General features: G+C 34.3%; 28 protein-coding genes and 2 long non-coding RNA genes across 48 annotated transcripts; 9 read left to right on the top strand and 21 right to left on the bottom strand.

Annotated features, from left to right (window-relative positions):
- Positions 1 to 10,789: 10,789 nt before the first annotated feature.
- On the bottom strand, positions 10,790 to 19,215 carry LOC133288359 (actin-depolymerizing factor 5-like). 2 transcript variants are annotated; one of them, XM_061486091.1, is made up of 3 exons: positions 19,207 to 19,215; positions 11,713 to 11,972; positions 10,790 to 11,315 (listed from the first exon to the last, which is right to left on the bottom strand). In XM_061486091.1, the coding sequence occupies exons 2-3, from the start codon at positions 11,958 to 11,960 to the stop codon at positions 11,165 to 11,167; spliced, it is 399 nt and encodes a 132-aa protein (XP_061342075.1). In that variant the 5' UTR covers positions 11,961 to 11,972; positions 19,207 to 19,215; the 3' UTR covers positions 10,790 to 11,164. The 2 variants fall into 2 exon arrangements, with proteins under 2 accessions (XP_061342075.1, XP_061342074.1); XM_061486090.1 differs by lacking the exon at positions 19,207 to 19,215 and adding an exon at positions 12,170 to 12,246 and having other exon boundaries at positions 10,791 to 11,315.
- Positions 19,216 to 19,461: 246 nt separating this feature from the next.
- On the bottom strand, positions 19,462 to 22,502 carry LOC133288398 (uncharacterized). Its single transcript, XM_061486149.1, has 3 exons — positions 21,376 to 22,502; positions 20,507 to 20,852; positions 19,462 to 19,972 (listed from the first exon to the last, which is right to left on the bottom strand). Exons 1-3 carry the CDS (start codon positions 22,404 to 22,406, stop codon positions 19,712 to 19,714), a joined length of 1,638 nt encoding a protein of 545 aa, XP_061342133.1. The 5' UTR covers positions 22,407 to 22,502; the 3' UTR covers positions 19,462 to 19,711.
- Positions 22,503 to 26,372: 3,870 nt separating this feature from the next.
- Positions 26,373 to 29,792, bottom strand: LOC133288430 (peptidyl-prolyl cis-trans isomerase CYP21-1-like). Of its 2 annotated transcripts, none has more exons than XM_061486184.1 (7): positions 29,479 to 29,792; positions 28,218 to 28,296; positions 27,970 to 28,017; positions 27,652 to 27,675; positions 27,377 to 27,559; positions 27,169 to 27,244; positions 26,373 to 26,943 (listed from the first exon to the last, which is right to left on the bottom strand). In XM_061486184.1, exons 1-7 carry the CDS (start codon positions 29,614 to 29,616, stop codon positions 26,781 to 26,783), a joined length of 711 nt encoding a protein of 236 aa, XP_061342168.1. In that variant the 5' UTR covers positions 29,617 to 29,792; the 3' UTR covers positions 26,373 to 26,780. The 2 variants fall into 2 exon arrangements, with proteins under 2 accessions (XP_061342168.1, XP_061342169.1); XM_061486185.1 differs by having other exon boundaries at positions 29,518 to 29,792.
- Positions 29,793 to 41,803: 12,011 nt separating this feature from the next.
- On the bottom strand, positions 41,804 to 42,346 carry LOC133288422 (uncharacterized). Its single transcript, XM_061486174.1, has one exon. It carries the CDS (start codon positions 42,344 to 42,346, stop codon positions 41,804 to 41,806), a length of 543 nt encoding a protein of 180 aa, XP_061342158.1.
- A 22,900-nt stretch (positions 42,347 to 65,246) lies between these two features.
- LOC133288402 (protein NUCLEAR FUSION DEFECTIVE 4-like) lies at positions 65,247 to 69,474 on the top strand. Its single transcript, XM_061486155.1, has 3 exons — positions 65,247 to 65,576; positions 65,668 to 66,521; positions 68,606 to 69,474. The coding sequence occupies exons 1-3, from the start codon at positions 65,247 to 65,249 to the stop codon at positions 69,081 to 69,083; spliced, it is 1,662 nt and encodes a 553-aa protein (XP_061342139.1). The 3' UTR covers positions 69,084 to 69,474.
- A 6,004-nt stretch (positions 69,475 to 75,478) lies between these two features.
- Positions 75,479 to 78,143, bottom strand: LOC133288431 (thaumatin-like protein 1). The gene is made up of 3 exons (XM_061486186.1): positions 78,083 to 78,143; positions 77,320 to 77,989; positions 75,479 to 75,930 (listed from the first exon to the last, which is right to left on the bottom strand). The coding sequence occupies exons 1-3, from the start codon at positions 78,141 to 78,143 to the stop codon at positions 75,609 to 75,611; spliced, it is 1,053 nt and encodes a 350-aa protein (XP_061342170.1). The 3' UTR covers positions 75,479 to 75,608.
- A 5,013-nt stretch (positions 78,144 to 83,156) lies between these two features.
- Positions 83,157 to 85,869, bottom strand: LOC133288358 (thaumatin-like protein 1b). 5 transcript variants are annotated; one of them, XM_061486088.1, is made up of 5 exons: positions 85,628 to 85,869; positions 84,816 to 85,509; positions 83,708 to 83,811; positions 83,555 to 83,597; positions 83,157 to 83,468 (listed from the first exon to the last, which is right to left on the bottom strand). In XM_061486088.1, the coding sequence occupies exons 1-4, from the start codon at positions 85,686 to 85,688 to the stop codon at positions 83,590 to 83,592; spliced, it is 867 nt and encodes a 288-aa protein (XP_061342072.1). In that variant the 5' UTR covers positions 85,689 to 85,869; the 3' UTR covers positions 83,157 to 83,468; positions 83,555 to 83,589. The 5 variants fall into 5 exon arrangements, 4 of the variants coding, with proteins under 4 accessions (XP_061342072.1, XP_061342070.1, XP_061342073.1 ...); XR_009748354.1 differs by having other exon boundaries at positions 83,555 to 83,811; XM_061486086.1 differs by lacking the exon at positions 83,555 to 83,597 and having other exon boundaries at positions 83,598 to 83,811.
- Positions 85,870 to 86,355: 486 nt separating this feature from the next.
- LOC133288376 (uncharacterized) lies at positions 86,356 to 87,460 on the bottom strand. Its single transcript, XM_061486109.1, has 3 exons — positions 87,128 to 87,460; positions 86,919 to 86,991; positions 86,356 to 86,846 (listed from the first exon to the last, which is right to left on the bottom strand). Exons 1-3 carry the CDS (start codon positions 87,458 to 87,460, stop codon positions 86,356 to 86,358), a joined length of 897 nt encoding a protein of 298 aa, XP_061342093.1.
- Positions 87,461 to 95,234: 7,774 nt separating this feature from the next.
- LOC133288365 (auxin transporter-like protein 5) lies at positions 95,235 to 99,898 on the top strand. The gene is made up of 8 exons (XM_061486095.1): positions 95,235 to 95,390; positions 95,537 to 95,722; positions 95,847 to 95,959; positions 96,194 to 96,377; positions 96,517 to 96,614; positions 97,883 to 98,090; positions 98,475 to 98,732; positions 99,632 to 99,898. The coding sequence occupies exons 1-8, from the start codon at positions 95,235 to 95,237 to the stop codon at positions 99,896 to 99,898; spliced, it is 1,470 nt and encodes a 489-aa protein (XP_061342079.1).
- A 5,539-nt stretch (positions 99,899 to 105,437) lies between these two features.
- LOC133288385 (uncharacterized) lies at positions 105,438 to 111,911 on the top strand. 8 transcript variants are annotated; one of them, XM_061486125.1, is made up of 6 exons: positions 105,438 to 105,555; positions 106,577 to 106,656; positions 107,191 to 108,010; positions 108,128 to 109,870; positions 109,971 to 110,504; positions 110,584 to 111,911. In XM_061486125.1, exon 4 carries the CDS (start codon positions 108,136 to 108,138, stop codon positions 109,159 to 109,161), a length of 1,026 nt encoding a protein of 341 aa, XP_061342109.1. In that variant the 5' UTR covers positions 105,438 to 105,555; positions 106,577 to 106,656; positions 107,191 to 108,010; positions 108,128 to 108,135; the 3' UTR covers positions 109,162 to 109,870; positions 109,971 to 110,504; positions 110,584 to 111,911. The 8 variants fall into 8 exon arrangements, with proteins under 8 accessions (XP_061342109.1, XP_061342112.1, XP_061342108.1 ...); XM_061486128.1 differs by having other exon boundaries at positions 109,971 to 110,763; positions 111,436 to 111,911; XM_061486124.1 differs by having other exon boundaries at positions 109,971 to 111,323; positions 111,436 to 111,911.
- A 954-nt stretch (positions 111,912 to 112,865) lies between these two features.
- Positions 112,866 to 113,962, bottom strand: LOC133288407 (glycine-rich protein 2-like). Its single transcript, XM_061486159.1, has one exon. The coding sequence runs from the start codon at positions 113,906 to 113,908 to the stop codon at positions 113,300 to 113,302; it is 609 nt and encodes a 202-aa protein (XP_061342143.1). The 5' UTR covers positions 113,909 to 113,962; the 3' UTR covers positions 112,866 to 113,299.
- A 3,890-nt stretch (positions 113,963 to 117,852) lies between these two features.
- On the top strand, positions 117,853 to 118,373 carry LOC133288361 (uncharacterized). The gene is made up of 3 exons (XR_009748355.1): positions 117,853 to 117,933; positions 118,033 to 118,078; positions 118,228 to 118,373. It is a non-coding gene; the product is annotated as an uncharacterized LOC133288361 (long non-coding RNA).
- A 466-nt stretch (positions 118,374 to 118,839) lies between these two features.
- LOC133288437 (uncharacterized) lies at positions 118,840 to 122,197 on the bottom strand. Its single transcript, XM_061486194.1, has 2 exons — positions 122,119 to 122,197; positions 118,840 to 119,434 (listed from the first exon to the last, which is right to left on the bottom strand). Exon 2 carries the CDS (start codon positions 119,387 to 119,389, stop codon positions 118,850 to 118,852), a length of 540 nt encoding a protein of 179 aa, XP_061342178.1. The 5' UTR covers positions 119,390 to 119,434; positions 122,119 to 122,197; the 3' UTR covers positions 118,840 to 118,849.
- Positions 122,198 to 124,002: 1,805 nt separating this feature from the next.
- LOC133288363 (alanine--tRNA ligase-like) lies at positions 124,003 to 136,003 on the bottom strand. The gene is made up of 20 exons (XM_061486093.1): positions 135,665 to 136,003; positions 135,121 to 135,359; positions 134,308 to 134,448; positions 133,521 to 133,667; positions 133,212 to 133,364; positions 132,178 to 132,307; positions 131,734 to 131,830; positions 131,364 to 131,484; positions 131,101 to 131,164; positions 129,982 to 130,028; positions 129,801 to 129,896; positions 129,555 to 129,656; positions 128,088 to 128,135; positions 127,399 to 127,546; positions 126,136 to 126,302; positions 125,980 to 126,057; positions 125,364 to 125,523; positions 125,150 to 125,283; positions 124,409 to 124,483; positions 124,003 to 124,311 (listed from the first exon to the last, which is right to left on the bottom strand). Exons 1-20 carry the CDS (start codon positions 135,975 to 135,977, stop codon positions 124,273 to 124,275), a joined length of 2,499 nt encoding a protein of 832 aa, XP_061342077.1. The 5' UTR covers positions 135,978 to 136,003; the 3' UTR covers positions 124,003 to 124,272.
- Positions 136,004 to 136,927: 924 nt separating this feature from the next.
- LOC133288399 (uncharacterized) lies at positions 136,928 to 144,015 on the top strand. Of its 2 annotated transcripts, XM_061486151.1 has the most exons (10): positions 136,928 to 137,202; positions 137,332 to 137,748; positions 138,245 to 138,325; positions 138,414 to 138,808; positions 139,033 to 140,359; positions 140,818 to 140,912; positions 141,596 to 141,737; positions 142,366 to 143,015; positions 143,096 to 143,179; positions 143,756 to 144,015. In XM_061486151.1, the coding sequence occupies exons 1-9, from the start codon at positions 137,031 to 137,033 to the stop codon at positions 143,099 to 143,101; spliced, it is 3,285 nt and encodes a 1,094-aa protein (XP_061342135.1). In that variant the 5' UTR covers positions 136,928 to 137,030; the 3' UTR covers positions 143,102 to 143,179; positions 143,756 to 144,015. The 2 variants fall into 2 exon arrangements, with proteins under 2 accessions (XP_061342135.1, XP_061342134.1); XM_061486150.1 differs by having other exon boundaries at positions 142,366 to 143,179.
- Positions 144,016 to 145,074: 1,059 nt separating this feature from the next.
- On the top strand, positions 145,075 to 149,122 carry LOC133288409 (large ribosomal RNA subunit accumulation protein YCED homolog 2, chloroplastic). The gene is made up of 7 exons (XM_061486160.1): positions 145,075 to 145,368; positions 145,906 to 146,094; positions 146,334 to 146,423; positions 147,949 to 148,023; positions 148,458 to 148,538; positions 148,640 to 148,685; positions 148,836 to 149,122. The coding sequence occupies exons 1-7, from the start codon at positions 145,180 to 145,182 to the stop codon at positions 148,910 to 148,912; spliced, it is 747 nt and encodes a 248-aa protein (XP_061342144.1). The 5' UTR covers positions 145,075 to 145,179; the 3' UTR covers positions 148,913 to 149,122.
- A 199-nt stretch (positions 149,123 to 149,321) lies between these two features.
- LOC133288427 (uncharacterized) lies at positions 149,322 to 153,043 on the bottom strand. Of its 2 annotated transcripts, XM_061486181.1 has the most exons (3): positions 152,921 to 153,028; positions 151,360 to 151,402; positions 149,322 to 150,029 (listed from the first exon to the last, which is right to left on the bottom strand). In XM_061486181.1, the coding sequence occupies exon 3, from the start codon at positions 150,000 to 150,002 to the stop codon at positions 149,463 to 149,465; it is 540 nt and encodes a 179-aa protein (XP_061342165.1). In that variant the 5' UTR covers positions 150,003 to 150,029; positions 151,360 to 151,402; positions 152,921 to 153,028; the 3' UTR covers positions 149,322 to 149,462. The 2 variants fall into 2 exon arrangements, with proteins under 2 accessions (XP_061342165.1, XP_061342163.1); XM_061486179.1 differs by lacking the exon at positions 151,360 to 151,402 and having other exon boundaries at positions 152,921 to 153,043.
- Positions 153,044 to 156,151: 3,108 nt separating this feature from the next.
- On the bottom strand, positions 156,152 to 160,752 carry LOC133288421 (anamorsin homolog). The gene is given in 10 exon segments (XM_061486173.1): positions 156,152 to 156,334; positions 156,432 to 156,451; positions 156,454 to 156,505; positions 158,050 to 158,183; positions 158,264 to 158,368; positions 158,371 to 158,422; positions 158,859 to 158,936; positions 159,015 to 159,181; positions 160,285 to 160,432; positions 160,738 to 160,752. Coding segments are annotated over 10 exon segments (810 nt in total). The 3' UTR covers positions 156,152 to 156,295.
- Positions 160,753 to 161,518: 766 nt separating this feature from the next.
- LOC133288420 (pentatricopeptide repeat-containing protein At5g15300-like) lies at positions 161,519 to 163,138 on the top strand. The gene has a single exon (XM_061486172.1). It carries the CDS (start codon positions 161,519 to 161,521, stop codon positions 163,136 to 163,138), a length of 1,620 nt encoding a protein of 539 aa, XP_061342156.1.
- A 5,555-nt stretch (positions 163,139 to 168,693) lies between these two features.
- Positions 168,694 to 169,224, bottom strand: LOC133288362 (uncharacterized). The gene is made up of 2 exons (XR_009748356.1): positions 169,025 to 169,224; positions 168,694 to 168,929 (listed from the first exon to the last, which is right to left on the bottom strand). It is a non-coding gene; the product is annotated as an uncharacterized LOC133288362 (long non-coding RNA).
- A 151-nt stretch (positions 169,225 to 169,375) lies between these two features.
- Positions 169,376 to 173,700, bottom strand: LOC133288379 (uncharacterized). Of its 2 annotated transcripts, XM_061486115.1 has the most exons (4): positions 173,210 to 173,700; positions 172,240 to 173,128; positions 171,471 to 171,910; positions 169,376 to 171,307 (listed from the first exon to the last, which is right to left on the bottom strand). In XM_061486115.1, exons 1-4 carry the CDS (start codon positions 173,680 to 173,682, stop codon positions 169,855 to 169,857), a joined length of 3,255 nt encoding a protein of 1,084 aa, XP_061342099.1. In that variant the 5' UTR covers positions 173,683 to 173,700; the 3' UTR covers positions 169,376 to 169,854. The 2 variants fall into 2 exon arrangements, with proteins under 2 accessions (XP_061342099.1, XP_061342098.1); XM_061486114.1 differs by having other exon boundaries at positions 172,240 to 173,700.
- Positions 173,701 to 174,943: 1,243 nt separating this feature from the next.
- Positions 174,944 to 176,700, top strand: LOC133288426 (U11/U12 small nuclear ribonucleoprotein 25 kDa protein). Its single transcript, XM_061486178.1, has 4 exons — positions 174,944 to 175,155; positions 175,257 to 175,362; positions 175,490 to 175,589; positions 176,280 to 176,700. The coding sequence occupies exons 1-4, from the start codon at positions 174,966 to 174,968 to the stop codon at positions 176,373 to 176,375; spliced, it is 492 nt and encodes a 163-aa protein (XP_061342162.1). The 5' UTR covers positions 174,944 to 174,965; the 3' UTR covers positions 176,376 to 176,700.
- Positions 176,701 to 176,947: 247 nt separating this feature from the next.
- Positions 176,948 to 190,841, bottom strand: LOC133288394 (pre-mRNA-processing protein 40C). The gene is made up of 17 exons (XM_061486145.1): positions 190,753 to 190,841; positions 190,489 to 190,601; positions 190,300 to 190,385; positions 190,034 to 190,180; positions 188,633 to 189,263; positions 188,365 to 188,528; positions 187,980 to 188,017; positions 187,163 to 187,241; positions 185,149 to 185,619; positions 182,788 to 182,871; positions 181,905 to 182,045; positions 181,689 to 181,795; positions 179,557 to 179,680; positions 178,589 to 178,732; positions 178,057 to 178,203; positions 177,657 to 177,779; positions 176,948 to 177,445 (listed from the first exon to the last, which is right to left on the bottom strand). The coding sequence occupies exons 2-17, from the start codon at positions 190,589 to 190,591 to the stop codon at positions 177,146 to 177,148; spliced, it is 2,889 nt and encodes a 962-aa protein (XP_061342129.1). The 5' UTR covers positions 190,592 to 190,601; positions 190,753 to 190,841; the 3' UTR covers positions 176,948 to 177,145.
- Positions 190,842 to 191,732: 891 nt separating this feature from the next.
- LOC133288400 (pentatricopeptide repeat-containing protein At1g09820) lies at positions 191,733 to 194,944 on the top strand. Its single transcript, XM_061486153.1, has 4 exons — positions 191,733 to 191,839; positions 192,047 to 192,135; positions 192,442 to 192,503; positions 193,100 to 194,944. Exons 3-4 carry the CDS (start codon positions 192,470 to 192,472, stop codon positions 194,815 to 194,817), a joined length of 1,752 nt encoding a protein of 583 aa, XP_061342137.1. The 5' UTR covers positions 191,733 to 191,839; positions 192,047 to 192,135; positions 192,442 to 192,469; the 3' UTR covers positions 194,818 to 194,944.
- Positions 194,945 to 195,866: 922 nt separating this feature from the next.
- Positions 195,867 to 204,486, bottom strand: LOC133288391 (tricalbin-3). Of its 2 annotated transcripts, none has more exons than XM_061486140.1 (9): positions 203,559 to 204,486; positions 202,097 to 202,338; positions 200,998 to 201,016; positions 200,344 to 200,549; positions 199,140 to 199,249; positions 198,958 to 199,056; positions 197,239 to 197,689; positions 196,981 to 197,113; positions 195,867 to 196,309 (listed from the first exon to the last, which is right to left on the bottom strand). In XM_061486140.1, exons 1-8 carry the CDS (start codon positions 204,386 to 204,388, stop codon positions 197,025 to 197,027), a joined length of 2,046 nt encoding a protein of 681 aa, XP_061342124.1. In that variant the 5' UTR covers positions 204,389 to 204,486; the 3' UTR covers positions 195,867 to 196,309; positions 196,981 to 197,024. The 2 variants fall into 2 exon arrangements, with proteins under 2 accessions (XP_061342124.1, XP_061342125.1); XM_061486141.1 differs by having other exon boundaries at positions 197,248 to 197,689.
- A 5,493-nt stretch (positions 204,487 to 209,979) lies between these two features.
- On the bottom strand, positions 209,980 to 213,284 carry LOC133288378 (delta(24)-sterol reductase). Its single transcript, XM_061486112.1, has 3 exons — positions 213,217 to 213,284; positions 211,053 to 212,318; positions 209,980 to 210,642 (listed from the first exon to the last, which is right to left on the bottom strand). The coding sequence occupies exons 2-3, from the start codon at positions 212,298 to 212,300 to the stop codon at positions 210,187 to 210,189; spliced, it is 1,704 nt and encodes a 567-aa protein (XP_061342096.1). The 5' UTR covers positions 212,301 to 212,318; positions 213,217 to 213,284; the 3' UTR covers positions 209,980 to 210,186.
- Positions 213,285 to 215,452: 2,168 nt separating this feature from the next.
- LOC133288432 (uracil-DNA glycosylase, mitochondrial) lies at positions 215,453 to 220,034 on the bottom strand. 2 transcript variants are annotated; one of them, XM_061486188.1, is made up of 7 exons: positions 219,824 to 220,034; positions 219,518 to 219,735; positions 219,271 to 219,429; positions 217,940 to 217,970; positions 216,983 to 217,118; positions 216,592 to 216,675; positions 215,453 to 215,757 (listed from the first exon to the last, which is right to left on the bottom strand). In XM_061486188.1, the coding sequence occupies exons 1-7, from the start codon at positions 220,032 to 220,034 to the stop codon at positions 215,691 to 215,693; spliced, it is 906 nt and encodes a 301-aa protein (XP_061342172.1). In that variant the 3' UTR covers positions 215,453 to 215,690. The 2 variants fall into 2 exon arrangements, with proteins under 2 accessions (XP_061342172.1, XP_061342171.1); XM_061486187.1 differs by having other exon boundaries at positions 219,518 to 219,732.
- Positions 220,035 to 234,418: 14,384 nt separating this feature from the next.
- Positions 234,419 to 237,060, bottom strand: LOC133288373 (large ribosomal subunit protein eL8y). Its single transcript, XM_061486107.1, has 7 exons — positions 237,024 to 237,060; positions 236,829 to 236,879; positions 236,519 to 236,720; positions 235,240 to 235,409; positions 235,014 to 235,142; positions 234,826 to 234,918; positions 234,419 to 234,733 (listed from the first exon to the last, which is right to left on the bottom strand). Exons 1-7 carry the CDS (start codon positions 237,024 to 237,026, stop codon positions 234,602 to 234,604), a joined length of 780 nt encoding a protein of 259 aa, XP_061342091.1. The 5' UTR covers positions 237,027 to 237,060; the 3' UTR covers positions 234,419 to 234,601.
- Positions 237,061 to 246,188: 9,128 nt separating this feature from the next.
- LOC133288404 (uncharacterized) lies at positions 246,189 to 252,941 on the bottom strand. Its single transcript, XM_061486157.1, has 6 exons — positions 252,650 to 252,941; positions 251,766 to 252,051; positions 251,601 to 251,655; positions 248,939 to 249,054; positions 247,806 to 248,029; positions 246,189 to 246,539 (listed from the first exon to the last, which is right to left on the bottom strand). Exons 2-5 carry the CDS (start codon positions 252,009 to 252,011, stop codon positions 247,808 to 247,810), a joined length of 639 nt encoding a protein of 212 aa, XP_061342141.1. The 5' UTR covers positions 252,012 to 252,051; positions 252,650 to 252,941; the 3' UTR covers positions 246,189 to 246,539; positions 247,806 to 247,807.
- A 3,219-nt stretch (positions 252,942 to 256,160) lies between these two features.
- On the bottom strand, positions 256,161 to 261,481 carry LOC133288403 (transcription initiation factor TFIID subunit 15). Its single transcript, XM_061486156.1, has 8 exons — positions 261,348 to 261,481; positions 260,889 to 261,056; positions 260,132 to 260,487; positions 259,835 to 260,020; positions 258,693 to 258,776; positions 257,326 to 257,404; positions 257,120 to 257,246; positions 256,161 to 256,567 (listed from the first exon to the last, which is right to left on the bottom strand). Exons 2-8 carry the CDS (start codon positions 261,006 to 261,008, stop codon positions 256,362 to 256,364), a joined length of 1,158 nt encoding a protein of 385 aa, XP_061342140.1. The 5' UTR covers positions 261,009 to 261,056; positions 261,348 to 261,481; the 3' UTR covers positions 256,161 to 256,361.
- Positions 261,482 to 270,945: the final 9,464 nt, after the last annotated feature.

The following is a 270,945-nucleotide window of genomic DNA, read 5'->3' as shown; positions in this document are numbered from 1 at the left end:
TTTTTGTGAGGGACTAATATGTATCTATTTTTTGTTAGGGACTAAAAATGATATTTACTCAAAAATAAAATAAGGAAGGAAAAATATATATTAAAATATTAATTATTGTTTAATAATTTATTAAGTTGATTAATCTTGTTTCGGGCAATCGTCGAATACTCAAATGTGTGTCTCTGTGGATACTGCAGGGGATGTCGCCTCTACTAAAGTCTAATTTGTCGGCTTAATATCCGTTACATCTCGTAACTTTAAAAGAAAAATTAAACTATCATATTTATAGAAAGTGAAAGTTTTTAAAATCACTTATATAAGTTTTTAAATATCTTATACATTTATAAATAATCTTAAAACTAACTCGGCTTACTCAATATTAATAAGAAGTTAAAAAATATTTTTAATAAGGATTATTTAATTATTCAATTGATTTTTCTTAAAGAAATAATACATTATATTCTCTAATTTTATTACTAAATTGGTTATAAATATGTTTATAATTTTAATTTTATTTTCCAAATTTTATCTTAATTAATTGTTTTTAAAATATTCATAAAAGACGCATATACCTACTAATAATAATGTAAACTATGTGCTGTAACAGCAAAAGCGTACAAGACGTGTCCATTCCCCAATTCCCATTCGGATTAGATTATCATCGTAATGTGTTGAATTTTGATCTTTGAATGATAAAAACAGGGTGGAAAGTAATTGGATACAGAATTAAAAGCGACGAATTTCCAAAAAAAAAGAATTAAAAGCGACGAATGGTCCTTGAAATATCACAACGAAAAGTTCCCCCGAGTCTAATGGTTTATGGCAATGTTCTATCTGAAAACCGATGATCCAACAAGACAATTTCAGTGGCGAGGATTTAATCAATTTAATGAATAAAGTTTATAATCGTAATTGAACAACAATAAATTGCATAATAGTCGAATGAAGAACATAATTAGATCATTATCCAATCAATTTTATTGATTATATCCCTTTTTTTATCATTGGTTTACTGTTCCGATGCTTAGCTAGTGCCATGCGAATCATGTAAATGGATAAACGAACCTTTATTTTATCTTATACATCGCATAGCATCCAGATGGTGTTGCATGATCCTCTTTATTTTCTCTATATTTCAATAATAATACAAATAAAAACATTGGAAAGAGATTATGTTTACTCCCATTAAATAAGATAAAAAGGAGACTCTATTGATATGTGCAATGGAATGAACCGTGGAAAACCATAAGTAAGCGCGTCAATCATATATTGATACTAGACTTTTAAATGACTTAATTTTTATCTTTTATAAGTTCTAGTAAAATTTTACTTATTTAATATATTTAAAAAATAAATATAAATTTTTTACATATTCTAACCGTGTAAAAAAATTTGATGAGAAAATATATTTGTAAAATGATACCCGTGACATCCGGTCACCTTAACGTGTCTTTATTTCTTCATGTTAAGATTCTTTTCTGATAATGACAACAAAAATAAAGTTTACGCATCTTTTATAACTATTACTAACAACCACAGATGCTCATCGAAAAACTAATTGTATTAATTAATAAAGTTGTCGTAAGCAGTTTTTTAAAATTCGGATCGAATTAGAGCCCGTTTGGATAAGTTTTTTTTCTTCAGAAGTTGCTTTTTTATATAAAAAAAAAACACTTTTCGAAAAAAGTCTGTTTGGATGTCTGCTTTTAAAAAAAGCATAAGTTATAAAAAAAACTAAAAATTTTAACTTTTAAAAAAAGCAGAAGTCAAAAGTCAAATATTTTTTTCAAAAAATAAATATTTTTTTCAAAATCTAAATAGCTGTAACTTTTATAAAAAGTACTTTTAAAATAAAGATGTGATAAAAAAGACTTTCTTCATAAGTCAATACAAACGACCTCTTAATTGGGCTGACTTGGGTTTTAGTGATTCAGTGAGAGCGTTGATTCGAGTTAGTTATTGAATCAATTACGTAATTGAATTTGTTTCGGCCGGTTGACGGCCAAATTTTGGTGACTTGCAGATTAAACGGAACTCGACGAGTCAAGCTATTTTCTCTCTTAAACTAATTTTTCCCTTAGGGGGTGTTTGGTTGAGGAGAAATTTTTTGAATAATAGGAAAATGTAATTGATAGGGAAATGGTTGGAAACTGAGTTTGGTAGGAAAATGTAAAAAAAATTGTTTGGTTGAGTAAAATTTTACCAGAAAAATAAGTGAATTTCGTGAAGAGTATGTTTAGTTGAATATAAAATATTGATGGGAAACTATTCTGAATTTACGAAACTATCCTTTTATTAAACATTGCCCTTTATACCAATACTTGTCCAAACGGTAATAGTGAATTTTCAACAAATCATGTAACAGTGAATTTTGCAACTTATCCGGTTTTTACAAATAATACCACCCTTCAAAAAGCATTCCGTAACAGTAAATTTCCAACAAATCACGTCTAATTCAAGTTAGATAGGCAACGATGAAAGCTAGATAAAAAACATAAAATCAGAGAACCAAACGTGGATTAATCAAAATGCAGGCAACACTTCCCCATGATTATTTAGCAAAATCCTGAAACAAACACCCCCTTAAACTAATTTTTCCCTTAAACCAGGTTTTTAAAAATTCGATGCCACTTTTGATGTGGCCAGAAATCAAACTCAAGTGGGAGTAAGTAGTATTATCACATAATCTCAATTATTGGTCAAAATGTATTTTATAATATGTTTATTATATTATTTAACATACATTTAGTTAAATTAGTTGAATCAACGATCCACCAGTTGAACAATGACTCAAGTAACCTAACACTTTGACCGAGTCGATGATCGGACCATATTTTAATACACTAATCCTAAATTATTTCGAGTCAAATTTAACACATCATTATATCTTTTTACTAATTTTATAATATGAAATGAGCAAAAAAATTTCTAAAACAGAAGAAAACACCTCAAATATTTATTTTTAAATGTTAATTACACAAAAAAATTAAACAAAAAAATCTGATAAAAAGACAAGTGTTTGTCAGCATCCAATATAAGGTCATACTTCCCAAAATTTTCCTTCCTCTCTTATGTTTTTTCATGGAGCATGTGTAGGGGTTTGGTATTGATTTCATCTACTTTACTTTTTCATGTTCCTCTTCATGATTTTCATTCAAGTGCAATGAAGAGGCATGCTAGGAAATTTACACATCATAGAACTGCCATGGGTTATCTTCTCATGCCATTGAAGATAGTTCATGCACTTTATTCCATGCATGTCAATTGGGAGCCTCACCTACTACTGTTTAATCAATTCATGAAATTAAGGTTCGTCATGGAAGTTTTAACGCTTGTCAGCTTCGAACTCTGAATTATAGTTCTAATTCTGACGTGTTTCAAGTAACTCAACCAGTCAGAATATTAAAATTCAATCTAACTGTTGATTAAAATACCAACTCTAGATACGATACGATGGTATCCACATTAAGGAACTTTGTCCGTATTTTTTAGTACAGCTTCGATGAAAATGAAAAACAATTAAAACGTAGCCACGTGGAGGAGAAAAATAAGTAGATTCTGCGAGCAAAACAATTTCCTAATCTAAGGGACCGGGGTAAATGGATATTGCACGCAAAGTAGGAAAAATTTTTATACATTAAATGTAACTTGCTTACCATATAAACTCGCATGGTCTTTACGAAAGAAATAAAAAATAAAAGCGGAGTCCACAGTGATTACACAACCGACAGTCATATGATTTCCTTATTTAATTTTGTTTTTCCTTCAACCGACAGAAATTGTGAAAGCTGTTTTTTTTTATATTATTTTTCGTCAACCGACAGAAATTTGTGAAAGCTGAAATATTCTTTCATATAATTTATCTTTTCATGAATTTATACTACAAAATAAAGGGGGGGGGGGGGGGGGGGGAAAGACATCGAATTAAAGCAAACAATTATAATGAAAAGCAAGTGACAAGAAAGTTTTAACTAGAAGATCGTCATAGTTAATGCCAATTGCCAATTAAGGCCAGGCTCAATTTCAATATTTCGATGAATCATTACAGACTTGCTTACTCTCTTCTTCTTTTTTTATAAATAATCAATGAAGATTATAATTATTTTTATAAGAAATTTGAAATTTTCTTATTTTTCAAGCCAAGTGTGGAACAAAATATGGTAACAACTAACAAGTGAGAGCATCAAGGATCTGTCTGTCCCTACAGAAACAGGATGAAAAGAAAGTGTCCCCATTGTCCTGAATCGAACGGCTCATATTTAAAATTTGGAAACGTGTAGCATCATTGGCTGGGCCATCATAACCGAGATGAACGGTGGAGATTGTGTTGCACAAACATTTTGGCGTGGAGGACATGTTATGATTTCAGAGTCATTCACGGTCCAAAGAATGGCTTAGTCCCACATATGACATATCCTTCCTCTTTTATTTTATTTTCTTTTTCTTTGAGCTGTAAAGTTATCATGTCAGAGGTTGGAAATGTGCCCTTTGACGACGAGTTTAGATGTTGAGTCAACTCGGAATAGGAGAAAAAATCTAAACCATCAATGCGTTTGACAATCAATAAATGACTTGACATCTATCCATAGGCGCCATCATAGCAGAGATAAACGAAGCCCCCACAAAAGAACACTCTCAGCTTAAAGAACAAAAGGGGAAATTAATGAAGAAGGGATAATTCATTTCATTTATTTATTTATTTATTTTGTCTATTATTTTTTAATATTATTAAAGGTAGATAAATATAGGGAACAAAAAGGTAAGTACAATAATTGATGGGTTTGATTTTTCTCATTTGCATTAGACAATTTGTCTGATGCAACATACAAAGAAGTAAATGAGATCCACTAAAAAAAAATAAGTGGGTCTCATTCACTTTTATACGTACTGTATGAGACAAATTATATCATGTAACATGCGAAATACATTTTTCATAATTTGTGCCAATTATGTTTTATTTAATTTTATTTTTTATTACTGTTATAATATTGTAAACTGAAATTACAATTCAATAAAACATAAATGTTAAATTAAAAATATATATTATAGTTTGTAATTTTGTTCCGTTTGTTTTAATTTTATTTTATTTAAAATATTTTTATATTAATCTCATAATGCTATAATAACAACATACGTACGACTAGATAAGTTGAAAATAATTAAACATAGATGTCAAGCATAAAAATAAAAATATCTTTTAACTTTCAAATATTTATTTAATAAATGCGATTCAAGTTCAACACCAAAAAATGCAAAAAAAATATTAATTTAGTCGTGTAAATAAGTGTAGCCTAATCCATTTACACCCATAGATGTAGCCTCGACCATTAATGATTTTCAGCCACGGGCTTCCTGGGATCCACTGACACAAACTAAGGAGGAAAGAAGTGAGACGGTGTAGAAGGAGATAGGAAAATAAAGAGAAAATGAATATGAAATGTTTCTTGTTTTTTATTATTAAGCTCCTCTGGCTATTCGTACTATTACATCTTTAATTATAATTTCTAGGTATTTAAAATGTCTGAAATACTAATTAGGAGTAACTGGTCCCACTATGTTTTTTAAAAACGTACATTAATTATCTTTTGAAGTCAATAAACTTTTTATATTCCTACGAGTTTCAATTTTTTTAATCAATTATGAAATTAATTCGAGGTATGAGATGTGTTAAGGATAAAAATTTTAGGCCCCTCTCAAAGATAATATATGAGAATTGAACTAAACTCTTTCATTTTCACTGTTCAGCTCTTTTACACCAACTGCACTATGCTATTTGGTGGTCCCACTATGTATTTAGCCCATTACAAAGTCCTTAAAATGGACAGGTCTTTTTCCTATCCTCTTGCTAATGGGCCCATTCTCAGCTGGGCTTGGGTCTCCAGACCGTTTCGTTTCAGCCAACGATGTTGAAGCTTGAAGGAAGCTACCGTGCCAGCACTGCAGGATGATCCTATTAAGAGATTGTGTGTTTCTGCGTTTGAAGGGCCCCAGTTAGTCGTTAGGACGAAGGAGATATGTTTGATAATTGTGTCCTGGACCGTACCGTAAATAAACAGAACAAGCTCTTGAGGCCCAGCAGGCTCCACTGACGGACCTTTGTTTATTTAATCCTGATTTAGGGATGAAGATTGGAGAGAGAAAGAAAATAAAAGTCTAAAAAGTTATGGATCTTATAAGAGTTATGTTGTAGAAAAAATAATTGTGTAATGTTATAGAGATTCGTTTTACGTGCCGTAATTTTTTTTTTTTCAAAAAATGTGGGCTCTACAAAATATTGTATGTGTAGGAAAGTTTGTTGTGTCATGTTAAATGACAAATGCAAACCCCAAAAATTATATATAATATATGGGTTTTTGTTTTGTCCTTTAACATGACACAAAAAAGTTTTCTTCACACACCACATTTTGTGGGACCTGCACTTTTTAAACCAAAAAAAAAAAATTAAGACACGCACAACAAATTTATATAACATTACACAATCATTTTTCCTGCAACATAACACTTATAAAACACATAATATATTACAAAACACTTTATGTCTTTCCAATAGTGTCGCTCTTTAAATTCTTGTGATTTTTTTTTTTTTAAAAAAAAAAAAAACCTTGCTTACCTCTTTATTATAGGAAGATTTTTTAACTAAAACACAGTTCATGTTATTTGATTATTAAACGGTACTAAAGATAAAAGAATTTTATTTCTTTTATTCCTTTATTTATTTAGCTTGTACTTTTAACAATATTACTAGTTTTCATCGAGAAACAGCAACAGTGTAGCCTATTGTGGTTTAATTTGAAAATGAAGAACGAAATAGATAATTAAGATAAAGCATGTACCAGGTTGATTACTGTTGATAATGATTTTTCTTAAACTCATGTTGCAAAAAATGAAATTAAAAAATTAAGAAAGTGAAAAACCTATTTTAAACTAAGCACTAGCTTGACATAAATTTATAATTAAAGATCATACAATCATTTAGAAAGATTTTAAGTTTAACTCGACACTTTGATTTTGCTGGTTTTTTTTTCGGGATTTTTTGGAAAGTTTGATTTTAAGGCCACAATTAAAATGATGGGGAACCAGGCTGAAGTCAGCCTGATCAAAACGAATAATTAAGATCCAAATTAATTACCAGCCAATCCCAAATATGGAACAAATCTTTGGTATTCCGTAATACCATATATCTTTGTAAAATGGATAAAAAGTTGGAATTTAGATGAAAAAAAAAAATAAAGATATTGATTTAAATAGAGATAAAAACTTACTTTTTAACAAAATGGGAGTACCGAATACAGTACTTCGTGACACCAAAGAAAAATTCTCAAACATGATACACTGGGCCAACTTAATATGGCCAACAATCTAGCCCACTTACATTTTGAAAGGAAAGTGCCTCTCAATTTGAGGCTTTAGGTTGGGATCCATGTAAATAGTGAATATCCAATCAAGATAACTAAGTTTACTCAAGTGACAAAGTGGGTAACCTGACCCGCCTTGCCTCCAAAGTGGGATTCATGGAAATAGTGAATATCCAATCAAGATGACTAAGTTTACTCAAGTGACAAAGTGGGTAACCTGACCACCTTGCTTCCAATTTGCCTTAAAATGACCCAATCCGTCACACTTGAAAGTGGTTTGAAAATTTTAACCTGCCTCCAACTCGCGTTGCTCCGTCAAACCGCCAACATATTAGAAAAGTAAAAAAAGAATTCAAAAATTATATTTATCTTAAATGTAAAAAGTATCAAATGAAGATAATAGAGGTATAAAAAGGTCATTAATGATTGTTTTTCAAAAATAAAAAATCAACTCAATGGGTCAACTCATTTTGTGGTAGGTTGAATCCGTTTGACCCAAACCGTCATTTGTGGCCGGTTAAACGGATCAATCCAACAAATTGAAGTCTCATTTTATCATCTCTTTAGTGTCAGGACTTCACTCTTCAACAATGCTACATACACATGAAAGTATTTAACAAAATCCATACAGAATGTAGATGAGTAAATTTCTCTTTGAAAGCTATATATTCTTTACGGGATCAACTAGAAGCAATGAAACCAAATGATGGTAGCTCAGTTGGTGCCGGGAGGAATTTAAAGTCTTAATTCCGGGACCCACCCAAATCGAACTAGTTGTGAAACAATGAACCAATTGAAATATCTAAAAAAAAAAAACTATAAGCAATGAAAAAACAAACATTACCAACAACTATTTGTTTAAGAGATAAAGAGCTTGTTCCCTTAAGGAAAGCTCTAGAGCTCAAGCCCTGCTTATTATGATGGTCTAAAATTGAATCGAATGTGAGATAATGGTTGCTTTAATATTATTTTCCCTATTCATGAATTGCAAGAGGAAATGAATAACGTGGCCATTGTTTGGGTTAGTTGAAATTTGAAAGTTTTAGGTATTGCCAATTGCCATAAATTAGAGTTTGAGAACAAATAGTTTTCGGAAAACTACCCTGATATGAGAGCTTTAATTTTGTGCTCCAGATGCACATCCCAATCAATGGACCGAAAGTGAGAAGAGAAGAGAGATAAGATAGAAAAATATTTTTTTTTCCTCAAAGTGTCGTCTTTTTAGTGGAAGGACCATCATGGGCCAAGATCACTTTAAATTTTTTCCTAATATGGATCTCAGTAATGCTCGAAAAAATTAAGTCGGGTAATCGATGAATTATTAAAGAATAAAAAAAAAATCATGTTGTTTAACTTTATTTCTTATTATTTATCCTTAAGAAAGAAGATATAGCAAGTTAGCAACACAGATTTTAGGATGGTATATATATTGACTAGAGATCATTCATTGTTAGTAAATGGAATAGTATAAAGTTGAATCGAGTGTGATATAAACATTGCTTTAATATTGTTGTTTTCCCCATTCGTGAATTGGAAGAGGAAATGAATGTGCGGGGTCATTGTTTGGGTTAATTGAAATTTTGAAAGTTTTAGCTGTTGCCATATATTAGAAATTGAGTACAAATCATTCATTTGTCACCGGCTTAGCTTGCGGCATTATTATTGCAAGAATGGTCTATCTGAATCTGCAGTGTTAAAAAAATTATAAAATTATTCATAAATTTTAACCCAGGTTTAGATTTCGATTCTTGCATTCCCATTTTTTCAAAAAAAAAAAAGAAAATTAAGTACAAGGTAATCACAAAAAAAAAAAGAAGCTTGTATATTATTCATGTCTCAAACCCTATTCGCATAAGAGAGTGTTAAGAGATATAATAAAACTATTAATATAGTTTCATTCAAGTACTTAAACTTTTGGAAGAAAAGATTACTTGTTTAGTGACAAAAACACTCCCCCTTATATGCAGCTTTTGTACATAGAGGGTAGAATCATTTAATTTAATTGCTCAACAAATGACTAAAAAGGCATGTGATAATACAATTATTGAGCAATAATCATTAGCAAATAAAAAAGAGAGAGTAGTTGAGGTGGGGTTGTATATTAAAAGTGGAATTGGTGATTAGCTTCCACCGTTCCACGGCCATATTGATGCTTCCACAGCAGCACGAAAACGACACGGCGATAACAAGCTCAGTCACACCCTGCCAAAGGACGAACTATAAGCCCAGCCCAGAACGATCTATCAACCAGAAATGCCCAATTTCAGACAAGTCAAACCATGTACGTAATTTAGCTCTTTAAGTCCTAACCGACGAAAACAACGTAGCTGCGTAACCATTGTTTCCATATTGTTTGATTTTGGAAATTATGGACAGAGCCGTATACATGTGTCCGAATCGAAGTTATGCTCAAATCTTCGTTCTTTGCGTGTTGAAAGTGAGATCTAATATAGTTATAACGTTCTTTGGCTTATGTTTAACTTCAGGGTATTTCAGCCTTTTACTTATTAAATAGATGAGTTGGTTTTTCTGCTATTGATGTATATAAGTTATTTATATTGAGTCCAAAATGACGTTGTTTTGAGACAGAATTTAAAATATTTTTGTAATTATAATTTATTTCAGAATTATTATAGTCTTTCTCGTTACAATTTTTTAATCTTTCAACAGAAAACGATATCATTTTAGAAATGAATATAGATAACTTATCTACTATAGAAATATTAAATTCTAAATTGAAATAGTTTAAGTTTGGTTAATTTTACCTAAATAGATTTAAATTTATTTTGTAAAAAGTTGGCCTAAACCACACCTACTACTTATCATGGACTTCTTTATTTTTATTTTAGCTTGACTTTTTCGGTAAAAGTAAAACGGTTAAACTTTTGCCTGACCTAAAAGTTTATTCAAAACATACATTATATGATATTTTAAGAAATTTATACTTTTTCATTTTTAAATTGATATAATTATATCTAATAAACTTATTATTTTCTAAATAAAATGAAAATATTGTATTAATTTATAATAAATGAATTACATCAGTATTATAAATAAATATGTTGACCTGATAATCTAAATCAGTTTTTTTTTTAATTAAGTCTTAGTTTACTTGATTAAATAAATACTTTTAAATGTTTCACTTATGTGATAAATATGTTATGTTTATCTAATATTAAGAATATTAGATTAAAAAGGTGTAAAGTATTAGTAGCAAAATATAAATACTGTCGACTTATTTAAAGGTCCTCCAATGCTTAACTAGCATTGGATTCTGATTAAATAATCATTGTTTCTGATTTTCTATTTGTGGTTTTGTACAGATTCATGGATCAACCATTGTTTATTAGCAGTGCCTGCGCTGTGGCACTGGACTAAACAGTACAAGTTAGCAAACTACTATCGTTAAGGATAAGGACGTAGAATACAAAAGCATTAATTAAATATAAGGTGACGCATCAACTTTCCATCTGAAAAGTTGTGCTGATCTTTTCCTTTCAACAATTTTCATCATCAAGAGGGATTACAACCAAAGGTTTGTTGTCCTTAACTTATCATAGACCCGACAGTCATATATTACATACAATTTATTATAATGACTAAAGATAGAAGATTAGATGCCCCACTTACATCACAATGGTGCCCAAAACCAACATAATTAAGCTACCATAAAAAGCCAGAAAGAAGAGCACATGTCATAGAGTCATTGGATTGGAATCACATGATTAATTATAAAAAGATAGAGTAAAATTGGAGGATTAATTGATTAGTTCAGCGCATAATTACGGAGTCCAATTCCGACTTGAAAAAAGGGGCATCTATTTGGCTCTGTCTTTAATTATATCAAATCCCATCTCAGTTGGATCAGTAGCCTGCACTTCATAGCAGATTCCATCCAGAGCCCTTCTCAACCCATCCTTTGAAGTTGCGTATAGCATCTTTGCTCTTATCCTTGATGCTGTTGGAGACCTGAAAATTTTAGTGAAAAAAACCCCTTCAAACATCAATCATCGTATTTAGATGGGATAGACTATTATACTTATCATTTTTTGTCTATCACTCTAAAACAACATTAGATCAGAATCTTAATTAACATTTATCTTTCTTTTTCTTCTCGAGATTCTGATCTAACGATACTGTAAAGAGTGATAGACAAAAGTAAACAGAAAGAATGATAAGTAGAATCCCCTATCCCTATTCATATTCATAATCCATTTTCCCTTACCATCTTTTCCTACAAGATTATTAGTACTAGAGTCATAATTTATACAAGTACCACCACATAGATGATACTAAGTAACCATGGCATGACATGAATAAATTAATCTAATCTAAAGTTTTATTGGTAAGTAAATTAATTATATACCATGCAATGAAGAAGATCTTGCTCTTGCGGCAGTTATCAACTGTGACAAAATCGAAGTCGAAAACAGCGTATCTACAATCATCATTGGGCAAGGAAGCGGCGAGATCAGCATAACCCTCGCCGGGACCACCCACCTTATCAACGGTGACAAGCTTTGACCTTTCATCAATCTTGAACACTATGTATCTGTGAACCTTCTTCCACTTCATCTCCATGAATGAGTTCTTGCACTCATCCGTTACCCACATCCCAGTAGTTGCCTGTTAATTAGTGTTAATTCACAATCAATTAGTAATTACACTAAGCACAACACAATTCACAATCCTAAAATCATCATTAAGCTTAAGCATATATTAATGAAAACAAACAACACTCACACTTCCAGTGCAGATGATGATCAAAATCTAATAAATAGAATGAAAAAAAAAAAAAAGTTACAGATGCAGATGAAGAGTACCATTTTGAAAGCCATCGCCATTGTTATCAGCTGAGGAGGAAAAACAAGCTAGTATCACTCTTTTTTTTTATTTTATTTTTCTTTAAAGTGGTGGGTGGGACTGGGTCTATATATAAAGAGGGTCTCATTGAGATTGCCATTGGTATTTCCTCTTATTTACAGTTTTGTCCTAGATTATGTCTCATATTTTTTATTTATTAATTAAAAAAGTTTATTGAAAAGAAGAAGAAGAAGTATTTCATTCAATGCCCATTGGAATGGCAGATCTCCTATTCAAAAATATACTATAAAAATGAATATACTTTATTACAAAATTGAATCTTTTCTTTAAATATTTTAGTTGATATTGGGTTATTATATACATGCACTGAGTTTTGTAATTGGAAGGAATTTATTGACTAAAATTACAAGTCATTATTACTTTTACAATTTGTCCATGGCAAACATAAATCAGTAACCTTATGGTTGTATTTTTGAGTCAGTAAAAATGTTTGATATAGTTGTATTTTTATTTATTTTTTTATAACAATATAGTTGTATTTTTGAGTCAGTAAATTAGTAAATACCCCATCGTAACAGGGACCCAAGTTTTTCACGTTAAACAAATGTTTGATATGGTTGTATTTTTGAGTCAGTAAATAAATATATACTTATCATTAATATAATTTAAGATATATTTTGATTTTAACTCGTTAAATGATTTAAGAATAAATATACTTTATTTGTTTGTGAATTTAATTTAAAGGAGGCTTTTTCGTACTTTTTCTATTTATTTAATATAAAATTAAATAAAAAATAAGTATTTAATACTTAGGAATCCAAATCATTTAATATTTTCCTTTAAGTCATTAGAAGGATTATTAAGCTAATTCATTAAGAGGAAATGAAATTATTGTTATTTAGATAAATTTTATATCTTTTAAATAGATTTTCTAACAATTTTTAAATTACTTAAAACACAAAGCATTAAATAAAAATTAAAACATTTAATATCTTAAAATAAAATACTAAAAATCATTTATCACCTTTTTTTTATACATTACTGAGAATTGAACACACAATCTAATACAACTTATCCAAACTTCTCTCACACTATATCAATCATAGTGGCTTTAACACCTTTTTTTGACATTTAAGATGATATATAATTATTTTTCTTTTAATTACTTACCATTGTCACTCATAGAGTAATAAGGAAGAAACATATATTTGCCATAAATAGAAGAGCTCCCAAAACAGGCCAGCCTCCCAAAATTATAATGTTAAATTTTTTAATATTTTTATTATAATCAAAAATATTTTAATAAATAAATATTTAATACTTTCATATAAAGTTCTATTTAAAATATAATTATTTTATAACTTAATTTTAATGAAATAATATTTACACACGAATACACAAGTAAAAATGTAAGCAAAATTTTAATATAAGTAAAAAATTAATTTTATTATCTCTGCTAAGTTTCGTTGCAAAAATGTTATCATAAAATTTTTCTCACCAGAAGTCTAGTGGAAAACCAAAATGAACTATGAAAAAATGATCTTAGTATCAATGTTGAGCAATTATTTTTAGTATGCTACATATTTAAAAATTAAACTATTAACTTTTTTTAATTACCACCCTTATAAAAACTTTTTTATATATTATTATTCATAAAACTACAGTATGTTTCATTACAAATTTGGATACTTACTTTAAACTTTTTTTTTGTTTGCATACTTACTTTCAGAGGTGACAAAGTGGGCGACTCGTCCCGTCCCGCCCCGCCCCGTCAAAAAATGAGCTAGCCTGCTTTTGGAAATAGACTGAAAAATCTAGTCCGGTCCGCCCCGTTTGGCGGGTTGGACGGGTTGGCCCGACAACTCGAGCATATTTTACACTGACCTGCCTCGGCCCGCCATCAACCCGCCAAAAAATGAGCCCGCCCCGCTTTTGAGATGAGTTAAAAAACTCAACTCACCTCGTCCCGTTTGGTGGGTTGGACAGCTTGGCCTGCCGAGCCGAGCCCGTTTTGCCGGGTCTACTTACTTTAAACTTAATTATGGAGAAATAAATTATTTTTTTGTCATTTACTTAAAAGTCTTCAAACTTGATTAAAATATATTTATTATATATTCTACAAAATTATATATATATATATATATGAGGAAGGTTATACTTACAACTTTTTTTTTACAACCTCTTGCAACCATATATCATAACCGTTGATTTCCGCCAATCAACGGTTGTCATTTATTATGAATTAATAATTAATGAATTTAATTTGCGAAAATTATAATCGTTGATTGGCGGAAATCAACGGTTATGATATATGGTTGTAAGAAGTTGTAAAAAAAAAGGTTATAACTATAACCTCTCCCTATATATATATAAAAGTATCTTTTTTTTGTAAGCTATAAAGGTATATTTTTAGGGATAGGATATTGTGACACCCAAGTTATGTTACACCCATGTGACACCCAGTCAATCTCACCGTTAGATCGCTTATGTTGATCCAACGGTTATATTTATTTCCATCTTTGTATGGTCATGATTTCCCAAATTTAAAGTGAAAGCATTAAATATGGGAAATCATAACCATACAAAGGTAGAAATAAATATACAATATTAAATTTGGGAAATCATGACCATACAAAGATGGAAATAAATATAACCGTTGGATCAACATAAGCGATCTAACGGTGAGATTGACTGGGTGTCACATGAGTGTAACATAACTTGGGTGTCACAATATCCTATCCCATATTTTTATTATAATGTTATGTTTGTAATTTATTTTATATTTATAAATATTTTTTTGTATTTTTGTATTTTTGTAAATAATACAAATGAAGAAAAAAAATTGGCTCGCGAATAAATCTCAACTTAACCTGCTAAATCATAGGATTTTGGGGTTAGGGTTAGAAAAGGTCTTACACAAAAAAAATTTATTGGATAAGGGTTAAATATAAGATTTTACAGGCTAACCAGCGGTCTTCCATCCGTTTTGACAACTCTATAAATAGTGTTTATAATTTCATTAAATATTAAATGTTAATAAATTATCATTTGGGAATATTGTGGAAACCGGTTATAGTTCGTAGCGCACATAGGATCCTGGCATTTATTTCTTGGTATCCCATTTGAAGTCTCGAGACAACGACGAGCACAAAAGGTGTGATACAAAGTGACCACAAAAGCGAAATTGAAGAAATTACAGATGGACTTAACCCAATTTGGTGATGGTATTTAATTGTTTCCTCTTAAATAGGGGAGATGTGTTATGTCTATAATCTGAATTGCACGAGAGTGGCTAGCTAAATTCTACATGGAAATAATTATAACGAATGAAAAGGACAAGTGTAAGAAAATATCGATTCAAAACTAGAACTAAAATAAACTACAAGCATAGGACCAGCGTAACATTACACAATCTTGGTAATCGCATGAGCAACTTGTGTTGAGCTCTACGTAGTTTAACACATTACTTTCTTAGAAGTTTGCAGCATATACTATAACTATGGTCCCATTTCGGACCACACCCACACATCCCATCACCCTTTTGTGTTTCTGAAAATAGTCTTTGCGTGAAAGCAAAGCAGAGAAGGTGGTACCAAAAACTAAAAAAAAAAAAAAAAAAAAAAAAAAAAAGTAAATAAATATCTTTTTTGGTCCTCAGCAAATTTCACGATGCTCGTTTTAGTCACTAGCAAATAAAAAAACTATTCGTGGTCCTAAGAAATTCAAAACGGACCTATTTAGTTAAAATCATGGTCCCTCGTAAATTCAAAAAAAACCCATATTTGAAGACTAAAATGGGTCCACTTTAAATTTCTTAGGTCCACGAATAGCCTTTTATTTGTTAGGGACTAAAGCGCTGAGCACCGAAAACTATATTTACTCAAGAAAAAACTACTACTCTTTACAAACCAGTGAATCTACTCACTTTTGCGAATCACCGTTCAGTTGTCTTGCCAACTTGGTCATTATCTGTTTGTTTTTATATATCCGTTCGGGTTCTTCTTTCAACTTTGAGATTTCATGTCCCAAGGGCTAAAGTTCTCCCATGCATTTGTCTAAGAAAACGAAGCCAATAGAGTTAACACCGCAACCAATGTCCTACAATTTAGTTGATATTGAGACAATGATAGTGTGACATATGCAATGACTCAGATTTTATTTTAAAATTAATTCAATACATATCACAGTTACACGTACATTCAGTTCTTTGTGTCACACTAGTTATCTTTTCCCGAATGCTTTGCTCTAGCTCATGTTGAGTAAGGAGAAATAGTGATTACAAACACTAAAATCCAGTTAAATAGCCAACAAGATAACTTATGTAGGTGAATAGGGAGGCATGTCCATCGAACGGATGGCCCGCTCCTTGACTTCATAAACTCATGATTAGGCCCATAAGTTGAGGTGGCATGATTCATTATGCAACCCAAGATTTTCTACTCATAAAAAATAAAACAAAAAATTGTGTACGTACTCTGAGGTGCATTAGATCAATCAAATACTTTATAAGAGCGAGCTTCTTCTGCATGGAAGTACTCACTTTTGCGGTGTATATTAATCCTCTGGATTTGACAAAATGGCATATAATATACGCTAACTTTATCTTCTTGGTCCTTATTTTGATTAAATGTATATCTGTCATGGCCATTGATCAGGTTCTGACCCTATACTCCACTTATTATCATTTGGCAAATTGAAGGGAGAGACAACATGCATATCCCATATGCTACATGCTGCTTGTACATTCTGATTCAGAATGATCTCCATTCTTTAGATCTAATCCACCAGGTCAGACAGAGAAAATCATATAGCATAACATATTTGAATAAAATTGAGCCTAGAATTTGAATCATTTAGAGTTGCTGTCTTTTTAGCACAGGCTAGAATTACATCAATTTTGGATCCAAATTGGCTCGCTCCTTGCAGCAAATTATCCTGTGCTAGAAGAAGTGGTGCACCGAGTCAGGCCAAGTTAAGGGCATGGACTACCCACTAAAACAATGACATGCCATGCCATAAGCCATAAGGTTGAAGCCATTGTCACAGATAACATAATGGCTCAATGCATTACAGCTAGTCGACCACCAGACATAACTTCATGCTATTCATTCAGATTGTACTACACATGGCCTTAGCATATAAGTTCAGATATCAGTCACCAGCATCTTGAGGCACTAGTTAAAACAACTAGGCTCAGTTCCTTCGAGTTAACTAATTACCACTGAAAATTGTGAAAAGTCAACAACTCAACATATTTTGTCATGGTCTACTTACAGATTATTGTACCCTCCAAAGGAAATGCTATTGGAAGGGAACAGGCAGGCTTTCTTAATTAACTACCCCTCATTGCACATGTACAAATTATGATTGTATGGTCAGTTGATCACAAATTCACAATCCTATCCGAACCTTCCAATAGAAGCTTTTGTTGAATAACAAGGTAGGTTTAGTAAGAGACACCTCAACAACTGCCAATACCAGCTTTCACGGGATGGCATCGAAGAAACAGAGAACTTTTTTGGGATTGTAAATAAATTTAGGGGTGTAAAATAAAATAAAAAATTCTCTTTTATATATATATATATATAGAGGACAGGATATTGTAACAAACAATTAGAGTTAATACTAATATTACTACCAATCAATTTCACCGTTAGATCGATTATGTTAATCCAACGGTTATATTTATTTTCATCTTTGTGTGGTTATGATTCTCAAATTTAATGTGAAAGCATTATATATGGAAAATAATAACCATACAAAGATGGAAATAAATATCACCGTTGGATCAACATAATCGATCTAACGATGTAATTGATTGGTAATAACATTAATAGTAACCTTAATTTGTTGTTACAATATCATTCCCCTTACATATATATATTCTAACCGATTTAAGAATTAAATTATTTTTTCTAATCTATTTAATGATCAAACTAATTTTTCTAAACTGATTCGCTTTCTGAATTGAACATTTCACCGATTTGATTTGGTTCGGCATAAAAAACCAAATCGAATTATATCCACCTCAAAATGAAATTCAATTACTAGCTAGGCTCAAAATGTTTTTCAATTTTTTCATTGTGTTTGATTTCATATTTCAAGACGAGAGAAAGATACCATCGACCATATGTACAAGCATATCTTTAGTTTTAGGTTTATAAAAATATGAAAAAATGAGTTTTAGGTGAGAATAACCTTAAAAAAGTGGGTAAAATAAAAAAAGTCAATTATATTATTATTTTTCAAATTTAATAAAGAATGCAGTGAGCTCCACAAAGAGAGTGCTGAATATATTTTCTATATGTACGAAGGCGACAACAAGTCAACAATTAACAGATACTATGCCGCGGAACGCTTTGAACAAGAGTATTGGACCAATCAGCATTCATGGTGAATCACCTCCCTCCTTAAGAAGAGATTCTTATATATTTCTGAAGTATGCATTACTCCAATAAAAATATAACACGTGATATTACATTATAATATAGACTGCGGAATTAAAAATAAAATATTATTAAATCAGTTCTAAACAGTAACCAAACTGCTAAGGTTATATCAAAATTTCTCCACCATAAGAGACAACAACCAGATGCAGAGCGCATAATGCAGGTGACAAGGCTCGTGCTCTTGAATATTGATGGAGAATGAATAACATACAGAGTAAATACACTTTTTGGTCCTCAACTCACGATACCCGCTTTAGTCCCTAGCAAATAAAGAGGCTATTCGTGGTCCTTAAAAAATTCAAAATGAACTCATTTAGTTGAAACTGTGGTCCCTCACAATTTTAAAAAAGACCTATATTAGTCCTCAAAAAGACTAAAATGGGTCCACTTTAAATTTCTTAAGAACCACAAATAGCATTGTAAAATTTGGTAAGTACCGCGAATATTTACTCTAAAATACATGTTTTTCAACAATCAAATTGGATTTTAAAAATTAAGCTAGCCCGTTTCATTATCCCAATCCAACTTCCTTTTGTCAGTCAGGCCCGTCAAAAGTAAATGGGCCACAATTTTGGCCCGAAAAATACACTAGGTCTAGCCAAGTCATTTCCAATGCATAAGGACTGATCGGCTGATTTTGACATGTCTAAATCAAAAAGTTTTTGTTCACAACGTAGAAGAAGAAACATATACTTGGAATTGTTGCTTTTACAGTTTTACATGGCTTCGTGACTATGAGAACAGTATACTACAGCCTAAAGGGAATGAAAAGCAAATCTTGGCTCCAAAATAATGGGAATGAAAGCACTATAGAAGTAATACGGATTTTGCTTAGTCCTCCAACAATTTTTTTTATTAGCAGTGTCTCTTCCCAGTTCCCGCCAAACATAATATACATGATATAGGTTACACTGAAAACATAAGTCAACTTTCAGACTAACTAAAATTTTTCCCTTTGTAAAACTTATAAACAAAAACTTCATAGAAGAAACATTCAGAGTATGCACAATAGGCTCACAGATAATTCTTACCCCATACTGTTCATAAAATATCAATCTAAGGTTTCAAAAACATTTGAATCCTAAGAATTATTTAAACACCAAGAGTTCTTGTAGGAATAGATTGTCTGAGACTTCTGCTTATGGGTAGGTGAACGTAAACGTCATGGACGTCTTTTTTACAAACCTCTCCTCTGTCCCGGTCTATTGCATAGCAGACATATATTGTGTCAATTACAAAGTCTAGCACATGCACAAAGTAACCCAGCACTAGTATCAGTAGCACCCAAGCCATTGCAGCCACAAAATATGAATCAGCCCCAAGATTGGTCGCAGCTTTCAAGATAGCACAGACCTGCTTATACATAAACAATTCGACAAACGTAAATAGAAGAAACAGAAAACAACAAAAATAGAAAAAACAAGCTAGCAACAATTTATTAAATAGACAGAACCAACGAACTGGCATCCTTTTTTTTCTCCCCAAAAGCCTAACAAGAGAGGCCTCGGACTTCAAAAAGGTTCATATCATTTTTAAGACATCATATGCCTGGAGTTTTATAAGAAAATGAAGTTTCAGGTAACTTAAATCTTCCTGCAAAGTGCAACCTCTTCTCAGCTCAACAAATATCAAGAAGAAAAGATAAATAAATTGTCCATAATTTATGGATTCCAATTGAAAATGTAGAAAACTTAATGAAAGGATATGTTGCAGGTTGTCGGTCAATAGTCAACATCCATTGGTTACATCCATAAGAAAGCTATACAAATTATCTCAGACTTCAAGAGGGTTAGTTGAAATTTATGCCTACACCAAGAACTTAGACATAGTAGCAAATCTCTAACGCAAAGGACAAGGATTAAAAAGAGAAATATTAATCACACATACCACAATTGTGTATATTGCTGAGAGGACAAAGACAATTCCAGCCAGGATGCGGGATGAGATGGCCTCCACAAATACAGCAGAGAGAAGATTACGTCTTAGAAGTTCATATGTCATCCTTGCAGATGAGCAGTAAGCTTCACCGGTTATTGCAGCAAAGTTTATGGTAAACTTATTAAGAAAATCAACTGCTGTCAGTAAGGCGTTTACACAGCACTGCAGTACAAGTTTCACTATCCCAGGAGCATCCTCTTGTCTAGCACTATCAACCGCAGAGCGCACCACTCGAACAACAAAGATAAGCAATCCTGACAAACACACTGTGCCAGAAGAAGGACCAAAAGCATTTCTGCCAGCCAAATTCTCATGGTTAATGCCTTTCTAAATGTAAAACAATCATTCAATTCGGTTGAATACTACTTTTCATCAGTTTTCCTATCTGCCAACCAATCAAGGAGAATGCTACCGGGAATGACTAAATTACGAAGCAACAAGACACATCACAGGCACTGGTTGTCTTGAACTATGCAAATTTCATAAGCAACCAATTTGAGCCAGTGACATAAATAATAACTGAAAATGAAATTAGAAGAAAAAATTCTCAAACTAAGCATTTTAACATTGATCTAACCAATCTCACACTAGACTTGGTAGATATAATATATGTATTGCACAGATGAAAGATGACAGCGATTACATGCTTTTACCATTGACAGCATTTTCTGTCTATCTAGGAAGAAGTGAACCTAAAAAGGGTGTGAATTGTCACACAATTATTTTACCACATCATAGCAATTGTGATCATATGTCAAATAAATGATAAATGGTCAGAATGAAACATCATATAAGCAACAATGACAAAGATAATTCACCTTAGAGAAGTTCTAATACCCTTCTTAGGAGTTTCATTCTCCTTGGAGAAATACCAATGAGCAATAGTCCCGCTGATGATATAAACTTGGGCTTCAAGCATAGCAGCCGCAGACCACAGCATTGTGATGATTGTCAATGCAAAATAAGCAGGCACCCACGAGTCCTGCCTCCAAACACAATCATATTCACCGTCCAAATCCTTGGGAACAATCTTGCCGTTGAACCTCGCAAACACCAAGAAAACCACGATTGGCACGTAATACACCACAAGCCCAATCGTCAAACAAGGTAGAACCCCCAACAAGCCCAGGTTCCATGAAAGCGCATCGGAGGCCACCCCGATTATGCTCACGGTGAGCTGAACCCGATGCCAATTCACCACCAAGATCCACACGATGACTCCAATCACCAAGAAGATGAACACCATCACCAGAATTCTATACGCCAGAGGGAAAGCGTCGCTGCAAGAAGAGCTGACGGTGCAGGCAACGAACCAAAACACGTTCAAGAAGATGGGGATGACGATGAAGAAAGGGAGGCAAGCGTAGACAACCTGTTTGGTATAATGCTTGAGTGAAAGAAGCAGAGCCCAACACAAGGGCACGCTCAAAATGAAGGTGATAACTAGGGTCCATGTCAAATCCTTCACGATGTTGGAAGAATTGAGCGAGACCCAGATGGGAGATGATGATGATGATGTGGAAATGGAACGCTTGACGCAGGAAGTGGTGTTGGAGTCGTAGGTGTAAGATGAGAGAGTGGTGTAGTTGGTGTTCCTGTGGAAGATGGCGAAGATGCCAAAGGCGAAGGTGGAGAGGATAAAGAGAAGGAAGAGGATGAGGAAAGGTAGGTCCTTGAAGGAACGAGGACCGTGATTGTAAGAGATGTGAAGGTACTGTTGGTTTGAGTCGGATTCATGGGAATCTTGTTCTTCGATTGGGAATGGGGGCTTCGATAGTAAGGGATTTGATGCCGAAGATTCGTATAGAGAATCGGGTTTTTTGTTGGGATCCTCGCTACTACCCATCATACGGTACCCCAAACCAAAGAAACAGAACAACAATGAGTTCGAGTTCGAGTTCGAAGGTCTCACTCTCAGGTTTGAATGGTTGCTGAGGTTATGTTGTGTTGTGTTGTTTGTTGGACTCAAATTTCTCAGCTGAGAGTTGCTCTATTGGGTGAAGGACAAGGACATTTCCCCAATCTAAATTTTTGTATTTTCTGTGTTAAACTCTCAAGATCAATAACAGGAATGTAAAATTTTTGTTTTCTTTTTCTTTTTCTTGTGAAAAGCTAATGATTTTTTTTATGTGGGCAAAGAAATATAATGCACTAGAGAAGCCGCTAAATTCTATGGTTTGAGCAAATCTAACCAAGCCATGAATCAGGATTAATTATTTAGTTATACGTACGAAGGGGAAGGATATTGTAACAATTAAGTTGTGTTACTACTAAGTACTACCAATCAATTTCACCATTAGATCAATTATGTTGATCCAACGGTTATATTTATTTTCATCTTTGTATGGTCATGATTTCCCAAATTTAATACTTTATATTTATTTCCATCTTTGTATGGTTATGATTTTTCATATTTAATACTTTCACTTTAAATATAGAAAATCATAATCATACAAAGATAGAAATAAAATAAAATCGGAGTGTTGCTATTCCAAATGAAATAAAATCGGAGTGGTGCTAGTTGAGGTTTCAGGCTTTTTGCTTTTGTGGGGTGTTGTTGTTGAGTTGAGTGTTTCGTTTCTAAGGATTGGTCACTGTTTCACTGTGCAGCGAAATCGAGCATGTTGATTTTGTGAGGAGATTTAATCGATTAAATTTTTAAGTCAATTATTTTTGTTAATTTTGACCATTTAATCGATTAAATCTTCGAATTAATCGATTAAAGAGAAATATATGGGTAGATAATTTTAAATGAGAGACAAAATAATTATTAATTAATTAATGAAAGATAAAAAGATAAAAAAAAACCGGATGCAATAAAATGTTCCTCGGCCTCGTAACATTTCTCAAATCAACAAAGAATGATTTTATTACTTATTACATTTTTTTTTGTTTCATTTATGAGATATTAGGTCCGACATTATAAAGAGTTTTTTTATTTTTTTGTTGGTTCTACAGCTCAGTGGAATTGAAAGACCAGGATACACACTGGCTATTAAACAAAAGACAGAGCAAGGCAAAGACAACACTAACATGCTCGCCTATTTAGTTATTCACAAAGACATAAGTTACCCTAAAATCTCTCTGGCGTCAGCGTGGCAGAATCTGTTAAAAAAACCTTGAGCTGCAACCCACATGGTTTAAAACCCCATACCGATCTGGCTTTGTACTTGATGCCTTGGCCTTATCTGGTAAACGATATCTAGAAAACTTTTTTTCAACCCATATATATATATATATATATATAGAGGCAGGATCTTTTGACACCAGTGTCAAATTTGAAGTTTGACACCTCATCTGAGAGCTGTTAGATCAAAAAAGATCAACGACTCAGATTTGTAAGCATGTGACATCATTGATCTTTTTTGATCTAACAGCTCTCAGATGAGGTGTCAAACTTCAAATTTGACACTGGTGTCAAAGAATCCTGCCTCATATATATATATATATATATATATATATATATATATATAGGATTAATATTATAGGAAATAATTGTGTCTCCTATACACTAATACACACATAAAAGTATGTGAGTCTCGTATGAAAAAATATGAAGAGAGGAGAGAGATAAAAAAAATTATGAATTCCACATAATAAAAAATAAAATTATCTTTTATAAAAAATAACGATACCTATATATAAGGGGAATAGACTTCCCTTGCAATCGGAGAAGTCTTTTCACTTAGGGAATTGATTTTCTTATTTTACATGAGAAATTTTCTCATGTTACACACACAACACAATACATGAGTGGAGTCCACATCCGTGCCAACCACTTTTTTATTTTTAATATTTTTCTTCAAGCTAGGCCTCACCCAAAAGCTTCAACTTGGAAACCATATATATATATGAGCAGATTTATTATTATGTTAGTGTAAAAATAAAATAATTTTTTTTATATTTATTCAATTAATGTCAAATAAAATTTGAATCAAAAATAAAGATTGATAATATAATTTATATTAATGTAAAATAATGTAAACCATATGTATATAATATACAATAGGTGTGTTCAAAAAATTGTATTTAAACGTGTATTTTTTATTTTTTTATATAAAGTAGGTTAAAAATATAATACAGATAATGCAAAAAAACATTTGTTGACTTGTTTTATTTCTGTCTATTTATTGCCAAACCGCCGATTATTAAGAAAATAAGATCCAGCACAAAGTCAGAAACAAGCAGTTCTTTACAATATGGCATCTTTATTAAATATATTATCCCTTCCAATAATCCAAAACCATTGGTTGGTTTGCCTTGTTTTGATTAATTTTTTTTTTTTGAAAATATTTCCAAGGACATCTCCCGGCCGAAAGTCAATGACTAATCCCCTCAAAATGTAGAGATCACGCGATGGTGTATATACCCTCTTGATCTCTTCCAACAAAGTATTTTTTATACACCGTCAAGAATCAAACTCGTGTCAGCATTTTTTATTTCTTTAACTTCTAACAACAAAGCAACTGCTGTTCAACAGCTTAATCATCCATAAATTTGAACAGAGGTTTCAAGATGCGGCTTAATTCTCTCCAAACAGGTGTAGCATGTTGTTTACTGTTGATGGTTTTCTTCATCCTGCGTTTTATATAAGGGAAAAACTATTTGTATGTTACATAAAACAAATTTTCTCTCCTACACACCCTTCGACACTCTTCGATATGCCACCTTTTTCTTTTCTTTTCTTTTATTTTTTCAGGGGTGGAACTCACTAATTAGTCTCTATGACATGAGATAACTATCTCCTTTAACATGAGATTAAAACCCTTTATATAAATCAACAACAATCAGAACAGGCCCATGAGTAAAAAAATATGTTCGGTACTTACTTCCTTGCTTCTAAAGACTGGGAACATCTTTCTCGAAAAAAAATATTAAAAAAATCAACACATCTAATTTTAAATATTTCACCCACCTTTTTATGTTTAATGATGGGAAAAAAAATTCCCATGTTGTAGCAGAATTCTTTCTCCTACTACTGAAACATCAAATTATGTATTTTATATTTCAAAATATGATAAAGCCAACCACATCTTGTGTCTATAGTAAAAAAAAAAATCTCATGTTGCATGAAAACAAAGGGCCCTTTAATGATATCTGAATTTTTTTTTAACCATAAATTTAATAAAGAAATACATACTCCAGTCCACATAAAATATATTGGAGCAGTGTAACTCACTAACTACTTGTCTACCATCAAGTTCCGCCGTTAAAGGTTTGATATATATAATGGAAAATTACATTTAAAACCGTTGTAGTTTTATTTTCTTTTCAAGTATTACCTCAACTTTAGTTTAAAAAGACAACACCAAGGTTTATTTTATACTTTTCTTTTTAATTAACACTTGTCAACCTATCCTCTAACATCCATTTTGCTGAATAAAAAGTCGAAACCACATCATTTCGTGCCTTAAACAAAATTTAACGCAAATATAATTCTTTAATTATGAGAAATAATATTAAAATCACTTTTCTGTACATAAACATTGAAATTTAGTGATTAGATTAATGCTATTTTTTATTATTAAAACCAAATTAAAGAAATTTCTATAATTAAGAGAATAAGTTAATATTAGTTTATATTATTAAAAGGCTAAATTAATTTTATTTTTTTAGAACTGATATCTCTCTATCTTTCAGAAGACATTAACGTCAGGAATCAAATTAATATCAACCAAAATATTAATTTACTTCGAAAAGAATAAAGAACAAAACCGCCTCAGACAGCAAATAAATTAGCACATAGAAGATTCAACGGAAACAAGATAACCTCTTTTAATTTCTTTCCCTTTCTCTACAGCAAACGGTCGTGTGTTAATATAAAGTATAAAATACCAATACACAAAATAATTTCAAATACATACACAAAAAAAGAATGAAAACAGACTGTAATTCATCAAAAATGTTGCTGAGACTGTCATATATAAAAGGAACCGAGCTTTTGTGTTCGCTAAGCAACAATCTACCAATTTTTTTAGTCAAGTTTTTAGCATGTTTTGATTATATTTTGTAAACCATGGTTTGGCCTAAAGGAAAATCAACTCTTTTTCAGTTCCACTAAAATCAAGGTTTGAGACCTAAAATCATGTTCAAACACAACCCAACCAAACCATTGTTTTGTGCCAAACAAGTAATTTGTGGGTGAAACACACCTCAATATGGGATTTTGGATGAGTAAACTATAACCCAACCATGCTAGTTGTTGTAAATGAAACGAGGACATTCAACTTTCTTCATCCCACCTGCTCTTAGGTATCTCTCCAGAGTCTGCAATCACTACTTTCTTTCTGGGTTTTCCACTGTAGGTTCCAGCTCCCCCTTCAATTGCAAACACAATATCCATGCCTTGAACAACCTTGCCAAAGACAACATGGTCTCCATCCAACCTAGAAAGTTTGCATGTAAATTGATATACTAGAGATGATGGCACGATGAACATATATTTTGCTTTTTTAAAGAACAAATTCAAGAGTAGTATCTTCCTACATGAAAGATTATCACATAATATTCGGCCAAATAAAAAATAAAGAGTTTTTGCTGCCTTAAAAAGACTGTTCACAACCTCTACAAATTGGCCAAACCATATGCACTGGCAGGACAAAATAACTTACCAGCTGGCTTTCACCGTAGTAATGAAAAACTGAGAGCCATTGGAATCAGGTCCTGAATTTGCCATAGAGACAACGCCTACAACCGTGAAGTTTTCAAAGAAACAACTCAAACACATACCTTAGAAATGAAGATAAACATCAAGTTTAAAAAGTTATAAAAAAATTAATAAAATGAAAAATTTGCATCCAAGCAAGTATTGTTACACACCAGCGTGAGAATGTTTAATCTTGAAATTCTCGTCAGGAAAGGTGCCACCATAAATAGATTCAGATCCTTTGCCATCATGATGAACAATGTCTCCACCCTGAATCACGAAACCAGATATTATCCGATGAAATGGTGTTCCTTTGTAATGAAGTTTTAAGCTACTTGCACTCTCGCCTTTCTCCCCTACACAATATGGAACACTCCTAGTCAGTGCATGGACCAAACCAAATGGGGGGTTAAATTAATAAACAACAGGAAGAAGAGACTACAACTACCTGTGCACAAAGCTCTAAAATTTTCTGCAGACAGAAAATATTCAATCATTAAAAATTGCAATTTTATAAGAATAGTATAAGCATTACTGTATGTAAATGGCATACATATCCAATGAGGCAGCTTCATCAGGCATTTGAATTTACTGAAACAACGGAAGTCTAGACACCCTCTACAAAGGGTGAAGAAAAGGAATATTTACACACTTTAATTTTTCTACTAAAGAAGCTGACCCTCGATTCATGCAAAATGGAAATTTAGACACTTAAAGCAATTAAGTTGCAGAGTAAAGAGCTTGAAATAGAAGATCAATGACATACCCACAGTTTTCGGTACAATTTGGCCATACAATCCAATCACAATCCTACCTGCAGAAGTTATCGCAGAGTGCAGGTTGTTAATAGCTAACAAGAAAGGAAAAATAGCATACAGCATTTTTGTAATGCTAATTGAGCATAAATTGTTGCGCTTCTACTTGCAACGTCCTCTTTCTAACAAAATTACTTAGTAAGTCAAATTAGTTAAAATGATAGCAACTGGTAAAATTTATAAAAAATCGCTTGACAACCTAAACGCTGTTTATCAATATCAACATCCAAGTATACTCTGTGCGTAATTTCATGTTCCTCTTCTGTTTGCTCCTCAGCCTACATCAGTCATCAGTAAAGGCGAAAGTTTATTATTGACAAAAACCAATAAGCAACAAAGATGGAAGTCATAAGTGGAAACGTTTTTACAAATGACCATCAATTTTCTATATGATGATACACAAGAGTGGCGTAATGTATAAATTTTTAGTGTAGTATTCTCAATATAAGCTTACACACAGATAAGATAGTGGGGAAAAGAACTTCACTTATACTCAGAATGTGACATATACAACTTTGACCAATGAGCCAGCACTAGATAGAAAAATATCATCCTGTTTCTATTTATGTTACGTCCTGCTCACCATACACTCTCATAACCTAGTACCCTTATCTACCACATTTCTATTTAACTCATAGCCTGATATAAGCATTAAATGCATCCCTTACCCTGGACCCTATATAGATACCCCCTCGCTAATACTGAAAAGGAATTATGGGAACTAACATATTCCGTGTCTCCTCCCTCCTTTTGAAGCTCTCATTATCCTATTCTACATTCTTACGCCGAGTTACAAGGAATAGGTACATAGAATTAACCTATAGAGATGGTTCTCTCTTCAAACTGTCAAACCTATGTTTTGTCCCTCTGCTGAGGCACTTTCAGGGCATAGCCTGCCATATCACCCATTTTCTTCTTGAGCTGCTCAACCTTTTCTGCTAGTTTATTGTTGGGAGTTTGAGTCCATTGACTAATTTCATAATTCTAGTACTGCATACATGAGCCCGACCTAAAAAGAACTCAAGCAACTTACTTGAATATAGAAAGGAATGGATTACCATGCAAAGTCATTCTACAACATATCCACAGAATCGAGCCACAAGAGACTCATCCATGATGAAATTAGAATGCATACACCCACCAAGCAGCCATATAATAATAACGATAATAAATACAAGGGCAAGATTTAAAATTAGTCACAGAGCAATACCATTCAATTACATCAAACAATTTAGTTTCCTATGACGTACTTAGGGCACCATTACAGACAATGAAAGCAAAATTAAAGCACCAAAACTCACATTTTGATTTCATCCTATCAGAAACAAACAGTGAAAGTGAAGCTTCAGATTAGTGAAAACATATGGCAAACCAAACCCCATCAAAATAACAATAATATAAACAATATAAGACCAAACATTTTGCACGAATTTCGGTCCAATTACCCAAATCAGATCCACAATGACAACAGTATACGAATAAAGGGTTAAAGGGCATACCCGTCTAGATCCAGAGATTGCGAAAATGAGGAAAATTGAGAGAACAAGGAGGAGAAGGAGACATCGCGGCTGAACGAGAAACGCGATCTCTCTCCGCATTGCTTCACTACCCTCTTTACTCAGTTATACCCAATCAAAGAAAAATCGAAACTTTGTGATCCTCCATCACTGATAGTTTACTGGGTTTGTCTCTGACCTAAAAGGGTAAACGAAAACATGGGTCACTTTCTCAGTGCGCTGTTGCTGAAGCCGAAGGTGGTTCAATCTTGCAGCAGAGGGTGGTGTGAAACACGAAGAAATAAAAATTAATTACTTAATTTAATTTAATTTAAATCAGAACATAAATTGCAATTGACGAACTAAAAATTGATTTTAGTGCATGTTGGTCAACAATATTAAAATAAACTCTGAAATACATCAATTCAAACACCCATTTTTCATCAAATTCTAAAGTGCAGTGTATGGTGGGAAAACTCCACATGGAATGAAATTAGCCCAAAAATAGTGCAAGTAAGAATTTTCCGATTTCATGAAAAAATTAATTTACAGTCAGGTTACACTTGCAAATTTCTTATAATAATTTTATTATTATTAGATTAAAATTAAATCAATAATTATTAATTAATATCATTATATTACTGTTGATTTGATTTTTGTTTTAATAATAAAAAAATTATAAGAAATTATAAAAAAATAATTATAACTTCCCTTATAATTTGTATAATTATTTATATCGGACAATGTATGAAATATTTTTTATATTATTATTTAGACAAAAGACATATAATTTTGTCATTTTAAAAAAAAGAAAGACATAATTTATATTTCGTATAGCACGAGCCTAGGTGAACTCAAATAAAGCAATGCCCGATAAGTATTAGTACTTGTACCCGAAACCCGTTATAGGAGTTCGGAATATGGCCTTGACCTGCGTTTTAGTGGCACACGGGGACCCTACCACGTTCTTAGTAATGACATTACTGATAACTACCACGATGATTATAACTCTTAGTAATAACATATATAAGGATCTTAAACAAGTTAATAAGGACAGATTACGTACAAGAGATTAAACCTTTAATGATCATATCGAATAACTTAGTATTTTTTTATTTAAAGTTTAAATTTAAAAAAAAAAATCACTAACTTGTTCTCCAGTAATTTTTATTACTTATGTTTTTCTCTTATTTAAAATAATATAATTTCATACTTGTTATGGACCTGACAAAGGCCCGTATTCTAGAAGGACCAATAAAGGACAGCACAAAAGGAAGGGAATCTCCTATTAATGACAATCCTATCCAGACAGCTAAGCAGTTGGACTTGGGCCCCCAATATTCCTAAGAGGCCCAAAATTACACTCCTTCAGGTAACCCATTTATAAATACGGGGTTAAACCAATAAGGTACACACACTCTCTAAACCCTCCCCCTTAGCTTGTCACTGTGCACACACCTCACGCCTTGATCATATCGATTATTATTGTGCACAGTGATCAGCCTACCCTCAAGGGTATCTCATTCATAGATACTTGAGGGAGGGCACCTAGATCCTACATAAAATATACCAGCCACCGGTTGGACATCTCTGTCTTTCAGACAGAACAATATTCTTTTAAAAAAGGACACACTCATTTTATTCAGTTTAATGTCTGATTAGTACACTCCTTATCCGGGGTTCGGGATATACCACTGTTGTAAAACCCGGCCTGACCTGGCTGGGTTGACTCGGAACCCGGCGAATCGGTCTAATGATCGATTCGGGTCAAGCATTGGACCGGTCATGCATCGACCCGGTCAAATCCGATCAAAACCCAGACAAAATCGGCCAAACTCGGTCAAAATCGGTGACCCGTGACCCGGTCGGGTCATGCATTTAAAAAAAAATCAAAAAATAAAAACTGTTCATCTTATCAAAAAAATGTAGAACTCATTTTATTTTATTTTTTGTAATTTTATTTGCTAGTATATTCTTCTACAATGATATCAAATTTCAGTTTTCAATACTGATGTAATTTGCGGAATAATAAATTAAGAGAATGTGACATATGTCATTTTAATGTAGTTGAATTTGAAAGATATGATTTCAATGCCATTGAGAGATATGTTTATGAGAATTCTGAGTTGCAATTTAAATTAACATAGTAATAGCGTGCATTTTCCTTTATTTATACTTTATGTTTTTGAGCTTAGAAAACCTTATTTAATTCATTTTATATATAAAGAATATAATTGAATTTATATATTTATATATATTTTTTTTATATCTATATATATCTAGATCAACCGATCCGACCAATGACTCAGTATCTCGATCGTATCGATGTTCGAGTCTAGTTTAACAACGTTGGGATACACACATGCTTACTTCCCCGCTATTTTCCTACTCAATCTATTATGTTTCCGCTTTGTTTCTCATAAATGTAGTGGCATCTGACAATTCACACAATTGAATGCCTAGCCATTTAACAAATGAATCTAACGTGATTCCACCTAAAACAAGTAAAACTCAAAAAAGAGATGGTGGGCATTCACTAATCAGATATGAAAAGAGTAAAAAAGAGAGCCTTGGGAAGCTAAAAGCTCAAGAAACAATAACAACTGTCGCCGCCATATACGGCGAAGGTTGCGAAATGTATGACAACGACAGTTAACATTGTTGCGATTCAGTTTTCATAGAACCACCAACGTAATCTAAAACTTAGTATTTGGGTCGGCCCAACTTTGTAATGTCCCAAACGTTTTGTGCAAACAGATTTGGGTTCACATAATCCAATTAATAGCCCTTCTTTTTAGTGAAATAGGTTTTTGAGTTGACTCAAAATTCGTTGAGAACTTGAGACAGCTAAGTCTGAGTTACAAGGGACTGTAATATAAAGACTCAACACCAAAGAAAAATATCAACAACAAACAAATTATGGTAATTCTCTTGATACATGAAAGCTGAGGAGGTGAAGTAAAAGTACATGTTCGATCTAGTATCATTTTGAGAAGGGGTTAAAGTCTTAATTTTGAATTAGTTCCGAACAAGATTCCTTTCCGTAAAAAGTACATGTTCGATCTAGTACCATTTTGAGAAGGGGTTAAAGCCTTAATTTTGAACTAGTCCCGAACAAGATTTCTTTTCGTAAAAAGTACATGTAATTATAAATAAATAAACAAATTTAGAAACCAAATTATGCTATAATTATTGTTCAAATATTATTTTATAAATACATTTAACTTTTTTTAAAGCAAATATATTTATTCATAATATATATCACATGATTACGTCATAATACAAAAAAGTTTACACAATTTAAAAAGTGAACTTATTTTTCTAGAAAGAAATAGTGACCAGTAATTTGTTTAAATTACTGCTAAAACATACACCTCAATTATGACAAAGTATGTTTTGTTTAAAAAGAAAAGCCTATTCAATAACAAAAGAATTAAAATTTCAAAACAATGTTTTTTAATGTGTTATAAGATTGGTTTAATTTTTTGTAATAATCATTATCCTTAACTATCATTCTCAACATTCTTGATATATTTTATCAATCACAAAACAATAATCTGTATTTCGTGCGGAACATAAAAATCTTCATGCAGTACTCCTCTGTGATGTTGGTTGGTAGTTCTTTGCACCGTTAACTCATTCCATATTATTATTTGGCGACTGCACCTACTTTATAAAGGAACTTTGTAGCGAAAATTGGCATGTTCGTATGTTAATACATGATGAAACATTAGAGCGAGGAAATTCCTTAAATTTATAAGGGACATGGTGTTACTTAAGGTTGTTTATGGGTTAGGTCGGGTCAAATTTTTGTGTCGTTTCGTCCAACTTAATTTTTATAGGTCAGGTATTTTAACTCGATCCGGTTTAATTTCATCCAAGTCAGCTCTGACTTGATTTGAATTTTTTTGAATTAGTATAGAACTGAATTAGATCTGACCTGACTAGGTTTCTAAAGTGGGTCTACCTTGATTTCTGAAATGGGTCAAATCCGACCTGACCCGTTTTTGATTTGGTTTCAAAACATGTTTTTAATTTGATTTTTTTTTTAGTTATTGAATTATTTTTTAAACTCGTGTAATTTAATTATTTAATTGTTTTAAAAATATATAATTTTTATAATAAATTTGATATTTGTTGAATAAATAACGGAATGTAATTTTTAACCTCCAAAAAAACGGAATGCAATTTTAAGCCCCCATGCACATGTGAAGTAAAATTAGTGAAAATTAATGAAAAGTAAAGGATGAGAGAACGCTCTTCTCATCTTAAGATAACAAATCACTAATTTTAATAATGATATATTATAAAATTATATAATGTCTACTGATAGGAAATTCATAAATTCAAACCCAAATTATACAATTATTATTATGAAAAGATCAATTAGTTTAAGGCAACTCTTGGCTAATATGATTGTACATATATAATTTTAGTTATCAACTACAAAGAAAATAGAAAATGTAAAGGAATTAGATTGATAAATAGCGACATATTATATAGGTAGAATGGTTGTATAGAAATTTTTTCATTAAAGTAATAATTATAACTCCACACATAATGACTCAAACAAAAATTGGACAAAGAAGTAGTTGCTAATTTGCTGAGCTCAATCGGCAGCGAGCCTTCAAGATTATTATGCGAGACATTTATGAAGATTCTCAGTTACCATGCACCTAAATTTTACCAGAAAAGCTATGATGTAATAGCCATTAAAATAAAATAAAAAATGAAGGAATAGAGAGAAAGGAAATCTACTGCTTGTTATGAAATGAAGGAGGCGATGTTGGAAGGATCAGAGAGTTAAATTCATAGTCAATAACAAAAACCATTATAGCAAAACATGGCATCAATCAGGTATTAATGCATATCATATCATATGGGTTTAAATTAATCAAGAAGCTCGGGATTGAGCACAAGAAAAGTTGAGAAGCATATGGGAGATCCTCTTTGGTGGAGTGCAAGAATGTGACAGAGAGAAGAGAGAACCATAATTATGATTTTTTTCACATAATGTGTATGGGTCAAATTTTGGGTCAATGGGTCATTATTCAAACAAGTCAGGTCTAAAACTGACCTAAATAAAAGTGGGTTAGTACTTAAACCCAATTAAAAAAAGTATTTATGAGTTAGATCAAGAACAGTGCAAGTGAACCAGTTTTTTTGCACACCCTGTTACTCAATGTTATTAAAAGCCACCTGATTAATATTCATATAAATAGTTGTTATTACTAAAAATCAAAACATTATTTTAAAAATAGTATTCAAACAGGCTCTTAATTGCTTTTTTTATTTACTTTAAATCAATTTATATTTTTTATTTTGAGTCTTCATTCATAAAGAGTATTTTCAGATTAAAAGCTTTGAATTGAATTGAAATCTTTGTTACCAAAAAAAGTATTTATAAAGAGGGTGTCGAATATGCAAATTTTATGAAATAGAAAGCCCAAGATATTAAAACGTAAAGAAAGATAATAAAAGCATGTTTATTTTATGTTCTTAAAAATAGTATTTTTAAGAACTAAAATACAAAATAGTCTTTATAATTTATTTCTAGAATAAAGAAATAAGAATTCATTTTCTTAAAGATAAATATTAACATTTTAATTTCTTATGTTCTCTTATTCTTGTTTTAATGAATTTTCTTTTCTTAGTTTACGAAACTGCCGGAATCGCCATTATCATTACAAGGTTGTCGGCATCACGATTATTGTGTTGCACTGTTGGGTACTGACAATTTCACTGTAACTATAAGAGTTGCCATGGCCCATCGACGTCTCATTGGAGTGGTAAACAAACCAGGGGTCTTACAGGGGGTGTTTGGTTCGGCTGGTGAAGGTCTGAATCTACATGTCTGAAATTGTTATTGGAACCAGACTTGGACTTGTATAAAAGCTCGTTTAATAAAAAGGCCTGAAGCTCCAATTCAAAAGCTCGGCTTTGGAGCCTCTCATGCCGACCTAATATATTAATTTTTATTTTTATTTTATATTTTTTATACTACTTGTAATAATTCTCTCTCTCTCCTCAATCCATTTCACTCCTTTTTTTGGTTAAATAGATTTTTTGAATAATTTTGTTCTATATTATGCTGTTTAGATATACATTAAATTTATGAATATTTGTGGAATTACTAGTGCTGTTGATTGTATATTCTGTTTGGATAAATTTTTGTTGTCTTATTTTTTTTTTAAACAGGCTAACAGGTCAAATCAGGCTTTTATTTTCTGTAAATAAGGCAGGCCAAGGCCGATAATTATATTCGTAACAGGTAACAGGCTAGGTCAGGCTGACACATTTAAGCGCAGGCTTAGCCTTTTAAGACCAAAGCTCAGCTCGGCTCGGCCCGTTAACACCCCTAGTCCTCACTGCCACTGGATTAATACGAAGTTTTCGATATAAATTATCAAAACAAAATTCATAAAAAAAAAAATTTATAAAATAATAAGGATATAATTTTTTATGTTACATGAGATAATTTAATTGTCTTATGCAACATAAAATATATCTATATATATATGGATGACAAGGAGAAAAATGAGAAAGAAAATAAGTGGGTTTCATATATATATTTTATATTATATGAGATAATTTATCTAATGCAATATAAAAAATTACATTATGAAGAATAATTATAAGAAACAATTATATGAAATAATTTAAAAAAATAAAATAAAAAACAGAATCAAAGAATTGGTTTACCGATAAAGTCCTTTATAATTACTTACAAGAAATTAAGGTCAAATATTGTTTTCACCTGTTCGATTCTGGAAAAACCGTATTGTTATACCGAATAGTATGCGCTCAGAGATACTGTATAATCAGATATATATTTGGCTTATAGCCGATGTCTCAATCACTGCGCACAAGCAATAGGCTTATAGCCAAGACGTGGGTGTGTGCACAGTGTTGGCAGTAGTAGTAAATGAGTTCAAAAGTGTGTACCTGGGATCCTTAGGCTCTTATTTATAAGTATTACCTTTCTAGGCCTGGGCCTTTTGAGATCTCCCAGATTGCATTAAGATTCAACTCTCTTTTCTGTTGGGATGAGATCCCTATCTTGAGTGCTTTGACTGCTTAATGTTGTTGAGATACTAATGTATCTATCTCTTAGTAGATTCTTAAGTGAGTGGTTGGGATATGATATTCGTATCCATAACAGTTACCCCCCAGCTCGGATCCGATCCGTCCGAGTTCATCGGTTTAGGGGTTGAGTTCTTAAAAGTTCGTCGTCAATGGCATTATTCGGAGCCAGTTTTACCGAGGTCATTCGCGTAATCTTCCTTGATCCTGTCCGGAGTTGTGCGTTGAGGTCGGTAGCTAACAAGTCGAATCCATCATGAGCCCGACCTGAGCCCTTAGGCATTGTTAGGTCGAGGCTTAATTTGGTTGTATTTGGCCGAGGTGTTGTCCTTAGTCATGTTGTGGAGCTAGGGTCGTGTTTTGACCTCTATGTCGTCAGAACAACCTTTCATCTCTCGCGTGTTTCGACGGTTACAACGATCCACGTGTTCTGCGTCTGTTGGCAGTTCGTGCATTGTGCAGGGAGCGTCGTCCTGACTGTGTGCAGGTCATGATTGAGTGCATTTAATGTGTGCATGGTGAAGTTATCGTTTTGCCCTTGGTTGCTCAACCGTTTGCAAACCTTACACCTTCGCACCTAGCATAGCCCCTAAATCAGGTAGGGTGAAAGCCTTTAAATTCTTCTTCTCGCGTTCGTTTGCAACTCTTACTACATTTTGCATTTCTTCTCTCAGCATTTCCCTTCCACCTTCAGGCGTGCCTTTTGGGGTTTTCGAGTCTTCCATTGTTGTCGAGGAGTTCTGAGTTTGTTCGCTCATTTCTCCACCTCTTTCTAACCAGGTACTTCTGCTTCCTTTGAACTTTTCTTTTCAAACGTTTGTTTATTTCTTGCTGGGGAGGGGTATTGATGCTCTCCGACAAGTATACCGATCGCACAAGTAATATAGAAAGTAAGTAGAGTATCGTCTCCACAGGGATTGTAAACCAAGTACTACAATAATCAGTCCTCTTAAGTTGGAAAACTCGGTTGGTTAAAATTGTGAATTGATTTTGAGTAATAATAAGAAATAAAAGTAAAGACTTGTTTTTGAATTTTTATTTAAGAGAAATAAAACAATAACAATGAGAATTGATTTTAAAAATATGAGAAAAACATTGTAGCTAGAGCGCACTCATCTTATGATCCTCACTTCTTACTTTGGATTGATTCACAATACTTATTCATATAATTACTCGGATAAATTATTATCTAAGAATATTTATTAGTTAACCCTCAATTCCTTGCAAGGTTAACCCTTTAATCCCCAATTAGAACCCCAATTCCTTCCAATGTTCCTCATGGTATTAAGCAATGAACGCAATAATTTAAGCATCCGCAATTAAATACACATCTATTCATAGCATGCATACCAATTACTATCCTACCCCCTTTCAAGATCAAAACCTCAATATTCCTATCTAGGGTTCTAACCCTCAAACTATTCTCAACTATCAGATTGATCAGTTCTAATAAAGAAAATAGAAAATACGCACAAGGTAGAGACAAAGATAATTATATAAATGAGTAAAACTAAATCAATCCATCGTAACAAGGGTTCACATAGGGCTCGTGACCCTAACTACAATAAAAGAATACTAGCCAAGCATAATCATGGCTAAAAATAATCCAATATTCAAAAGCATAAAATTAAGGAAAAAAGAGAAGAAGAACTTGATCCCAGGAATCCCCTCAGAGCTCTGTTGTCGTCTCTATTCAGAAGAATAGGTCTGAATACCTAGTTCTGTCATAAGGATCCTATTTATATGACTCTTTTTCTTTTCTCAAAAATACCCCTAGAGAATAAGACGGAGTAGTTTTCTCGCAAACCGGCGCCAGTTGGCGCCGGTGTGGCGCCACTTAGCGCCATCTTCCTGCCCAATATATGCTGCATTCCGGCGCTGGTTCTCCTTAGTTGGGCGCTACATGGCGCCATTCCTTCTTCATTTTGGGCGCTACGTGGCGCCATATTTGCTTGCTTTTGGGCGCCATTTGGCGCCACCTATTTGTGTTTTGGGCGCTGGTTTGCTTTGTAGCGCTAGTTGGCGCCATTCTGGCGCCAACTAGCGCCAATTCTTTGGACTTTGTACTCTGCATCATTTCCAATCCGGCGCTGGTCTACGTCAACAGGCTTTTATAGTTTTCACTTCTTTTTCCTGTAAAAACACAACCAATAGGTGAGAAATATAATTGAAAAGAAAGAATCAATTTTATTAGCAAATATGTAATTAAGTTGCTATTTTATGATTCAATTATTATCAATTTTAACACAGAAAACTACACTTGTCAAAGGCACATCAGGTATCTCTTTAATTCTCCTTTATGGAGTGTACGATGAGCATTCCTGGTTCTTCTGGTGCGGCTGTTGGCCGAAATGATGGAAGGGAGACCGACGAGGAGATGATAAAGAAATTTCCTCGAGCCGTTCAGTACTGGTTTTATGGCAAGGAGTATATTGAGGAGGAGAAGCTTCAACAGCTTCTCCGTGGTCCTCAAGGGGGTCGCCGGAGTTCCCGAGTGGGACGTGGCAGGAGAGGGAGAGGTCAGATAGGAGGAAGTCGTCAGACTCGGCTCAACTTTGGCGCGGACGATCCTCCTTTGGTCTCGAATCCTTCATTTCCTGGGTTGAATTCCTCTCCTGATCCGGTTCCTTTATCCTATATTTTGCCGTCATCTCAGGTGGTTCAGGGTTCGAGGTCCGTTTTAGATCGGATTCCTCCTCTTGGATTGGACCATAGTTCTTCCAGCCTTTCTTCATCCAAGTTAGGTTTTCCGGAATCGGCTACCCCTTCTTATTTTGGTGATTCGACTTCAAGTCGGATGCCGTTTTTCGACCTCGTTAGTAGTTCTGACAGCTCTATTCCCCTTTCTTGGAGTCCATGTTCGTTGCCCTCTGATCTCGGAAGTCCGAGGTCATATTTGGCTGATTTTTGTACTAATTCCCATCCTTCATATTCCAGGGCCACAATTATGGAAGGATCTGACGTTCAAGATTGGGTTCTTATCGAGATATTGCAGATGCGATCTACGATGTCTCCCGCCGATGTAGCCCAACTTCCAGTTGGAGACCCCAGTGGGGTTGATATTCTTCCAGCAGGCGATTACCCAGTGTGCTCGGGTCCTAACTTGGACGAGCCTCATTTCTTCTGTTTTTACCGGTATCTGATTACGAAGTTGGGAATTCGGTTCCCTTTTACCGAATTTCAAATGGCTGTGGTTCGCCGACTTAGGATTGCGCCCTCGCAGCTTCATCCTAATTCATGGGCTTTTATTCGAGGTTTCGAGCAAGTGTGTGCCTACCTATGTCTGCCTTGCACAGTTCCTCTTTTCTTCTTCTTATTTGATGTATATACAGCCCAGACTGGTATCGAGGCTAAAGAAAGAAAAGGGTGGGTAACCCTTCGAGGTACTCTAGGTAGGGGTATTTTTATTTCCTACTCCCAGTCCTTTAAGGGCTTCAAGGATGCCTATTCTAAGGTGGCATCTCGTTCTCACTCCCTTCCCTGGTTAGTTGAAGAATGACTGGACAATGGGGATCTTTCGTGTCAATTTGAGTTGTACTGGACGCAAAATCATTATCGGAGGCGTCCTAAGGACTATGCTACCCCATTAGCAGTTCTTTCCAGTTCAGAAAGGTTGGCGGTTTCCGTTCTGATCGAATATTCTGACGAGTACGGCATTATTGATCTAAGTCGGATTGTAGATAAGTTTGGGGAAGACCTCCTTTGCGAGCTCAGTATGTGATTAATCTTTATTGTTTATTTTTGGCATATCTTATGACTTGCATTCTGATCTTTGATCCTCTTTTGCAGTCAGCATGACGAGTTTCGAGTACAAAAAGTATATGCCCAAGCCCAAGAGAACTTCTGAAGGGAAAGCTAAGGAGGTTTCCTTCAGCGAGCCGGACGTCTCGAAGAAAAGGCGGCTTGAATCCATACTTGTTGGAAGTTCGATGGATGCGGAGACGGTCTCAGTCGATCTTTCTACTCCTCCCTCATCATCTCCACTCCCTCCATCTTCGGTGGTTGCACAAGGGGATGTGATTGTTTTGGAACCCGGGGAATTGTGGAAGGTGGGGGATTCGGACCGACTTAGGGCCGTCTTGAAGCCCCCTCAACAGCTCATGGGCAACTCAACCTTGACTTTCGACCTGAGGGCCCTAGTAGCTCAGTTGGAGGAGGACTCTTTGAAATCATCCTCTCTGCTCCAGTCCTTCCAGGATCTTCATCAAAGGCTTGATCTATCTGTTGCATCTAACTCATCTCTAACTATTAAGGTGGAGGAGCTTTTGAGGAAGCATGACGAGCTCGAGAAGGCTAAGTTCGAGCTTGAAGTGAAAGTTAAGGATCTATCCTTGGGGCTTTCCGAGGCTAAGAATGCTTCGGAGTCGACTAACATCAGGGCGGAAGGTTTAATGGTCGAGAAGGAGGCTCTCTCCAAGTCTTTGGGCGACAAGGATGCTCAGATCCATCAACTGCAAGCCGACTTTGAAGAGGCAAAGGCCGTGGTCATGAATGCTGCCACCGGAGCCTTTGCTAATGCTATTGCTCAAACCCAGGTTCTGAACCCTGGCCTCATCACTGATGGGATGGACGTTTCTTATGACGTGAAGGACAGCGCTTTCGTTCTGATCCCTTTTTTGATTTTGTATGAACATATTTGCCGCTTTAGGTCGGCTTTATTTCTTGCAATTGGATGGTCTTTCGACTTGTTGAGATCGATTCTTTGATTTACTTCTCTTTTAATTTGCATATTCGAGGTTTAATTTCGATCTCACTTTGTTATACTTCGGCTTATGATTTGCCGAGGTCGTTTTGGTTGATCTTGGGCAAATTTTGTTCGTCAACAAAATTTTACTCCTTATTAGATTGTTTAGCTCGAGGGCTCTTTTGCTTGAATAGAAATCGATATGCACTAACAAGATTGAGGTCAATACTCATTTATTTGCATTTCAAATAAAATCTATTTACACTGCTGAGTTTAAAAACTCGTTTTATTTGCTTCGAAATAAATCTACCTACTGACTGAGCTTAAGAGCCCGTCTTATTTGCGTAGAAATATATCTATCTACTGCCTGAGCTTAAGAGCTCATCTTATTTGTAAGAATTTAAAACTTATTCACAAATTCTCGGAAGTCAGACTTCAGGCCTAGCTGTAGTAGGCTTTTAGTTTGTCTGCGTTCCAAGTCCTCTTCACCGGATTCTTGGAGATAGTTTCGAAGGTGTAGGCTCATCTTCCCAAGTTTTCCTTAACTTTGTAAGAGCCTTCCCAGTTTGCTGCGAGCTTTCCATCTCTGGCGTTCTTATTGCCAATGTCTGCTCTTCTTAGCACTAGGTCACCGCTTTGGAATGACCGAGGTTTGACCTTCTTGTTGAACCTTGTCGTTACCAGACGTTTTGCCATCCTATTCTTATATCTAGCGTTCTCCCTGCTTTCATCTAGTAGGTCGAGCTCTACATCAAGAGCTTCACTGTTCTGTTCCTCAATTCCCTGTAATCTTTGTACCCTTCTCCAGGACGGTTCTCCGATCTCTACTGGAATCATAGCTTCACACCCGTATGTCAGTTTGAAAGGAGTTTCCTCTGTGGCAGATTGGTCACTTGTTCTGTAACCCCACAAGACGAGGTGTAGTTGTTGCACCCAAATTCCTTTGGCATCGAACAACCTTTTCTTTAGCCCGTTGATGATCACCTTGTTAGCTGATTCAGCTTGTCCATTTGTCTGAGGGTGCTCCACTGATGCAAACCGGTGTGTAATCTTAAAGTCGGTCATTAATTCTTGGAACTTCTTATCAGCGAATTGTGTTCCATTGTTTGTAATGATCTTGGCAGGGATTCCAAATCGGCTGATCAGGTTTCTTTCAAAGAATCTCTTAATTCTGGCTGAGGTTATGGTGGTGAGGGGTTCAACCTCAATCCATTTGGTGAAGTAGTCTACCGCTACTATCAACCATTTGAGCTGTCCTTCAGCCGCGGTGAAAGGTCCCAGCAGGTCTATCCCCTACTTGTAGAACGACCAGGGTGCCGTGATGGTTTGTAGCTCTTCGGGAGGTGCGTGAAGGATGAATGCGTGCTTCTGACATTGTTCGCATCTTTTGACGTGCTTTTTCGCGTCCGCCTCCATAGTTGGCCAGCAGTACCCTGCCCTAAGTGCCTTCCTGGCTAGGGTTTTTCCTACCATGTGATGCCCATTTATGCCTTCATGGATCTCAGCCAGGGCGTATTCAGCTTCATTCTTATTTAGGCATTTCATCATGGGTGTATAGAAGACTTTTTTGTAGAGCTGTCCTTCCACTATGGTGAAGCAGGCCAAGTTTCTCACGAGCTTTTTGGCCTCTTGGGCCTCGTCAGGCAGAACTCTTTTGTCCAAGTAGGCCACTATTGGCCTTCTTCAATCTTCATTCTCAGTTATTACCATGACGCAAGTCATCTCTGGGATGCTTTGCTGTATCACCGTATGATGATTTCCTGATCCCTTCGAGTTGGCGAGCTTTGACAAGATGTCTGCCATACTATTTTCATTCCGAGGTATGTACTGGACCACCACCTCGTCCAACTCGGCTAATATCTCATTGACTTGTTGGAGATACTTCATCATAAGGAGCCCCTTAGCTTGGTATTTTCCTTCAACTTGTGAAGTTACCAGTTGCGATTCGCTGAGGATCTTTATCCTTCTTGCTCCGTGCTTATTCGCCTGTGTTACTCCTGCAATGAAGGCCTCATATTCAGCTTGGTTATTTGAAGTCGGGAATGCCAGGTGAAGTGAGTGTTCGATGGGCACTCCCTCCGGGCTCTCAATGATCACTCCGGCTCCACTCCCCTTAGAGTTTGAGGATCTATCGACGTATATTGTCCAGAGATCTTCTTTTTCATTTCCCTTCTCTTTGGGCGGGGTTAACTCCAGAATAAAGTCAGCCAATGCCTGAGATGTGATTGCGTGCTGGGGTTCGTATGATATGTCGAACTCTGAGAGCTCGACGACCCAGTTGATCATCCTCCCAGCTAGATCCGGTTTATGCAACACTTGTCTGATGGGCTGGTTGGTTCTCACTACTATTCGGTGCCCTTGGAAGTAAGGTCGGAGCCTCCTTGCCATGGTAAGCAAAGCGAACACCACTTTTTTGAGCTTCTGGTATCAGAGTTTAGGTCCTTGTAGTGTAGACCTTATTGAGGTCAGTGTAGTCCACGCAAATTCTCCACTTCCCACTCGGTTTTTTCACCATCACAACGTTGGACAACCAAAAGGTGTACTGTATTTCTCTTATGAAGTCGGCTTCCAGCAGCTCATCCACATGTTCGTTCAAAGCCTAACGTCGGTCAGATCCTATCTTCCTCTCCTTTTGGGATACTGGCTTCGATCCGGGGTACATAGAGAGCTTATGACAGCATAAGGTTGGGTCTATTCCTGGGATCTCCGAAGCCTTCCATGCAAACACGTCAGAGTTTTCATTCAGGAAAGTGACCAGCTCCTTTTTGAACTTGGCCTCCAGGCCCTTTCCTACCTTGGTGTGTCCTTTATCATCCTTCCTAATATTGACGTTTTCCAGTTCTTCTTGGGGTTCTGGACGAGGTGCTTGGAGCTCCTCCTTCATATCCAATTCCATCAAGTTTACCTCGTTTCCGTATGGGAATACCGATTGGCCTCTGGCGGAGGCTTTACCTCCACTTGTGATCCGAGGGGGAGATGATGGACCTCCGTGATTGACTTTTAGAGTTTCGTAGTAGCCCTCCCTGGATTCTTTCTGATCTCCCCTTATGTGATGACCTCGTTCTTTGCCCCCGGTATCTTCAGTGCTTGATGCTTGGTGGAGATTAACATGTCCCAGTCATGAATTGTAGGACGGTCAATGATCATGTTGTACGAAGAAGGAGTGTCTACTACGACGAACTGAACCCTTCCAGCTCGGAAAGCGTCCTTCATTCCTAACGTCAGCTTTAGGTCTATATAACCCTTTGGAGGGGATGGCTCTCTGTTGAATCCAATTAGCTCGGTGGTTCATGATTTCAAGTCTTTTTCATCCAAGTTCTTCCTTTGAAAAGCGTTCCAGAAATGTATGTCCCCGCAGCTTCCGTGATCGATGAAGATTCTTTTGACTCGGCAGTTAACTAGCACTCCGGTGATCACCAGACTGTCGGTGTGTGCGGGTACGACCATTTCTAGATCCTCTTGGGTAAAGAACAGTCTTGGGGGAACAGGGCTGCTGACTTTCCCTTTAAAGGTCGGCATGTCTCTTATCGACATGACCTTCTTCAGGTACTTCCTCCATGCAATGGCCATGTCACCTCCACCCAGAGCTCCGCTTATCACGTTGCATTCAAATTCGGCTTCCTGGAATTTATGGTCTTTATCTTTGACCCTTTTGCCCTTCGAAGGGTGGTCTTGTTCCTGGTTTTTCGTATCCTCTCTCTTCGGGCTGCGACTTCTGCTCCGGCTCCTTTGCCTTCGTTTATTATTCTTTTTGCCCTGAGTTCAGATGATGTATTACTTCAATTTGCCATCTCTGATGTGCTTCTCAATGGCATCTCAGAGGTCCCAGCAGTCTTCCATGATGTGACCGTTCTGGTCATAGAAAGTGCAGTACTTGTTTCTGTCCAATCCACTCTTGCTCTTGAGGGGTCGAGGTCTCTCGACGTTACGCATTTCTGTTTGAGCCACCTCTTTCCATATCCGAGATCTGTACATGTTCAAAGGCATGTAATTGTCATACTTGCTTCTTGGAGATCGGTCATCTGATCCCTTGTCACGAGTATCGTTTCCCTTCTTCGACCCCCGCTGATCCCGATCTTTGTTTTTCTTGCTCGGACTCCTGCGATTCGGGCTTCGTCCTTTGGTCTCCCCATAAGTCTTCTGCATATCTTCCACATCAATGTACTTGTCCGACCTTCGCCTGAATTCCTCCAGGTCATTGACCGGGTTCTTATAAATTGACTTCGCGAGTGGAGAGTCGCCATCTAATCCCGAGATAATCAGTTAAATTCCGAACCTTGAGGGCGACATCTTTAAATCTTTTGAGGTATTTCCTCAATGATTCGTTCTCCTTTTGCCGGATTCTTCCCAAGGCATAGGCCGGTATCAGATGCGCCTTACTTGTTGCAAAATTCAGTCGGAAAGTCCGAGCCAGGTCCTCGATCGAGTTCCTGGGAAGCCTGGTTATCTATGCCATTGCTTGACCGGTCAATGTCGTCGCGAAGATTTTGACCTTAATAGGTCCATTTATCCCGTTGAACAACATCTCGGTCTTGAAAGCCTCTAAGTGGGCATCCGGATCTTGACTTCCGTCATACGGAGGTATCTTGGCACTCTTGAATCTCGGCGGGATTTCCAAGTTCATGAGCCTTTCAGTGAATGGGTTGTCATTAGCCTCCTCGTCATGGAGATAATTATCTCCTTGGTTGTTGACTGTATCTCCGTCTTCTTGGTGTTTTCCATGACGAAGATTTTGCACAGTCTCGGTTGTCGTGGCCGTGTTCTATTGCTGCGGCCTGCCAGTTTCGACCTGGCCTTCTCCTCCAGCTCGGCCTTCGGCGTTCTGGTTTCGTATCTCAGCCTCCAATGCCTCCATCCTCTGGGCATCTAACCTTTGTTGGGCCAGGAATCTATTTTCCATCTTTTGCATCCTTTGAAGAATTGCATTCATGGCCCTAGTGGTCACATCTTTTGGCTGATCATTCTGCGGGTGCACTGCCTCCGCCGTCGCGTTGGTCTGGGTTCTTAAGGGCGACATCTGCGTGCTGACCTGACCGACCTGGACATCAACCAACACAGGAGAAGCTGTTGACTGGAGATGCTCCAGCGCAGATAGGTCGGCATTTGGGCAGTGCTGGATATCAAACGAGTGTTCGTCATCATGGAATGGGGATCAAAATTTATCGTTTCCCACGGACAGCGCTAATGTTCGGTCCTGGAAAGACCGTATTGCTATACCGTATGGTATGCGCTCAGAGATACTGTATAATCAGATATATACTTGGCTTATAGCCGATGTCTCAATAACTGTGCACAAGCAATAGGCTTATAGCCAAAAGACGTGGGTGTGTGCACAATGTTGGCAGTAGTAATAAATGAGTTCAAAAGTGTGTACGTGGGGTCCTTAGGCTCTTATTTATAAGAATTACCTTTCTAGGCCTGAGCTTTTTGAGATCTCCCAGATTGCATTAGGACTCAACTCCATTTTTATTGGGATGAGATCCTTATCTTGAGTGCTTTGACTGCTTAATGTTGTTGAGATACTCATGTATCTATCTCTTAGTAGATTCTTAAGTGAGTGGTTGAGATATGATATTCATATCCATAACACACCCATATCCTCTTATTTAAATTTTGAAATTAAAGAGCTTTACACATAAATTATCCATAATTAAGTAAAAATATAAAACTAAAAAATAATATTATTAAATTAGCTAGTGAGATGACAACTGAAAATCATATAAGCTATTAGAGTGGAAGGAATTTTATATTTATTACAAATATATATTATTCATAGCTACTTTTGATAATTACGTATCTTATATATGCATCAAATTAATTTTTTAAAATGTGTTTGATACCTTACGGTACACGATACACTAACAAATCATTGCAGTTTTCCTTGACAACCTACGTCTGGTGTCTTATATATTTCTGTCTATTATTCCATTTAGAGTCAAAACTTTCTACAACACTAATTCGCGCTGTAAGAGTGGTTTACTAAAATAAAATCAAAATTAAAATCCTGACACGTTGAACAAGAGTTAAGTAAATTAATAAGCAACATCAATTTGTAATTGATTCAAAATTCAGTTAGATTATATATATAAGGTTAAGGTTTTCCCTCTAGCTCGCGCGTGTCAAGGACATGGGATGTGTGGGTAAGCGTAAAATGTGTCAATTCATGCTTGCGCGACCCATTTGGCTGATTCAAAATTATGACCCGATTTTCAGTTTAAGTATAATTAGGGCGACAAGATTATTAGTTTAGTGTCATTGTGGGTTATGAGTTATTAACGCTGGTTTGAATCTGTATTTCTTTTACTTATTAGATTTTGATGACTTTTTGACCTATGCAAAGTAAAATTAGAAATATTTTATTAATTTAATCTTTTTGACAAATAATTTATCAATTTAGTGTGAAAAGATACATGGGCATCATCACTTTTATATGCATTCAAATCACGTATTCCCTTATCCAGACGAGTGTCACAGGATATATCGGCTTTTATACAAATTGCGCATAAAACTATATGTGACTTAAACGCCGACTATTAAACTATATGTCTTTATACTTTGGAAAGATAAATCATTTGTGGAAAGAATTAAACTGATATATAATTACACAATTCAATTTAAATGGTCATAAAGAGATTTTGATAATTTGATGTACACCTTAAAATATGCACTTTATCAATGGCTTGCCTTTGACGTACATCGATCAAGGACTAGCAGGAAGTAAATGTAACTGTTTTGCACGTGCACGATCCAGAGGCATATTATCCGAAGAAACCATCCTTCTGTTTTTCTACCCTTAATTAGAAGGGAAAAGCAAGTATCATGTTATACAATAATTTTCTTGTTTTGTTATAGACACAATAAATATGGGGTCTATCATGTTTAAAATACGAAGAAAAGAAAAAAAAATACAAAACAAATATCGATGTATATGTAAAAAAATTTGCATTTGTCATGCAACATGACAAATGCAAAACCCTTAGGGAGCGTTTGGTAGAAGAAAAAAAATTTACTAGAAAAATATAATTACTAAGAATATAATGGAAATATGAGTTTGGTAAGAAAGTTTAAAAAAATTTGTTTGGTAGGCCGAAATATTACCAGAAAAATTGATTTTAGTTTGCTAAGTCTATGTTTGGTTGAAGGTAAAATATAGGTGGGAAAATATGGTTAAATTACCACAACAACCTTTGACTAAAATAAAATGGAAAAATATGGTTTTAGTTTGTTGTAGTTTTTTCAAACATCAGTATTATTTTGGTCTTCTTGCTTGCAATCTTTTTTGAATTTCTCCATAATTACTAAGAATATAATGGAAATATGAGTTTGGTAAGAAAGTTTAAAAAAATTTGTTTGGTAGGCCGAAATATTACCAGAAAAATTGATTTTAGTTTGCTAAGTCTATGTTTGGTTGAAGGTAAAATATAGGTGGGAAAATATGGTTAAATTACCACAACAACCTTTGACTAAAATAAAATGGAAAAATATGGTTTTAGTTTGTTGTAGTTTTTTCAAACATCAGTATTATTTTGGTCTTCTTGCTTGCAATCTTTTTTGAATTTCTCCATCTATCAGCAAATACCACCTTTTAGATAGTACTAGTGTATTACCCGTGCGATGCATGGAGGAAAAAGATCAAAATATTTTTCGTCTATTGTGGTTGGTTAATCGCACTGTAAACCTTATACTTACAAAAACCTGTGTTGCTATCTTGTTGTATATTTAAGGTGGAAAAAACTACAACATTGACACAAACTTTACAAATATCAACCATAAACAAAAATCTGCTATATAGAGTGATCAATATTATGCAAATCAAATATAGTTATCTACTCGATGAGTTATGTAAAAAATAAATACGCTATAATAAACTATGTTAAAATGAGGATGATTAAAAAAAGAAAAATGCATACAACTTATTGCTAACTATAACAGCCACCAATAAAATCGAGGTAACAAATAGACCAAACAAATATTTTATAAAAGATCAGCTTGTACCTATAACAAGAAAACACTATTAATTCAGTGTCATTCTGTAGCAATCATTGGAGGCATGAGTTCAACACATACCAGACATGTGATTTCCTATGTTTATGCATTACCAGGGACATCCTCTTATACCATCATATTTATGCCTACGATACAAAATGCAAATGCTCATTAAATAAATTACGCTAATATGTTAACACCCAGAAGTAATAGTCTCAACAAAAAAATGGGTTATTTTTTTTTAGAACCCAAAAAACGTCTGAAAGTGATTTGAAAGCAAATTAACCAAATAGTCATGTATGAGTCATATTTTTTGCATACATTGGAATATATGTGTTTAAACAATATCAAATCAATACACATGCTAAAAACTTGTAACAATATAAAGAACCCACAATGATAATTATATGATATCTTGGCTCATTATATGACTCCAAAATATTTTTTTTACGTTGACCTTAAATTATATGGATTTTCCCATTAAGAACATTAAGTTCTCTTGGACAATGTTCCAAATAAGCACCCTACATAAAAAAACTCCTTCAAAATTAAGTATAACTCGTGCGATGAACTGGAAAAAAAGAAATCTGTTTGTCTGTCTCGTAAAAGTTAATGAAAATCATAAAAATATATCTCTGCATTTTATTTAAATCAATATTGTTAGCTAACTAACTCCAACTTTTTGTACATATAGAGTTGACAAATTTTTGAGTTATTAAGTTTAATATAAAAGAAGAAGAGCAAAATTTTAATTTAATTACAAAAAAATATTGGATGAAATTAAGTTTTAATTTAATTATAAAAGAAGGATGACATTTTAATTTAATTATAAAAAAGTGTAGGTGGGCCGGCCCTCCGGGCCGAGCCCAGTTTGCCACCTCTAACTATTAGCATGTAATAAGTTTTTGTATTTATTTACAAAAGAAAGCTCTTATAATTGCGTCTAGGATTTTATATTTTATCTCAGAGATGAACTTTCATTTATTACAATTAGATATACAAAATAATAATAAATAATTCTTTTTTGTAAGGATTTATGTCGTTAGTATTTAAAATTTTATAAATTTGTATTTACAAAAATTGAAATTTGAATTATGAATTTAATTATAAAAGAAGAATAGTGAAATTTTAATTTAATTAGGAATTCTCATTTTGTATTACTTTTTAAAGTTAAATTTTTAATTTATTTAAGGTATAAATATGTCATTTCTAATTTTTTTCATTTAAATTTCAAATTTAAATTAGTTTTTATCAACTATACATATTTTTATATAAATTTTAAATAATTTTTTGTTTAATCTATAATTTAACATATTAAATTTAATTTTATTATATATTTTTTTCCACTACAGAAACATTAATGTGGAATTCTTTTTTCATCTATCAAGTTAAAAATCCAAATTTAAAAAGTTTGAATTTTGAAATATTAGATATTTTTCCACCCAATAGACATAACAACAAATATTATTAATAGAGTTAACAAATTTCCATACTAAAAGTAGTGGAAAACATGCATAGAAGGTTGTGTATATTCTTCATGAAATGATGGGTTTTCCATTTTCAAGTAACATTGATAATGCACCTTTCACCTTCCAACAGAATAATTAAAGACCTTACAATTCCAATATAGAAATGATAGTCGGACATTAATTTGATGTCAGCCACTAACACTTTAATTTCAAAATTTAATTTACTTAAAACTTAAGTTTTATTTATTTATTTATTTTCAAAATTGGCAAGCAAGTGAGAACACACAGGAGGTATAAGATTAAGCGTCTGAATGGTTTGAAGGTTATAAGAAAATATCAAACGATGAGTTTTTTATTTTCAAGTAACATTAGTAAATAACCTTCCATCTTCCAATACAACAATTAAAAACCTTACAGTTCCAATGTAAAAATGATAGTGGGTCATTAATTAGATGTCTCTCACTAGTTTTTTAATTACGATTTTTGATTTAATTAAAAACTTATTATGTAATTTTTTTTCAAATTGACATGCAAGTGTGAACACAAAGCTGAAACTGCATGAGAGCTTTACACATTAGTTTTTTTGGTTCTCCTTTTAAGTATATAATAGATGAAAATTTAATACAGTTGTCTCATGCTAAAAGATGTTAAACCCTTTTCGCACCTATATCAACTTCAAATTTTAAATTTTAAAAAAGAAGTAGGATATTAATACACTTGTTTCCCACTAATTAATGCTAAACTCTTTTCGCTCTAACTATTTAGTTTAAATATTTTCAATTTCAAATTAAAATAAAATATTTTTCATTCATATGTGATTTTAAATTCTATATCTCGTATAAAAGCGTAATTAATGTTGAACTCTTTTCTTTGGATTTTTTGATTTTTCGATAAATATGGAAAAAAAAACATTAAATGTTTTTTAAAATGAGGGTTAACAATTTCCATGTAAAAAAATAGAGGAAATTTAATACAGTTGTTTCCCACTAAAAGATGTTAAATTCTTTTCCCACCTATATCAACTCCAAATTTCAAAAATTCAAAAAAAAAGTGGGATATTAATGAACTTGTCTGCCACTAATTAATGTTGAACTCTTTTCTTTGGGTCTTTTAGTTTTTCGATAAATATGGAAAAAAGTATTCAATAATTTTTAAAATGAGGGTTAACAATTCTCATGTAGAAAATAGTGAAAATTTAATACAGTTGTCTCCGACTAAAAGATGTTAAATTCTTTTCCCACCTATATCAACATCAAATTTCGAAATTTTAAAAAGAAGCTGGATATTAATGCACTTGTCTGCCACTAATTAATGTTGAACTCTTTTCTTTGGGTCTTTTAGTTTTTCGATAAATATGGGAAAATACATTCAATGTTTTTCAAAATGAGGGTCAACAACTTATAAGTAGAAAATAGTGGGAATTTAATACAATTGTCTCCCACTAAAAGATGTTAAATTCTTTTCTCACCTATACTAACTTCAAATTTTAAAAAAGATGTGGGATATTAATGCACATGTCTGCCACTATTTAATACTGAACTCTTTTCGCATTAACTATTTAGTTTAAATATTTTAAATTTCGAATTAAATAAATTATTTTTCATTCGTCTGTTTTAAAATTCTATATCTCGTATGATTGTTTTTCATTCTTTTATTTTAAAATTATATATCTCGTATAATTATTTTTTATTTTTCATCTTATCATTATGAGCATTGGCAACTCCCATTTTTTATGAGGATTCCATTCATATTAGCAATTTTCTATTTTTATTCATTGAATAAACAACTCATTATTAACATATGCAATTACAACAATTAAACATAGTAAATGACTTATTCCTAATAGGTATATTAATTACTGCTATTTTCATTAATTGTTAAAAAACTTCTCGTAATATAATTACTTTGTGTTTTGAAAACGTCTATAGTTATCTTTGAAATTTTCCACGCATTCAGAATTAGAATAAGAATAAGAATTCCTTGAAATTTTCAACTTAATAAAGTTTACAATAGAAATTCTAAATGATATCTCATATGATGCATTACTTGGATCGTATTTTTGGGTTGCATGTGTTTTATTTAATATGTATTAGGTTATTTGCACAATTTAAAAAGTTATTTTCCTTTATTATGAGATATTTTTGAAATTTCAATAGTTTATTCACATTTAAAGCATATTAATTTTTTGAAAGTTTTACCGAAATAAGTTTAGGATATTATTTAATTTCGCTGGAGAAAAAAAAGGATATATAAAGGATACATCATAAAAGTCATACATAAAGGAAAATCATTTTTTTTGGATATAAAAAGGATATTAGTAATTATGTCGGTGGAGAAAAAAGATAAAAATAAAAAATAAGAAAAGGAAAGAATATATAATAATATATCCTTTTCGCTAGTATAAAGCCACAATTGTATGGTGCATATTCAAATAAAAAAAAAACAAAAACAAAAAAGGGAAGCTGCAAAATTGAAAAATCAAAAGAGGGTAACACATATCTTCTTCAGTCTTCACAGCTATGCAATGCTCGTCTCTTTGTTGAGTTGCTCAGTTCTGCGTTGTTCCTTGTCTTCTTTTTATTGTGTGGTTGTGTTGTCCTCTACAATGTGCATCTCTTTCTTTGATGAAGAGAAAAGTCATATATTCAATTTCCTCGACTCACTTCCAAGAGAAAAGGACGAAAGTTAATCTGTTTCTCGAGAAAAAATGGATCAAACATTCCTATTTTGTGGATGGAACAATAAGAACAAAGAGATAAGAAGGAATACCTGATGAAAGAATTACCATTGAGGGACTTTTCTTTGAAAGGTTGAGTGTCATTGAAAGAGGTGACTCTGGAAGCATAAAGACCCTCACTGTCGCCGTGGAAGAAGAATGAATTAGCACTGTGAATAAAGATCTCGTTTTGATAGTCGTGGATCGAAACAATTGAAATGATGCAAGCATAAATAAATTGAACCCTTCACAGTAAAGCAACACAATCTTCCAATGCAATTTTTAAAAACCTTTCATCTCCTAATACTACAATTAATGATGGTGGGTCATTGATGATCCATTACAATTTTCATTTTTTCATAAAATGTCATTATGACGAATTTTTCTTTTATTTTTATTTTAAATGTTAAAGCAAGTGTGAACACACAATGTGAACACATAGTTGAACATGAATTAGAGCTTGACACGTCAGCTTTTTGGAGGGTTTCTAGCGTGAACACAAATGGGGTTTGCTTTGGTTTTCCTTTATATATATAATAGATTATTCAACAATGTTTTTTATACGCAAAAAGCAAATACTAGGCAAATGATTTCCTTAGCAAAACCTTTTAAAACATGATACCAAACATGGATATCCAAAAATATCATTTTCATTTGCCTAACTATCCTTAACAAAAACTTGTACCAAACACATCCTTAATTAGAAATATCATAAGCACGTGACATTGTTAACGAAATGTATGCGCTAACTTAATTAGATGAAGTTCAGGAGAAACCTGATTGTCTGGTGTTGATTTTAATAAAAACGGATGAAGATAAAAATATTTTTGTCTTAAAACATGATCATCATAAGCACAGGACATTTCTCCTCTACCAAACGCCTCCTGAGAGTCGCAAATCCAAAAGACAAGCTAGTTGTCTTGAAAGAAAGCAGTTTTGTCTCAACTTGCAGCACTCCTGAACAAAGATGCTGAATGCGTCAAGCTACATGCAATGATGGTGATCAAGAAAAAAATAAAAACGAAGCTGCTTCTAATAAGGTGTAGTAGGACAAGTGATGATATAGCGGGAAAAAAAGTTATACTCACTCTTCAGACTTCAGGTGTGAAATAAATTATCGATGATTGAATAATGAAATTAATGTTTCTCGTATTATAGTATACACATATAAAAATATATGAGATTTATATCTTTTTGTTTACATGAGTCCATATTATGAGATAAATTAATTTCTTAAAAAATTATATGATAACTTATTGTTTTATTTTTTATCTTTAAAACTATTAAATAACAATATTTTCTTATATATATCTTTTTGTTTACATGAGTCCATAAGGGGCGTTTGGTTGAGGAGAAATTTTTATGAATGATAGGAAAATGAGATAAGTAGGGAAATGGTTGGGAAGTGAGTTTGGTAGGAAAATGTAAAAAAAGTAGTTTGGTAGGAACAAATTTTACTGGAGAAATTATGTAACTTTTGTGAAGTCTATGTTTGGCTTTTGGTAAAATTTAGATGGGAAAAAGATGTACTTTTACGAAAATAACCTTGATTTTAAAAAACGTTGAATCAGTCAAGTTGCGTTTAAAAAACGTTGTCATGCTCTGTGGAAAGTGACAAGTCTGCAAATTGATTTAGTGGGAGATTGTCCTTCGCGCGCAAACAGTGGGGAGGCTGGTCTTTTCGTTAGAATGCGGTCTGAGCAAATATGGAGCTTTTCAGGAATACCACCTATAAGAAGGGCAACTTTGGCCTGCTATGTGGGTTGAAAATGCTATGCAAATACGTTTGCTGGTTTTCAGATTTAGGTAGGTAACTAAGAAAGTCCCTTGAACCAAACATAGGTATCTTATATTCCCACTTCTCATTTATCTATTATTCTCAACAAAATTCCTCAACCAAACAGCCCCTGATATGTTTAAGGCAATATGATTTCTGCGCAGATAAATTTATCTATGCTACATAGACAAAAAGATAAAGAGAGAAAACATAGAGGAAGAGAGAGAGAAAAATAACGGGGCACTTTTTTATATTTATGTGGTTGACAAATTTGTCTACTTCAAAAGCTGAAATCATATTCTTTATGTTTAAATTGTCATTTACAAATCATGATTTAATATTTAAAAAAATTCACTCTTATTTAAATCGTATTTAAAAATTCAAATTGATGTTCATAATAACTCAAGTTAAATTTTGTTAATTGTTTTTACAAAAAATAAATAAATTATTAATTGTGAATGATTAGATCGATGCAAACAAAAATAACAAATTAATTTTAAATTTAAAAAGCTCAAATTTTAAGGTGCACAAAGTACAAACTATACATGATGCCGACCCGGCATCAAAATACGGTAGATGAGCTGTAACAATCAATCCATAGCATAGGCTCTTCAAGCTCCCAATAAAAAATCAATGGAAGTGGGGGCGTAGTAAATGGCCCTTCTTTTCGTTTTATATCAACCATCAATTCATCATTTTCTTCAAAACGATCTCGACCAATCGTCGTTCAACTTTGCGTCGTTTTAATTGATTCGTTCAAGATTAAATAGACCCAACAAGATTTGCTTTTAGCCTTTCAGAATAATTTATTAAAATTAAATATAAAAATACAAATCTAATGCGTTACAAGAAAACATAGTTCGAAGAAAAGAAAAGAAAAGAATGACCATACATGAATTATATCACTTCTTATTATTAAAAAGACAACGTTTATACAAAAGATATAAACAATCTAATTATTATAAAATTATGTTGTCACTTGGTGACAACTAAGACTCGTACATCCCAGTATTATTGATTTATAGGCGCGGGATCTTATCAACAACAATAGGCCATCAACGAATCACCCAAGTGCTTATCGCTACGTGGGTCCACACTGTACCGACACCTCGTGCCAGTTGCAGACAACACATGGGCGGGCTGTCTTCGTATCCGTACACAACACAGTTGTTTTTTTTTTTTGGTAATTATTTATCGGGTTTTTGTTTTATCCTTTAACATAACATAACAAATTTTCCTACACTCACAATATTTTGTGAGGCCCACACTTTTTAAAATAAAAAATTAAGGCACGCAAAACGAATCTCTATACATTACACAATCATTTTTCCTACAACATAACTCTTATAAAACCTTTATTTATAATATATTAATAACATGAGTATATATAATTTAATGTTTTTCTATAAGATGAAAATAAATTTATTCCTTGTAGACCTAGGATTGTCGGTGGGATGTTTTAAGAATTTTGCTTAATGCTTTGTACTTTTTTTAAAAAAATAAAATAAAATAAAATTATACAAAATATTTTATGAAAAATAAACACTAAACCCTTATAATTAATATATAAGCACGTGCGCATATATACTTTTGTTAATAATGGAAACCATCCAACTCAATAAATATCTTTCTTTCTTCTATGAAATTAAACTTGCAAGTAGCAAGTTGGGTGCAATAATGAAACTTGAAAAGCAAAATTCAAACTTTTAATTTGAGTGCGTCTAGAAAGATATTTTGACAAGGCGAAAGCACTTTGTCTAAAAGCACAAGTTGCATTAGATGAATAGATGATGATAAAAATTAGTAAGTGTAATTTAAACTAATATTTCGTGCCGAGACAAATGCATAGTTAGGAAAACAACTAGCTCGCCGTGCATCTCTAACAAAGCTTTGCGATTTGGTGTTTGGTTAATGTCATTGTCATAAGTTTAACACCCCTCAAATCAACACCCCAAACAAAAATGTCATTGTCATGAGACTCGTAATAAGCTTTCGCTAACAATATCCACAGAAATAGCAAGTATATATAATCTCTTTTTTTAATGAAAAAATTTACATTTATTTTTTGTTGTTGATAAATTTACATTTCTTTTAATAACACGTATTTATTCTCACTTTTGAATAAAAAATTGACTCAATTGAGGTAAATAGAGAAGAAATTCGGTGTCAATGAATTTTTCTCACCGGAATGAATTTAACAAATATACTACATGTTGGTGGGGGTAGATTGGTTGAACATTGTGAGGGAATCTCGCTCCCCTGAACAAAATCAAGATGCACTCACTACCAGTGACAATGAAGCGACTTAGACTTTGTCTGAGAGTTGATTTTGGGAGGGTTTCAATAAGCACTTCTCTTATTTGTGAGGTTAAAAAAATGATAGAAAGAAATTGGAGATTTTTACTAAATTTTCCTTCATCTTAAAATTAAAGTTTCTCCAATTTGGAAGATTTGAGGGGGAAAATATTAAAAATTATTTATCTACCCTTAGCATTAAAATGTAAAAACTACATAATTGTGAATCTTTTTTAAATATGACATTATTAGAAAAGTCTCAAATACCAAAAAATTTATCAACGAAAAATATTTCGTCAAAAAAAGTGAAGCAATTTTTAATGAAAATTATATACGTCAAAAAATTTCCGTCAAAACAAAATACTAAATTAGAGACGGAATCAGATTTTGCCATAATCACTAACATAAATTTCTTACAAAAAAAAAAATTCAGTCCAAATTATTGATAGAATCTAAATTCCGTTGAAACTTTCAACGAAATATTTCCGTTCAAAATTTTGAGAAAACGCATTTCCATCAAAAAGTTTCGACGTAAAACAATTACGTCAAATTTTTTTACGAAAAACATTTCCATCAAAATTTTTGACAAAAGTTATTTTCATCAAAATTTATGAATAAAAATATTTCTGTAAAAAAATTTGATGAAACTTTTTTTTGGTCAAAATTCTTTACGTAATCTAAATTTCGTCAAAATATTTCACAAAAAATATATTTAAAGAAATTTTTTACGAAAAATAATTCCATCAAAACTTTAAACAAAACACATTTTCTTTGAAAATTTTTGACGGAAAAAAATTTCATCAAAATTTTTACAGAATTTAAATTTTGTCGAAAAATATTTTCGTTAAACTTTTTGGCAAAAAAATATCGGTCAACATTTTTAACGAAACACATTTCAATCGAAAATTTTCGACGAAAAATATTTCCGTCAAGTTTTTTGATTAAAATTATTTCCATCAAAATTTTCAACGGAACACATTTCTGTCCAAAATTTTCGACAGAAAATATTTTCGTAAAATTTTTTGACGGAAAATATTTCGATAAAAAAATTTGATGAAAAAAATATTCTGCCAAATTTTTTTACAGAATCTAAATTTCGTCGAAAATTTCGATAAAAGATTTCCCTAAAAAATTTTGACAAAATAATTTCCATCGAAAATTTGAACATAAAACGTTCCGTTAAAATTTTTTATGGAATTCTTTTTTCGTTTAAAATATTTGATGGATAAAATCATTTTCGTCAAAACTTTTGACGAAAACTAAATTTCGATAGAAAATTTATTTTTGTAAAAAATTTCATCGGAGAAAAAATTTCGTCGCTTTTCGACGAAAAAATAATTTTGTCTCGAAAATATGATCTTTTTTAGTACTGTAAAAAAGACATAAATAATTTTGTTGGAAATTTTAGATTTAATTTAATTTGTAAAAAATAATAATTATATTAATTTTAAAAATGAGGTAAAATGATAAAATATCTTATTAACCCTTTATTTTTTCCCTTACCATTTTTTTAATCCAAACAAGGAGAAGGAATATCCTTTAATTTTCTTTCTTTCCTTTCCCTCCAAACTTCCAAACAAAGCCGTAGTTTCTAAATGGCTTATAATACTTAAAGATTTATTTCTAAGTTTCTGTTTTCCCTCCCTATCTATCCACTTATGTTGGGTGATCTGATATTTAGCCACTTTTTTTTTTTCATTAAAAATGTATGCTTGTTTATTTTAAATAGTAAATAGTTACTTTTTTTTAAAAAAGGAAAAAAATCAATTTTAATAGGTAGGATTTTTTACACGAGAGAGACCGAGATGTACAAACAAAACAATGATTGATAATTATATATATTGGATCAATACCCTCGGATGAGTTTATGGAAGAGACATTGTACGATCATTGTATATAATAATAATGTCGTATAACTGAAGGTGTGAGGTATGTGTACAATAATAGCTAAGAAAATATGAAATTCAGAGTGTGTACCGAGTTAGCTTAACCCCTTATTTATAGATGAGTTATTTAATAGGGATAGAATTATGGGTCTCTTGAAAATATTGAAGCCTAATACTTAATCCATTAATAATATGATAAGATTAATATTATATTAGTAAAGATTATTTAATTATCTCTCTTAGTTGATAGCCATTATGTACTATTAAGACATAACCCATAAGTTAGGTCGATAATAAGGTTTGAAAATAAAATTCCACCAGTCAACTTGATACAGACCGAGCTGGATTTATATTTGGTTAGTCAAGTTGACATATTTTAAAACGTAAAATTTAATTAAATATATTAAAAATATTCTCCGATAAGGGTAAGATTGAAAATCACATGAATTGATTCTCAGATTGAACTGGCATATTCGTGCACATTGTTTAGTTGGATTGAGATCTCAAAACCCCAAATTTTGATCGGGCAAAATAAAAATTTCTCTTAAACCAAAGATAACCAAATTCACACATTTTGTTTAGGATCAAAATGTAAACCGAGGAAGAGAGGCAACGTATGGACACTAGCTTTTTTTTGTCGAGCACAAGTCCAATAAATAAACAATGTACAAAAAATAATAATGAAAAAGGCACGCATGAGAAGCTTGACTCTCTCCCCACCTCAAAATAATAATAATAATAATAATAATCTTTCTCTTATTTAATATATGTGAACAATTGGTATTGACGATTCCTAACTTGTCTTTTCCCCAACTCCTTTTTACCGAACAACAATCATTATTTATATTTTCTATGAAAAAGAAATAGTTGCTTGCTCTTAAAAAATTAGAGAATTACTACCAAAAAAAAAATTAGAGAATTATGTTGAATCATTTAATTGTTAAATTTTCTATGTTAAAAGTTAATAAGTCTTAAATTTTTTTTGACACCCTTTGAGCTAACTTTTGAGGTGGTGTATCCTAAGGTTCTTTACATGGTATCAGAGCTTGAGTGACTATAAGGTCACAAGTTCGATCCTCACCACCCCTACCTTAAAGTGGAATTAAAATAAAAAGCACAAAAAGGTAAACCAAAAATTGGGCCTGTGCATAATCCACGCTTCAAGCCCAGTGGGCTCTCGTGTGAGGGGACGTGTTGAGATATATAGTTCTACATTGGTTGTATGGGCAACTAATGTGGCCTTTATAAGGCCTTGGACACTCCCACCCTTTGAGCTAGCTTTTGGCGTGGTGTATCCCAATGTTCTTTACATGTTGAGATATATAGTCCCACATTGGTTGTATGAGCAACTAATGTGGAGTTTATAAGGCCTTGGACACTCTCACCCTTTGAGCTAGCTTTTGGGGTGGTGTATCCCAAGATTCTTTACATGGTATCAGAGCACAAGTTCAATATAAATCATTAAAAAGGCCCTTACTCAACACCTTAAGGTTTTGGGTTGAAGTGATTATTTACATGGTATCATAGCACAAGTTCAATCCTCACCGTCCCCCACTTTAAAGGGGAATAAAAAAAAAAGCACAAAAAGGTAAACCAAAAATTGGGCCTGTGCAATTTCACGCTTCTAGCCCAAAGGGCTATTGCGTGAGGGGGCGTGTTGAGATATATAGTTCCACATTGGTTGTATGAGCAACTAATGTGGAGTTTATAAGGCCTTGGACACTCCCACCCCTTTGAGCTAACTTTTGAGGTAGTGTATCTCAAGGTTCTTTACATTTTGAGGATTGAGAGAATTAACTAAGAATGTTTTGATAAAATTCATATAATAAATAAATAAATAAAATTCTTAAAACATCTTTCATTAATTCATTCAATCCTCTAATAATGTAGTTTTACGATTATCGGAAATAACTTTATCTCGTGTGCCGGGAGAAATGTTTTTTCCCATTTTAAATTAATAAATATGCTTTTTTATTTCTAAAATATTACTCTCATTTAGGGAATAAAAATCGACAAAGCAATTGGCTTGGCATAGTATACAAACAAGGACCACTTGCCTTCTCTATTCAAGAAATGTGGCTACCGGATTAGATGGCTTCATAAATATAAAGCTATACATTAGTTATAATTAAGATGACTAGGTGAGATTCTTTGACCAAATGAAATTCGTAAACTTTTATCACTTCGAAATTAAATTTCCATATGAAAAAATAAAAATAAAAATGTAAACACAATTTTATTTCGAATTGGTGCAAAGCTTGTTATGCATTCATTTGGTAGAATTTTGTTTGGGAAATATTTTTCTTATTTTGTAGGAGAGTAATTATTTCATGTTATAAAAATAAAATTATAAGTGAGACTCATAGATAAGAGGAGAGAAAAGAAAAAGAGTGATGGGACCCACCCTTTTTATGTGGGTAAGAAAATTGTTTATCTCATGTAAAATGAGATAAACATAACCTATTTTATTTTGATTTTTCAAGGAAGAACTTGTTTGTCACATATTCAACAAAATTGGAACTGCATTTGTCAGAAACCTGAATAGAAAATACGGGGACACGCAACAAAACGTGGCGTTTCTGACTATCATAACCTCTTCCTCCTTCCTTTATCTTTTCCGTAAAATGAAAAACTCCATTGTCTTCACTTTTAAGCAACTGCTTACGTTAAATTGTTGTCTTGAACTGTTTTCCCTCAGAAGAACAACATCGGTTTCCTATTTCCAAGTTCTGAAGTTTTAGCATTTTTCCGAAAGGAGAAAAAGAACAAAGCATAATTGTTATGCATTTCTCTAGTCTCATTACCACACGACGCCATCAATTGGAACTTGGAAGCAAATTGAGCCAAAATTCGTGTCTGTTTATTAACTATACATAATACATGGGTTCACGTTGGCGGCACTAACAATGGAGTTACACAGTAATTAATAACATCGTTTACGTTGATTTTTCATTCTCAAAATCAAGTTTTGAGAAACTAAACTTTTTTGAAAAAAAATATTTTTAACTTTTTTAAATAATAATATTAATTTTAGGTACCAGACTCAAAAAATCTAAAAATATATTTACATTTATTGGCTTTAATGTTTCTACAATGAACGTAGATAAGTTATATATATTCGCTTTCAAAACGACGTCGTTTTGAATTGAAAGATTAAAAAATTATAATAATAAAGATTATTATAACCCTGAATTTATAAATACAAAAGTATATTAATTTTCATCCTAAAACGACGTCGTTTTGGGTTCAATGTAAATAAGTAGATTGCAGATAAAAGGAACCCTATATATATATAGAGAGAAAAGTATTTCTCCAATCACTGGAGATAAAATTATAAAATTATCTCCAGTGAGCTCAAAACGAAATCGTTTTGAGTTATAAGATTAAAAAATTATAACGATAAAGACTAAAATAATCCTATAATATATTATAATTACAAAAACAATTTGATTTTCTCTCTAAAACGACGTCGTTTTGAGCTCATTGAAGATTACTTATCTCTATTGACTGTAGAAATTCTTTACCCATATATGTATATATATATATATATATGTTGCACCGACACAGACACGGCACACGGGATACGACACGACACCCCGGCATGTTAATTTTAAAAAATGTTAAATTTTGACACGTTAGGACACGTTTTGATATTATATAATATTTTTAATTTATGTAGTGTATATTATATTTAATATTCAATAATTTAACAAAAAAATAAAGCTAAACTTATAATACCCATCAATTTTGCAAAGAAACATAAGATATCTGAAATGTTTATATTAAATTCAATAAAATAATAATTGTAATCCAACGAATCTAATAGTTAGAAATCAAAATGCAATGCAACGCAACGTGAACCTTTTTTGAGTATTTGCAACGAGTATTGGAGTGTCGGGAAGTGTCAGACACGACACGTTAGAGATTTTGAAGTGTCGGTTCTTCATATAATATATGAGATATGATCCTTTGACACCGGTGTCAAATTTTAAATTTGACACCTCATTCGAGAGCCGTTAGATAAAAAAAAATCAATGGTGTCACATGCTTACAAATCAGAGACGTTTATTTTTTTTATCTAACGGCTCGCAGATGAAGTGTTAAATTTTAAATTTGACACTAGTGTAAAAGGATCCTGCCTCTCTCTATATATAACAACAATTTTAAAGTGATTTTTTTTATAAAATATTGATTATAAAAAAAATATTTTAAAAATTTCTTTAACGTCACTACAAATTTAAATAGTTTTAAAATTTATAAAAAATTTATCTCATAATAATCTTTTAAAATTTTAATCCAATACATCCCACAAAATTAAAAGTAATGGTTTCATTGTTATCCAAATAATATTTAAAGCATTTGGAGAGAATAACCTATGTTGGAGAAATTATTTTAACAATATTCACAATTTTATAAAATGCACATAAAAAATTGAAACATGCAAATACACACCATTAAGGCGTACCTTACGAAAATATATGAATGTGATAAGGAAAAATCTGAGCCAGTATTTGACACTATGGGTGTGTTTGAAAGTTTTTTTGCTTTTTAGTTTTCAAAAAGTGTTTTGAATATGAATTTTAAAAACTGATTTTGAGAGTGAAAAAACAAAAAAACTTGTTTGAGTGTAGTTAAATTAAAGTTATAAAAAAGTTGTAGTTATTTACAAAAACGCCATTAATGAAATTTCAGAATTACAAAATTGCCACCGTAAAGTTATTGTTTTGAGTCTTCAAATTTACGCATTTGCCATTAATGAATGCTGATAATTACGATCATGCCACCGTGAAAACTAAAAAAAATCAGAAAATTGCATAGGAGAACGTCCGTGGGTTGTTATCGTTTTTTAGTTTTTAAAACTAAAAAGCAATCATTGTTTTTAAAATTATTTTGCAAAACAATCAATACCAATCAGTTTTTTTAGTTTTAAAAATTTAAAAACTGTTTTTGAGAATAGGAATCAATTAGGCCCTATGTCTTTTAGACAACATTGGCCTCTCTATGGTACTCAAGGTTGGTGGACAATTGCCTCACAGGATAAAATAGATTACCTCTATTCTCGTGGCTACACTACCCCATAAAATAGCCCTACCAAACTTAATCTATGTCTGAATAGTCGAACTAAAGTAATGAAATGCAAAAGCAAAGAAAAACTCTTCCTAAAATTCTGATTATTTATCTATTCATAAAAAGACATAAGGTCACGACTTACTATTGAAAAGACACACGTTCAAAAATAAAATAATACATCCATTATGATGAAGCAACATATCCGTTCGACAATGATATAACATATCTTTTCAAATCAATCTTCATATTCATAAAAATAATTAATTTAAAAATTAATTCCAACACACATTTTGTTATACATGTTATCAATTTATCTTGTATTTTTTATTATGTATTGAATACACTTCTTTATTTGATTTTTTAAGTAATTAAAAAGATTGTTTGATTTATATAAAAAAAAAAAAAGGAAAAGCGGAGGAGATAGGGTTTGGTCCCACCAACCGTACCGACTCCGTCAGAAATATCAACTTCAGAAATCCGAACAGGCACACGGCACACCCTCCCATCCACTTGATGAGGGCCCCATTAAAAAATGGCATTGGCAACACAATTTTTCTTCGCACGTTTCTTTCTTTATTCTATAGAAAAATAAAAAATAAAAACGAAAATCTCTACCGTTAATCTCAAATTGCAGAGTACAGTGAGTACACTCGTACAGAGAAAACGTGTCTAAGGAATTGCTATAATTATAAATATCACAACTTGGGGTACCCGAAATCTATATCCTAAATATAATTATTTAGAGTGCAAAGTTGAATCAATTCAAATGGGGACCTCATTTTCTCCGGTTTCCACCGCCAGCAAATGGCTGGGGTTGGTGGCCGCCGTTTGGATTCAATCTATCTCCGGCAACAACTACACTTTCTCCAATTACTCCGACGCTCTCAAATCCCTCATGCATCTCACTCAGGTCGAGCTCAATAGTCTCTCCGTCGCAAAAGATGTCGGCAAGGCCTTTGGTCTTCTCGCCGGACTTGCCTCCGATCGGTTCCCTACATGGGCTATTCTTCTCATTGGCTCCGTCGAAGGCCTCATCGGCTATGGTGTTCAGTGGCTCGTCGTTAGCCAGAGAATTCAACCCCTTCCATACTGGCAGGCAAGTACAAATACAATCAACGTTTTCTTTTTTTTTCTGATTTGGTTATTGAAAAATGAATTGAATGTTGAATCAATGAATGCGATTACAGATGTGCGTGTTTCTGTGCTTTGGAGGCAATAGCACAACGTGGATGAACACTGCGGTTTTGGTTACTTGCATACGAAACTTTCGGAGTAACAGAGGTCCCGTTTCGGGCATTCTCAAAGGGTTTGTAGGTTTAAGCACTGCTATATTCACCAATCTTTGTTCTGCTCTCTTCGCCGATGACCCTGCCTCTTTTCTTCTCATGCTCTCTATCATCCCCTTCGTCGTTTGTCTCGCCGGTATCTTTTTCCTCCGCGAGGTTCCTCTTTCTAAGTCTACCTCCGACGCCGAAGAGAAAGAAGAGTCGAAGTACTTCGGCGTCTTCAACGCCGTCGCCGTTGTCGTCGCCGTTTATCTTTTGGCTTTCGGCTTCATGCCAAACCCTAACAACTTGGTGTCTCAAGTGTTCGCTGTCGTTTTGCTCGTTCTATTGGCCTTACCGTTGGGGATTCCGGTCCACGCTTACTTTAAGGGTTTGAACTTGGACCGGTTCAAACCGGGCAGTGACATTGAGGGTCAGCGCGTGAACGAACCGTTAATTGAAAGCCAGGACAAGGAAAATGAAGCGGCGTTGGTGGAGGCGGAAGCGGAAGCGGAAGGGGAAGCGGTGATAGTAAAGAGGGCACCGGTGATTGGGGAGGAGCATACGATACTGGAGGTGCTGAGGAGCGTGGATTTTTGGATCTTGTTTGTGTCGTTTCTTTGCGGCGTTGGAACGGGTTTGGCGGTCATGAACAATATGGGTCAAATCGGGTTGGCTCTCGGGTACACCGATGTCTCACTATTTGTCTCATTAACCAGTATTTGGGGCTTTTTTGGACGGATCGTCTCGGGTTCGGTTTCGGAGCTCTTTATCAAGTAAGTCGTATATCTATATCTATATCTGTATGCAGTGTTATTCATATTCTATTCCAAGTTCCAACAACCCCTTTTGGTGAAAGCAATTAATGATCCTACTTAGTACGGATTTTCAAAGTACTGGAATGATAAAATGAATCTTATAATTTTATATTAAACTAATTATATAGGTAGTTGTGTGTCTATTTTATTTTATTGTTTGGAAAAAGAATTTTTTTAAAATAAAAAACATTTTAATATTTTTTAACTTCAAATATAATTCTGATTTTTTAAAAAAATTGTATAGCATAACAATATTTTATTTTTAAAAACTTAAACAAATAGATTCTAAATTGATTTGGATTATTTGATTAATTGGCTCCTTTTATATTAAATCCAATCTAAATCAGTTATTATTAGTTCGGTTTTTAGATTCTCATTTATTTAATTTGAAACTTAAACTCTTAATTCAATGACCGGGTTAAGGAACAACGACCAATCTGCCACTTTTCAAAATAAAAATTATTAATATGTCATGCGAACAGTAAATTTTTTTCAAAGTGTCACGTGTACAAGTTCGCTACAGTAAGTAGCAAACTTTGTTTGGTGATGCGATGTGTTTTTGGACCTAGTTCACTACTGATAATAGTGAACTATGTGAAATATCGATCTTAGAACACCTAATTCGCTATGCACCCTAGCGAATTATGTACAAATTCACTATTAAGAGTTTTTTTGTAAGAGTTACTTTGTAGTAAAAGTGATTGTGTAATGTTATAGAGATTCGTTTTGCGTGCCGTAATTTTATTTTTATTTTTCTTCAAAAAGTGTGGGCTCCACAAAATGTTGTGTGTGTAGGAAAATTTGTTGTGTCATGTTAAATGACAAATGCAAACTTTCACTATTAATTACACTTTCTCTCTCTTTCTTTTTCAAAGCTTTTTTTCCTTCGACTTTTTGTTTCATCCAAAGTTGAATGACATTGTGTCCCAACATGAGCACACGTTTAATGACTGTTTTTTTCATTCAACTTTTCTCAACTAGTTCGTTACCCAGTCTAGCAAACTTATACGAGATTGACATGTATCCCAATAATATTCAGAGCAGATTGGCATTTATGTAGTTCGCTATTTCGCTATTATGAGTAACGAATTAGGTCTAAAAATATGTCATATCAGTAAATAAAGTTTGCTACTTGATGTAGTAAACTTGTACGCGTGAGACTTTGAAAATTTTTACTGTTTGCGTGACATTTTGACAATTTATTTTTTTAAAAGGTGACAAATTGGTCACTGTTCCCCAGTTAAGTTTTTTTTTTTTTTTTTTTTTTTTTATAAAAAAAATTTTCTTTCAAATTTGTGTGTTTTAAACTTTAGTCATAAGATTTATCTTCTAATTTTTCACCCTTATCCATATTTTATCTTGAAAGCTAAAAAATGAAGAGAATTTTTAAAAAAAATTAAAAATCAATTTGATTGTATTTGATTAGTTATGCTTATTGGTTTGGAGCATGTCTTGTTGATTTCTTGAGTGGCTTATTGGTATCTCTAAACCTCCTGGGTTCGAAACCACTGGCATATAATATGAAATATCTGTAACTTGCTACCAGATAAATAAAAATGTTATATTTATTTTATTTAACATGAGATAATCCATCTTGCTACACACATAATAAAAATGAGTCTCACCTTTATTTGTTTTCTCTCCAATCATTTGTGGGTTCCTTTTATTATTTTGTTTCACTAACGTAACATCAACATATGAAAAAGATTTCCCATACAAAATATCTGCAATCTTTTAGAGTTTTAGGCCCATCTGGAATACATACAAAATGCCTAAGAAATTTTTAAGTCCCTCTGTGCTACACCTAAATTATGCAAGAAGTCTTCTTGGCTGTGCCTAAGGCATTTTTGTGGCCCTATGAAATACGCCCAACGTATGCAAGAAGTCTTTTTTCTTGCTTTCTTTGGGAGTACCACATAGGGTTAGCTTAGCCATTTTTCTTGCATGCCTTCTGTGTATTACAGAGGGGGTCTATGTTTGTTCATCAAATATGGAGTGTCTATGTTGTTCTTTTTACAATTTTTCTTGTTCACACTTCACAGGAAAGCTGCAACGCCTAGACCTCTTTGGAATGCAGCATCTCAGATTCTGATGGCTGTGGGTTACATACTCATGGCCATGGCTATGCCCGGTTCCCTTTACATTGGGTCTATTGTAGTTGGCATATGTTATGGAGTGCGGCTTGCCATTACAGTCCCAACGGCCTCTGAATTATTTGGACTCAAATATTATGGTCTCATCTACAATATTCTCATCCTCAACCTTCCCCTGGGCTCTTTCCTCTTTTCTGGGCTGCTCGCTGGCCTATTATATGATATGGAGGCCACTGCAACAGAGGGAGGAGGCAACACCTGTGTTGGAGGTCACTGTTACAGGCTAGTCTTTATAATCATGTCTGGAGCATGTGTTGTTGGGTTCTTCTTAGACATTCTATTGTCAATCAGAACCAAGAATGTTTACAACAAGATTTACATGAGCAAGAAATCCAAGAAATCCTTAGGGACATCAAGTAGCCAATGAGCCGTAATGGGGCATATAAATGGTATCACAATCCTGGGATTGATGAGCTTTTTGTTCGGTGATATCCCAATATGCTAGGTAGACATCCTATTAGATAATTAATTCATTTTTATTTATTTTTTAAATAAGGTTGAGTTATTTGTTTTAATGCCATTCTGAATCATGAGCATCCTACTGGCCTCTGTACTACTAGTTTTTATGATATGTTATCAAGGATAGTGTTGGCAAGAAAAAGATCTTCATTGCCAAAATACTGCAAATCTGCAATCAAGCATAATTTCAAGAATGAAGATTTGAATGAGGGGGATTGTATCAATTAAAATTAGTATTAATTTCATTGATATGATACTCAAATTGTTGTAAGAATGCAAGGGTAATATTGTGTTTGTGTTAACGATGATCAATAAGACTGAATTCTTTTCGTTCATTTTGGAGAGAAGAGAACATTCAATATTATTAGTTGTTTTCTCGTGTTCTTAAGTCAGAGTTATTTGGTAATAAACAATAGTCACTAGTCTCAAGGTCCAAGGTTGTAATCTTGATTGACGTTTCTTCTAGGCATTGTAAAGTATGCTGTGTTGCACTGGCAGTACGTTTGATGAAACAGGTAAAATTGATGTGAGAAGGTAATAAATGTATTATAAAACTTTGAGAGGTGAAAAAAGTGATGGAAGAAATGTAGGGTGACTAGGAGGGCCAAACAGCAAGAATTTGATGATATCAAACAAGGCATCACGAGAGCATAGTTCACTTAAAATCTTAAATCAAAGATGTTGTGGTTTCATGAAGTTTTATTTATGTGGTTTTCTGTGATTAATTTCTTTTTCCCCAGTTCTGTATTTGTTCGAATTTGTACACACTAATCATATGGCAATTATTCGGATGGGTCACACTACAATCAGAGGCAGAATTAGGGGCTAGGTGGGCCATCTCCCCCCAAAAATTTTATTTTATTTATATGCTTTATAAATTTTATCTAATTTTCCTCTATCCTACCCCTAGCTGCAACACTGTAACCATGTAGGTACTGGAACAAGAAAGTGATAAAAAAAATATGTTATTTCTTAGCAATACTTAAATATAACACGCACCACAATAATTACCAAAAAAACAATAAAAGTAGGCACAAAAGAAGGAATGCTGAAAAAGGATACTATTGCTGCTGCGACACTTGTGTGGACCCCGCATATCTCTTGTGTGTACATAAGAAGAAATTTCTCTAATTTAACATGAGAAAAGTTTAACCTTTATAAATTAGTTAAAATATATGTAAGTTTATTTTATTGATTATTGTATATGAAAGTAGGGATAGGTTATTCTTATTATCATTTTTCTGTCTATCTTTATCTACCACTCTCCAACTCCATTAGATCAGAATCTCAAGAAGAGAGAGAAAGATAAATATTAGTTAAAATTTTGATCTAATAGTGTTTTAAAGTGGTACGACAGATAAAGGTAGGCAGAAAAATTAGTAGATAGAATAACTTACCCTATGAAAATAAATGAATAATATTTTATTCTGATTTGAATTGAAAAAGATGGTATGACTTTCCATAGTCAAATAAATGATAATAATCTTTATTATTAGTCTTAAGAGAAAGAGTAAATATTTTTTGGTTTCTCAACAAAAAATACGAAACTCATTTTAATCCTTTAGAAAAAAAAGTCGACTTGTGGTTCATCTGAAATTTCATTTCTTTAAAGTTGTGGTTCTTCAAAAATTAAAAGAAGACCCATATTAGTTGCTCAAAATGACTAATATAGGTACTTTTTTTTTTCTAAAGATTAAAATGAGTTCCGTATTTTTTTGTTGAGAACCCAAAATAGTATTTACTTTAAGAGAAATTTTTTTTTAGATAAATGAATAGATGGATTAAAAAAGTGCATAATATATTATTGTTTTAATAATAGGAAAAATATTTTTCATTTTAAATGATATAAAATTATGTCATTTTAAGAGAGATAGACACAAAATAATATATTTTTAAAAAATTTCAATTAAAAAAAAATCACCCACTTTCCCCCCATGATTTCTATTCCTTGTTTCTATTTTTCTTTTAAAATGTTATAACTTATATCTTTTAGAAGGACAAATATCAATCCCATAATAGTAATATAGTAATGAAAAATAGAAAAATAGAAATTCTTCATATTTTTAATTAAAAACACATGAAGATCAAACACAAATCATCAGATTGAGCATTAGTTAATAGAATATTATAAGTTAATTTTCTAATTTCACGTGGTAAGAATTCAATAGAAAAATATCTCTGTTATAAAGGACACAATAATACTTTCATAGTTTATGTATTTTTATTTATGCTTTTATGGTTGAATAAGATAATAGAATTGGAGAAAAAGATATTTTATTATTTTTAATCAATTAATAATAATATTTGTTATCGAATAATTAAATTAAGATAATATAGTTTCTATTGTTGTATGAAACAATTTTGTCTCATGTACACAAAAAACGAGTGAAATCCATTAAGGAGAATAGAAATAGAAAAATAAGTGGGTCTCATTCAATTTTTATTTGTCTCATGTAATATGATAAACTTTAACTAAATCAGCAAAGAAGTGACAAGGCAGAGTAAAATGAAAAAAATGGAAATATATATCAACGAAAAATATTATATTATGAGATTATCTTTCTTTTAAAATAATTATTCGAATTTGTTATATTAAAATAATTATTTTCTTATAATCTTTTTGAAAACGACAAAATATACGAATCAATCATGCAACATTAAGAAAGTGGATAAAAGTTAAGATTTAATGTTTTTGTTTTTACTATAGAAACTTTTTTCAGTCATATTCATATAAAAGTGAGTGAGTTCTGTTGATTTTTTTTTTTCCATTCTTTCTTCAACAAAATCTATTTATTTTTATGTAAGTGTGGCAGAGAATTTTTTTTAAAAAACAGAGACATTTTCCCCTAAAAGCTAACCCAGTAACCATACTAATAATAAGCATTAGATGGAGTTGGACCAGCGTTACTTGTATTCAAAAATTGGGCTCCGAATGGGATGAATCAATGATGGGTAGTAGTTTGCCCTCATGTCCAAAACCAAGGGCGTTATTAAAAGCCCCAATATATCCTTGTTATTTGGACCCCAAGTCCAAAGCCCATCTCGTATCTCAATAGCCTCGCACAGCAAGATCATAATCAAACCGATTTTCATCCTCTAAGATATGGGATATACTTTTAAAAGTAAAACGTAGAATTATAATTGTTGATTAACAAATAAAAAGTTGTTATGAAATAAAGGATGAGAAATAGAAAAAATCGTGTCACAAGATAAACAAGAGAAAAGACAAGAAATCATAAGAAAATAAGGTGAAATTTTAATTCTCATCATCCAATCAGTTTTTCGTATGTCCATATATACAAGATTACAATAATAAATGCAAGAGTTAATACTTTATTAGTGTAATAGTTATGAAATCATAAATGAGAGATAATTATATCATTAGTGCTAACGATTATAAAATTTATATCTTGAGAACCAGTATTTAAACTCATAATAGAAATCATGGAAATTTTTGGGACGATCCCTTTCTTTCTTTGCTTCCAATAAATTATAAAGCTTCTTATGTATTATTTTTATGAGATAAGTTATTATACCTATTATTTTTTCTGCCTATCTTTCTGATTATTTTTGTCTATCACTCTCTAACACCGTTAGATCTGAGATTCTGATCTAACGGTGTTAGAGAGTGATAGACAAAAATAGTCAGAAAGATAGGCAGAAAAAATGATAGGTAGAATAATTTTATTTTATTTTTTATTTATCTACGTTATTTCAATAGCTATCAATAGCTACCGCACAAAGGTTAATCACGATAGAATAATCACAAATTTATGATTTTCTTTTAAGCTATATAAAAATTCTAAATAAATAAAACAATTTTCGGGTGAAATTCTCCAAAAATTTTATGATATATTGAGATTGATTTAATGTAAAGCCCGCATTATGTCATTACTCTTTGATACCTGAAACATTATGTTTTGAAACATTATTTACTCTTTGATTTTATTTATGTCTTTGATACCTGAAACAAGATTAATGTAAAGCCCGCATTAATCTTGAATTTTGAACTTAAATATTTCTTTGTTGTTGGGAAAGAGATATATATTTAGCAGAAATAACCGCACACTATAATGGACAAAATAAATCATTTCCCGTTACCCTATGAGAAGCAAGTATACAGAGAGCGAAATAATGTTACAATCGTAAAGAATATTAAGAATGTACTAAAATAAACAGCTAAAAAGATAACGCATGATTTTTAACATCAATGAGACCATGACCCACAAATAATATATATAAAGAGCCAGACAAAAAATGGATGTTTTGAATGAATTACAATGGATGTTTTGAATGTCCATTGTTTACATAATTTAATAAAATCTTAGATTAATCTGTTTGCTCGTTGAATGATAATTTCTTAGAGTTAGGTGCCCTTTTTCATAGTTAGCAACTCTAAGAAGAGTGTTTGACTCCATTTGGTGGTTGTTGAATTTGTTAACATTATTTATATTTTTCGAGAACTAGGTTCATTTTATTTTGGAATGATGCAGAACGCTGGTTATAAAGATATCAATCTAAACTTAGCTAGCCCATCACTCTAGCCAATTTACCAAGATGCAAGGGTGAGTCAATCTGCATTATATAATAAAAACTCCGAGTAGAATAAACTTTTCTTCTTCTTCATGGTCGTAGATTTTCAGCAACATAATGCAATATGGGTGATGGTGTTGCAACCAAATGTGCAACCACATACAATGATTTAAGAAACTTCATACCAGGTGGCGTGGTGGACAAACTGGTCGTGTAGAGGGAGTGACAGATGAACATGGTTCCCGTAGCTTCCATGGGTTCTTAGAAGAATATAAAATTGTATTAACTGTCAAGTATGACAAGAGAATTGTAGATTCAACCTTTTATCTCAGTGGAGGTGCAGAAACTACTACTAGACTGCGACTCAGTTTGATGTATGCAGCAGTTTAATCTCACTAAAATTTTTGGTTTGGTACTAAAACTTCTAGAGTGCTAGAATCATGAAAAATTTTCTTCAGAATTCTGCTGATCTATCTACACCACAGTGATATTTTCTTATTTATGTGTGTTGGGACAGAACACAAACACATACAAACAATAGCAAAGTAAAGCTTTCGTTGGAAATATAGATGTTAAAGAAATATTAAACCATTAATGTAACTTCCTCCAATAATTTAAGTTTTTAGGTTGAAATATCACTATATGACATCTGGGTTTGATGTATCATTCACTCTTCAAATCTAATGAATTCTCTCATAAAAATATAAAATTATTAATCTAGCTTTATTTAACCACTTTAGTTTTTGAATTGAATTGACGCTTTATAACAGTAAATCTTGATGGACTTTCATAACAATTATATTCCATGATCACATCAACAATAACAAACGAAGGATCCACATACTTTGCATATCTACCTTTCCATTACACATCTATAATTGCAATGAGAATGCAAAAGGTGCCAAGAACTAGCATAAAGTAAAGAGTATTATCCAATTTTGTGGGTTTTAATTTCTTTGTCCCAAAACTATTTGTAAGCACAGAAAAAAATAAAATTATTTCTCTTCATAAACAAGGTAAAAAACAGAATGATTATTATGCAACCATACGATTGAAGTTATTGTTCTGCAATATTCTACTCTCAATCTTCAGGCTTCATTTAACTTTTTTTTAAGCCACAAGTTTACTCACCAAATGCATCTCAGAATTCCTCCTGCAGCAGGCAAAAGACAAAAAGCCAAGAAATCTACTTGTTTTTGCTGCAAAGCGAACACTAATTTTAGACGCAAGATTAACTGATTGTTCACATTATGCTTAGAAACTAACTTCAAAGCCATGGCCCACAGCACATATATATTTATATGGCGACGCGTAAGGTGGACTCCCCTAAATATGGTCCACCATCTTAGATTTAATAATGTTTAAATCAACGGTTCTGATTGATGACCGGTAAATGATAAATCAGGTCAGGCGAGTTATTTTCAAAAATTGCAAACTGGTCCATCTCAGTCTTTGAATCATGCCATGTTTTTTTCTTTTAAAATTTATTCCTTTACTTTTCTACATTATTGATATCTTGAAACACTAAACTGCAAATATCAAAACCTTAAACCGTTTATAACAGGTATAAATCACGTAGCATGTGGTCTATGCTAAAACTAAAAGCCACCATGTTTATATTATTATCATACATGTGAAAACAACTACCATAGAACCTCAAAAAGCTTCGACATGGGAGATAAATACAAACAAAGGTTAATATAAAAACAACACTTTAACGAATGAAACATGGAATATTTTTTTTGGGGAGAATATTGAGGTGGGTGGGTGGTTTACAATCAGGAAGAATCTGCCAGCTTTTCTGGCAAAGCCAAAATTCATGAACCTATTAAATCAAAACACGCAAATCTAAGACCCATTTACATTTTAAAAACCAAAAGTCACGAGAATGGTGCTGCAGCTAAAGCAAGGAGAAAATAATCAAAAAGCTAACAGAGTAGACAAACGTATTGCAAACTGTCCTATGGCTATGAGAGTCTCCCTCTCCCATGGCCAAACCAGCTAAATATGACCCATCTGCCAGCATGGCCTCTCCTCCGGATCCTGAACCCGACCCGGAAGCCGGTACTGAATACCCAATGCTAGGGTCCGTACCCGTGTACACCACTGCCCCTTCGGATCCTGTTCCTGTTCCTGTTCCAATCCCAGGGGTCAGTGTCCCAGTTCCTACCCCTGTCCCCGACCCTTGTGTCATGGGGGTTTTATCTCGTGAAGATTTCTGACTGCAAAACCAAACCAGATATTGAGACAATAATCAAATTCTCAAACAAAAAAACTAAGGTTATTACTTTAGATATGTTACAAGTGGGGGTTTTCTGAGCGAGTCGTTCAATAATATTTAAAGAGTGAATACACTCATTTTAATGGTCAGAGACGCAAATATAATGTACTTTATGAGCATTAGCTATTGGCAATGGCACCAAGCACCAAACATCATTAAGACTGACCCGCTCAACAATCAATGTATTAATAAGATAGCATTAAAGAGTTCACCTTTGGCTGTATGGGGAGCACCCACCTACTACTTACACTGGAAATTCTCAGTTCTCACACTCAAAAATAAAATCGAGCATAATTGGAAAAACTATTTCTGCAGTGGCAGGAATAATTTGTAGGCACAAAAATGAGAGAAACTGTAAAGAACTGAGAAAGAAAAATTTGATGGAGTACAATCCCTTTTTTTTTTCATGTTTGTGTGAGACAAACTACTATTTCAGCTACAACTGTGGAAATAGTTTCCCCTAAAAAATACACACACAATATATTAAAAAAATTAATATTAATAATGATATTTATGTAAAATTAAACAAAAATATAAAATGCCACTTAAATAAATGAACGGATTAATGTTTCTTATATTGTAAAAAATAATTTTATATTCTATATAGATATAAAAATATAAGTGCCCATATTTTTTTTGGAAAAAATTAACTAACGCCCTTGTGATTTTTTTTTTTTTTTTTTTTTGATAACATGCCCTTGTGATTTTATTTCAGAATCAACTATGCTCCTTTGTTTTTTTTTTATCATATACGTTCATGTAATTTGTAAAAAATAAAAATCACAAAGATATATGTGATAAAATACATACCCTTTTGCAAATCACAGGAACATATGTGATAAAATAAAAATTACAAGAACATAGATGATTCTAGAGTAAACCATATAAATATTGATGAACTTTTACCTATTGTTTTTTTTACTCTTTCTTCTCTGCATGTAGCCCTTACACTTTTACTTGGTACTACTACTGTTGTACCAAAGATTCAGTACATCTCACCGATGAAAATATTACATGTTAGCTAAAATTCTATTTTTTCTGTCAGATTTTTTCTCTCTCCTCTGATGTGTAATGCTCTCATTGATGAGATGCACTGAATCTAGGTACAACAGTAGTACCAAAGATTTATTCGTAAATGACACAACTTTATCATTTTACTCTCACAAAGAGATGTGATCCACACTTTTATATATATTTTTTCATTCTCTCTTCTCTTCTATTCTCTCTCCTCCTTTATCTATGACACAATTTTACATCTGATACACAATTTTTTCCATAAATAAATCAACCACTGTGTAAAAAACAATGAATAACAACAGATTATTTTTACCTAGGAGTGGATGGACAGAAGGTAACCGTATAATCAGCACCTGTACATGTAAATGTACTCGTAGCGTCATCGTATGCGTAGCTATACGAACTGGGACAAGCAGCCTTGAACATCTCCGAGTAAATAGAGGGTCTACAAGTGGCCGGAGACCCATACGCGCCGCTGCAGCAGTACTCAGGGCTACCAAAAGCTTCACACGCGCTCTTGCACGCGCTTCCGTCGGAGGATTTCAACTCCGCCGGGCATTGCTGGTTGAGATCGGAGGTGCACCCGACGGAAGCACATAGACCCGACCCGCCGGTTCCTTGAACCATCATGGGAAGATTGAAGCCATCGACGAGGCTGACATCGTAGAAGTCTTGCCCTCCGGTGCCGAGCGTGAACTCCGCTAGGGTAGCAGGCGGGGAAGCTCCGGCGCCGTTGCATTCGAGTTGGCCGGAGCCACAGTCGGCGGTGAGACAAGAACCTGAACCGGATCCGTCGAAACTGCAACCGGTTCGGCCCCAGAATCGACCGGACCAGCCGGTTGGAGCTTGAAAGGTGCGAGAAGTGTCTTTGGGGAGCTCGAAACCGGTTGTTTCAAGAGTTGGGGTACCAGCATTTGCAAGAATACCTGGCCACACTGTGTAATCGCATCTGTTTACAAATGTAAAGGTAGCACCCAGAACACCTGAACCAGAAGAAGCATAAGAAAAAGTGATGAGAAGTAGTAATTGTTGTGAAGTTGAAGGAAAAACAGGTAAAAAAAAAAAGTTGAATTTACCTCTTGGAGTGAAGAGTAGGAGAGCAATGAGAGTGAAATAAGAAGAGGCTAAGTGACCCATAGGTTCAAGCTTGGCCTTTTTTGGTTGGGGTAGTGGCAGTGTCACTGAGGAGTAGCTGGGGTTATCAAGAGGAAGGTAAGTGTTTGGAATGGATAATGAATTGAGTATGCACAAAACGACGAAGATTGGTCTGAGGGTAAATGTAAAAGCACAAGTAAGAGACAATACTAAAGACAAGGAGGGAGTGGTGCCCATGCTCTTAATTTAACAAATTCTCAAATCATTGAGTTACAATTACAAAGATATTTTTTGTGTGTAATATAGTATTTGAGTACTAATGCAAAGTTATTTTGTGTGATATTCATGCAAAGTTTGTTTACAATTCGTGGCTTCAAGGGGTATTGATGTTTATATATAGGATTATATATTTGGCGTTCTATGTTGGGGATTTAAGTGTAAGGAATAAAGTGTCATGTTTATTAAGAATAAATTGAAGTAATAGACTCATTAAGTTTTTTTATGTAAGATGGGGTATCCATTTCACTTATGTTATATTTTTGCTTAGCTCATTAATAGTCATATTTTCTGTATCAAAGTCAATGATTTAACTGGCGTGAGTATTTGAATAAAATACTATGTTTGGATAGGAATAAATTAAATGAGAATAATATAAATGAAAGAACCTAAATTTATGATTTGGGTTAAATTGTAGTGTTGAATTCACTCTTTTTTTTATTAAAAGAATAGTGTCCAATTCACTTACCAATTTAACAATTTACTTACACGCTGACACACTTTGTTGCCGGTTTCAACACAATTGGGTTTAACAGAAGAAAGGGCCTAGCCCAATGACACTTAATTGATTTAGTTTTAGTTTGTTAATTCAGTTAAGGATTGGTTAGAGTTAGTTAGCATTATTCTTGTATTCTTTTCCTCTTCTCCTTCACGGGTTGTATATAACCATTCTTTGGTTAACTGGTTCATTAACTTAATATACAGAAACACTTTAATTTCGTGTTGACTTCTTCTTCTCTCATCTTGCATATCAAGATTTTTCATCTTTCGTTCTTGCATGTTGAAGATCTATACATCATAAGATGGTATCAGAGCATCCACCTTTCTCATAATCCGGTTTTTCATGAGAGATCCAAACATATCGAACTTGATTGCCATATTGTTCGCAAGAAGATCCAATCTGGTTTAATTCATTTGTTGCCGGTTTCAACTACTGCCCAGATTGCTGATGTTTTTACGAAACCGTTATTGTCATCTCCTTTTCATAATTTCATTGGCAAGCTTGGTCTTTTGGACATTCATAACCCAGCCCAAGCTTTGGGGGGGGGGGGGGGTTGCCGGTTTCAACACAATTGGGCTTAACAGAAGAAAGGGCCCAACCCAATGACACTTAATTGATTTAGTTTTAGTTTGTTAATTCAGTTAAGGATTGGTTAGAGTTAGTTAACATTATTCTTGTATTCTTTTCCTCTTCTCTTTCACGGGTTGTATATAACCATTCTTTGGTTAACTAGTTCATTAACTTAATATACAGAAACACTTTAATTTCGTGTCGGCTTCTTCTTCTCTCATCTTGCATATCAAGATTTTTCTTCTTTAGTTCTTGCATGTTGAAGATCTATACATCATAAGACACTTCCTCCAATTTTTAGGAGCTGGGTCTAGATAATAATGAATAAGCTTAGTTTATGAGAAATAATATTACGCATGCAAAAATTTACATGTTTTCTACAAACTTTTAAATTCAGTTAGATATATAAAATGTTGGATTTTCTCATAATTTATTTCTTACATATGTATAAAAGTGTGTAAATTCATATAAAGAAAAGAGATAAAAGAAAAAATATGATCTCTGTACACTTATGTGTTTAGGAGAAACATTAAATCCTAAAATGTTATATCACCATTTTTTATGTAAATTTAAAAGCAATCTATACTCTTGTACCAAAAAAGAAGAAGCAATCTCCATCTATTTTGCAGACATTTAAGGACCTGTTTGATTGTGTTTTGGTTTTTTTGTTCTTAAAATTGTTTTATAAAATAGTTATGAAAACGAGGTAGGATCCTTTTACACTGGTGTCAAATTTTAATTTTGACACCTCGTCTCAGAGCCGTTAGATAAAAAAAAAATCATTGGTGTCACATACTTACAAATCAGAACCATTGATTTTTTTTGATCTAACAGTTCTGAGATGATGTGTCAAAATTGAAATTTGACATTGGTGTCAAAGGATCCTACCTCTATGAAAACAGTTGTTTTCTATATTTATTTATTTTTGAAAGTTAAAAATCAAAACAGAAAACAAAAACAACTCAGACATGTCTAAATTTGATTCTAAAAACAAAAAAAATAGTTATAATTTTCAAAATAATTTTTACAAAACTGGCCTTATCAAACAAATTTTTTAATTTTTTGTTCTGAAAACTAAAAAACTGTTTTTAAAAACAACAATCAAACATAGCCGATTTTTCTTGTTTAACTCAGTCATGTTATTTGTATACAGGAGCGTGACCTGAAATTTCCACAAATTTAATTTTTAACCAATTTAATTTAATTATTTAACTACACAGCATTTTTTACTTGTTGAGATTAAGGTAGTTGATTGGTCATTTATTAAAAAACTGAAAAACAGGAAGGGCCAAGTTGTGGTTCAGATTTGTGCATTGTTTCCCTGCAGCAACGGAAACTTCCACAGTCTGCATCATTATAAAGATTAGAACACAGATTTTTAAAGGCCACTTAAGCGTCCTTTATCAGACAAAGCATAATGACATTTGACCGAAAAGAAAAATAACCAGAATAATGATAAAAAAGTTAGGTGATGGTTATTAGTTTTTCACGCTCAAGATTTTAAAAAGAGCTCTCACTTTGTTCTCAATTTTAATTATGCAAAGTTAACTTTTTTCAAGGAATATTAGTGTCGAAAGGACGATGCAAAATAAGCATCCTTACACGCAAATAATGCATTCAGGCACCTAATCAAGGAAAGTATTTTCTATGCTTTTGTTGTATCAAGTATTCAATACATTTTTTACTAAATATAATAAAAAGTAATATTTTTACATTATCTTTATCTTTATCTTTATTTTTATTTATACCTCATATTTTTTTCAATAAGGGAGTATGTACGCCTGCTGTACCAATGTCAATAGCAAGGTGGAAGCTTATGGGAAGATTTGGGTTTGGGTTGGAAATAAAATTTAAGTTGAGTGGGAAATCTCTAATTGCTTAACAATGTATCAAGCGACGATTATATAAAATGGAAAAGACTTTAAGCCAAGCTCTCAACATTTATCAAAAAAAAAGAAAAGAAAAAGAATCACAGAGCTTAAGGAGATGTGGCATCAAATCCACTTACCCACTTATCGTGATCAGCCTCTTGAACCATACATATGAGGTAGGTTTTTGGCTAACAGTTTGGCTCAAAAGTTAATCCGGTTAGGTGTATTAAATTAAGAAGACATAATATCTTACAAGTTGTAGTGTTTTAAAAATTAAAAATAAATAATAAAACTTCTTAATTTTCAGACAATTGAGTTGAAAAGCCTCACTCTCTTACACTTTGTTGGAAGGCAAACTTCTGCCCTGATTTTTTAGCTGGAGTTAGAGCTTATGGAGAGATGGCTTTTGCAGTTTGAAGGTGGGTCCCCCTGCCCTTGAGTTATCTCTTCTAGCTGACTTTCTGAGCACCTTTTGGAGTTTTTTTTTTAAAAAAAAATATTTGAATCGATTTACCCCTTCGCAATTATTGCGATTTGGAATGAGTTATGGGAATTAAGATTTTTAAACCTCTCTCAAAGACTGTGATCGAAACATATTTTTACCCTCAGGTTTTTTGTTTATGGGATTAAAACTTTATTATTGATTTTTTGTATGGCTTTAATGTTTCTAAAGTCAATGTAGATAAGTTATCTACATTTGCTCCGAAAACGACGTTGTTTTGGGTTGAAAAATTAAAAAATTATAATGAAAAAGACTATTATAACCCTGAAATAAATTATAATTACAAAAATATCTTGATTTCCGTCTCAAAACGACGTCGTTTTGAACTTACTGTAAATAAGTTATCTACATTGATCGTAGAAAAAAGAAACCCTTTTTTTATTCTTCAAAGATGTAAAAACAAAAAACAAAAATAAAAAAACATGAGAAGCCCAGTGTGGGAAGCCCATTCGTCTAATGGATGTGTCCACGTCCCATAATTTGTTGAGGGTATTTGAATTCCACACCCAAAATCAATAGTAGAATTTAGAATTATCCAGCAGCTCAGGACCAAAAGGTCGCAAATCGATTTTAGTATACAATAATACAACCCCCACTCCCCAAAGCGAAGATCGAATTTTCAAAATTGTTGTACAGCAAAACATTCTTATATTATATTCAATATATGGAAAACAAAATTACTAGAAGGCCAAAACATCAGAGATCTTCTTTTATAGGTTAATTGGAAAATCACATTGCAAATTTGACACCATATCTTAACCAAATATCTATAGAAGTTCCTGAGTCATTCCATTAAATAGTTCTTACTTTTTTTCATTAACACTTGAATCCTAACAGAATTCACAGATGAGATTTTTTTTTTATTTTTTTTTGTAATGAAGTGGCTAAATTCACAGATGAGGTTTGTATGTTTGTAATTGAGTATCATCTCTTTACTCAACATTGCATTAGAAGAAATAAAGCTTTTTGTTCGGATAGATTCTACATACACTACCAAATGCTTTTATTTGGCTAATATGGTTTTATATTTTTTATTTTAAGCATACTTGTCCAAAGCAGGTTTATGTTTCCTTGCCTAGTTTTCAACATATTATACGATCGGACTCAATGCTAAAAGGCGTTGGATATGATATCATTATCAGTTCAATCGTTAGAAGCCACAGTTGAGTAAGATTGCAAGAATAGAAGTTAGACGCCTTTGATGAAAACTTAGAAGTCCTCGAGCATGTTGGTTCTGGGTAATAGTGTAATACCAAGATTTAGTATATGGGGGTGCCAAAAGAAAAAGCAATGCTACTTATATGACTAACATATTGGCTTAAAGCATTCTTCTATAAATTTAATATGTATCCATTTGTGCATATTGAATCCAATAATTGTGCACGAAACATCACTCCATAAAACTATCTCATGTACACACTGTAGCCTCATGTAACGAATCCTATTATAGAGCCTCTCATAATTTGCAAAATCTTGACTCCAGAATATTTTGCAAATTGGTACTTCCTCTCTGTTGTTAAAACCAGAATTGTTGGATCGCCAGAGATCAACTATTGAAGTGTTGACGTGTTTTAAAGGGGGAAAAAAAAGAGACAACAACAACCATTTTTTTTTTACAGTATTTCCTATATGATATCCTTCATGTCCTGCATGATGAGTAGAATCAGCAGAGCAGCCATTTGATAGTTTAAAGTTAAAAATAGTCAGAAGGGAGAAAACATAAAGAGCTTACACGGCTACATTAAAAACCAGCTAGGTTTCTTGTTGCTATCTACCTGAAGTATCCATGCAAAGGTAAGCCATAAAGGATGTCAAAGAGAGCAGAACAGGAAAAATATCACTGCCACAGTGGCAAAATTAGTTACACTCTGCATTTGGATCAGACCTTTTGATGAAGAACCGCCAGATTGTAGCCTTGATAAGTACATCATAGTTTTATTTACCAGAGGAAGCAGTGCGCCATCTTTCTTTGCTCCCAGCAATTTTTGACTGCTCAAGGCCACACAAGATACATACATGCATATGTTATTAACTACTCAAAAGGAGTAGACAGTCTTCCCCTAATAAAAGTATGCTGTTGATGTAATCTCAGTTACACACTACCTAGAAGTTGATAAGTCTAAAAGATGTCAATGTACCAACAACAAAAAAAAGTGCAAAAGACAACAAATCTTCATCGTGCATATACAATTATTTCCTATTATGTGATTTGGGGGTGGGTTGTCGGCCATAAAAGCAAAAACAAGAAGGAAAATCCAAACACCACAAGGTAAAACTAGTTAAGAAGCTTAGTCGGAAGAAGCTAACATAAGAAAATTTTTATGAAGGCATGCCCATTATTAAGCATATGAATATGAGCGCTCATTAAAACATGGAAAGAAAACTCAAGTTTATTCATAATCTTTATAGTTGAGAGATTAGATTACAAACTTTTATTTGAGAAAGAGTCTACTAACGCTTATGCAACTCCTTTGAAAAGCTGATTAAAATTTGTAGCATCTAAACTCAGCAATCCCCATATGTAGGTCAATTATTCATTTGAGAAAAAACAAAATAAGTCCAATTATTTGCACATGGATCAATTTATTGCATTGGACAGATGCTATGCTACACATAAAAGGCTCCCCTACCCAAATCAATCAATGGCCCCTTAACTCGAGTCCACACAACATGCACGATTATCTGGATGGACAGCTAAACATAAAAAGAATAGAAAAGATTCATGCACCTAAAGCGTGCAGTTTCTACAAGTTTTTTTATTTTTACTTTGATCAAGAAAGAGATAGAAGAAAGAAAAAAAAATTCAATAATGTGCAATGTATGCGCATTACTTCACACCACTTTTTAAAAGAAAATCCATATACCTAGATCAAGCTTCCATGTCAATCATGCACTTAAACCAAAAGTCAGAATTACCCTTACTTCACAGAAATAATCATGCACATAACTGAAGCTAAAACAATTCATAGCTTATGGTTGATGCGTAATTGTACCTCGTGTAGGGTAAGGGACAAAATATGATCAAGTAGTTAGCCGAGGCACACGTGTATGTGCTGGTCTTGTCATCATACGCGTAGCTATACGCGCGTGGGCAAGCATGTTTGAAGAACTGGGAATAAACAGAAGGGCTACACGTGTCGGGCGTGGAGTACGCCTCGCTGCAGCAATACCGGGGATCACCAAAAGCTTCGCACGCGCTCCTGCACGCGACGCTACCACGGCTACCATTCGCACGCGCCACCCTGAGATCCGCAGGACATCCGCCGTTAAGGTCAACCAGACAGCCGGTGGCGCTGCATCCGCCCCTGGTGCCACCCTTGGCCACGATCAGCATCGGAAGGTTGTAACCGTCGACCAAACTCACGTCGTAGAAGTCCAACCCGTCGGCGCCGTTCAGGGTGAACTCCGCCAATGTGGCGGGCGGTTTGGCGCCGCCGGCGCACTCTACTTTGCCGGAGCCACAGTCGGCGGTGACGCAAGAGAACTTTCCGTCAGGGTCTTGGCCGCAGAGGGTCCGTGCCCATATCCGACCCGACCAAGATTTCGGGATGTTAATGGTCTTTGAATTGCCGCTATTGAGGGCGAATCCGGTGGTGGGTAGCGGCGGAGAGGTGGCGCCGGAGAGTAATCCTGGCCATATCGTGTAGCGGCACTTGTTCACAATCTTGAACGACGCTGATTGTACCTCTGCCAAGAACAAGGACCAAAATTGAAAGAACACAGAGAAGAGTAAGTGCAAGTTTTTTTTTTTTTTAAAAAAGAAAAAATTAATTTTGTGATTTTTTTTGTAATTGGTGAAGTTTACCTGAGAAGAAAGAAAATACAAGGAAGCTAAAGATAATGAGAAAGAGAAGAAGACGACCCATGTGGAGGAAGAAGGTTAAACAAAGAACAAAACTTTGAAGAAAGATTGATTCAAAAAACACCAAATTACTTCACTTTTCTAGTGAAGCTCTGAGTGAGTGGCGTTTACTTTTTCTTTTCTTTTTCTTCAGTGACTTTACCTTCCTTCCTTATTAGTTTCTGTTTTTGTTAGCTGACTCACTTCTTCACTATTGCTACTTGCTCCAATAATACTCCTTTTCTTTTCTTTTTTTATATATATATTTTTTTTCTAACTCTTGGATTAAGTAACCAGAGGTTTTGTACTAATTGCAGTGATTCCACTTGGCCCTATTGCCAACCTTTCCATCTTTTGCTTTGTAGGCTGATACTGCTTTTTTTTTTTTTTAACTTGCAATATGTGGTTATAGAATAAGATATTACAGAATGTGCTTTAAGGAAAAGCGGAATCTTAGGCCATATATACCATAAAGGCATAGCATTAGGATACAAACTGAACAACAAAACAAACAAATTGTGTAGGCAAATATAATCTCGACAAAATATGGTTTGAAGAAGCATATATGCTAGGCTTTTCATGCTAAAATCAAGAGAAGGGTTAGATTGGTCGGATAAACCAACATCTCATTAGGTTTCTCTAAAATCCGCCAGCATATATGTATATGAATGTTGAGACATAATGCACATATGTTACTCTGAGTGCCATAGAGACCTTAACCAGGTTAAACGTCTAGGCCCTTTTATTGTCATAAAAGCAATAGCATTTTTGTCGTCCTTAAGTGCATTAACAGCCTTTGCAAAGTCTTTGTCATCCAACTCCTCCAATTTCTGCAATTCCTCCAAGCTGTTCTTATACATTGTTGTTGAATTGGATGCATTTCTTTGCTTGGCTTTGAACTTGGCTGCTGTGAAAACCTCATACAATACATTCTCTATCGTTTCTCCAATTTTGAGGTGTGCTCTTTTTTTATGAATTGACTCTGCTGGATTGACAAATTTGTGCTTCTTGGCTTGCATGTCATTGATGCGGATTATTGAATCAGAGTCAAGGGTACCATCAATTACTTGTGTTGGTAAGTTACATGGCTCTGAAGATCGCACTGTTTCTGTGTTGCTATTTCCTTCTTCTGCTGTCGACATTGCTCCATTGGGAAATTGGCCTTTTTGAATTCCTCTTTCGCCTGCATTCAACAAGCCATAAATTGGTATGATACTCCAGAAACACTATATAGAAATTCTGTCAGGGCCATCACCTTCAAATATGATGGACATTTGTTTATATAGTGGGAAGCTCTTGCGTCTAAAAGGTCTTGCTTCACATCTTACCTAAATGTATTTACACAAATTTTTCCAATGAGCAAAGCATAACCTTACCCTTTTGTACTTTTGTATATAAGAAATAAAGTTGAAACAAATTTTGATACATATATAGAACATATGGCTTTAGTAGATAGTAACTTACCATAATATAACTGTCCCACACTTTTTCATCAGCCACAACCATATGCCGAGTTTCATCCCAGACGAATTCATTGTGACTGAGCAGTGTTTTGACAACAACATAATCTTTCTTCATAACGTTATAGCGATTCTTTATCTGATTCTCTTCCAAGTACAAGCCAAATTTTTTGTTGAAATCCCATGTGACAGACTTAATCACTTCATTTTTGAATTCATTGTAAGCTGTTCTTCCACTTTTGTGTTGCTTGATAAGAAGCTCAACCAAGCATGCATCACGAGTGGGTGTCCATTCTGCCTTTGATCTGCTTAGAAATCCATCTTGTGCAGCTGACATTTTGTCTGGTGAGAGTCAGAAAGTGGGGTTTGGAATGGGGATAGATGGTTTTCATATAATATTATATAGATATAATAGGTTGGCCAAGCATGGTCTAATTAACAAATTAGGTTTTCTAAAAAGCTTCACACTTAGTTTTTTACTGAATAGGCTCACCCTGGTTAGGTCTTAAATAGGCCAGACTGTGGGCTTTCGGTCGGCTGTCTAACTTATTATTACTCCTACTTTGAAGTAAATAAAATCTCCTTTTTGGCATACTTCAAGAAACATGATAGTTCACAAAAAATATGCATCAAAATCAAGTGGCCCTTAATCTACTTAACCTTACTTGATATTAAAGAAAGAGATAGATTATTTTACCTACTTTTTTCATATATATTTTATCTATTATTCTTCAATACTGTTAGATCAGAATATCTCAACTAACCTTTATTATTTCTTTCTCTTTTTGAAATTCTTATCTAACACTATTAGAGTACTTTGGGCCTAGGTATTTGATTGATGGGGAAACATTTCAATCTAAGGTTTCACACTTCAGGGAAAAATTGTTGGGTTATTCAAGTGTGATGAGTACCATATTTGGTTAGTAAATGAGCTAAGTAAAGTGTAATAAATGGATAGACCCATAAACCCAAAGTCTTAAGATTTTAAGTTGTAAAATAGTGTCAGACCTATTTAGTGTGAATAGTTTAGCTTAACTCATTAGTGATGGTCCTTTGTCACGGGCCTCCCCCGAATCTGCTGACAATAAGAAAGAACAGGTAGGCAACTTATAACACCCTCGTATTTCCCAAACCAGAGACCATCTAGCCTCAAAATGTGAATCATGCACTGGAGTCGTTTTACTTTAATTTTATACCATACTTTATTTGTTTCATTTTTCTTTAATATGTACCTATTCTATTTTTTTTATTCCAAGACCCTATTTAGGGTGCGTTTGTATTGACTTTTTAAGAAAGTCATTTTTATCACTTCCTTATTTTAAAAGTATTTTATATAAAAGTTATAGCTATTTAGATTTTTAAAAAAATATTTGATTTTTGAAAAAAATATTTGGCTTTTGACTTTTGCTTTTTTAAAAAGTTAAAATTTTTAGCTTCCGAAAAAAGTAAGTTTTTGACTTTTTTTATAACTTCTGCTTTTTTTAAAAGCTGACATCCAAATGGACTTTTTTCGAGAAATACTTTTTTTCTTAAAAAAAGCAGCTTTTGAAGAAAAAAAAGCTCATCCAAACGGGCTCTTATTCTTTTGGTATTCCATGATACGGGTGGAGAAAAGGCATGTACAAGTACAATCCGAGCGACGGTATAACAATTATCCAACCTTGGTCCCTAAAAGGTCATCTCCAAAATTTGAATCTATATACTTTTGGAGGTTCATCTAGAACTTATATTACCACTTGAGTTAACTCTTAATATAGTTTAAGTATACATATCTCAAAATTCATGTTGTGTCAAAGCGAGCTATAAAGTAGATTTGGCAAAAGAGGGCCACTCGCCTTCACTTATTAACTTGTCAAAAAATGAGGTAGGACAGATTGGTGAGTGGGTTAAAAATACCGACCCATTATGTTTTGAGGAAATCACCTAAAAAATAAAAATATTATATTGCTAATCTTTTCCTTCTAATCTCTAACATCCAACTATTTCTCAAGTTTGAAATAAGTGTCAAGCAATAAACCAATGAAAAAAGAATGATTTAAGCCAACGATTTCATTTTACATAGCTACACAAAATGATTTATTCTAACATTATTACATAACAAAAGAATAACATCAAGCATGTGAATCTATACAAATGAACACATCATTGCATTGCGTAACTAGAATTTCATAAGCATCTAGTTTGATTTGTATAAATATCAACATTAAAACACTAAGTGAATAAGAAATATCTTCTCCAATGAAACACTAGCATTTTGGCCCCTAAAAGAATTTTTTTTTGTCTTACATAACAGCATTAACACAAACCAATCAAGCCATCATCTAACATCTAATACTAAAAACAATTAAAATAAAAATAATAATCCGAGTTGACATATCCCGCCTCGCCTATCCTCTAACATCTTCTAACTTGCCTGTATATAATGCGGGTCATGTTGGGTTGAAGCATATACAACCTGCCTCATATTGGTGGGTCGGTGGCTATACAACAGTAATTATGGAGTATAATATCACTAATATAACTTAGATAATATCAATTTCGTCAAAAAAGGAAAGAAAAATAAAATCATCCATCAAATTATAATCATTAATAATAATTTTGGATGGCTCTACGGATATCCGATATCCCCAAGCAGTGGCGGAGCCACAGCAGGTGCCTAGGCACTGGCTTAATTAGCCACGTTCATTTAGCTACACTTGAAACGTAGCAAATCATGTATCAATTTTTTTTGAAAATTAACCATGTTTTGGTCGTAGCCAGAGAATCGTAGCTATTTGGGCACTAGCTGAATTTTTTAGCACCGGCTAACATGCCATGCTGGCTCCGCCACTGTCCCCAAGCCGACAGTCGAAGCCTAATCCTTTGGAGACCGAGAAATCACTGAAGTAGATATAGCCTCTAGCCCTCTACTTACAAAGCCTTTTAATTTTGATATTTTTAAATTTGCAAGAATTTGAGAATATCACAATAGTAATAAGGGAATAATTAAAAAACGTGATTTTTTAAAACACCTTTAAATTAAAAAATTGTCAAATTTGTGATCCCTTTTAAATAGTTGAAGAAGAATGAAGTCACACCATATTTTTGACTCAATAGTCAATATATAATCATTAAAATTAAATTTGTCATTTTTTAATTTAAAGGGATTATGAAAAATTGCGTTTATAAAAAATGCCCAACCACCAACCGAATCTTCTAAAATCTTTACAAATTTAAAAACCTCAAATTTGTCATCAATAATCCGGATTGATTTTTTATTTTATTTTTCTCGATAGTGGGTTTGCTCTTGATTAACCCAAGATACCGATTTGGGCCACAAGTTGTATCTTACAAATATTGGGCCTAAGAGGTGTTTTTTTTTTTTTTTTTGGGTAAACAGCCTAAGAGTTGTTTAATTATCCATGGTACTGCAAAAAAGGGAAAAAAAAAACAATAGCAAATGGAGAAAGGACAAAGAATACTGCAATCGATGGTGTTGAATACTGGAGGGTGAAAGTAAATGGAAATGACTAGATAAGGTGGTTTGTTTTTTCCAATTTATATATTTTTATTAATGAACATAAAAATATTTTACATTTTCTATTTTTAATTTAACAATTTATGAAAATGATGAAAACAACAAGATCTTGTTTTTATTATTTCCTTCACAATATCTTGAAAATAAGAAATGATATGACATTTTTTTAATTATAAACGAGAATATATAACCAATAAATGAAAAATAAATAAATAAATCAAGCCCACTTCCTCAGTAAATATATGTAATTCATATGATTGAGAGACTCAGCAACGGGCCATTTCCATTGTGTACTTAAGACTGTTGTGACAGCGTTATTTATTCCTTTCATATCAGAATATCTTTGTTTTCATGTCAGTCATTTTATTTGCTTTTTGATATGAAGACTATTTTCATTCAGCCAAAAAAAAGCACAATTTCAATTACGAAACAACATCTAAGGATTTGGTCAGAGACCTTTATATTCAACTTAATTGCAAAATATATCAATTGCCAAGACAAAGTAGCTGGCAGATCGATGTAGCAGAATATTTGTTCGATCCTCACAGTGCAAAAGAAGGCACTAAAGTGATGCAAAAGTTATGTTTTATGATAGGATTCTTCTGGTCACAGGAGAGGTCCCAGCATGGAGGCAATAAAGATGAACCAAGCATGATGATGTTTGTGGATAAATTACTCCTTACCAATTATATTGCATATGTAAAAACATAGACATGAACCTTTGCAAATAAGGTTGACCACCATTGTCCATTGCATCAATAAGTAGTCAAGTGAGTACTAATGGTGCAATACTAAGGACCCATGTAATGAAATTGAATCACAAGTCAATGCAGGTTTTGCTGTCCCATGCTATTGCCTACCAAAAGCCAAAAGTGCTAACTCAATATTTGATAGGGAGTCCCAAAAAAAAAAAACACAGCAAGAAAGGAGATAAGGATGCCATAAAGGATTGTGTATTGACCTGTATAAGGAGTTTTAATCATTGCTGTGCATAATCATCCTTAGAAGAACAGATAAAGAAAGTAACCCTTACGGCCATTTCTCATGTTTAAGCCATAAGATAAATTAAATATAGCTTAGCATTTCATAACGCTTGCTTGAACTGCATGCTTAAAATTGAGAGTGGATTTGATAGATGATTAAGGTATGATCACATTCTACACTAAATATAAGCAAACTGAGTGGTGAACATAAACATAGATCTTTCCACCTTTTAACCAAATTAAGCAATAACTTTGAAGAATCATTGCTCTTTATAGGTTTGACTTCTTAAAATCTCTAGCAGTTACACAACTAAACGGCATAGCGTGCTACCAACTTTAGCAGCATACTAGATATCGTTAGTTGTTAGTTGATTCCACAAACACAAGCATGCAGTTAAAACTTGATATCCTGTTTCTGTTTCAACATTATCATTGAAATCGAATAATGCAACTTTTTATCCATGGTCCGCTACACAAGCATGCACTAAACTGGCATGCCCTCTTGTCTTTCTTTTTTTCTAAACTCTTAAAAAATTTTAAACAAAAATGACTCAAATGGTCATTAATATTATGGCCCCAATCCGTCATATGACCCCTAAAGTTCTAGCGTAAACTTGAAGCAAAATTTTCATAACAAAATATATAACACTGTTCTTGGAAATCGGCTAGAAAAGATTCATAATTGAATCAGAAAATGGAATTTGTCATAAACATCATTTTGCTTCGAAATTGCTTCAAAACGTGCAGAACAGACTGAATGTGCTAATTATGTAGACACCCACGTTAACCACCAATTCGAATAAATCTTTGGTACTACTGCTGTACCTAGATTCAGTGCATCCCATGAATGAGAGCCTTACACATCATATGAGAGAGAAAAAATTTGACAGAAAAAAAAGTATTTTAGTTGACATGTAATATTTTTATTGGTGGGATGCACTGAATCTTTGGTATAACAGTAGTACCAAAAATTTATTCCGCCAATTCACCTGACAATGAAGGTCAATAGAAATCTTAGTTGATCCAACGTTGGAAACACAACAAGGACATTTCCCTACATCAATCAGTATATTAACACCATCAAGGGCTGATAGTAATCAATTGAAGGCAAGGATGCTTATTATGCTAAGAATATATTTGAACAAACTATTAAGGTAGGAAATAGAATGGAGGTGGTCAAGGAGACACAAGTCACAGAGAATGTTTCTGGTCCCAGAGACTTGAAAGTATGACTATACAAGGAGTGGGATGTGGGCTTCCAACATTCTTCATGAATATGTTTAACTGCCCCAAAACAAATATGCTTTTTGGACCCTCAACCTCAAGTCATGCTTCCCTTTTTTATTTTTATTTCCCCCCCCTTAGTGATCAGCAGCTCCACTAGGTAAATGATTTTCTTATCTTAATTCATAAAAAAAAGGCAAACACATTATGGTTTATCATCATGAGGGGAAGGAGAATAATCAGTGAGCTCTTTAGCCAACTCATTCAAATTTTAAAAAAAAGACAAATATGAAGACTGATAACTTTTCCTGTAGTATTTGGACCACTGTCAGAAAATTTCAAGACATTGAAAACGAGGGGTGAAAGAAATGAACCATTTTACCCACCGATGAAATCTGATGTATTTCTATTCAAAGGCAGAACTGAAGTATGGTTGGCTTTATTTATTTGTTTTATTTAAGAAAAGAAAAGAAAAAGTGGTACTGTAACTAAATGAATAAGAAAATCTTTGTGATATCAGTTATCTTTTGGAAGAGGGGAAAAAAACAGAGAGAATCTATAGGATTAAGTAACATACATAGAATATATATTTTTTCTTTCAAGGAGACATTAGAGAATATTGGGGTACCAATGAAAATCATGGTAAATATTAACAATTTAGAGATGCAGCTAGGCAAGGGCACATGATCTAACAATTCTACCAATGTTTTGTCTATGTATTAGTCCTAGTTCAATCCCCTATGTCATTTTATATTATTATGTATATGCAAATGCAAGTAAATAAATTGCATGTGGAATAAGGAGTTTTAATTGGGGTTTGAGCATGGAATTTGGTGGAAGGGATCCTCGAGTCTACAAAGAGTTGGCCATGTGATAAAAGCAGCTTTCTTCGACTTGCAAAGCGACCACGCCCGTTTGGCTGCAATCATGCGGTCTACTATGTTATTATTTTCTTCACACCTTCCCTTGCTTATTTCTTTTTTCATCCTTTTGTTATCTCCTAAGTTTACCTTGTTCTCGAACAAACTTACTCTAATGTGCCGTGTTAGCCCTTCTGTTTTCCACATGCCAATACCATAACCAAAGGGAGAAAATATGTGCGCTTAAGACTTAAGGTTAAGACAAAGGTGTGGACAAGATTGGTTGCAATTTCATTTGTGCTTTCTATAAAACTATCAACTAAGCAAGCTAGATTCAACTTTGGCATATGTAAAATCATTCAAATTAAATGGTCAAACCCTTGAGTCCTGAACATTTAACATTGGAGCAATGACAATTTCTATAACTAGAGTGTTCATTGAGCTGCATTAGTCACAAAATGGCAAATTGAGCAAAAATACAAAGAACGGTGAAGGTGAAGTTGGGTAAAGGGAAAATTGCAACTTGTTATTGGTGATAGTGTAGAAAATCTGTGTTGTTGGTTTGAGTAATATTAGTGAAAATGCATGCAATAACACAAAATCATAATACAACATGCAGATGTAAAAATTGCAAAAAATTAAACTCGAGTCCAGTATTGTATAATGTGTCTTTAAGGCAATTTTATCTCCTTAATGATGCTTAAAGTTTGTGGACAAATACCTCCCACAATAGAATGAATTATATTTGTTTCACCCCTTAAGAAACAACACCATGATCAATCGCAAACAAAGACATTATATGAGAATTAATCTTGCCAAAGGTTTGGAAAAGGAATCAGAATTTTTTTTTCTTGATTCACTAGACATAGGTATACATAAGAGATGAATGATCACAAGCCGAAGAGTTGTAACTATTTCATTTCAAACAGTAACACTTTTTCACTTGCGAATTTTAATTTTTTATTCGTAATCCATTTATACAACACAATTATCATAAGCTCGGGAAGCAAGGCCCGCTCGTGCGGACAAGCCATCACGCTTCCTAAGTAGCTAGTAAAATATGTCATTTCAGAGCCTTTTATTCATAATTTACTAAGTTAATGTTCATGGCTCATGAGCCAAACCAAACCAAGACGTGAGCATTAAGGTAAATAACAAAAGTTGTAATTACAAAAAGGGGCTCCAGAACCAAAGCACCTTGGGAGGTTTATTTTTAGTTTTAGTTCTTCAAAAAGTGGATTTACTCGCTTCCCAAAACCGCTCTCTACAATACCTTTCATACACAGTCTCACTCAGCCTTCGAGAACCCTTTTGTGTCTTGTCTTGTATATATACCACCATTCCAATACTCCTTTGCATCCTCGTTTCCAATCTCAACCCTTCCCCACCCAACACCTAGAAATATTGAAAGTCTGAAACCCACCACTGTAAAGAATACAAAGAAGTCACCACAAAAAGGTGGAGTAGACCAGTAGAACTAAGAGAGTGGAAAGATAGTGCAAGTGACCAAGATATATCTTCAAGAAAATGGCATCGGATAAGGTGGTGGAAACTGTAATAGTTGGGAACTATGTGGAAATGGAAACTGAAGGGAAGCCCAAGGACATAAAATCCAAGTTATCAGACTTCTTGTGGAATGGTGGTTCTGCCTATGATGCTTGGTTTAGCTGTGCTTCCAACCAGGTTAGTTTTTAGAACATATTCCTTTTTACATGTTCCTGCTCTTGACAAAGCTATAGCTTTTGTCCCATTCTATATAGTATCCAAAAGTATGTGCTTCATTCTTTATATGTTGTTCTGGTTTTCTAATTATGTCATTTACATGTCAGGTGGCTCAAGTTCTGCTTACGTTGCCATACTCATTTTCCCAGCTGGGAATGCTTTCTGGCATACTTTTTCAACTCTTCTATGGTTTACTAGGTAGCTGGACGGCTTACCTCATTAGCATACTCTATGTTGAATACAGAACCAGAAAAGAGAGAGAAAAAGTTAACTTCAGGAACCATGTCATCCAGGTTCAACTCTCCCTATAGTTAACTAACTCCATTAAATTTAATCTTTAAAATTCAAAGTACTACTACTACTACTACCTCTACAAGTTTAAATTTAAATGGCGTTTTAAACAAATTAATTATGCAGTGGTTTGAGGTTCTTGATGGACTCCTCGGGAAGCACTGGAGAAACGTGGGTTTGGCCTTTAACTGCACATTTCTTCTGTTTGGATCTGTTATTCAGCTGATAGCTTGTGCAAGGTACCTACTCCCAACCCAATCTGAGCACACTCTGACCCTTCATTTAACTCTTTCTTCATTATTTATTAGTTGTAGCTAGATACATCAATTCTCTTTATTATAATGATATAAATATATTATCTAAATTAAAACAAGGAACCCTCATGATCACATGCATCTCTGATATAGTAAATTAGTAATGTACACCTGCTACAACTTCATTGAGATATGAATATTGTTTTAAATGTTGTTCAGCAACATATATTACATAAATGACAATCTGGACAAGAGGACTTGGACTTATATCTTCGGAGCTTGCTGTGCCACCACTGTCTTTATTCCTTCCTTTCACAACTACAGAATCTGGTCCTTTTTGGGCCTCGTCATGACCACTTACACTGCTTGGTATCTAACAATTGCCTCTCTCCTTCACGGCCAGGTAATAATCATTAATTTACAAAACAAAATTAATTATTAACCGTAATCTAGCTAAGAGTATTATTGATGTTATTAATTATTATGAAATTGTTATTATAATAGTAATAGTATGCTTTCCATATGTTATTATGATTGCATAGGTGGAGGGAGTTGTGCATTCGGGTCCGACCAAATTGGTTCTATATTTTACTGGGGCCACAAACATTCTCTACACGTTCGGGGGACATGCTGTTACTGTGTAAGACAATCTCCGATATATATTCGTGTCGTTTACGTTTTCACAAATATGCCCTTGGTTCTTTCTCCTCTCTAAGCCTTGCCTCTTTGGACGAACCACACTAGTTGGTAGCGTCTAATTAAAGATCATGCCAAGTGGGAAAGCGAAATAACCATGCAAGGATTGGGGCTTAACGTCATTTTGATAGTGACTCAACCTTGTTTTAATTACCCATCTTAAGTCCTTTTCTTTTCCTCTATATTTATTGAACATAGTTATATTTATAAAAAAAAATTGTTTATAAACTATATTATGCATAGCGGGGAGTACAAACACTTAAACATACATACCTTTAAATATATAGTATAGTTTTTCAGAAAATACATATATAAGTATTTGTTTTATAAATAAAATTAGAATATCCAAAACTTGGATAGGTTACTCTATCTAAAATTTTGTCTTTTTTTTCCTACACTAGCGTGGTGTGAAAAATTGTGAAAAAAAAATGTTCTTTGCATTATTTTCTTTCCAGAAAACAAAAATATCCTGTATTACTTACTGATAGCACTTTTGCCCCAAAATACCCTTGGTAGGCGTGGGAGGCAAAAAAGTGCCCCTTTTCTTTGGAATCCTTGAGTTTCTTTTTAGGCTGTAGAAAAGCCGTGGCTCTTTCTCTGAAATGGTTCTATGCTTTAATGCTTTTTTATCATCAGAAGGACCCTGAGAGATACAGCTTTCTACAGTGATTGCTATATCTTAGCTTCCAGGGCCCACTTCTCACACCACAGCAAAACCAAACCTTGGGCCAAAATATTCTCCTTCTCTTATTCTCTTTTCTTTTTAACTAAAAAAATTGGTATCACCAAATGGTGGTAGCTCAGTTGACGCATGAGAGTTGAGCAGGTGAGGAAAGAGTATGTGTTCGAATCCTCCCAGTACCACCTTTGGAAGGGATTTAAAGCCTTAATCCTGGACCCGCCCCGAATCGAATTATTTGCGAAGTGATGAACTGATCGGAATATTTTCAAAAAAAAAAAATTTGATATCTTTATCACCATCTTTATTCTAATTATTTAAAAAATATATATGGTTTAGTTAAAGATAAAATCAACAACATTTTTAAGGTAACTTCAATTGCACTAAAACAACCTATCAAGCGAGGACTAAGGAGGATTTTGTTCTTTTCTTTTTGGTATTAATGATATGCTACTACAGTTATTATAAAAATGTATGAAATAGTAATGAAATAAATATATATTAATGGTAGTGGTACTATTGTACTTGTACAGGGAGATAATGCACGCGATGTGGAAACCTCAGAAGTTCAAGGCCATATACCTACTGGCTACCCTGTATGTGCTGACACTGACGCTTCCATCGGCTGCAGCAGTGTATTGGGCATTTGGAGACATGCTTCTTAATCACTCCAATGCTTTTGCTCTTCTCCCAAAATCACCCTTCCGAGACATGGCTGTCATTTTAATGCTCATCCACCAGGCAAGCATATATACCCATACTCGTTCATTATCCATCTATTATTATTGTGGTTTGTTTTTCTCATCTCTCGTGAGAAAAAAAACCCTTCTTACACATCACAAAAAGGTGTGCCACTCATTTTTTTTGTTTTTTGTTTTTTTTAAATAGGTGGGTCCTACACTTAAAGTATCTATGACATGAGATTAGAATTCTCCAATAAGATTTACTTTTTCACATTATTATTATATATAAATACCTCATTTACATAAACATATATGCATGCTAGCTATTCAATACAATACATGATATACATATATATGTATATGTATTGGATCAAACTTTTATTTAAGTAGAGTTATTCTAATTAATTGAATTGAATGATTAAATATTGGAAATTAATTGCAGTTTATAACATTCGGGTTTGCAAGCACCCCATTATACTTTGTGTGGGAGAAAGCAATAGGGATGCATGAGTGCAAGAGCCTGTGTAAGCGTGCATTAGTGAGATTGCCAGTGGTGATACCCATATGGTTCTTGGCCATCGTATTCCCCTTCTTTGGTCCTATCAACTCCACCGTTGGATCTCTCCTTGTAAGCTTCACCGTTTACATCATCCCTGCCCTCGCTCACATCTTCACCTTCAAATCATCCTCTGCTCGACAGGTACTACATTTTTTTCATGTTCATATATATATACACACACATGATTAATAGTCCAAAAAAATTTACACTTTCTAATAATGTCCATGCATATAAACATGAATACTTATTTTATAAAATTTTAGGGGGAACTTTAAAAACTCCAGTAACTTTTTTCATAATCATTTATTCCATCTCCAAAATTTTGAATTATTTACTTCTTTGATTTAAAGTTTTTTTTATCATTTACCTCTCTAAGTGAGTGGGATAAGTGATAAAGAAACTTTAAGTCAGGGGATAAGTAATAATAAAAATATAAATGATTCAAAAAATTTATGAAGGAGTAAGTGATAATTAAGAAAATTCAAAAAGGAGAAAGTTTTTCCAGAATTTTATACTCACAGTATCAAAAGAGAAAGCTAGACCAAACAAGAAAATGTATTTTATTTTAAGTGAACACATGGAAAAAGACAAAAATTTAAAAGGGTAGCCATGTGGGTCATCCAATCACGGAAACTTTATTGTGGGAACCAAATAGTTTGACTAAGCAGCACAGCAGTGTTAGAATTTATTCCATTCATTATTCTAAGTAATTTGCTACGACTATTTATTGTTTCCAAAACCAAAAGAAAGATTAAGGATATGGAAAGGAAAACTGTGATTGTGAAGTGTTAGCGTATGGTCACCGTCTAGCAGACCAGACCCGGGACTTTCTCCTAAACAGATCATTTTCTTGATATTTTTATGATTTCTGTATTATAATGATATCATCCCTTCTTTCATTTATCTATCTGCATTACTTTAATTTGATGTATTTAACCAAAAAAGAAAATATTGGGACGTCGTAAAGACAAATGCATAAAAACAAGAGAATATTGTATTTGTACAGTTTCCATGATTAATATTGAACGGCTGTGATGCAGAATGCGGTGGAACAACCTCCCAAGTTTGTTGGAAGATGGGTGGGAACCTATGTGATCAACGTATTTGTTGTTGTGTGGGTCCTAATCGTTGGGTTTGGATTTGGTGGTTGGGCCAGCATGGTCAACTTCATACGTCAGATTGACACATTTGGACTCTTCACAAAGTGTTTCCAATGCCCCCCACCTACCCTGCCATCTATGCCGCCGCCACCACAGCTGAACGCCACCGCGCCCTCCCCTCTTCACCACTCCCCTCATGGCCATTAAGCATTGTACTCTTGAAATTCATAGGGATTAATTAATGATGCAATGCATGTTATTGTTGTGGAGAATGATAAATCAGCGTTCAGTCATATCCTGCATTTATTATATGTATTATTGGCCCTGTCATAAACATATAATGTATTCTTCTTTATAACCTTAAGGTAGTTGAGCACTTTGTCATGGTCAGTTTCTTAAGAAGAAAAAAAAGAAATAAAACAAAAAAGGTTTATGATTTGCTCAAAGTTTGTTTTATTTTAGACAAAATTGAACACATTTGTTATTTGGTCATCTTGCTATTACTCAAGTGAAGCGTTTTACATGCAAATTTTGATTGGTTCGGTTTTGTTACCCTTACCCACTTTACCATGCTAAGGAACTTAACCTTTGCAAATGCCAACATATATGACGCTTAAAACCAAAATACTGTTTAGGGATGGTGAGAGTAAAATGAGAACAACAATATTAGACACAATAACATATGGGAAAAGCACTTCTTCATCGTATTGTTGTATGAAAATTGTTTTCTCATATTATGACATTTCGAATTGCATGTAATGTTTTTTTTTTTAATAAATGTATGACTTATCATTAGTTGTGTCATAATATAAAAAATATTTCTTATGCAACATGAAAAAATCAAAACTCACGAACTATATCCTCAAAAGGATTCTTTGCAGATTCTGTCAATCTTAACGTAAATTTAAAGTATATATCTTTTCTAATCTTAACTTGGCTAGACAAAAAAAGTTTCCAAGATGGAAGTAAGAAAAGAAAAAGAAAATATCATTTTCATGTCCTTGGAAAAGCAAAACGCTTAACGAAACTCAATTGCCTTTTTCGCTCAGCAACAATGAGTGTGCAGGCTTGAAAATGATTAAAGATGAACTTGGACGGGAATTGTAGTTCCAGAGCATCTTTACCTTTCCACCATGTTTCCCAGACTTTTTTGAATGATTCTAACAGCAGCAGAGAGCTAAGTTGATGAAGGAAAAGGAGAAAGGCCAAATCAAATAAAAGTAAAACAATTAAAGAACAAAGGCAAACAATGGAGCTGGTGAGACGTACGTACTGAGCAAAGTTGCCAAGAAATAAGGCTGCTGTAAACTGTAGTAATTGACATTACATATATATATATATATATATATATATATATATATATATATATTAATAGAGGAGAGATATTCTCACTATCAAAAATTTTCACTACCAACTTACTACCTATCTAATCACCATTAGATTAACATTTTCTCTTTCTTCAAACACTTTTTAACATTCTCTCTCTTTGATCCAATGATGATGTGATGAGTAGTAAGTTAGTAGTAAGAATTTTTGGTAGTTAGAATATCCTCACTTATATTAATATATATATGTAATGTAACATTTGCATAGAGTTGGGTGGGGAATCTAATAATTATCTATCTCCTTCTTTGGAAAGGGTAGCGGAATAAACAGTGACAATGCAATCTATGATCTATCTAAAGTAGACAGACCTTTCATGCGAGTCCTGAGACCATATACAGCTTTTTTATGTAACTAGGCAAAACCCGGGAAAGAACAACAAAGAAGAAATTAAAGAAAAAAACAAATTACAATCATAATAACTAAGCCTTGAGACTTTTCAGTTAAAGGTCATATTCTCTCTTTAATTGACTCTCCTTTTTTACCCAGGACAAGAAGAGGGTGCCATGCTATCAACTTAGGAGGCATACTCGTCCCTTTTGTTTTAGCTTAGCTCCAAAGTGATATTTAGAACATTTTATCAGTGTGCACTTTATCTACTTTTCATTGAATGAAATAAGACAAGAACAACCGAGCCATTCTTCTTGGGACCACGAATCTTCTACATAGATTGGGCGCCATCGTTCTAAGCTTGCAAAATTTCACACAATTGATCTCATTTTTTACTTTTAAGGTACGCTCCTTTAATTCTTATGGGTGATAATTTTTAACATGAAAAGAAAATTCCGTATTTGAGTTGATTCATTTTCAAATTCTGTGTGTTCGCCAAAATTAACACAAAAAAATTCGTGTCATATCATATATCAATCTGCAAACACAAAATTGATTAACGTTAATATTTTTATATATTATTTGTATTGTGTCATGTGAACCCTCTTAATAATCTAATGTAAGTCATAATGTTATTAAAGCAATTTTCGATGGCTTGATCAGCTGCTATCGTGGGTTCATAACTTCCTCGTTACAGAAAGCTGCTATGAAATTGTGAAGGAATGAAGTTCAAGGTGTATCACCCTATGCCTATAAATAGGTAAATTGCAAAATGGTTTTTAACAACCCACAAACAAGAGGAACTATAAAGAGTGTTTCTTAGTATTGTTTTAAGTGAGTTGTATTCTCCTTATAAAAGAGAGAGTGAGGGACAACGACCAAATTGCCACAATTTATACAAATTATTATCATAATGCCACGACCTTAAATGTTTTTATCAAAGTGTCACGTCAGCAGTCTCGCTACAACACGTGGCGAGTTAGGATTGGCTACGTGGCAGCATCTCGTTGGCCACGTAACTAGCTGCAAAGTGCAGCGACTCTACGTGGCAGACAACCACTGCCACCGTGGCTAACACGTGTGTAACTTGCTATGCAACATAGCTGGTTACGTGGAATTTTCTGACACGTGTTAAACTAGCTATGCTTAGAGGTGGCAAAGTGGGCGGCCCGCCCCACCCCGCCATCAACCCGCCAAAAAATGAGTCAGCTCGCCCCGCCCCTTTTGGCGGGTTGGGCGGGTTGGCCCACCAGCCCGAGCCTATTTTACGCTGACCCGCCTCGACACGCCTATGTCCGCCATCAACCCGCCAAAAAATGAGCTCGCCCCGCCGTGCCCCGCTTTTGAGATGAGTTGAAAAACTTAGCCCGCCCCGCCTCGTTTGGCGGGTTGGGCGGGTTGGCCCACTGAGCCGAGCCCGTTTTACCGGCTCTGCTGCATAGCTAGTCTACGTGGTGTTAAACTAGCTATGCTGCATAGCTAGTCTACGTGTACTTTTTTTAAATGATAATTCTAAAATAATTTAAATTAAATTACACAAATTTAAACTACATTAATTAACAAAGATAAACTTCACCAAATTCATTAGCACTCATCACTTATATTAAATACCTTAAAAGTCTAAAATAATTTAACTTACAAAACCTAAATTAAATTAAAAACTCATAACTTTTAAGGTATTTAATATAAGTTATGAGTGTTAATCAATTTAGTGAAATTTATTTTTGTTTATTAATGTAGTTTAAATTTGTAGAATTTAATTTAAATTATTTTAGAATTATCATTTGTTAATTTTTAGGTTTTTTAATTATATTAAAATATGCTAATTACAACTACTTGTAATTTAGGTTTAGGTTATGTAATTTATATTATTTTAGACTTTTAAGGTATTTAATATAAGTTATGAGTGTTAATGAATTTAGTGAAATTTATCTTTGTTAATTAATGTAGTTTAAATTTGTGTAATTTAATTTAAATTATTTTAGAATTATCATTTAAAAAAAGTACACGTAGACTAGCTATGCAGCATAGCTAGTTTAACACCACGTAGACTAGCTATGCAGCAGAGCCGGTAAAACGGGCTCGGTTCAGTGGGCCAACCCGCCCAACCCGCCAAACGAGGCGGGGCGGGCTAAGTTTTTCAACTCATCTCAAAAGCGGGGCACGGCGGGGCGAGCTCATTTTTTGGCGGGTTGATGGCGGACATAGGCGTGTCGAGGCGGGTCAGCGTAAAATAGGCTCGGGCTGGTGGGCCAACCCGCCAAAAGGGGTGGGGCGGGGCGGGTTGACTCATTTTTTGGTCGGATTCCGGAGAGAGCGATATTATTCTCTCCTTGTATTTAGAGAAAAATTATAATTTCTTCCACTTAGTGAAAAACTTGTTTGATTTTGCCCATGATTTTTTCAAATTGGATTTTTCATATAAATCTTGTGTGTCATTTCAATTTATGTATTTTTTGATATTTTGATTAGCGGAATTAAGATAAAGTTAATTACATCGGTGTCAAGAAAAGTGATTAAAAGGCATATCCTTAAATTTAGTGACTATTTAATTAGTCATTGTTGCGTGACACGAAGAGACTTTGTAACAGCCCCAAACCCTGTAGCATGATATTGTCCGCTTTGCCCCGAGCACAAGCACCGTCGAGCTCACGGTTTTGTTTCTTGGGACACCCCACAAAAGGCCTCACACTAGAAGAGGTATCCACACCCTTATAAGGCATGCTTCGTTCCCCTCTCCAATCGATGTGGGACATTACATCCTCCCCCACTGGGAATACAGCGTCCCCACTGTACACACCGGTCCAAGGCCAGGCTCTGATACCATAAAATGGAGTGAGCTTAAGCGCCCTTGGTGGCTAAAAAATATAAATTCCCTCTGTCTGTGGGTGCTTAAGCGCCCTGGAGCGCGCTTAAGCGCCCTGCCCGCGTAGTTTTTCAGCATACACCTGAGTTAGCAAAATTGTCATAACTTGAGCTACAGAGCTCCAAATGAGAAGCGGTTTGAAACCACGTGTAGCTAACGAAGAGATCTACAATATAGTAGAAGTTGGGAAATAAATAAGAAGTAAATTAATGGTTTAAAAATGGAATAAGAACATGATGTTAAGCTTGGTTTATCTGATTCCGCAAAGTAATATGGTTATGATCACGCAATTGGGCATTATAAATTCCGCATGTTTCAAAACGAAAAATTTTAACCGGATTTTAATTGAACCCATGTGATTGTAACTGCGCTTAATATCATAATGCGATGTTAACAAACCGGTTCTAGAACGGGGTGTTACAGACTTGATTTACACTTACCTGACTAATTTGTGTGGTTAATAATGTCTTGAAATTTCTGTTTCTCTCAATTCTATTTTAATTATATGATATTCTTGTTGCCTAACATAAATACACACTTTGAGCTTGGTGAGTTATTCGCACGGTGTTATACTCAACCCACAAAATAAGCAAGTTGTGTTCTTGTTGAAGCTTTTGATTTGTTTTCAAATTTGTGTAGTCTTCATATTCACCTCAAATTCGTATCGAATTATGTCTACCTCAATTACTACCAGTACGGCAGTACCCTCCTCCGATGGTTTGATATTCACAGAAAATAAATATTCATTTTGCACTTTGAATCTGAGAAGCATGACGTTTCATCCTTTAATGGTAGTAAGAAATTAACCTCCTATAGTTTCTGAATGCATGAAAGAAAAGTCAAAATAATAAAAATTAAACCATCACAATATATAACATTGAGTGGAACAAGACGATTATTGGTAAATTTTTATTTAATCCGCTAAATGTGTATATTGAAAGGAATATGGGCTGAATTATTAACTATTGTGCATGAATATTATCAGAATGGTCAAGGCCCAAAAGCCTGGGATATAGAAGGATTTAACACACTTCAAGAGGACTTGAAGGAGGAAAAAGAAGTTGGGGCGTGCTTGTAAATCTAAAGAGTGATAAAGGGCAAATTAGGATTTTTGCAAAGTAAATTATTACTTCATTCCTTCGATTGAGAGAGAGAGAGAGAGAGAATAGAAATCCCTAATCCTTCCAATCAAACCCTTTAGCTAAACCAAGAACACCAATGTGTGAGGAAAGGAGTGAATCATGTGCATGCAGAGTAATTTTTTCGATTTTGAAGAGGAGGTGAGGTATCTTCTTCACCTCTAAGAACCATTCGATTTTGTGTAGTGTTATTGTAAGCAGAAAAAGTCTGCATTTTAGGATTTCCTTTGCACGGAACCTTAGTTTTTCATTTCTTTCAATTTCATTTTTAGTTTTTGTAAACTGTAATGTCACCATGAATACGAGCTAATTAATCTTTGATTTGTGAAACAAAGTACCCACTGCTACATTGAGTGTTTAAATTGCCTAATCTGAAATGAAGAAGTTATTTCCAACTTGGTTAATGTTGAAATTATTTTTGTGCATGTTGTTTGTGTTGAGAAATAATAAAAACCTCGCATGGCATTAACCATATGGAGTTAAGTGAGAGGTCACTTAATATGCAAAAATTCAGAGATGATTTCTGCCTTCATGTAACCAATTGAACGCGTGCTTGGGTTGAATTTGGTTAAAGACTTTCATAGACATTTCCGAAGTTTTAAATCAGAATTAAAAGATGCTGAATAACGAAAGTAATAGGCGTAAAAGTTGTTCAGGTTAAGTTTGAACTGTTGATAGAAGCTACATTTTGTTTTAAACAATTTAAATGCAAAAATTTAGTAGGAGAGAAATGAATCCCCATTCATCCAATTTGATTTGGAAACACTTCTAGACTTCATACTCGTTCAATTTATTTTTTTGTAGTTAATCTTTTGAGTCTGTTTAAAAAAATAAAAACTATATGCATCTCTAAAATAGTTCATCGGTCTTGTCCTTTTAATTTGCACCCATCTTCTTATTCTCCATCCTGAGTTGTTGGAACGCTTATAGTGGCTGATAGTATTTTTTAAGTTTCTTATTTTTATCAACTATGGCTTAATTGCTTAGGTACTGTTTTCCATGTTTTTATTCTCTGTTCATAAACCTCAATATGTGTTAGTCTTGAATTGCTGATTGTGAATGCTGGTTGCTAGCTTAGCTAGTTATTTTGTCCTCATTTAGTTCCATTTCCTTTGTCTTTCAATTAGCAGTTGCAATTTTACTAACTCATATTTGGTTCAATTTCAGTTTGCATCATAAAATTGTTGTTGTTTCTGCATTTGCATTTGACTCAGCCTTTGGATAATTGCGAGCAATTCCATGATCCTGTAAGCCTCTGCTGATCCTTTTCTGTTAGTTCGTAATTGATATTTGCTTTGATTAGATAATTTTTTTACCATATCTAATCCTGTTCTCTTATAATAATTTTTATTAATAGTGCATTTTAATTTCCTTGATGTTTTTGCTAAGCTGCATTCTCTAGATGTTAGCCAATTTTTAATTTTTTATTCAAGCTCTTGTAGCTACTTATGTTTGGATTAAATTTTGTTCTAAATACTGGATTGATTTTCTTAAATTGTCTTGGTTATATGTCAGTTTGGGATAAAGGTGTTGTTTGTTGTTCGTATTCCTTCAGTGTCCAAAGAACCCATTGTCATTTCAAGTAGTTTTGACTTTGAGTCAAGTCCTCCTCTTGCACCTTCTAGAGCATCTCGCAGCCCTAGCCCTGTGCCTTTAAACGTTATTTAACCAGCTGCTTATCCATACAAAAAACACAAAACTAGTGACATGCCTGTTAGTTCTTATTTCAGTTCTTCATCTTCTGATTCATCTAACACTTGTTCAACCTTTTCCTCTCTCAGGGCTGTCATGGGTAAAAGAAAATTTCCAGAAAGGAGTGCCCTTGTTTCAGGCGTGCGAGATGCAACTGATCTCGCGTGGGTGTCTAATGATGTCTTGAATGCAGTCTCCAATTTCAGTACTGTGGAGTCTGTGGCTGAGATTGCTGCTGCCGTCCATCTCACAAAGGACAAAGCCACTGATCATGAGTGGCAAGTTTCTCCCGTACCCGTAGATGAACGTGTTTGTTCATCTCGCACGGATGATAGGTCATGTCATTTTCTAATGATGTACAATTTTTTCTTTTTGACTTTGGGCGTTCGTTTTCCTTTCTCCCCTTTTGTCATTTCTCTGTTAAATCATATTCAAGTTGCTCCTTCCCAGCTTCATCCGAATGCATGGGGATTCATCCGAGTCTATGAGTTGCTGTGTAACGTGTATGATCTCACACCTTCTGTTAGGTCTTTTTTCTGTCTTTTCAATGTATATGGTTTTGCCCATAACAGCTGGATTTCCTTTCGTAAAAATCAGAGGTTCAAATTTTGTGAGACTTTTTCGAATAAAATTCATGAGTGGAAAGACGAGTACATTAAGATATATCCCGCTGAGGATAGTGACCCCTTCTTTTTGGACGATGATCAAGTCCCCCTCTTTCCCTTATACTGGTGCCCAGGTCCTGGCAATGGACATAAGCTTAACTTTGCTTTTACGGATCTGGATACTTTTGAGATGTGTACGGTAAATAGGTTGTGCGAGATTGCCGATAGGCAACTGATGGTGGTCTTTTGAGTGCATGCACAATCCTTTCCGAATATATTGATGAAGATGTGAAGGCATTTCTTGGTAGGAATTTTGAATGCATATATCACTTTTGATCTCGCATCATCTGAATTTTGTTCATGTCTTTACTCTTGTCCAATTTTTGTTCGTCCTATAATGCTTCAATTTCATTCTTTGCAGACAGCAAGATGGAGTCAAGACAAAAGATGCTTGAATTGATGGCGCAAAGAAAACTTGCGCCTGGAGGTCCCAGTAACACTGGTTTGAACTCGTTGGAAATCTCAGTTAGAGGTCAAGTGGGATCAGGGACTCCTATCCTGACTTCTCCTGGCCCAGTGCAAGGTCAATCTACTGTTCCGACCTTTACAACTGAAGCGGAGGCAAAAATTGTTGAAGAGGCTAGCGGCATTCGACAGAAAAAGACTGGAAAAAAGAGAAAAGCTCTTCATCCCTCCACAGCTCCAATTTCTCTCTCCCCAACTGATATCACGAGATGGGGAGAAGGTTGGAAAGAGTTCCAGCCGAACCTGCACCAGAAAGGTAAGGAACTAGGTCCTCTGGTGGAGAATCTCGCACTTGACGAATGGGAAGAAGAGGCTGAAAAAATAGACCTCTGGACAAGGCGTTCCTCCTCTCTAACCGGCATCATATCCTACCTCAAATCTCGCTGTGCTGATCTACAGACAGCTTTGGATGAGAAAAATGAGGCTTATGCTGCTCTGGAAAGAGCTAAGAAAGAAGCCAAAAATGCCGAGATGAAGTCAAAAGCAGAGATGAAGACAAAGTTGGATGAATTGAAGACGAGTCATTCAACACTTAAGAAGGAGAAATATGGGCTGTCTAAGAAGGTGAAGTCCTTGGAAGCTGCTGCGGCTACATTTGAGCAGACAAAGACTAATCTGGAGAATGATGTCGCCCGGTATAAGCAGTGGTGGGCTGATGGAGCTGAGGAGACATATCAAAATGTCTTGAGCCAAGTTCGTTTTTTCAACCCCAATGCCAACTTACAGAATGTTCATTACTTCTACTTTATAAAGGATGGAAAGCTGATGCGTATCAACCAGGAGACCAAAGAGGAAGAACCAGTGGAGCTTGCAAGTTATATGGACACAGACACAACTCCAGGCCAAGCTGCTGCAACCAATGATGTAACCATGGGGGATGGCACTAATGATGTGGCAATAGATGCCGCAGGTGGAGGGGCTGTTCGTTAAAAAAGCTGCATCACACGATCATCATCACATACCGGATGACATCCATGAGGACCTGAGGCAGGCTGGTTTCCTGAACGTGGCCTGTCAACAGAACCATGAGATGTGTATAATTAATTTTTTAATAAATTTTAAAACTGGTTTTATATTGTGGTTCATATTGATTATGCATTAGTCTCGGCCCTTGTGGAGTGATGGTGACCAGAGATGCAAACGTTTCACATGTCATAGGGCAATATGACATTACTTTGGAGGATGTACATCATTTGTTAGATCTTCCCGCAAATGGTGGACCAGTCATAGGCACGACTAGAGCATTTGGGGGTCATGCCAGCTAGCAGCCTGTTGGACAATTCACTCCTCAGCTTGGCTTTCTTGCGTGAGCGCTTCAAATGATATGAGGATCATGCTGAAACTGAGGTAGGGCACATACTTGGGTTCCACGACAGTTTGGGTTCCAGCAGTCCATACCTATTGCTCCCGTAGATATCTCTGATCGACAGACCATGACCCTCCGTGGTAAGGAGGCTCAAGACTGGCATAATAGACACGCTTATTTCATAGATCAATGGGAACAGAGAGATCGTCTCGTGATCTTAGACCTGGTAGAGCAGCATGGGTGATTATCACCTAACAGCCCCTATATGGAGTGGTATCGCTAGCATATACATATAGATGGATCAGTGTATCTGTTGCCCAAAGGGATCATATGGTATGATATTATTTTTGCTTAATATAATCATCTTTTATATATATATATGTGTGTGTGTGTGTGTATGTATATATATTAGTGATGTTTATAATTTTTTCAGATTGATCGTGTGGAGCTTGTATGGCACATGACATTGGAGGATGCACATAATGCTTTTTTCATGATACTGATATATCATGAGATTGATAGATTCATGGTTGAAATAGAATAATACATTTTAATTTGCTTGATATGTTTGCTCAGCTGCATTCTCTAGATGTTAGCCACTTTTAAATTTTCCAGTCAAGTTCTTGTGGTTACTTCTGTTTGGATAAACCTTTGTTCTAAATACTGGTTTGATTTTCCTAAATTGTCTTGGTTATATGTCATGTGGGATAAAGAATCAACCACAAATTTGGAACCAAAATGCCACATTAAACTATTTTACGGACAAAGTCCTGCTACTGGGACCAGCGAGACTGTTTTTGCCACATATTGCAGTGTCAAAGACTCGCTTTCAGACACTGCAACTCAAAGGCCTACTGATGGGCCCAGCAGGTATAGGGGCTGTTGTGTTTGACAACGAGTCTTTGAAGTGGTATCCTAGCTTCCACGTAGATGGATCAGTGTATCTATGGCCCAAAGGGGCCATATGGTATGGTATTATTTTCGCTTACACTAATATAATCATATATTTTCTTTTATATATTAGTGATGTTTATATTTTTTTTCAGATTGATCGTGTGGAGCTTGTATGGCACATGACATCAGAGGATGCACATGATGCTTTATCCATGATGCTTTATTCATGATATTGATAGAATCACGGTTGAAGTAGAATAGCACAATAAATCATCGCAGAGATTATACTTGTATGCCGATCAGAAATTAGACACATGGCTGTTCAATACCCAGTGAGCCTAATAGCGTGTCTTGGTCTGTGGTATTTTGGCAAAAACATTTCAAAACACAGCATTTTGGTATTTTTTCGGGAAACGTGTTATTCTGGTCTTAAGCAATTGCAAATTCCTTCCCAGTTTAGTTAGTGATTGTCAATAATCCTTGTGGAAATGATACTTGGGCTCCAAATGTTTCTATATTACTCGTTGATGTGTATACTTGCACAATTAATCTTGCATAACTATTAGTAGTGCAACAAACATCTTTTATTACAAAAAGAAAAAACTTGTGAAGCGTCATTTTTGTCACATTCTTTTATTTTCAAATACAATTAGCAGTTGTTTTCGTCTTGGGATTCTGTGTTAATCAGCCCATGTTGTGAAATGATGTAGATGTCAACCGGAAAGTGTTGTGACACACCAAGACACATGGATTGTGATTGAGGCTGCACTTGTATTATATCATTGTCTATTGGAAGTTTGAATCATATTCTCACATTTATCTAAAGGAGTTAATATTTTTATTGGTTGTTGTAGAGAGTCAGAATCTTATCACTATGGATGGATTAGGAATTGTGAGTTTTGCTTGTCGTGCACCAAATAAAACCACATGACTATATTTTTCATATTAAAATTTAAATATATGTTGAATCAAGGCTATGTTCTGATGAGACCATACTTGTGCAGGCTTAGGGCACGGTGGTGAAGAAGGGTGATAGTGAATTACAATGAATACAATCGAGTATGTTTGCACTTTGCACCTGGATATTGCTTCTTTATAACACAGGTGATGCGCTGAACGCATTGAAAGCAACTTGCTTGATCCTAACAATGTTATTCAAAACTGGGATGCTACCCTTGTCAATCCCTGCCTGCACGTAGTTCCATGTTCAATGCAATAGTGATTATAGTGTGATCCGCGTGTAAAGTTAATGTGACTTTTGCCTGTTGTTTTATCATCGTTTGTCCACATAGTGGATTATTTCTTTGTGTTTGGTAAGTGATCTTGGAAATGCAGATCTTTCTGGTCAACTGGTTCCACAACTTGGTCAGCTCCCAAATTTGCGGTATATTTGGGAACTTAGGTCACCGTTTGGGATTTATGAGATGAGTTGTATTTATTTAATTAATTTATTGGTTATTTATAAACATTGAAGAATCATGTGGTTATATATATATATATTGATCTTGGTGGTTGGTCACCAATAGTCAGATTTTTCTTGTTCAAACTTCAAAGGTGCACATGTGGAAGGGGGAAGAACTGAACTTTCAAATGTAAACAGCCCAACAGGTTGTGTGAAGTGTTAAAGACAGGAACTATTACATGTGTCTTGAATGTTGCCATTGCATCAGCCAAATATTTACCTGTGTTTTGCATCATAAGAGAAATATATAAAGATAGATAATTTGTTATAGGGTTAAAAGACTTTTCATTACATGATATAACAAGAAATTTTTCTTATATAACATGAGAAGTTACTTATTTGTTTTGTATATATAAAAAAAATTCTCATGTAACTATAATATTGAAATTATTATGAATGTTCTGCCAAAATTTATTTAAAGAGAAGTTAACTATTAGATACAATTAATCACTATATAAACAATTAATCACTCAATTGTAGATAGTTTTATTCAGATTATTAATATAATAATTTTAGATGAAATTTGGGTATACATATTATTTTATTGAATGTTTAATGTTTGTTATTAAATTATTACTTATTTTATGTAATAACTAATAATTATAAATAAAAGTGCTACTAGTTTACAGCATTTCGTAAATAATTATTGATTATTCTTGTTATTCCTGTAAGGATTATTAGTTTTGGCGTCTTGAATTTTTCAAACGTTTCAAAATCAGGTGAAATTATTTTAAGCAATTTACCAAAAAAATAAATAAATTATTTTAAGTGGGAGCACATGCGAGCACTACCGTATCTAGCATCACCCAGAACTTTTATGTCGCTGTAAACGACAGCAATAACTATATATACACTCTTTATTCTCTAACTGAGTGATCGAGCGATCGAAAGTCCAAACTACGTGTGATGCTTAATAAATCGATTGGGTTTCCATGAATAATCTCAACATGCATTGCCACCAAAAATACTAGTAAATCGGCTTAAAAGTAATAACAACTTTGTAGGAAACCTTTGCTTTCACAATATCGAGAATCACATCCCACAGACCGAATACCATACCATGTTCACAGCAAATAACAACAAAAGAGCACAAACACACTCTTACCCTAAAATGTTAAAAGGTTAAGCCATCCGATCGATAACATTGTTTATAGAGAGCAATTATCCCACATGATTTCACAAAATCCCTCTATTTTAACAGAGCAATAAAAACAAAATCCCCAACATCTAAATATAAAAACCCAGAGTTAGCACAACTAGAGATAGATCCAGCATGAAAACCCCCTAACACTGATTCAAAAACAGACACCTCAAATTAAAGCAAATAATGCAACAAACCAAAACATAAACCCCATCCCACTGTCCTCAGAAAAACAATGGGCAAAACACATTCTTATATCATCACTTCAACGAGCGCTGGTTGGGCAATCCCTAGCAAAGTGCCCAGACTCACCACAGCTGTAGCAGCTCCCACCGCCACCGCCGCCGCCGCCTCCACCGCTGTACCTTCCTCCACCACCACCACCACCGCCACTGCCTCCTTGGTAGCAGTCCCTAGCCAAGTGACCCGACTCACCACAGTTGTAACAACCTCCGCCGCCGCCGCCGCCGCCTCCTCTTCCGCCACCTCGCCCAGAGCCTCCGTATCCTCCACCACCGTATCCATCGCTCCTACCACCACCGTAGCCAGAGTCCCTACCACCACCACCATAGCCTCTGTTGCCTCCTCCTCCTCCACCACCATAACCGCCTCCTCCACCACCGCCGCCGCCGCGTCGGCTTCCCTGGACATTAGACCCGTCGGGGCCAGTAACATCAACAGCCTTAGATCGTCCGTTAGAGTCGGAGTCGATGATGAACTCAACGGACTCTCCTTCGGCGAGGCTCCGAAACCCTTCAGATCTTATGGAAGATTGGTGAACAAAGAGTTCCTCGCCGCCATCGTCAGGGGTTATGAACCCAAACCCTTTCTGGTCATTGAACCATTTCACTTTCCCACTCACTCTCTCACCCATCTTTGATTTTTGATTCACACAACAGAAACGAAACCCTCTTTCTCTCTCGCAATTTCAAAGTTGCGGTTTAGGGCTACAAGGGAAAGGTGATTTTATATATCCACAGTTTGCAATTAGGGATAGACACGTCATCGAAGATTATTATTATTATTATTATTATATAAATATATTATTAATGGGCTTTTTTTTTTTATTTTTCCTACTGTGGGCCACCTTTTTATGCTTCTTGAAATCCAATCGATTTGGATTCCGAAGTTCATCTTGTGGTTGGGGGGATGCTTGATTCCCTGAATAATGCATATTGATCGTTGGATCTTGTGTTCGCGCTTGCTGCTCCAACTGGTAGTGGACTGGTCAACGCTGCTTCCTTTTCCTTTTGAATTTTGTAATTTGCATTTAATCGCATCCACTGTTTCGCACTCTTCCCCAAAATATCTCTCCTGTTCAGTTACGGGTTTACCAAAACATCTTTATAAAAATGGAGATGGTATTTATATGGTGATTAATTTTCTTATTTTAAATGAGAATTTTTTTTTTTGTTACACATATAATATAATATAAAGGGATCCACAAAAAAAAATGGGAAGATAAAAAAATTAAAATGGGACCTACACATATGTGTGTACTGTCAGAAAATTTTCTCATGGAAAATAAAAAAATTATTTTCGTATTCATATTCTACCAAAACAAAAAAATCTTCTTGAATTTTTTTTTTTTAAATTTCAATGTCAATTCTAACTTCTTAAGAACTTCTCTTTTATGTTTCCTTGATGATGAACCTTCTTCTATGGACTCGCAACCTTGCTTTTCTTGAAAAAAAAATTAAATTCCAATGGCAATTCTGACTTCTCAAGAATTTTACCTTTGTGTTTCTTTGATGATGTACCTTCTTCCATTGATTCATAACCTTGCATTTTTAGAAAATTTTCTTTAAATACCAATGACAATTTTGGTTTTCACGAATTCCACTTTTACGTTTCCTCGATGATGAACCTTCTTCCATGGACCCTTAACCTTGCATTTCTTGAAACTTTTTTTAAAATTCTAACGGCAATTCTGACATCTCAAGAATTTCACTTTTGTGTTTCCTTGATGATGACCTTTTTCCTATGGACCCAACCTTGCATTTCTTGAAACTTTTCTTTAAATTCCAAAGACAATTTTGGCTTCTCAAGAATCACTTTTTGTGTTTCTTTGATGATGTACCTTCTTCCATGGACCCGCAATCTTGCATTTCTTGAAACTTTTCTTTAAATTCCAACGGCAATTCTGGCATCTCAAGAATTTCACTTTTGCGTTTCCTTGATGATGACCTTTTTCCCATGGACTCGCAACCTTGCATTTCTTGAAACTTTTCTTTAAATTCCAAAGACAATTTTGGCTTCTCAAGAATATCACTTTTGTGTTTCTTTGATGATGTACCTTCTTCCATGGACCCACAACCTTGCATTTCTTGAAACTTTTCTTTAAATTCCAATGGAAATTCTGGCTTCTCAAGAATTTCACTTTTGCTTTTCCTTGATGATGAACCTTCTTCCATGGACCTGCAACTTTGCATTTCTTGAAATTTTTCTTTAAATTCCAATGGCAATTCTGGCTTCTCAAAAATTTCACTTTTCCGTTTCCTTGATGATCATGGACCCACAACCTTACTTTTCTTGAAACTTTTCTTTAAATTCCAATGTCAATTCTGGCTTCTCAAGAATTTTATCTTTGTGTTTCTTTGATGGTGTACCTTCTTCCATGGACCTGCAACGTTGCATTTCTTGAAACTTTTCTATAAATTCAAATGGCAATTCTGGCTTCTCAAAAATTTCACTTTTGCGTTTCCTTAATGATGAACCTTCTTCCATGGACCCGCAACTTTGCATTTCTTGAAATTTTTCTTTAAATTCCAATGGCAATTCTGGCTTCTCAAGAAATTTCACTTTTGCGTTTCCTTGACGATGGACCTTCTTCCATGGACCCACAACCTTACTTTTCTTGAAACTTTTCTTAAAATTCTAATGTCAATTCTGGCTTCTCAAGTATTTTACCTTTGTGTTTCTTGATGATGTACTTTCTTCCATGGACCTGCAACGTTGCATTTCTTGAAACTTTTCTTTAAATTCAAATGGCAATTCTGGCTTCTCAAAAATTTCACTTTTGTGTTTCCTTAATGATGAACCTTCTTCCATGGACCCGCAACTTTGCATTTCTTGAGATTTTTCTTTAAATTCCAATGGCAATTCCGGCTTCTCAAAAATTTCATTTTTCCGTTTCCTTGATGATGTACCTTCTTCCATGGACCCGCAACTTTGCATTTCTTTAAATTTTTCTTTAAATTCAAATGGCAATTCTGGCTTCTCAAAAATTTCACTTTTGCGTTTCTCTAGTTGTTTCATACACAGGCTGCGAAGCATTGTTCATTTTCCTCCAGAAATAGTTAATGAATAGATTAATACTCGAGTACAACATTACTCAAAGCTTGGTTGGATTTGATATTTATACGTCGGATGACAACACTTTGCCTACAAGCTTAAGAAATAGAGAAATGAGAATTTTTTTTTATCAAAAAATTGAGAGAAAGGCAAAGGTGTTACAGCTCCAGAGTAACTTGGATATCTCATGAAGCTTTTCTTAAAATTGTATTAAACAACTAGGACGAATGGTTCTTCCAACATTTACATAACTAATAAACATCTCATACTATCTAAACATTCCATTATACCATTCCCATTACAGAACGTATTACAACTTTATCCATTATATGTCTGCATCAAGGAAGTTACTGGACAGTGCTACCTGCATTAAAATAATGAATGATTTATTTAACAAATGCTAAAGGCCATACCAAAGAAATGACACCAAACAACACAAGAGAGAGAAGGAGAGAAAGTACCTTCTCGCCCAATTTGAAGGGGGGAAGTCCCTTGTAGGGGAAGGTACTGCATCTGAAAGCATCCCCCAGTCCACACTGTAGATCAAAAGCAACATAAGCAATATTATAAATTCTTGTTCCATCCATGCTGAATTACTGATGAAAATTAATGTTCAATATATCTTTGATGATATAACTAAATACAGTAAGATAAAGTAACTTAATTTTTTAAAGGGCAAGATATGAAGATACAATAAAGTTGTGTCTATAACCCAGCAGGAGGATTTCAATAACAACAAAAAGCCTTTTTCCCACTAGGTGGGGTTTGGTACCTGGATTTAGAGAACTCATTTAAAAAATAGAAATTCAGCATAGCTTCCATAGCTAAATTGACAGAAATGGCGCTAGTTTTGGTATTCGCATATTTATTTTGGATTCAGCCTACTGGTAACCCATCTATAGACAAGATTCTTCTCCACCTTTCCAAGATTGGTATGTTTTGATAGGTCAAGGTTGAATCTATAATAAAACATAGACTACATGTTACACTAGCGCAATTCTCACGAGCAAAGTTTGAGCCAGAAATTTAATCTTGTAACAACTACTTTAAACACAACTGTTCTATTACCCTTGAATTGAATTTAGTAGTCCAATTAAGGTTAAATTTTGAGGCTGAAAAAGTGTTACAGGATATATATGTGTTGTTAATTGTTATCTATATTGTAATGTAGAACTGACCGTAATAGACTGTTTTCGATGGATATAGCTTTTCACCACATTATTTTAAGGAGGAATGACAATAGCTATACCAATTTTTTTAGTCATGAGATGATTTCAAGTATGGGCTTTATTAATCTCATGTAATAGGAGAGAGCTCTCTCATGCTATAGAGACAATCATGTGTGGGACCCACCCACTTATAGAAAAAGAAAAAATATAAAAAAATAACACGAAAATCGATGTATGTGTAGAAGATAAAAACACTCACCTACAACATAAGAGTATATTTTCCTTCAAGTATATCACGCTCAATGTTGTTGCCAAAGTAATGAAGGGTAATCTAACACAACTACTCACAATACAGGTGATATATGCTAGACCGGGATACGAAGTTGATCTTGATTCTCTTGTCCAAGATGTTATTCGGCTAAACTCCTCAGTAAAAGTATATTTAGCAGAATTGCAAATCATGATTTTACAATTTGGGTTTCAGAATTTTGATTTTGGAAATCCCCAGTCTTATATTTAATTTATTTTTTTGCAGGATACGTGCTCGGACTTGTGCGAGAAATCTGATGATACTGTACAGTGTAAGCGTTTTTTATTTGAAAACTTCATGGCTTGATTACTTTTCTTTTCTTTGTTGATTACTTCTTTTTGTTTTCCTATTTTGCAACACCAACAAAATTTCCTTAAAGAAATCAAGTAAAACTTATGAAAGAACGTCTTATTTTTTCAGATACAACTGGACAAAGCCGGGCCTCTGTTGATAAAAGGTGGTCTAGACTATTGGAACTAAAGAAATCAAATTTATGATTCATGGCATAAAATAAGAAGTTTCATATGTAGAATAATCGTCAGTTTTGCTTACTGATTGTATGTATAATGTATATCGTTACCCATGAATGCTTGGATAATTTTTTTATTTTTTATTTACATATGTATGCTTCTGTAGACATTAAATAATATATGAAAATCTCCAGCTTTTTGGAGTCTTAAGTGCAAACGAGATTCTTTTAAATTAAGCCATGAAATTTTCAAGTCTCATCCATTTTTTGAAGTGATAAACTTAAAATTTAAACTTTTATTATGGATAAAGTTGATTTTGAATACCAGGCTCAATTTCTCACGAGAAAAAAACTATATTTAAGAATGTAAATTAAATTTAATAAGTGAGTCGGCATAGCTTATCTGAAACTTGCATTCCAATTTCCGAATTCGACACTGAAAATGGCACTTTCAGATTTTTGCCTCCTATTTTTTTTTCCCAATGATAGGCAGCTATCATTAGTTTGCTATCTTCATAAAAAATGTTAATAATCGCAATGGATCATAGTCCATACCAAAAAATGTTAATAATTTCAATTGTCATCAATACTGATTACCAGACGAGCTTTTAACGAACAAGAACCGCAGGGAAGAATCACTGATCCTGATAAAGTATCAATGCTGAGTATAGATAGCCTACTTCCTTCCTTCAACAAAGAATATCCCATTTTCTGCAATTCCAATGAGTCTACAGAGAAGTAATCACCACATCGGCACTGATAAAACAGTTCCAGTGCATCTCCAGCATCTTCAGCTATCATATCCTGCAAGCTTACATCTTCTGCAACTTCAGCAGCCAATACATCCCGCCTCGAACTTCGCAGCTCATTATCATAAAACAAACGAGAGCTTGAATTGCTTAGAACTTCCCATGCCTTTTGTACTTTAAGAAACATCTCTCCAGTTGTTTGATTACTGCTGGATGATGTTTCGGATGTCTTCAATAGTTTATCAGGATTTAAACTGAGTACAACATTACGGTAACTAGCACAAATTTCTTCATAACTTGCATCTTCCTTGACATTGAGAACCTCATAATGGGTTTCCTGAATGGCATTCTTGTCCAGAAGCATTGTTGGATGCTGCTTGTTCTTAAATCACCAATAGTAGAAGGTTGTCTGCATTCAGCAGAGAAACATCAGAGACAATCAAATGGCCATTATATTATCACATAAAAAGTACTAGTCTAATTATAACTACTCAAACCATATTACACGAATTCTCTTGTTTGGAACTAGAGCCGTCAAAATGGGCCAGCCCGGCCCGTTAGGCCTTAGCCCGTGCAGGCCAGGGCCAAAAAGCCTGCATATCAATCAGCCCACACGGGCCAAAAAATCATATAACCCCACGGGTTAGGGCCAGCCCGCGGGCCAAGATCAACTATATTTTAACAACACTTTACAGTTTCTTCATAAGATCCTCAATTTTCTTAGCAGCTTGATACATATTTTTCTGTTTGATTTTTTCCAATAGCAAACAGCAAGTTCTGTATCTAGGCACAATATCTAGACTTGTTTGCATCCAAATTATCTAAGTTGCTTACACCACTTACACTACAGTTCATAGAGAATGATTCTGTAGGTGACAGGGTTTCAAGGGCATCAGAATAAAAAACATCATCATCATCATCATTCTCTTCCACATTTTTTATTTTCTCATCTTTTCCTTCTTTGTCACAATCTATTTTACTTACACTGTCACTCAAAGAGTTTGATTTACTTGAGGACCTGAATTTATTTGCAACATTACATTCCTTTTCCAATGGCTGTTTAGCAACATTTGTGGACTTTCCAGGGGGAAGACATGGGTTTGGAGTAATTGAAGCCTCCTCAAGAGATCGAGGTTCAGATCCACCATTACCCTTGGGTCTTCCAGGGATATGCTCCCAATTGAAAGGCACTGCAACAGGTTATGTTATCTGATCTAAGGTTGTATCTGACTTATAGTATGGAAGAGCTTGTTGCTTCTCTAATATCTTTCTCTTTGCTTCAGTTAAGGATGGTGATGGACCAGAAGAGCGCCTCACAGACATAAGAGGAGCATTAATATTCAATTTCCTTTCATCCATCATGTTTCACAACTGAGCTTTTCTTTGCATCCCCCTCTCAATAATAAGTTCAAGGTTCAAGGCAACATCATTTACTAATTTCAGCAGTGGGGCCAAAAAAGATGAGTTAAAAATCCTTATATTCAATCAATAAATTCTGAAAAAAAAAAGGGTAGAAGAATCTGATCATTAACATTTTAAATTACAATATAAGATCAAAAAAGGGTAGAAGAATCCTTTTTTTTTTTTTATATTACCCAAATCAAATAAGATCAAATTATCAAAACATTTTTTTTCATACACGCAAACAATCAGGCACCTCGTTATTTTTGCAAGGATGGTCACCGCTGAATGTAACTAATTTTTATTATTCAAATAGAGTAATGTATTTGAGTTTGATTTTTATTTTTATTTTGTTCCTTACGATTTCTCATATATACCCTTAGAATTTTTGTTGGACTTTCATATGCACATTAGGATTTTATGCAGATTTTTTTAAAGAATTTTTTTATATTTTAAAGAATTTTTAATGCAGAATTTTATATTTTATATTTTATTTTTATGAATTTTTTTATTTTAGGCGGATTGGCCCGTAGCCCGCCAGCCCACTCATAAAACGGGCTGGGTTGCTCAATTCAGCCCATTTTGTCAAAACAGGCCGGGGCGGGCCGACCCATATTGCTAGCCCTAATCAAAATCAATGGAATTCAATTAGATTTCATTGTTTGGACTTTGGAGTTTATTTTAAATTAAGGATAAGGTTCTTCTAAAGTGAGCTTGTGTGAGTAAAGGTGTATTCACCCTTTATTTACTTTATCTTAATTCACTAAAATTCAAGGGTAGATACATTTTATTAAATTAATGCTATTTTGAACTCCATTTCGATCTAATTGAATTATGGGAAAAATATTTATCTTTTTAAAGGATATAAGCTTATATCATTTTAGATCCTAATCGTTGATTTCCGTCCATCAACGTTATAATCTATTGAGTCAAACTTAATAAGTCAAATTTATTATTAATTAATTAATAAGAGGCAAGATCTTTTCACATCGGTGTCAAATTTAAAATTTGACACCTCATCTAAGAGCCGTTAGATCAAAAAATATCAACGACTTTGATTTGTAAGCATGTGACACCATTGATATTTTTTGATCTAACGGCTCTTAGACGAAGTGTCAAACTTCAAATTTGACACCGGTGTCAAAGGATCCTACCTCAATTAATAATTTTGATCCAATAAATTATAACCGTTGATAGACGGAAATTAACGGTTAGGATCTAAAATAATATGAGCTTATATACTCCAAGATGACAGATGTTATTCCCATTTTATAGTTGACTTAAATATCAAGCAAGATTTACAATTTATCATTCAGAAAGCATTCAAATAATCCAGAAATTTGATCAAGCAAAAGAGGCTGAAACCCTACTAACCTCATAACTATATCCCTAAGTCAATCCTACACTACAAAGTAAGGGAGCAAAAAATCAATCAATCAATGAATCAAGTTGTGTTTTAAAAATATGCAGAAAAAACCGGTGAGACAATTGAAAGCAACAATGCATAGCAACTACGTTCTAATTCAAACATTCGCGAAGGCATCGCTACATAATTTTCACAAATACACAGACAGTAAACGAAAATAACAAAGAAAAATTGAATTTCGATAAAGAAAACATCAATTTCATATCTGAACAAAATTTATGGTGCATCGAGAATCATGTACAGAATTAGAGAGAATAAAGTCGAACCCGAAGTCCAAGCCAAACACAACGATGAGCTTTTGAACCCTATGCGAATAAACAATTCCTCTTTTTCTTCTGATAAACAAAACCCCGTCGTTTTGCTGAACCCTTCTTTTAGGAATATTTATCTTAAAAGGGGGTTAGTGAGGTGTTAAGCTAGTAGCGTAAGAGTAAAATTTAAATCTTAAAAAAGATAATTATAAGAAAGATTGTTTAATTGCAATAATATATGAGATTCTCACATAAATACTAAAAAAAATTGAATCTTAGTTCTTCTACGCACACATGACTTTTTATTTTATTTTTTAAATCTTAGCTATTTATACAAATTACTTTTATCCATTTGTTTGTCCAAAATCTTTTATACGAAATGTGAGTTTCATGTTACATGATACATTTTGTATCATGACATAGACACAAAAAGATGATATACATATTTCTATATATTTTTTTCAATGGGATCCAAATTCTATATGTCATGTAACATGATACTCATATTTCTCATCTCTTATTATTATTATTTTGTAAAGTTAACTGAACTCGCTTCTTCTTCTTCTTTTTTCGCTCAACTTTAAAGTAGCCAAAAGTAATGTACTAAATTAACTAAGAGTCTTAACTCAACTGATATTAAATTCTTTATAAGATTTCTTATCTTGCAATTGATTACCAGCACTTTGATTATGATACATACAGGAAGTCTTAAAGGTAAATTACCCTTTAATCCTTTCTCTATTTTGAAAAATTATACTTTTCTCTTAATAAAAAATAAATGCATGACACTTAATTGTATTTACTGTAAATATTATTTAAGACGAATTAGGTGTCCAATCGAAAATGAATCATCTTATGTTAAAAAAAATGACATGACATGATTATGTGAAAAAATCATAACCACATAATGGTAAACCAATTTTGTAATTACTTATTTTAATATTTTTTTATTTCTTTTCCTTTATTACTAATGATCCACCTTTGTATAATTATAATTTTTCACATAAGAGAATTCAAATCCAAGATCCTTTCCATGATTCGATAAAATAATATATTGATCATCTTTATTATTCAGTTGAAGTTGATATTAAGATTTGGAACTTGGAATGAAGTTGACAATTGCACGAAAAAAAATTGCACTTAAAATATTCATTTACAAAAAAAATAATTAAAAAAAGATATTCATTTACATTGAAATAACTAAAGTGTAATACATATTAATTTATTTCTATCTATTAATTATTCAACTAATCCTATTAAACCGGCGAAACTACAAGAATGAAAAAAAATTCTCTTATTAAATTTTAAACACAACTGTATATTTAGAAAGCAACCGTTAAATTCCCTCCACATACTTAATGATAAGGAGAATATAATATTTCAAAATAAATAATAGAGTAAAGTGATTAACGCATCTCTTAAAAGAGAAATAGTGTAATTAACCAAGCTTATATCTCCCCTACAAAAAAGATATAAAATTACTATTATTATTATTTTTATGACAATTGAATTATGATGGCTACACCACCTAGCATCTGTAATTCAACTCAATCTATTTAAATTTTAACTCCTCTGCATATGTTGATATAAACTCTATCTCATATTAGTTGAAATTTTTTTTTTTTAACTACAATGAGAGTTAGATAGTGTGGAAAACTTGTGTGTGTGTGTCTATATTAATCATCACAATTAAACCGATCTATTTGAAATTTAAATTTTAATTAATCAAAACTTATACTGATATTACATTATTAGGAATCCAGATTCCTAATAATCATCACAAGCTCTAGTTTAAGAATTTCTACCCATCATACACAGGCTGCGAGGCATTGTTCTTTTTCCTCCAGAAATAGTTAATGAATAGCTTAATATTCAAGTACAACATTACTCAAAGCTTGGTTGGATTTGATATTTATACGTCAGATAACAACACTTTGCCAAGCTTAAGAAATAGAGAAATGAGGATTTTTTTTATCAAAAATTTGAGAGAAAGGCAAAGGTATTACAGCTCCTTAGTAACTTGGATATCTCATGAAGCTTTTCTTAAAATTGCATCGAACAACTAGGGCGAATGGTTCTGCCAGCATTAACATAACTAATAAACATCTCATACTATCTAAACATTTCATTATACCATTCCCATTACAAAACGTATTGCAACTTTATCCATTATATGTCTGCATCAAGGAAGTTACTGGACAGTGCTACCTGCATTAAAATAATGAATGATTTATTTAACAAATGCTAAAGGCCATATCAAAGAAATGACACCAAACAACACAAGAGAGGGAAGGAGAGAAAGTACCTTCTCGCCTAATTTGAAGGGGGGAAGTCCCTTGTAGGGGCAGGTACTGCATCTGAAAGCATCCCCCAATCCACACTGTAGATCAAAAGCAACATAAGCAATATTAGAAATACTTGTTCCATCCATGCTGAATTACTGATGAAAATTAATGTTCAATATATCTTTGACGATATAACTAAATACAGTAAGATAAAGTAACTTAATTTTTTAAAGGGCAAGATATGAAGATACAATAAAGTTGTGTCTATAGCCCAGCAGGAGGATTTCAATAACAATCAAAAGCCTTTTTCCCACTAGGTGGGGTTTGGTACCTGGATTTAGAGAACTCATTTAAAAAATAGAAATTCAGCATAGCTTCCATAGCTAAATTGACAGAAATGGCGCTGGTAGGAAATTAGCATTTCTTCCATCCACAAGTTACACGTAACAAAAAGGGGAAGGATTTCTGTTACAACACTAGCTTTTTCATCTCATGAAATTTAATTTATCTGAAATTAACTGGAGGAGGGGTTATTTTAATTGTCCCATGCTTCTATAACTCATTTGAACTAAAGAAAGGCTATACAACCAAGCAATTGTCAAGCTATTAAACTGTGTATACCAATCTAAATTATTAATTATTTTAGAAGTTTGAACTTTCTATCTTAAAATACACAGAAAGCAAAATGAGTTTTTATTGAACAGCACAGCCAGAGAAAGCATAAACAAACTGTACATTGCAAAAGATAAAAAAAGACGTACACTGCCACAAGCTGATTGAGGATTATCAATCTGCTCAGCTGTCAATCCTAACTTCAATACTTTTTCCTCTTCTTCAGCCCTCCCACAACTGCAATTTTTGCAGGCTTTTCTCGTGCTTCCTATTTCACAATCACCTACAGCATAAACAAGTTAGCTAATAGCCTGATATCACACAGATTACTAATTGATGACAAACTATAAAAGTACTCTTTACCAGGTGGCAGTTGGGGTTTCTTTAAATCTTCTTCAGTCAAAAGACTATCTTCATCAATCAGATCTGAATCGACATCAATTTGCACTTTAGGAGAACTCTTCACCACCTTCTTTATTGCAAAAGATGAACCGATTTTCCATGAAGGCTTTTTAGCTTTGATCTATATGTAACACATAACATATACATTATTAGAATTTGTAAGATGGTTATAACTAAGTTAATTAGGAGAATAAGAAAAGAATAAATTTAGGTGACTCAGGGCCCATAACCCACTCATCAGAAAAACAAATTTGCCCGAAGGTAGTGAAGCAAGAAGAAAAGAAGAAAAATCTAGCTAAAATTAATGATCGTGCTAGAAATGAAAAACAATTAACCTGAGAATTGTCAAATACCACTAGAATGGGTTTAAAGACCCATGTCAGCCTACTATTCAACTCATCACATGTTTTTTATTGTATTATAAACATGAGAAAATAAAAACTCATCCATGAAATGTTTCTATTGCATTCTATTTCATAATAAACCAAACACGATAAAACAATTTAAAAAAAAAAATGATTGGAAGAAAATGATGAATAAAAGATGGCAGAGGCAAATACCAGATAATGAAACTCACCCCAGAAGATTTGCCTTCTAAAACTTGTGTTTCCGAAAACCCTACCAATAATAACTTGCTCTCAAGATCAGATATCACCTGCAAGGACAATGAGGAAAAAATCACATCATGTACAACAATATAAACTCACTGAGGCACAATCTAGGCTGTTATTACCTTATCAACTGAGCCCACAGCAGACTGAGATGACTTGCGGATAAAAGTTGTCCCACCTACTTTTAACACTCTGAGAATTTCTCGAATCAGTTGGTCCATAGAACAATCAAGAGACTGCCAGATTAAAATGACAAAATCCACCGAAGAAGATTCCACTGGCAACTTACCTAAATGTTACAAGAATATGTGGTAAAAATTGGTTTCTTTGACTACAATAAAATAAAATATCATATACGCACAAAATGGAAAATCATGTGTTTGTAATGGAAATTGAAGCTTCGGTCCATGTTCTTCCAACAAACATAAATTTTGAGGTTGACAAATGTTTAAAGGAATGATAGAACTGGATCAGAATGTAAAAAAAAAAGTGTTTAATGACAGAAAATATGTGTCTGGATCTGTATCATTGAAATACAAGATCAGATATGAGAGAATGAACATGGTTTTATAAATATTATATTCATAATGACGCAACGAAGATAGACTTTCATGACTATACAACATCTAACAAGTAAAAACAATGCATAGCATCGAGTCTATATAGCCTCCCTTACCAATATTCCCTTATTTTCTAAAGTAAAATAAGGAAAAAAAATAAAACATAAATAGTAAAAATATAAGCAAAATTTGATCTTTCAATGCACAATAGAAGCGCCAATCTATACATTTTTCTGAAAAAGACTGGCTTATCATATTGGAAGATTCCAAAAATGGCATGCTAAATTTGGAATTTTCCTCAACAAATGAAGCATGTTTAAGCTTCGTTTTCCTACTTGAATGAAATACCCATCACAGACCCACTAAGTATTAAAAATTAGTATCATAAAGTATTATGCATGATTATCCATTGGCATTTTACTTTATACAATAGTGTTGGACACAAACTCCACGAAAAAGGCAGTTGTGCTGAAAGCATCAATTAAAGCTAATAATAATATGTATAGGCTATAGAAGCCTAACTTGTATATTAACTCAATTGAATGCAACTTTTGTGAATTACCCAACAACAGCAGCTGATAAAAAGATCCCTTAAGAAGAGAATAATTAAGCATCATTTGCAATAAACATCTTTTTCTTGTGGTAAGTAGAAATTTGAGCAAGAGCAAGATGTAAGCAATAGAAAAATAAAGCAATGATTTTTGCTACAAATTCATTCTATTTAAAAAGCAAAGTAACCCTGTAAGACATGTTCTAGAGGCAAAACCAGTATAGATTATTAAAAAAATACAAAAAAAAATGCAATCAAAGGAGCAGTAGAATTACTTCGTGATGATGCAGATGTAATAACCATAGGATCATATTGTTCAACCCCCTCCTTCCCAAGTTCTCTAAGTGCATCAAACACTTGACTGACAGGAAGAACTGCTTCATCTGTACATGCCAACACAGTACCATGCGTCTTTGCAGCATCCTAAAATATTCAAATATTGTTTAGAAAATTTTACAAATTATACATCTCCATGGAGGAAAACTTTTAGCATGCGAGTGAGAAATGGGAAAAAATTGCAAAAACAGAATAATTTGACTATTCTAAATAGCACAAGCATCAACCCAATTGCCTATTCTAAATACAAGCAAAACTACTCCAAGGGAACCCTATTAGTAGCTCGAAAATTTGTAAGACTAAACCTATTGGTTTCCCTAAATTGGCCATATGCTAATATAGAATACTTTTTACGTGGCATCCAAGAACTTGAACGCGCAACATCTTGGCAAAAAACAAAAAAAGAGAGAGAAGAACTTAGAAATTAATTTATTTCGATCTCAATTTGGGCCACCATGGAAAAACCCATTTCGCCCAACACCCTATGCTACATGTGCTATCTGCTTTCCACACTCAACACGTCCAAGCCAACATGGCTAAAGCGGAGAGTGCATAGCACTGTAAAAGGAGACATCAGACATGATAAGATCTTTGACAAATAGTTGCAGTATGAACTCAAATCACGCACCATTCTTGGAGTTGGAGATGGGAGAGAAACTTTCATCTTCTCTGGGACCTTTGCATTCATGCCAAAAACATATAAATTTTACAGCTGAACAGTGAAACGTCTTCAAAATTATCCATCCAACGTAAATGACAAAATTATTTAAAAAAAAAAAATGAACATTCAATCTGATTTCATGTAAAGCTCAAATTATAAATAAATTAGAAATAAGGGCTTTGTGGGAGGGAAGAGCTGAATAAAATATAGAACTGGGAATCACAGAAGACAAAGGAACCTAAAATTCGAATAATCGTGTTCAAGCCCGAAATCTTAAAAGGAATTGAAGCAGTGGATTGATTAACAAAAACAAAGAAGAAACTAAATGTAAAAGGGGAGAAGAAGAGGGGACGGACCATTGCTATGACTATGAGATCTTCAAGTTCAAACAACGCCAAAAGCGTAGAATAGAAGCTTCGAGATAGAGCTTTTCAAAGTTGCAGACTCAACACTATGAAAGAATTTGAGAGACGAAGTTGAAGGGTTTAAATAGGGGAAGGGAAATGACACAACACAAGCCTAGTGCCACACACGTGCATATCACGTGTGAGCAAGTTGTATTTTATCCTATTTTTATTACATTATATCCTTTAAAATGACATATGTTATTCCCTTTTTATTATTAAAATTGTATTAGTACTGAAAAAAAAAACTCAAGCAACCTCATTTATATTTAAATTTATCTAATTTTTGGTATTTATTAAATCATGCTATAAAATTTTATCCAAACAAAAACTTATATTTTTTCGTTATTTTAATTTTGTTGTGTGTAAACTAATGCATAACACAATCCCAAAAAATTTATATAATTTTAATTTTGTTGGGTTTGAGAGAAGGAAGGTAAATGGTTGTTGGGTTGACATGTTCAGGCATTAAGTGCATGCTTCACAAATTGTCTTCCATGTTTGAATTGAAACAAGTCCAAGCCATAATCACCAAAGCAGGGCTTCAATCTCATGTTCCTTTCACTTCTAAGTTAATTTTCTTTTCAGCACTTTCTCCTTTGGGTAACCTCTCCCATGCCCATTCTCTTTTCCTTGAAACTTCCATGGACAACACCTTCATTTCCAACACTATGATTCGAGCTTTTGCCAACAGTTCTTTCCCTCTTGAAGCTTTATATATTTACAACATGATGCAAAGCACCCATGTTGTCTCTGATAATTTCACCTTCAATTTTGTCCTCAAGGCCTGTTCTAGAGCTTACAGGTTTATAGATGATTATGGCAATGGAAAATGTGATGAGCTTGCTATCGTTTCAAAAGGGGCTGAAGTTCGCTGCAGTGTTCTCAAATTTGGGTTTGAAGATGACCCTTGTATTCACAACTCTTTGCTCTATATGTATTCTCAGTGTTCTCAATTTTTTTTTCTTTTTACGTTAAAAAAACTGATCTTATCCCCTCGGTGTCCTTAAAAACAAAAAAAAAAGATTACCTTGAGCCAAACATACTTGAAGCTATCATCTGTTGGAGCAATGCCCCTATTGTGCAAGGCTGAGGTAGCATCAGCATCCATGACAATGTCACCACCAACTTGCTGACAGTAACAAAAGAAAGTTGTGAGGAAGGCAGGGAAAAAGAATAAATGGGTATGTCTCTTTATCCTCAGTTTTATTGAGTGTCTTCAAAATTCAGACCAAAGTTGGGTAGGGAAAAGAGACATTCAAGCAAATTATGATACCCTTGTTTGAGCATTTCTTGATCTCTCTCTAGCAGCTTCCATAGCACTATTAAAACCATTGACATCGACAAGTAATCCCTTTTCTTCAGCCATCAGCTGATAAATAGAAAATATTAGGAAATAAAAAACACAAGGCATACTAACAATTCCATATAGTATTACAGTGAAGAAATCCACCTACCTGAGTGAGATCTAATGGGAATCCATATGTATCCCACAAGACAAATGCTTCCTATAATCAAGAGATAGTTGTATTAGAAATAGCCCATAGACCTATTCAAAAACAGCTAAGCAAAACATTAAATTAAATTATATTACAATTATGCAAAAGGGAATCAACATTTGATAGAAGCTCAGCCATGAAATACGAAATAACCAACACTAGTCCAATCATGCAGTAGCAGGGGTGTGATTTTAACTGCAACTTTGTGACCAAATTGACAATCTTTACAATCAATATTTTTGGATAAAACATCAAAAGTTTTAATTTCATGATCTTCACGACAAACATATGGGAAACTGATGGGCCTCTAATAAAGTATCCAAGCCCATTAGTTAGGAATTAGGTTAGGAATTAGTTATATATAGATGTTTAGGATGGGGTTTCTTTATGATGATTGTTATTTGTAATTGGGGAATTAGGATGGGAGATTTGGAGAGGAAATAGAGAAGCTCTCAAGCCTAGGTTGTTATCTTGGAGCGGACTTTTTCCTCTTGTTCTTTCTATGTTTGTTATTACTTCTCAGCAATTTCTGTGTTTCTTAGTGTAAGGGCTATGCCCACTGTTTCTATGTCAGCCATTGTTGTAGTGTTCTGTTGTTGGATAGGAGCTGGTCTCCATTGTAATCTGTCTTTATAATCTGAATATGTATTTCATTTCATTGCAAATTGAGGTTCCATCAGAAACTTACAATCCATAGTCCCTGGCATCAGAGGAAGACACTTGCCAAAAATAAGGCAATTATTTACAACAATTAGAGAAAAATCTGTTTTTACAATTTGTTAACAATGATGTGCTTTGCTTTTTCTGTAATGGTAGATATCTTGACCTCCTTATTAGCTTTACTTTTCGTGCTTTTTTCATTAAAACATTCTGTTACTATCCACAAAATGAATTTGTTAACACTGACCTATTGAGAACTGAGAAGTTATAAACATCAAATATTGTGAATTTTAAATATTGTCTGCATATACTTGCAAGAACCCAACTTAAGAAAAACACGTAGCTGACAAGAGTAAAAACAGTAATTAATACAAGCAAATATGACTATTAGGTAACCATGAAAATAACAGATTCTACTTGCCTCCCCACTAAGTATCTTTCCCTGAACATTTCGAACAGCTGTCTCAAATTTCTCAATCCCCTGGAGAAGTAAAAACAGTCAGATTTTTTTATTCTTGGGCATATAAGTAAAAGAAAACCACAAAAACTATCCATAAAGCGATGATAAATCATCGAATTCACAAGAAACAAAACTAATCCGAAGGATGGCTGTCATTATGTCAAGGAGACTGATAAGTAATAACCATAAAGAAGTCTTGATGAAACGAGACTATCCTCACCTTAATTAAGGTTCTACCAAAACTTTCCTCCTCCTCTTCAATTATGTTCCTAATGTGGACTTCCTGTTGTTTTAGCTCGGTGAAAACATCACCCATCACATTCACCACAACACTTACAAGCCTGGATTCAGAAAAAAATGAGGGGAAAAAAATTACAAACAGAATGTATATTCATTAATTTATATATACCAGAAATTGCCTATCAGATGACTCATAATAATGTGAAATTTTTTTAAACAAGTAAATCAACTTTGAAATAACAGGCAAATATAATTTCTAGATAACTATGACACTAGGATATGGAATCCAACACAAAAGTTTAAGATCTGGATTCTGGCAACAGAATAAAGTGGCTAACCATTATACATACCCATTGAAAAAACCCTCTTTAGCTTTTAGCACTTCACGTCCATAACGAACAGCTCGACGGAGTATACGCCTCAGAACATACTCACGGCCCTCATTACCTTCAAAAGAAGAAAACGTAACAGAATTAAGGAAGGAAGTCCTTTCTCTATCATAAAAAATTATAACAGGTGGAAATCCTAATTTTAAAGAGAGACAGTTACATACTGTTCACACAGTCAAACTGATATACAGCTTGTATCACAAACAAATAAAAATATAAAAGTCAAAAGCCTTAATAAATGGGTTAAGGGGTGCAGCCACCAACAGGGTACAACCCTGTCTCTGAAGAACAGGCCTCCCTCGATACATGGGGAAAAAAGACAGCAAACTATGACACTAGAAGTTGAGATTTGTAAATTGTAAAGGGAAAAAAATGTGAATAAATATATTTCCTACAATATCCTACCAGGACGAGACCCATCAGCAATTGCAAATGACAGGGTTCTGATGTGATCTGCAACAACCCTGTATGCCATGTCAACTTTATCTACATCATCTGGTCCGACTTTCCCAGAATATGGCCGAGCACCTGTTGCCTGCAAATGGGTTACAGGAAAACAAATTAATTATCAATATAATTATCAAGCAGTTCATAGTCACGAACATTAAATCAGAGTGCTGAACCAAAAAAAAATTTAAAAAAAAAAATACAGCAAAACATTATTTCTCAACAAGAGCTCAAACATCCAATCACAGGATTTGAAAAAAGCACGTAGAAATCCACACCATGGCTCATGAAGAGTGTTACACCATGGCTCATGAAGAGTGTTGTACGTCAACTGCATATATAGACAGCTAACAACTCTAAAAAAACAAGTATTCAACAATAGCAAGTAGAATTCATAATTTACTTTATGGAGATTCTCTTGAGGGCCGAAAAAATTATTTCTTAAAAGTTAAGGAGTTGTCAAAAGGTATAAAGATATCAGAAGAGGCAACTCGAGGGGATACAAAAGTTAGTTTGTCCAACAGACCTAGATTTATCAAGGTGTGCAAACAGAAAAAAAAATGGAATTTAATCTGGTTTGACCTACAGCAAACTATATGTTTATATCCATGGGAAAAAGCCAGAAAACAGGGGGGGGAAAGCACTATGACCAATGGATATTACACGAGTAACAGCTCCACACTCTACCCAAATCCCAGTCCACTTGAAATTCCTCGTTTATTTCAATTTTAATGAACTTGCAAGAGTTATACATTTAAGCATTTCACTTAAACTTCTTTATGTGAAAAGTTAATTGCTGGGGCAGACAAATTTGACAATCCTCTCTCCTCTCTCTACCATATGTACAGGCACTACCTTATAGAAGAGTGATGAGTGACACCATATTACAAGAATTTCAATTCAAATATAACAAATTCAGGACTAAATATTATTACCGTTCCAAGAACATACAGGAAATATACTTAAACCTAATAATGCCTTTACCAACATACCAGCTGAATAGCATCAAAGATAGGCAAGAAGACATCAGTGTCATAATTGCTCATTTTGTTCTGCAGTATAGAGGTCAATCGTTCAAAACCCAAGCCTGTATCAACATGCCTTGCAGGTAAAGGTTTAAGAGAGCCATCAGCTTCCCTATTGAACTGTTATGAGATAAAGAAACAGAAACATATTAGATACAGATTTCAAGGTGATTTAAAAAATTGGCAAGCTGGGCTGGATTCTCATACCAACTTATCAAGTACATGAATGTGGGAAAAAAGAATGGCAGTAAGATACTCAGTAAATCATTGTAATACCTGAATAAAGACAACGTTCCATATCTCAATGCAGGTAGGATCATCATTATTAACTAGTGATGCAGCTTCGCGGTTACCAATTCTGTCAAAATGTATTTCAGTGCAAGGTCCACAAGGACCAGTATCACCCATCTCCCAGAAATTGTCCTATCCAAAGATATACACCTAGTTAGATATAAAGATCAAGTCCAGACAAAATTTACAGTATACTAATAAATACATTTTGCATGTCCTATGATTCTCATAATTAAAAACATTCCATTTGCATTTTTTAAGTGTTTTTTTTTTTTTTAAGAACAATGAAATGATCCCATCACTAGCAGCTTAAAAAGACTGTAAACTGAGACCACAATTTCATTTATCAATCATTGATAACTACCAGCAGTCACATCCTTATCACAGTATGCAATAAATATGGCATCGAATTGCAGAAGTAAACAGCTAAAATGGCTTATATTATTTCCTTATAGGGTAACTAAAATGGCCGTTAAGAATGAAAAATAATTTATTACTAGATAACCAGAACAGAAACAAGCTTTTTGTGTAATAACATTCATATAGGTATATTTAGGGTCTAGTATCAGTATAAAATGCAACCATCTTTAATACAAATTAAAACAAAGACAGTACACGTGTCTTGTAGTTACAATAATCTTGCTGAACATAGAAATTACAAAGTATATTATCAAAATATTACATAAACAGTGTACTATAATATTGGATATCTTTTCAAGTCTAATCAAAATATTCCATTCTACATTTTTTAAGAGAAAATATAGAAGCATACTTTACAACCAAAAGGAAGCACACGTCCAGGAGGCAAAAACTTTAGCCATATATCTCTAGCCTCATTATCAGGGGCAAGACCAGACTTCTCGTCACCACCAAAATATGTGGCATAAATGCGATCCGATGGTAATTTAAAAACCTGCAGCACAATAAAGAAGTAAATAATGTAAATTTACAAGAGATATAATCATGACTTATATAACTTGAGGAATGAAATAAATAACCATCAACTTCTCACAAGATTTTAGCTGGGGGATCCAAATTGAATTGAACATTCTAATCATCTTTTTCTTTGGATGAAATTATTAATTTATTCACAATTAGCAAGTGAACATGACAATCAATTGGGATTCACAATGCCAAGACTGCTAATGATGATTGACCGCTAACAAACTCCCATATCATATTTAGTTACAAAAAATTGTTCTTCCTCAAACAAAACCCAATGCAGTTATGGAAGGCATGGTGCAGTTGATGGAGTGGAAGTGGTGGTAATAGCGACAGTGATGGTGCAATTACTAATTGAAAAAAACGTTACTCTTAATGAGGTCTGAAAACCAGAATGGCAACTTGCCACAATATGCCAGATGCTATTTAAGCACCACAAAAGCCTAGTAACATAGAAGAACCAACCTATATAGCCCAGGAGGGGTAGCTTCAGTCACTTACTAGCTACCTGCTAGTGCTAAGATATCATTCTCTAGCACAAAGCACTTTGCAACGTGATTTAACCAAACTATACCTATGTCCATAACAAAAGGGCTCATAATTCAAGAAGCAACATAAGAAAATCCAACTGAAAAAAACATACTTTCGTTAGAAGTTCCCATGCCCAGCTAATGGCTTCTTCTTTAAAGTAATCACCAAACGACCAATTACCCAGCATTTCGAAGAAGGTGTGATGGTAGGTATCTTTTCCTACGTCATCAAGATCATTGTGTTTACCACCAGCTCGAATGCACTTTTGGGTATTGCAAGCACGAGATAGTTTGCTCAAGGCAGTGTTAGGATCCGCAGTTCCCAAAAAGATTGGCTTGTACTGGTTCATCCCTGTCACATCACAATGAAACCTTAACAGTGAACGCCACATATATATTTTCAAATACAAAAACTAAATAACAATATAATATTATTATTACCAATACAAAATATCTATAACAATTTAACTATCCATCAGTGTCCAGATTCACTTCTCAACTTAAAAAAAAAAAAAAACAAATTACACATCTCAAACAAAAACCTATTTCAATTTACACAAATGAAACAGAAATGAAAAATAATTTCAAAAAAAAAATCGTACATTCCATTCATTCAGTGACAAAACAGAGAAGGAACTAAGGATATGAGAAGCATACCAGCGTTAGCAAAGAGAAGGGTTGGATCATTGAAGGGCACGACAGGACTAGACTTCCAGTAAACATGATTCTTATCTTCGAAGAACTTAATGAAAGTGTCTCTGACGCGCTTTGCCGGCCACTCCAAATCGCGTGAGTCATTACCAGGCATGGCGGCGGCGGCGGCGGAGGAGGAGGGTGGAGAGAAGAGAGATCTGCGAAGAGGGTTTTGAAGCTTAGCAAGTGAGAGTTGCGGCGCCAAGACAGGAGGGTTACAGTTACGAAGAGAAATGAGCAGAGCTCTAACACCTTTCGCACAGAATCCACTTCTCATTCACTCATGTCTTTATTTGTTTTAAGTTTTAACGCCAACGCTCAATCTCAATTATGTATCTATATTGATATTGGGCCGGTTTTTATAAGCTTTTAAAATGAAGTCATAAAAAAAAGAGTTAAAAATTTAGTTTTTTTAAAAACTAAAAATTTTAACTTCGAAGTCAAAAGTTAATGGCTTTAATGTTTAGAGCGATGATATTCTAAGTACTAAAAATTCTTACTGCTAACTTACTGCCTATCACATCTCCATTGGATCAAAGAGAAAGAATATTAAAAAGTGTTTGAAAAGAGAGAGAAAATGTTAATCTAATAGTGATCAAATAAGTAATAAATTGGTAGTGAAAAATTTTAGTAGTAAGAATATCTCGCCTCTAATATTTATACGATGAAATACATAGGTTATTTATATTCGTTCTTAAAATCACGTTATTTTAAATTGAAAATTAAAAAATTATAATGAAATAAAATATAATTATAAAATTATATTGACTTCTGTTCCAAAACAACATCGTTTCGAGGTCAATGTAAATAAATTATCTACGTTAACGACAGAAAAACCGAATCCAAACATTTATCCTTTTAAATGACACAATTGGGGTCATTTTACTCTCACAAAGAGGTGAAACTTATACTTTTTTATTTTTTTTGTTCACTCTCTCTACTTCTTTATTTATCTCTTCTTCTCACTTAAAATGATATAACTTTACATCCTTTAAAATGATACACATTTTTTCCTAAAATAAAATATAAATATGCATAGTAGTTACTCTCTTTAAATTAAAAACTTAATTAAAGGAATTTTATCGAAATAAAAAAAGGAAAACAATTTCTGCATCGGTTAACTAAACTAGTTCATTTTACTGAAAAAAAAAAAAAAAAAAACTAAACTAGTTCAGTTTGGAATAATGGATCCGAAACAACGAGTATATAACAAGAAGTTGAAATCCGACCCGATCCACAAAGGCTACTGCGCCGTGTAAAGTGTGAGACAGTGGTTGTAGCCGTCGCGAAGCTGAGCAGTTCACGGGAGCTGCAACTGAAAGAGTTAACAATGAAGGCCCCTATCCCTCCGTCCAGAGTGGTAGCAATAACAATAGCAATAGCAATAGCATCCTTATCCATTGTTCCCTGTTCTTCGTGCCAATGGCAGATCCTCACCAAGCACAATTTCTCTTCTCAAATCGGACTCCATCAACACGTGTTACTTCTCGTCACCATTCCCTGTAACACTTTTTTTTTTTTTAACTTATGCTTTTGATTTGGAGAATCTATTTTCACATTCAAGATTCTGTGCTATGCTAGGAACATGTTGTTGTGGTTCTAATGTGTTTGATTTCAATTTTGAACCGTAGGGTCTGGCGAGTCTCGCTCTCTTATGAAGCATGTTTCGCTCGTGGTTGCTGATAAGCCTCACGAGTTTGGCAATTTAAAACTCATGTTTATTCATAGAAACACAGAGAAGATGCTAGCAGATTCCATAGGTGCTACTGCTACTGATGAAATAACAGTAATTTATTTCCATTATTCTGTATCTTACAAGTACAGAGGAAGGCTTAGAGCAAATAATATATTGTCTTCATTGTATCATTATATGTCCCTTGCGCCTGAGGAGGTTCCCCTTAAAGCCCTCAACACTCCTCAAGATTTCACAACATTCCTTGATTCAACTGATGAGGCTCTAGTTCTTGTTGACTTTTGTGGATGGACTCCAAAGTTGCTTGCCGAAAATAAGATGAAAAATGGAACGGTTAATGGTTTCAGCATGCACGGTGAGTCTAAATGTTGCTGCTGGCTTCTGTAAGTGTAGCCTCAATGAATTTGATGTTTACCTACCTTGATCTTATTTAACATTTGCTTATTTCAGAAATAATTTCTATGATATTAGTAATAGTATATGGTATAATGGTAATGTACTAAAATTTTTCACTTTATTATTAGTTAGATATATTTGAAGAGTGGCCTTGCCACAACAGTTACTCTTGTTGCCATGTGACTCCCGGATATCACATGATGTTGAATCAATGAGACAATGGATCTGAGCCATTGTGTGGGTATATAGTAAGCAGCCTTACTTTGGAGCTGATTATATGATTTGAGCCGGTCACCTACAGGTCACGTGGCGACAACACCAACCGTTGTGCCGAGGCTTCCTTTCTCTTTTTGTATACTTATGTCATGCGTATATATATTTTCTGGAATGTATTAATTGTCGTAACCCTCATCAGAAGGTGAGTCACTGTAGGTATGTGGGTTTTTTCCTTGCAGGCGATCACCTTGGAATGGGCTTAAGTGGAGGTAATTATAGAATATCAGTATCAAGGGAGAAGACTAACCAGAAGGTGGCTGGTATTATCTAAGTGCATGAAAATATGAAATTTTTGACCTTAAATAATAAATTCATCATTTCACCCTTTTCTGTTTCCCAAATTATCAGAGGATGACATGTGCAAGGCTGAACTCAGCTTTGATAAAGGGTTTTGTGAAGCTCCTTGGCTTGGGGAGTTTACCTCAGTAAAAGGTGGTCCTTTGGAAGGCTCCAAGGATAGGAATCGTCATGTTCTTAATTCCTGTTCATTTGAAGAATTTGAGCGTTTCCATTCTTTCTACTTGAAATTCATGACTGCTGTGAAAGAATTCTTTCTGCCTCTGGAACGACATAGATTTGGACTGGTTTCAGATAGGTCGATGCTTTCATCCTTAGGTGTTGGTGATTCTGGTTCATGGTTTGCGGTTCACTACCTTGCTGGATGCTCAAGTTGTTCAAAAATTCTTAAAGAAGAGGACGACTTGAAGTATGTTTTGCAGATGAATAATTATATTGTCAAAGAGGTGAATAAAACCTCTCTAAATTTTGTTTCATGTTCTGCAGTTTATGCCATAATGTTATATTTCATCTCAACCGTATCCAATCTCTAAGCCCATCTCTGATTGTATTGTTGCAGACTGGTTTATTTAACTGATATGGATACACCACCAATATGAAAGTATCCATACTTCATTCAATTAACTAATCCAATTTTGGGACTTACACTGTTTTGTTTGTCATCATTTAGCTGGAAGCTGATGGACATGATCAAGAGCCCATTCTACCAGCAAATAAGCCATCAGTACTTCTATTTGTTGATCGAACATCTGACTCCTCAGAAACTAGGGGGAAAAGTAAGGAAGCTCTTAAAGATTTTAGAGTATTGGCACAACACTATCATGTTGTGAACCAAACAGGTAAGAAGAATACTGATAATCACGAGAAAGTTTCCATCCGATATTATCATAGTGTTAAGAGTACATCTGAGCTTCCTAGGCTAAAGCTGCCTGTGACTGCACAGAAGATTAAACTAAAGGACAAGATGTCGTCCATCGTGATAATAAATGAGGGTAAGCAAATTAGTTTGGAAAATGTAGCTTCTGATTTACAAGTGAGTTCTTTGAATGAGATCTTGGGTTACCTTCTCCAGCAAAAGAAGGATGGGAAACTAAGCTCCCTTGCAAAGGATTTAGGTTTCCAACTTTTATCTGATGATATAGACATCAGGTCAGCTAATTCACAACAATCACATTCAGAAGTTCAGCTAAATCAAATTTCGACAGAAACTTCTCAAGAAGGCCATACAGATACTGTGATGCTGGATGGGGATCCATATAGATCTGCTGGAGGGCCTGAGGAAAATCCCAAATTGACCGATCCATCTATTCAGCATGATGAAGTGAAGAGACCTTCTGTTGTAACAAATGAAGAGATAAAATATGTGCAATCTGAAGAATCCATCACAGATCATGAACTTTCTACTGCTGAAATCATTGAATCGGAAACAGATGATTCTTCAGACGGAAATGAGTACGGGGGAGAACAGGCTCAGTTTCTCGGTTTCAATGGTTCCTTTTTCTATTCTGATGGTAATTACCAATTACTTAAAAGACTAACTGGTGGATGTAGAATTCCATCTTTGGTTATAGTTGATCCCTTTCAGCAGCAGCATTATGTTTACCCTGAAGAGAAAAGTTTCGACTTTTCTTCACTGTATGGTTTTTTTTCTGAGTTTCTTAATGGAACCCTGCTTCCATATAAGAGGTCAGAACATCTTCTTCAAAGCCAAAGGGAGGCCACTCATCCTCCATTTGTTAATTTGGATTTTCATGAGGTGGATTCTATACCTCGAATCACGACTCATACTTTCTCTGAACTTGTTGGTTTCAACCTATCTAACAAAGAAAGCACTTCTAATGCATGGAATAAAGATGTCTTGGTCTTGTTTAGCAACAGTTGGTGTGCATTCTGCCAGAGAATGGAAGTTGTTGTTCGCGAAGTATATCGAGCCATCAAGAGCTATATGGATATTTTAAAGAGGGGGTCTCAGAATGTGAAGGGTATTTCTGATCTTGGTAAGATTGTGTGTATATGTGTGTGTCTGTCTCTACCACCTCATTTTTCATCCAGTTAAAATGCTTGTTTAGGGTATTTGTTTTTAGCAAGTTTTGCTAAAATGGGAGAAGCTTGTGGCTTTACTTTTAGTAAACTGGTCAGTAGCTTCTGTATTAGTAACTAGCTGTTCCTGTTTCTTTTGTGCATGTTGTTGTTCCCACCAACTGCATGACAAGATCAAATTGATTGTTAGTTGATCATGAAATGTTAATTTTCACTTGTAAGTTGTAAATGAGTGTCTTTATCAAACTCTGCACCACTGATCTTTTCATGATTCATGAATGCCAATAGTTGTTATCCTATTCGGCAGACTTGATTGATGTTGTATGGTGTTATTTGAATTGATTTTTGGAAGAATTTCCTGTTGAAATGGTAGATACAGTCTCTAACAGTTTGGCAATTGATTGTTACATGGCAGAAAATTTGGATTATGTTTCGATGAAGCTTCCGGCAATCTACTTACTGGATTGTACATTGAATGACTGTGATTTTATACTGAAGTCAGTAGATCAGGTACCTGTGGAACTGTCTTCAAGTCCTTCGTGCTCTGTTTCCTTTTTACATCCATCATGTATTATTGTCACTCTTTTTGTACACATTTTGAGTTTACTAGTGGGTTGTATTTACTTGGCAATATATTACTTATCTGTGTCATTATTGTTGGGCCAAATGAAGATGATGGATTGTTGATTGGTACTTTTACAACAGTGTCAGCAGACTAATTTTCCTTCAGTGGAATATTTGGAATACCAATGAAAGGAGTCCTTCCTGTCTGGGACATCTACAGGCATTAAAGGACAACAATGCCTTTTTGAAAGTTTTCTCTGCTTAGTTACCAAGTCTTGTAGCAGTAACTTGCACGTAAAACTGTTGCTCATTTATGTTAATATATTGTTAATGAGCGAGAAGTATGGATAAATTAGAATAATAGAATTTGTGATGGGATTAATTTAGTTGCATTGCAAAGCCTAGAGGGACATTCACATTGTTTAAAACTTTATATTCTTGTTATCAACAGATATGAAGAAATATGATGAACCTAATCTACGATTTATTTGAAACATGTAACATTGAATTTAAATAGTTAATTGCCAGGCCTGGCAATTTGAAATTTTGTGCAGTTGAAAGTTTTGGACATTATAGCCTTTTGTTTATAGTCTCTGGTTAATGTTGTTTGGTGTACTTTTCATATGCAGAGGGAAGTTTATCCTGCTCTGGTTTTATTTCCAGCAGAAAAGAAGAAACCTCTTCTTTATGAAGGAGATGCAGCTGTAATTGATGTTATGAAGTTTGTGGCTGAGCATGGAAGTAACTTTCATGATCTTATCAAAGAGAAAGGTAAACATTCATGTGTGATTTACTATTATTGTATATATGGTTTATCATTAAGCATCTGAATCAGATATTGTTGGCGTCAAACTGTATCAAACTCTCTTATGAACATTGACAGATCTTTGTTTCCTATCCCTTTTGATTCCTAGACGGGTAGATATATGTTAAGATAGTTACAGTTAGAATCTACCAAGGGAATAAGTAGTTAAGCACAGAGGTTCTGGCTTAAATAGCAGGAGAGCAAGGTACAAGATAGGCATTCGAAAATTTAGATGTGAGAACTGAGCAAAGGCTCTGTTGTAAAAGAGGCAACTCTTTGGGGAAACCCTTGGAAGGAGAATTCTCTTGGGTTTTTAGTTTGCAATTCAATAAACAATACGGTTAAAAATAAAAAAGTAAACAATACGGAAGTATTCATTTTTCTTTTCTCTCTCTGTTCTACTCATCTCTATTCTGAAAACTCAGAACGCATTTCTGGGTTCAGGACAGAGTCACAGACTTGTAGCTAGTGTATCTGCTATTTGCCGTCTGCTTCTTTCAGCATATCATCTTTTAGTTCATTGTCCTTTGTTTCTTCAACCTTACAACATCAACTGTGGTAGTCTAAATTCTTGCTTTTATCTCATTGTTTCAGTAGCAGTTCTGTGGCTATCTGAAAGAGTAGTCAGGAGTCAGAACTTATATGATACTTTGCAAACTGGCATCCATGAGGAATCGCTTCATACACGCAACAAATTTCATGGAAGCCCAGTTCAAGAAATGATGCTGGACCAAGTGGTCAAACCTAACCTGATGAATTCACCTGTATCAAGTGGACTGCATGAAACATCACCTCACGTGGTGATTGGTTCAGTGCTAATTGCCACAGAAAAGCTTTCGGGGACTCAACCATTTGATGGATCAAAGATTCTCATTGTGGCAGCTGATCAAATAACTGGATTTCAAGGTCTTATGATTAACAAGCATATGCAATGGAGTTCCCTGCCTAAATTGGAAGAAGGCTTTGAAAAATTAACAGAGGCTCCTTTGTCCCTTGGGGGTCCAGTTGTGAAAACTGGAATGCCTCTTTTATCCTTAACTAGAACAGTTTCCATAAATTATTTACCTGAAATACTACCTGGAATTTACTTCCTTGATCATGTAGCGACAATTCGTAAAATTAAGCAGCTGATATCAGAAAATCAACCAGCCGGTGATTACTGGTTTTTCTTGGGGTACTCAAGTTGGGGATGGAACCAGTTATATGATGAGATGGCGGAAGGTGCTTGGACCTTGAGTGAGGATGTAAGACATTTAGATTGGCCTTGATTACCATTTATTCACCATCTTTACTGTACTAATAACTTTTCTGATTTCCTTGTCAGTTATAGAAATAATTTACAAAGCATATATAGTAGAAAAAAACACCCAGCATACTTGATTCATTAAAAAGCTTGAAGACGCAGAAGGTAAGTCATCCAAAATTTTCTTCTGAAATGGTTACTTACACCACGCCATGTGTGTTTACTTAGTGTTCCTTTACACTAAAAGGATCCCCTTTTGGAGGAAAAAATGAGCAAACCATTGTTTATTTACTTTAAACACTAACTTACTTACAAGAGTTTTGTTTTTGTTTTTTAAAGAAAAGTCTCTCGTTAATTTGCTATACTGACTAGCTTTATACATCTTTAGCCAGTGCGAGTCCATGTTTCTCATAAAAAATAATGGGCTTTGTCTAAAATATGATTATCCATGTTATAAAAATGAGCTGTTTAGAAAACCCTACTTGGGTTGAGGACGGTTGGATTGTGTCAGTTTACCAACTAATTTTTTATTTTTTTAAATGTTTGAGGTTATATTTCTTTAAAAAAATAAAAAAAATTGATTAGTAGTTAGCTTGTTGCTAATTAATATATTATTTTAATGAATATTTACATTTAATTGAAATATGGTTAACCAATTGAAATATGTGATTAACAGTGTTGTTAATTATTTAATAAAACATTTGATATGTACCTAGTTTCTCCCGTGGAATTCTGTCACAGGTTAAGCTCAGTTTGGCTTTGAGATATGGTACTTGGATGGGTTTTGAAGTTGTACGCTCATTTCCTGATTCCGTGTCTGCCTGACGTACCATTCATCCTTGTTAGCATCTAATGAAATTATAAAAGGGAAAAGTAGCTAACATGGTATAGAACTTCCATTAAGTTGTGATCTATGAAACACAGTTTATCAAGATGCAATGCGCGGGAGCATATTAAGTGTTAGTCTCGGGGAATTCATGCAATTCTTCACTTAACTATTGATCCCAAACATTACAGGTTCTACTTACATTTTATCAAAAGAGGAAGCCACTTTCATGTTGCTGTTCTGTTTTGTAGGTCCTAATAATTTATAAATGAATAAACTTAGATAATACTGATATTGATTAATTGGAAAAGTCTGAATGAGGAATGCGGCACGTCTAGTTACAATAAATTAAGTTAAAAATTAGTTAATTGGAAAACAAATTAAAAAACTATATAATAATATAGTTTCATTAACAAAGATCGGTACTGATGGATTAAAAATTAATTAATGATTTACTTCGTTTATAATGTTTTTAAACATGAGTTTGATTTCTAAATAATTTAAATTATATAATTTTTATATTAAGTTCCAAACACAAACTAATTTCTAAATTAAATTAAATTAATTTTAGGATAATACATAACGTAAGAAAAATATTATCCCCTATCCAAACAATAAATATAAGATAGAAAAGAGTTAGAAGTGAGAGAATTTTTTTTTTTTTATATGACCCATTTAAAAAATATGAATATAGGAGACAATAATATTTAATGATTCCAAAATGATAAAACACTAGGGTGAAAAATAAAAATGAAAGATCCCTTAGAGGTTGAAAGTAAAAAAACCAAGGCACGTGAGATATATACATGGATATGGTCTCAACTTATGAAGCACCGACACTTTAAAAGCTCCGACGTATCGCGTCTGACACTTCTCGACACTCGTTGTAGAGACTCAAAAAAATAAGTTTAAAGGATACGTTGTGTTGCGTTTTTAGTTCCAATTATTAGATTTGTTGGATTATGATTATCATTTTATTAAGTTTAATATAAATATTTGGGATATCTAATATTTTTTTATAAAATTGTTGGCTATTATAAGTTTAACTTTATTTTTTTGTTAAATTATTAAATATTAAATATAATATACACTGTGTAAATTAAAAATTATTTAATATCAAAATATGTTAAAATTTAATATTTTTTAAAATTAACATAATCAATCATGTAATATCATGTTACCGTCTTCGTAGGTCTCAATTGTCATGTGTCCCCTAGAAAACTAAATTGGCGTTATGAGGCTTCAATATCAGTCACACGTGAAAGATAAGGTTAAGTTAACCATCTTCTTTCACTTACGTTACATTACACTTTGAGAAAACCTGTCTTCAGCGTGAGTTATGGCGAAAGCTGGAAATTTGGTATCCCCAACCCAAAGGAGCTTCAACTCAATAATATTCAATCCGTGCCGCCACCCTGCAGCCAAGTTCAAAACGTTGAAGTTGCTCTCTCAGTTTCACACTTATAATAATAATGATGCCAGGTTTACTGCTTCTACCAAAAGAAAGTATAACTTGCACTCTCCATTGGTAACTAACTATCTATCTTCTTTCATTTTACTTCTTTTAATTCTCTAATCTGTGCTTGGCTTTTCTTATATCTATGGTTATGTAATAACAAGTATACTGGTCATATTTTCATTTCTGCAATTTATATTTATAAATTTTTTGTTTAAAAACTATTACAAACTACACTACGTCTGACCGATAATACACTCTTAAGTAGAGTATTACCAGTATTACCGTGGTACATTCTTGAGTAGAGTATTACGGGTCATGTAGTTTGTAAGAATTTATAAACAAAAAGTTTTTCGATATAATCCTACTCATTTTTCTTTCATTCTCTTTAATATTTTAAATATCATCTAAAAGTTTCAATCAAACTTGTTTCTCATAAATATAAATAAGTGTTGTTAATGTGCATAACATATACACATAGTATTCTTGTAATACAAATAGGGTCTTTGGTTTCTTTATTATTATTCTTACGACCAAGATGGTTGCAATTGCAGCCATTTGGTCCTTAACAATATTCTAATGCTATTTACTCTGTGTGATCAAACACAGATTGGGAAGAACACGAGTAAGGGTGCTCGCCGTCTGATCACAATATCACCGGGTGATAGCAAATATCATGGAGATTGGACATGTGACTATCTCGTATCTTTGCACGACCTACAGTTACAGGATTTGATTGAAGTTGAAGATGACCCACATAAGGATGCACAAGTATTCATCAACCTCTCCATCCAAAAGGTGGTAGTTCCAAATATTTTATTTAGATATATGAATGGAAATTCTATTGTAAAAATGAATGATATACAAAATTAAGTATTTATGCACTTCCAATTTCATTTTTTTCATACTCCCTTTTTATGTTAATGACAATATTGAATTATATTTTCTATCTTCGTCAGTGACTAGAATTAATATTCCTATATTTCAAATTTAATTTTGTTTAGTCACTTGTCAACACTTCTACATGATAATGCCAGCATGCTAGCTTTGGCTTATCGGTGGATGGAAGAGTCATGACATCCTTCACTAGAAAATGTAGCAACTGTTTTTCTCCATATTGCCGACAGGTATTTCCTTTCATCATGAACAGATACTAATTAATTTCTTGGTTTGAGATTTGTGACATGCCTTATTGCCTTGACAATGTAGATGTTCTCTTTTTCATTCAAATACTGTGCATGGATAACTATTGATTGTGATTTTTATTGTAGTATCTTGGATATTATGAGTTTGATCTCTACCCTACCCACTCTGGCTTCCTCTTTGTTCAGTTTCTTTTCATATTGCCGACTGGCATTTCCTTTCTTCATGAACATATACTAATTAATTTGATTGTTTTAGAACTGGAGCAGTGGTAAAACTGTTCCTTCATGATTAAAAAGTCATGGTTCGAATCCAGGAAACAGCCTCTTTGCAATTATGCAAGGATAAGACTGTGTACAAGGATTTCCTCCACCCCACACTCGCTAGTTGGGTTTAATGGGGAGTGGTTTTTGGTTTAGATCTGTTACATGGCTTGACAATGTAGATTTTTTCTTTTGTATTCAGATACTTTGCATTGATCACTAGTGAATGTGATTCTTATTGTAGTATCTTTGATATTATGAATTGATTTTTGGCTTTTTCTTTTTCAGATTTGTGAAACCTTTTATATTATTAAACAAAGGGTTTGTTTTTTCTGCAGTGAATGTAGATAAGTTATCTACATTGAGCTCAAAACGACGTCATTTTGGGGCGAAAATCAAAGTGTTTTTGTAATTATAATTTATTCCAAGGTTATAATAGACTTTATTATTATAATTTTTTAATCTTTCAACCCTAAACGACATCATTTTGAGAGAAAATGTAGATAACTTATCTACATTCGCTGTAGAAACATTAAAGCCTTAAACAAATTTTAGCATAAATAGTTAAATGTATATAGTACTAAACTTGCCAAAGTTTGAACCTTAGAGTAAGCACATATTGGGAGGGCTTCCTGTCTAACTGCTATGCCTAGTGCATATTAACACTGAGCACATTAAAAGGCAGAATATAGCTATGAAGTGGTGTGTGTAAATGTGTGTGGGTGGCATTATTCTTAATTCATTTTGGCTGATCTGGTCCTCAAATAACATGGGTTTATGATCTCTCACATGCCTCACACCAGAAAAAAATAAAATAAAATCGTTACATACCATGTTGTTTATGTTGGAGAAAGCGTATTATATTTGAATGGTTGAAGTTTAAGAGAAGTTTGATGAATCTTATAACTGTGTCAAAAAACTCATGCTTACTCTCACCTTCCTCTGAACTTTTTTCTACCTAAAAATACCCAGGTTTTACCAATATATCTTGGTGTTGGGACTGTTAAGTGCACATATACACCAAAAGAATTTCTTGAAAGGAAAATGTATTATTTGATGTTATTGCAATTTGATGTTTTGCTTTATAGTTAAATATTATACGTATATTTCAGAAAAATAAATTTGTACTTATAACCAATTTTATGTATTCTTGAAGATATCTACATTGTCAAATGCTGATTATGTTTTGACGAATGCCATTAAGCTTGTTCTATGTGGATGACTTTGTATTTACTAATGGTTACAGATTGACACTAAATTTAACGTATGGGTTCTCATGGCTAGAGATAAACAGCTACCTGATATTGGCGGAGACCCTAATGTAAGTCCCAAAACCCAATTAGTTTCATTTTTTGTGTCTCCTTTTTTGCACATAGATAGAAGTTCTCTAAAATAATTTCTCTTTAAAAAGCTTACTTGTGTTTTCTTTTATAAAATTCCAAAAATAATTGGAATGTTTCAAAAGAATACATGAAAATGCTATTGCAATATAGAAAAGTGTGTGTCATTTTAAGGTTAAAATTTGAGGCTGAAAATGTGTTACAGGATATATATGTGTTGTTATCTATGTTGTAATGTAGAACTGACCGTAATAGACAGTGTTTTCGATGGATATAGCTTTTCATCACCTTATTTTAAGGAGGAATGACAATAGCTATACCAAATTTTTAGTCATGAGATGATTTCAAGTATATCATGTTCAATGCTGTTGCCAAAGTAATAAAGGGTAATCTAACACAACTACTCACAATACAGGTGATATATGCTAGACCGGGATACGAAGTTGATCTTGACTCTCTTGTCCAAGATGCTATTCGGCTAAACTCCTCAGTAAAAGTATATTTAGCAGAATTGCAAATCATGATTTTACAATTTCTGTTTCAGAATTTTGATTTTGGAAATCCTCCGTAGTCTTATATTTAATTTATTTTTTGCAGGATACGTGCTCGGACTTGTGCGAGAAATCTGAGTATACAGTACAGTGTAAGCATTTTTTATTTGAAAACTTCATGGCTTGATTACTTTTCTTTTCTTTGTTGATTACTTCTTCTTTTTGTTTTCCTGTTTGCAACACCAACAAAATTTCCTTAAAGAAATCAAGTAAAACTTATGAAAGAACGTCTTATTTTTCAGATACTACTGGACAAAGCCGGGCCTCTGTTGATAAAAGGTGGTCTAGACTATTGGAACTAAAGAAATCAAATTTATGATTCATGGCATAAAATAAGAAGTTTCATATATAGAATAATCGTCAGTTTTGCTTACTGATTGTATGTATAATGTATCGATGATCAATATTCTCCTTTCTGAAATGTGTACCGTTACCCATGAATGCTTGGATTATTTTTATTTTTTTTACATATGTATGCTGCTTCTGTAGACAGTAAATAATATATGAAAATCTCCAGCTTTTTGGAGTCTCAAGTGCAAACGAGATTCTTTTAAGTTAAGCCATGAAATTTTCAAGTCTCATCCATTTTTTGAAGTGATAAACTTAAAATTTAAACTTTTATTATGGATAAAGTTGATTTTGAATACCACGCTCAATTTCTAATGAGAAAAAACTATAATTAAGAATGTAAATTAAATTTAATAAGTGCGTCAGCATAGCTTATCTGGAAGAATTCGGCACTGAACACTTTTGGATTTCTGCCCCCAAATTTTTTTTCCAATGATAGGCAGCTATCATTAGTTTGCTATCTTCATAAAAAATGTAATAATTTCAATGGGTCATAGTCCATACTAAAAATGTTAATAATTTCAATTGTCAACAATACTGATTACCAGACGAGCTTTTAACGAACAAGATCCGCAGGGAAGAATAACTGATCCTGATAAAGTATCAATGCTGAGTATAGATAGCCTATTTCCTTCCTTCAACAAAGAATATCCCATTTTCTGCAATTCCAAGGAGTCGACAGAGAAGTAATCACCACATCGGCACTGATAAAACAGTTCCAATGCATCTCCAGCATCTTCAGCTATCATATCCTGCAAGCTTACATCTTCTGCAACTTCAGCAGCCAGTACATCCCGCCTCGAACTTCGCAGTTCATTATCATACAATAACCGAGAGCTTGAATTGCTTAGAACTTCCCATGCCTTTTGTACTTTGAGAAACCTCTCTCCATTTGTTTGATTACTGCTGGATGATGTCTCGGATGTCTTCAATAGTTTATCAGGATGTAAACTGAGTACAGCATTACGGTAACTAGCACGAATTTCTTCATAACTTGCATCTTCCTTGACATTGAGAACCTCATAATGGGTTTCCTGAATGGCATTCTTGTCCAGAAGCATTGTTGGATGCTGCTTGTAGAAGGTTGTCTGCATTCAGCAGAGAAACATCAGAGACAATCAAATGGCCATTATATTATCACATAAAAAGTACTAGTCTAATTATAACTACTCAAACCATATTACATGAATTCTCTTGTTTGGAACCAATATCAAAATCAATGGAATTCAATTAGATTTCATTGTTTGGACTTTGGAGTTTATTTTAAATTAAGGATAAGGTTCTTCTAAAGTGAGCTTGTGTGAGTAAAGGTGTATTTACCCTTTATTTACTTTATCTTAAAAAAAAAAAAAAATCACTCCCCGTTAAACCCGACTAGCTAGTGTGGGATAGAGGCAATCCTTGTACGCAGCCTTACTATTGCATAATTGCAAAGAGGCTGTTTCCTGTATTCGAACCCATGATCTTTCAGTCATGCAAGGGTAGATACATTTTATTAAATTAATTTTATTTTGAACTCCATTTCAATCTAATTGATTATATAGTCATTTCTCAAAATATAGTAATCTGTTCTGAGATCTAGTAAGTAGTAACCACAAACTAGAAAACAACTCAACAAAATTAAAAATTTACAGTTGACTTAAATATCAAGCAAGATTTGCAATGTATCATTCAGAAAGCATTCAAATAATCCAAAAATTTGATCAAGCAAAAGAGGCTGAAACCCTACTAACCTCAAAACTATATCCCTAGGTCAATCCTACACTATAAAGCAAGGGAGCACAAAATCAATGAATCAAGTTGTGTTTTAGGATATGCAGAAAAAACCGGTGAGACAATTGAAAGCAACAATGCATAGCAACTACGTTCTAATTCAAACATTCGCGAAGGCATCGCTACATAATTCTCACAAATACACAGACAGTAAACGGAAATAACAAAGAAAAAATGAATTTCGATACAGAAAGCATCAATGTCATATGTGAACAAATTTTATGGTGCATCCAGAATCATGTACAGAATTAGAGAGAAGAAAGTCGAACCCGAAGTCCAAGCCAAACAAAACGATGAGCTTTCGAAACCTATGCGAATAAACAATTCCTCTTTTTCTTCTGATAAACAAAACCCTGTCGTTTTGCTGAACCCTTCTTTTAGGAATATTTATCTTAAAGGGGGGTTAGTGAGGTGTTAAGGTAGTAGTAGTCAATGATGCACGGACACGGACATGGGACATGACACGACACTCCGACACGTTAATTCTAAAAAATGCTAAATTTCGACACGTTGGGACACGTTTTGATATTAAATAATATTTTTAATATATATAATATAATTTACATTTAATACATATAGCAATTCATAATAACTCATATGCTAAATATTCATTGACATCAGAAGCACTAGTAGCAGCACTATTACTGGCACTGGCAGAGGCAGAACTCGAATGATCCATCTTGTAATTCTATAAATGTGTCAAACAAAAATAAAATTAGTGAGATTGATTTAGTGTATAAAACAGAGCACTTTAAAAATCTGTGATTGCAATGTAGAGTGCAAAATTCTGTTTGCACAAGAGGGTGTAATGTATATGAGCATGATCATGAAGAATATTTTAGAATTTCCAGCCAACTCTTAATTATTGTTATGGACATGGCTATTTGTAATGTAACCAACTCTAATTCCAAGAGCTTAATAAACAACTCTCTTGTTTGGTTCGTTGCTCCTATACAAGCTCATAATTTTTAAATGCATGGTTTCAAGTTTCAAATTTGGATCATACAGGGCATAAGGTTATATTGTTAAATAATATTTCGTGATTTTTCATGTGATAATTGTATATGCAAACCCAATAAAAGAAATACTGTTTCATATCACTTTTATCACCATGCACACCGTGGGGGGGATTATTATAAATTGAAATACTGAATGTAGTACACACTTGAGCTTGTTTTGTAATTGGAAACCAGAAGTAGGAAGAAGCTACAATTCCACAAGGCAGCAGTAGCACATGGTATTTACTTGAAGAACTCCATAACCCAAAAGGTACGGACATAGCATTCATATCTAATGCCACATAAGTAGCCTGGAGGCATGAGTTATGGATTCTACCAGTAGCCTCAGATAAGGGGTTAACCAATACAAATAAGGCAAAGTACCTGACTCTTTACCAAAACCCTTCTTTCATTCTTTCACAGCTTAATATACAATTGCTAAAGCAAAAGGCCAGCTCAATATACAATAAAAATAAGGCAAAGTACCTAACTCTTTTGTTGTATATGAATCTCTATTGCCTCAGATAAGGGATTCTACCAGTAGCATTCATATCTCATGCTGTTTTTCTGACCCCAAGCCTATTATGCTTGACTGAATTTCTATTGTCAAAGTCTATCTTGTTCTTGTTTCTATTGTCAAATATATTGGTGAAGAAACAGAGAAAAAAATTTATTCCAATAAAAAAAATTGCAATGCAAGATATGAATCCTTTTATAATTTTCTGCAGCAAATGCACTTGAGATCAAAGTCTCTGAAATATCTCTCAATTAATGAGCTTGGTGTGCTTTGGCCTAAGTACAACCAATGTGTTATTTATCTTGTGGAACTATGGAAATGAACAAATTAGAATTTTGCACAACAGAGCTTAATTTCTTTTTATCTTTTTTGTGTTTCTCACATGCAGATGCACTGGTTATTGTTTCAATTCTAGTCCTGGTGGCTTTGTTCAGCATACAACGGTTTGGTACCAGTAAAGTGGGTTTCATGTTTTCCCCTATACTTGCTTTATGGTTCGTTTCTCTGGGTTCTATTGGAATTTATAATATAGTTAAGCATGATATTATCGTTCTGGGAGAAAAAACCACACATATGAAGGAAACTATACAAGGGAGATGTAGACGAGAAAAAACCACACATAGCCTCAGACTCTCTAGACCCAAAAATAATCAAAAAGGCGAGAATCGAAAGAGAATGGAAAGAGACTTACCGGATGTAGACGACGACCAACGACCGGAGATGTCGACGACGACCGGCGACGACCGACGACCGACGACGAAGAAGAGAAGGACCAGACCAGCAGCCTCCAGCGCGAGAGAGGATCAGACGAGATAGGGTTCCAGACTTTTTGTTTTTTATTAAATATTTTTATTTTTTTAAATTGTAATTTTATTTTTATTTTTTAAAAATATGCCAAAACGTATCCACATACGTTGACCGCGTGTCGGATTCGGTCAAACTCGCGTGTCCCACAAAGTCGACCGCGTGTTGGACACGTGTCCCAACGTGTCCATGTCCGTGTTTCATAAGTAGTAGTGTAAGACTGAAATTAAATCTTAAAAAAGATAATTATAAGAAAGATTGGTTATAGGAAAAACATCTATCATCTTAAAGGATATAAACTTATATCATTTTAGATCATAACCGTTGATTTTCGTCCATCAACCGTTATAATCTATTGGTCAAACTTAATGGGTCAAATTTATTATTAATTAATTAATAATTTTGATCCAATAAATTATAATCGTTGATAGACGGAAATCAACGATTATGATCTAAAATGATATAAGCTTATATCCTTTAAAATGACAGATGTTATTTCATTTATTTAATTGCAATAATATATGAGATTCTCACATAAATACTAAAAAAAATTGAATCTTAGTTCTTCTACCCACACATGATTTTTTATTTTTTTTTAAACCTTAGCTATTTATACATATTACTTTTGGAGGAGGGATATTCTTACTACCAAAATTTTCTACTACCAACTTACTACCTATCTAATCACCATTAGATTAACATTTTCTCTTTCTTCAAAAACTTTTTAACATTCTCTCTCTTTGATCCAATGGTGATGTGATGGGTAGTAAGTTAGTAGTAAGAATTTTTGGTAATTAGAATATTCTCACTCTTACTTTTGTACATCCAAAATCTTTTATATGAAATGTGAGTGTGATGTTACACCACACATTTTATATCATGACATAGACACAAAAAGGTGACATACATATTTTTATTTTTTTTCTTTATTTTTTTTAATGGGACCCAAATTTTTTGGTACTATGGCATAATACAAGATGTGTTATGTAAGGGAGTGAAATTTCTAATGTGAAAAAATGGTCATGTTATTTGATCATAATCACTCATTTAAAAATTATATATTTTTCTCTCTCTTATCTCATCATCATGAGTGATTGTGATCAAATAATATAACCATATTTTTTCATCTCTTATCACAACCACTCACATTTTTTCATCTTATTTTATTTTATTTTTTTGTAGTTAACTGAACTCGCTTTTTTTTTTTCACACTACTTAAAGTAGCCAAAAGTAATGTACTATTTTATTTTATTTTTGATAATAAGTAATGTACTAAACCAACTAAGAGTCTTAACGCAAATGATATTAAATTCTTTTTAAAAAATTTTATCTTACAATTGATTACCTGCACTTTAATACATACAGGAAGTCTTAAAGATAAATTGCCCTTTTATCTTTTCTCTATTTTGAAAAATTATACTTCTCTCTTAAAAAAAATAAATGCATGACACTTTAATGTATTTAATGTAAGAGAAAAATTATTCTCATGCTACATGAGATAAGTTTTTTTCCTACACTGCCACCTTTTTCTTTTCTTTTCTTTTATTTTTTTTTTATTTTTTTAGGTAGTGGAACCCATAAATTTGTCTCTATGACATAAGATAACTTATCTCCTTTAATATGAGATTAATAAAACTCTTAATGTAAATATTATTTAAGATGAGTCAGGTGTCCACGTCAGAAATGGATCATCTCATATTAAAAAAAATGACATGATTATATGAAAAAATCATAATCACTTAAAAGTGAATCAACGGTTATGATTTTGTAACTATCTATTTTAATATTTTTTATTTCTCTTCATCTATCACTGTATGTTAATAATTCCTCACATGATGATATCATATATTTTTTAACATGATCCAAGATCCTTTCCATGATTCGATAAAATAATATCTTTATCATCTTTATTATTCAGTTCAAGTTGATATTAAGAGTTGGAACTTGGAATGAAGATGACAATTGCATGAAAAAAATTTGCACTTAAAATTCAATTACATTGAAATAACTAAAGTGTAATACATATTAATTTATTTCTTTATTGATTTATTAAGTATTCAACTAATCCGATTAAACCGGCGAAACTACAAGAATGAAAAAAAAAATCTTATTAAATTTTAAATACAACTGTATATTTAGAAATCATCCATTAAATTCCCTCCACATACTTAATGATAAGGAGAATATAATATTTCAAAATAAATAATAGAGTAAAGTGATTACCGCATCTCTTAAAAGAGAAATAGTGTAATTAACCAGGCTTATATCTCCTCTACAAAAAGATAAAATTACTATTATCATTATTTTTAGGGTTTTATAAGAGTTATGTTGTAGGAAAAGTGATTGTGTAATGTTATAGAGATTCGTTTTGCGTGCCTTAATTTTTTATTTATTTTTTTGTTTTAAAAAGTGTGGGCCCCACAAAATGTTGTGAGTGTAGAAAAGTTTGTTGTGTTATGTTAAAGGATAAAACGAAAACCCTTATTTTTATGACAATTGAATTATGATGGCTACACCTCATGGCCTAGCATCTGTAATTCAACTCAATCTATTTAAATTTTAACTACTCTACATATGTTGATATAAACTCTATCTCAGATTAGTTGAACTTTTCTTTAACTACTTCAATGAGAGTTAAATAGTGTGGAAAATGTCTATAAAAAAAAAAATAGTGTGGAAAACTTTTTTGTGTGTGTATATTAATCATCACAATTAAACACAAGAAATTAGTCCAGAAATTCGGACAAAGTTGTAAACGGTTTAAACAGTTTTAAAATTTGGAACCGGTCTATTTGAAATTTAAATTTAAATTAATCAAAACCTATACAACTATTACATTATTAGGAATCAAGATTTCTAATAATCATCACAAGCTCTGGTTCAAGACTTTCTACCCATCATACACAGGCTGCAAGGCATTGTTCCTTTTCCTCCAGAAATAGTTAAGGAATAGCTTAATATTCGAGTACAACATTACTCAAAGCTTGGTTGGATTTGAAATTTATACGTCGGATGACAACACTTTGCCTCCAAGCTTAAGAAATAGAGAAATGGGAATTTTTTTTTATCAAAAAATTGAGAGAAAGGCAAAGGTATTACAGCTCCAGAGTAACTTGGATATCTCATGAAGCTTTTCTTAAAATTGTATCAAACAACTAGGACGAATGGTTCTGTCAGCATTAACATAACTAATAAACATCTCATACTATCTAAACATTCCATTATACCATTCCAATTACAAAACGTATTGCAACTGTATCCATTATATGTCTGCATCAAGGAAGTTACTGGACAGTGCTACCTGCATTAAAATAATGAATGATTTATTTAACAAATGCTAAAGGCCATACCAAAGAAATGACACCAAACAGCACAAGAGAGGGAAGGAGAGAAAGTACCTTCTCGCCCAATTTGAAGGGGGAAGTCCCTTGTAGGGACAGGTACTGCATCTGAAAGCATCCCACAATCCACACTGTAGATCAAAAGCAATATTAGAAATTCTTGTTCCATCAATGCTGAATTACTGATGAAAATTAATGTTCAATATATCTTTAACGATATAACTAAATACAATTAGATAAAGTAACTTAATTTTTTAAAGGGCAAGATATGAAGATCCAATAAAGTTGTGTCTATAACCCAGCAGGAGGATTTCAATAACAACAAAAGCCTTTTCCCACTAGGTGGGGTTTGGTACCTCGATTTAGAGAACTCATATATAAAATAGGAATTCAGCCTAGCTTCCATAGCTAAATTGACAGAAATGGCGCTAGTATGAAATTAGCATTTCTTCCATCCACAAGTTACACGTAACAAAAAGGGAAAGGATTTCTGTTACAGCACTAGCTTTTTCATCTTATGAAATTTAATTTATCTGAAATTAACTGGAGCAGGGGTTATTTTAATTGTCCCATGCTTCTATAACTCATCCGAACTAAAAAAAGGCTATATAACTGTAACGCTTGGCAACTTGCAAGGATTAACGACTGTCCCCACACACTAACACAAGACTTTTCAGCGTGCTTTGTCCTCACTCGCACACTTCCCGGGAAAACTTTCCAGGAGGTCACCCATCCCAGAATTTCCCCAAGTCAAGCACACTTAACTATAGAGTTCTTCCATTCCGGGTTACCGAAAAGTAGATGCATCTTGTTAGTATAGGTAGTACCAATTAATTCTTATAAGCCATTCTCAACTGTACCGTCCCATACCAGCACAATCTTTGGAATCCCTCTCTTTCGGGTGTTGATTCGATTCATTCATGTACCCCCGTCCCTAGAAGCCTGCCAGGAGCCGCTCCTTGTCCATGCCCTTTCGCACCGGCTATCACTCCTCGTCCTCGTCAGCGCCCGGGATGTTACATACCCACCAGCTTCCGCCTGGTTCGTCCTCAAACCACACCGTACTGGAAGAGAGGCCCTGCTCTGATACCACTTGTAACACTTGGCAACTTGCAAGGATTAACGACTGTCCCCACACACTAACACGAGACTTTTCAGCGTGTTTTGTCCTCACTCGCACACTTTTCGGGAAAACCTCCCAGGAGGTCACCCTTCCCAGAATTTCCCCAAGTCAAGCACGCTTAACTATAGAGTTCTTCCATTCCGGGCTACCGAAAAGTAGATGTATCTTGTTAGTATAGGTAGTACCAATTAATTCTTATAAGTCATTCCTAACTGTACCGTCCCATACCAGCACAATCTCTGGAATCTCTTTCTTTCGGGTGTTGATTCGATTCATTCATGTACCCCCGTCCCTAGAAGCCAGGAGTCGCTCCTTGTCCATTACCTTTCGCACCGGCGATCACTCCCCGCCCTCGTCAGCGCCCGGGATGTTACAATAACCAAACAATTGTCAAGCTATTAAACTGTGTATACAAATCTAAATTATTAGTTATTTTAGAAGTTTGAACTTTCTATTTTAAAATACACAGAAAGCAAAATGAGTTTTTATTGAACAGCACAGCCAGACAAAGTATAAACAAATTGTACATTGCAAAAAATAAAAAAGACGTACACTGCCACAAGCTGATTGAGGATTATCAATCTGCTCAGCTGTCAATCCTAACTTCAATACTTTTTCCTCTTCTTCAGCCCTCCCACAACTGCAATTTTTGCAGGCTTTTCTCGTGCTTCCTATTTTACAATCACCTACATCATAAACAAGTTAGCTAATAGCCTCATATCACACAGATTACTAATTGATGACAAACTATAAAAGTACTCTTTACCAGGTGGCAGCTGGGGTTTCTTTAAATCTTCTTTAGTCAAAAGACTATCTTCATCAATCAGATCTGAATCAACATCAATTAGCACTTTAGGAGAACTCTTCACCACTTCTTTATTGCAAAAGATGAACCAATTTTCCATGAAGACTTTTTAGCTTTGATCTATATGCAACACAAAATATATACATTATTAGAATTTGTAAAATGGTTATAACTAAGTTAATTAGGAGAATAAAAAAAGAATAACCACAACCCACTCATCATGAAGACAAATTTGCCCGAAAGTAGTGAAGCAAGAAGAAAAGAAGAAAAATCTAGTTGAAATTAATGATCGTGCTAGAAATGAAAAACAATTAACCTGAGAATTGTCAAATACCACTAGAATGGGTTTTAAGACCCATGTCAGCCTACTATTCAACTCATCACATGTTTTTTATTGTATTATAAACATGAGAAAATAAAAACTCATCCATGAAATGTTTCTATTGTATTCTATTTTATAATAAACCAAACACGATAAAAAAATTAAAAAAAAAATGATTGGAAGATAATGATGAATAAAAGATGGCAGAGACAAATATCAGATAATGAAACTCACCCCAGAAGATTTGCCTTCTAAAACTTGTGTTTCTGAAAACCCTACCAATAATAACTTGCTCACAAGATCAGATATCACCTGCAAGGACAATGAGCAAAAAATCACATCATGTACAACAATATAAATTCACTGAGGCACAATCTAGGCTGTTATTACCTTATCAACTGAGCCCACAGCAGACTGAGATGACTTGCGAATAAAAGTTGTCCCACCTACTTTTAACACTCTGAGAATTTCTCGAATCAGTTGGTCTATAGAACAATCAAGAGACTGCCAGATTAAAATGACAAAATCCACCGAAGAAGATTCCACTGACAACTTACCTAAATGTTACAAGAATATGTGGTAAAAATTGGTTTCTTTGACTACAATAAAATAAAATATCATATACGCACAAAATGGAAAATCATGTGTTTGTAATGGAAATTAAAGCTTCGGTCCATGTTCTTCCAACAAACATAAATTTCGAGGTTGACAAATGTTTAAAGGAATGATAGAACTGGATCAGAATGTAAAAAGAAAAAACAGTGTTTAATGACAGAAAATTTGTGTGTCTGGATCTGTATCATTGAAATACAAGATTAGAGTTGAGAGAATGAACACGGTTTTATAAATATTATATTCATAATGACGCAACGAAGATAAACTTTCATGACTATGCAACATCTAACAAGTAAAAACAATGCATAGCAGCGAGTTTATATAGCCTCTCTTACCAATATTCCCTTATTTTCTAAAGTAAAATAAGGGAAAAAAATAAAACATAAATAGTAAAAATATAAGCAAAATTTGATCTTTCAATGCACAATAGAAGCGCCAATCTATACATTTTTCTGAAAAAGACTGGCTTATCATATTGGAAGGTTCCAAAAATGGCATGCTAAATTTGGAATTTTCCCCAACAGATGAAGCATGTTTAAGCTTCGTTTTCCTACTTGAATGAAATACCCATCACAGATCCACTAAGTATTAAAAATCAGTATCATAAAGTATTATGCATGATCATCCATTGGCATTTTACTTTATACAATTGTGTTGGACACAAACTCCACGAAAAAAGCAGTTGTGCTGAAAGCGTCAATTAAAGCTAATAATAATATGTATAGGCTATAGAAGCCTAACTTGTATATTAACTCAATTGAATGCAACTTTTGTGAATTACCCAACAACAGCAGCTGATAAAAAGATCCCTCAAGAAGAGAATAATTAAGCATCATTTGCAATAAACATATTTTTCTTGTGGTAAGTAGAAATTTGAGCAAGAGCAAGATGTAAGCAATAGAAAAATAAAACAATGGTTTTTGCTACAAATTCATTCTATTTAAAAAGTAAAGTAACCCTGTAAGACATGTTCTATAGGCAAAACCAGTATAGATTATTAAAAAAATACAAAAAAAAAATGCAATCAAAGGAGCGGTAGAATTACTTCGTGATGATGCAAATGTAATAACCATAGGATCGTATTGTTCAACCCCTTCCTTCCCAAGTTCTCTAAGTGCATCAAACACTTGACTGACAGGAAGAACTGCTTCATCTGTACATGCCAACACAGTACCATGCGTCTTTGCAGCATCCTACAATATTCAAATATTGTTTAGAAAATTTTGCAAATTATACATCTCCATGGAGGAAAACTTTTAGCATGCGAGTGAGAAATGGGAATTTTTTTTTGAAAAAACAGAATAATTAGACTCGCAGTCAGAAAATATCAAGTATCCTAAAAACATATAAATTTCAAAGCTGAAAACACGTAAATGACAAAATTATTAAAAAAAAATAAAAAATGGAACATTCAATCTGATTTCATTTGATGTAAAGATCAAATTTTAAATGAATTAGAAATAAGGGATTTGTGAGAGGGAAGAACTGAATAAAATACAGAACTAGAAACCATAGAAGACAAAGAACCTAAAATTCGAATAATAGTGTTCAATTCCAGCCCGAAATCTTACAAAAAATTGAAGCAATGGATTGATTAACAAAAACAAAGAAGAAATTAAATGTAAAAGGGGAGAAGATGAGGGCACGAACCATTGCTATGACTATGAGATCTTCAAGTTCAAGCAAAGCCAAGAGCGTAGAATAGAAGCTTCGAGATAGAGCTTTTCAGAGTTGCAGACTCAACACAATGAAAGAATTTGAAAGAGAAAGTTGAAGGTTTTAAACAGGGGAAGGGAAATGACATAGCACAAGCCTAGTGCCACACACGTGAGCAAGTTGTATTTTATCCTATTTTTATTATTAAAATTGTATTAGTACTGAAAAAAAAAGTCAAGTAACCTCATTTATATTTAAATTTAGGGGTTATATTTTCTTCTGCTGCAGAGGATATGAATTCTTCCTGCACACCCATGGAGAATAGTGTCAACAATTTTTTTATTTTATTTTATTAAGTAATGGGACCCACTTTAAAAAAAATGTATCTACTGCATGAGAGATCCATTTGCCTGTTGCTGAAGAATATGATTTCCCTTAAATTTATCTAATTTTTGGTATTTATTAAATCATGTTATAAAATTTTATCCAAACAAAAACTTATATTCTTTCGTTATTTTAATTTTGTTGTGTGTAAACAAATGCATAACACAATCACAAAAAATTTATATAATTTTAATTTTGTTGGGTTTGAGAGAAGGAAGGTAAATGGTTGTTGGGTTGACATGTTCAGGAGGCATTATGTGCATATGCTTCACAAATTGTCTTCCATGTTTGAATTGAAACAAGTCCAAGCCATTATCACCAAAGCAGGGCTTCAAGCTCATGTTCCTTTCACTTCTAAGTTAATTTTCTTTTCAGCACTTTCTCCTTTGGGTAACCTCTCCCATGCCCATTCTCTTTTCCTAGAAACTTCCATGGACAACACCTTCATTTCCAACACTATGATTCGAGCTTTTGCCAACAGTTCTTTCCCTCTTGAAGCTTTATATATTTACAACAACATGATGCAAAGCAAAAGCACCCATGTTGTCTCTGATAATTTCACCTTCAATTTTGTGCTCAAGGCCTGTTCTAGAGCTTACAGGTTTATAGATGATTATGGCAATGGAAAATGTGATGAGCTTGCTATTGTTTCAAAAGGGGCTGAAGTTCACTGCAGTGTTCTCAAATTGGGGTTTGAAGATGACCCATGTATTCACAACTCTTTGCTCTATATGTATTCTCAATGTGGGTTGGTTCCAATTGCCCAGCATTTGTTTGATGAAATCACCAATAGAAGTTTGGTTTCTTGGAATATCATGATATCAGCATATGATTGTATTGGTGATTATAAATCAGCAGATTACCTTCTTGAATCAATGCCACACAAGAATGTTGTTTCGTGGAACACTTTGATTGCAAGATACATTAGGTTAGGTGATGTTGAGGAAGCAAGAAGGGTGTTCCGGTTTATGCCCGAGAGGGATGCTGTATCATGGAATTCTATTATTGCTGGTTGTGTTTCTGTTAAGGATTATGCAGGAGCATTGGCACTTTTTTCTGAGATGCAACAAAATGATGATGTAAAACCAACAGAAGTAACACTTATATCAGTTCTTGGTGCCTGTGCTGAAACAGGTGAGCTGGAGATGGGTAAGAAGATACATGACTCTCTCAAAGTGTGTGACCATAAGATTGAAGGGTATTTAGGTAACGCCCTTGTAAATATGTATTCTAAATGTGGGAATTTGAGTTCAGCTTGGGAAATATTTAATGGGATGAGGATAAAAAATGTAAGTTGTTGGAATGCTATGATTGTTGGTTTGGCTGTCCATGGGCACTGTGAGGTGGCTCTGCAATTGTTCTCAGAGATGGAACAGAGGCTTGGTACTATTAGGCCAAATCGGGTAACATTTATTGGTGTTTTGATTGCTTGCAGTCATAAGGGTTTGGTTGATAAAGCAAGATGGTATTTTGATCATATGGTGAATCAGTACAAAATTGTGCCGGATATCAAGCATTATGGTTGCATGGTTGATCTTTTAAGCAGATGGGGTTTGTTGGAAGAGGCTCATCAGATGATCAAGACTGTCCCTTTCCAAGACAGTGCAGTTTTATGGAGTACATTGCTGGGTGCTTGTAGGACACAAGGTAACGTTGAGTTGGCTAAGATATCCTTCCAACAACTTGCCAGATTGGAGCATCTAACACATGCAGATTACGTGTTGTTATCTAACATTTTTGCTGAAGCTGAGAGATGGAATGAAGTTGAGCGAGTAAGGAGTGAAATGATTGGCTTGCATGTTCCCAAGCAAGTTGGCTACAGTCAAATCGATATGAATGAATCTTATAAGCTTTCCTGAACAATCAAAGTGATTATTCTTGATTGGCTTGCATGTTCCCAAGCTATGAAGCACCGATACGGCGTTTTCGATACGTTCTCGATGATACAAGATGTCGATTACCAAACAATACGTGTCCGATATGTTTCCGATACGCGTATCCGATACGTTGAAAAAAAAAATTAAGGAGTATCGGTGCTTCATAGTTCCCAAGCATGTGCCCTTGTGTTAAGTGATTATTCTTTACTTTCGCTAAAGAATCTATCGACATGAAGACTCGGGATGAAGCTGGGGAACTTAAATTCAGTAACATGTAATTACTCCTTTTCAAGCTTTACTTGTGGAGACAATCAAAGACCCTCTGGTGTAACTTTCTTTCTTTGGTTGGTACAGTTACTCTGGTTATTTTTATCATTAACAGATAAACTCAAGCAAGAGCAATTTTTTAGTTCAAAATCTGGAAGGATCAGATTATGTTTTTAATCCCTCTAGTTTAATAAAAATTCATTTTTGTTTCTTGATTATTGATACATTTCCAACATTATTCTTCTGGTCTCTGATTAGATGCAATTTAGTCTCATTTCAATTCAAGGACTAAACTGCATCCAGTCAGATATTAGGAGGGTTCAATTGAAAATTAATTGATAAATGTAAATGAGTTTCTCAGACACTTTTTAAGGTTGAATTGTACTAGGATTTCTTGCTGTTAATTTGCTTTATGTTACTTGGAATTGGCAGTTGATAATGATCATTTCATATCTTATTTTCTTTCATTAGAGAAAAATTAATGTCATTTGCCTACTCGTGTTCTTAGGCATCATGGAAGAAGATCCTCAAGGACGTGAAACTAAACAAACAAAAACACGCATTCATTTTAGGTTAAAATATGTGCTATAACATAAGTGACAACACACGCACATTCATTTTAGGTTAAAATATGAGCTATAACATCAGTGACATAGTGATTTGGCCAAGACAAGGCTAATCTCTAGAATCTTCCGAACTTCCATTGGAATTAGGAGATAGGCTTTGATTGAATATTTGTTCTCCACAATTTGATTATAGAATAGAAAAACGAGTATTCTTTAATTTGTTCTGAATAATTATCTACTCACAACTCACTTTACACCATCGCTGTTAAAATTTATTCAGAAAACAAAATCTATCAAACAAGTTTTGCATTCATAATAGATAGGGCTTGAAGCTACCAAAGTAAATGATGGGAAGAAAAACATAGCAATTATAACAAGACAAATTTAGATAAATACGCCAAAAAAGCATGCTAAAATCAAACTCCAACTAGCATTTGCTAAATTGAAAACAACAAATCATATTATGTGATACAATCAAAAGTTACTGAAATCATTATCAAGATCAATCTTTCATCACCCAAACCGGAGTTTTACAATTGCCCAGTGAAACATTCTCCCATCATTCATAAATTACATCATTGGAAAACCAATCTGGAAGAGATGTCTCAGATAAATTCTTTTCTACAAAATCAAAGGCAATAATTCGCTATATATGGCAGGGGACTCAAGCCATACCAAAACTACTTAATTATTGCCTTTGATTTGATAGAATGATTTTATCAACATCAAGGGATCGAGTTTCAGAACTTGAACATAGAGAGAGAGGAGTGAGGGCTGGGGTTTGATTTTACCTTCTCCTTTCCCTGCTTTTATAAGCAACACTGAGCTAGGGTTTGGGTTAAGCTTTCAAATAACGAATTTCAAAAATAAATAAATAAATAAATAAAATGCATTATAAAAGGAGAAAAATTATACTTCTACCAATTATGACTGATTGACTCTCTTTTTTAAGTTAGAAGTTAAGCCTAGCAGGTTTTGAGAAAAACTCTTATAATGAAAAGCTCTATTTTTTATTATGAAGAAAAAAGCTTAAAACTAAGTGCTTATTTGGATCCTCTTATTTTTAAGCTAGAAGCTACTTATAAGCATAAGCTAGGCCAAACAGGTTTTGGAAAAAGCTCTTATAACGAAAAGCGTTTTTTTTTTTATAACGAAGAAAAAAGTTAAAAACTAAAAACTCCTAGAAGGAGCTTTTTTTTAAGCTCTTATCTATTTTTCTTGAATTGTGTGTTTTTTTTTAAATGAAGAGTGATAAAGATAGAGAGAAAAATAATTTTCTTGAAATATGTGCTTTTAAGTAATTTTTAAGCTAAAACTTTTATGTAATTTCCAAACAGCTTTTAGTTTATTTTTTTAAGCTCTTTTTTTTAGCTTTAGCTTATAAGTAGATTCTAGCTTAAAAATAAGAGGATTTTAAGTTCTTATCTGTTTTTCTTGAATTGTGTATTTTTTTAAAATGAAGAGTTATAAAGATAGAGAGAGATATAATATTCTTGAAATATGTGCTTTTAAGTAAATTTTAAGCTAAATTTTTTATGTAATTTTCAAACAGCTTTTAATTTCTTTTTTTAAGTTCTTTTTTTAGCTTTAGCTTATAAGTAGCTTCTAACTTAAAAATAAGATGATCCAAACAGTCTCTTAACTAACCTCTTTCTCGGACCTTGAAGAAGAGCATTTGTAGTGTTTTTGTTACGCTCAGTGGTAAGTATTATTTTTATTCAAAATGAAATATTTGTACTACGGATAAATTACAGAGTATTTAATTTCATGTATAAATAGACAAAATATTAGAATTTTTTTTCTAACATGTAGCATGCGTGTCATATTTTCATTACATGGATATATGTGCAATGATAGCACTTAAAATATTCTCCTTGATAAGGATGATTTTATTTTTTTTAATACATCATAGGTACCCATTTGGGTAGATATTTTTTTCAAATGGCGAAATTATTTTTCTATTTAAACCTTTTTTTTTTATTTTTCCTGCTAAATCCTAAAAACTTCCTTTATTAGGAAAAGATGTAAGATGTACCTAAATGTAATGTACCAAAAGTTTTTTCTTAAGGATGAACCACATCAGCTAACTAGCACCTATGTTAATATAAGACTCCTCTTATCTTGAAATGGGGAACACACTTACGCTAATTTTAGGTGTATACCAAAAATAAAAATACGTTTTAATTTTATAAAATATTTTAAAAAAAACCACAATCAAATATTTCCTAATTCATTTGTGAAATCGTTTTTTTATCTCTTCTCTGTAGCCGGAGATGAGGCTGTTTGAATTCTATTTTTAAAAATAGATTTTTAATTTTTAGAAAATAAAACCCGTTTGATAATATTTATTTTGTACGAATAATTCTAAAAATTATACCTATTTTTAAATTTTTAAAATCAAATTTAGAGAACATATTTAAATTATTTTATATTTTATTCTAATTTTTAACTTTCATCACACAAAAATACGAAAAACAATCATTTAATTGATTACTCTACAAAATAGATTTAAAGAATAAAAAAACAGAATACAATCAAATATATCCTAGATTTCTTTATTTATTTTTTTATTTTTTTTTTAGATTTATGTATTAATTCATGGGTTAACTAACTAAATCAACGGAGGCATCAGGACCGTAAGGCGGCAAAATTTTGTCCCGGTACTTTAAATTTAAATTTTGAATTCGTGAGGTTGAGTGAATTATGATTATCTTGAATTATGCAAAGCTATATCTAATAAGGATTGAATAAAGCTTCTTACAACAACAACTCTATTTTTTGAATTACGAATTCAAATAAGAAAAGAATGATGGGAAGATGTTCAAAAAAAAAAGAAAAGAATGATGGGGTAAGCGAATTATTATGAAAGCTTTTATAAAGTACGGAAGCTTTTATAAATTATGGAAGCTACCGAATTCAACAATGAATTTAGGCCATTTTTAGCAATCCAAATTAAGAATATAATCCTAATCATGTAATCGTGAAAAAAGTGCTTAGGTAAAGTCTTTTAATCAAGATAAATTTCGCCTAACTAAAAGAACCAAGAACCCTAGTTCTTGGGCAACTACCATCATCACCCTCATCCTCCATTGTTGCCCCACTCAACCTCAAGATACTATCATAGTCTTGAGGAAATTAAAATCCAAACACTTGAAGTCTTCACCTTGCAATTGCCTAACAAGCATCCAAGGAGAAGGAGAATTAAGGAGGAGGAATTATCACTTGTGACCGGGATAGCCGTGTGGACCCATACACTTTGGGTCTTCAAGTGAAAAAGGTAAAAACTTTAACCCCTTGTATATCTTTAATGGGTAGATCTTAGGCTAATGACATAAAAGTTGTTTATATTTCCACATTGAAGACAAAGAAAATATTTTATTTTCACTTTCATATGTGCACACCGTGATAAGATTAAGGTGCTGCTTTTTCCTATCAAAATTTTTAACACAACATATCTAAGACTCAAATTTGAGACTAATGATTTAATTGGAACAAACCCTTGTCTATTCATCCAATGGAAATAAAACCACATCACAACATAGAGGAAGTTTTATATGATGCTTTTATGAGTAAAGTATCTTTTGGATTCATTTAGTTAAAATCGTGGTGCCTCACAAATTCAAAAAAAATCTACATTAATTCTTCAAAAGCACTAAAATGAGTCCACTTTAAATTCCTTAAGCATCTCGGGTCTAATTTTTTTTTGTAAATAACTAAAACAGAGACCATATCTTTTGTCAAGGACCAAAAGTGACTTTACTATACTTTTATTATATCGCTATAATCCACATGAGTCTAGGACCACCAGGCTTGGAATGAACATCATATCATGTCATTGCAGAAGTGCCACTCATGGGAGAGTCAAGCTCCTTTTTTCAATTTCCCCTTCCAATTTGGTTCTATCCTTTCCATGAGAATCGCCTGATCGTTTAGTCGTATTGAATTGTTTTTGGTAAATACCCTGTTGAGAAATTAATCAGAGATCTTTCCATTATAATTGTGGAGATTTATGATCCACTTATTGATTTGCGGTAGTATAATTTATTTTAAAAACAAATGCATAAAGTATATTATATTCTTGCCATGCTCTTCACCAATGGTAAAGAAAATAGCTGAAAAAAAAAATACAATTAATTTTTCTTAATTATTTAACTTATGATTTTTCAACTGAATATTACTTTCTATTATTCAATTAAATTCATTCATAAAGTAATATTTTATCAATTTATTTAAAAAAGACTGGCGGGTTTACTTAGTCCACACATACAGAGAAGGCAACTACTGTGCTGACTGGCTGGCAAACTATGCTCTGGATAATCCTAATGCTCCAGATATGTCTATCTTTTGTTATTCTCCTTCTCAGATTTATTCTGTTTTTATTGCTGATCTAGCATCTGTTTGTAGAGTCCGTACAGTCGCTATTTTGTAGTTTTTTGCTGGTTTTTTGCTAACAGCACACCAAAAAATAAAATAAAAATTCATTACTTGCTAAACTTAGGCGATGGTTGCTTAATTCTCAAAGGATGGGAGAAAGAGGAACGGGATAAATCACTGATATCAGTAGATAAGCTAACCTTGTCATATTTCAAACTACTGGTTTGTGACAAGAATTTGAAGAAATTTGGCTACGGCTTATCATAAGTATTCAAATTAATAAAAAAAAAATTAATAAAAGAAGAAAATTTTATTAGAGAAAGAAAGAGATAGAAGTATAAGGAATCCACTAAGATAATACCGAAAAAAGAAATTTACAGGACAGTGCTGCCTGCATAAAAATTTACAACTAAAATCACTTGCATACCCGAAACCATTAACGGTCCACGTCCTAATAACAATCCCATACTATCTAAACAATAAAAATTCCATAATTCCAATAACAAAGCGTATTGCAACTTTATACATTATATGTCTGCAGCAAGGAATTTACAGGACAGTGCTACCTGCATAAAAATAATGAATGACTTATTTTACAAATGCTACAGGCCATACCAAAGAATGACACCAAACAGCTCATGAGAGGAAGGAGAGAAAGTACCTTTTTGCCCAATTTCAAGGAAGGAAGACCTTATAGTGCACCAGAAAGCATCCCCTACCCCACACTTCAGACGAGAGACAACTTTGAGAGCAATGCCAATGAGGGTGGGGGAATCTGAAATCAGAGAACAGATTGACCCAACAGGGGTAACTCTTTACAAAGAGCATATCACAAAATCTGGCAGAGAATTCTATGTTCTCATTGTAATTCAAACCAATCTTAGAAATTATTATTCCATAAATGCTGATACAAATTAACTTTTAATATAGCTTTAATATAAATAATACTGTAAGATAAAGTAACTAAATTATTGAACTGCAACATTTGAGCATACAATACAGTTTTGGGCTTATAATCCAGCAGCGGGATTTAGGACAACAACAAAAAAGCCTTTTCCACTAGCTGGGGTTGACAACATGAATTTAGAAAACTCATTTATTCAAAAATTACAAATTCAGCCAAGCTTCAAGAGCTAGATTGAAAGAAATGGTAGTAGTAGGAAATTCGCATTTGTTCCATCCATAAGCCTCTAAATTAACACTACTGAACTAGACAAAAAAGCTTTAAAACCAAACCACTGTCAAGCTATAAAACTGCTTGTATCTATATCTATCTATCTATATATATACACACACACGCACACAATCTAAATTTTTTAGAAGTTTCTATCTTAAAATGCATAGAAAGCAAAAATGAGTTCTTATTGTACAGCTCAGACTTAGCGTGAACAAACTATATACTGCAAAAGAAAAAAAGACATACATTGCCACTATCTGATTGTGGATTATTAATCTTTATGCAGTCATCAATGTTAGGAGAAACGAAAGCTCTTATGACAGATAAAGAGCTTCTAAATAATCATCAATGTAGGCTAAGCTAGGCCAGTGATCTGTACGAATACGAACTAAAGTTGAAAGATCACCAACTTCCATTTGGAAAAGGAGATGAAACCGCGGTGGAAGAAATATTAGAACAAGAAAACAGCCCAGATTTCTTTTACTGCTATTGCTACTACCCCCCTTCTCATACTCTTCATCATTGTAAGTAAGTCGGAGTGGACTAGTATTAAGATTAGTAACCGAAGTAGCATCAGGGGAAGCATCTTCCCAAATGACATTCTGAATGATTCCTCCTTCCCATACAACATCAATAAGTGGCTCCCCACTCACACCTACAACAAAGCGTGCCAGATAGCGCTCAGTTGCCTGGATCAAAGAGGTTGCAGGGACATCAAGAAGCTTTACAGAATGAGTTCCACTGATGGCAGCAATCCCTTTGCCCCCTTTCAATTGAAAGGTCTCCCGTCCAATGTTGGAGGATGAGCCACATGCCTCCCATAACGCAGTGAACAAGTCAAAGTTGTATTGAGGTATTGCATCGTTTAGGATGTCTGATGGGACAATCGCCTTGAGAAACATGTCTTCTATGCCCACTGTGACTCCCTGTAGTTGACCTTGGATGATCTGACCATTTTCTGCATTTGTTTCAATGTAAACATCAACTATACCTGGTGTCGGTTCCCTCGGCTCCAAATCAATTACAAAAGTAGCTCTATATTTTTCCTCTTCTTTGGAATCTTTTCCAACAGGAACAATACTTAGGGAGACATTTTGACTGTGAGGTTCACCAAGAAGAAAAGGTATATGACAGGATGGAATCAGTCCATATGGTGCAGAAGACGAGAAATTTAACACAGTAGCATATATAGCAGGAAGAGCATCTATCTCTTCCAACGTTGTGGCAGTGTTGTCGATTCCCAACATGCGATTGAAAGTACTAGATTCAAACCTCAAACTGCATGATATTCTAACTTTGAGTCCTGGCATAAATCTGAAGTCAGGAATACAAGAAAAGTACTTCCTCAATGTGTTCAATATTCCTGCAACTTTAGAATCCATAACACGGAGCAGCTCTTGAGGCTGATTCATTCTTCCAGTTTCAGGAATGATTTGTGTATTGGACCTGTCAGAAAATTCCTTTTCCTCAACAGGGACTTCTAGGTCCCTGATGCCCTCCAGATAAGCAGGCTTGCTGTTACTTACAACTAAATTTGCAAATGACAAAGACCAAAACTGTTTAACAAGCAATGGGTTCAGCCGCTCAAGGTGAATGCAGGATGATAAGTTTTTAAATGTCTTGAATTTCTGAGAAGGTCGAGGTGACTGAACATTGAAAAAAGAGGTTGGGTGTGAAGATGGTGAAATTCCAAGGATCATGTTCCCCAGATTCAGGGTGTCTCTGAGTTTCTTTCCTGGAATGCAGACCAGCATACGCAAGTAGATCCTGCAAAATACAACATATCAGCAGAGCCAGGCAATCATTTTTGCAGGCCCTTTGAACTTTTCCTAGCTATCTTTAATTTCAAGAATTAATTCTCAAAACAAAGGTGAAGGGAAAAAAAACATGGGAAATAGATTATCAAAAGAAGCAATTCATAATGCAATACCTTGAATTATCGCGAACTTCCAAATCAGGAAAATAGAGACAAGTAAATGCAAGTAGACGAGATAGTCTGAGGAACAATCTAGAACTATGGTGGTGCATCAACATCGTTCGACAAATTCCAAGAGCTCTGCTTCCTTGGGACCAAGATTTCATCCCTGTATCTGGGCCATGTTTCTCCACTAGGAAAATCATGAAGTTTGTGAGGAGCTCTAACAATCCACGCGGAGGTATTGTCTGATTTTCAGCAATTCTATCAAATATTGGGAAGCAATAAACCATTTTATAATCCATTCTCACATTTGGAAGCAAGTGCTCATCAAATTTCTGAAGTAAGCACTCACCCAACCAAGAATGCTTTTGACAGGAGAGTAATCGGTCGACAAAAGCAACAACAACAGGAACCAGTCTCCTACTCTCCAACATAATGTTAACAAGCATCCCCTGAAAAAAGAAACTTGAACGTGTCATGCCTAAAGACATTGCACTGATGAAAGACATGACCAAAAATCAACTTGCCATAAAATCGACTCAACCATGGAACCTGATCTCTGTAGTTACTAACATATAAGGGAATTTAAAAAAATGAGAATTGATAGCTTAGAGCCATAAGACAAGAATGCTATAATTAGAATTTCCATTAGTGACACGGATGTAAACAAATCCACATGAGAGAGCACAAATTCTAAAATCGAAATACTAACATCAACATCCACTTTAATTTGCAAATATGAAAAAATAACCCACGCATTGGGTGGAAGACTCTAAAACACCTGTAAAGTGCGGAATATCGTGGAGTCCAACAGATTTCTTGTAGTAGAAGGATCATTGTCTAAATGAGAAGATGCAGCAATCAGAAACTTATGGAAGGTACGGAAAGCAACGGCAATCTCTGTGCTCCCCGGAGGCAACCATTTGAAAGACGAGACAGAAACGAGACCGTCTTCAAACAGCTTCACCGGATTAACGAAGTCATCCTCCTGATGGGAATCAGAACTACTTTTCAGTCTCAAGGCATGAACACACACCGAGCAAAATGCAAGAAGGTCAAGCTTCAAGGCTTTCAAAGCCAGTGGATCAAACAAAGCTGGATAAAAGGTGGAGCAAGCTTCAATCATCACAGGCTTAGTCTTCAAAACATTTTTACTGAAAATCAATTGATTGAAACCCAACAACCAATGAACAGCGAGCAAGCGAAACACCAAATAATGCTGCAATTCTCTTGAAATCAACAAGAGCCTGCGGGAAACCTCTCCCTCTTGACCATCAAAAGCATCAAAGAAATGCAAATACATTATCAAAACAACATGGCACAAGATGGGGTCATAGGAACGAATCATTCCAAAAAACTGCACCTTGAGCATGGATGGCTGCAATTCCAATGCTACAGCCACAGGTATTATCATAGACACAAACTCCATCATCCCACAAGGAGTCATCACTTGTGGCCATTCAAGCAAGAACGACAACGCCCTCCTCAACTCCTTCTGATTCAAACCCGAACCCGAACTTGAACCCGAATTCACCCACTGCGGCATATTGAAAGGAACCATTGGAACGGAGGTGTTGAGAATGGAGACACTGAGTTTCCGATCCACGATGTTGTGGATCACTGTGGTGAAGAGCAAGATGTAGCATTGTGAAGCGTGTGTTCGTTCGTTCTGGCAAAGACTCCAGAGGTGGCCAACCACATCGGAAAGCAAACCGGGTTTGGATCGCTCCAATTCCCTTAGGCATTCGCAAGCAATGGATCGGGTTTGCCGATCCGACCCGAAATTAGGGCGGTTAATAACCGTCAACAGCAATTCAACCAAGCTCTCCGTTTGAACCTTGTTTTCAGATTCAGATAGGCATATGAGAATGGACGTAACGGAAACCATGAATTGTTCCTTGAATGCGGGAGTGATGTGAACGCCGTCGAGAGGCGCGTGAACGACGGTTCGGAGAGTGTCGATGAGACGGTCGAGTTGTTGGTGATGTTCATTGTCAAGGTCGGAGAAGAACGAATCGGAGAATTCGTGGAGGAAGACGAGGAGTTGGAGCTTGAGAGAGAGAGGGAAATCCTTGCGGAGAAGAGTGGAGAGAAGGATATCCACCAGATGATATAGAGAGGCACCGCACTGGAACTCTTCCATTAGGGTTTCCCATTCCTGATGTGTCAGAGGTTTCGACGGTGGTGGTGGTTGTTGTTGTGGTGGCGCCGCCTTCTCCGTCATGCCGCAGCTTCAACTAACCGGAAGTAGCTACTCTCAAGAATTAGGCTATTAATATCCAATTCTCAATAATTAATATATTATTTAATAAAATAATATATTAAAATAAAAAATAATTTTTCAATATATATAAATTTTTAAAATATTAGAAATTTTTATTTTTATAAAAATTAATATACTTTTTGAATACACTAATCAATTTAAAGTGAAATTATTAAATATGAGAAATCATAACCATACAAAGGTGAAAATAAATATAAAGTATTAAATTTGGGAATTAATGACCATATAAAGATGGAAATAAATATAACCGTTGGATCAACATAATCGATCTAATGGTGAGATTAATTGGTAGTCACTTGGTAGTAACACAACTTGGTTGTCACAATATCCTTCCTCTATTAATTTTTATAAAAATCTATTGATCATTGTCTCCAAAAAATAAATTCATTTTATAAAAATAAAAATATTCAATATTTTAAAAGTTTATATATTGAAAAATTAATTTTTATTTTAATATGATAATATTAAAATAATATATTAATTATTGAGAATTGCACTAACTAATCCCTTATCAGGGCCTCTTAGGACTTTGATGTGATGTATAAGGCCTGATAGTATAAACTTATACTATACGTTATGACATTTTCAGTTGTTTGGTATGACCATCGTATAATATAAGCTTATACAACAAGATCTCTTTATACATCAAAATGATGTATAACTTAATCAAGCCTAAAGGGATAGCATTAGGCCTGATAAGGGGTTGATGTATTAATGTTGCTTAAAAATACAATTTCCAAGAACTAATATATCATTTCAATATTAATATATTAAAATAATTTTTTTTAATATATTAATTTTTAAAATATTGGAGGATATATCTTATACAATACCATACCAAATGCAGGATAGTATTAAAATTTAATCAGGTCTTATACAATCAGGTCTTATACTATCAGGCCTTATCATATACTGTGCACCAAACATGCCCTCAGGCTTAATCCCTCCCCTTTAGACCAGATTAAGTTATAAATCATTTTGATGTATCAAGGAATTCTATTGTAGTGTATACTACCAGGCGTTATACATTACACCAAACAGCACTCGGGCTACGCTACTAATCAATAACGCGTGTTTCGTTCAGAAACCAGTAACAAACAACAGTGTTGAACCGAATCGGGTTCGAGTACTATTGGGCTTGCCCGGATTTATATTACCCGGCCCATAAAACCTTGTTCAATCACTTCCGTTGTGTTGTGTCTCTGTCGGCATTGCAGAGATAGATGGGAGAATATAACAAGAGCAGCGTGAAAAAGGCGAGGCTGAATTCGGTGCTGACAACGTTGTTGGAGGATCCAATACTTGGCGATGTTCCTAAGAACCCAACGTTGATGGATGTTGACACTCTTATCAGCCTTGAATTGGGGAGTGCCATGCGCATTTCTGTACTCAAATTGGATGGAGATTCATTTGGTAATTAATACTCACACACACAAACACACACTCTTCAATAAATATATCCCTCTGGGAATTTATTTATTTATTTATTTTGACTAGTAATTTTGGTGGTGAAGATGTGATAGTGATGAATTCAGCAACACTCAAGGATTTGAAACTTGCCATCAAGAAGAAAGTAAATGACATGGAACAATCCAGCATGGGTCACCGCCATATTTCTTGGTCAGTTCCACTTTTCTTTTTCTCTCTCCTTTCTCAAAATGAGAAAACATTGTTGTTTCCGTTTGATATTTGATTATATAGCAATCTGGAAATACTTATTTTATTGTCAAAACGGATGCAATTGCAGGAGGCACGTATGGGCAAATTATTGCTTGTCATTTAATAACAACAAGCTCTTAGTGGATGATGCTGCACTTCAAAATTTTGGTTTACGAAATAATTCTCAGGTTTGCCCCACGAATTCTGAGTGTTTAAATGGATTTTGTATCTCTCTTCTCTACTACTAACTAACTTCCCCTGTAATATTCTCTATTTCTGATATTGGAATGTTAATTATCATGTATTTATGGTCAAACAAGTCTTGACAAAAGCTTTGATACCTTTTTTCTGTGAAAAATTATATGGTTTGCTTACATGTTAAAATGTTACATTTTGTGGCCAAATAGGGCATGACATTTCAAATAGAATTACATTGATTAGCATGCTTACCTATTCTTATAGTGAAATCCAGCATTCGAGTTCAAGAAAATCCTATCTTTAGACAGCTCTTGTACTCAATCAGCCCATTTTTATTTTTATTTTTGTGATTGTATTTCTTTATGAGTTTTCTTCAAAATTTTCTATTACAAATTCAGTAGTTTTTCTTACCTTTTCAACTTATTGAATGATGTATTTTGTCTTGGGAAAACAGAGTGTGATTACTGATTTAATAGTATTTTATGGGAATAAATTTTTAGGACTCCCATAGACTCAGTGCTACACTTATTTAAAACTGGAAACTAAAGGCTCACTTAAGTGCATTTATTCCACACGTTTTTTTTATATTTTTAAATTCATGAGTCCACTTATCTCTAATTTTAGTGAGAGAGTATGTATTAGAAGAATACTGAAAATTTATTCATTTTATCCCAATGCAGGTACACTTTGTCCCCTATGTCACTACAAAAGAGTTTCGGAGGCACTCGAAGAGGAGAAAACACCGTTTTTTTCATGGGCTTAATAAGCTTTCCTGATCAAAGAGTGCTGTTAGAGCAACACATGACTGAGTCTGTTAGCTGTTACTGTTAGTCAATTATGATATGATATTTCAATGGAGGAATATGTTTGAAATTCCTATGTTGAGCTGCAACTACCTTGTCGGAGGCTACTAATAGATAGGAGGTGTAGTATTGCTTGCCGGCCTATCGTCGAGCTTCTGCTGCTGGTCTTAGTTTAAACGCTTTTATATATGTTAACTATTGGTACGTAATATATTTCTATACAAATATTCCTCAATTTTGTTGCAAACAAGCTTATCCCTTTGCGCCTATCCTTTAAGGACAAACAATCATTGTTTAAGTTCAGTATTAATTTATGCAAGTTTATGTTTTTGAAAATAAAGTATACCTACGCAAACTAAAAAGTGAATCGTCAAAATCTTCACAAACAAATTGTAATGGTCAAATAAGTCTCTCTTTTTTTTTTTACAAGCAAATAAGTTAATAATTTCTAAACAAATTTGTAGGTAACAGTTTCGACTTTGAATGAATGATATAATTGCAAGAACGAAACCAGTGGTGGGTAAATTGAAAGAAGATTTGGGGCACTGACCACATTAGCGATACTTCTACAATGAAATGATGTTGATGATCATACAATCCCAAATAGGTCCGAGGAATTAGAGTGATATACTAAACACAACAATTACAACTCCGTCGATCCAATATCAGACTTCAAACAAAATAAACCTAATCTCTGGCAAAGGAGAGAGAGGAGAAAAAGGATAACAAAAGAACAACAAAAATTATCTTCTCTCAAATGGAAGTTTGGAAGATTCTAAAGAATTTCTACCTTTAGCACCTATATGCTTCTCTTCCCTTGAATCGTGAGATGACTTTTGTCGCCGCAGCATATCCTCTGCATACCGGCGCCACAAGGCTTCTCTTTCTTTTCTTGGAACCTTGTTATATCTTGGGTCAGATTTTAAAAGACGTTTAGCTGTAGACCATGAATTCAGGACTGTTTTCCCATCATCAGTTTTTTGAGATGCGGCTTCAGAAGTCAAGACATCAGCTAAGAGAACTCTAAACTCGTGTGCACAACGCTGGCCAAATCACAAGGGTCACTGACGTTAGAGTAGAGCACATATGTTAACCAAAAATGCAAATCTACTCATGCAGTTACTGAATCCCTCTCTTCAAATTCGAGTTGCACTCAGTCACTTTTATCACTAAAGAATATATCTAAAGCACAGGTAATAATATAGCAAAAGAAAATGCCATAGAAAACCACTAGCATCAGATATTGTCACTCACTTCCTGAAGCATCTTTGTATGTTCTCGAAAGAGCTTTTCTGTGTCAGCTGGATCAAGTTCGGGATTGGTTGCACGTCCTTGAGGATCCTTTTCTAATTTAGGCTTAGATTCTGTCCATGATGCCTGAAAATGATTACACAGATGACATTAATTTTATTCAATGAAAGAAAATAGGGTATAAAATTTATCATTATTAACAGCCAACTTCCTCGTAATGTAAAACAAATTACCAGCAAGCAATCTTTGTACAATTCAACCTTCAAGTGTCTGAGAAATTCATTTGCATTCATCTAATTTTAATTTAATTTTCAATTGAACCCTCCTACTATATGCAGTTTAGTCCTTCTATTCAATATGGGACTATAATAAGAGAATAGAACCACATAAAGAAAGGTTATACCAGAGGGTCTTTGATTGTCTCCACCAGTAAAGCTTGGAAAGAAGTGACTGCCTCCTTCCTTCGAATTTTTAGTCGCACCCTTTCCATTTCTTGTTCTTCCCTTTCCTTCCGTTTGCGCAGTTCCCGTTCTCTCTCCCTCAACTTCTCCTGCAAATCAGTTTCAAGTGTTTGAATTAAGCTATTAAAAATAATCTGCTAGAAGAAAATCTGGATACAAAGAAATTAAGAGGCCAACTCAAACAATACCAACCAATATAAAACAGAAAAATCATCAATAAAAGAGACACCGCCAATACCCATCATAGAAGTCACTCTAACAAACCAAAGCCTCCAATAAGCTAAAAACTGTACATGTGAAGTAGTTCAAAATTATATACCCACTAGTAACATAACAGCATCATGTCAAGGCATTAATAAAGACATTCATATTGATTAAAAAAGTCATACGTCACATATTTGTTGATTAAAAAAGTCATTCATCACATATTTGTTGATTAAAAAAGACATTGAACACATATTAACCAGCTAATACCTGCTCCTCCCTTTTAGCTTTGGTCTCTCGTTCTGCTGCATGTTCAGCAGCTTTCAATTCAGATATATACTCATTGAACAAAACTTCCCTATCCTCATGCCTCACAGATTTATACCTTGGATCGTCCCTGAAACTTTCTTTAACCTGCATCAACCAAAGACTATAAATTAAACAATACAAGTCACAGAAAAAGAGATATTAACATGAAATAAATTTTCATATATATATATATATATATATATATATAGAGAGAGAGAGAGAGAGAGAGATCATAGAGAAAATTAACACTTGATTTTTCAACTGCCTAGATCATTCTCAGGACACAGAAAACAAACTTTCTATCCTGCTATCATATCATACAAATCCAAAAAACCTGTCACTTGTGAAGTAAGAATTGATTTCTTGTCACACCGAGCTTTTCAGACATCAATTCATCGGGAAAACTAACAGTCAAAATCTATCACATGTAAGTTAAACAATAACTCATAGCAAGACAAACTTAAAAACACACAAGATCACTTGTTCATGATTTGTAAAAAAAAATTCCTTAAGTATCACAGGTTATGGCTCAACCTTTTCCTAAAAGTATACCAAACAATACATGTAATTATATGCATATTGACAACTAAAAGGAAGGCTTTAAAAAATATTTTGTAGAATTGAGAATGATTTTTTATTCCGTACATGCCTGATCATGGTGTTTACTTAGAGTCCTCTTTCTTATTCCTATGCATGTCCCAGAGAAACTGATTTATAATTTCTCTTTCGTTTCCTCTATTGTTTCAAGAAAACATATCAATCAATTCCGATTCTCGAGGCAGATAACAAAATATAAAAATTTCTTCAATTGCAAAAACAGGAATGCTCTCTACAGAGCTCAACCAATAGTCATTAAACCTAAGACTTAGGCTAATAATTTGAATCAAATAGAAAATAGCCCACAAGTATTATTTATAATGAGACCATACCCTGGACCAACGGGAGTTAAAAGCTATATCTCCTTGTTCTTTAAGCATTGACTTAAAATTTGCAGCAGCAGCTGCACACATTGCTCGAGCCTTTTCTTCAGCAGCCTTCTTCAAAGGAAGCACTCTGAAACACAAACAGGAACTCCATCAACCAGCATTCTGCAAATATCACATTGACATAAAGAAACCATTTACCATGCAAATCCAAAGAGTTCAGAGGGCATAAGGACACACCCACAGAATCCGAGAGTCTGTCATTAGCCTACTACCTGCTGACTCATGTTGCTTTCAAGCATTATCATTAGAAATCATTTCTCTGTCTAGGAAAAAGTCCAATATTAATGCGAATGAGGATCCAAACAAAAGCAATATATACACACACAAAGGTAAGAACTTATCTCAGTCGGATGTAACAAATTTTGAGTAACAAAATAAAAAAGAATGACTGGAAAGATGGCATTCATTTTGGAAGAATTGTTGCATGCAACAAACGTGCAGATGCTGGTGAAGTAAAAAGACAACCATATGCAACAAACATGTCTTGATTCCTTTACCTTTAAGCCTTTTTATTATAAGGAAATGAGCTACACTGTTGAGATATATAAAATCATTAATGTAACCTCACCCAACACCTTAAGTTTTTGGGTTGAAGTGGTTCTTTACTTGGTATTAGAGCCTCGGTGTACCGGGTTCGATCCTCACCGCCCCTCCACTTTCTTTCTAGTGAAATTTCTTTCTTCGCACAGGTAGGTGGGCCTGTGCATTGTCCACCCTTCAAGCCCAGTGAGCTCTCGTGTGAGGAGGCGTGTTGAGATATATAAAATCATGAATGTAGCCTCATCCAACAACTTAAGCTTTTGGGTTGAATTGGTTCTTTACATACACTAACAGAAACTCCCTCTCAAGCTTCCTTGAAAAGAAGGTAGAATATAAAGAGGGGTTAGGAAATATTGAGATTTCACTCCTAGAGACTGGTAGATGCGCTAGAGGCTTGAGAGTGGAAAATGAAATAAAATGCATGTCATTCTCAAATAAAGATAAATTTTACTGTACCAACTACCAAGCAAGCATATGATTATTTGCATCCCAAATTGTCAGCTCACACGAGAGTTCACTGGACTTGAACTCAGCTCACACGAGAGTTCACTGGACTTGAAGGGTGGATAATGCACAGACCCATCTACCTGTGCTAAGAAACTCCACAAGACTTAATTATTTATTAATTAAATCGGGGCGATGAGGATCGAACGAGTGACACCGAGGCTCTGATACTACGTAAAGAATTAATTCAACACAAAAGCTTATGCATTTTGGTGAGGTTACATTAATGATTTTTAGATGTCTCTAACAAAAACTCACTTGTATGCAGTAGCATAAAACCCATCAGTATCACAGCAAATCAATAGATAGAATCAAAGAGAAATCATATAAGAGGGATCAAAACATTAACATGTATAGGTTCATTGTACTCTCTTATTTTGAAGGAAAAAAAAATATTGGAATTTTAAGTAGAAAGATAACTGAATCTTGGAATTCAGTAGTTTCTGTCATTAGTCGTCTTCACTGTCATCAGTCATCACATTTTGAGGTTGTTAATCAACCCTACAGCATCTTTGAAGTAGTGACTCCAAGCATTATCTTTCATTTTCTAAGTCAATAGATTTACATTCACTGACACTGTTGCAAATCTGCAAAATGATACTGTACCAAACAAAAACTGCATTATAGATAAATGACTCTCTCAGTCTCTCCTCAGATTGAATACTGTACCTCCAAAATTTGTTTGCCACTGAAGGATGCATTACAATCATAATTCAATTCAGAAACATGCCTGTGAAGGTAATTTTAACCCAATACCAGTCTTTTCTATTTTGTGCGTCCAACATACAGGACGAAGGATCCAGAAAACTCAAGGAGTTAAAAATGAAAATGAAATGTTAGATTTTCATGTTAAGAATGTCACGTATAGTAACAAAGACTCACAGTCATAAAACCTCCAGAAAAAAAGTCACAAGAAAACTAAAGAATCGAATAATTAAATGGAAAGGATGCTGCTCACATAAACACACACAAGCAAAGAAAATTAAAAGAGAAGGCTAAATAAAACATCCTATTAAAATTCTAAGTGGCACCTTTCACTCAATAGGTGCTCCCGTTCCTTGCGGTCCAATGCCTCAAATCGTGGATCATTTCCCCATTTCTTTCGAAAAGTTTGATAATCAGTGTTATGATTAATATCCTGAAAGACAAATGATCTATAAGGATTCAGTAATTCCACAAATTGAAGGTATAGATTTGATAACAGAACTAATAAAAATGAATGAGCTCCAAACTGAGGCAATATTAACCTCTGACGCTTCATCCAGTAACTGCTTAAATCCCTCAATTGCAGCTTTTTGTGCAGCACGTTTTTCTTTGCGTTCTTCTTCCGCACGAGTTTTAACAAAATGCTCAAACAAGGATCTCCTAGCAGAATAACTTGGGATAGCCTGTATTGACACAGATTACCTATAATAAATTTTTTGCAGAAGACAACCTAAATAAGCCGAAAATGACAAGAAAAAAAATATTTTTAAGAGACAAGAAAACACAAAAATGGAGGGTAAGACATCATCTTTGGAAAAAGAATAGACTAAACTATAAAGCTAGATACATCGTCTCAAAAGAGCTATCTGGTCCCTATGCACATCTATAAGAGAAATGTCCCCTAGCCATAGAAGATAACCCTATCCCATTAATTCTGCAAAGAAAAAAATTTCCTGTAAGAGTCCAATGAGACACACTACCCAAATACATGAAATTCCTGCAGACAGAAGACACTTCAAGGAAGCATTTTATGTGAGAAGCAGCGAGTTCTTGAAACTTGAAAGTAGATGTAACATTAATATGGCTCCTAAGTTGAAACATTTATACATGTGAAGAAAAATTTCTCTTAAATCCACTACATTCAACCAAGTGATGTACAAAAAATAGACTTAATTCCACATGTGTGTCTCCACATTTTCGCTTTTTGAATAGTCAATTAAATGACCCTACTAATTTACACATGAAAAGCATAGCTCCAAAATGGATATCAATCCAGACACCAACAGAATTAAGACAAAGTTCATCAAAATTCCACCATTGCACCAGTACACAACTCATTCACAACCAACAGTTATAAGAGTTCCAGTTCAGGATAGGCCACAAATTCCCAAACAAAATAATAAAAAATATGTAATCTCCAAAAACCTTAAAACGTGGATCAAATACTATCTTCGGCAGTTCTTTCTCCCACTTTGAGAATGGTGCCACTCCTCGCTCCTTAAGCATCTCCTATAAAATGCATAGGCACAAATAAACACAAAATAATATTACATATAAAATAAGGCTCATTTGAGAGTAAATCATGGTTCATGGAGTGTATTGCCCTACATAGAACACATTTGAATATGACCAGAACACAAAAAAAATTATTCAGAGCAAAATTTATTATCAATTTTATATATATGTAATAATGCAGTAAGAAAGGATTCCATTTCATATAATCGAGAATTTCATTTGGTTAGTGAAATTAGACATGTCAGCTGTCAAACTACCAATATATGAGCTCTGAAATACATCCCTACTATAGTTATAATATAAAATTATTTATGTGTCTTCACCCAACAGTTTAAATTTTTGGGAGAATTGGTTCTTTACAGTATCACTGCTATATCCTCTTCTTTTTTCCTATGTGTTGAAGAGCAGATGCATAGGCAGGTTCTTCTAAGACTTCAAGCATCTTCTCTTGGACATGTGCGAACAAATTTATCAGTCAGTTGATTTTTCATTTCAGACTCTTGCCTCATCAAGAAACAATCAATCAAACTTCTAATCCAGTTTAACAATCGATGGACTTGGAAACACCATGTCTTACAATCAAACAAATTGAAATCTAACCTCTGCTATTGAGTGAGACATAAAAGTGCTTTGAAAGACCCTTTTTTAACTTTTTTTATAGAATAAGTTTACCACAGAGAAAGGGAAAGAACAACGACAGAAAATATATTTCATTAAATAGTAAAAATCAGAAGAGAGAAAAAATAAAGAAGAGCCAGGACTTCAATAAATAAATCCTTCAAATCCTTCAGTATAAATCTCAGAGAACCACGCACTGTACACCAAGAAGAGGCAAGGAAGACAAGTCAGTGAGCAATAGGAAAAATAGAGAGCCTCTCTTAGAGCTATAGGCATTAGCTCCAAGTCCAACGAAATGCACCATAAAGCCAAAGGCATGTATGCCTATTGATGCAAGACAAAGAGTTGGGATCCTGTTTAAGCTACTGGAGATTACTATTTTTCATGAAACAAAACTGAAGTACTGTAGCACTGTTATTATATCTTATTTATCAATTAAATTCTCAAAAGTTACTTTAGACGAATAACAGAATAAGATTACACCTGTTCTATGCATTAGGATTTGTTATTCACTAGGGTTTCTATGCTACATAAATGGGTCTCTAATGGCGGTAACAGGACAGTTCAGTCTTCTTTGAAAACAGGTTTTCTACTATTTCACCTATGTTCAACCAGAAGACAAGCCCTCTTTGCATGTGCTTCAGATCTCGTAGACCATTCTTTTCTCTCAATATATCTCTAGTGCATCACAGATTTAATCCAAGGGTTTTTATTCCACATCACCTAGATTACTTTTTCTTTCATTTTCTTTTTTTGGAATTCATGCAAATACGATTGGTACCCATAATAAATGAAGTCACCCTCCCTCAAAATCTAAACAATTCACGTATCATTTTGTACACCAATATATTTTTTTATTATAGAATAGCTTATTACTGAAAGGTAAGCAGGCTTATGGAAGGAGGGAGAATAAGGATTCCTCCTTCAGGGCTTCAACTAAACTACTAAGAAAGCTTGCCACCAAACACAAACAAAGTTATTAGGTCAAATTCCAAAATTAGCTCCCCAATCCCTACGCCAATCTACCAAGGAGATCCACATGCTGAACAGTGAACACCATAGAAAAAACAATCTTGTCCCAAAGCATGACAAAGAATAGAGATCATCCTTCCTTTCTAACCCAAATTACCAACTGCATGGAAGAACCCCCCCCCCAAAAAAAAAAAAAAAAAAAAACAACTGTTCTAGAACATGTAGCATGACTACGGAAGAAAGCAAAATTATGCACTAGTTGTCCCCCAAAATTTAAATCTCTACACAAACGGTGTGATAGTGTATTTTAACTAAATGCAAATATGCAGCAATTTAACAATCTTCCATAAACTATTTTTGATGATTCAACATCAACATCGCCTTTATTCAAAACTAGTCGGGGTTGGCAATTGACAAACCCAAATTAAGAAAAGGACATATAAACTATTTTTGATGATTAAAAACAATAAAATCACAAAAAATAAAAGCAGCAAATAAAATCCAAAGAAGGGGGGAGTCATAGGTATATCTCATGTGATGATTTTAGCATATTTAAAAATATATAATGAGATCAGGGCAGGAGTATCAGGATTCTTCATAACAGAAACAAAAACAACAAAGTAAAAGAAATGGACAAGAAACTATATCAGCTCAAAGAAAAAGAAAAAAAAAGAGATATACCTTAAATTGAGTTATGCGCTCCTCCTTTGAAGGTCCACTATCTTCCTCTTCTGAATCTGAGGATGTGTCAGAGACGTTAGTATCACCATTAGCATCTTTTTGTTTATCTTTGTTATTATCGATTTGCAGGCCTTTAGCTGTAGATTCAGCTGCTTTTGAACCATTTGATTCAGATCCTGTTTGGACTGATGGTGCAGGAATAGATGACGAAGCAACAGGTGTTCCTGAGTCCTGCAACTTCTTCTTGATCAAATCCAGTGCTGATGATGAGCTCTGTACACTAGAGGGTTTAAGAGCTGCAGCATCACGACTACCAGTTTTAATATCAGGAGCATTCAGAGTAACCATTCCAGACCCTCTATCAGATAATACATTAGTATTTGGAACTGACATTAAATGATCTTTTGTAACTTCACCATCCTGCTTCTTTTTTAATTCAGCCACCTCATTTGGGATTTGCCAGCAGCTTGTCTAACAGAGAGCAAAAGACAAAAGAATAAACAAATGAAATAATACAGAAATGGTATCACAATTTAAATGAAAAGTATTAACAGTACATATATATTAATATAATTTAGCAAAGATTAGAATTTAAGAACTTCTATTGAATATATTTCCTATTTAGTAAACTTAATGAAAGAGTGGCTAATGTGTCAATATTATATTGATTTATTTACCAATATTTTGGATGATTTCCAAAATTAGAAATATCAAAATTGGCCTCCCAGCTTTTACCAAAAGCATCAAAATAAAACAAAAAAACCTACTCCAAGGTAGGACCCACCCAGGGCTGATAAAAAATCCCAAAAAGGTTGTTACATATAAAAGTAAATATTTTACAATGCAGAAATTACTTAATCCTGTTTCAGATTGTGACCTACACATTATACACATGTAAAGGTAAAGAACAGTGTGAGGAAGGTGAATCTGTCATAAACTATTTTGTTAATTCTATTAATAACTGTTGTACAAACAAAAGAATTAACTTAAACGAAGCTTTGGAATTCCCACATGTCCCCAAATATACTTTTGAACTCCTAATCTGATTTCCATAGCTAATGCTAGGCCCAAGAATGGTTTGTACATCTCTAATCTCTAATACACACTCGCACACGTGTCCTTTGGACATGATTAGCACCACTTTACCTTGCAAAGATATTTAGCTTATGATGAAGAATCGGGGTACCAAGAAGCATACTCCTAACTCCTAAGCATTTGGCCATCATCGAGACGAATTCTTTTTGAAACTTAAGCTATTAGGTGGTGCCCGAGAATGATTTTCTCTCTCTAACAGTATTAAATATCCAACAAGCAAATCCCTCAGACACCAAGAAGCACCGCCAACACAACACCATAGTGAAGCAAAGAAAACCTATCCTACACCAAATCAAGTACAGTGGCAAAAATCAATAATCCGAACTTTTGCACACTGCTTCAACTTCGACCAAATCACATTAAAAACATTTCTATTTTCCTATTCTTTTCTTTCCCTTTCTTCATGATCAAACGTAAAAAAGAAAGACCTTAAATGGATTTATTGAGGTCGTTTGATCCATGTAGCCAATCCCACCTGATGAGAAAAGGCTGAATTCATGTTATTCCTGTTTCTTTCCCTTTCTTTCTCAAGTCATCCTTCTACTAGAGAAGTTCATAACCTGCTATCTAATGATTTTTCTCACATACGGACCTGCCAATCTAATCTCGTGGAAAAGTAACATTATTCCTCTTCTTTTCATTACATTTCAATAATATTACAACTGTTAGTAATAATAATATAAAGTTATAGAGAGAAAAACAAGGGGAAGTTGTCACAATGATGCAAATAACAATTTAAAAATGCATAATTAGAAGCAGAGGTAATAAAGCAAAGGGTAACAAGCTAATCAGGCATTGTTATGTCAGAACATATACAGGTGCAATTCATCCTAGCAAGACAAGTACTCAAGGAAACGGACAGGAGAACAAGAAAAATGACTTAGATCATAAAGTTGAGTTGTTAATATATGAATCATACCTTGGTTAGGTTGTTGTAGTAATATTTTTTCCCATCACTAGTAGAGACCAGCAGCCAGTCAGTACCAGGCAAATCCACCCTATAATAGGAAACCATGACAAAAGATTAGAAGGTAATATTGCAAATCTTTGTTTCTAAGTAACGCACACCCCACAATAACAAATAACAGTAAGTCACATAGACAGAAGAAATTAAAAAAATGTAAGTGAGAAAATAAAAAGGTCACCTAACTCATGAACAAAAAATCTCATCAATATCCTCTCATTACTGAATGATTCACTAAAGCAAGACGTAATATGTAGTCAAATTTCTTGCAACTATGGTTTCTTTGCACTATACATAAAATCCCTCGGATTTACTGATTTATCTATAGGACCATAAAACCCTTCCACACCAATAAATCCATATTTCTATATTTAATGCATGAAACTTCCCTAGGAATATTGGTTGCAGAGAATTCAATTTTTCAGGAAACTACAACTGTATAGTCACATTTATTGTTTAGCGCCCACATATTAAGATTTTAATTTCACTAGCACACCACCATCCTCTTTCCTTACTTTTAAACTATTAGAGTTTTTGACAATACCATCACCTGCAAAGACCTATAAACAGTTGAATTATAACATTTTTTATTAAAGATATAGTACTAAAGGACAATTTTTATAGGCCTCTTAGAAAGCAAGTTCAATAGGAGAAAAGTAGAAAAGAGAAATAAAAAACCCAAAATATATTAGGAGTTAGAAGTGCAAAACAAAAAACAAAATGACATTTACAATAAGGTAGTTTGCCACCAGAAGAAAAGCAACAAACTTACATTGAAACTGGAGTTGGCTGCACAGAAACTTGGTGAGGCTGCATACACATCCAAAATATCAATAAATGAATTTAAAATAAAATTAAATAGGGATAAAAAATTGTACTATTGATGATAGTAGACAATTTTTGAAAGTAAAAAATAGGCATCTAAAATGATTTTCTACGGTTACGACGTTAAGGTTTTAGCCCACGAATATCTAGTATCTGATTTTTTTCCCCATCAGCTTGGGTATCCAATATCCATTATCTAAATCTTCAAATATTATAAACTAATAACATAAACTACATTAAAATATATTTCATTTTGTGATATTAGAAAATTATTTAATGATGCAGGATAAGGTAAGAGATCTGCTAAGAGAGTAGGTAGTAAGTATGAGTACCTCTCCTTTAAAGCTAGCAGGTTTATCATACGTTGATTGTCGTGTCAAGGCATTATAATAGTATACAATTCCAGCTTCAGTCTTGTGGGCTGTCCAGGCATCTACTTGATCATTAGCAACATCCTCATTCTGCGTGACAACAGCATTGAATTTTTTCTTGTCATCTACAACAACAAGAACCACTTATGTAAGGACAGTGATTTGTATTTTAAAACCATATCAATGAGCCAACACATGTCAATGGAGCAGTAACTCGCAGTGTGCATACCAGCATGGCCTGAAATTACTTCTGTCTGCAAACCAGCTGTTCCTCTCGGCTGATTACTGGAAGCAGACACAGAAGTTCCCCCAGTAGCAGCACCCACAGGAGTAACTCCAGGAGGTTGAGAATCAGGTACTGGAACAGCTGGGAGAGTAACACCACGTGCAGGGAATGGGAAGGGACCAGGAAAAGCAGCAGGATATTGAAGAAATGGTGGCCTAAGTACACCACTCATATGCGGAGGCTGTAACCAAGGTCCATGGGGGGAAGCAACCATGGCAGGTATGGATGGATAGGATAAGCCTTTCTGTAGGGCGGTAGGATCTGATGCAATGGCAGAAGCAGGCACATTTTGTCTGAGTACTGAAGAATCTGTGCTTGTGGATGGAGCAGCTGGATTGGAGGATATTATCGCAGCTGAAGCTAATCCAGGGGGGCCAGGATTCCCTGGAGTTCCAGGCATTATAGGATGCATAGGAAAAGGTAGGGCAGTTGGCATCCATGAAGTAGCCGGCCGATAGTTAGGGTCAGCAGGTGGAGGCATTGCAGATATAGAAGTATGACCAGGTACAGAATGTAGGATACCTGACGCAGATGACACTTTATTAACATCCTGTGCAACAGAGTCCAACATGTTCTGCAATAAACAAATAGAAGTGGGAGGAAATTATTATTATTGAGCTTCTCTCCTGAAAAAATTATTTTTGCACCAATTACATGATGCCAATGCTCAGCAGCCATTATTTGACAACTCATCACCAAAATATTACATGATATCCATTCTTCATTTTAGACTGTCAGAATGTACTCAAATCACAAATTTGAATATGACAGCATCTTTTCTGTTTCCCACGGTTGCATGAAAACCTAAGATAAAAGTAACACGGATAGGCCCCTGTTATGTTATTAACTTATTATACGATGACATCACCTGGCATTATGTTATTAACCAAAATTTCCATTATTATATCATTTAAAGTTTTGTCTATATTACAGTTACTTACATCCTTTAGTTCAAGTGCATTTCATTTCACTAAAGAACATCTGAAATCTATGCCAGGCCCAGCCTTCGTGAATGGTTACTTAGTTGACCGCGAGGATGTTTGAGTAGGTTTTGATATTCACTCATAACTCATTGTTGCTCGGTAGAGGGAGGAAAATCACTTTCATAGTGGAGGAGTTGCCAAACTTTATAGTGTGGAGACTTTCAACTATCCCATGTTGTTGTCAAACCCATCAAATGTCAACTAATCTTCATTCCAAAATTTCCACCTACTCAAAACAAGCATAGCCTAAGGTTTTGATAAATTTCCCTTAAATATGGAATTACCCAAACTTATTCCCTTCTTTCTGTTCAATCTCAGAGCTTGCACCCTCTTCAATTTAATGTAAGAGTACGAGCCTTACCGTGTTAGATGGAGCATGCTGATTGCTAGAAAAAGCTGCACCACTTTGAGAAATATTATACGAAAATGACGGTGGAGCATGTGAAGAGAGACCAGGAACCGGAGGTTGAAAAACCATGGGATTCACTGCCGAATTAGACTTCATCACCTGCATAAAAAGACAGCAAATACAGTCAACAAAACAAGAGTGTAAATAACACATGTCCGTGATTGAATTACAACATCACCATAAACCCATTCAAACAAACAACTCGGTACTATACTAACAGAATGTGTCGACGACTGCTGAGAATTCCCAGAAGCGTTCACATTTTGATACACGCAGTGAGAGAATGATGTGGCCGATGCTGGAGCTACAAAAACAGTTGCATTCAATAGGTGCTTCAATTGAATCACTTGAAATAACACTTAATAAATTAAAATCATAGAGAAAACGTAAAGGTGTAGTAGACATACACGCAGCAGGAGTTGAAGGAGCAGAACCCACAGGTAGTGGTAGAGATGTTTCAACGGACACAGGTGGCTGTGCCTCCTGTGGCAACCACGCAGGTGAAGCCATTAAAACCGATCTGCATTCAAAACAAACAGTGTGATATTGCATACGGTAGTTTTCACGAAGGAAAATCGTAACGAAACTCGAATATAGAGCGAGTTTCGAGAAAGGAACTAAAAATTGAACTCAACAAAGCAGAGAGTAAGAGAGAGAGAGAGGATCGTAACCAGAGAGTGAAGAATGAAGGCGAAGGGGTTAGGGTGAATTTGGACGGAAGGAGTGAAGAGTGATTGTGAGTCCACGTTTTGGGTTTTTGAAAACTGATGGAAATGTAATGTAATGCACCCAAAGGTGTTATGTTCTGTTTTAGGGCTAGCTTAGCTTCCTCGGACCATATTGCGACTCAAAATATTAATTAATTTTGTCACTTTACAATAACTTGTTTTATTATTGAAGTTACGTAACGGAAGGGTATATTATTAAGAAATACTACTCAGATTATTATCTTATGTTATTTTATTTTGAGAATTTCATTTATTTTTTTTTGAGAAAAGTCTACCAATGTCCTTGATTTGTTTCAGAATCACCTATGTTCCTGTGGTTTTTTTATCACATATATTCCTGTGCTTTGTAAAAAATAAAAAACCACAGGGACATATGTGATAAAAATATACCATTTTGCAAATCATAGGGGCATATGTGATAAAAAAAAATCACATGGGCATAGGTGATTCTGAAACAAACTACAAGAACATTGGTGAACTTTTCCCATTTTTTTATCTTTTAATGATAAATCTCACATGATTTCTCTTTATAACATGAGATAACTACTCTCACATAAAATGAATAACATTTCCATAAATTATTTATTAGGAATGGGATAAGATGAATTTATGTTGGTGTAAAAATATTAAATTTTAATTATAACTTTTATATATATATATATATATATATATATATATATATATATATATGTCGATCATAATTTATTGAAAAATGATAATTAATTAATAAATTATAATTAAAATTTAACATAAGACGTATTATTCTCATTGGTACAAAATTGATATGCAATATTAAAAACTATAACTTTCGATAAACCATTCATAATTTTTTCTAAAAATAAATTAATTTAATAATTAAAATATCTCTCATCATTAATATTATATTCTTTAGTCTCTTTCTTTATTAACGGTGTTGGGTGATCATCTGAGTGTTCCCAACTCAAAACCCTGATTCAACTCACACTCTCAACTCTCAACTGCTTCCGTCTAAATTCACCCTTGTGCCTTCGTCTTCATTCTTCACAATCTGGTTATGATCCTCTCTCTCTCTCTATCTCGGTTCTGTTTAGTTCAATTTGCAGTTAGTTTCGTGAAGTTCGCTCTATATTCGAATTTCGAAGTCCTGTTTCGCTTTAGAAATTGCGCTTAGCTGTTGTGAAAAATATCCGAAACTTGTAAATGATTGCCCGGTTTCGTTTTGTCTAATATATAATAATACTGATTGTTTTAAATGCAGATCAGTTTTAATGGCTTCACGTGCGTGGTTGCGACACGCGGCACAGCCACCGGTGCATGTGGATTCTTCCATTCCAAATTCTGCTGCATGTATGTCTGCTACACCATTACGCTTTCTCTATGGTTTTAATTCATTATGTGTTATTTCAATTTTACTTAATGCAACTGGATAACAACAATATATATACACGCGCGCACGCACTCACACACATAAGTATGTATCATGTATGTATATTAACAGCTATTTCTCTATAAACTTTTGTAGTATTGGATGGTTCTTCTTCTAATACATTCAAAAACTATTGCAGTTTTTGTACTAAAAAAAAAAAAAAACTATTGCAGTTTTTATTCACCTTCAGCGATGAGTCTATGACCGTTGTTACTATTTATTAACAGATGTATCAAAGGAAGTATACCGGGAGCAATGACTAATGGAAAACTTGCTGGATCTATACAAGGTGATAAAGCTTTTATCTCTTGGAAGTTGTACTTGTTTCTAAATAAGTTCCAAATATATGTATCCATGCAATGTAGAAGGTTTTACTCTTTTTCTTAAATATTGGTAAATATGAGGGTGAGCCTTGGTGTAAGTGGTAACGTTGCTCCTTTTGTGAAGTCACTGGTTCTGAGTCTAGGAAAATAGTCTCTTTGGAAAATTCAAGGATAAGACTACGTACAATCAATTCTCACCCGTACTCTATAAAGTCAGGGAGCCTTTGTGCACTTGTGTTTGCCCTCTGCCCTTTACCCACCTCTATTTGTAGTATCAGCTCTTGATGATATAATATCCTTAACAACTCATATTGTAACTTTTTTGTTTTATGTATATATCATCAATACTCTGATTAGGTCTATTACAGATATATTTTAAAATTTCCATTGGCCTAAGTCTTCTTACTTTCTTTTTTACCATTAATCTCAAAAAATATGACTTATTTATTTACATGTATTCACTGTTTTAATGTTAATATGTCCTTTTTGGTGTAAAATCTCTCTCTCTCCTTGTCTGCTAATAATTTTGTTGACCAGCTAATACTCTAATTTCTACTCACAGGTCCAATCTTCCAGTCATTCAGCATATCTAGGATTTTGGAGCTGTTGAATAAACAGCACTGGTCAGAGCTCAAAACCCATCTCAGAGTGACCAAACCTGGAATACTTCTTGACCAATTGCTTAATGCTGGAGTTGATTCAGAGCTTGTTTTGAGGTTCTTTCAATGGTCTCAGAAAGAGTTCAAACTTTCATATGGTCTTGAAACAACTGGCAAACTTCTATATCTTCTAGTAAATTCAAAAAGGTACTCTAAAGTCAGGTCCTGTTTGGATAAGTTTGTTAAGAATGAGAAACATACAGTTTCTTCTGTTTTTCATTCCCTTTTGTTGGGTGGTGATCGATCTTGTGCAAATGCTCTAATAATTGATATGTTGGTCTTAGCATATGTGAGAAATTTTGAACTCCGCTCTGCTTGTGAAGCATTTAGGCGAGCTCAAGATTATGGATTTAAGTTATCGTTGAATTCATGCAATCCGTTGTTGAGTGCTTTGGTGAAGGAGAATGAAATTGGGAATATGGAGCATGTGTACAAGGAGATGATAAAGAGAAGAATTCAGCCTAACTTGACCACATTTAACATTTTTATTAATGGTCTCTGTAAAGCTGGTAAGTTGAATAAGGCACAGGATGTTATTGAAGACATGAAGGCCTGGGGATTTTCACCAAATGTAGTTACTTATAATACTCTTATTGATGGGCATTGCAAGAAGGGCACTGCTGGAAAAATGCACAAAGCTGATGCTATTTTGAAAGAAATGCTTGCTAATAAAATTTGTCCAAATGAGATCACCTTTAACACTCTCATTGACGGGTTTTGTAAGGATGAGAATGTGCTGTTTGCAAAGAAGGCTTTTGAAGAGATGCAAAGGCAGGGACTAAAACCTAATTTAGTTACTTGTAACTCACTGATAAATGGTCTATCTAATAATGGGAAGCTAGATGAGGCTATTGCTTTGCGGGATAAGATGATGAGCATGGGTTTGAAGCCAAATATTGTTACTTATAATGCTCTTATTAATGGGTGTTGTAAGAAGAAGATGATGGAAGAAGCATTAAAACTCTTTGATGATATAACTAAGCAAGAGTTGGTTCCCAATGCAACAACGTTCAATACATTGATTGATGCTTACTGCAAGGATGGGTTGCTGGATGAAGGATTTGCACTGTGTAGTTCAATGCTAGATGAAGGGGTTTTTCCAAATGTTTCAACCTATAATTGCTTAATTGCAGGCTTGTGCAGAAAACGAAACATAAGAGCTGCTAAAGAGCTTCTTAATGAAATGGAGAACAAGGGCTTGAAAGCTGATATTGTAACATATAACATCTTAATATATGGATGGTGCAAATACGGTGAATCAAGTAAGGCAGAAAAATTACTAAATGAAATGCTCAACGTGGGTGTAAAACCTAATCATGTAACATATAATACTTTGATGGATGGCTATTGTATGGAGAGAAATCTCAAGGCAGCATTGAATGTGAGGACACGGATGGAGAAAGAAGGGAAGCGAGCTAATATTGTTACATATAATGTGTTGATTAAAGGATTTTGTATAGCAGGCAAGCTAGGGGATGCAAATGGGCTTCTTAATGAGATGTTGGAAAAGGGTTTAAACCCAAATCGTATTACTTATGATATAGTTAGACTTGAAATGCTGGAGAAAGGTTTTATTCCAGACATAGAAGGGCACTTATATAATATCTCTGGCATGTCTTAGCATGAACTTGAGATGCTAGATGGAATTTTCATTATCCGTGTATTGCTGTTTAGAATTGAGCTTCACAAAAGATTTAGAGAATGAGTATATATAGCAACTTGTACCAAAATTATTTTTAACTGTTGTTTGTGGGTAAGTGTTATGCAATCTCACCATCTTGTGGAGTAATTGATTGTTCGCATTAGTATCACCAGGTACATTCATTGCATTTGTTGTTCTGAAGTCTTTGAGTTTATAGATTAGCTTTTTCCGATTTACGGCTTGCTGAGAAAAGTATGAACAGTTCATAAACGATGGCTTTTTGTTAGTTTCTGATTTAAAAAACTTACTACCCCAAATTTGTAACTTACTAGCTTGCTGGAACATTTTAGGTTGAATTTCTTCAATGCAATTTTTTTACCCTTAAAAAAATATTCGTTAAAGCACTTCATGTACGGTTAGGTATTTGACCACGAATAGCTATTTAGCGAAAACAAATAGCTATTTATATTGTGAAAAAGGGCAAAAGGGCAACCTTTCTATTCGTCGGAACTTTCTTTTGAAGTTGTTGAGATATTATTAAAAGAAGATAGTTGTGAATTTCACTCTAATTGAAACATTAGGATGAACATAACATTGGATATTTCCCTATACGGGTTTTTAATATTCTCATAGAACATCCTTTTTCTATTATCATCCCTTTTCAGTGGGTATCATAGGAAGGATTCTTAAGCTACATTTTAGTGGTAACAAGTGTTAATATAGTCTAATATATGCAAACATGAAAATGATATATTTAATATAATTCAAGATTAAATATTATTAGTTCATTAGCTTGGTTTATAGTAATTATGAGCATATTGATTCTCTCCACTTGAAAACTATCAGAAAACATCATGGAGTACAAAAAGAAGCTCCAGCAGCGAGGAAGCTCAAATCTCTTGGCTTGATGACTCAGGTGTGGTTTTTATATAGAAGGTTCCATCATTTATTAAGACACATTTCATCCTCTCTAACTCAAGACTAAGAATTTTAACCTCCAACATAATGAGAGAAAAAGAAGAAGAAAAGAAAGAAAGAGAGCTGCAGCCGAAATGTACTATATTCAAAAGCTAATACAACCAGATCCTACATTTCATACGCAAGCATGTAGAAGATTGGTTAGCGTGATCTAGACATTAGATTAGAATAGAACTACCTTTATGATTCTGACCTGTGATTTTTAACCCTCAAACAATCATTCTTCAACGTGTATTGGAATGGCGAGGTTTATCAAAATAGTCTCAGGCAAGAATGAGAAACCTGTTATTCTATTTTATAGAGGAACAAAATCCTTCATATGAACAGTAAGTACAGATTTAAGCCGAATTAAAATTTGTGGCTCTCACAAAACGAAGCCAAAAAATCATGCGCCGCCGGTAGATGCTTTCCTCCATCAGCAGTACTCACGAATATACAAAAACTATACTAGTATATCAGAGAAAAATTATCTGATTATAATCTACTGCCCAACCTGCCAGAGAAAAAAAAAACCCACTAGAATTAGCATCTTTTAGCAGCAAATAAACACAATGACAAGTATGAACATAACATGTAAGCAGTAACTTTACATTGGAAGTGCTCAATATTGTAACACGAACTGAAATTATTTCATGTACATACAAATATTGAGAGTACTTGTGATCCATGTTCAAGAGTGTAGTCCATCTGTGTAACCAGCAGCTTTTTATCCCAGATTATTTTACTTCCGATAAAAGAAAGATATTTTCAGCCAATATTCTAGTAAATTTATTTTCTGGTGGTACTTTATCGAACACTAAAGAAAGATGACTAACCAATTGTAAAACACTAATGAGGTACTCCAAATCAAGCATCAGAATGGATAACCAAACACAGATGTGATACATTTGCAAAAACCACATGATAAAAGTAAAAAAGTATATCCTTAATGGGTTAATCTTTTCTTATGATACATTAGAGAAGATTTTTCTCCTACACACACAAATCACAGGTGGGGCCAACTCTATATTTTTTCTCTCTTTTCTATTCTCTCTCCTCTAATTTGTTTGTGCATGAAAGAATTTTTCTCTCATGCAACATGATAGTCTATTTACCCTAATACAGGCTTCTTTGATAATAACTAAAGTTGAAGTTAGGAAACAATAAGAGGGGCTTTAGAATTACTTAAACTGAACCAAGACCAAGATTGCAAGCAGCAGAACACCATCTTAAGGATTGAAGAGATTTGAACCACCAATATTGACAGCTATTAGTAGCGCTACACTAGTAATCACAGCAAGCCAAAATAAGGCTGAACCTGCAATTGAAGTTTTAATTGTCATTATGAACACGATATGCTTTTCTAAATCTTATTATAAACCTTCAGGTAATTACATATTCATGTTATACATAGTTCAAGTAGAGATTATAAGAACGCAGTACCTCCATAACCTTCAGAATTATCAGAACTAGAAGGAATTGATTCAGCATTGGCAACAGGAGATTTTGATACTTTAGACCCTCTATTTGAATCATTATCCAAAGGTTTGGTAAAGCCTGCTTCAGATGCTACTATCCCTTGGAATTCTTCGCTAACAATTAATGCTGCCAAAACATCCATAAATGACTCTTTATCTGTTTCGTACATAGAATCTCTTACATTCTTCTCATCAGTGACATTTGCTTCTTCTGAATCAGACAACTCATCATCTGAAGCATCTATATCAATGGAATCCACCTCAGCCTTGTCATCTTCCTCATCCTCCACATATGCTTTATATGTTAGCCGTACTAATATCTCCCCAGAAGAGCCCCTACCAAAAAATCCCCAACCCCCTTGTAAAACCACAATTCTGTCTGTTGGTACAGTGTCTTTAAGAGATCCTAAATCAACCTGAAAACATTTTCAATTAAGAAGCATACACGTATGGTAAAATCGGAAATTAACTCTGAAATACCATAAATTTCCATTTTCCAATTCAACTTTCAACACATTAACTCAATATGGCAGATGAAAATTTTGTACAATCTTAAATAACAACAATAGAAATAAACATTACTATTTTACCTTGAAAACATTATATTAGATTGGACTACACATGTCCAACTTTGATGCAGGGGATAAGGAAGATAAAAATTTACTTTGCAATAACTACTCTATTTACATAAAAATAAATATATTCTCAGACCATTCAGAATATTCCATTTTGTAAATGCGGACCACCAAGGCAGAATGGTGTGGTATTTTATGGGAACTATACTATAATCCTCATGGCATGGCAACAGGAAAAATGTTGGCTATAAAGCCCAGCACAGTGAAGGTGGATGACGGAGAAATGTCAATTTCTCACTTCAATTTTTTAACCTACGTCCAGCCATTGGACTTCTTATTTTTATAGGCTTCAGTTCTTTCTGTGACAAGGTATAGCAGAAAATTAGAATAAAAACGTTCCAAATACACATCCATTCCTGATAAACTCCGAAACATTCAGTGTACCTATACCTACTACCTGAGAAGTCAGTCCAAGTAAAAAGCAATCCACAATAAGATTAAATAATTTAAGAATCTATACCTAAAAAACAATCAACAACCCCATCTAAAAGAAATCTCACTCGTCCACAATCACCAATTCTATGAGGTTTATTCAGCTTAACCCAGTTCAATTCATAACTACAACCAGTTCCAGCCGACCACAAAAGACTATCAGAGCTCCAACAGCACAAGAGAGACACTGCTGATCAACAGCTAGCTTACTACTGGATTTATAATTAAAAGCCAGAAAGTCAATCAAAGAAAAGCAATGCAAAGTCAACAAGAGCGGAATGAGCAAGAATTTGCTAAGCACTTCTTTGCTTAAGACAAGGATTCTAGGTGAAATAATAATGACTAGTACAAGAGTCACGGAACCTCACTATGCAATGAGAAAATATTTGTAAAAAGTGACCACAAAACACATGTTATTGATATTAGAATGTTAGCAAATAGAGCAGCAGTATGGATCGAAAGGTAGACTGGAAGCTAAGCAGCAAGATCCCAAAGAAAATCCAACAACTAACCATATCTATGCGTAGTAGACTGGGAAAGAAGTATAAAACTATAAGTAGAGCAAATGTGAAATAAAACATCACCAACATACTTAAGGTATCGCACATAACACATACCTCTCCCGTACCAATAGTCCAATCTAAAAGTCCCAAAGCATCCTTTACTTGGATGCATAACTTCTGCTCTTTAGGGTTGGTAACAAGCATATGAAAATCCTGGAGATCTAGAACACATGAGTATGGTGAAAAATATAGAAATGTCATAAACAAAGACAAATCTGGAAATCCAAAAAAAACACCTGATTCCAAATTGGCATTCCAGGGGCCCCAATGACAGTAGTTTGACTGTTCTTTTTGCTGCGTATAATTTGATTTCCTAGGCTGAGAATAACATAAGGATCTGTCTTGCCTGACAAAACAGTAGAACAAAAATTGAGTATGCACACTATTTCATAATTAAGTTTTAGTTGAAACTAAAACCAGTAAGAAAGAAAATGCAGATAGGACAAAATGAAGCACACATAGCCAAAGTCTGCTTATATAGAAACCTAAATACTCACAAGTATTATGTAGTTCAAAATTAAATGTTTGAAAACAATAGTGTTTCACAAGTAAATAAGAGAGAGAGAACAAAGGAAACACGAGACGTGTAAATACTCACAAATCAGAATGGATGAATACATGAGCTGAACCTATACAGTTATTTATGTTAATACAAGTAACAAATGATATTATGTATGAATGAAATAAAAGTTGAATTGTCAAAACTCTGTCTAATACTGCAGTCATGTTTAAAATTTCATCATAATTGTCATCGACACATAATTTCATGCTGGAAAGATCATCACAACTTTTCCTCAGATGTGAGTGGAAGGTCACTTTGCAAATATTCAATGATAAGGCTGCTTACAAGAATTACCCTCACTCCTACTCTCGTTTGTCGGGTCTTAATGGGGAGTGGTGGTTTTTATGATTTAAAACCTCTACGTACGAGAACATCAACTTAACATTCCACTTCAATTTTACTTTTTATGTTTTATTACTTTCTTTTTGTACCTTTCAGGATGAAGACAAGCTACTTGAGGTATCGTTTGTTTCAAAGCAGGCAACTATATCAGAAAGGTTAAACATTTCCTTTTTCTTTTCTTTCACCACTTCCATAGAGATCATGCATCATATGCTCCACTATTATCCTAACATGAATTAATACTTATGAAAGTTCAAATCAGGGTTCATATATACAAATTTCATCTAACATCTGCGGGCTATATTTGTAATATGTTTATTGACACTGATATATCAAACAAAAATGTTATGTATGAACCCAATAACCGAAGAATATTAGAAGACAAAACAAATATGCCCTCAGAACATAAATTACTCGAGAGAATGCAAAACAAAAAACTATTAAAGAGAGAAGAATACACCAATCAAGTCTGAATAATCCAAAAAAAAAAATGCAACAATTTACTTAAAAGCAAACACAACACAATAGAGTTTTACCATAGAAGATATAAGAAAGCTTTCGAGCATCCACAAGAGTAACAGATAGTTCACCAACAGAATCCTTGTTTCCTTCTTGCATTTCTCCAGATTTAACATCATCAGCAACAGGACCAACAGCTTTTGCCTTCTGGAAATCCAAAACAATTTGCTTGGGGCGTACAAATAGTCTAGGTAAATCTTCAGTGAGAAGTTTAGTCAAAAACCTGCAAGAGAAATGCGGAAATAATTACATTACAATTAGTGACTGGAAAAAAATACAAAGAAAAAAACAATTTTCTCAGACAATCTTGGGATAATAAATCCATAAATAAGAAGAGGGCTTGGAATGGATTAAATTCAGAAGACATCGAATGTTTTAAAGAATCACTGCAGTTGACATTATTATTTTTTAAAACAAATATTACTAAAGAGAAACAAAGGAAAGCACATCTTCAAAATTTAAAAATGTAACTATTTACTATTAACTATCAGGAGTAACCAAAGCTTCTAAAGTTCAGTTACTTTCTATAACTAGTAACATCATAAGATGCATGTCTAACACTCCACAAATAGTAACACTTTCAAAATGCATTCGCACAAGTGCACACACATATAGCTTCGCAAGCATCAAATGTAATAAATTTATAACATTAGAAGATAAATGGAACTTACATCGAGAGAACTGGAATTGCTGATCATGCCGAACGATGCACAAAAGAAGGAAAGAACATAGATGTCAGCAACAATATATCAAACTTACTTTTTAAAAATATATAGTTGACAAGCAAGGAGACTATAAGTTGCCTTTGAACTATCAAAAACAATGACAGCAACTTTGTGTGTTATTAAAAATAGAAAGTCAGTTGAGACAAGCACTATATTAGATGTAAAACCATTTGTGAGCCTTCACATAATAGTTTAAGCTTTAGGGAGTATTCTTTCTTCACCTGGTATCGAAACATCTATGTCCAAGTGATCAAGAGTTTGATCCTTGACGCTTACATACTTCTAAAAAAAGTTTAACTTCAGCACAACGTAGGTAACCTATGGATTTTCCATGCTTCAAGTGGCGAAAGGGCTTTTGCATGAGAGAGCATGTTATTATATAAAACGATTCATGACCCTTAACCTAAAAGCTTAAGTTTTCGAGATAGTTGGTTCTTGACACAGTTGGTGATGAAAGGGGAGGATCCAGGAGTTCATTGGTTAAATTGGTTTTTAAGGCTTCAAATTCACAAGAGGAGGTATCCAAATATGACTTATAACCATTTAAAACAACCTTCCCAACCAATATGGAACTCCCTTCAGCACCAACTATCATGTGTAAATCCAATGTCAAAAGAATTGGCGTAAAATTAATAAACAAAAGATTGCGGAATGTTCAAAATTAAATATTAGTTTCCTTTCATCAAATATCAGCTTTCATGGCAGGCAGTGACTTCTAACATACATCAATAAAATATAAACAAAAAACAACATATTCTGTTGTTACGCTTATCAGACCCTTCGGGCAGTCTATATAGTATATATTATATAATAAAGAAAACCAATTAATTATCAATTTAAAAGCATAAGCAAGTTGCCTAAATAATCAGTTATAAACCATGAGGGTTCCTTTGTTTTTATTTTCCTATAACTTTGCACAGAACTTTTTATTATTTGGGGAATCAAGTTCCCAAAAACTGTTTTTAGTTGGATTGTGTACGGCAGCATTCAGATCCAAGTAAAGATAAAGAATATAATTTCTTAGACCCACAAAAGTATTACGTACCCATTATATTGAACAAACGGAATGGAGACAATTCAAACTTGATCTTTGGAAGTGAAACAAAAGCCCATGAAACAGCTCCTACCCAAGGCGCAGTTGGTATTAGTCGTAATTTTACCCAAAGTTCACCGTCAATGTCAAAATCTCGAACACCAACAGGTACAACAATTGGAATAATGCCAAATTTCAGAGACAGCATTAACAGCATGCGAGCACCACCAGTGTACCTAAGGCCTATCTGGTACCTAGACAAAACAAAGGAAAATTAATTGGTTATCTTAACAATATGATAGCACAAACCTAAAAACACATTTATAGTCTTGGATCTCAGCAAGATAAATCCAGAAGAATAATTAATAAAATGCTCTAAAGTCCAAACCGGTCCATATTACATAAGATATGACCAAAAACATTTCCAAAGCAGCAATTAAGTGTTTGATGGACAGTGAACCATTTAACTTGAGCTATTACCAACCAAATACCAAGATCCTACATTAGATTGCTACTGATTGTACTCTAAGCATAATAACCCACATAAAATATAATGGAAGAACACAACATAGTGAATAGTGACAATTATTCACTTGTCTGATGCCACCAAGAAAATTCTAACTCATACTTAACATATCATTTACAGGATTTCCCATTACCAAAAGTGAAGCCTTGAGATTGAGAAGCTAGCTTCATTGAAAGAAAGCTTCCATCAATTTTTTTACAAAACCTCTATCAATATTTTATCGTCCAACCATGACATTGTCTTCACATCTTTTTAAAACTCTCATTACAATAACTGAACCTGAACTGGATATCATTTTGATGAGTACTATTCCAATAATGAAAAATGATTTCATTGAAAAAGGAAAATATCTTTTTAGTAGATAATAAGAATAGAAGAAGAAAAAAAATGAACATACAGCTATCAAGAGTTACTGATATATGTAAAGAACTACTACAACCCAAAACACCACTTCAACCCAAAACTGGGTGAGGGCATTATTAATGGTTTATGTTATTCTGTAGCACACCCCCTTCACGTAAGAGTTCTTTGGGCTAGAAACGTGGATATTGCATAGGTCCAATTTTTATTTTTATTTTGTTTTACCTCATGCTTATTTAATTTGACAAGAGGCGATAAGTATCAAACTCGTGACCTTATGGTTAATGAAGCTTTGATACCATAAAAAGAACAATTCAACGCAAAACCTTAAGGTATTGGGTGGGGTCTTTTTGATGGTTTATATTATTTTCTAACACACCCCTCACGCAAGAGCCATTTTGAGCTTGAAGTGTGGATATTACACAGACCCAATTTTAGGTTTACCTTGTGCTTATTTTAATTTCACTAGAAAGTGGGGCAGTGAGAATTGTACTCGTGATCACTTAGCCACTAACCAAAACTTGGGTAAGAGTTTATATTATTCTCAAACATTACAACATAATAAAGCAAATGAGAAGCAAAACTTACTGCAAATCATTCACCCGGCGAGAAGTCCTGCGCTCAACATTCCTAACAGACAATGGTTCATCCCCCAATGAGAATTGCTTAATCTCAACCCTCTGCACATAATCAGGCTTCTTCAAGTTATCAATAACAGGCTGAAGCAATCCTATAATCCAATTCTCAAGTCCACCTCTATAAACCTTCCATAACTTTCCAAGCACCATGTTCACCCATTCAACTGACTCTTTTCTCTGCAAATCCTTTTCCAGAAACAATGAGAAGCTTGTGGGAACCTGAGGCCACACACCACGCAAGCTGTCTTCACTGCTAACTTTGTTCCTCCTCCTTGAAGTCCACAATTTATCAAACACAATCCCAACAAAGAAAAAGAACACTAACAAACCAACCCCGTTGCGGTTAATCGGAGGCGATGGCATTGGGTGTATCACCCCCAATTGTGTTCTTAGCTTATCAACAATTGGGTCTTCAGTGAAACTGGTAAAGTTTGAACCCAATTGAACCTGTGACTCTTGCAACTCATGATGATCATCCCCCTCAACCAGTTCATTGGAATTCCGTTTCAAGACGAAACTTTTAGCACCCCTTCTCGTTGAATTTGCGAATTCGGCGTTCCAATTTCGGTTGGAACTGGAACCACCGTCCGTGGGGATTGAACAGAAGCTAATGTTACATTTTCTTCGAAATTTGCGATACCCAGAATTGGCAATCAAGCGTTTTCTTCTCCTTCTGGATAAAGGGAAAGAAACAAAAGTGTTCACTTCATTGTTACAGGGACAAAGGGAAGAGAAAACCTGAGAGAACTGAAAGGTCGAAGAAGCTGGTTGAAGAATCATCGCCCAGCATGAAAAGGGACATGATCATTAACAAACATGAATGGGGTTGAAATTGAAGATCTAGATGAGATGAAATAGTGTGAATGCAAATATTGAAGAAAGTGAGTAGCAATGGAGAACTCGTATTGTGATTATGAGAATTCGAAGCTATATTTATGGCCTCAGATTTAGGAAGACGTGGATAATCAATAACTCGGGAGGTGCAATTTCTGCTTCGCATAACCGGTCTCATACACTTTTTGTACACGTATAACAAATAAAATTATCTCAAAATATTAAAAAAATTTAATAATCAAATATTAAAAAAAAATTAATCCTCTTAAAACTTGTTTGGATCTTCTTCTTAAAATTATTTTTTAGTTAAAGTTAAAAAAAAAAAATTAAAAACTGTTTGATGATTATACAAAAATTTTAACTTAAAAGTTATTTAAAAACTCAAATTAAAAGTTGATTTGCTTACAAAAAAAATCATACGCATTTTTAGCTTTTAACTTTTTTTATTACGAAAAAAAGCTCTTCTTATTATAAGATATGTTTCACCTAATTTCTATTTATTAGGAAAAGAGAAACAAAAATAAAAAATAGAAAATTCAAACAGACACTTAGGGGGCGTTTGGTTGAGGAGAAATTTTTTGAATACTAGGGAAATGTAATTGATAGAGAAATGGTTGGAAACTGAGTTTGGTAGGAAAATGAAAAAAAGTTGTTTGTTTGAGTAAAATTTTACCAGAAAAATTAAGTGAAATTTGTGAAGAGTGTGTTTGGTTGAATATAAAATAATGATGGGAAACTATTCTGAATTTACGAAACTATCCTTTTAAACATTGCCCTTGAACATTGATGAATTTGTCCGTTGAGATCCACAAACAGGACTCAAAAAATTTCATTCCTGAACATTGATTACCTGACCAGCCATCCACGCTCATATGGCTTTCTTGACTCTGTCTCCACTTTTGTGCCTATTTGGGCGTACTTTGGTCATGTGTGAGGGACGGGTATTACAATCACCAATTATTACCACTTTTGTCAATTTTGCAACTTATCCGGTTTTTACACATAATATCACCATCCAAAAAGCATTCTGTAACAGTAAATTTTCAAGAAATCACGTGTAATTCAACTTAGATAGGAAACAACGATAGTTGGATAAGTTTTGAAAATTCGGGGAACCAAACGTGGTTTAATCAGATTGCAGGCAACACTTCCCCAGGTTATTTACCAAAATCCTGAAACAAACACCCCCTTAGATTTTTATTGAACTTTTTTTCCGTTTTATTTATGAGAATATTAATCTCATATCATAGGAGATTAATCTTTTATGTCATGGACATAAAGTATCTAGAATCCCCTTATTTGTTTATTTTTTATTTATTTTTTAAAATACTCTATAATATGAGATATTAGCTTTCTATGATATAAAATTAGTATTTCTCTTTATTTATTTATTTATTTATTTATTTATTTATTTATGTAGTTTTAGATTTTGGCACGTGGGTCGGGCGTTTGGAGCCAACACGGTTCATTTTAGAGTCTTTTCTTTTCTTTGGTTTCATAGCTCGTACACTTCATGCCCATTTTTTCGCTGTTGTCCTCATTTGACTTTTTTTTTTTTTTTTTCCTTAATACTTATGAGTATGAAAAACGTGATCAGTTTCAATATTTATTATGTTATTGACCGTGTAGAATTATGTTATTGACTGTGACATGCCCCACTACCTCCAAAAACATGATCTCACTTTTGCATACCCCAGTTGCATTAACACTCTCCATTAGGAGATTATTTATTGTGGTCTGGGATCACTATTAAGTGATTTCTTAGTGTAAATGCAAGGTAAAAGTGAAAAAGAAAAAAATTAACAGAGATAAAAAAGAAAAAAAATTAATATTATGAGAGTGAGCATCGAATTATTGAGTGGTCTTGGATCATACAAAATATTTCCCTCCCATTAGGAATTGGGCTATACAGTGTACGCACAGACCTCAACAAAGCCACAATAGTAGAGTGGTGGATTGCCTTTGACTGCTCACATCCTATCATTTTAGGCAGCACTAAACCAAGAATTGTTTTTCAAATATATGTATACAAATTTTATATTGGCGTAAAAATAAGAAATTTTATATTTATTTTTAGTTATTAATTTATTTGTATCTTATGACTCATAAAATTATTAAATTAGAGTTATTCGATATAAAAAAAATTCAATGACCAAAATTAAATGTATAACTATATATAGATTTAACTAATTAAGAATTAGTAATTTATTAATAAATATAATTTAATAAATTGTGATCATTTGATACCCATAAATTAACAATTAAAATTAGAGATAGAATTTTTTATTCTTATACCGCTATAAATTCCTCATGTCCAAAGAACCCCTCACTTAATAATAGTATGTTATTGAAGAAAAACATACCATTGAAAAGATGACTCGCACACTTACGAGATAGAATCTAAAATACATGTAAATTTATTGACCAATTCACCGGAGGTTTTTTTTTGCGGACAATCAAGAGATACACGGACTGAATGCCAATTTGACCATATGATTCGTCCAATAAGAATTGGGTTAAATCACACATGGCTGAGTCTAATCTAATAGCTATCTGAGTCTTTGTTAGAGTGGGTGTTGTAGGACGATAATTCAGGGGATACTACTGAGATGAAGACTTTGAAACTATATGTCTTAACTTTCTCGAACAAAGGTTGGGGTACCTTCGAAGTAGGGGTGTCAATATGGGTTTTGACACGCGGGTCAACCCGCGACACGACACGAAAATTCGTGTTCGGGTTGACACGTAAAAAAATTCGTGTCGTGTTCGTGTTGGAAAAAATGACACGCAAAAAATTCGTGTCGTGTTCGTGTTTATGAATTCGTGTTCGTGTCGACCTGTATTATTTTTAATTATTATTTTTTTATTTTTTATTATTATTTTTTTATTTTTTATTTATTTTCGATCTATTTTTTTAAATTTTTTTGTCAATTACCGTTTTGTCCCCTATTTTGCATGTTATTCGTGTCGTGTCGTGTCAACCCGCAAAAAATTCGTGTCGTGTCAGTGTTAAAGATTTTGACACGAATGAAAATTCGTGTCGTGTTCGTGTTGATGTATTCGTGTCGTGTCGAATTCGTGTCGTGTCGAATTCGTGTCGTGTCAACCCATATTGACACCCCTACTTCAAAGCACTCCAACACTCAAATTGATATTTGAGCTATGAACTTTAGTCAAGATAGAATAGATGGTTATACCAGAGCATCAAGTATATGTTATATAGTAGTTGATTGTCCTACTTATTCCGTCTTAGTATAACGACATTTCTCTTCATTGCTGGGCTGAAGTGACTTTTGCAGGTTATTCCGTGAGCAAAATGTCTATTTGTTGTAGCTGGAACCAAATATTTGTCCTTTAGTTATTGGCTATTAGAGTGACGGTAAAGCTTTGAGTTGCTAATGTCATGTGCATGTGGAATCCTAAGATATTGATATCAAATTTGAACATCTACGGATGATATTGATGCGGGATAACCGTGTTTTCTTGCCTTTAAATTTTAGTTGTTGGCTTTTTGAGCAAGTGAACCTTATGTATGACTTCCATTTTCATTTTTTACACACTCTATCCAAACATTCAATAGAATCCAAACTTGCTATGCTTCATGGGGATTGGCATGTGGGTACTAGCAGCAGTAAAGCTCTGAATTTTCTATATCATATTTAAGTAAATATCAAAACGTCTCGGTTGGAAGAGGAGCCCGAGTGCAAATCTAGGAGCTCAAATTTAGTTCCTCTTTAGTATTAAGGCCATGTACCATTACCAACACAATATATAGTCGGCGACAAAGAAAAGAAAAAAAAAATTCTCTCTCCTATAGCGCTGCGTTACATGCCTAAACCAGTGAAAATATTTTCAATTCTAGGCGACGACCGTTTGACCCAACATAACAAAATGGATATGTGCATTCTTTTCAAATTTAGCGTGTTTGGTTACACGATTTGAAAACACAACATAGAGGCTACTTATCAATCTTATAAAAACCGGATCGACCCAGCCGCGTCAATCCGAAAATTGGTAAATCGGTCATGTAATTGGTCCGGTTTTCATATTGGACCGGCCATATTACAAAATCGATGTGACTCAGTACGACCTGGCCAGTTTTCGTAAAAATCGATGATCCGGTCGGTTCAACCGGTGACCCGGCTCGGTCTAAAAAAAAATTAATTTCTTTTCATAAATTAATCTCTTCTTTTTTTTATTCTGAAACACAAATGATTTGTTTTTTTTTGGAATATTTGAGTGATTTGTAGCTTATTAACTTACATAGATTATGTACCTACAATACTAATATTATCTTGATTGCAGAAAATTTTGATTTCATTTATAGTTGGAGATGTCATTTACTGAACCTGAAACACTAGTATCACAAATATTATATGTTTGATGGATCTTTTGTTGGACAATGATGTGTAATTTATTATTTTCATATTAAAATATTTGAAATTGGTATATTTTTTTACAAGTATTTAAGTGTATTTATAATTTTTTTAATGTAAATTGTAGATTTACATATACTTACCGAGTCATGCGATTAAACCAGTGACCTAGTACCTCAACCGGATCAATAACCGAGCCGAATTTAATAACATTGCTACTTATTTCTCAACATATTTGGTTCCACGTTAAATTTAGGAGTTTGAAATGTTGTAGGAGATAATATCTCTTAAACACATATAAAATTATATGAAACCTATATGAAATCATATAAAAAATAAAATAAAAAACATAAATTCCACATGCTTTATGCATATGTAAAATATAATTTTACCTTCTATAATATGAAATACATTAATCCCTAAATTTTTATTATAATGAAATTTTACATTCCAGCGAAAGTAGGTATTGGGCAACTTAGAGCCTGATATAATTTTTTTTAAGTTTAAAAAAAACAAATTATAAAATTAAATTAAATTTTTTGATGATTATATAAAGTTAATATGAGAGTTTTAAAAGAAAAAGATAAAATAATTCATTATTAGAATAAATTATTAATATAAAGAGTAAAATGAATAAATACAAATTTAAAATAAATATAAAAGTGAAAAATAAATATAAAAACTTTAAAAAATAATATATATAATATATATATATATATATTAAAAAAAACTGCTAAATACGCACTTATTAGTTTCATTGAAGTCATGACATATAACAACACTTTTTAAATAAATCATTTCAATTTCAGTTCACTTTAAATCAAAAATAGTTTTTTTTTTTAACATTAAAATCATTCAAAATTAAGTATACAAACTTAAACACTGATTAAAATTAATTCTATTGAATTCAGATAATCAATTATTCAAACTCATTTCACAAAAAAAATAGAGTTTAAATAATTTATGGACTGAATCACATAATTTAAATCAAAGACTAAATTACAAGCCAGGTACATTTTCAAGGATTAAAATGTCATAGGGTCCGGTGGAACGCGAAAAACACACAAGTACAACGTGCATGTATATGTGCAACGGCCCTGTGTGGCGGATTCGACTAAGCCGTTACATATCAGCAGATGCATTGTATTTGTGCCCAAGAATATCTCGGGTAGGCATCGCAATTTCAGTCTCAACTAGTTAAATCATCATGTTAAGTCCACATAATTCATGAAACACATTGGAAACTCCAAAACAGTATCAGAAACTAAGGCAAACCTGAAGCAGAGGTCCAAAAATACAAAGGCAAAACGATAAATTAAGAAACAAGATGCAATAAAATTCTACCATCAGATGAACCAAAATTTGCAATCAGTCTACTGGTTGATCAACTTCTGCATATGCAGTTTCAAGGTGTGCTTGCTCCGCTTCCTGCACCTCCTTCTCAGTTTTCCTGCCCTTCTTTGATTTGTAGTACAGACTCATAAAGGTCCTAACTGCTCCATACTTCCTCCTACATTGCTCATATAGACCAGCATCAAACATCCTCCAGAAGTTTTTCTCACTCAGCTCAGACACAGCATACTGAGGCTGAAAACCATGATTTTCAATCAACCAGTTCTCCATTTGACGCACTGCTTCTGCACCATCAAATACCTCACCCCTAAGAACAGGACCCGGTGCATAGTAAACTCCAACATCTGTGTACATTTGAGCAGTTTGTGTGTCTCCCTGCCTGCGATGTAGTTCGAAGCCTGGTTCTGGGTAAATCATAGTTTTGACAGGCAGCTTGAACATCTTGTGTGGGCAGAGCCAAATTGGGTATACCTAATGTATTGACAATCAATAACGTAAGAAACAAAGTATACGACTACACCAATTGAATTACATCAGAAAACTGAATTCCTGAGACAACTAACTGATATATCAACATGAATTGAACTAAATAGAGCAAAATTTTAAATAAAGTTGTATTACTCAAGACAAATTAGTAGCACCAGTACCTTGGAAAAGTGGAAAACTCACTACCTAAATTTTCTGAGAAGGTAAAACTCCTTCACGAGTTCAAAAAAGAAAGAAAAAAAAGCATGGGACCAATCAATTTAGAAAATAATAGACAATGAAAATGGGCTTTGCTCGCAAACAACCATATGAGAGGTCAGCCCCAACTTTAAACACAATCTGAAAAACCAAATTCATGTAAAACATTATTAAGGTTGACAAGAGGGAAAATGTACCTCCATCTCCCGGTGAACCCATTCTAATGCATCTCCCACCTTGTACAAAGGAACAAGCATGTCCTGGATGACATGCATTTCATGGTAATAGTTTCTTATAGCTTCACCTTGAGTTGCCTTGAGCAGAGAAACCTTGGGTGGCATCAACCAGCCAAGCAGAAACCTAAACCAACATTGATCGGCAAATGGGAGGATAAGCTTTCCCTCCCAATACAAACATCTTGTGTGCCTGTGATAATATTCTCGGGTAGGAATGTATTCTACAAACAATCCTTTCTTCAGTGCCGTCTGTGCATGCTGATAGAACCAGGGTTTAAACCACCATCCTACACTATTGATCTTATTCCCCTTCTTCTTGGCCTCTTCTTTTGAAGCATATCTCCCCGTCATGCACACAGCTTCTGTTGGTGTATAAATCATCGTCTCAACAAAGTCTGGAACCTTCTCATCATTATCCTGGTCTCCATCTCTGGGAGCAAAAGAATCAATATATGCCTGTGCAATATCTTTCAGGTTACCAACAACGGGTTTGTAGGTTAGCTTCATGTATTCCTTAATGGGTATAAGCTTGATTTCAGCAGCAACAAGAAGCCCCAGAGTTCCCTGAGACCATGGAATAGCATGAAATAGATCAGAGTACTCATTGTCTTTGGTGGCTTTAACAAGAGTGCCATCTGCCAAAACAACTTCATAGGCCACAACAGTATCAGAGAACAGGCCAAATTTGTGGGAGCTTCCTTCAATCCCATAGCCATTAATCAAGCCACCGACAGTAAGATCATCCAGCTCTGCAACGACAGCAAGGGAAAGATTCATCGGGACAGTCACCCTGGAGATCTGCCCCATGTTGACTAGGGGCTCCACTCTTGCAATCATTCTTTCTTTATCGATGTCAAGTACATTCCTGAAAGCAGACAAATCAACTTCAAAATGACGAGCCCTCTTATAGTCAACATTTCGCATCCCAACTGCAATCCATGGCTTACGAGCTGTGCAGACAAGACCATCCTTTGATGGATTCCTCTGTTTGAGACGTTTGATAACCTTCTTGACATTCTCATCATGTTCCTTCTGACGCGTCTTATAGGACTTCCACTCAGATCTCACATCCCCAAGGTAAGTAAGGAAATAAAGGGTGAAGGAGATTGGAAGGACCACAAAAATAACAATTATCCATCGAAAATTAACAAAATAGTCAACCCAAATCTTCTTCCTCTTTGGGCGCAAGGGAGCCTCGAGATCCGACATTGCTGACACAATATACTTCTGCTACATCAATAAAACAAAAAACAAATTACAACTCCTATAGAAATTGCATAACTATAGCTCTTAACAGTTATTTGGACATTGCTGACACGATATACTTTTGCTACTGCAACAAAGCAAAGACAAATTGAAACTCCATTGAAATTGCACTACCATAGCTCTTATATCTCTAATAGCTCTTAAGTTATCTGGTTACACAAAATGTACAGTTCTAGAAAAACAAAGAGAAACAAAAGCTAAAGCTAAAGCTAAATTGATTCAGTTGTATAAATTCACATCACGTCAGACACCAGAGAAAAAAGAGATTCAAGACAAATTCCTTACTAACCAGCTACCAAATCTAAGAACACAGATTGACAATTCAAGAGCTACATCGAAAGAAACCCTTACCAGTTTCAAATCAAAACAGAGATCGTTGCATGTGCACGAAAAAGCAAACAATACAAAAAACTCATCAAAATCCAGCAACGTGTAACAAAGATCTGAGATTCTACGCTATGGAAATGCAAAGACAGCATGGAAAGGGAGATCCGCGTTCACTACAGAATCAAAGTTACTTTTCGTTCGTTTTGTTTCCCAAAAGAAAATGAAAAGTGAAGAAACGAATCTAACAGAACCATTTTTTTTTTCTTTTCTCTTCTTTTTCTTGTTTTGGTTTGTTCCGCTAAAATCAAATCCAGTCAACTAGTAACCATTTATGGGAAGCAAATAGTAAGATGAGTTTATTGACATATCTCGTAAACCGTTGAGAAATACACAGTGAAATTAGACAGCATGAAAAGCAAGCACATATACAGAGAAAGATCTAGAAGATTGAAACCGAGAAATGCACATTTTCTGCTTAGTATCATAACAGAAAAACAAAAGAGAGAGAGAGAGAGAGAGAGAGAGAGAGTACCTGAGTGAGATTGTGAGGAAGAGTGAAGTGAGTGAGCAAGTGAGGAACAGACTCCACTGGGGTTTTAACTCACTAAGCACAGTCACGCGATTCCACTCTCGCAAACTTACACACGTGCTATGCTTATTCAAAACATTAATAATAATACATAATATGAGTAATTAATAATTATTTTTCTCTTAATTTGTATCATTTGTAGCCGTTGATTTATTTATGTACGGCTGAGATGGCTTGATATGGCATATCAAACGTCCATTTCCATGATTAGTATTATAACAATTTTGATTAAATATAAAAAAGAAATAAAAAGGAGGGAGGAGAGGAAGAAAACAAGGAAATCACGGAGATCGAAGAGAGATCAAAAAGATTAGAATCAGATCCGTTGGTGGAGAGTGTCGTATTGGGCATGTGGAGTAGCAGGCCAGAGACAGCTTGACATTTATTTGTTTTATTTATAAATAGGCCACTAAATTTGGCGATATCATCAATGCCTTTTATGTTTGTTATCATAAAAAATGGAAATGTCTCCGTGGCTTGGTCCATTCAAGCAATTACCACTCTTAGACTTTTCTTTTTTCTGTCGCATATCGATCGAGTATTTTCATTTATTTCCTTTTTCTTTTCTCTCGTCTTGTTCCTTGTTATCATTAATATTCGACTTTTAGTTTTTATGAGTTTTGTTTTATTAAAAATAAATTACTGAGTTTGAAAAATATATTTTACCAATTTATATTAATTCAGTTGGTACATGGAAACTGATCAAATGGGATGAAAATATATATTCGGTCATTTTCAGTTCTATTTCTTGGAAGAATTTAAGGCTTTAATTTTGAATTCGTTTTTTGTGGAGGCTATTTGTAGGTTATCCAAAAAATATATTTTTTTCATATTAAAAAATCTAATAATTTTATCATGTATAATTTAGTATAGATGCCGTTCACTTCATAAATTTTCATTTATATAATATTTATAAAAAGAAATACAAAATTTTATATAAAAAAAATTTAAATAAACTTTAATACATGAAGATTCATTTCCACTTTTAAAATCATAATGAATTAATTGAACCGAAACGCTGTTAACAATAAAATGAACTCTAAGCAAGAATTAATAAAATTATTTTGAATCAACCCATGCCTTGACGGATGCACCTCCCCAATGGTGTGTGTAAAAAGATGGTCCCAAATCTCCCAATTTGTAAATGCAACAAAGGAATTCCCCTTTTAGTTTTTTGCGTTTCAAAATCTATATTGCCTACCTGTATAACCAGAGAACGTGCATAAGCGTTCGGGTGCAGTAAAGAATATTCGAAGCCATATTATCTGGCATAACAGTAGGTCACTTAACTCGAATGAAGTGTTTTTCACACTAAAAATAAAAAATCAAAAGTCATGTTTTGTACGCAATCAGATATATAAAGACAGGCTGGATCGTGAATTATTGTCATAGGAGGGTACCACTTATATTTATTTCATTTAACCCAATAATTTTAAATTATCTAGTTTAATGTAAAGAAAGAATAATAAACTCACGTATTAATAAAAGGCTTTAATTTTCTCATATTGCAATATTGCATAAGGATTGAATTGAATTCTCATAGTGTGACTTAACTAATTATGGGTCCAACACTCATTAAAAAAAGAAAAAGAAAATTTAACACGCAAATCGAATAATCACAACATGAAAAAATGTTTCTCATACAACATGAGAAATATTTTTTCCATTAATAAATAAAGGGTTTTATAAGAGTTATGTTGTAGGAAAAGTGATTGTGTAATGTTATAAAGATTCGTTTTGCGTGCCTTAATTTTTTATTTATTTTTTTGTTTTAAAAAGTATGGACCCCACAAAATGTTATGAGTGTAGAAAAATTTGTTGTGTTATGTTAAAGGATAAAACGAGAACCCATAAATAAATAGTAAAATATAATTTTAAAGAAGAAAGATATTTTAATTAATTACAGTACTTAATAAAAAAATAATATATCATAATCCATTCGTTTAGCTGTTTAAACTTCATTCCCTCACAAACATGTATGTGATATTGAGTATTCTTTCTTTTTATTTTTATTTTGACAACAATAAAAAGCTCTTCTCACTCCGCACGTTCAGATGTTTTGATCTCAAATCTGAATGAAAACTAGCATCAGTCTTTGTGAGAATCTCAACCATAAATATTTTGTTCGTTAATATTAAGACAGCACATGGATAATACAAGAAATCCATTTAGTATCCGAGAACATCGTTAAGCCAAAATACAATACAGTAATGTTCAGTACTGCAGAATCTCCGAGGTAACAACACTGCAGGGTAAAACTACTGACAAAAGCATCTTTTTACGGGTTAGATTTGAAACCAAAAGAATCATCTTCACATTAAGGAAAATGGACTCAGAAGCGCACCAAAACTTGTAGCAACTAGGCTTCAAAAATGAAGATGATTAAAGGAATAAAGGCTTGAAACTCTACATATAAATTATAGTTTCCAATCTATGGGATCAATCCCCCTTTCCTTCAGAAGTTGATTAGTGTGAGAGAAGTGCCTGCACAGATAAATTCAAAATAAACAAGTTGAAAAGTAAGAATGAAAAATTGCTTAGATTGAGGATCAGGTGGATTTTTAAATATAGATTTGACATTGTGTAAGATCTGAGTTTTCGTTCACTTCATAAGTCCTCAATGTACCAGCGGAGCAGAACAATAACCAGCTGTATCACGTCCCCACTATGTGGACGAATAATGAGAACATTAGTGGTGGTGGACTGTTAAGGCCCACGTGACCGAACTAAATACAATAAAAATGAGATTGAAAGAAAAATGCATTTGAATAAACTAAAATGAGAATGAGAATGTGCTAGATGCAGTACGTCAGAATGTTAAAATGCATTTGAATAAACTAAAGTCAAGATGAAAAATGAGAATGAAAGAAAATGACAATGTATTCTAGACTTTATGGTGTCCGAACATAGTTTCACTTTCTAACTTCCCACTTTCCACTTACTCAACCTAGCACACCCTGAATGTTTACATTTACAGCGTTACGTTTTTTAACTTTGCGGGCTCCAAAAGGAAGTATTTGTGACAAAAAGCTTTAATAAATGTCAAATAAGTTATAAAATGCAAAGTATCATGCAATCAAACAACTTAGAAAGGCTCATAGCCATCCACTTAGTGTTGCATATATTTCTTCCAATTCAGAAGTTCTTCATAATGGTTGACATGTGCCCTTATTCTTTAAATAAACTTAAAGCTCAGTCATGGATGTCTAGTTGATATATACAAAATGCAGAAACAGTGGGAAGTTGGAACACTTTCTTTTTTTACTACAATGCTATATCTATATCAACACATTAAATTATAATGCAAAACCACCTTACCTGCAGCCAAAGAAGCCTCTACTTGCAGATAAACCAGAAGGATGTGCAGCTTTAAGAATGTAATGCTTTGTTCCATCAATTAACCTGTGTACATGACACTCGTGTTACAAGCTCATCAAAAAGTTTCACAGAAATTATCTTTCAGGCAAGAAAAGAAAGAATCCAATTTAGTTTAAGAAAAACATTACTTAAAAGCAGCTTGCAGTTAATAGATGTATACTTGCAGAATAACATGCTTGTCAGCCATTTCTCATAATAAATTTACGTTGATATTTTATTTTTTCAGATCAAGCTGACATTGGAAAATTATCTAGGTAAGTATTGCATGCCCAGGTCATTAATTCCATGTTTTATTTCCGAGGCTTGTTATAGAATTATGCAATGGTAGTACCTAGATTTCTCCTGAGCAGAGTTTCCCCACAACAGAAACACAACTCCTTCCTTCTTCTGTGAGATTGCCTTGATAACAGCATCAGTAAACTGTTCCCAGCCTTTTTTTGCATGAGAATTTGCTTGATGCTTCCTGACTGAATTCAAAAAGTAAAATATTAGTTATAAAACACCACTATAGTACAAGCATAAAACACCAAACATAGTGAAGGACAGTATGATACTAGATCACCATGAATGTAGTGAAATACAAATAGGATGATAGCTAGAAGTAGGGCTGGCAATATGGGCCAGCCCGCCCCGGCCCGCCGCTAGCCCGCCCAAAATGGGCTGGCCCGCCCCGGCCCGTTTTGACAAAATGGGTTGAATTGAGTAACCCGGCCCGTTTTATGAGTGGGCTGGCGGGCTACGGGCCAGCTCGCCTAAAATAAAAAAATAAAATACAAAAAATTAAATTCTGCATAAAATCACATAAAAAAATCTGCATAAAAGCATACAAAAATCTGTATAAAATCCTAATGTGCTTATGAAACCAAGAAGATCAGTGTTTAATAATCTCCATATAAATATGCATCTTTCAATCCAAAAATAATAATAAAAAAATAAAATCATATCAGGATAAAATAGAATAACAAAACAAGTAGCAAAGTGTTGTATGAGCAGTCCACAACAATTCAAAAAAGCCACTTGCAAGCAGAGAAATCTAAGATACGGAGCTACATAACAATTGGGTAACCTAAAAAAAAAAAAAAAAAAATGACTTGGCGGGCTGACCCATATGGGCTGGGGGGTTTGGCGGGGCGGGTTTGGCGGGCTGGTGGGTTGAAAGACTCAACCCAGCCCGCCCCATTTGGCAGGCGGGGCGGGCCAGCCCGGCGGGCTCAGCCCATTTTGCCGGCCCTAGCTAGAAGTAACCCATATAATTGATTACAAGTTCACAAAAACATAAAAATCTAACCTGTGAGAACAGCATTGAGTAAGAGAACACCCTGAAATGAGGATAAAATTTTGGTCAAGAATATTATTTCAGAAACTACACTCAGCAAGTAAAGTCACCCACTATGTTAAAATATCCATATCAATGACACAAAAGACAGTATGACATCCCTCTACATTCATGACACTAACCAAAATTTTCCAAAGTCCGGTCTTTATATTTAATAAAATTAATCGACACCCTTTTTAAGATCTGAATTTTAGTTATCGATGAATAATTCTTATCTTCTAATCATACCAAACAAAGGCCTAACCTATTAAAATATATTACTATATCACAAAAGATGAAATTAATGTAGAATGAGAACTTTCATTCTACAGTAATTAACTATATCACACATAGATGTGGTTGACACTTTGTATGACATATATCACGTACTTTACATCTGACACTATTGCGGATTCATCAGTGAAACACTTATGTTAAACTAGTTATCCACAGTGTTGAGAATATATATTGGTTGTCATTATTAATATCATCGTTTTACAAAACTTGATGGTCTGCTCTTATCGAGAGTATTGGATACACAGTAGTAACAGATGAAATGTGTTCATGTCCCCTGTTTGCTTTAATTGTACAATGTAAATAACAACTACGTAAATCTCAAATTGGTCAGTATAGTAGATTCGGTTATGGATTCTTATCCCAATTTGAGCGTAAATCCTTAGATCATTTTAGCACCATTTGGAAGTATTATTCGTGAGCCATACTTCCTAATTGCAATCTTTGAAAACCTCTTTATTGATGAATTGCTCCAAACAAATTATGGTTTGTGTATAGAAATAATTCAACCCAAAAGCTTAAGTTGTTAAGTGAAGGCTCATCAATGGTTTATATATTTCTCTAACATGCCCCCTCACACAAGAGCCCACTGAGGCTTGAAGGGTACAAAGGCTCACCTACCTGTGATAAGAAACTCCACAAAACTTAATTATTTATTATGTCACGGTATCAAAGCATCGGAGTCAAAGGCTCACTGTCACGGATTCTATCCCCCCCCCCCCCCCCCCCCCCCCCCGCACTTTCTCTTGTGGAAATTATTAACACATATAGGCTGAGCCTAATGTATTATCCACTCTTCAAGCCCAATGGACTCTCATGTGAGAGGGCATGTTAGAGATATATAAAACCATTAATTAACCTCACTCAACATCTTAAGTTTTTGGTTGAAATGTTTCTTTGCAGTTTGTCATACAAACACCAACAGGTACTCGAGGGGAAAATACAGACACACACACACACACAACATTACGATGTTATAAAGAAAACATGGAACTAGTTGCAATGCTTACCTGCAGAGCCCATTTTTCAAGATTTCCATGAGGTGGAATAGAGTAACCAAGGTCTTGCTTAAGTTCCTTAAATATATTTACCAAACTAGGAGGAACTTTCACTCCCTCAGGGACAGAGAAAGAAAGCCCCATTGCTTGACCAGGTCCATGATAAGGGTCCTAAAAAAAAATAAAAAAACCAAAATCAAATTCAGTACAGTAAAACACAGAGGGGACACAAAAACATAATCCAAACCCACCAACCAACCTGGCCAAGGATCACAGCTTTAACTCTGTGAAACGGGGTAGAGTTAAGAGCATTGAAAATCAAGTGCGAAGGAGGATACACAGCATCGTTGCCACTGCAAATCTCTGTTTCCACAAACTTTGAGAGATTAACGGCATACTGTTTCTCGAATTCACCTGGGAGAGCTTCCAACCACGTTTCCTCCACTAGCAACTCCTCTAGTTTCACATAACCCCCTGCTTCCGATTCATGATGTGTGTTATCAAAAAACGACGCTACCCTATGTGAAACGACAGAAGCTATCTATAGTCCGTAGATTATAGTTACCTTTGCATTTGGAGACCCTTTCGACGCAGATTTTGAGATTCTTCTTTGATTTAGCGAGCAGCTTGTTGCATTCGATGCGCGATTTTTGTTCGACGGAAAGCGTGGAGCCGTTAGCATCATCGGATTTACAGATTGTGGTCAGAGTGGGTTTCATGCGCTTCGGAGCTCGTTCGAAGAAGTCCGTTAGGGTTTTCGACGATGCAGAAGCCATTTCTTTCTTTCTCTGCATTGGCGGGAAAGTACGTATAAATAGAGGGAAATAATTTTTTTGCGAAAATAATTATCTTTATGTTATAAAAATAAAATTGTAAGTGGAAGAGAGAAAGAAAAAAATTAATTCTTCTACTTTTTATGTGTGTAAAAAATTTAGTTATTCTATATAAAACAATGGAAAAGTGTTTGTTATTTTAAATGACATAAAGTTATGTCATTTTAAGAGAGAGACACAGATTTTTTTTTTAAATTTTAAATTAAAAAAAACCACCCATTTTTTCTCTCCTATGATTTTCATTTTTCTGTGTCTATCTCTCTCTTAAAATGACATAACTTATGTCATTTAAAATGACAAACACTAAATCCATAAAATAAAATAAATATAATCCATAAATATGTGTGCTTTTTCACGTATTTATACAAACTTGATCGGTTGGGGTGAACGGGTAGCCTAATTTAGTGATGCTAAAAAGTAAAGTAGGATTTCAAAAGTGTATGTTTAGAGTGTTTAACCGCATTTATTTTCTTGGGGTTGGGCCTTGAATGCCTCTAAATTGTTAGCATCTTATCCCTTAATCCATCAGTTGAGATATACCGTTAGTCCATAACAAAATTATTTATCGATAATTTGATATCACCTCATATTTTATTTTTCTCGTGGTGTATAAAACCAGTGTTTTAAAACCTATATTAGACCGGTCAAATCGGGTTCAACTAGTACTGATTTTTTAGTCAAACTGATTTTATGTTAAATTGTGTAAAGTATATACATTTTGTAAGTAATTAGATTCGAATTTGAGTCTCCATGTTTGAGGATGAGAAGTCTTACCACTGGACTACTTTTTTTTGTTGGATATAATGATTATAATTTGATATATATTATATATTATTTTATGAATTTAATTTATGTGATTAAACTAAGGGCTTAACATCTCTCCTGTTGCAGGAGAGATTGAAATTTTCCAGCAAGAAACAAAATTTTGTGAAGCCCACAAACTTTTGAAAATAAAAAAAATAAAAAATAAAAACACGGAATTCGAGCTGACACAACATGAGAGAATACACTTCTCCAGCAAGAGGAGAAGTGCATTTCCCTTAAACTAATAACCCATCAGTTGAATAACTGACCCAATAATTCAATATCTCAACCAAATCAACGATTGTGCTGAATTTTAAAACAATGTTAAGACATAACTTCATGTTTAACCACACAAAATACCATATAAAATTAGAGGTTTGATTTTCTCATGTTAAATGAGAATTCAATTCTCATGTTGTAGAGATAAAAAGCATGTGGGACTCATGTGTTAGAAAAAATTATATGTAGGACCCATGTCAGCGCAAAAATCGAAGGGTGTGTAGGAAAATTTGAATTCTCATGTTAAATGAGAATTATAAAACCCATAAAATTACGTTTTCGTAGCCATTAAAATTTAATTGGAGATGATACATCACATGTTACCTTTTTATCGAAGACGCTCGTTTCTATAGTTGATGCATTCTGCCAGGTGCTAACACCACTGTGATTTGAGAAGGTAGAGATTTCCTAGGATTTAATCCGCTAAAAGGATAACGGGTTCTATTCCTGATGGTCATCATTTTTCGAGATGATGGAAAGGATCAAAACCATTAGTATTTGGGTTTTATAATTCTCATTTAACATGAGAATTACAATTTTCCTACACACCCTTCGATTTCCGTGCTGACATGGGTCCTACATATAATTTTTTCTAACACATGGGTCCCATATGCTTTTTATCTCTACAACATGAGATTTCAATTCTCCTTCAACATGAGAATTATAAAACCCTTAGGGGGCGTTTGGTTCCAAGCTTTTGGTCAGAATCCTATACAAACGAAATATAGTTTTCAGTTTCACAACGTTTGTTTCATCAGATTTTTACCAAATTCCCATCAATGTCATTTGCATGGGTTTTTAAACTTTTGATCAGAAAGAAAGCATTTCGTACTGTTGAGAAAGCGAATGTGAGGATGGTTTTTTTGAAAAACCCGGACAATGCACTGTTCACACAATTTTTTGACTCCAATTATACCCTCCTCGATGATAAGATATTTTCTTCTTTGCTATGGTCAGAAGCTGGCGTTGGTCACTGCACTTTAGAAGCGTGGGTTGAAGAGGACGACTGCACACGACCTTCCCGGAAGAAAACGCCCTTGCACGGTGGTTTAGATAAGAAGGTTTGCTTCCATCATTTTACTCATCTTCTCTCTTCCATCATTTCCCTTCCTCATCCGCAACGCATCTTGACTTTATTTCCCTTCCATCATTAAGGTTTTTTCTTTCTTCTTGTCGTCTGATCTTTCTATTGGTATTGGCTCGTGGGTTCTGAATTTTTTTTTTTTATTTTTTTGTTCCAGATTTTGTGAGATTCATTCTTGTTGGGTTGAAAGTGTGGTTTTTTGTGGCATAGTAATCCGATTTCATCAAATCATGTATATGTTTTTATTTTTTTAGATAGCATTTTTTCCATTTTTTTCACTTCTATTGCCTGATTTGTGTTAATAGAATGGTACCATTACATGATTCTCAATATAATCACTTTCTGATATATAAAAGATACCAGAACATGGTACCATTACAGATTTGTGTACCATTACATTATTCTTTCTCCCGAAAATGCCATCTTGAATTCTAGCTATTAACCAACTTGACTTCAGCAATGGCTTGTTGAATTATTACCCAGGGTGCTAGTTCCTTGATTTGTAGGTTTCACAAATTGTATGAGCTGAAAAAGATGGATTGAAACCACAACCATCCTCTATTGAAGTCAACACATTAGAGTAGAAATAGATGGATTAGTGTTTTACCAATTTTGAATTTGGAAAACGTCACCTACCCCCAACAGTCAAAGTAAAAGTTAGCTCACTATAGAGCCAAATTAATTAGCAGTTGGTCAAACAGAGCAACATCCTCTACCTGGTCGAATGTTTTGGACACCTCATCTATTATAATGCTATAAATTGATATGTATTATGTTACGGGTACCTGCACATTAGGGATGCAACATGAATGCTGTTTTTTATTACTACGACCTCAATATTTAATCCCTACCTGCTTTAAAGTTGTATGGTTACATGATATACAGTCAAATTATGTCACGATGGACTACATGCTGGGTTCTAATTATTGCAGCCTCGAGTTCCAATCTCAATGAAGGAGGATGGATTTTTACTTCAGTCAATCATGCATCACAGTAAGTTATTTGTTTCATTACTCAAGGTCAGTTTTGTAATGCATCATTGGGTATATATGCTATTATTGTGAAATATTACTTTGTAATTCTTTATAGTGACATCAATTTTTTTGTCTTCTACTACAACTATTGATACCAGCCTTGGAGTATATACAAAGAGTATCTGGTACAAATTAATGTGAAGTAAATAAAATACATCATTACTAACCAGTGTAAGCTATAAAGCCTAATTTATGTATAAGCATCCATCTAATTGTACTGCATCTGTTTTGTTCCCAGGCCTTTGGTGACTTCGTTTTGGGGCTTGAAGACAGATTGCAATGGGTATTAAGTTATAACCCATATTTAGAAGACAGATTGGGTGTAGAATTCATTCAGACTTGGGGGAATTGTAATTTCAATCTGCATATCCATCTGTAAGTGCTGAGTACTAGCATTGATCAATAATGTCTTGTATGCATCCTCATGGACTGATTGCTATTTATTCTCAACATGTTGTCATGTTTGGTATCATTGAGCATCATCAAACGAAGATCCATGTCTTTGCTGTCAACCCATCATGTCTATTGTCTTGGCTGTAGGGTGTATGAAGTGTGTTTTTGGATGATGAAGTCAGATTTTATTTATGTCACTGAATGCTGTTAAATAGGAATGTCACTGAATGTGCTGGTAAGTTGTCATTTCATAAGTCTATCACTTGCTTGGTGCATTTGAAAAGTTGATTTACTGCTTTTATACTGTGATGCGTGTGAAAGCCATTCAAAACTTGAATATATGTGGTTCTGCACATTTTGAAGTCAAGCACAGATGCAACTAATTATTTTGTTATTTGACTATTGACGTATATGGCAATGGGTTCCATTTAAACTTGCAGCTGATAATGGAGTGGTACAATCACATTGCTGTTAAGGCCAACTCCGAGTGTCATTTGTGGTGTTATCGGCTACCGTGATGAGAAATGGCAGCAAAGATAGAAGCTTACATGGATTGAAAGAATGAAATGAAATTTATATGTCATATAATTGATGTAATGGAACCATTTGTAACAGATCCTCCAAACATGGCATTTGCCAATGGCAATATAATGCAATTAGTTTTTTATTTTCGGTCCATCCTATGGCTGTGGTCCTCTAAAGATGTTTACATATGGTTGTTATGTATTTTTGGTGTGTATTACAATGAAGATTCATGTGAAATGTTATAATTACTGATAGTATTGTTTTTATTAATCCTGTTGTCTTCACAAATTTCCATCATGACTTCATGCTTCAAATAAATAATGGAACCAACAAAAAGGGAAATTTGTAATTGAAGAAAATGTGCTCAAAAGTACTTCATATTAATTGAATAATTCACAAGTATGTAGTTGCTGAATAAGTTACAGATGAGAAATGTACATGACTATTAACATATTGTAAATAATGAAAAAGGTACAACACAATTCGAAATATACACCTATCTGCTCTTCTTGGACACATTCAACCCCGTGTGTTAACTGATGACATCTTAACTATGACTTAAATTCACTATGACAGGTATTAAGATACTCTTCATTATCCCCAGACACAGGTGTTGCCTTAACATCATCTGCTTGCTTGTATTTTGCTTTCATATTAATGGCTCATGATAGTAATAGCCTTGGTACTCCAGGTGGCTTCATCAGCTTGATCCAATAAGACCACATTTGTGGTTGCTGTGAATCATTGTAAGCCTTCAATATCGTGCTGTGACACTCCCCATATCAGCTTCTTCAAGTGTGTGTTCCATAAAAGTTCTTTATCTAATTGTCTGTTCTTCCTGGTAACTGAGAAGCAATTGCAGCCCACCTGAGAATTTGTTAAATTTATTGAAAACTTCTAGTTATAAATGCACTCATAATAACAATATTCACCAAACAAGGGGAGCTACTTAATCTTGCAGCCATGTTAATATTTAAAAGCTTACCATAGAGGAGCTACTCTATTGGCATGCAAATCAAGCAGAGGACCGAATACTAAAATAAAAATTGACTGCAGAGATTTATGCAAATAACTTTGCAAGATTCTTATTCATTGCAGATATTATATTTGACACTATATTATTCGTCTCTCACATTATAACATACAATAAAGTTGAAATCCTGACATAATGGATAGTACAACTTCAACTTGAATTTTACCAAAACAAATGATGATGGGATTGGGGAAATTCTATGGTGTGACACCATGTCAAGTTGGCAAGGGCATTTCTCCGTTAAATTTATGCCACGATCAATGTAGCGAGACAGTCCCTTCGGAAAAACCTTTCCACTTGTAGGGGAAACATGCTTGATCTGCAAGATAAAAATAAACCATTTACAAATAACCAATTAATATGCATAAAGGAGTTAGGCAGCATAATTCTATAGACCGACCTCATTAAGAAAGTATATAGCAAATTCATAAAGTAATTCCTGCGCAAACATTGTTCAAAAGAGTGACAAACAGATCCAAGTAAATTGCTACGATAACTTGAAGAAACCAGCACAAACCTGCTCCACATTATTAAATTCCGAGCAATGACTCGAAGCATTATAAAGTCAGGCCTCACATATTGCAAATCAAAACATGTATTGGGAATTGAGAGCCTAGACACATTAGCCTCAGATTCTGTCTGTCAAAAGAATACAGTCCAAGGTCATAAAGATTCCATACAAAATTAGACATGCCATATTCATGACTGACCTCAGGGTAGTATACTTATATATATATATATATATATATATCAATTACAAGGAAGCAACAAATACGTAGGCAATGATAATAATTGTCAGAATATCTAGAATATTTAGATATCATACAATATTATAATTATATTTACAAAATGTAAATTTTAAGGAGATAAATTACGTCAAATTCTCCACATTGCCACACAAAAAAAGGGAGACAAGGACCCTCTTCCAATTCAGGTAGATGACCACAAGCCCCCAATGTGGCATTTACACCCGAATGGTCAAAACCTTCTATCTTACTCAAGCAGCAACGACTTGTCCAAAGATCATGCAATATGTTTGTCCCATTAATCCACATATACAGCCCCACCACCAACCAAAAAACAAAATTTATGCTCTTTCAATCCATTTCCTAAACAAAAATAAATGCTTTCCCAAGCAACAAAAAATATGCGAGCTTCTTTTAATCCATAGTTTAAGAGTTTAACTTACAGGGAGAGAGATGGCACAAGCCCTCAATATTCCTTTACCAGGAATTACCAGAGCATCTTCAGCTAGGATATAATCAAGTGTAGTACGATCCTTCCTAAACCACAATTGAGTAAAAGTAACTCATATGAGCATGTTAAGAGTCAAAATAAAACAAGAGCATGTTAAAGCATAACAGATTTGACACTCAGAAATATACCAAAAACGTAGGTTCTGCCATGGAAGCATGCTATCATGTCCCAAATAGAAAGGTAAAAGGTTCTGCTATTAACAGATCAACCTACAGATAAAACACAAAAGCATGGATACTCAAAGCAAATCAAGTATTCACCTTAGTTGTTATTTACTACAACATCACATACTGTTGAACATGATACTATGCAGTGAATACATTCTAAGTACAAATAATATTAAAAAAAATAGGAAAAGTTTGTTATTAGGAAGAAACACATTCAGATACTGTTTATATGCAATAATTAGATAAAGCATTTGTAAATTAAATCAATGCATATAATTATTTTAAAAAGGCAAATAAAGACTCTACGAGTTCAATACAAGTAATAAAGTTCCATTAAAGAAATATAGGTAACAAAGTAAAACTATATTTGCTTAACTAATCTGTTCAATTCTATAATTTCCAGGCCTCTCCATTCATGTGCAAAGTCATTTACATTTTCCATTTATGCTTCACGGGCATAAGCAAAATGATCTATGCCACTATGGTGTAGGTTTCTAATAGAACTTAAATTCATATATCATTCAAAAGAGACGCAACACCAAACAAGTGGAAATGGATGACATAAATCATGAAAACCCCTAACCCTAAACCCACACAAAATAGGGGAAATGGATGACATAAATAATGATACCCATAACGGTTTAGAACAAACAATGATACCCGTAACGCTTTAGAACAAACACCGATGACCATACCTCTTGTTAAATCGAACACTCAGGTCTACAACAAGTCCGGTGCAATGCAGATCAACCTCTGCCTTCTTTGTAAGCGTTCAGTGTGAGTGTCTGGAACAAGCTGGGTGGTGCCCCTTGTGATGGTTGCTCACCGGAAAGCTCGAAACATCAATTCCAAATACAGAGGTTTGTCCTTTTTTTACAATGCCATAGAGACGTTGCCAACACACACGTTTATGTCCGTTGGAAAATGATTAGGGGTAAAGGGTTTCAGCCTTTTTTAAAATCAAGGTTATTTTAGTAAAATCATAATTTTTTCTCAACTATATTTTATCAAAAGCCAAACATAGACTTTACAAAAGTTACCTAATTTTCTCAGTAAAATTTTTCCTACCAAACAACTTTTTTTTACATTTTCCTATCTATCTCACTTTCTTACCATTTCCCTATCAATTCTATTTTCCTAGTATTCAAAAAATTTCTCCTCAACCAAACGCCCCCTTAGTATTTTGGACACGACTTGATATAAAAGAAAAAGTGAGGAGAGGTTGTAATATAGGTGCTTGCCACACTTAGTACAGTTCATTAGGGGTTTGCATTTATCATTTAACATGACACAAAAAAGTTTTTTACACACACAATATTTTGTGGGGTCCACACTTTTTGAAGGAAAAAAAAAAATTACGGCACGCAAAACGAATCTCTATAACATTACACAATTACTTTTCCTACAACATAAATCTTATAAAACCCTTCGTAATAAGCCCACGAAGTAAGAGCAGAAATGTTTACAATGTTCCGGGGTATACTGTGGTTCCTACACATCAATACGCCATGCCTCTACTAACATTGATGCTTTAATTACTTCTCTGTCAAATCATACATGAAAAAAAATGTTGTGAAACGAAGGAGGAAAGGCTTTACAGGAGCATTTCTACCACGAACCTTGACAAAAAAAAATAAAAATGGTTCTTTTTATGATAGTTTAGGGTTATGAGTCATAAGTTAAACTGGACGAATGAAAATGTAGTTTGTCCTTTAAATAATGTTATTTTCAAACTATTATGTATAAAAAAAAAAGGTTCAATACAAAAAATTGCAAAAAAAATTTAAATTTTATTTGCAACTGTAATGGATCACCCTTGATCTAGAAGTAAGATAATTGGCTGAGATCTAATTTACTTAGGAGATCCACCTTAGCTACATACACCAGCGCTTAGTTAATTTTCCTTTACTGTACTCTTTTATTTTCCATCAGATTTTTGTTATCACCAACCCCCATGGGTATATGTAGTGAACTGATTATTAAGAAGATATACATGGGAAAATTGCCAAATCTCTTCTCTCCCTGTATCTCCTCTTTCTCTCTCTGTTTTCTCTTGATTCTTCTTCTAATATTCGCATCTCTGTCTCTAAAGTTGGTAGCAAGGCGTTACAATGATGCTTTCATCAAGCTTCTCTTCCTCCATAGCTAGAAGTAATATTCATCCTCTTCCACAACAAATCAATGATCCCCACTCTCACCTAGCATTGCATCATGTTGGGATGATGTCACTGTCGCACTTTATGCATTCAACCAATCTCTTACAAGATCGTGTGATGACTTTGCAAGGGTTAGGGCCGAGATGCATGCTGATTTCGCCAGGATTCGAGCTGAGAGGCGAGCTGATTTCGCAAAAATTAAGGCTGGTTTCGATGAGATGCGAGTTGCTCCAGAAGATATAGCTGTTACTAAGATTCAAAGGATATTTCGTGGATTTTTGGTGAGGCGTCACCAATTAGTGACACGTGAAAACCCTAGCGACATTGAATACATGGAACCAATTGTCCATGCGTCCCTGACAGATCTCACTTATCAGCAGTTTGAGGATCAAGAAAACGATTACGGTGCTGATGTACGTTTCATCAATCGGGACAAAGACGAGGACCACAAGGTGACCGATATGGATATGGATGCCCAACTCCACGCTATCATTTCGATGCCTCTATTCTCAACAGTGATGTTCTTTCCGCCACCTTTACCAGACCCACCTGCTTTTCTGACCCACAACCAGGCGTCGCATATATTCTGCGTCGACGCCATCTCGTGAAGTACGAGTCAGAATGACGAATTCGCACTGTAGATCCGATGGAGGATTACTGCATTCGGCAGATGTAAAGGCCTTCTCAATGACCCAACAGTAGGGGTGTAAATGGCCAGGATGGCCCAGCCCAGCCTACGGCCCGGCCTACATTGAGCTCAGCTCAAGCCCGACCTTTCAGAAAAGTAGAGTAGACTTAGATTTATAAAAAAACTTTTTTAATAAATAGGCCATAGGCCAATTTTGTCAAACCCGGCCTACAGCCTTGTAGGCTGGCCTAATTAATTTATTAAAATAAAATAATATTTATTTTATGTGTCAAAGACACAAAGTACCAAATACCAATATCTCTTATTTTTTGTGCTATTTAATTTTATGAAAGGAAAACTTGTCTAATGTCTCCAAATTTTACATGTTGTTGCAGCTTAATACCATGGAGCAATGGGTACCTTGCTGGATTATGATGTTACTGATGAAGATCTTTCAATAATACTCTTCTTTCCCTTGTCTTGATTGCGGTTTAAAGATTTTTAGATGAATGACATTCTCTTGTAGACTTTATTTCAGTATCCGGTAATTGTATTTTTCTTATTTTTCCCATTTCTTTGACTCTATTCCTCTATGACATACATTCTAGAGCTGAGGTATTATGTTGACTCTTTCTTGTTTGTCATTTTTTTCTTATTTGAAGTACTAATGCATGCCTGAATGGAACTTTCTTTGCTCTATACAATTATTTTTTTTGCTTAGTATATTTAGTGGGAGGCCTACAAGGCCTGTAGGCCATGTCAGGCTTTCTTATTTTTGAAAATGGGCCGGGCTTGGCCTACAAATAAAACCTTTAATAGGCCAGTAGATCAGATAGACTGAATTTTTTTTGACGTAGGCTTGGACCAGGATGGTCAAAGCCCAACCTATTTACACCCCTACCCATGAGATCCTAGAGGCTCAGTCGAAGCACAAGGAACTCTCCTCCGAGGGCTTCATTACTGCCCACATCTCCCTCTACAGCAAAGAGGGTATAATTGACAACACATTCTATCTGTTCGTCGAAATGCCTACCTTCATTCACCAGCGCTTAGTCAATTCCTTGTACGAACTACGTTCAGCTAGAATCCTGAAGTCAGAAATTATGATTGTGCAGACATGTGATGTTTTTCTTTACTTAAAGGATTGCTTTTCTGATTCTGTTCTCATATGTGAGGTTTTCAAATATTCTAAGAAAAAGAACAAAGGATGTTCAAATGAAATTGTTACAGACAAAGTTCTTGATATTGTTGCAACTGAGTTTGGTTGCCAATGGCAGACAAAATGCATGTCCATTTGGAAGGTATTCTTAAGTTTTGTATACACAGGAGATTGTTGGGTTCTAGTATCTGTGACTAACGGCAATGGTGGTTCAGGTATAGCTCAATATGTTAGAATGATATTTGGATACACTTCACAACCTCCCATGGAGCTTCTTCGAAAGACCAAAACCAAATCAAATAAGTGCAAAAGGCATTGACGATAAATTGACCGCGTTAACTGGTAAGCAGTCCATCTCTTCACTAGTCTTAGCTGGCACTTATGCCAAGCGTCATTATCCTTCGAAAGGTCAGAATACTTTTGGCAGCATTGTTGCGATTGCATTGATTAAACCTCTATTAAGGAAGCCCATGGAGTTCTCTGCAAAGCTTAAACACATAAATTCATTCTTGCAAGCATCCAGTATGGTCCCTACTACACTGATTGCAGAACATGTTGTTCCAATATCTAAGCTTCTGATTGATAAGTCTAGTTCTTTCAAGAATATAAGTTGTCATGATCCTCAGTGTCAATTGGTTTCAGCCACAAATCCTCCTCAACCTTGCAAGAGTGTGAATCAAAGTTGTGTATACTTCTATTGGTATAGTGATAGAACACAATTGGAGATTTTGCTCTTGAAACTTTCACAGTGAATCTTACAACACCTACTGGGAAGCCCGAGTTGAAGCTTGTTGAGAATGATATGTTTCGTTGTGGTCATTTGAATAGAGGTTTATTTCCTGAGGCTGCTGGATGGTTATGCTTAGAGAGAGGACCATTGACAATTGCTTCTCAGCTTCACTCTCTTTATGGTCATTCTTTTTCCTATTGTCTTGTGGATAGGAATAGTGATTCAAGTGTTAGCAGCAAATTGGTATTTGGTGAAGGTTCTGAAATCAACTGGTCAGAAAGCATTAAAACCCCTTAGCATGTATGCAAGGAGTGATGTAATGCTAATGGTCTAGAATTAATTGCAAGTGAATTATATAAAGAAGCCATGAATGTTGTGTGTGAGAAAATGGGAGTCCAAACTGAGATTGATGCAGAAAGGTTCAATAATGCAGTTTTGAGAAAAGAGTGTCAAGAAATGGGATATCTTGTGAGTAATAGTCCTAAGAATGCTCCACCAGATTACTATTGTGACTGGTGTAACATGGGATGCGAGAATGGAAGGAACAAATCTACATCAGAAATATGGCTTGTTGACTTGGTGCAATCAGGAGACAAAATCATTTGTGTGGTGGAGCCCAAGGTCACAATCGTAGCATGTGGAGCACTCAGTACTCAAACATTACTTAAAAGAAGTGGCTTGAAGAATGAAAACATTGGGAGACACTTGCATCTTCATCCGGTGGCAATGGCTTGGGGCTATTTCCCATATGCATCTTCGTCACTGGAACTGTGGCCAGAGGAACACAAAAGAAGCTATGAAGGAAGGATTATGACAGCTATGTCCACCGTTGTTGTAGAGCTTGACAAATGAGGATACGGTGTACTGATCCAAACACCTATATTGCATCCTGATATGTTCTCAATTCTAATGCCATGGATTTCTAGAATGGGTATTACAGATATAAGGTGCGAGTTTTCTAGAACAACTCATGTATTTGCACTGCCCATGGCTCACATGCCTGAATTTTTTTTGCCGGATTCAATTTCTATTTGGGATTTTCTAAGAAACTTAAGATTTATGAAGGTTCACATGGACATTGTTTGCAGCAAGTATTGGGGAATTGTAGGTTTTGTAATTCTGGATGATATTATTGAAGACATTGTTGGTTGCATCTTTGATGAAAATGATTCGAAGGTTTACAAGGGAGTGAAAATATGCCAGAAAGATTTCATGGGTATCAACATTGATAAACATGCTGCAAAATTCAGGGAAGATTTTTCTGGTTATTGCAATGAGATTACTTTCAGCATTCCTTTTCATATACATGTTGGTATATCTCTTGTTAAGCATGCTACTCAATTCTATATTCACTCAAGCTCAACATCAGCTCAAAGGTTCGTCTTTGACCCTGGTGGACATGACATTCAACCTCGGACGAGGTTGGTTTGAAGGGCGATGAAATGTAACGGATCACCCTTGATCTAGAAGTAAGATAATTGGCTGAGATCCAATTTACTTAGGAGACCCACCACAGCTACATACATTAGTTAATTTTCCTTTACTATACTCTTTTATTTTGCATCAGGTTTTTGTTATCACAAACCCCCATGGGTATATGTAGTGAACTGATTATTAAGAAGATATACATGAGAAAATTGTCAAATCTCTTCTCTCCCTGTATCTCCTCTTTCTCTCTCTGTTTTCCCTTCATTCTTCTTCTAATATTTGCATCTCTGTCTCTAAAGTTGGTAGCAAGGCGCTACAACAACCGTGCTTGTTTCCATTTTTCGGTGATTTGCTCCTTTGAAACTTTTTACAGTCCATTTTCTTGTTAGTGTCATTTCGACAATACTTAACATTGTAAATTTATCTTCTTTTATATTTTCTCTTTTAGGTTATATATTTTATTACTACAAAATTAATAATTGTCTTAACTTTTATCTAATTATATTTTCTTTAAATAAAGATTTAAATGCTTTACGCCTATTTTAATAATAATTTATCTTATCATTCTATGATATTTGGTATTATTACATGTATCGAACTTGAGTTACACATGTTGCACGAGTATTACACGGGTGCTAATCTATTAACTTAATAAATTTATGTCCCATTATTTATTTAGAATAATATCTAGGTCTCAACTTAGACAGCCGAATTGCCCAACCCAGAAAATGACTTAAGTCATTTTGTATTTAAAGAAATGCAAGTTCAAAGGGATATGTTTTTCTCGTGTTGCATGAGAAAACAAATTCTTCTTACACACACTATAAAAAAGTGTGCCACTCATTTTTTTGTTTTTAATTTTTTTAAATAGGTGAATCTCACACTTGATGTATCTATAACATGAGATTAAAATTCTCCAACAACATAAAATTTATTTTTCCCAACAACTAATTGTGGATATATTAGTTGATATAGTTGAGTTATATAAAGTTTTTCTCTGCTCTTCAATACTTACCTTTGACCTACTTTCCTCCAACCCAAATAGCTCAAGCCCACATAATACAAGTACAATTCAGAAGTATCATGATCGTAAAATTTGGGGTTCACAAAAATTATCGCACTGTCACTGCCTTTCAGCCAGCGCCAATTCAATCATTGCAAGTGCTGCGACAAATATACGATAAAAATTTCTCATAGACAACATAAGAGCTGGATGTATAAGGCAATTTGGATGAGCTCGTAAAAAAAAAAAATTGCTTGCTTATTTTAAATATGTTTTCACAAAAATTTAAGCTAATTACATTTTTTAAAAAATACTTAATTTTTGACTTATACTTTTTTAAAAGCTAAAATTTATAATTTCAAAAAAAAAATTGACTTTTTTTAAAAGAGACATTCAAACAAACTTTGTAATAGATGTGCTTTTTTTAAAGTAAAAAATGCAGTTTTTAGCTAAAAAATGCCCATCCAAACAGCCTAAGTCTACTTGCTCACTACAATTCGACAGGCCTATTTTCTCATCCAGCACAATAGAATAGCAATGCAGAATTGGATTGAAACTCGATGCAAGCTACATATACCAATTTGATTCTATGGAAAAAACCTAAAGTGTGCGGCGCGAGACACTCTAGTTTGTATTCACGATTGGAGCAATGGGCAGGAAATTTTAATGAAATACTTTGGCTCATGTGAATAACAAATGTTTATATGGTGACAATTCAAAAAGCCATCCTAGAAAAATAAACTTAAGTTTAAGTAGAATAGGCTAATTTTTTTTTTTTTAAAAAAAAAGCACAAAATGCAAGTAGAAAGCAACAAAAATATAAGAAACTCCTAGGTCATCCTCTGAGCAGCTTCCTTGGCAAGAAGCCTTTCCTTTGCCTTGGTTTTGGCTTGGGATTTGGAACCCATGATCCCACCACCCCACTTCTTTCTGTACTCGTCATACTTGTCATTGAAGTTAGCCTGAAAGGAAGCCACAGCACACAAAACATTCAGATTTTGACGAGAGCATTAAGAGCAGAAAAAAAAGATAGAACAATTTAATTCAATTCCACCTTGATAGCTTCTAGGACTCTGCTGAACTCCAATTTGTCTTCATTCTTAACAGTTGTCAAGCACAAAACAGATGCAGTTTTCTTGTGGACAATCTGTTCAAATGCATGTGCATTAAATCAGGGATCAACATTAGGCTGTCAAGGACATTTAAACAGCATTGAAATCACAATACTGAAACGAAATTTACCGATCCCAAGCGTGCCTTGCCCTTGACAATGCAGTATGGAATTTCCATCTTCCTGCACAAGGCTGGAAGCCAGACAACCAATTCAATTGGGTCCACATCATGAGCAATCACAACCAGCTGCGCCTTATTCTGCTAGGAAAATAGAGCTTAACAAGTCATTCATCAATATCTCTAATAATAAAGGGAAAAAATCTGCAATCACACAGTAATAAAACAAAAGACAAACCTGCTCAATAAGGTAGGTGACATGATTCAGTCCGTACTTGACAACAATAGGCTTCTTAGCTTCAACTGTTTTGCCTTCGGTCTCGGCCTGAGCCCTTTTCAAAAGCCGCTCCTTTTTCTCTGCTTTATCCTCAGGCCTGTACTTAAGAAGTATCTTGAACAGGCTAGTTGCTACATGTGAGATTAATAAAGATAATCAAATTGTAACACAAACAAAAGCAGCAGAACATGTCACACAATTAAGTACAAAACAACTTAAGTTATATGACATGAAAAAGTAATAAGTAATGCACATCAAAACCACAAGCAAATAGCAGAGTCCAAGGTATATTCAACAAGAACCAAATAACTAATGCATCTCATGAACCTACACTCATCATGACAAATACCACTTCAAAAGTATGGTGCAACCTCTGACCAGTAAAATTAGAAGCAATAATTCAACCTAAGGTTTTGCAGATTGAAATTGTTAGAACTTAAAACCATGGTAGTTAAAATCGGAATTTAAATCTTAAAATCTCGATTTTAACGATTTATTTTTGCTAAAACGATTTAGATTTCACTTAAAATCGTTTCCAAAATAAAATCCCGATTTAGACATTTACTTAAGTCACGATTTTAAGATTTAAATCCCGATTTTAACTATTGGAACGATGTTAAGCAAGTTAGAAAAATTGTTACATTGCTGATGTTTCATCCGAAGATGAATGGATTGTGAAAAATGAAAGAACTTTATCTCATGATGAAAGTTTAGAAGAAGACAATTTCGAATGATGTAGTTGAAAATCACGTGGAACTGGAACTGAATGTCTTCGATGATAATAACTTGAATGATTTATTAGCTTAGACACTTAGAGGTGACAATTATATGCAAATGTATAAAGATGGTGGCAGGTAGTCTATTTTTCTTAATTTTTTTATACATAAGCATATGTATATAAAAATTTAATTTTAGAGTGCAGGTAAAATCTACGATTTGTATTACGATTTTACGATTTACTATTTTTTATTCCCTTTCCGAACTTAGGTAAAATCCCGATTTTGACTACCTTGCTTAAAAGCACTCCATATATCAGAAATTCGAAATCATGGCGTATGAAACTTTGTCAACATTTATTTGAATAAAGAACATCCAATCGATAATAAATAACGGCATTAACACATTCAAATGTAACTAAATAAATAACGCATCTATAATAAAATAATAACAAATATTAAACCTAACCTCACAAAAACAACACAATAGAATCAGATCCAAACATTTAGTGAGTTTTACTTACCAAGGTTCTTATCGAGGGTCTTAGTAAACTGGTTCAAAGCTGGTGGAACCTTCAACCTCTGCTTAAGTATCCTCTTCTTTCTCTGAATCTGAACGGTCTTGGGCCACTTCACGAACCGGGTCAGGTCCCTCTTCGGAGGCAATGCCCCTCCGATTCCGAATTGCTTAGGACGCTTCTCGAACAACAGGTTTGTAACCTTCTCCTGAAATTTCAAAAATAATGAAACAAAAACACATAATACTTAAAAAAAAAAAAAAAAAAAAACTCTGAGATGTGAATCAGATTAAATTTAAAGCAGTTAGTTACATACAGGCTTCTTCTTAGAAGCTGGAACAGGAGCTTTTCCACCTCTTTTGGGAGCCTAAGATGTAAGAAATCAAATACAACAATAAGCGTAGGTTACTCGAAATCGAAAATTCAAACATAAAAATCAGCTTAAAAATCAAAACCAAGAAAAACGAAAGACATTGCCAGAAAATGTAGCTTGGCATAAGAATACTCTCACCATTGCTGCTGGTATCTGTGGCTGGTGGGTGGCGACGTAAAACACTAACCCTAATTAGAATCGTTTTTTATATGTGTAAGGATGGGCCTGAACAGGCCCTGCCCGACCCAGCTTTAAACATGCTTTTTTACTTTTTCATTTCGATATATTTTTATTTTTATTTTTATTTTCAAAAAAGGAAGATATTTGGTATTCATTCTATTAAAAGTTTTATATTTTTCTCAAAAGTAAAATAAGTTGATAAAAAAATATTTAGGGGTGTTTACGTTTTAAATCACTTTTAATTTGTTATTTTACTATTGCATAATCTAAATTTTATTTTTACCGTAATAATCCAAAAAATTTAATCTCTGGAATTCGATTATTTGAAGTTAGATATAAGATTATGATAGTTACAATTTGTAAACATTAAAAAATGATTTACTAAATAATACTTATAAAATGATCGAATATATATTAAGGGAGTTTATAAAGTTTTCAAAAAAAATAAAAATATTTTAATAAGATTGTTAGCTCTTGAAAATAATAACAGTTAAAAAAAACAAGTAATGAACTACAAATCATTTAATGGGCAGACCCAAGTTAATAAAAATCAATCTTTAAAAAGTGAGCTAACGAAGAATTTGAATAGTGATATGAACCTATACGAGATAAAGATCCAATTCCATCAAGCCAATGTGAATAACTTGAAAGAAATCATTACTGTCCAGATCAACAGTTCAGACAAGTTGGCCACCATGTGAACCCAATGAATGAAAGGCAACTCCTCCTTGCCACACATCTAATGCATGAGCTTTTCCATCAAGTAATAGGCAAAGAGAGATCACCCCTCTCTATCAATGAAAGTGAACACCGTTCTATGAAAAGCGGTATGAAACAAGGCGCTCAATACTATAAATACAGAGGCATTAAGCCCAGATATGATCTCTCTATGAAGAAGAAAGAGTATGATGAAGAACATGAAATGATTTAAGTGTTGGTCAATAATGATATTTTAAGTTTAATCACTTAAACAAAAAAGTCAACACTCTTTTATCATAATTCCTTCTAGCTCCCTTTATGAATTTTAACTTAAACCAATGATTTAATTCATCTAGCATGATTTTAACTTTCACTTAATCCATATAATAACGTCTCAACACATTATTTTCAAATTTCAGGTAAATTCTACATAATTACATTTTTATTCCAAAACTTACACTAATTACACTTTTTCTCAAAAGTGACTCTATTTCATTTAATTACATATCTTATCTAATTAAATCATCTTAATTATGATTAAATTCTAATTAATCCATAAATTCATAATTCACATGTTAGGGTTATTATAGTTCATGCTTTATCTCTTTTGCACCGATGATTACTCTTTGTCCATATCAGCCCTTGGGATGTTACAATAACAATTCATGATCATTTGAAATATTGTTTTTTGTTATAATATATCACTAGATTAGACTTTCAGGACTCCTCGTAGTGTTTCATTTACCAGGTTATGAAAGGAGGATTGAAGGATTATGTAAGTCATCCTTGAGGCTAACAAATGATCTAAACTAGGCCCGAGATGGAAATTTTCTTTTAAACACAGGTGCTTTTTATTTAATGGATACATTTGAATTCAAATTTTATTAAAAAAAAATTATAATGCTTTTTTTTTTTCAAAGTGAAAAACTAAATATTTCTCAAAATTTAATTTTATCCAAACTTTGCTCCCATTCACCATCGCCACTATCATCACATGTCGGTTTTTTAGTACTTTTATATATAAAGAGTATTTATTAATTTTGTGATCCAAACAATTTTTTTACATTAAAATAATTTTAATTTTTTTTCTGAATCATGGAAAAGAAATCCATTCAAATGGACTCTTAAATAATTGTACGATTAAACTTGATTACCTAGTGCCAACGATATCTCTGGTGATTAGTTATTTGCTGATATCGGAGTGCAAGTAAAGAAAATGCATCAAAAGAGGTGAATTCTTTATAATCGCAAACTAGCAACAAAAACACCCGATGAACATGCTCAAGACTCCTTCCACCTTACCCAGAGGCACAAACCTCAAATTTATTCACATGTATATTTTTTTCTTTCATTGGTAATTAGAATAGTGCAGTGATGTACGATTGGGTGTACTCTAAACCAAAACCATATTGCTCGTGCAAATTACAATATTAAACAAATTATCAATTTCTAGTGCCTTTCATATAGCTGGCAAGTTTATTGGTGCTCTGTAATAAAATCTCGAAATGATCATACTTTTTTTTTATATATATATATAGTGATTATAATTACTTCTTTGAAGCAAGTTAGCCCCTAAATATTTCAATAAAATTCAATTCTTTAAATCAACTATGAGACTAATCCTAATTACAGTTAAAACTCCTCACCCTCCCTCGAAGATGTATTCGGTAAAAATCAATCCCAAATTATCTTCCCACTCTACTCAACCTGTATTACCAACTGAACTACACTCATTGGATAATTATGAGACGTTTTTAGCGTTTCCTTAAATGCTCCCAACAATTGGGAATCTTGTAAGCTCAAACGCTAGTACGCTACCTTGATGACTTCGTATGATTTGTAAAGTATTTCTTCAATCGAATCTTATATTCTAAGACAAAGCCATTCTTTGGCAACTTCTGACACGTGGTTGCTTCTCCTTCTGACACGTGTTTGCTTTCACACTACACAATTCAAAAAGTTTCCTTTTTTGGTAATTCAGGGAATAAAAAAATTCAAAAAAAAATTATAATATGGACTCAAAATTGATGGCCACGATTTGCTACCTAAAATCAATGGTGCAGATCTGTTTTCATTTTTATTAGGACACAACTCATCTTTTTTTGAAATTTGAAATTTGGAGTTCAAAATTTAAATTTAATTTTTAAAAACTGACAACTCAGTTAATGTTCACCTGCTTTCTTGAAATTGTCAAACGTTTAACAAAATATACAAGCATTCTCATTGTTCTATGAATTGCAAAATATACACGTTCAGCACGATCTAACTAATTGAACACGATAATCTCTCTACCGCCTCTCTCTATCTTTCTCCATGTGTGCTAAGAATAGCAAGCTCAGAATCGCCGCACGGTGATGCCGCCAAGCTCCGCGATGCGTTCGATTTGTACGATCGCGACAGGACCGACCTCATCTCCATTTCCAATTTCATCTCCTCCAGTAATTCATTTCAGCAGATACTGACCCTGTCAACAATTCGTCTAAAAAAAAAATCGAAACCCTGTCACAAGAACACCGCCATCACGGATGCTCTCTTCGACGAACAGGACCATCTCCATCGCTTGGCCGCTGGCGCCTCCTCCATGTCTGTTGATCACCTCTGCCGCTTCCTGACGGAGCACTGTCACCACCGAGTCCCGTGGACTCACTCCTTGAAATCTCAGCAAGGTGAGTTCCCTGACTGTCTTCACTTATGTTTAGCACGGTTATTCACATCTGCAATCAAATCTCTGATTCTTTTGAATTTTGATCACTAGGAACTTGCTTACTGATTTAGAATTAATGTAATTTTTCATTTCAAAATTTCACCTCTTTCAGGTTCCAATTCATTCCCTAGATGATATTTCTCAACAGTCTATTTGACTACCCGTCCTTCTTATTATTTGGAAGTGGGTCACTGGTTCTCAAGCTGATTTGTACCATGTAATGATCTACATGTTCCTGAGCCCGACAAATGATTTGGGTGAAAACCAACACTTTGTTGGTCAGAAAAATCTGCAGGTTGGTTAACTCCCAACACCCCTTCCCCCCCACCTTTTGGTGTATTTCCGTAAGAATAATACTTACGTGCTTTGTTCTGTTCCTACCAGCTTGTGCTTTTGCTTCTAGCTGTTGTCGCTGTGCCCTGGATGCTTTTGCCAAAACCTTTTATTTTGAAGAAGCAACATCAAGATGTATGCTTCCTTTTGTACTTCAAGTTCTCTTTTTGTTCTAATATGGAGCTTTTACCTATGTTCTCAGAACATTGTTCTGGTTCTAATAGTTATGTTACTTCAGAGGCATGGAGTTGAATCCTATATACCACTCGAAAGCACAGAGGAGAGCTTGCAAGTGGAGGCAAGTCATGATTCCCATGTTCATGAGGAATTTGATTTCAGTGAAATCTTTGTACATCAACTCATTCACACCATAGAATTTGTACTTGGAGCAATGTCTAATACAGCTTCTTACCTCCGTCTGTGGGCCCTTAGGTATGTCTTTAAGTGGCACAATTGTTCTATTCTAATATAAATGCCTGAGTACAAGAGATACAAGGTTGGAACCTCACATCATTTAGGTTATTAGTTTTGTATTTCTATTTATCTGTAGGTATGTTATATGTATGTATTAATTACAGTTATGCATTTACTGATGTTTTCCCTTTTTTATACCCAGTCTTGCTCATTCAGAGTTATCAAGTGTTTTTTTAATGTTTTAAATTTTGTGATTGCGCCTCTGATGTGATTTCTACTTTCAAACAATTCAACAGGTTCTCTTGCATTTCTATTCTACTTGATGCTAAGGGATTTTCTCATATACCCTGGTATGTATGCATAATGATTATGAGGTGCTGTTTTTGGAGGACTCTTATATCGACAAAATATGATTTGGAATAATGGATACGGTGAGAATTTGAGACATAGTATAACATTTTGGACTGTAATTTTAGCAATGTATTTTTGGCATTGTGCTAGAAGTTATATTGACAGTAAGATTTTGAGACATTGCTTCCTCTCAACATTAGGTGCCGTATTGGATCATAATATAAATAATATATCTTTGGAGAGAGATAGAGATTATATTATCATAATATCAAATTCAACTATTACGAACTTTTCTACTTATTTTTTCTTACAGCTTAATTTTAATTTGAGTTGCAGGAGATTTCTGGATAAGAAAGAGGCTGTGGAACCCGAGGCAGACCCAGAAAGGGATCAGAGATCTGTTTTTGCTTACCAGGTTGATTGGATGCTCTTTTTTGTTTGTTTTGAATATTATTAATGTCTATAACATATTTGGATATTTGGTGTCTTTTTTTTTATGATTGCCTAATTTGCTATGTGGTGATCACAGATTCCTCTAAAAGCAACAGAGAGAGATGTATATGAGTTCTTCTCAAAAGCTGGCAAGGTCAGTTGCTTTAAATTTTGATGTACTTTTGGCATTGGAACTGAGATGACTTCTGTTTCCATTGAACTGCAATGACTTCTATTTCCATGAAAACTGTTAGTATTATTTTATACTTTAGTGTATTTATGCTTCTCTTCTCAATTGTGATAAGAAGCATAGTAAATGCATTTTATTCTGAGATGAAGTTGTGGGATGAAGTTGAGGTCTTTGGGTTTACTTTTGTATCATTGTATATCACACTTCTTAAATATTCAAGGTGAGAAAGGAAAAGCTCTACAGCTAAGTATCAGTGATATAATGTTGCTTAAATTAATTTGATTAATGTAGTCAACTTTTAGTTATATTGTATGTTTTTTTGTTATATGTTGTATGATGCATTGATTGCTTTTTTTTTCTCTTACTACACAAGATGATGTTATCAATAGGCCAACTTTTTTCATTTGATTCCCCAATGAAATGTAGAGGAATCGTTTTAAGAAGAGCCTATGAAGATGTATTAGCGTTTTTGAAGTTGAAGAGAAAAGACCAAGTGCAAACTGTCTTCAATGATTTTGATCCTCAGCATACTGAGCACAATGGTCATTTTGATCATATGAGCCTCCTTCCACTGGTTCCTTATGAGGATCCCTCTGCTCCTCCAATTCCAGATTCTCCAGTAGCAGATTCTGCTACTATTGGAATTAAAGCTAATATGTTAGCTAATTTTGAAGTTAATGGAGAACAAGTGGATTACAAAAAGATGGAATTAGGAGATATGGTGTATGTTCCATAGCTAGAAGAAGTTTTCCATATTCATCCTACATTAACAGAGTGCCAAAGGAACAAGACTCCCAAGTATGCAGGTTGGGCTTTTACAGCATTTGGCAGGACACCTTATTCAATGCCCAGCTGTCCCACTCAGCTGTTTCATGTCAAACTTTAATGATGATGATTTCTAAATTTAAATTGAGAGGCTCTTTTTAAATTTCAAATTCAAACTGATCATGATTTCTACATTGGAATGATCAGCTCTTTTAAAACAAGATATGATTTCTATTTAAAAATTCAAAATATGATTTCGATTTTGTTTTTGAAATTTCATTTTTTAAATATTTCGATTTAATTTTTTAAATTCAAATATATATATATATATATTTGAAAATTCAATGTTGAAAACTTCACTGATGTGTCACTCCCTGCTTAATTCTGAAAATTGTGTTCACACTACATGGCATATAAAAACTTTCTTTTAAAAATCGAATTTTATTTTTTAAATCAAAAAATAAATGATCATTTGTGGTGGCAGACAAGTTATTGAGTGTCCTACTGCCCATCACATTGGAATTGGTCAGCTGAATTAATTGATTTTTACATTAGAATTTTGAAATTTGAATTTTGATTGCTCATTTAATTGGAATGACTTATCTGATCTAAAATTCGAATTTTGAAATGGAATGACTCAGCTGTTTTAATTGCTTTTTACATTGGAATTGCTCATCTGATCTAAAATTTGAATTTTGAAATGGTTTCAAATTTTGAATTTAAAATATGGATGGTCGGAAAAGATTTGGAGAGTTTTGGGTGGCGGAAATTTTTATGTAAATGTCAACTCTAATACGGCATTCGAATTTTTACAAAAATTGGACAATCACCAACTGTAAGTAATAATAAAAGGAATGATAAATTAAAATTCTCTGTAAATGTCATAAATTATACAGTGAAAGAAATTTTAAAAGACTGTGTAAAGAATCAGACATAACAACACACCATAAGCTGCCATTTACTAATCAATCAATTTCTTACCAAAACACAATTAAAATTTAAAAGAGAAAATGATAGATTAAACAAAAAAAATGTTTCAAATTATAAAAATTTAAATATAGTTGATACAAAATAATTTAAATTTGGAAATTAAATGAAAAAAATCAGAAATGACATATTTATACTTCAAAAGAAAATAAATTAAAAATTTAACATAAAAAATAATTCAATAAAAGAAAAATTTTCGTATGAGTACTTTTTAAAAAAAATTAATATAAACGTTTTAAATTTGTATGTATAACCAATTTAAAAAATATAAAATTTTAAATTAAACGAGAAAAAACTTAAAAAAAAAGATATAATTAATATAAAAGAATTTAAATTTTAAATTTTAATAAAAAATTAAAAAATTACATCTATGATTCTGTAAAAAATAAATTATTAAAATTTAATGCACATATTTCGATTTTCTTCTCATTCCTCACTCTTTTGAAATTCGAATTCTGAATTGATTTCAAATTTTGGATTTCAATTTTAAATTTCAAATTGTAATGGTGGGAAAGGATTTGCAAAAAAAAAATTAAATAAATAATAATTTTTATTAAAAATTGAACTAAAAAATCAATGGAAAATTAAGTTAATCATTTATGGTGGCAGACAACTCATTTAATGTCCCACTATTTTTTGCATAGATATTTGTTTGCCCTATTAATGCTGCATAAAAAAAACAAAAACATTAAAAAATTGTAAAATAACAAAATTATTTATATTGTAAAATAAATTCAAAATCTGGAAATAAATTAAATAAAAAATTGTGATTTTAATTTTTGTAAATATAAATTTGTGAAATTCCAAATATTAATGACACTAATACTTGCAAACAATAATTATTTATATAAAATGCTGACAGTTAGAGGTGAAAAACTGGGCTCGGCCCGGAGAGGGCCGGTCCGCCAATATATTTTTATAATTCAATTGAAATTTTATCCTTATTCTTTTATAATTAAATTACTAAATCTGATTTTTATTTTTGTAAATACAAATTTGTGAAATTTCAAAGGCTAACGACACTAAACCTTGCAAAAAATAATTATTTATATAAAATGCTGACAGTTAGAGGTGGAAAACTGACCTCAGCCCGGAGGGCCGGCCCGCCAATATATTTTTATAATTCAACTGAAATTTTATCCTTCTTCTTTTATAATTAAATTACTAAATCTGATTTTAATTTTTGTAAATACAAATTTGTGAAATTCCAAGGACTAACGACACAAATCCTTTTCAAAAATAATAATTATTTATTATTATTTTATAAATCTGATTGTAGTAAATGAAAGTTCATTTCTGAGATAAAATATAAAAACCTAGAATGACGATGAGCCCATTAAGTTACACATTTCCTATAAATTTCCAAAGAAGACAATTCCCCCTGATTGTTTCATTTGCCATGACTATCAATAAGAGCCAAGGACAATCTCTTTCTCATGTTGCGATTTATCTCCCCAAGCCTGTCTTCACTCATGGGCAGTTATATGTGACACTGTCTAGAGTAAAGAGCAAGCATGGATTAAAGATATTGATACTTAATGAAAACGGTTGTGTTACAAATAGTACCCTTGATATAATTTACAAGGAAGTATTTCAAAGATTAATGTCGTGAATTTCCTTCTATCTACTATGAGATAACATCACTCCTTGGTACAGTTAAAGACAAAAAAAATGGCAATGAAGTGCTTTTTTATTTATATTCGTTAACATTAGGTTTTTTTAACTGCTACTTTTTTTTTCTTATGCAGGAATCACTTTTCATACACACATAGTATATTGTTAACTGCTATTTTTGAATAAACAATATTTCATGGTCATCAATATATGAATGTATTGTTATAACACTTTTTATTTGTACTCACATGTTCATGTGTTTTTTTTTTCATACTTTCATTTGTAGATTATTACTAATTCATTTCTAAGAGGATGAAGGATCACAAATGTAGGTTCGACATCTTGCATGTGTTGCGTTAGTTTTTACGAGACAAACAAATCGATTTTTTTTTTCCTCCGTGCTTAATAGACTAGTTTTAAAAAAAGGAAAGCCCACAATTTTGTAATGCATCTTACAAACAATTTTTTTTAATCAAAACCCTGGAACCTTTTTGTCAAGTAAAAGATATCAGCGTGGAGGTTGATATGAAAGCAGCATTAAACTAGCAAACGAATAGCACCTAAACTTAAACTCCACATGCTGGACAAGTACTGCAAAAATAATTGCCAAATCAGATAACTATTCATTCTGGCAAACTGCTGCACTAACATCGAAGCAAAGGAATCTGATCAGTAAATTCATGAGGGATTAATATACATACATAAATCCCCGTAGTCAAGAATGGGAGATAGCCGGGCCTATATTTTCACCAAAAAGAAAGTCTGAAGATTCATAACATGAAAGCTCAAAAAAACTAAACAAGGAATTATATCTACCAAGCATCTTTATGCATTAATATGAAAATAAGAGAAACAACTACTTGAAAACATATTAAGAATCTGCTACGGGAAACATAATAGAAACAACACAGCCACTCGGTAATCTCCAAAGTACAGTGAAGGTTCTTCTGCTCCCCATTCTCCTTAGCACAGCTTATATGGAACCCTGTTGATTGGCAAAAGAGCAACCATTCAATGGAAGGTATTGCGTCTACTGTGTATAATTTACAACGAAAGACTATTGCAAAAAGATTTATTATTTTTTGCCTTCTAATTAAACAGTGGTAGGAAGGTATTGCGGCTATGCCCGACCCTAACAAAAAGCTCGCATATGCATTAGATATTTTATTCAAAAGCCCCCTTTTTATGCTTTAGTTATTCAAAAGCCACCTTTTTATGCTTTAGCTCATTCAAACGAAGTATGGCCGTAGCCAGTATCTCGAAGAAGTTAGCTTTATCCACCAAGGTCCAATTTTAGTTTACCGCTATATACTTCCATCAGACACTTCCTGAAGTACTCTACTTAACAACAGCATCCGAAAGTATCTTACATGCCCTCTATCCTATTTAAAGGATAGCTATTAATCACATTGGAACGTTTACGTGGTCGAATCCATTTTGAATTTGATAAATGCATAGTTCCCAAAGTTCTATCCAAACACATTTTTTTAAGCTCCCCATGAAACTTGAGGAAATCCTCGTATTATCAAAGAAAAAACAAAACCAGATAATGCATAAAATCTAAGTTGAATGGATACAGGTTCGAGTGCCTACATCAAGGAAGGGTACAGCGGATATATTATATAGAAATATAAAATCATAAACAATGAAGTAATTAAATCATAAGATACGTATAATTTCACAATGTTCTAACTCAAGCAAGCAAAAATATTAAAAGAAGGCATAACTTGTGAAGGGAGTGAATTAGCAGTTTGTTTAATTTAGTAGCAAACCAAACCACTTAGTAACAAAACATGGCGTTTTACATGGACTGACTAGTACTTGAGTGATCAGTGAGTATTGGGTACATATCCATGCATATCCGAAAAGTACCGGTATCAGATACGCGGTATGGCAACCAATTAGGAGTACCCATGTATCATGGCATAAAACTGATATTTCAAATTATTATATCCAATTTTCTTTCTCCACTTCTGGTATTTTCATATCGATTGTTATCTCTAGCATCTTTTCTTTTTAATTTCTCTAATATCTAAATTTCTCTAGATAGCTCCTTAATTTTATGTATACAGTACTTATGTGAATTAATGAAGAAAATGTTAAATCAACTTTATTTAAAATCCAAAAGAAAAAGTTCACTAATACAAGTAATGGCAGGTTTTTCTAGACCTACAACTTATTACATCTACGTGAGAACAAGAAGGCAGTTCAGTCAGCCAACATCAATAATCATCAGTGATTTTGGCCATACCTTCAACTAGTTGATGGGAGAAACACCCTTATTAGTTCTTTCGCAGTAACCTTTTTTCTACATGTAGGGCATTTACTCTGAGCAGTTATAGCAGCCTTGATGCAATTCTTGCAAAAAATATGACCACACCTTGTCGACATTTCTTCTACCAAAGGACCCATACATATTGGACAGTTGAAAACAGGCTCCTTAGGAGGTTCAGGAGGCTTTTTAACATTTTCCCTCTGCAAAAGGAATGTACAAGTCAAACCAGAAATTTGAAGTCCAATAAACTTTCACAGTCATCTATTAGTTCTTTATTTGTTTGAGGCAGTGATTAAATATCAATGGGTGATATATTTACAATATAGAGCCTAAAAAGAGACAACTCTAAGGATAAGGCAAAAATTATATATTACTTGGAAAAAATATGATTTCATGCATGCAGCGTAGCACAAAAGAGGAGAATTAAAAGTTGAAACAGACATGAAAACTAGGACATTGTGAAAAGCATTGGTATACCTTGATTATCTAGCCAGTATCTTACAACACATTAAAAGGATGTACCAATATCAAGTTATATTTGAAATAATGAACTGCTTACCAACACAACATATGCGAAAACATGCAGCAATATCAAACTGCAGAGTTTGCATCAATTCCATCACATGCAAGTAATAATTTTCAGTTTAGAAACACCAGAAAATCTCTTCTCTTCATATATTTTAAAATTCAAGTGTGACAACCCAGCATTTGGTCAGTGTTAGCCAGCCCCCACCAAAGGAATTAGCCCTGTCCCCTAACAAGTTTTGACTAACTCACTGGGTCCCTAAAAACTGTTAAAAGGTTATTACTCAGTCTCATAACCGACTCCATACAACTGTATTATAAGTCAGAAAAATCTTGATGAGATGTTCTAAGCACCTGAAATTAAATTAAACTGAATGCCTCTATACCAGAAAATAAAAAGTACTACACATAAATGACTTAAGATCACAGCTAGAAACAAATGATAAACAGGTAATACCAAATTATTTATTACAAGGTGGAAAAATAATTATTACAAATCTGACAACTAATTTATTCAGATAAACAAGTGACAGAGAAGTAGAGAACATGAAACAGTATAACATGTAACAAAAGATTTCTTTTACCATAGAACTGCTACGGCCTTCCAAATTTATATAAAGTTCACAATTAATAATCATTCGGTTTGGGGATTCTCTTCTTCGTTTGTTGCGATTATTGTTGGTTACCCTATTCTGATCTTCTGCAATAATCATGAATGACAGAGAAGTTAATCACCATCATAGTCAATATTTATAAAGATCATATCAGGATATTAGAATTTCAACAGAATGAGAAATTGAGAGAAAATAAAGGAAAATGAGAGAAAGTTTTGAGAGAGAAAGATGGGAAGAAGCCATCGTATTATTGAATGGAATGAATTAACTGAATACAGTGAACGCAACTAAGCTCTATTTAAAGAGCAAAGGCTAACTCAGTGATGAGTCAGCAAAGTTAATAGAAGCTAAACAGACTAACAAACTAATACAGAAAAAGAGATCTGCTACATCAGTATACAAAGCAGGAAGTCACAACAGACCAATGACATAATGATAAATGCTACTGCTGAGAAGCTAGCTACACTAACACAGGAAAAGACAACTACAGTTGACATGTAAGCAGCACAAAAAGTCCCTACCTACCAAATGTTGGGGGAGCCGGTAAACTCACATCCAACATACCATAAAATCAGAATGAGCAAGATACTCAGCACGATATCATATGCTCACAATTTGATACTGAAATTCAGAGTTTATATTCACTATTAATTACTTCTGCAACTTCTAAACCCTGGTTTATCTTGAACTATATGAAGAATACATTAGATATATGGTGGTCACTGGCCCTGCCAAATTTTAAATTTTGATTACATGGTTTCAACTAACAAATCTGGAATTGGGGGATAGGAAATAGCAGAGTTTAGCATAATGTGATCAGGTTGTTTCAACCCGATGAACACCCCCTAAAATTATTCACAAATTGACAAGAACTTCAACTCTAAAATACAAAAATATTTTGCTTCAAAATGAAGAAAGCTAGTTATTAATATTCTCAAATGGCCTCGTGAAGAATTCAAAAACATAGGACCACCCAGAATTAGAATTAATCAACTCCAAACTGATCACCTAAATACATTAAGGATCTATTTGGATTATAGAATTAGAATCACAGTTTGGAATTCTAATTTTAATAATTTTGTCATGATTAGAATTAAAAATCTTAGTTTTGTTGTTTGAGACAAATAAAGAATTTGAGGTATAAAATAAAAATTCTGAATTGAATTGGAATTCTATTGGAGGACACCAGCAGCAATTGTAATTGGAGGAGTCTGGCAGCAACAGAGACCTCCAGCAGCAGGAGTGGTTGGAAAATTCTGGTGGTGGCAGTGGTCGAAAGACACCAGCCAGGAGCAACAGTGGTTGGAGGAGGCCGGTGGCAATGACAGTTAGAGGTCACCAATGGTGACACGGCCAGTGCCAGCCACAATGATTGCCAGTGGCAATGGTTGCCAAAACATGACAATAGCAATGGTTTCTGGAGCATGTAAGCAACAAAGATAATGAAAATAAAGTATCAAATATTTGTTTTTTGTGTTTGGTTCTTGGAATTGCAATTCTTAGGGGGTAAGGTAGAATTGTATATAGTATGAACTAGTTAATTTTCAATTTCATGGAATTGAAATCAAAATTGGAATTCCAATTCTAATGTACATACCATACACAATAATTAGAATTGGAAGGTCCAATTCCAATTCCAATTCCAAATCTATTTCCATGCGCCAAACGGCACCTAAGAGAATATACAAGCAAGACTTCCAAGGAAAGATTAGAAAGCCAAATGGAAAATAATAACAGTAGTAGAAGCAACAAGAGTGCCGGTTGAAGAAAACATACAGAACAATTCCAGTGTGTTTGGAAAAAGAAAACAAGAATGAATAGCGTGTTGCAGCAAGTAAGGATGTTAGGAATATCCCCATGTAAAGGACATATACAAGGGGTTTCTCCATTATCCTTCGCTTTTTGAGGGTACTAGCTGCACTTAATAATTAGTGACTAATTTTTGTTCTGTGTCTCAAACTATAAATACAACAAGTTATTGTTGTATTTATATTTTAATTAAACGGATTGGCCACTAATTGCTAAGGGTCCTGGTACTCGCATAAAAACAAAGGGTACCAAAGGAATCTCCTAGTATACATAATTAGATGGGCCTTTGATTCATGAGCTTAAAAATTTGGTAGGTGCCAGGCTGCCAGCAGTCCAGCACAATTATATCATCAAACACTCACAAGGCTTCCTCCAGACATAAACATAAAGTATATTTTATTGTATGATAAAAATCATGCAAAGGGAAACAGCATCTTCAGTACCCCAGTGTCCCAATCAGCATATCAAAGCATTGGAGGGCGCTGGGGTGGGGGTGGGGAAGTTAGGTGAGACACTACTGAAAAATAAAGATGTTTTCACTGAAGGACAAACATGGTATAACTCCACAATTACCAAAATAACACACTCCCTAACCCATACATAACTCTTAACATTCCCAATGCTTGGCTATAAACAAACTTCCAGCATATTGCAACTTGAGTTGTATTGTTGCCTTTGATTACCTTGGCTGAGGCAAATCTACTGGCTATAAGGTTAACTTACCTGACAATTGTTGTCTTCTTTCAAAAACACAATGTTCGTGACCAGCACAAACTGGCTAGAAAAAAGCATATGAAAGTGGAGGAAAGGAATAACATGTTACCTAAATCCACATCAACTATAGTCCTCCCACGATTTCTTCTTGAATTGTTTTTAGCCTAAGATGAAACACAAATGAACAAATGAGATTAATTTCCAACAAAGAAATATAATAAAGACTGACAAAACAATAGAAACAAAGCATATAGAAAAAGGAAGAAAGATAAACCTCTGCAAAAGCCCTTGGGGTAGATTCAACAACATCATCATCAATGACCTCCACATCGATCAACGCAGGTTGTACAACCTGTGGTTGCTGGTTAGTTTGAACTTCTTGAGACCCCAACTGAGTTGAAGGTCCCTCCTGCTCACGATTCTCACCACCAGCAGGTACACGGTTAAGGTCTAAGTCCAAAACTGTCTTCCTCCGCCGGTAGCTTCTGACAGCAGTGCTCCTGCCTGTCCGAGAGCTCATCTTGGACCTTGGTATAATATTCCCTTATCCTATTTGCAACCTGAAAACCCCAATATCATAACAGATAAGAATATTAATCCACATAAAGGTAGCTCTTAAAGAGGAAAAATTAACCATAAAAAAGAAGTAATCTTTTGCCTGTTAGAAGATAATCATAAAATGAAAAATTGAAAATCTTAAACAACCTAAAAAATCTAAACACAATGCCAGCATCTTAAGCACACATTGACACCATACAACACAAAATTCGAGTGCCATGTTCATTGGTATTTCTCACATGACTAACTTTCAAGATACCTACAAAAGCCAGCATAGAGCTAGAAATCATTAAAAAAACATATAGGAGCTCAATCTTGCAAATATAAGGGGCTAATTCACTGGATATTTTGGGAAACAATTTGGAAAATTTCAGTAATCTTGTGCAAGATACATGTAATGATCACCTTTAGCCCCAAAAACCAATTATCTTCCGCACAAATATTGAAAAGAAACCAGTATGCACAGCAAGAATCCGGTTATAATATAAAAGGACATAATAAAGACACAAATTCAAACGAAACACATAATAATCGCCATGGAAATCGTGAAAGTGATGGAAACCCTAAGTTAATACTCACAAGAAACACAACGGAACCTACCGGTGAAGAAAGAAAAGGTTGAAGCGGAGGCCGAGAGAGAGAGAGAGAGAGAGAGAGAGAGGTTAATATAAAATCTGAGATAGGGTTACGGAAGGGAACACGGAAGAGGGAAGAAGGTGAGGAAAAGGGATTTGGCCTTAAAGGGAAAAAAGAGAATGAAAGTCGTGAACGGAGACGGACTCGGGACGGGACCGACTCTGCCACGAACGAAAACGCTGTTAATGTGGCCCTCCCTATCCGTCATTACCCACGTGTACTAAGACGCCCCTTCTTGGGTGTTTCCCACCCTCATTAGATCGGTTTCAAAGAAAAATAATCTCATACAATTCCTCGGTCATTTGGGATGCACAACCTTCTCATAATCAATTCTTTTTTAATTTCTCTTCCCGAAAATAGAAATGGATAGGAAACTCGTTTGGTAAAACCGGTTTATTTTTTTGTTCCCGGGATGAACCGGTTTAATTTTTTTTTTTTTTTGGTACATTGCCATCCTCGTTCAACCTTCTCCGGGCACCATGCCCTCGGGGTACTGCCCGTTTGGGCTAGCCCCTCATTGTAACAGTGGGTGCACTAAGCTTCGCAGCCGGAGAAAGGACGAGACTAATCCCCCAACCGAAGATTTTTTTTATGCTGGGGAACAGAAAAAAGAATCAAAAAATTTCTGTTTTTTTGTTCCCGGGCTCAAAATGAGAAACACTTATCTCTCTCAATCACTCTCACCTCTACCATCATCACCACCACCATCATCCCGACACGACTGTCGCCACCATCGTCGCCGCCGCCATCGTACCACTAATGCCGCCGTCACCACCCCTCACCACCACGATGTCACCGCCACCATTACCACCACCTCCACCCATCACTACCACCATGCCACCACCACCACAACTACCATCACCGCCACCGCCACCGCCACCGCCACCACCACCACCACCATTACTATCACCGCCATCAACCATTACCACCATCATCGCCACGATTGCCGTCACCGCCACCATCGCCATCACACGCCAGTGCCACCACCCTCATCGCCATCACTACCACCACCACGACGCCGCCACTACCATCACCACCACTATCACCAACCACCACTACCATTGCCGCAACCACTACCGTCTTTACCACCGTCGTCGCCGCCGCTGCCACCAACCACCACCACTGTCACCTACCACCACTGCCGCAGCCACTGCCACCACCATGATGCCTTCACAACTACCACCACCATGTCACTGCTACCATTGTTGCCGCCACCAACCACCATACCCACCACCATTGTCGCTGCCACTGCCGTCACCTCTACCACCACTACCACCGTCGCTGCCACCATTATCACCGTCATCGTTGCAGCCACTGCCGACACAACCACCACCACTATTTTTACCACGTCACTGCCACCACCACTATCGTACCGCCGCCGCCACCACCACCACAACCACACCATATGGAAAAGAAAGAGTTGATCCGAAATTTTTTTATATTTAATAGGAATTATTTTTTATTATATTATTTGTTGTGTTATCAAATACAATTCTCATTCTCGGAATAAAAATGGAACATGTTATCAAACACATTTTTTTTCTCAGAAACTGTTCCAAGGCACAGAAATAGAAAAGAATTGTTTCTTTTCAGAAACAGTGCTCGGGAATAGAATGGTTGTCATGCACATTCAGAAATCTCAATTTTATTTTATCCGATAATCTCAATTTTCAGAAATATAATTTTTACATTCAGTTTACGATAATATTCAAAAATTAAAAATTTAGAAAAATTCAGTTTCTCGAGAATCCTGGAGAATATTGCATATCAAACACCCCCTAGTTTAATTATTTAATGGAGGAGTTATATTTACAATTCAAATAATTTACAAACTCTTGCAATCATATCTTAACTGTTGATTTTCGCCAATCAACGGTTGTCATTTATTATAAATTAATAATTAATTAATAAATTTGATTTGCAAAAATCTTAACCGTTGATTGACGGAAATCAACGGCTAAGATATGATTGTAAGAAGTTGTAAACGAAAATAAGTTGTAAATATAACTTTTCCATTGATTAATTATTTATTTATTTAGTTTGGATTTTTTTTTAAATTTGATTCTATCTAATTCAATTTTATTCGATTTAAATTGGATCGATTTTTGATTTTTCAAAAAATTTAAAATTTCAACTCTATAAAATAAAATCATGCAAAATTACAAATTACTAAAAAATTTAAGTCTTTCAACTAAAACAAATCTTAAAATTCTTGAAGAGTTAAAATATATTAATAAACAATACTAAACTAAAACAGGATATCCAAGATTCAAGTCTACAAAACTAAGATTCGAAGCCATCATCTTTCAAAATTAATAAATACATAATACATTAGATTGATTTGGATTGAATTGATTTTTACTTACCAACCAAATCGAAAACCGATCCAATCCAATTAAAATATGCGTTTTTTTTCGATTTTTCAATTTTTGGTTAATTCAATTATCGATTTTTCAATTCGGTCACCGCGATTTGAATTGATTTGGATATGTTAATGAACACCTCTACCCCCTCCTCCAAGCAACTTGAACTTTCAAAGTTACCTTTTTGAATATGAGATTAGTGTTTTTCTATAAAATAATTTTATTTCCTATATATACATAAAAATATATATGGCTCATGTAGGTTATATGAGAATAAGAAAAAGAAAATATAGTTCTCATATATGTGTATAAGAGATAAAATTATTTTTTTTAATATGAGAAATATTCCCTTTAAAGATACTCTCCATTAACGATGTAGATTTGATAATGATTAACAAAATGTTGATTATTTGAATTATAAAAAAATATAAATAGATAAAAAAAATTAATACATTTATCGTTTTTTTTTATAGCCTTCAATTGAATTGATTTATATCTCTAATACTTGTTCTTAATTGTTATTTTTTTGCTAATAGGTAGAGTATATCGAATTTTTGTATGTTATATTTTATATAATAAATATTCATATTTTTGTTTTTTCTTTACATATATTATTAAGAAAAAATATTCAAAATAACATTAAATTAATTAACCCGTTCAAAAAAAAAAAATGATTTCCCAAAGTATCCTCTATCCTCCTACCGAAGACTAATCTTTCGATACAAGATATCACATTAAATGAATAAACCTCTCCTGATAAAACATTTTTCATACACATTGTGAGAAATCAAACATTTGTCAGCATGAACTCAACTATCTTCCACATGTGCTAAACTTTGTTCGTCAAAGTTTTCAAATTTAATATACAAAGCAGCACTGTCCAACAAATGGACTCGGAATTAGGCATTTTAAGCACACCTATGGAGAAGGCAACAGATTGTCAGGTGGTTTAGCATACCAATTACTTGTGTTCTTCGGTCGTTTCCTCCAAATTTTTACTCCATTCATAAAACAACAAATTGATACACATACAAAAATAAAAATAAAAAATGATTGACTACAAACTAAAGGTTCAATCTATTGCAAACATTCTCAAATAGAAAGTTGTCCTTGTAAAAAGACTAAAAGCATGAATATCTTAGGTTATACAAAAGGTCAATGCCAAGTAAAATCAACATTCATCAGATTGCGCGTATTAACCCCTAAAGATACAGATTTAATTTAAAGCAATTGAAATCCTTCCACAAAAAACCCAACACATCATGGTATGGTAGTCAATACATCAAAATGCAATGCACTTTTGCTGCTATTTTTTAATAACGGTGTCTACTTCGGTCCCGATCTCGCCCATAATCTCTATCTCGATCAACATAGTCCCAGTCTCGATCTCTTCCCCTGTCCCTCTCTCTGTTTCGACCGCTTTGCCGCTCTTTTTCATTTCGCTCTCTGTTCCTGTTTTCCCCATCATTACGTTCCCTTCCTCTGTCTCTACTTCTTTCTCTAGCATCCCTTTCAATCCCTGCCATAGGTATTATTACAGACTAACTTGGTTACTGCAGGTCCAACTAATTCATAATTTCATAAAAACACGTTAAATGATCAGTAATCAGAGAGACACTAACATATATAACTCTTATTTTTTGTAAATTGGATATTTGTTACCATGACTTGAACTTAACTACACATCCATACACGAACTAGCCACGAGAGCTAAGTCAACATGGCATTGATGACAATTCCCACCTTTATAAAATACTCCAAAACCAATAACCAGTTCAATTTAGTTTTATGCAAGACATTAGTGTAGGACGATCAACCAGTTGCACAAAGCCTATGGAGCAAGAATGCTAAAAAGGATAAATGAAAAAAGAAATAAAAAAAGGAAAAAGATGACATATGCAATCATAATGATTATTCCATTATGCCCATAATGATTATTCAAAAATGTATTAGTGCTAGGGAGCATATGGGAAAAGTGTGGTGGAGGACGTAGGGGCTTTTAGAGCTTGACTAGCTCACGAAGCTGTAATGAATTTATAGAATATAAACTATTTTAAATATGCAACAATACCTAGTTCCTCAACCTCCCAACCAGCACGCCCTGAACCCGGAAGCACTTGTGCAGCTTCAGCTTGCTGAGTTTTGGCACGGAATTTCTTCTTAAGGTTTCCAAACTCATCATACAACTCCCCGTCATCCTAACAGTAAAAATACAAATTATAAATTCACGGTAATTTATATAACATGTACGATGATCAAACTTTTGATCAATCTTACTTCAGCCTCCCGCCTACGACGTTTAGTTTCTTCTATTTCCTCCTCATCAAGCTCTTTGTAACCTCCAGCTCGGCCCCCTCTGTATAATTAGAAAGTGCAAACCTAAGTTAGCAGAGTAATGTCAACCACATTTAAAAAAAAGAATATTGAATAGTATGGCAGGCGCTAAAATGAAGTTGTGCACATGAAAATTGGAGGGGAGAATTGTGATCTAGGAAATCCAACATTTCCAAATTTGAAACCAAAATTAAAAAAAATGGTTAATCCATGTTTAAAACAAACACTAACCGGATTAACAATATATCCTGACTTAGGTCAATTTTATCACTAACCAGAAATTAGTTTGCCAAGACTTCCTAATTTGACATTCTCCCAGTCTCCCAGAAGGACAGAGTTAACAGTATTCCCCAGAAAACACAAAGCAATACATTTTACAAAGCAGACTTAAGGATACAAATCAGACACACACCCACACACTTCCAAGCATAAATAAGGGATAGTTACCATGAAAAAGCTTTACTGAAGTTTGATTGCAACAAGATGCTTTATGCTGTGAAATACTGAAATGATAGTGAAAAACATCTTTGCTAATATTTTCACAAACGAAGTTCACGTTAAATTTCTATTTGAAAAACATATTGGAGAGTTGGTTGGAGGTCTATAATTATGCTATAAGCACAAATACAATAATCAACACTGTACTTCACTCCCTAATATACAACTCAGCTAAAACCAAAGTTGTCTAATCACGTAAGGCAGAATAAAATGATTATTCAGTTTTCCCATACATATCAAATTTTTAAGTGAGATTTTGAACAAATAAGAAATATATACTAGACAATTTGAAATCAACATTTTATATTAATATACTAGCCCTTTAAAAGTTAGTTTCTTAATTCTCAGTGGATTAAAAGTACGATGGCATAAATCACATGTACAATGACACATTAACAGTCAAATCACATTTGGCACATATTGCATGATATTTTTTATATGCACATTTGCTTATGAATTTAACAAGAACAATAAGACATAGACATGTATATCTACTACCATAGAAAGGGGACTCCCCAAATGGCATCCATTTTTTTCTTTTCTTTCAAGTCCATGTTTTATTTTTAATATAAATTAACAGAGAAGAGAAAATTGTCCATTCAAAATAGTCATACAGTCCCATCTCTTACATCCAATTCCTATTTTTAGGGAACTTCTTTTTAAAATTGTTTTACACATTAAAGCTTTTAATTCAGTTTTTTAAAAGTAAAGACAGAGCATGTGTTTATACAAATTTTTCATTTTTCTAACAAAAAAATGTATTTTCTCCTTAACTATCATTTACAGGGTATAAAAAGAATCAAACATAATACCTTACACCACCCTCATTATGTCCAGGCTTATTTGTATTGCAAATATTGCATTTAGTCCGCTTTGCCCAATTGATATTGGCACACCTAAGAAAAAAAAAAAACACAAGAAAGACAAATCATTATATTAAATTTTTATTTTAAAAATACTGCATAAACCACAACAGCATGTATGTGATGTTCAAGTTGTATGTCAGGTGTAACTTCCTCAGGCAAGTGTTCAATGATGATAGACCTGACCATAATTCCATAAATCATAGCCAGCTTGCACTAAACTCCCAAGTCCCAACAGTATGCAACCTTGCCACATATTACTATACCAGTTGGAATCAAAATGCATTGAAAATGCAAAATCAACTGCCACAAGAACAGGAGAGACAGAGGAAAGAGAGGTTCAGTAGCTGGGGCCATGGATCCAAACCCGGGAAAGGATAATAAAAGTGTCAAAGAAGTTACCAGTGATTACTGATGGTCATTTTCAAATAAAACCTCATGCAAAGTTCTAATCCATCATCCCATTACCAACAGCCTCTGAACAGTCAAATTGTCCACAAGTTGTAACAGAACCAGCAGACCTCATGTGACTCTGGAGTTTGGAAAGGCAACTAGATTTACCTCAGTCACATGATGGTTGCTTCCTTTACAATTTCACAGACAACTTGAATAGCAGAGGATGGGATGTGCCAAATTGATAGTTAAGGCAAGAGGGAATGCAATTGGGATAATACATGAAGATGAGTACGTGCAATTTCCAACAAAAATTAATAAACCTCGTGCAGCCAATTTTGCAGAGTGCAAAAGTAGGGTATGGGATGAATTGACATCAATTAAACAGGAAGCGGTAAGAGTGTTTGAGCCATCTTTATGCACACATATAGGTTGTGTATATGTATCATATGAATATAAACGTATATCTCACCATCATATATCAATTTACTCATGTTTAAAATGGTTGCCAATACTTCTTCCAAAATAATAGAACACAAGAAGGTATTGATGCAGCTGGGCAACATGTTTTATTATTTTATAAGAAATTTCCAAATGCTATCACTCAAATAATGAATTTTGGATTTCAACAACAAAATTTTTAAAGAAACCAAACACAAAAGAAAAAAGGACACTGGGACAATTTGACACAATCATACATTGGACAAGGCCAATCATTGGGACCAAAAAGTCCTCCACCACCTGGACGGCCAATTTCCCCAGATTCTTGTCCAGCACGTCCCTTTCCACGGCCACCAGCCCCTGCAAAACCAGCAGCACCAGCAGGACGAGCACTTCCACAGCGATTACACGCACCACGAAAAGCAAAATTCACATTGGAGCAACTGCCATGAGAAGGAAAAAAAATTATTCTCTCTACACTAAATCATCTATAATGACTGAAGCAGTGAGTAAAAGGGAAAGAAAGAGCTGCTCACCAATTTCATATCACAGACCTTGTATTTGGGCACAACCAATCGCCCTCTTGTTGCCATGGTTTGCCTGAAGTATCATTTTGGCCTCTACCTCTTCCACTACCACCATCAACATCCCTGGTAGTTTCCTCTAGTGCACCAACATTATCAGCAACACTTGGTTCTACTACTGAATTATATGCTTGATCATCCTTGTTTTTTGACTCTGCTATAAAAACTCCAATAATATTACCATGAAAATCTTTGTTATTAAACCATTCAACAGCAGCTACAGCAGCATGCGGATCCTCGTATGTTACAGTAGCATCTCCCTTTGGTTCATTAGTCTCTTTGTCTCGATATAACCATATTTTTGGTCTTCCTGTACGTTTATCTTTCTGCAAAGCATGAATGGTAAATGAAATAGGACTAAGAAACAGAATGCACCCCAGAGAAAAAACAGGCACAATATAAAGAGGAGAGAGAAATTAAACAACAAACATCAAATCAATGATTCATTGAAAATTCGAAACTATTGTTCATTTTAGTCTTCATATAGACAATCCCAAATAAACCTAATTTTGCAAGGATAAAAAACCACAATTTCGTATAAATAATCACATCTTACATAGAAATATAAGATTCCAACCTGACCATAATAAAAACACTAAACACCCCCAATATGTGACAATATTTACATTCCTTATAAAATTTCCGCTCATTCATGATAAAGGAAATAAATTTGGACTTGGACAATAAGATAACATCAATTTAAATGATATCTGCACATACTCCATACCTTTACTAATCCGATGGTGCCAAAATATTCAGCCAACATAGTTTCGTCAGTCCCATAAGGCAAGTTGCATACATAGACAGACCCATTTGAAGGAGCAAATTTTGCAGGATGGCTTGCCATGGGGTCTTATTCTCATGAAACAAAAGCAATGAGAACCACCACAGAGCTCTGAGAAAACAAACAAACACACAAATTTTCTTTAGACAGAATAAAAAAAAAAAAAACTGAAAAAAACAAGCAAGGCAATTGAAGGAGAATGCGGATGCACACAAGAAAAACTAGAAAAGTGAAGATAGAAATCAAACCAGTAATTACCCTATAACTACCACATCCCTAACCAATATTCTTCTCTATGAGGTTTGAGTTTGACAACAATAACAATTATAACCATATATTTATATCAAGAGAAAAGGGGGAAACAAGGGAGAATGCGGAGGGAAACGAAATCGGAGGAGTTACCGGAATCGGAGAAGGTCGATACTCGATTGAAGTGTCGCGAACAAAACAAACACGCGCTTCCTCTATTCTTCTCTCGCAGATCTGTGGTTTCTCGCTCTTTCCCACTCCCTCTTCAGTCTCCGTTCTCTTCTTCCTCCTCCGATTGTAATCCTTAATTCCTAATTTCCCTTTTTCTCTATTATTATTATTTTTTACATAACATTTTATTTGCAATAATTATAACCGATAGCTTGACGGAAATCAACGGTTACGATTTGGTAGTAACAAGTAGTAAGTATAACCTTTCTCTATTTTATTTAGGAAAAAATATTTATTTTTTTAAAGGATGTAATTTTGTGTCATTTTAAATACTAATCATTGATTTCCATCAATCAACGGTTATAATTTATAGGAAATTAATTTATCTCCTACACACATAAAAATATGTATAAGTCTTATATTTTTTCTTTCTCTTTTTATTTATATGAGACCACGTGAACTCTACACAATTATATATATATGGGAAAAATATTTATCCGGCAACTTGAGATAAGTTTATCTCCGGTCATCCAAAAACTACGTCGTTTTATTTATTTATTTCCTTATATTAATTTATTCACCTTTGAATAGTTATGATTCTGTTTTTCTCTCTCTTCCTTTATTGTCATTGATCCATCTTTGTATGGTTATGATTTAGTAGTCGAAGATAAAATTATCTCCGGCAGCTTGAAAAATGATAAGCCCTATATATATATATATATATATATATATATATATATATATATATATATATATATATATATATATATGTAAAAGATAACAGTTGCTGTAAGAACCTGCACCGTTAATTAAGGTATTTAATTAATTAATTATGAGAATATAGGAAATGATTTCATAATTGACCCTAATAATTATTATGAGGCTCTAATAAATATAGTAAGTGATTAAGAATGCTGAAAGTCGCTTTTCGGAAGAAAAGTGCAGATACCGGTTCTGCTAGTCGGTATAAATGCGTACCGAAAAAAGTATCCCGAAAAATTAAAGTAAGTACATGATAATTACTAGAATAATATATAGAACTTGTAAAACGAGTTTCAAATCCAAATAATGAGAACTAGTGCCAGAAATTGATACTGGCTATGAGAAGCGCGTACCGGAAAGGTGCTCAGAAAAATATAATAAAAATATGACAATTCTTGTAAAATTGAGTAGGTTACGAATCCAAAGTTTGGGATTAAATTGCTAAACGTAGCAATTAACGCTAATACAGTGTGATTGAGACTTAATGTGACTATATATACTATAAGCACAGATTCCTAGGTCATTTCCTTTGGTATTCTACGTGAGTTGGAGCTGCTGACCAGCCTCCTCTCTTCCTTGCCTTCTTGCCTAGGAGAAAAACCACCAAGTTGTCATTTTTCCTTGATTTCTTCTCTAGCAAATCCTTGTAAACACTTAGTAGAGTGTGTGGTGTAAGTAGAGGTCAGTTTTCTGAGTTGTTCATCTCTGTTGGAGTGAGTACCTTGGGCTGAGTCTCTTTGTTTGAGTGTTGGGAGCCATCTCCTTGGTTGTGGGAGCTCCAAGGAGCAACATTTGTGAAGAAAGAACCGTTGTGGGTGCCATTTTCGTGTACCCTTGTTGGCAGCACCATGGAGCTGACTTGAGAGCTCCAAGAGCACCCATTTTGCTGTTTTGAAGCTCATGGGTATATGTCTCAACATTTCCCTTTGTGTTTTCATGAAAATAATATGATTTAAAGATGTAAAATTATGAGTTTTGATAATTTGAACGTCGGTTGATGGATCTAAGTGTTAAAATACATGTTAAATCGATGGGATAGATGTATCTAGGTGAAAGATGGAATTTTAAATGGATATTTTCATGCTAGGCTGCTGTTTGTGGCCTCTGTTGTGAAATATCCGGATATGGCATATCCGGATATGGGGACAGCAACGAACCTGCTTTGGTAAAAATTCGATATCTTGAGCTACAGAGCTCCAAATCGAGTGTCGTTTGGACCTATGTGTAGCTAACACATAGGGCTACAACTTTGTAAAATTTCGTAGCCATTGGATAAGTGGTTTGATCTCAGTGTTAGTTTAAAGTCGCATCTTGGTTGCTGGAAATTCAGTTGGCAGCAGTCATTTTGCGAAAATCATAACCGGAGTTATACAACTCTGAATGAGACATAAGATATGTCGTTGGAAATCTTGTGATGTCTAGTTTAACATATTAAAATCTCAGAATTTTCGGTAAAGAATTACAACTTCAGTTTTAATAAAATGGAACCTTGAGAGTGATATCTCGCGAAATGTGGAAACTGCATTCTGTCGCGAAATATCCGGATATGATATCCGGATATTGATATCCAGATATGGGCTTGGAGATATCCGGATATGCCCCCGACATATATCCGGATATTCTGGGTTTTCGAAGGACAGCAAGGTACTGTTCATACAGATTGGAGTTATGGGTTTGTGGACCCTATTTTGATGGAGTTGAAACTAAGTCAGAATCAAGGAATTAAGGGCTTGTGGCTTTGTGGGAAGCCTTAAGACGTAAAACGTAACAAAGAAACGTAGTCTTTATGTTTATGCTTATGAGCTATGTTATTGATATACTTGCTAGTCCTAAATCAGATTGTGATCTGCTGTGTGTTGGACTTTAAGCTTGTGGCATTGGATAGTGAGCTTGCAAGGTAAGCTTTCGTGTCCTCGGTTTAGCCATGTTGTGGTTTCACCATGTCCCATGGGGGTATGGTTATATGCATGTTGTGTTACATGTTTTTGATATATGAAATGTTGTTGAGCTTTATGTGTAATGTCATTTAATATGTATGTGTTGTTCCATCTTGACGGTAAGCCTGAGTATGTAGCGTCATACAAGACGGTGATCCGGGATGGATGCAAGTAGCGTCTTGCACTATTTGTGGGTATTAGACGTATATAAATCCTGCATTTCTCTGGCCAGTAGAATAGAATTGACACACATGACATGATTATCTGCTGCATTGCACTATTTTAGAAATGATATTGATGAACTGCTTTTAAACTTATATTGCACATGTAAGTGAGCTTGGGGTGGAAGATCCTTGAGGACCCCTTGTCTTACTGAGATTTCTTCTTAGAGATCTCACCCCACGTTTGGGGAATGCTTATTTCAGGTTCAGGTAGTATGGTGACTGATGCCTCTGGCGGCAGGAGGTCAGAGCTTAGTTGATTATGATATTATGTTGTATTACTGCCATGACTGGATTTGGATGCTGTTTATATTTTCCGCTATGTATGTTTATGTTGTTGTTGAGACTGATGTTGGGCGTGTTGCCTTATTTGAGTGAGCATGGGGATTGTCCATGACACTTTATGTTAGTACTTTTAGATTGGAGTTGTATAACCTGCTAGTTGGTCCGGTGTACGTGGTTGTAGTTCCGTGACTTCTAGAGACACACTTATATATCTATGTTTTGAGGTATTTCAGTTAGCTGTTTTATTACAATTACATACAGGCGATGTTTTATTAATTGATTAATAAGCATGTTGGTAATGTTAATGACTTCATAATTGAAAAGAAAAAGATATTCTGCATTTTTAATTAAGCGCTGCTTAATACGATAGTATGATAACATTACCGGATATATACGGGGTGTTATATTTATGGTATCAGAGCAATGGTTTGAGGGAAAAGCATGTATGTATTGCAATAGCTGGGATGTTTGGTCGTGTCTGTCTTGTGTGTTTACTCCATCGAATCTTATTATGAAGATGCATATGTGATCTCAGTGCGTGGGCCTGATCAACTCACAATTTGTGTAACTTGTGCAGAGTCATGGTGAGATCCGGGAGAACACGAGAGACTTTTGAGGATCAACCCAATCCTATCCTGACTGCATTGGCTGAGATACAGGCGGCTAGGTTAGCCGATCAGGAGGCCACTAGATTGGCCAATGTGGCAATGATGGACGCCGTTAGGGAAGCGAACCAGAAGGTCACGGAGGATGCCCTTGAGGCGAATCGACTGGCGTATATGACCATGGTTGGGGTCGTATTGAAGGAGTTGGGAGTTGGTCGTCATGACGACCAACATCCTCCGCTGCCACCACCTCCATCCCCACAGCAGGGTGGGAGTGGAGCTGGAGGGTTGTTTGTTGGGAATGAATCATCGCTGCTTAAGTGCATTCCGTGTGGAAAGGCTCCTTTGGGTACTTGCGGACAAGGACAAAACGTATGTTTCAGATGTGGCAAGTCAGGCCGCCTTATCTACAGGCGCGCTACCAAGGCGGAGCAAGCTGCAGGAATACAAAATGTTTCAGTATGTCACATGGAGAGGATAGCTGGATCGATGTCTAAAGACCTTAATACTTGCATTCAGCAGGGCAGTGATCCCGAGAGGATTCGTATGAACCTCGAGGTGAAGAAAATTAAAGGATCTGAGGCTAAAGGAAACAGTGGTTCCACTTCCTGGAGGGACAAGAAGTTTGGAGTCAGAGGTAAAAGGAAGCGTCTACAGGTCAAACAATTGCGCAACAAATTCAAAAGGTCTATTTCTCTGGTAAGCAACTTTACTAGACCTTTGATTATCCCGCAGTGTGTAGGTTGCGGAAAGGAGCATTTGGGACGATGTGCTACTGGGGAGTTGCTATGTTATAAATGCGGGAAGAATGGCCATATGGCCAAGGATTGTTATAATTTAGTTACTAGGGCCGCAGCAGTTAAGACGGCCCTCTTTCTGATGTTTCCTGGGAGTGCAGCGAAACCTCCTACTCCCAGATGCTCGGGATGTGGGAAGTTCCATCTAGGGTCGTGTGATATCGACCATATTATCTGTTTTCAGTGTGGCCAGGAGGGCCATTATGCTAGAGAGTGTCTGTTGTCCATGGCGAGGGCTGCAGCAGTTCAGACGGCTCCTACCCAGATGTTTCCTGTACCACCAGAGACTGATCGTGTGTATACCTTGGATCAGCAGCAGTCGGACCGAGCTCCGAACCTTGTCAGAGGTACTGTTTTCTTTTGGTGATTCATCGGTTGATGTTTTCTTGATTCCGGGGCTACGCATTCGTTTGTTGCAACCCCGATTGTTGTGGGGCTTGAGTTGCCCATGTCTGTGCTTTCTCCATCGTTGCAGGTGACTACCGCCACCGGAGAAATTTGTGATTCTACCACTGTACATCGTGATGTAGCATTTCAGTGGGATGGCCGTGAATTCTCAGTAGATCTGATAGGATTGCCGATGGCCAATTTGGAAATCCTCGGCAAGGATTGGTTGTCCAAGTTTTGTGTTTTGTTTGATTGATAGTTGTGCCTAGTGAGTGGAGATGTCTCCGTGTGATTCCACAACCAGTTCCTCGTCTTTTATTGCTACGGGCTAGGAGAGCCTTGTGAGCAGGGACATTGATTATGTCATGTTGGGAGGTTTGGTGAGTGGGACACATGAGGATCTCACTGGCATTCCTGTGGTGAAGGAATTCCTCGAGGTGTTCCTGAGGAGATTCCCGAGTTTTCGCCACAGCGGGAGATAGCGTTCTCCAGTGAGTTGTTGCCTGGTGTGGACCTATTGCTTTAGCTCCATACCGGATGTCGCCACCAGAGTTAGCTGAATTGAAGTAGTGTTCTGAGGGTCTTTCGACGAAAGACTTCTTCGACTGAGCGTGTCTCCTTGGGAGCACCGGTCATTTTTGTGGTAAGGTAAGAGGCCTTACGCCATTACTTAAGCGTGATGGTGCTCTATTTGAGGATGTGAAATTCTCTTCAGAAAAACCGAGTGTGTAACACTTAGAATTGGTGGCAAGGCCACGTGTGATCTTGTATATGTGAGGCAGTGCATGTACAAGTAGCTTGTGAGTTGAGTGGTCTCCATGACTCTAGGATTTTATGTTGAGTTTGTTATGCTTCGTAAGTAGTTGGCATGTTAACACCAGGGGTAGTGTTAAGCATGAAATGAGTACCATGAACTGTGATAATAAATCAATGTTATTTCACCTTTGACTAACTCTCGATTTTGCAGATACCCTGGAGATTGAGGTATACCGTTACATAGAGTTTTTAGCTATTATGTTATTGAAATTGAAATTTTTGCAGGTGTACGTGAACTAAGGTACGTTACTATGTAATTGAGTTGGTTAACTAACATGTATTGGTGGAATTAAACATGAATACGATTTAACATTTTGAACAGAATATGAATTTATTCTGAGGATATTGATTTAATTGCTAGTCTTGTTGAGGTTAGAGTCATGGAATAAGACCCAACTCACTCGAGTGTTGTGTAGATTAGAGTTTGTGGGGTTAGGTCACCCCTATTGAGGGAATGATTGATGATCCCAGAGAATCGTATGACGTCGTGACGTCATTTGGGGAACTTCGAGTCCTGACGGTGACCTATTTGTTTGAGGATGCACTTCTCGAGATGGAGATTTTGATGGTCAAGGACGAGCGTGTGGGGAAGATCCACGAGGCGCTAGTGCAGAGAGGGTGTCTCGACTACGTGAAGAACCAAGATGGTGTGTCTTGGAATGAAGACGGACATAGCGGTGTATGTGTCCATGTGTTTGATTTGCCTAAAGGTGGAGAGTGAACACCTGAAGCCGTTGGTAAGCTCCAACATCTTGAGGTACCGTTATGGAAGTGGGGAAGTATTTCCATGAACTTCGTGATCGGTTGGTCTAAGACCCAGGTTGGTAATGACTCTTTTTGGGTCATCGTGAACAGATTGTCTAAGTCTGCCCACTTTCTTCCAGTAAAGGTGAGCTTCTCGTCAGAGCAGTTGGCCAAGCTTTATGTTCGCGAGATTGTGAGGCTTCACGGGGTGCCCGAGAGTATCATTAGTGATAGGGACCCAAAGTTCACATCTCGGTTCTGGGAGGCGCTACAAGAGGCTTTTGGTACGCAGTTGAGATTGAGTACCGCCTATCACCCTCAGACTGATGGACAGACTGAGAGGACCATCCAGACCTTGGAGGACATGTTGCGAGCTTGCACGTTGGATCAGGGCTCGGCATGGCATAGGCACCTTCCGTTGGTTGAATTTTCGTACAACAACAGCTTTCATGCTAGCTTGGACATGGCGCCCTACGAAGCACTGTATGGTAGGAGGTGTCGAACTCCTACTTGTTGGTCTAAGGTTGGAGACAAGTAGCTTTTTGGCTTGGACTTTGTCCAAGATACCACCTTACAGATCCAGATGATCAGAGAAAAGTTGAAGCAGATGCAGAATCGCCAGAAGAGCTACTATGATGTCAAGCATCGTCCACTGGAGTTCAGTGAGGGTGAGCACGTGTTTGTGAGACTTTCACTTGTCACCGGTGTTGGTCGGGAACTCGGAGTGAGGAAGTTAAGCCCGCGATATATTGGGTCGTACCAGATTCTTGGTAGAGTAGGACCTGTTGCCTACCGGCTTGCCTTGCCTCCGAACTTGGCTAACATCCACGACGTGTTTCACGTGTCTCAGCTTCGGAAGTACATAGCGGATCCGTCGCACGTGGTACAACCTGATGATGTGGAGGTTCGGGAGAACCTAAAGACTCCCGTCGGACAACTAAAGATTCTCGATCGTGGCGAGAAGCAGCTGAGGAGCAAGATCATTCCGATGGTCAAAGTGCAGTGGACTGGAAGAACTCCTGAGGAGTGTACTTGGGATCGTGAGGACGAGCTTCTATGGCAGTACCCTGAATTTCGACCAAGTATGTTTCTGATTTTGAGGACAAAATCTTAAAAAGGTGGGGTGAATGTAAGAACCCGCACCGTTAATTAAGGTATTTAATTAATTAATTATGAGAATATATGAAATGATTTCATAATTGACCCTAATAATTATTATAAGGCTCTAATAAATATAGTAAGTGATTAAGAATGCTGAAAGTCGCTTTTCGGAAGAAAAGTGCAGATACCGGTTCTGCTAGTCGGTATAAATGCGTACCAAAAAAGTATCCCGGAAAATTAAAGTAAGTACATGATAATTACTAGAATAATATATAGGACTTGTAAAACGAGTTTCAAGTCCAAATAATGAGAACTGGTGCCAGAAACTGATACTGAATATGAAAAGCGCGTATCCAAAAGGTGCTCAGAAAAATATAATAAAAATATGACAATTCTTGTAAAATTGGGTAGGTTACAAATCCAAAGTTTGGGATTAAATTGCTAAGCATAGCAATTAACGCTAATACAGTGTGATTGAGACTTAATGTGATTATATATACTATAAGCACAGATTCCTAGGTCATTTCATTTGGTATTCTACGTGAGTTGGAGCTGCTGACCAGCCTCCTCTCTTCCTTGCCTTCTTTCCTAGGAGAAAAACCACCAAGTTGTCATTTTTCCTTTATTTCTTCTCTAGCAAATCCTTGTAAACACTTAGTAGAGTGTGTGGTGTAAGTAGAGGTCAGTTTTCTGAGTTGTTCATCTCTGTTGGAGTGAGCACCATGGAGCTGACTTGAGAGCTCCAAGAGCACCCCTTTTGCTGTTTTGAAGCTCATGGGTATATCTCTCAACATTTCCCTTTGTGTTTTCATGAGAATAATATGATTTAAAGATGTAAAATTATGAGTTTTGATAATTTGAACGTCGGTTGATGGATCTAAGTGTTAAAATACATGTTAAATCGATAGGATATATGTATCTAGGTGAAAGATGGAATTTTAAATGGATATTTTCATGCTAGGCTGCTGTTTGTGGCCTCTGTCGTGAAATATCCGAATATGGGGACAGCAACGAACCTGCATTGGTAAAAATTTGATATCTTGAGCTACAGAGCTCCAAATCGAGTGTCGTTTAAACCTATGTGTAGCTAACATATAGGGATACAACTCTGTAAAATTTAGTAGCCAATGGATAAGTGGTTTGATCTCAGTGTTAGTTTAAAGTCGCATCTTGGTTGCTGGGAATTCGGTTGGCAGCAGTCATTTTGCGAAAATCATAACCGGAGTTATACAACTCTGAATGAGACATAAGATATGTCGTTGGAAAGCTTGTGATGTCTAGTTTAACATATTAATATCTCAGAATTTTCGGTAAAGAATTACAACTTCAGTTTTAATAAAATGGAACCTTGAGAGTGATATCTCGCGAAATGTGGAAACTGCATTCTGTCGCGAAATATCCGGATACGATATCCGGATTGATATCCGGATATGGGCTTGGAGATATCCGCATATGGATATCCGGATATGCCCCCGACATATATCCGGATATTCTGGGTTTTCGAAGGACAGCAAGGTACTGTTCATACAGATTGGATTATGGGTTTGTGGACCCTATTTTGATGGAGTTGAACTTCTGTAAATACTTAACTTAGTCAGAATCAAGGAATTAAGGGTTTGTGGCTTTGTGGGAAGCCTTAAGACGTAAAACGTAACAAAGAAACGTAGTCTTTATGTTTATGCTTATGAGCTATGTTATTGATATACTTGCTGGTCCTAAATCAGATTGTGATCTGCTGTGTGTTGGACTTTGAGCTTGTAGCATTGGATAGTGAGCTTGCAAGGTAAGTTTTCGTGTCCTCGGTTTAGCCATGTTGTGGTTCCACCATGTCCCGTGGGGGTAAGGTTATATGCATGTTGTGTTACATGTTTTTGATATATGAAATGTTGTTGAGCTTTATGTGTAATGGCATTTAATATGTATGT

The sequence above is a fragment of the Gastrolobium bilobum genome, unplaced genomic scaffold, assembly GCF_033153095.1.
Source record: "Gastrolobium bilobum isolate Gb01-03AN ecotype WA unplaced genomic scaffold, APGP_CSIRO_Gbil_v1 utg1578, whole genome shotgun sequence".
Taxonomy (NCBI): Eukaryota; Viridiplantae; Streptophyta; class Magnoliopsida; order Fabales; family Fabaceae; genus Gastrolobium; species Gastrolobium bilobum.
Note: the sequence above shows the minus strand (reverse complement) of the source record. Positions and strands in the feature narration are given on the sequence as shown.

What these genes read in the sequence shown, in the direction of transcription:
- LOC133288403 (XM_061486156.1), bottom strand. Translation starts at nt 261,008, where the DNA reads ATGGCAAGCCATCCTGCAAAATTTGCTCCTTCAAATGGGTCTGTCTAT. An exon ending in AATGATTGGCCTTGTCCAAT is followed by an intron (nt 258,777 to 259,834) that starts GTATGATTGTGT and finishes TTTTTTTCTTAG; the next exon opens with GTGTGCCAATATCAATTGGG. An exon ending in TTGGGAGGTTGAGGAACTAG is followed by an intron (nt 256,568 to 257,119) that starts GTATTGTTGCAT and finishes TACCTATGGCAG; the next exon opens with GGATTGAAAGGGATGCTAGA.
- LOC133288365 (XM_061486095.1), top strand. Translation starts at nt 95,235, where the DNA reads ATGGCATCGGATAAGGTGGTGGAAACTGTAATAGTTGGGAACTATGTG. An exon ending in TTTTAATGCTCATCCACCAG is followed by an intron (nt 98,091 to 98,474) that starts GCAAGCATATAT and finishes AATTAATTGCAG; the next exon opens with TTTATAACATTCGGGTTTGC. An exon ending in AATCATCCTCTGCTCGACAG is followed by an intron (nt 98,733 to 99,631) that starts GTACTACATTTT and finishes GCTGTGATGCAG; the next exon opens with AATGCGGTGGAACAACCTCC.
- LOC133288394 (XM_061486145.1), bottom strand. Translation starts at nt 190,591, where the DNA reads ATGGCTTCACCTGCGTGGTTGCCACAGGAGGCACAGCCACCTGTGTCC. An exon ending in AGCAGTCGTCGACACATTCT is followed by an intron (nt 190,181 to 190,299) that starts GTTAGTATAGTA and finishes CTTTTTATGCAG; the next exon opens with GTGATGAAGTCTAATTCGGC. An exon ending in AAGCTAAAAGGGAGGAGCAG is followed by an intron (nt 178,204 to 178,588) that starts GTATTAGCTGGT and finishes ACTGATTTGCAG; the next exon opens with GAGAAGTTGAGGGAGAGAGA.
- LOC133288409 (XM_061486160.1), top strand. Translation starts at nt 145,180, where the DNA reads ATGGCGAAAGCTGGAAATTTGGTATCCCCAACCCAAAGGAGCTTCAAC. An exon ending in ATATTGGCGGAGACCCTAAT is followed by an intron (nt 148,024 to 148,457) that starts GTAAGTCCCAAA and finishes CTCACAATACAG; the next exon opens with GTGATATATGCTAGACCGGG. An exon ending in GGCTAAACTCCTCAGTAAAA is followed by an intron (nt 148,539 to 148,639) that starts GTATATTTAGCA and finishes TATTTTTTGCAG; the next exon opens with GATACGTGCTCGGACTTGTG.
- LOC133288432 (XM_061486188.1), bottom strand. Translation starts at nt 220,034, where the DNA reads ATGGCTTCTGCATCGTCGAAAACCCTAACGGACTTCTTCGAACGAGCT. An exon ending in AAGCTGTGATCCTTGGCCAG is followed by an intron (nt 219,430 to 219,517) that starts GTTGGTTGGTGG and finishes ATTTTTTTTTAG; the next exon opens with GACCCTTATCATGGACCTGG. An exon ending in ACTCAATGCTGTTCTCACAG is followed by an intron (nt 217,119 to 217,939) that starts GTTAGATTTTTA and finishes TTTTGAATTCAG; the next exon opens with TCAGGAAGCATCAAGCAAAT.
- LOC133288437 (XM_061486194.1), bottom strand. Translation starts at nt 119,389, where the DNA reads ATGCTTCTGGACAAGAATGCCATTCAGGAAACCCATTATGAGGTTCTC.
- LOC133288430 (XM_061486184.1), bottom strand. Translation starts at nt 29,616, where the DNA reads ATGCGGAGAGAGATCGCGTTTCTCGTTCAGCCGCGATGTCTCCTTCTC. An exon ending in TTTTAGAGCTTTGTGCACAG is followed by an intron (nt 27,560 to 27,651) that starts GTAGTTGTAGTC and finishes CATATTGTGTAG; the next exon opens with GGGAGAAAGGCGAGAGTGCA. An exon ending in GATTAAACATTCTCACGCTG is followed by an intron (nt 27,245 to 27,376) that starts GTGTGTAACAAT and finishes TCACGGTTGTAG; the next exon opens with GCGTTGTCTCTATGGCAAAT.
- LOC133288363 (XM_061486093.1), bottom strand. Translation starts at nt 135,977, where the DNA reads ATGAGAAGTGGATTCTGTGCGAAAGGTGTTAGAGCTCTGCTCATTTCT. An exon ending in TGCTGATGGGTCTCGTCCTG is followed by an intron (nt 131,831 to 132,177) that starts GTAGGATATTGT and finishes CTTCTTTTGAAG; the next exon opens with GTAATGAGGGCCGTGAGTAT. An exon ending in TCCCATTAGATCTCACTCAG is followed by an intron (nt 129,897 to 129,981) that starts GTAGGTGGATTT and finishes TCTATTTATCAG; the next exon opens with CTGATGGCTGAAGAAAAGGG.
- LOC133288385 (XM_061486127.1), top strand. Translation starts at nt 108,136, where the DNA reads ATGGAGTCAAGACAAAAGATGCTTGAATTGATGGCGCAAAGAAAACTT.
- LOC133288373 (XM_061486107.1), bottom strand. An exon ending in TCACCTACCTTATTGAGCAG is followed by an intron (nt 235,143 to 235,239) that starts GTTTGTCTTTTG and finishes TTTTCCTAGCAG; the next exon opens with AATAAGGCGCAGCTGGTTGT. An exon ending in GCAAGGCACGCTTGGGATCG is followed by an intron (nt 234,919 to 235,013) that starts GTAAATTTCGTT and finishes GCATTTGAACAG; the next exon opens with ATTGTCCACAAGAAAACTGC.
- LOC133288399 (XM_061486150.1), top strand. Translation starts at nt 137,031, where the DNA reads ATGAAGGCCCCTATCCCTCCGTCCAGAGTGGTAGCAATAACAATAGCA. An exon ending in GACTAACCAGAAGGTGGCTG is followed by an intron (nt 138,326 to 138,413) that starts GTATTATCTAAG and finishes CCAAATTATCAG; the next exon opens with AGGATGACATGTGCAAGGCT. An exon ending in TACTGAAGTCAGTAGATCAG is followed by an intron (nt 140,913 to 141,595) that starts GTACCTGTGGAA and finishes TTTCATATGCAG; the next exon opens with AGGGAAGTTTATCCTGCTCT.
- LOC133288358 (XM_061486085.1), bottom strand. Translation starts at nt 85,688, where the DNA reads ATGGGTCGTCTTCTTCTCTTTCTCATTATCTTTAGCTTCCTTGTATTT. An exon ending in TGTATTTTCTTTCTTCTCAG is followed by an intron (nt 85,510 to 85,627) that starts GTAAACTTCACC and finishes TGTTCTTGGCAG; the next exon opens with AGGTACAATCAGCGTCGTTC. An exon ending in TGTCCCTTACCCTACACGAG is followed by an intron (nt 83,812 to 84,815) that starts GTACAATTACGC and finishes GGCCTTGAGCAG; the next exon opens with TCAAAAATTGCTGGGAGCAA.
- LOC133288431 (XM_061486186.1), bottom strand. Translation starts at nt 78,143, where the DNA reads ATGGGTCACTTAGCCTCTTCTTATTTCACTCTCATTGCTCTCCTACTC. An exon ending in CCTACTCTTCACTCCAAGAG is followed by an intron (nt 77,990 to 78,082) that starts GTAAATTCAACT and finishes CTTCTGGTTCAG; the next exon opens with GTGTTCTGGGTGCTACCTTT. An exon ending in TTCTGTCCATCCACTCCTAG is followed by an intron (nt 75,931 to 77,319) that starts GTAAAAATAATC and finishes TTGGTTTTGCAG; the next exon opens with TCAGAAATCTTCACGAGATA.
- LOC133288407 (XM_061486159.1), bottom strand. Translation starts at nt 113,908, where the DNA reads ATGGGTGAGAGAGTGAGTGGGAAAGTGAAATGGTTCAATGACCAGAAA.
- LOC133288378 (XM_061486112.1), bottom strand. Translation starts at nt 212,300, where the DNA reads ATGTCGGATCTCGAGGCTCCCTTGCGCCCAAAGAGGAAGAAGATTTGG. An exon ending in GGGTTCACCGGGAGATGGAG is followed by an intron (nt 210,643 to 211,052) that starts GTACATTTTCCC and finishes TCAATACATTAG; the next exon opens with GTATACCCAATTTGGCTCTG.
- LOC133288379 (XM_061486114.1), bottom strand. Translation starts at nt 173,682, where the DNA reads ATGACGGAGAAGGCGGCGCCACCACAACAACAACCACCACCACCGTCG. An exon ending in CGATATTCCGCACTTTACAG is followed by an intron (nt 171,911 to 172,239) that starts GTGTTTTAGAGT and finishes TTCTTTTTTCAG; the next exon opens with GGGATGCTTGTTAACATTAT. An exon ending in GAAGTTCGCGATAATTCAAG is followed by an intron (nt 171,308 to 171,470) that starts GTATTGCATTAT and finishes TGTATTTTGCAG; the next exon opens with GATCTACTTGCGTATGCTGG.
- LOC133288426 (XM_061486178.1), top strand. Translation starts at nt 174,966, where the DNA reads ATGGGAGAATATAACAAGAGCAGCGTGAAAAAGGCGAGGCTGAATTCG. An exon ending in ATTGGATGGAGATTCATTTG is followed by an intron (nt 175,156 to 175,256) that starts GTAATTAATACT and finishes TTGGTGGTGAAG; the next exon opens with ATGTGATAGTGATGAATTCA. An exon ending in GTTTACGAAATAATTCTCAG is followed by an intron (nt 175,590 to 176,279) that starts GTTTGCCCCACG and finishes ATCCCAATGCAG; the next exon opens with GTACACTTTGTCCCCTATGT.
- LOC133288400 (XM_061486153.1), top strand. Translation starts at nt 192,470, where the DNA reads ATGACTAATGGAAAACTTGCTGGATCTATACAAG. An exon ending in ACTTGCTGGATCTATACAAG is followed by an intron (nt 192,504 to 193,099) that starts GTGATAAAGCTT and finishes TTCTACTCACAG; the next exon opens with GTCCAATCTTCCAGTCATTC.
- LOC133288402 (XM_061486155.1), top strand. Translation starts at nt 65,247, where the DNA reads ATGGGGACCTCATTTTCTCCGGTTTCCACCGCCAGCAAATGGCTGGGG. An exon ending in AACCCCTTCCATACTGGCAG is followed by an intron (nt 65,577 to 65,667) that starts GCAAGTACAAAT and finishes ATGCGATTACAG; the next exon opens with ATGTGCGTGTTTCTGTGCTT. An exon ending in GTTTCGGAGCTCTTTATCAA is followed by an intron (nt 66,522 to 68,605) that starts GTAAGTCGTATA and finishes CACACTTCACAG; the next exon opens with GAAAGCTGCAACGCCTAGAC.
- LOC133288422 (XM_061486174.1), bottom strand. Translation starts at nt 42,346, where the DNA reads ATGACCGACTTTAAGATTACACACCGGTTTGCATCAGTGGAGCACCCT.
- LOC133288420 (XM_061486172.1), top strand. Translation starts at nt 161,519, where the DNA reads ATGTTCAGGAGGCATTATGTGCATATGCTTCACAAATTGTCTTCCATG.
- LOC133288376 (XM_061486109.1), bottom strand. Translation starts at nt 87,460, where the DNA reads ATGTCAGCTGCACAAGATGGATTTCTAAGCAGATCAAAGGCAGAATGG. An exon ending in TGTGGGACAGTTATATTATG is followed by an intron (nt 86,992 to 87,127) that starts GTAAGTTACTAT and finishes AAATACATTTAG; the next exon opens with GTAAGATGTGAAGCAAGACC. An exon ending in AATGTCCATCATATTTGAAG is followed by an intron (nt 86,847 to 86,918) that starts GTGATGGCCCTG and finishes TGTTGAATGCAG; the next exon opens with GCGAAAGAGGAATTCAAAAA.
- LOC133288398 (XM_061486149.1), bottom strand. Translation starts at nt 22,406, where the DNA reads ATGATGGGTAGTAGCGAGGATCCCAACAAAAAACCCGATTCTCTATAC. An exon ending in GGTATTAGAACTTCTCTAAG is followed by an intron (nt 20,853 to 21,375) that starts GTGAATTATCTT and finishes TTTGGCTGGCAG; the next exon opens with AAATGCTTTTGGTCCTTCTT. An exon ending in CAGCAATATACACAATTGTG is followed by an intron (nt 19,973 to 20,506) that starts GTATGTGTGATT and finishes ATGTATAAGCAG; the next exon opens with GTCTGTGCTATCTTGAAAGC.
- LOC133288359 (XM_061486090.1), bottom strand. Translation starts at nt 12,190, where the DNA reads ATGGCGATGGCTTTCAAAATG. An exon ending in TGGCGATGGCTTTCAAAATG is followed by an intron (nt 11,973 to 12,169) that starts GTACTCTTCATC and finishes ACTAATTAACAG; the next exon opens with GCAACTACTGGGATGTGGGT. An exon ending in AAGATCTTCTTCATTGCATG is followed by an intron (nt 11,316 to 11,712) that starts GTATATAATTAA and finishes TAAAATTTTCAG; the next exon opens with GTCTCCAACAGCATCAAGGA.
- LOC133288391 (XM_061486140.1), bottom strand. Translation starts at nt 204,388, where the DNA reads ATGATTCTTCAACCAGCTTCTTCGACCTTTCAGTTCTCTCAGGTTTTC. An exon ending in CGCCGGGTGAATGATTTGCA is followed by an intron (nt 202,339 to 203,558) that starts GTAAGTTTTGCT and finishes TGTTTTGTCTAG; the next exon opens with GTACCAGATAGGCCTTAGGT. An exon ending in GAATGCCAATTTGGAATCAG is followed by an intron (nt 199,057 to 199,139) that starts GTGTTTTTTTTG and finishes CTAGATCTCCAG; the next exon opens with GATTTTCATATGCTTGTTAC.
- LOC133288404 (XM_061486157.1), bottom strand. Translation starts at nt 252,011, where the DNA reads ATGAGCTCTCGGACAGGCAGGAGCACTGCTGTCAGAAGCTACCGGCGG. An exon ending in CCCCAAGGGCTTTTGCAGAG is followed by an intron (nt 251,656 to 251,765) that starts GTTTATCTTTCT and finishes GTTTCATCTTAG; the next exon opens with GCTAAAAACAATTCAAGAAG. An exon ending in TATAGTTGATGTGGATTTAG is followed by an intron (nt 249,055 to 251,600) that starts GTAACATGTTAT and finishes TGATTATTGCAG; the next exon opens with AAGATCAGAATAGGGTAACC.
- LOC133288427 (XM_061486179.1), bottom strand. Translation starts at nt 150,002, where the DNA reads ATGCTTCTGGACAAGAATGCCATTCAGGAAACCCATTATGAGGTTCTC.